General features: G+C 38.9%; 1 protein-coding gene across 4 annotated transcripts; it reads right to left on the minus strand.

Moving 5' to 3' along the window:
* Positions 1–35,439: 35,439 nt before the first annotated feature.
* On the minus strand, positions 35,440–200,876 carry MAPRE2 (microtubule associated protein RP/EB family member 2). Of its 4 annotated transcripts, none has more exons than XM_012447244.2 (8): positions 200,824–200,876; positions 174,325–174,386; positions 111,183–111,310; positions 80,881–81,026; positions 75,840–76,053; positions 51,461–51,600; positions 46,262–46,420; positions 35,440–38,594 (listed from the first exon to the last, which is right to left on the minus strand). In XM_012447244.2, the coding sequence occupies exons 3-8, from the start codon at positions 111,301–111,303 to the stop codon at positions 38,520–38,522; spliced, it is 855 nt and encodes a 284-aa protein (XP_012302667.2). In that variant the 5' UTR covers positions 111,304–111,310; positions 174,325–174,386; positions 200,824–200,876; the 3' UTR covers positions 35,440–38,519. The 4 variants fall into 4 exon arrangements, with proteins under 4 accessions (XP_012302667.2, XP_012302666.2, XP_012302665.2 ...); XM_012447243.2 differs by lacking the exon at positions 200,824–200,876 and adding an exon at positions 199,372–199,544; XM_012447242.2 differs by lacking the exons at positions 174,325–174,386; positions 200,824–200,876 and adding an exon at positions 139,855–140,115.
* Positions 200,877–288,358: the final 87,482 nt, after the last annotated feature.

Raw genomic sequence — 288,358 nt, forward strand, 5'->3', positions numbered from 1 at the left:
CATCTAATAACTGGGCCTTTATTATCTTGAGTTCTAAATCCTGGCCTGACAACTTGCTCTAAACTCTTACTCCCTTGAGACTGGTTTTCCATTCTGACCTTGATAGTTCAGTTCTATTTGTTCATGAGCACCTGCTGAGTCCTGGGCAACGAAGGTAACATGCCAGATGCTGAGATTCAAAAATGAAGAAAATATGTTCCCTGCCTATATGGAGTACATTTGTTTGGTAGGAGAGCTGGTCATATAAGCATGCGATGATAGTTCTGTATGATTTGATTCAATAATAGCAGAAAATTTACTGTCAAGAGGAAGCACAGTTCTGCCCAGGGACGTTGGGTACCAAAATCCAATTCTGGCCTCAAAGCCATCTGCTATCTGCTACAAGATGTCACTGCTGGTGACTGCTGGCATGCCTGCCATTCTTCTCCACTCTGCTTTCATGGGATTGACCCATCAGTGGTTTTATGCATCTTATTGGAGTTTAGATACTGCATTTTGCCAGTTGTCTTCACTGCTTTTCTCTGTTAAATACTTAAACTGTGCAATCTGCCTCCTTGCATCGCTCTGCTGTTCTGTCCCACTTCAACCTCATTTGTAATATGCCAGTTTTCTAGTCCCTATTCTGAACATGGAAATTAACATATATAAATGTTGAAAGTCTTGAATCTGTATCAGAATTTGAATCTAGTTTTGGAGAGTCTTGGTGCAGTGCTCCTTTTATTAAAGCTCTTGATATGGCCATGTATTTGAAAGGAATGGTGAGGAATCTGCATTTTTGATAAGCACAGTATGGTGCTTTAAAAAGATGTCTGCAAATTCTTTGACTTAAAAGACTTGGTTAAAAGAGGTGACACAGCTTCTGACTGACTCTCCCTTGGAATGAGCCACCATGTTGTGAGGAAGCCCAGGCCACATGGAGAGGTTTGGTGGTGTGGGTCTAACCCTAGCTGAGGTGACAGCCAATTTCATCCATCTGAACTGAATCAGTGAACCTTCAGATGGTCCCAGCTCCCAGTCTTTGACCCATCTAAATTGCTCTGAGTGAAGCAGAGATGAGCTGTTCCTGCTGAGTTCTGCCCAAACTGCTTTGAAGACACCAAGTTTTAGAGTGGTTTTTGATGCAGCAGTAGATAATCAGAATACATAATAAACACATTTACTGAAGATGTTAAAAGTTGTTTATAAAATATTTGAAATCTTGATTTTTTTTAATAAGGAAGGCAAAGGAAGAGAGCAAATCTCTTCCTACTTGAACTATAATTAGTGGATTGTATCTGAATCTGACCCATTAATAACAATCTTTTGAAGAATTTTAAATCCCGGCTTTTGTACAGTGCACACTTAATTATTTTTAGTCAGTCATGCCTATCTGTAAAAGGAATATAATATCACTAAATTTGACAGAAACATTCAGTCTAGTTTTTTGTGTGTGTTTTTAGTGATCTATTGAGTTACAACTGGCATATAATAAACTTCACATGTTTGCAGTATATGCAGATAGTGCTGGAAACTTTTGGTATTATGTATCCGCCAATGAAACCATCAACACAATCAAGATAATGAGCTTATCTGTCATCCCTCAAAGTTTCCTTGGTGCCATTATATAATTACTCCTTCCTGACTCCCACCCTCACGTTCCCCTGCCTCAGCGCAGGCAGCAACACCGATCTGCTTTCTGTCATTGTAGGTTAGTCTGCATTTTCTTGAGTTTTATATATATGAAAACTTTTTTGTCTTTTTTATTCAGCATAATTATTTTAAGATTTATCCTTGTTGTTACATGTATGATGAGTTTATTCCTTCTCATTGTTTGGGAGTACTTCGTTGTAAGATACATATATCACAGTTTGTTTAATCATTCACCTATTAATAGGCATCTAAATTACTTACAGTTTTTGGCTATTACAAGCAAAGCTGCTATGAACATTTGTGGACAAGTCTTTGTATGGATGTACACTTTGTTTTCTCTGGGGTAAATACTAATACTTGTGAGTGGAATGGCTGGATTACGTGGTAGGTATATATTTTACTTTTGAAGAAACTAAGAAACTGTTTTCCAAAGTGAATATACCATTTTACATTCCCACCAACAGTGTATGAGAAGTATTAATTACCATTCATAACACTCGCTATTGTGGGTCTTTGTAATTGTCGCCATTCTAATTAATATGTAGTGCTATCTCTTGTTCTAATTTTAATTCCCTAATTGCTAATACGGGTGAGCATCCTTTCATGTACTTATTTGCTACTTGTATATCTTCTTTGATAAATTGTCTATTCATGTCTTTTGCCTATATCTACATCTGGTTGTGTGTGTTCTCATTTTGGAATTTTGAGAATTCTTTATATAGTCTGCATACAAGTCTTTTATAAGATATGTATTTTGCAGATATTTTCTCCAAGTCTGTGGCCTTTCTTTTAATCTCAACAGGTTTTAGTTTTTGTGAAGTCTAACTTATCAATTTGTTGTTTTGTGGATGATACTTTTGGTATTCTAGAAAATATTTGTTTTACTCAAGGTCATAAAGATTTTCATCTATGTTTTATTCAAGAAGTTTTATAGTTTTAGGTTTTATATTTTTGTCTATGATACTTCTTTCTTTTTGAGATACTGTCTCGCTCTATTACCCAGGCTGGAGTGCAGTGGCAGAATCACCGCTCACTGCAGCTGCACTTTCTTGGGCTCAGGTGATCCTCCTTAGCCTCCCTAGTAGCTGAGACAATGTTGAATACACCTGTGCAGCAGTGAAGCCAGCTGGGCTTGAAAAGTTTTGTTTCTTTGTTTCGTTTTGTTTTTGGTCAGAATATTTTAATCCATAAATTAAATTTGTTTAGTAGTTATAGTGGTATTCAGGTTATCTGTTTCTTCCTGAGTGAGTTTTGGTAATATATGTCTTTCAATGAGTATGTTAATTTCATCTAAGTTGTTGAATTTATTGGCATAAAGTTGTTTATAATATTACCTTATAATCTTTTAAATATATGTAGACTCTGTAGTGATAGCCCCACTTTCATTCCTGATTGTTGGTAATTTGATTCTTCTCCCTTTTTTTTTCCCTGATCAGCCTGGCTAGAGATTTATCAATTGTATTCAGTTTTTCAGAGAACCAGGTTTTGGTTTCATCTATTTTTCTTTATTGCTGTTCGATTCTCTACTTTACCATTTCAACGCCATTCTTTATCATCTTCTTTATTCATCTTATTTAGGGTTGAATTTGTTCTTCCTTTTCCAGTTTAAGGTGGAAGCTGAGGGCATTGATTCAAACCCTTTCTTCTTTTCTAAGTAGTTAGAGCTACACATTTTACTTCAAATACAGCTTTAGTAGCATCTCATTGTGGTTCCCCATCACTGCACCATGGGCTGCAAATTCTCTCAAGTCAGTAGGCTGGGTAAATCACAGGACTCAACTTCATTTGTTTCTCATCTCTCAGGAATCACTGTCCTTCCACCTGATATCCAGTGTCTTGAGAACCATTGTTTCATATATATAGTCTGGTTTTAAAAAATTTTCATTCTTTCAGGTAGGAGGGGACAATCTGGTCCCTATGACTCCATCATAGTTTCTGTGTAGTTTTACATAACGTTCTTATGTATTTTTAAAACAAATACATTCATTTTAAGGTATTGTTTTGATTACTTTGAGTTTATTATTTAGTATATTTGTGTTGAAATTTCTCTTTTACCCTGTTTTTGAGACAGGGTCTCATTCTATTGCCCAGGCTGGAGTGCAGTGGTGCAATCTTGGCTCACTGCAACTTCCATCTCCCAGGTTCAAGCGATTATCCTGCCTTACCCTCCCGAGTAGCTGGGATTACAGGTGCCCACCATCATGTCCAGCTAATTTTTGTATTTTTAGTAGAGATGGGGGTTTCACCATGTCAGCCAGGCTGGTCTCGAATTCCTGACCTCAAATGATCCGCCAGCCTCAGCCTCCCAAAGTACTGGGATTAAATGCTCGGACAATTCCTCTCCATTGGAGTTATAACCTTTCAGTTTACTATATAATTTGCTTATTTATTTTATTTATTTGCCTGCTGCCCTACCTCTCCCTATAAGCACTATGAGGAAAACGATATTTTCCTGTTTGGTTTCTGCTGAAATTCAGATGCTTGCTCTGCCAGGTTTACTAGCAAGACAATATATGTAACCTCTCTATGCCTCAAGTTCAACATTTGTAAAGTGAATATAATAGTGTCCATCTCAAGGGGTTGTTGTGAAGGCTGAATGTATTAATATACATGAAACACTTAGAACAGTGCCTGGCACATAGTAAATCACTGCTGTTTGCAATGTTACTGAATTTTTCTCACGAAAGACTGGATAGAGTGACAAGAGATGATAAATGCAAGCCCAGCTCTCTCAGATCAGCCACAAGCCAGTGGCCTTTAAAATTGAAAGGGGTGTACTTTGAAGTGTTCCACTTTACTACAACTATTAGTTTATATGCAGGCATAAGAGCTACCCTTTTACCAATTAAAAAAAAATTTGTATTAGTTTGCCTGAGCTGCCATAAAACAAAACAAAACAAAAACTACCACAGACTGGGTGATTTAAACAATAGATATTTATTTCCTCACAGTTCTGGAAGCTAGGAGACCAGGATCAAGGTCCCAAGATCAGGATTGGTTTCTGGTGAAGTCTCTCTTTCTGGTTTGTAGATGGCTGCCTTCTTGCTGTGTCCTCACATGACCTTTCCTCTGTGTTTGTGCAGCGGGGTGGCGGAGGAGGGAGAGAGAGGGAGAGAGAAGGAGGGAGAGTATGTGCTACAGTGTCTCTTCTTCTTCTTATAAGAACACCTGCCCTATCGGATTAAGGCCCAACCCTTATGACCTCATTTAAACCTAATTACCTCTTCAAAGACCTCATATCTAAATACAGTCATGCTGGGGATTAAGGTCTCAAGATACGACTTTTGGAAGGACACAATTCAGCCCATAACAAGTATTGACTATTACATTAGTAAAAGGGCTCTGATGACTTACAGGAAATGTGCACTAAAAATATATTATTTATGAATCTCAGTTTATTTATCAGAAAAGTGGGGAGATCTGAAATTCTCATGGTCAGATGTATTTTGGTATTTAGATAATTCTGATTTTAGAAAGAAAAAAAGTGTATATACACCAAAGAACATAAGATGTGACATCCCAAGAAGGCCTTAGGCAGCACTCCCTAATCAAACACATGACCTGTGTGGCAGCAAAATGTATGAATGTTCACTCTAAGTGGATAAATGAAGATTATTTTTTAAAAACTCAGGTTGGTTCAGGTCAAATTTTACTACAAAAGGAGTTTGCCATATACTTAGGGAAAAATATTTGGATATTCAGAGCTTTTTGTATTTCAGAATTGTGGATAAGGATTGTGGATCTTTTATCATAAGGTTTTGGAGAGGATTAAATATGTAAAGTACTTGACGTATAATCAGAACCTAATAAATTATTATTATTAATAGCATCAGCACTATCATTAGTATAATGTTGCAATAGTAGTTATTGTGAGGCTGTAAAAGTGAAAGTCCTGTTAGAAATATGCCTTAGTTTCCCCAATCAGTCTGGCCTGGTTGGACTATGCATTCTGATTTAGTGAGGGTTTATACAGAAGTAAGAGGACTGGGAAGCCCATGCTCAGTGAGCGGTGAGGTGAAGAGGCTGGTGGATGTAGTGGTGAAGGACAGAGACTTAGGTAACATTAGTTCGCAAAGTAATAATGATGATAGATGCTTCATAAGTAATTTAAAGCCTGATGCTGGCCAGGTTTGGTGGCTCATGCTTGTAATCCCAATACTCAAGTGAGGTCAGGAGTTTGAGACTACCTTGGACAACAACATAGTGAGACTCCATTTCTACAAAAAATAAAAATAAACAAAAAAATTAGCCACGGATGGTGGTGTGCACCTGTAGTCCCAGCTACTCAGTAGGCTGAGGCAGGAGAACTACTTGAGCCCAGGAGCTCAAGCCTGCAGTGAGTGGTGATTGCACTACTGTACTTCCACCTGGGCGAGTATGAGACCCTGTTTCAAAACAAAACAAAACGAAACCTAATGCCATTGTGGGATGCGAAGGGCCTGAGATTTAGTAACAGAATATGGCCTGGTTGGACTGTGCATTCTGATTTAGTGAGGGTTAGCTTGGGTCCCAGGCTGGGTTTTAATGGCAGTATGATCTTAAACAAGTCACTTAATTGGATTTCAGTTTTATTCTCAGTAAAATGAGGATTATAATGTAGGCTTTGTCCGCCTCCTAAGGCTAAAGTGAAGATCCAATGAGAGAATGTATGTGGGAATATTTTGTAACACTGCAGTATGTCACAGAAGGGATAGTATCGTCTTGTAAACTTACTCTTTTCTTTGCCTTTATGGCAAAGGGACCTCAGATTCTCACCCAAAGGAGAAGAGTTTATCATAGAGCAATAGTCTGAATTCAGAAGGAATCTTCTCCTCATCTTCTGCAAACCAACATTTTGGCTAGAGGCAGGAGAATTCTGTTACTGAAAGCAAGGGGTGGAATACGGGCAGGGATGAGCCTCTGAAATGGAAGTAAAATCAATAAAACAAATAGTAATTATTTATATTGGCCTCTCTCACTTGATATCTAGCTAATTTCTTGCAAGGTATATGTTCCTGCTCCACTTGTGTGCGTTTATCTTTCTATTTATTTATTTCAATTTATGTGCATCAAATTAAGAGCATGATTACTTGGAAAATAGAGAGTGTTTGCTGCTCTGTGCATTGGCAGTGTGAACTTGCCTTTTGCTGCCTTGGATCTTATTTTTTTCTTCCTGTTGCTGTATCATCAAGTTGTTTCACTTGAATCCTTTATGCTACCTCAAGTGCTCTCCTATGCCTTAATAGGCCCTTGACAGTTAGCCAGGTGTTCTACGAGATACTGGCTTAATTATTAAATGTTCTTTGCAAGGCACCCTGGGGCAGTGGCAGGAGCGTGGGCTTGGAATCCTGAGACCTGGCTGCCCATCCCAGCTCTGCCACTTATGACTTTGTGACACAAAAAGTCAAGTCCTGTCTCTGAACCTTACCTTCCTCATCTGGAAAATGGGGAGAAGATGGACTACCTTGTAGGGTGGGTTATAATGGTTCTAAGTAGTTTAGGCAAATGCTCAACACAGGGAAGTATTTATATTATTGGCAGGAAAGGAATTCAACTTGAGTTCATAGCCTACTAGCTGTGAGACTTTGAGCAGGTCCCTTAACCTTCCTGAGCTCCTGTCCTGTCGTGACACAGAATCATAGCAATACCTATATGTGAGGGTTATTCTGAAAACTAAAGAGCCAGGTAATACAGGTAAAACTCTGGAAAGTAGTGGGTACTGGCTCTTTGTAATGTTAGTTGTTCAGTGGCTTAGTTTGCAGCCAGGCTGGTCTCTGATTAAACCCTAATTCTGCCAGTCAGCCTTTTGAACTTCATTTTGTCCCTAGTAAAATGGAGAATAACATCTTCCTTGCATAGTTTTTTTGATGATTAGAGATAATGTCTAAAAACATCTGGTGCTTTAGTAAAACTGCTCAATAGATGCTAGACTTATTATTGTAATTTGCAGTATTAGTAAGTCATTTGTTTATCTGATTTGCTAATTGCGATTCTTCATTTGCTGGAAAACATCCAGTAACTGACAGGCATGTTTAAACTTTATTCTCTTTTTAGACCTGTGCAAAGTGCAGTCATGGAAAAACTTAGTTATTGACATTTAGTTCAAGGAGGAAATGAGGCTGGGCAGATGCCATCTGATCTGAAGGCACAGCAGGAAGAAAATAATTCGAAGTCCTTCATGCCCAAATGTGACTCAGTTCTCATCCCTCTATCTAGGAAAGGTCTAATAAGCTGAGTTGCTCAGCCTGCAAAGGAACTAAGCTTATTCCCAAAGTATAAACTTTAAAATAGTAGTTCTTGTTTGTTACCTTTTAGAATATGGTTTGTTCCAGGCTGTCAAAGCCAAGAGCTTAATTGCATATTACTCTAGAAAGTAAGGAACTGTAGACAGTCAGTCCAGGTAACTCAAACCATCATTTTTCTAAAATTTGATCCAATTAGGTTGAATTTAGTCATATTTGAAAAATTTAAATAATTTTCCAAATTTTCTCCCTCTTTATGAATCCAGTTCAAATATGTACTTGCCAATTAATAGTGCAGAATATTTTCTGACCTTCAGCTTTGTAGGCCAGCTTGCCTGTAGAAATTATAAGGCCATTTAATTATTCTCTCTTGGACTCACAAGAGAGGATCTTTTTGTTTTTGTTTTTTATTAAAAAATTTTTTTTTCTTTGTTTTTAGGTTTGAGGGTACATGTGAAGATTTGTTGTATAGGTAAACATGTGTCATGGGGGTTTGTTGTACAGATTATTTCATCATCCAGGTATTACGCCCGGTACCCAATATTTCTCTTTTCTGCTCCTCTCCCTCCTCTCACCCTACCCACTCAAGTAGACCCCAGTTTCTGTTGTTTCCTTCTTTGTATTCATAAGTTATCATTTAGCTCCCAGTTATAAGTGAGAACATGCAGTTTGGGTTTTCTGTTCCTGCATTAGTTTGCTAAAGGTAACAGCCTTCAACTTCATCTGTGTTCCTGTAAAAGGCATTGTTCTTTTTTATGGCTGCATAGTATTCCATGGTATACATGTGCCACATTTTCTTTATACAGTCTGCCATTGATGGGCATTTAGTTGATTCCACGATTTGCTATTGTGAATAGTGCTGCAATGAACATTATTGTGCATGTGTCTTTATGGTAGAATTATTTATATTTTTTGGGGTATATATCCAGTAATGAGACTGCTGTGGTAGTTCTGCTTTTAGCTCTTTGAGGAATCACCACATTGCTTTCCACAATACAATGTTGAACTAATTTACACTCCCACCAACAGTGTATAAGTGTTCCCATTTCTCTGCAATGAGAGGATCTTTTTGATAACTAGAGTAGAAAGGTAATTTCTTTATCCCCAATGATGTATTTTATCAATGAAATGATCCTAAAGTAATCATTACAAAGTCACTTCAGAAATAAGACAATCAGTTGAAGAACTTCAGTTTCAAGGAATGTGTTCCAACCTGCATAATTTCCAAATGTGCATATCTAACCAGGTCTCAGCTCAATCTATGGCACCCAAATAATGGGTGTATTAGTTTCCTAAGGCTGCTGTAACAACAGAACAAACTGGATGGCCTAAAGCAACAAAGAGCACCTTGACTTCAGATTTCTGGCCTCCAGAACAGGTTTTCTGATGGATTGCATGTGGAGTGTGAGAGTCAAGTGGGACACGAAGGTTTTTGTCTTGAGCAACTGTAAGATGGAGCTATCATTAGCTGAGAACAGGAGGCCTGTAGGGGCAGCATGTTTGCAGGATGGGTCAGGGAGAAATCAGGAGTTCAATTTGGGACATGGTAAGCTTGAGATGTCTGTTACACATCCAATTGGAGATTTAAATAGGCAGTTGATGGAATTCTGGACTTCAAGAGGGAGGTCTGAGCTGAAAATATAAATTTGGGAGTCTAGGCATATATAGATTAGATGAGCTCTCAAGAGTGTGAGTAATGACAGAGAAGAAAACAAAGAGCTGAGTCCTGGGACCTTCCAACATTAAGGGAAGAAACCAGCAAAACAGACTGAGAAGGAATAATCAATGAGGGAGAAGGAATAATAATAAGATTGTTTGGTTCCAGCGGAGAGCTAATAATCTGTTGAGATAGGACACGAAATAAATTAACAAAAGGTCTTGAGGATCAAGCATAGAATCTAGATTTCTTAGATGCCGAAACTGAAATATAAATTGATACAGAGCCGGGCGGTGGCTCACGCCTGTAATCCCAGCACTTTGGGAGGCTGAGACAGGTGGATCATGTGAGGTCAAGAGTTTGAGACCAGGGCCGGGCACGGTGGCTCACGCCTATAATCCCAGCACTTTGGGAGGCCGAGGCGGGCGGATCACGAGGTCAAGAGATTGAGACCATCCTGGTCAACATGGTGAAACCCCGTCTCTACTAAAAATGCAAAAATTAGCTGGGCATGGTGGCGCAGCCTGTAGTCCCAGCTACTCGGGAGGCTGAGGTAAGAGAATTGCTTGAACCCAGGAGGCGGAGGTTGCGGTGAGCCGAGATCGCGCCATTGCACTCCAGCCTGGGTAAAAAGAGTGAAACTCCGTCTCAAAAAAAAAAACAAAAAAAAAAAGAGTTTGAGACCAGCTTGACCAATATGGTGAAACCCCATCTCTAATAACAATACAAAAATTAGTCGGGTGTGGTAGCATGTGCCTGCAGTCCCAGTCACTTGGGAGGATGAGACAGGAGAATTGCTTGAACCTGGGAGGCGAGGTTGCAGTGAGCCGAGATCACACCAATGCACTCCAGCCTGGGCGACAGAGCGAGGCTCCATAAAAAAAAAAAGATACAAGACTTGTCTAAAATGACTTCATGGTAAATCTTTCCTGCTAAGCCCAGTTTCTTGATTAAATTAGAATCTTCATGGTTGAGAAAATTTTTCTAATGTGCAAGGTTTAGAAATATGCACCTCACTGTACCATGGAATTTGGTATGAGAGGCTGTTTCACTCTGAGTTCGGAATAACAAACTTTTCATCTATGTGTGTGTGTCTATGCTTTTGGCCAATTGCAGCATTTTAGAGAAGCTTCCACATAGCCACCTAGTAGGTCAACATTACTTCCTTAAAACTCAGTTTCACTACCCGATTTGACAAGGGAGATGTTGTAGACCTGAAAGCCAGGCTTAAGGACATAACTTCCTGAATCCTGGTCATGGTTTCATGCTCTTTAGGTTTTGCTGTGATAATCTGTCTTGCTTATTGCCCTTTGACCCATTGAGAGCTTTGATTTTCTTCTTGCGGTATGAGTTATAAAATTAGAGATTAGTCAATTAGAAAAGGAAGCTGAAATAATATCTTTTGAAATTCAAGGGTGATGTGTGTTGTAAAAATATACTACAGGGGAAGATGTGGAAATTCAACAACATCTCATAAGAGAGATGAGAATCAGAGGAGGTGCTTTGACACCTATGATACACAGACCCCAGGTGCATATTCTCTTACTTGGAAAAGGATTTGAGCATGGCACAGAATTTTTATTAATTTTTGTTTGTGGCTATCGGGTAATTGCTGACTAAATTGGTGCCTCAAAGAAATAACTAAATGTAGGCATTTAATAGCTTTTGAAATATGCTTTAAGACATTTTTGGTCCCATTTTCTTTGTTGCTTTTTTGATCTAGACTCTCAAACCCTTTCAGGACTGCAGCAGGAAATTTAGATTCAACCTCAAGAGTCAGTGTTTTGTCTTGTGTCTCCTCTAATATAACACAGATGTTAGGATGACTGTATTTTACTTGAACATTTATTGAATTTCTGCCTTACTTTCATTCTCATTATAATGAGAAACAGTCAAACTCTAGTGCTTATTAAACTCAGAGAATACAAGTTGTAATCTTGAGCATGTACATGTGGAGAAGATATATTTAGGTTATTTACTTAGATTACAAACCCTTAAACTGTTCCACTATTTGAGGGAAAAACCTTCCCTCTGAGAAAAAGACACTGAAAAACAAACAGAAATATTAAAGATGAAAAAAGTGCTTAAGAACTGAAAAAGTGGTTCTCTAAAATATTCTTTTTTTTTTAAACTGGTATGAGTGTCAGTTAATTACTTGGGCAGCCTATAATATGAGTAAGATTTTACTTTTTAACACTCTACATTCTAAGTTCACAATGCCTATATTTTCTGTCTAGAAACCTAGTTCTTCTGCTATTTCAGTGAATCACACAAACCATATGAATAGTTGAGCAACTTTCATGTTGCCAGTTTCAGCTCCATGCCGCATCCACCCTCTCTAGGTCAGCTAGTTGGAGAAGGATCCACTGTATCCAGTGATTCTAATAAAACAATGAAACCCAGCTCCTTTGGCTGAAATGCTGTGTTTACTAATTAGTACTGAATCAGCAATCTGAATTTTTTTTTTTATCTTGGTGGCAAATTTATTTAAGAGGACAAAAACTCTGCATAATGTGGATGCCTCATGTGAACTTGTTCATATGGTTTAGGTATCCTTTCTTCACTGGCCCAGTTACCTGAGCTGTTTCAACTAGGCTAAACTTATGTGTCACAATTACCTTTAGATTTACTTGATTGGAGACATTCTTGTTTATTTGTGTTACTGAGGAAAATAAACTCAATGCCATGTCTTCAGACCAATCACCATTTTATTTACTCTGCTGGTTACAAGGAATCATGAAACAGAGCTGTTCAAAGTGAGAGCGGTGGCCTTTACTGGGATGTAGTGAGCTCCCTGTCAGTGTCACCAGGTGACTGACCTCACTCTGGCATGCATCCAGGTAACTGAACGTTGAGGATCTTATAAGGAGACTCATGTTTCGAATGGGCAGTTGGTCTGGATGACGTGCACAGCCCCCTTCCGACTGCATGTGCTCTATTGGTTCATTTGATTCAGTCTTTCAGGTCTGACAGTTTCTGGAGAGCTTAAATGAGCGATTTAGAGTCCTGTTTGCATCTGGTCCATTGTGTGCCAGTGAACCTGCTAATGATTACATGTGTATACTTGGCCATGGTATGTAGAATCAGCATTCTGTGGAAGGAGCATTTAAAATCATTTATTGTTTTGGCATTGACATTTTCTTTGAGATTTAAGATTTCTATCATGTTCTCATTAGGAATGCTGGGCATCTGGTTTTAAAAATCCTTAACAACCTGTATTAGCTGGTACTTCTAAAATAACATATATATAACAACACCAATTATTATGTTAGCGATGCTATTACTGCTCCAGGGAGCAATTTAGTGTGTCTGGTCAAGAACTATATTATTTTATAATCAGACAGTAAAATATTTCAGTTGTTTTTACTATGGTACAACTTATTGTGGAATTAAAACAAGTCTTCATTTATAAATGTCTGGTTTTTTCTTTCTGCCAGCTTGCAGAAATTTCTTGCCTTTATGCAGACTTTGCATAGCACTTATGGGTAAGTTTAAATGTAAAAATGTAAAATAGAAATTACTGGAGGAAAAAGTAAGGGGCTCTTGGTTCTGATCGGCCTGAATTTGAAGCTCAGCTGCGAAACTCACTAGCTGCGTGGCACAGTTACCATCTTAGATCCTTTGGAAAAAGATGAGAGTCTTCAAGCTAGCAATGGTATGTTTAAAAAAAAAAAAGTCACTGAGTCTCATGAAATTCTGCTTGACATAGGTTCTGTGTCCAGAGAGAGGGATCTTTCATAAGATAAACTGTAGTTCCCAGCTGGGCCTGGGGCCTTAGTGGGAGCAAAGAGCAGTGAAGCAGATTAAAGGCAATGTCCAAACTTCTCCCATCCTCCTTTTTCTTTTCCATTATTGGCTTGCACCTTGTTCACTGGTTGCTAGGAGATCAGAGGTGGAAGGGGAAATAGCTGTGAGGCAGGAAGACTGGAGTATGCTCAACAATGGGGATCTTGATTTGTTTTTTGAGACCGAGTCTCGCTCTGTCACCCAGGCTGAAATGCAATGGTGAGATCTTGGCTCACTGCAACCTCCCCGTCCTGGGTTCAAGTGATTCTCCTGCCTCAGCCTCCCAAGTAGCTGGGACTACAGGTGCCTGCCACCACGCCTGGCTAATTAAAATTTTTTTTTTTTTATTGTTAGTAGAGACAGGGTTTTGCCATGTTGGCCAGGCTGGTCTTGCACTCCTGACCTCAGGTGATCCACCCACCTCAGCCTCCCAAAGTGCTGGGATTATAGGCATGAGCCACTGTGCCTGGCCCAGTCTTGATGTTTTTGAAAGATAGTATTTAACTCAAATACTTCTGTGTGGCAAAGATGAAAGCATGTTAGACTTCTAAGGGTCAGCATGATCACTAGAAATCTTCTAAGCTAATTTATGTGTTTTTCTTTGCAGAGCATATCTGTAGAAAAGCCTGAAGAGAGATAGGTGGCATGAAGATTTGCTCCCTTTGGTGTCTCCTGCCTTCTTGTGTTTTGTCCTTACTTTATGTTTGGTTTTATCTCATGTTTATTGTCATATACGGTGTTGCTTTCTCCAGTGTGAATAAGGATCTCAAGGCCCACTACAGTTATTTCCCTGGCAAAGGCTCTTCCAAAGTTTGATGTGAATCCTTGAACCCGGCTTGCTTTGATAAATCCAGGCAGTAAATACCTTGCATATTTATTAGCCATCTATCTTTTTTCTTTTTTGATACAGGGTCTCACTCAGTTTCCTAGGCTGGAGTACAGTGGCACTATCACGGTACACTGTAGACTTGAACTCCGGGCTCAAGCAATCCTTCCATCTCAGCCTTCTGAGTAGCTGGGACCACAGGCACATGCCACCATGACTAGCTATTTAGGTGGTTTTTTTCCTTTCAATTTTTAGTAAAGATGGGTATCTCACTATGTTGCCCAGGCCTTGAGGTGCTAGGGATGGCTGAAGGTATCTCAGGATGTCCTGAGCTTTGATGATCCTGTATAAAGACTTGGAGTTTATATGGGTTGGTACATAGAAGATTCTCAAAACTAAAGATCTTGGATTCATAGAACTTGAACTTAATTCAGGTGACCTGTATGTTTTGACATTTGTACCTGCTAATGATTACAAGTTATATAAGTTTACTTATGGAAGATCTATCAAAATATACTCTGAATATGGTGATATTAACGTTTTAATTTATAATTTATTTATGGTGGCATAACTGACAGATCTTAATTAGTTTCGCTAATACAGGGGATGATTCTACTTATGGTTCAACAGCAGCATCAAAAGTTCTTTCATGTACTGATTGTTTTTGTCAGGCACACTGAATCAGTGAATCACTTTCCTTCTGTTTGGGAAGGTGTTGAACTTGGGTGCCATGGGAGGAAGCACAGTACTGTTGGAGAATGCCTGTAGTTAGAATTGGTCCATGTCCAAACCACTCCACCCAACAAGAAAGTGGCTCGAAGTTCCAAACAGATTCCTGGAGCTGGAGAAGCATTTAGGGGAAGAGCAGGGCCAGCTTGGCTCATGAGCTGCAGAGCACAGAGCCCCATGGACGATTAAATGACAGAATCTAGGCCAAAGCTTGAGTAAAGTGCCAGACCAGATGAGAAGCACGCCAGTGGAGAGAGAGAAAATGTGCGCATGAAGCTAGGGCACTGTATCTGAGGACACAGGACTGAGTGAGTACATATACAAGCGCAGGTAGGAGGCAGAACTCTAAAGGGTCCTGGGCAGTATTCCACAACCTGCCTAATTAGAGAACCATATACAACCCACTTACTCACTTTGCAATGAAAATGTCTTAAACCAAAAGCACAATGCAAAAGATCAAATCCCTGAAGACCCCAGCTGGGCTTGTAGGTCTCATTGTTCTGGCTTAGGGATTGGGCTCCAGGGAGTACCTTGGTTATCCTGAGAGAAGCTGGGAATATTGGACTCTGCCCTACTCTGCCTTCTCTCATCATCCAAATAATAGCAAACTTCATAGCAGGAGTTCAGAATAGTCATGGTGAAAGGAAAATGCTGGAGAAAAGGTAGGAAACTTTGGTCCTTTACAACTGACTTGAAGCTTTACAACCTGGCGGTTGAAGATGTAGTGATTTCACGTTCCCTGTTACCTGCTTTTACTCTTTGGCCTGTAATATAAATGTAATGCATTTGATGCAAGTTATTGTTTAGTGAAGGGAACAAGGTTATCTTAGCGGAGTAAGTCACTAGATGGTGTTGGTTTCTAGTTTCATTTCAAAACATGCTGGTCATTTTAATTTGTAATACAAAGAAGCTATTGAAGTGGAAGAATATTTTCTTGTTCTCATATTAGAGCCAAATGAGCAAAACATTAAAGAATCGCAGTTGAAATTGTTTCCAAATCAGAAAAAGTTCTCTATAATTTTCTCATTCTGGTTCCTATTTATATTTTCTGTGGAGACTGAGTTGTGGTTGTCATAGCAATTTCTTTTCCTGCATGAAATTCTGATACTTGGATTTTTATTATTTGTACTTCATGGCAAGAAAAGACCTATTGAAATCTAAATATTGCCTTTTAAATGATATCTGACTAGAATAGATCTTTTAGCCATTACATCATCATCCTAATATTTGCTGACCTGTGAATAATAGTCCTTAGGATTCTGTTTTGATGGACCAGGAAGTAGTCTTCGGAGCAGGGTGGTTTTAAGAGGAGAGTCTGTGTCCTGATACCCACAAGATACTCTGATACCCTCTCTTTGCCTCAGCACCTTCGGTGGCTCTGAGGCCCTTCGGGATTGTCTTCATGTCCCTATATGGTGTAAACCAAAAATCTTTCTTTGCTGGGTTTTGTATCTTTTTTATTTTTTTCCTTTTGCTTTTAGATATTTTTATTAAAATTTCTTTTTTTTTAAATTTACACACAGGATCTTGCTCTGTTGCCCAGGCTGGAGTGCAGTGGTGCCATCATAGGTCACTGTGGCCTGGAACTCCTGGGCTCAAGCAGTCCTCCTGCCTCAGCCTCCCAAAGTGCTGAGATTACAGAGGTGAGCCACCATGCTGGGCTCTACTTTTAGATTTTTCCCCATGCAGTTTTCATGTGCTGTTTTGACCCCATTCCTTTACTAAAAATTCTCTTTTGAAGCTGACAGTGACCCAGTTCTTGTCAAATCCATTAGCTTATCAGAATTTAACTTTCATGTCTTTCATGTGGCTTTGATATTGTTGACCAATCTTCCATGAGGCTGTCCCTTCTGGTTTCCTTCTTTCTCTCTTTTGTTCTTCCTTCCATCTATTGGCTATGTCATGCCAAGGTACCTTTTTCAGGGCCCTGCATCTCTGGTCGCTGAGTGAGTCTTTCCCAACATCTCCTAAGTTCTTATTTATCTCCTGCTCCAAAAGGTACCCGTCCTCACAGGTTCTGCCTTGGACAGCTCCATGTTCTGCATTCACTTACTCCGTGGGCTTATTCACTGCTGGATGCTACTTGTCATTACAGAGGACTAACCTTCAAATCTACATCACTGGTTCTGACCACTCACCTCCACTGCAGTTCTGTATCTTGTTATTTGCAGGACATCTCTAACTGCAGTACCTGCCATCCAGCACTGGGTTCATCGACTTCTTCAGTCTCAATGTGGCTGCTCTCAGCTGCTAGAAGCACTACTTTTCTGCCAGTTGGACTGTTGGACAGCTGGACTGTGCTATCTGATTCTGCATGCTGTTTACTGTGGTATCACACCTCACGTAACCTTGGAAAAGATCCACTTTACACTGGTGAAAGAATAAGAATGAAAAAGGCAAATAACATATCAGGCTTATTGGGAAAATAATTTTGAAAGACTCCCTAAGACGCTCTTGGGGACTCCCCACGGTTCTCAGAATCACATTTTGAAATCATTGGTATGCAGTGTTTTTTGCTAAATCTTTTTCTAACTTGACATTTTATTTTTCTCATTCATGACCTTTCAATTTTGGTTTTGAGGTTTATATAAGGAAAGTCCAAAATCAAACACAATCGCACAGTCAGAATCTAATATTCATTGATGGAATTTGGTCTCTGAGGCTTGAAAACACATCATATGATAAATGATAGCCCTTTTTAAAAGTCATGATATTAAGCTTCCATGCTCCTGAGAGTCAGGTTATGCTTCATGGCTCTCTGCAATTCTGCATTTTCATCTCTCTTGTTCCGAACACCTGGATTGTAAATTTTCTCTAATGTAAAATTAAATTTGTGCTCTCTGATGTTCTCTAATGTAAAATTAAATTTGTGTTAATGGAGAGAAAAATGAATGTATGGGAAATAACTCTAATGTTAAATTTTACCACTGCATCTTTTCCCTTCTTTCTTTTATTTTTATTTGGTAAACTATGTTCTGTTATGTGCTCAAAACTGCTAGGTGCTGGGGAATTAAATTTGTAGACAAAATGGTCCCAGCCCTAAAATCATGCCCTAGGGTGAACACAGTCTTCAGCACCAGCAATCACAACCTAATGTATTAAGAGAGAAGATCTAACTCCTTCAGAAGAAACCTGTGTTGACCTGAGGCAAGGTACTTCTCATTTCTAAGACAATAGTAGGTGACTGATGCTCTCCAGTCACCTTCCGTCAAAAGAGACCATTTAGAATGTGTAGATCCAAAAAGCACTGCAGATCCAGTGTTGAGCAGAAAGCTTACCACCTATCAGTTAGCCATGAAAGTCTTTATTCTTATGGGGACTCAAAATACATTAGAGAGTTGAATGTATGGCAGGTGGATGAACTATGGGAAGGGGAGGCAGGAATTTAGAGCTAGAAGTGCTGATGGTTGTGCTGGGGCCTAACAAGGAGCGGTAGCATAGGGGCCATCTCTGGATGGCTGTCTCTGGAGAACAGAGAGAATATCCCTCTTGTATATCACACTTTTGTTTGGGTATGAACTGAGAGAAATTATACCAATACCACCATCACCACCACTAATTGCAGCAGCCAGCAATGTATAACTATGTGCCAGGCACAATGCTAAGCTCTTTGCATGTATCATTTTATTACATCCTCTTAACAACCTCACGTCTAGGCACTTTTCATTCCATTCATTCATAAGTGTACTTTGCACCTTCTTTGTATCAGTTAAGTGTGCTATCTGCTAAGGATAGGATGGTGAGCCAAGCAGACATAGTCTACCTGATGATGGTGCATGGAGTTTAGTAGTAAAAGGTTAGAAATTAGCCAAACCGGCCAGGCACAGTGGCTCACATCTGTAATCTCTGTACTTTAGAAGGCTGAAGTGGAAGGATTGTTTGAGACCAGCCTAAGCAATAGTGAGACCCTTGTCTCTATTAAAAAAAATTTGCTAAATAACCTTACTAGTAACTATATATAGGTAGGTAGTTAAACACTGTGCTCATGTATGTAACTATTTTTTTTTTTTAAAGAGACCACTCAGGCTGGAGTGCAATGGTTTGATCAAGACTCACTGCAGCCTTGAACCTCTGGCTCAGCCTTCAGAGTAGCTAGGACTACAGGTTAATTATTATTATCATATTTTTAGAGATGGGGTCTCACTATGTTGCCCAGGCTGATGGCCAACTCCTGGCCTCAAGCAATATTCCTGCCTCAGCCTGCCAAAGCACTGTGATTACAGGTGTGAGACACCGTGCCCTGCACATGTATGTAACTATGATTCATTGAGCACCTATTATACACTAGGCTGAGGGCATACAGCAAGGCTATTGCTATTATCCTAGGTTCCAGAGAAGGAAGCTGAGTAAATTTCATAAATAACCCAATAACTTGCCACACTTAAAAGACGAGTCCTTATTCACTGTGCTGGTAGAAGAATGACTCAGTGCATGTGGGAAGGATCAGAGAATAGACCATCTGTGGGGTCACTGCCTTTGTTATCATTAGAGGTGGCTAAAGCAGAGTGCACTGCGGATTCTCACTGGGCAATTGGGAGCCATTATCCTGATGAATGAGGAAATGATTACATTTCCTCCTTGGATATTCAGAAGTGGGAATATAGAGAAATGTATACAGTGTGATTTCTGTGTTGAAAGTGAACAGCATGTCCAGTAAAATATGTGTTTTAAATTAGTCCTGAGCTGTTTTTTAAATCATAACCAATAAAGAAATCTGTCCAAAGGAAGCATTTCCCATGACCTTCCCTTTGGAAATAACCCAGCTTTTCTAGTTCTTAGTACAAGGAAGGTATTTTTCAGGAGAAGGAAGTTTAGGGGAGAGAGCGGGGCGGGAAGAACGGGAAATCTTTATAGATAAAGGAGATTTTTAATGAATTTCTTTTAGCCTAGCTCCCTCCCTGGTCACCATGATGTGCACTTGTTTGCTGTTCAACAGTGAAGAGCAATGTTGGTCTGAGGAGTGACATCAGAGTCTCTGACTGGCCCTGTTTCTCCTGCTCTGTGGTCCTCTCTGCAGTTACAGGGCCTCTAGAAAGGCTGGAGGAGTTGGCACTTGTCCATCCACTGCATCAAAAACTGAGTAACTGAGTAATGGCCACGACAGAGTGTGCATGGTAAATATATGATGTTTTTCTTTTCAGGAAATGGAAAGAAAAAGGTGCCACAAATAGGGTGGAGGCAGGTGTGGCTAGGTCCTTATTATGGAGAGGGGGTTGTATGAAGGATGAGTGTTGTATATAATGTGTGATTTCTCTGTGGCTTTCACCTGCTCAGCCCCCTGACTGGGATAACCCAAGAGGCAGCAGGTTGCTTGGACATGCCCGTTGCCTGGAACACTTTGGGAACTTTGGTACAAGTCTATAGAGGAGAGTAAAGGAACAAAATGGAAATCATTTAAAAACTAATTCATGGCTGGGAGCGGTGGCTCGCACTTGTAATCCCAGCACTTCGGGTGGATAACCCGAGGTCAGGAGTTCGAGACCAGCGTGGCCAATATGGTGAAACCCCATCTCTACTAAAAATATAAAAATTAGCTGGGCATGGTGGCACGCGCTTGTAATCCCAGCTACTTGGGAGGCTGAGACAGGATAATCACTTGAACCTGGGAGGCGGAGGTTGCAGTGAGCTGAGATCACACCACTGCACTCCAGCCTGGGTGATGGAGCGAGACTCCATCTGGAAAACAAAAAACAAACAACAAAACTAATTCATGTCGAAAATTCACTTTGGACCTGTCTGTGTTTCTAATTCCTCTTTCTTATTTCATTTGTATGGGAAGTGACCTCAGATCAAATAACTGAGTAAGAAAACAAATCAAAGCACCCAGGAAAGGGACATTTAAATTCAAACAACTTTTTTGAGCATCTACTATGTGCTGGGAATCAGCCTATAAAAATTACTTGTATTGGATTCCTATCCTCCTTCTCCCCACCCCTCCTATCCTCCGCTTCTAGGGTAGGAAAGCTATGCCTAGCTCAGGGAACTATCCCCTGGGGGCCATGTTGTTTTTGATTGTGTAGCTTATTGGGAATAGAATTTTTAAGACCAAGGGATGTTAAAGATCACCTAGTCTCATTCTCTCATTTTACACTTAATTTTATGAAGTTCACCAAAGTGATATGCTCAAATTATTTCACAGCTGTTACAGCATAAATGTGACTCATTTCACATTCTTTTTGCATAATGCCTGTACAAAATAACAAAATGAAATCTATACTTCACCGTCTACTACACTATTCTAGTTATCTATTGCTGTGTCACAAGAAGCCACCCTAACCTTAGTGACTTGACCCAATTTATTATTATCTCCTATGGTTCCATGGGATAGCGGGGCAGTTCTTGCTTGAGGTCTCTCCTGTGGTTGCTGTCAGATGGACAGATGCTCGGAGTCATCTGAAGGCCCAAGGGGGCTGGATGTCCAGGTCGGCTTCTTCCTGCACAAGGCTGGCAGCTGATGCTGGCTGTCATCTGGGCGCTCAGCTGGGCCTGGCATTGGATTGTCTTGAAGGTCCCTTCTGCTCTATAAACTTGGGAAAGCTATTCCCTTTCAAGAGCCTCACTTCTTGAGAATGTCTTAGGTTGCAAGGAAGAGACTCATTTAAGTTACCTCTGAGGTATGTGAAGATTACACATAAATGTGAGCTCTATAAAGCCAGTCAACTAGATTCCAGAAAAATCTTATTTAAAACCTTCCTTGTTTCTTTACTGAATGTCTGCTTTTTCTGTTTTCCTTTTTATTTCTTTCTTTTTTTTTAGAGACAAGGTCTTGTTCTGCCTCCCAGGCTGAAGTGCAGTGGCATAATTATAGCTCACTGCAGCCGTAATCTCCTGTGCTCAGGCCATCTTCCTGCCTCAGCCTCCCAAATAGCTAGGACTACAGGTGTGCGTCACCACACCCAGCTAATTTTTAAATTTTCTTTAGAGATGAGGTCTTGCTGTGTTGACCAGGCTGATCTCAGACTCCTGGCCTCAATCCTCCTGCCTCAGCCTCCCAAAGTGCTGGGATTACAGGTGGGAGCCTGCGTGCCTGGGCCTCTCTTTTCTTTTGACCACTTTCACCTTTTTTCTATTTCAGAGCAACTGCTGATATGTGACATCAGCATGTTGTGATCCTTCCTTGTGGCTGTGTTTCCTGTGCATCCATTCAAGTTCTGGTACTCATTGCTAAGGTCCTCAATACTTAGTGCAAATGAGAGGGGAGGGGAGGGCAGAGGGAAGATCTAATTGCCAAGGTCAGAGAGGCAGACCATGTGGTCACTTGAAAACCCTAAATACTGACTGGCCCTGGGTTAGACACCCACTCTGAACCATATAACATATGGCTGCCTAGGACTGCTCTTGCTGCAGGGCAGTGGAAGCAGTGGGCGGTATTGAAATGTTTAGCATCAGGCTAATAAGATTTTTATTATCATATTGATAATATCTGTATTACCTCCCTCATAGGACTGCTATCAAAGCCAAAATTAATAATAATAGCTAACATTTCTTTCCTTTTTTTTTTTCTTTGAGACGGAGTCTCACACTGTTGCCTGGGCTGAAATGCAGTGGCACCATCTCACTTCACTGCCACCTCCACCTCCCAGGTTCAAACGATTCTCTGCCTCAGCCTCCCAGGTAGCTGGGATTACAGGTGCCTGCCACCACGCCCAGCTCATTTTTCTTAGGTGTGGTGGCACATGCCTGTAATCCCAGCGACTTGGGAGGCTGAGACAGGAGAATCACTTGAATCTGGGATGCTGGGGTTGAAGTGAGATTGTGCCACTGCACTCCAGCCTAGGCAACAGAGTGAGACCTGTCTGAAAAAATTAAATTGATTTGAAAAAAAATGGAAGTTTCAGATGGTACTGCAAAAATGACCCCTCAGGCCAGGCATGGTGGCTCACACCTGTAATCCCAGCACTTTGGGAGGTGGGCGGATCACATGAGGTGGTGAAACCCTGTTTCTGTCTATCTGTATCTATCATCTATCTATTTATTTAGAGATGCAGTTTCACCATGGCCAGGATGGTCTTGATCTCTTGACTTCGTGATCCACCCACCTTGGCCTCCCAAAGTGCTGGGATTACAGGCGTGATCCACCGCACGTAGCTTTTTTTTTTTTTTTTTCTTTGAGACAGAGTCTCACTCTCTCACCCAGGCTGAAATGCAGTGGTGCATGCTTAGCTCATGGCAACCTCTGCCTTTTTGTGCCTTAGCTTCCTGAGTAGCTGGGATTATAGGTGCATGCCACCACACCTAGCCAACTTTTGTATTATTATTATTTTGTAGTAGAGATGGGGTTTCACCACATTTGCCAGGCTGGTCTTGAGCTCCTAACCTTAAATGCTCCACCCATCTTGGCCTCCCAAAGTGCTGGGATTACAGGTTTGAGCTACCACGCCTGGCCACCATTTAATAAATATGGACCATGTGCAAGGTACTTTATACACACCACCTTCACTTATTTTTCAAAACAACTGTGCAAAGTAGGTATCATCTATATATTCAGATGAGGAAGCTGAGGCTCAGAAATTATGTGCAATTTATTTAAAAGTACACAGGTAGAAGTGGTGTAGCTGGAATTGGAATCCAGTTAGGTAATTTTCAAAACCAATTCTCTTTCTCCTCTAATAGTGATCATTTGTGAAGCCATTTGGCAACCTGTAAAGGGTTTTATAGATATATGATTTCTATTAAAATATAATTCTCTTTTCCCCTACAGACTTGGTGTTTTGACCTAGGAAGCATGCCATTTGTCAGTGGGCTTTCTCCAGGACAATTTTAAGGCTTACAGGAGTATGGAATAGCTAATAGTTTCATAGCTATAATCTACACTGAAAATTTCCCTCTCAGTGAATTGCCAAGGATAATTGAAAAACCAAAACCAAAACCTAAACAGACTCACAAAAGTCAAACCCTTATGATACTTCTGGGGAAAAGCATGACCCGGCCTGTGGCCCCCTCCTCCCACCCGCCAGGGGTGGGGTGGCCTGTGACCTGTGGCCTGTGGCCTGGCCAGGCTCCTCAGCCTGCAGCCTGAGAGCAGCCCCTCCCCTCCATGGGCTGACTGTTGGGAAAGGAAGCGGGTGTTGATCAGCAGCATTTAGTGTCTGTCCTCTAGTAGTCGTCAAGGTCACACTGCCATTCAGTATTTATCTAATCTTAAGCTGCAGGGAGTAGCACTTGCAGTGCCCTTCCCCTCGCCCCCATCATTGCTCTGTGACTCTATAGTTTATTCTGGGATGAAGCCCGGCCTCCCAGGAGCTGTTTACATGTACAGACAGCTCTAGTCCCTGGTAGATTGCTTTCGACTCAACCGCATCTTGGCATTAGGTCATCAGGGATAGTTGGAAGCAGTCCTACTACAGTGTTACTGTATTTGCTACGAGATGTTGCTAAGGTCAGTCTCCCTACATCATTCAGTTTCTTCCTAGAAGTTAACACCAAGAAATTTCTCTTAGGCTAAGTATCTGTACTCCTAAGTAACTGATTTGTTTTCACCTGAAGAACACTTTAAACAAGACCCCCCTCCTCCATACTGCTCCTGCAGATACCAAAATCCACGGATGCTCAAGTCTCTGATAGAAACTGGTATGGTATTTGCACACAACCCTCACACATTCTCCCGTATACTTTAAATCATAACTGGATTACTTATGATACTTAATGCAATGTAAAAGTAAGTACAGATGCTCTCAACTTAACAATGGGGTTACTTCTCAATAAACACATTTTTAAGTCAAAAATGTCATAAGTTGAAAATGCATTCAATATCCTGATAAACTCATCATACAGTCCAAAAATTGTAAGTTTAACCATCGTATGTCAGGGACTATATGTAGTTGTAATATTGTATTTTAAGAATTTTGTATTATTTTCTATTTATTTTTAAATACTTTTGATACATGGTCGATCTGTGGATGTGGACCGTGCAGATACAGAGGGCTGGTTGGTTGTACTGTCCTCTCTGTTGGCTACTAGGAAGTACAGAGGTAATTATTTCTCCTTTAGTCTTAGTAAAGTCTAGAAGACCTTGGGGGCATGTGTAAGGCTCCTAACTTTACCTCTGGCTTCATGTTTTCTCTCCTGCCTTACTTTCCCTTCATGCTGGTTTCCTCACTTATATGTAATATACCACCTTAAAAATACACAAACAGCCTCAGTTTACTTTTTTGGACTAAGGCAGGACCTAACTTAATGGATTCAGAATATCCCTCTCTATAGAGCTCCATTAAAATAACTTAAGGATAGTGACATGAGACTGAGCGTGATGGCTCATGCCTTAATCCCAGCACTTTGGCCAGCCTGGCCAACATGGTGAAACCCCACCTCTACTAAAAAATGCAAAACGTTAGCTGGGTGTGGTGGCGTGCCCCTGTAGTCCCAGCTACCCAGGAGGCTGAGGCAGGAGAATCACTTGAACCTGGGAGGTAGAGGTTGCAGTGAGCCAAGATCGCACCACAGCCTGAAAGGCAGAGTAAGAGTCCCTCTCAAAAAAAAAAAAAAGATATATTTTAGGAGTTAAGTTACTTTTGACTTCTGTGCTTCACCCATAGTTGGTGCTCAGCCTTTAAAAAAAATCAAATTGGAGGACAAAGCACAAACATGCCCTTTCCCCAGCCCTCTGCTTTTTTTTTTTAGCTTAAACATTTATTTTGGGTCTTTTTAAGGTAGTGTTAGCTGCTTTCTTGGCTATACATTTTAAATTTAAAGGGAGCCTCTGTTTGGTAATTACCACTTCCTGTTTCTTCTTGAGGAGGCAGTCAACGCTTCAATATACTCATCCTTTTCAGGAACGAAATGTGACCATGAATGAAACCCTTCCTGTGAAGCAGCAGTCGATTCCCTCTGTGGTTTCCAGAGTATGGTTTCTCCAGAGGAGCAAGGCGAATGGGCGAACTGACCACAGACCTCCATACGATGGATGAAGCTTGGAGTCAGGTGCTGCTCTTGTCCTGCGTGTGGCCTCTGTGGGGTCCCATTCGCAGGCCCCCTGCCTCATCCACCCTTGGTCAGCCTTCAGCTTCCCATCCAGAGCCTGGGGGCTCCTCTTGCCTGTCCTCCAAAGTGAGTACAGTTCCTACCTCAAACCAATCTCATTACACAAGGGCTGGTCTTGGGCCAAGTCTCGGCTAATGATATGACCAAATCCCTCAGCATGCTATTTTAAAAACAGGAACAAGTGACTTGAAGGACACATGAATATTCTTAAAGTATCTTGAAGGCAAGAGGGGCCACATCTCGTACCAGTGTCACGTTTTCCATTCTTACCTCTCTTTCCTTCAGAAGGAAAACTACGTAAAAGGACTCCCACGGAAAAGAGGAGTTAACCAGGGAGCAGAAGCCCATTCCGGCACAACTTTGCAAGTTACAACTGTTCAGGAGCCCTCATTCTAGGTGTTCCAAAGTGTATAATAAGTTTAGGCCTACAAGCACACACATACTGGGTTTGGGGGCACTTCTATACGTAAATCCACTTTTTTCTTTTTTGGCTTTGTGGAATGCAGGACAGTCACACAAGAAAATGGGAGAAGCATTCACAGCAGCCTGGAGACCAGTTTGGGTCACAGAACACCACAATGAAGCATGCTGGATTTTGATAATCATTCTCTTAGCACTTAAATGAAGTTATTTCCAAATGTTACACCTTGAGAGCTATGTGGTCCAAGATACTGCTTTGGGGTTGTATGTAAACTGGCTATTATGTAACTAAGGACCAGCAAGCTAAGGACCACTGGCTTGAGATCCTTACTGCCAGCACAGCAGTCTGGAGTCAGCCTGGGATAATCTAGTTTGGTGGGATGGAGTGGGCGACAGTCATTATTGTGACTTTAGTAGGTGGTTTTCCTCTGACAGTGCTAAGGAGACTGGCAGGTTTGGACTGGACAGAATTCCCCACGTGCAGCAAAGTGGCTGTGGCCAGACTGCTCCTCTAGCTTCCTCCTTACTGGGCGGGGCACCTCTGCAGGAAATTCAGCAGCTCTAGTCAGGGGCTTGCAGACAAAACTCTCATCTCTCTAGGGCAGAGCCCCTGGGGAGAGGGGCGGCTGTGGTTGTAGGTTCAGTGGACTTCTTAACCTTTCCTGCCTGCCAGCTATGAAGAGAGAAGCTGATCCTGACAAGAGGGATTCTTTCAGCACAGTGCACCAGCTCTGCTAAGAGACAGACTGCCTCCTCAAGTGGGTCCCTGACCCCTGTGCCTCCTGACTGGGAGAGACCTCCCAACAGGGGTAGGCAGACACCTCATACAGGAGAGCTCTGGCTGGCATCAGGCCCAGTGCCTCGGTAGGATGAAGCTTCCAGAGGAAGGAGCAGGCAGCAATCTTTGCTGTTCTGCAGCCTCCACTAGTGATACCCAGGAGAACAGGGACTGTAGTGAACCTTCAGCAAACTGCAGCAGACATGCAAAAGAGGGGCCGCACTGTTGAAGAAAAACTAACAAACAGAAAGCAACAATAACAACAACATTAACAAAAAAGACCCCTACACAAAAACCCCATCCAAAGGTCATCAGCCCCAAAGATCAAAAGTAGATAAATCCATAAAAGTGAGGAAAATCAGCGCAAAAATGCTGAAAATTCCAAAAGCCAGAATGACTCTTCTCCTCCAGATGATCTCAACACCTCTTCAGCAAGGGTGCAGAACTGGACAGAGGATGAGATGGACCAATTGACAAAAGTAGGCTTCAGAAGGTGGGTAATAACAAACTCTGCTGAGCTAAAGGAGCATGTTCTAACCCAATGTAAAGAAGCTAAGAACCTTGATAAAGGTTACAGGAGCTGCTAACTGGAATAATCAGTTTAGAGAGGAACATAAATGACCTGATGGAACTGAAAAACATAGCACAAGAACTTCGTGAAGCATACAAAAGTATCAATAGCTGAATCGATCAAGCGGAAGAAAGGATATCAGAGTTTGAAGGCCACCTTGCTGAAATAAGGCATGCAGAAAAGATTAGAGAAAAAGGAATGAAAAGGAATGAACAAAGCCTCTAAGAAATATAGGACTATGTTAAAAGACCAAACCTCCAATTCACTGGAGTACCTGAAAGAGATGCGGAGAATGGAACCAAGTTGGAAAACACACTTTGGGATATTATCCAGGAGCACTTTCCCAACCTAGCAAGACAGGCCGACATACAAATTCAGGAAAGACAGAGAACATCACTAAGATACTCCACAAGAAAATTAAACCCAAGATATATAATCATCAGATTCTCCAAGGTCAAAATGAAGGAAAGAATGCCAAGGGCAGCCAGAGAGAAAGGTCAGGTCACCTACAAAGGGAAGCTCATCAGACTAACAGCAGATCTCTCGGCAGAAACTCTATCTACAAGCCAGAAGAGAGTGGGGGACAACATTCAACATTCTTAAAGAAAAGAATTTCCAACCCAGAATTTCATATCCAGCCAAACTAAGCTTCATAAGCAAAGGAGAACTAAAATCATTTCCAGACAAGCAAATGCTAAGGGATTACATCACCACCAGGCTTGCCTTGCAAGAGTTCCTGAAGGAAGTACTAATTATGGAAAGGAAAACTGGTACCAGCTACTGCAAAAACACCAAGATATAAAGACTAATGACACTATGTTGAAGAAACTGCATCAACTAGTTTATGCAAAATAACCAGATAGCATTATGACGACAGAATCAAATTCACACATAATAGTATTAACCTTAAATGTAAATAGGCTAAATGCTCCAATTAAAAGACACAGGCTGGCAAATTGGATAGAGTCAAGTCCCATTGGTGTGCTGTATTCAGGAGACCTATCTCATGTGCAAAGACACACGTAGGCTCAAAATAAAGGGGCAGAAAAAACTTTACCAAGCAAATGGAAAGCAAAAAGAAGCAGGAGTTTCAGTCCTCTTCTCTGATAAAACAGACTTTATACAAGATCAAAGAAGACAAAGAAGGGCATTACAAAATGGTAAAGGGATGGATGAAACAAGGAGAGCTATTTTAAATATATATGTACCCAATATAGGAGCACCCAGATTCATAAAGCAAGTTCTTAGAGATCTACAGAGACTTAGACTCCCACACAATAATAGTGGGAGACTTTAACCCCACTGTTGATATTAGATAGATCAATGAGACAGAAAATAACAAGGATATTCAGGACTTGAACTCAGTTCTGGATCTAGTGGACCTAATAGAGATCTACAGAACTCTCCACCCCAAATCAACAGAATATACATTCTTCTTAGTGCCACATGGCCCTTATTCTAAAATCAACCACATAATTGGAAGAAAAACCCTTCTCAGCAAATGCAAAATAACTAAAATCATAACAAACAGTCTCCTAGGCCACAGTGCAATAAAATTAGAACTCAGGATTAAGAAACCCATTCAAAACCACACAACCACATGGAAATTGAACAACCTGCTCCTGAATGACTCATGGTTAAATAACAAAATTAAGGCAGAAATCAAGAAATTCCTGAAACCCATGATAGCAAAGAAACCATGTACCAGAATCCCTGGGACACAGCTAAAGCAGTATTAAGAGGGAAATTTATAGCACTAACTGCCCACATCAGAAAGCTTGAAAGATCTCAAATCAATACCCTAACATCACAATTAAAAGAACTAAAGAAGCAAGAGCAAACAAATCCAGAAGCTAGCAGAAGACAAGAAATAACTAAGATCAGAGCAGAACTGAATGAGATAGAAACAAAAAAATAAATAAAACCCTCCAAAAAAAAAAAAAATCAATGAATCCAGGAGCTTGTTTTTTTGAAAAAAATTAACAAAATAGATAGACCACTAGCTAGATTAATAAGAAAGAGAGAAGAATCAAATAGATACAACAAAAAATGATAAAGGGGATATCACCACTGACCCCACAGAAATACAAACTACCATCAGAGAATACTATAAACACCTCTATGCAAAGAAACTAGAAAATCTAGAAGAAATAGGTAAATTCCTGGACATATACACCCTCCCAAGACTAAACCAGGAAGAAGTTGAATCATGGAATAGACCAATAACAGGTTCTGAATTGAGGGAGTAATTATTAACCTACCAACCAAAAAAAAGCCCAGGACCAGACGGATTCACAGCTAAATTTTACCAGAGGTACAAAGAGGAGCTGGTACCATTCCTTCTGAAACTATTCCAAACAATTGAAAAGAAGGGAGGGACTCCTCCCTAACTCATTTTATGAGGCCAGCATCATCCTGATAGCAAAACCTGGCAGGGACACAATAAAAAAAGAAAACTTCAGGCCAATATCCCTGATAAACATTGATGTGAAAATCCTCAATAAAATACTGGCAAACCGAATCTAGCAGCATATCAAAAAGCTTATTCCTCATGATCAAGTTGGCTTCATTCCTGGGATGCAAGGCTGGTTCCACATAATGCAAACCAATAAAGGTAATCCATCACATAAACAGAACCAATGACAAAAACCACATGATTATCTCAATGGATGTAGAAAAGGCCTTCCATAAAATTCAACATCCTTCATGTTAAAAACTCTGAATAATCTATGTATTGATGGAACATATCTCAAAATAATAAGCACTATTTATGACAAACCCATAACCAATATTATACTGGATGGACAAAAGCTGGAAGCATTCCCTTTGAAAACTGGCACAAGACAAGGATTCCCTCTCTTACCACTCCTATTCAATGCAGTATTGGAAGTTCTGACCAGGGCAATCAGGAAAGAGAATGAAATGAAGGGTATTCAAGTAGAAAGTCAGGAAATCAAATTGTCTCTGTTTGCAGATGACATGATTCTATATTTAAAAAATCCCATCATCTCAACCCCAAAACTCCTTAAGCTAATAAGCAATTCCAGCATAGTCTCAGGATACAAAACCAATGTGTGAAAATCACAGGCATTCCTATACACCAACAATAGACAAGCAGAGAGCCAAATCATGAATGAAATCCCATTCACAACAGCTACAAAGAGAATAAGATACCTAGGAATACAGCTTACAAGGGGAATGAATGACATCTTCAAGGAGAATTATGAACTACTGCTCAAGGAAATAAGAAACAAACAAATGGAAAAACATTCCATCATCATGGATAGGAAGACTCACTATCGTGAAAATGGCCATACTACTAAAGTGATTTATAGATTCAATGCTATTCCCATCAAATTACCATTGACATTCTTCACAGAATTAGAAAAAAACTACTTTAAATTTCATATGGAACCAAAAAAGACCTGTATAGCCAACACAATCCTAACCAAAAAGAACAAAGCTGGAGGCATCATACTACCTGACTTCAAATTATACTACAAGGCTACAGTAACCAAAACAGCATGGTACTGGTACCAAAACAGAGATATAGACCAATAGAACAGAACAGAGACCTTAGAAATGACAACACACATCTACAACCATATACTTTTTGACAAACCTGACAAAAACAGTAGTGGGGAAAGGATCTTCTATTCAGTAAATGGTACTGGGAATACTGGCTAGCCATATGCAGAAAACTGAAACAGAACCCCTTCCTTACACCTTATACAAAAATTAACTCAAGATGGATTAAAGGCGTAAATGTAAACCCCAAAACCATAAAAACCCTAGAAGAAAACCTAGGCGATACTATTCAGGACATAGGCATGGGCAAAGACTTCATGACAAAAACACCAAAAGCAATTGCAATTAAAGCCAAAATTGACAATGAGATCTAATTAAACTAAAGAGCTTCTGTACAGCAAAATAAACCAGCATCAGAATGAACAGGCAACCTACAGAATGGGAGAAAATTTTCACAATCTACTCATCTGACAAAGGTCTAATATCTGAATCTACAAGGAACCTAAACAAATTTACAAGGAAAAAAAAAACCATCAAAAAGTAATCCTAGTACTTTGGGAGTCTGAGGCCAGAGGATCACCTGAGGTCAGTTCGAGACCAGACTGGCCAACAAAGCGAAACCCTGTCTCTACTAAAAATACAAAAATTAGCCAGGCATGGTGGCACGTGCCTATACTTCCAGCTACTCAGGAGGCTGAGGCAGGAGAATCACTTGAACCTGGGAGGTGGAGGTTGCTGTAAACTGAGATTACATTCCAGCCTGGGCCACAAGAGTGAAACTGTCTCAGAAAAACAAACAAACAAAAAAATGGGCAAAGGATATGAACAGATACTTCTCAAAAGAAGACATTTATTTGGCCAACAAACATGAAAAAAAGCTCATCATCACTGATCCTTAGAGAAATGCAAATCAAAACTGCAAGGAGATATCATCTCACACCAGTCAGAATGGTGATTATTAAAAAGTCAAGAAACAGGCCGGGTGCAGTGGCTCATGCCTGTAATCCCAGCACTTCGGGAGGCCGAGGCGGGTGGATCACAAGGTCAAGAGATCGAGACCATCCTGGTCAACATGGTGAAACCCCGTCTATACTAAAAATACAAAAAATTAGCTGGGCATAGTGGCACGTGCCTGTAATCCCAGCTACTCAGGAGGCTGAGGCAGGAGAATTGCCTGAACCCAAGAGGCAGAGGTTGCGGTAAGCCAAGATCACGCCATTGCACTCCAGCCTGGGTAACAAGAGTGAAACTCTGTCTCCAAAAAAAAAAAAAAAAGTCAAGAAACAACAGATGGCTGGCAAGGCTGTAGAGAAATAGGAATGCTTTTGCACTGTTGGTGGGGATGTAGATTAGTTCAACCATTGTGCAGGATAGTGTGGTGATTCCTCAGGGGTCTAGAACCAAAAATGCCATACTGGGTATATATCCAAAGGAATGTAAATCATTCTGCTCTAAAGACACATGCACATGTATGTTTATTGCAGTACTATTCACAACAGCAGAAACATGGAACCAACCCAAATGCCCATCAGTTAAAGTGGATAAAGAAAATGTGGTACATATCTGCCATGGAATATTATGCAGCCATAAAAAAGAAATGAGATAATGCCTTTTGCAGGGACATGGATGAAGCTGGAAGTGATCATCCTGAGCAAACTAACACAGGAACAGAAAGCCAAGCACATGTTCTCACTCATAATTGGGAGCTGAACAATGAGAAGACATGGACACAGGGAGGGGAACAACATACACTGGGGCTTGTCAGGGAGTGGGGGTCAAATGGGAGGGAGAGCATTAGGACAAATACCTAATGCATGCAGGGCTTAAAACCTAGATGATGAGTTGATAGGTGCAGCAAATCACCATGGCACATGTATACCTATGTAACAAACCTGCACATTCTGCACATGTATCCCAGAACTTAAAGTGAAACATAAAAAAAAATGTTCTGGGGTAAAATTCACATTTTCCTTCTCTGCCTTTTTTTTTAAGCTCGTGTTACTGGACAATGTCTTTGTTTGCAGGACAGGATGGCCTCTGAGCCTATCTTGACATAGTGTAGCCTATAAGAGACTAACATTTAGCCTGGTATTCTGTGTTTTTTTTCTAAAAGATCTTTCAAGCTGGAAAAAAACTGTTCCATTATGAGTTCATGTTTCATCTGCATAATAAATATATCAGATTAGAAGACAGCATCCTAGTAGTAAGCTGTGAATTGGATCAGAATAAAATTCTCAACACATTTATGAGATCTTCATTATTTTTTAATGTTCAAATTTCATTTAAGCTGTCAGATTTGATAAAAACATTTTACTAAATAAACATATCTTAAAAAAATTTTATTTTATATGGATAACCTTTAAGACCTAAAGAAATACCATAGTATAAAAATATGTGGGATGTTAGTGCCACAGAAGGAAACGTACTTAACATTTTTATTCTCTAGAAAAGAACACCTTTAGGTCTGGGGCTAGTTTCCTACTGAGAATCGTAAATTCAAGGGTGCATTAATACATCATTACCCTTTAAAAACGATTTATCCCAGGCTTGATGATAAAATAGTTGCAAAATACCACAAGAAACCTGTTTTAGAAATTAAAACTTGAAAGCTACAAAGTTAATTTTTTTTCCAGTGAATTGAGAGAAAGAGGCATCCAAAAAATTAACTTCAGCTCAGCCTTCCATTTTGATTACATTTGTAAACCCAAAACAGAAGCGCAGCCTCAGCAAATACACCTGTGTATGCCTAATGTATACAAGATATGGGGCCCAGCTCAGACTTGGGGGATCTGCCCTTGGGGCAGTCTTGTGATCCAAAGTCCCTGTGCCACGTGGGGGTCCTCCAGGGATCAGTGGATTTTCTCCTTGGCTTTGCTTTCCTTTAGGCAAATAAAGCCAGAGCTTCTCTAATGAATGGAAAACATCTTTTATGAGTTCCTAGCTCAGCAAGACAGGAGCTATTAGACATCCAGGGAGATGTTCTTATCCATCACTTCTGCTGTTTGGCAACATTGCCTCAGTGCTGAGAAACTGGGTCAGTAAAAGTTATTACTAGTGATAGCAGCCTTAATTAATGATCATAGTTGTGTTCTAGCAGTTAAAAGGAATAAAACAAGTCAGAAACGAAGTTGTGTGTGTTTTAGAGGAAAACTGGCATTTTATAACTCAAATTCAGTGGAATTCCATTAACTGTTTTTGGGAAGGGGTGTCTTGACTTGAGCCTACCCATAATATCAGAAGCAACAAATTTTTAGAGATGACGTCAGATTTCATGAAATGGAACAAGCATGTTATTTCACCACCTTTGTACCATCAGTGACAGATTTACTAGAGTCAACCAGTGTACATTTTAAGATGAATCACATGTATTTTTGTGCACAAATGTCTAAGTGTAAGATCAAGTGTTTAAAGCCCCAGAATTCATGGATTAAACGGGAAACACACATGTGCGTTGAGCATGAGATTTCAGGTAATGGCTCACAAACTTCTGTCACAAGTGTACCTTGGGAGGAAATGAACATAGATGGAGAAGAGGGGCTACATCTTTGCCTTCTGTTATTTTCCCACTTCTTTTAATAGAAACGTGCCTAAAGGCAAATGACTGGAAAATAGTGGCCAAAGGACAGTAGAGAAACCAAACTGGCCTCTAGGTGGTGCCTGGAAGCAGCATAGGGAAGGCTGGCACCCTTCAGGGTGAAAAGTCTTTGAAGCTCAGTAACCTGTAGGCTCCAGGATAAAGTCCGCATCCCATTGTGACCCGTTCTGCAATCTCCACAGGTGATTACTGGGCCAGCTGAAATACATTTCTCTTTTCACCTATTCCTGTACCTGTTAAATTGTGGGAGGTTATAGCTTATGTCGATAAATCATCACTGTTTAAAGTCAACAAACAAGGGGGCGAAAAATACTTACCAAAAGGGCTTTTGCCAAGCAGGTCATTCTGCCACAAAGCTTTACTTAGAAACATCTACCTGCTTCTCCCAGCTTCCTATTTGCCCAGCGCTGTCTCGTCCAGATGGAGTATGCTGGACCTGCAGGAGCTAAGATTCTGTTGGCTTGCAAGTGGAATGTTTCCCAAGGGAATGTTTTCTCTTTATGTTTTTAGTTTGGTAAAGTTTTTAAAAGGTATTATAGCTGCTACATTTGATATCAAATATGAATCTGTAACTCTTGTTAACCACATTTGCCATCAATAAAAACAGACAACCCCTGTGTAGATAATAATAAAAAGTAAATCCACACAAATCTATTCCTATTTGCTTGCTTAGTAAAAAGGGAAGCTTCAGCATAAAATTAAGAATCTGTAACTCCAGGCAGATTTTAACATATACTTTTTTTATTAAATATGTAAAAAGATCAACACAAGTCAAGTTATTCACATATTCAGAGACAAAAAACTATTCTACCATGCGACAATAGGTGGGTAATGTAAAATGAATGTGATACATCTGAATAAGACTTTTTCATCTATTATGTCATTACTTATCTATATTTATAATTAACAATACATATGTTTACATTCCTTTCAGTTTACATTTAATATATAACAAAAGCTTTATGGTGTACTATTTAGTAAAAGTAATCTGAATGCATATTAAACCTTAACGGAATAATGGAAATACTCACCAGGGAAGGGAAGAGTTCTTGGTTCCCTTCTGGAATTTACTTCTCTCAGGTCAACAGGTATTTTTCTTTTTTTTTTTTCCCTGCTTTTCTGCTTAGAACAAACATGGGCTTTCTCTTTGCCCCCTGCTTCGATCACTTCCTATCTGACAGTAGCAGTGGAAGTGCTATAACCAGCCGACAGCGGGCATGAGGGGAGACTAAAGATGAAACTGGGCTTCCTGAGAGGGAGAAGCAGAGCACACACCCACGGACGCTTCCTGCCCAGCCCGATGACACGTGACCAGGGGCTGCCAAGGAAAGCATGCCGTGAATGCCGAGATGAAAGAATGATGGGGTTCCACCATCCATGGGAAATGAGTGGGGGTTTGCACACAGGCTGGAAGTACAGCCTAAGAGGACTGACTCAAATTCAACTGTTAAAGATTCCCCAAAGCATCTGAGACATTATCTGGGGTGCAGCACAACAGAAGATGTTTAAGAAGGGGCCAGAAAGAATGTATAGCTCTTCTCTAAATAAGCAAATAGTCTGCCCCAAGCCTTCAGGAAGGAGAATGGACTATGGTGACTGGGGAAAGTTCTCTTTGCAGGCTAAGAGATCTGGCCAGCATGTTTATTACTGAGAAGGCTGGGGAGCTGGAGGGCAATGGAGTGGTTCCAGCAAGGGCCACCAGGGAGGCTTATGTAAGTTATACAGCAGTAATGGGTTGCTGGAGAAGAGGATCCTGATTCCCTGCTATCCATTCACGTGCATCCACATGACAGGAGTTTGGTCATGATCCACCGAGCATTGTGTATGACTGGGATGTCCAGAGCAGATGAAGAACGGCCTAGGAACCACTGCAGTATCAGCTGCATGGAGTTATTGTGACGTTTTACAAGAGCTATTTTTTTTTTCTTAAAAAGGGAAATGAGTGAGTACAAGAGGCTCAGAAGAGCAACACGCTGTTAAGCATAGTGCTGTGTATAGCACGGCCACTACTACTTGTGACCAGGTGTGGGAGGACGTCACTGCTGAGAGCAAGGCTGTCCAGCCTTAGAGAAATAAGCTGCCGCTATAATGCAGAGTGAGCAGGAGAGAGAAGAAAGGGAAACCAAACACCACGAAACATCTGTCCAGTTCTGCACAGTGTGTTGTAATAATCTCAAAAATACAAGCCATCTTTTCCATATAACTCAATAAATATCACTTTGCTGAAAAAGATTTATTTTGGAGAGGCTTCTTTTGGTGAAAAGCTTCAATGCTAGAATTTAGAATTCATATTTCATCAATTAATAAAGAAATTTCAAAGCTTTATGATATATAATTCAAAAATTTATTTTAAGCTTTTCAGTTAAGCGGAAAGTGGGGTGGGCACATTTATTTCTTGTTTTTGTTGCACCTGCTAAGTCAAATAACAAGTGAAAGTAAATCTAAAGTTAGATACCAAGGTGAAATGAATGATCCAGGAAGGGATATCATCTGTCAAAGGAAAAAATAAAGAAAAAAAAAGAGGCAAGGACTTGGAAAGAGACTAAGAAAATGTGCAAATATTAGTTAAAAAAATAAGGAATGCTTTTAATTCATTAATGTTTCCTCTATGAATTGCCATGGTTTAGCTAAGGTCAATGACAAGGGGGGCCCTGTGTTAAAGAGGGAAAATTCCTTATTCTAGAAGATACTGGGAGTCACAGATTTTCCTGTGCTGTTATTCCAGTGTCTACACCAGACTGCAGAACCATGATTCTCCCTTGCGATTATGCTCCTATTAATAAGGTCTTCACTTCCAGCCTTCCAGCAAGTGTGCGGGATGGTGCAGAGCCCTGTAGCTCAGGGCTGCACACCTGAAGTTACCCTTTAGTAGGGGTCCCCTAGTGTGAATGAGAGTTTTGTGGCTGAAACCTACACAAAGAGAGGAGGGATGAGGCAGGAAGACAGGTACCTACTCAGACCCTCTTTGGACTGCAGGAAACTGATGACATCTTGGGGAGAGTGGCTGCCCACCAAAGAGGACCCTGAGAACGAAAATGGCATAACCTGGGAAATGGGGGGCATGGGGAGTAAGGGACATGGTGAGAGGGCAAAGTTGAGATGGTGTTTTCCTTGAGTGAATGTCTTTCAAAACTAACAACATACTGTGTAGTTGCTTAACATGCTAATGGAAGAACATTGCTGGGCCCTGAAATCCTAGCTTTGAATCCATTTTTCCCTTTAGTATTCTGAGTAGAGGGAGAAACTGACCTTATGTTTTCTCCCATGACACAAGTCACCGTCATTATGGCTTTCATATCAAGTATCTGTTTCCCTTTGTTCCAATTATTTGACCAAATTTACGTTCAGAGGTTAGACTTGCAAACATCAAAGCACCACAAATGTGTGTGACATCTAGTGACACTGGGTTGAAAAATGCCAATATAAATACCATATATCAAATTACCATTGTTTCACACCAGGATAAAAAGAGGGGTGGTGGCAGTGGTGTTGGGGTGGGAAAGAGTTGTTCTGGAAAGAAATGAAGAAAAGAGCAGAACCAATCTCAAGCAGCCAAGTTGTGAAGTTGGATGTATGTGACCCTACAATCTCTCGGGTAGGTGGCCAGAGGGCCGTCCGCTAATACACCTTGGCAAAGAAAATGGTAGCCAAGTGCAATGGCTGGCATATGCAATGGTGCTGATGGTAACAGCAGATTGGGAACAACTGGTTTCTGTTGAGCTTGGGGCCACACCTGTTCCAATTCTCTAGAAGAAACGTTCCCACGCACAATGGAAGTGTCAAGAGCAGCCGAGGCGGGTCAGTACTCTTCCTGCTGCGGGGGCTGCTGTTCGTGGGCTTGCTCCTCTGCTTCCGGCTCTTCTGTGTGGCCCTCCTGTGGGCAGGGGAGAAGTTTCAGCTGAGATAATTGACTGGGAATGGGGCCCTGCGGCGTCCCAGCCCACTGCCACTGCCAGCATGGCATCTCAAGGCTGTGGAGAGCACCAGGCTTAGTTAGGCACAACTCGCCATGCAAATGTCTCCCAGCTGCTGGTGGCCGATACACATGCAGGGGCACCTTGGCTTCCCCATATGATCAAAGAACAGATCATTCCAGAAAGCACAGTCATAAGGCTTTAGGCACCCAACTGTTTTGTTTTGGAAGGAAATCTTCATAGAACACATGGCATACTTTACTAACCTTTGTAAAAGAGTAAACCAAACACAATGACCCAAGAGCATCACGACAACCATGAATAAAGCTGCTGTAATATAAAAAGCAGCACTCCTGGCCTTCATGGCATGTTGTGTGGGGGGTGTCACTCCTGCACTAATGGATAGGGATGTGGGCTTTTGCTCCATTTCCTAGTCCCTTCCTCGCTGTCATTCTTTTGCCTGAAGGAGACCCTTGTTTTGTTACTCGTCTGATGTAGGCTTAGATACCAGAGAAGCAGTGCAAGAGGTTCCCAGGCTAAAGAAAAGACAGCAACCACATTTCATGGGCTGCCCCAGGCAAGGAGGCCCCTCCCAACCAGGGAGCTCAGGAGCTAGCTTAAGGACTTTGGGACATCTACTTAGAATGCTTGGGGCCCTTTTGGCTTACCTTACGTTTATCAACTGAGAGTCAGATAGATGAGTTGTTCTTCCCACTATTTAGGAATACACAGTCCTATTTATTCCTTTGTCTAACCCAGTGAAGCACATTATGAACATCAACTCCAGGGAGCACTAGCCTCAGTCAGCCATATCTGCACATTCATTCATTTTCTGACCTCACACAAAACAATTGGCTGTTTTTTACCCAAGCTGAGGGAGCATGGCCAATCAAAGGAGTTCCCTGTTCCCTCCGCAAGGGCGCACAGCTTCTGTGATGCAGTCTGGAGCATGTGCGGGGACATACCGAAGTGCCCGTGCCTCACACACCTGGCACACCGACTTCTGAGCACTGAACTGCCCAAGCCCGCCCCGTCTGTCGGGCCCCTCTTCTCTGGAGCTTAGGACAAACCCATCTTTAGCTAATTCAAATATGGCTGATCATCTCCCCAGATCACTGAGCCAGAATTCTTTCTCTCTTCTCCTGCAGCACTTGTTTTCTTCCTCTATGACACTGATTTGGAATCCTGTTTTGACCCTTTTGGCCCCACCCACTGGATGTTGAGGTTACTGAAGTCAGGGATAGGACTCTCCGTGCCACCTCTTATGTGAGACCCAATCCGTGTTGTGTTGAGAGGAACAAGTCACAGTGGGTTCAAGAATGAATGATTGAGACTATCAGACTATTACCCAAGGTCACAAGCCACTTATTTTCTGAGAGGCAGTAAGTAGAACGTCAAGGTTACAACGTGGACTCAAGTTCACATCCCAGCTCTGTTATTTACAGGGCATGTGGGTTTGGGCCTAGAACTTAACTGCTCTGGGCCCCAGTTTCCTCATCTGTAAAGCTGGGGTTAAGAGTATCCATGTAGAAGCATTTTCAATGCATTTCATTAATCAATGAATCAAAGGACTCCTTGAATCCAACAGAGAAGTTAATGAGTTAAAATAGGTAAAGTGCCTAGTAGAGTGTTTGGTACATGGTAAATATAAATGTGAGCTGTGATTATTATTTCTTAGTGGGAGAACTCAGGAAATATTCTAGAAGTCCAAGTAATTTTTTTTTTTTAAAAAGTAACCCTTTCTGGCTGGGCATGGTGGCTCATTCCAGTAATCCTAGCACTTTGGGAGGTCGAGGCAGGTGGATCACGAGGTCAGGAGATCAAGACCATCCTGGTCAACATGGTGAAACCCTGTCTCTACTAAAATACAAAAAATTAGCTGGGAGTGGTGGTGTGTGCCTGTAGTCCCAGCTAGTCGGGAGGCTGAGGCAGGGGAATCGCTTGAACCCAGAAGGCAGAGGTTGCAGTGAGCTGAGATGGTACCACTGCACTCCAGCCTGGGCAACACAGTGAGACTCTATCTCAAAAAAAAAAAAAAAGAAAAAAGTAACCCTTTCTGTGAACCAACAGTAGAAAGTGACACTGTGTTGAAAACTTGGGATAAAATTTAGCATTGTCTCCTACTGTGCCAACAGGCCCCTTATTCAGTAAATGGAGCTGTCCCTACTCCATGACCACCCCCTGTCTTCACCTAGAACTGGATCCACCTCTGGAATGTTAGGCCCAATCTCTTGCCTTCTCTGATCACGTCAGGTGTCTTCCTGACCCTCGCACTCCTGAATTCCTTAATTGCAGGTGCTCTTTGACCTCAGGGAGATCTGAGAGCCCTGATCCCCTCTTTACTACCCTTCTGCCAGATGGACCCCAGACCCCTGGGTGTCACAGCAGCTGTGCTCTTGGCACTGCCTCTGCATGCTGCTTTGCCCTCTGCCTGGCACATGTGAGGCTGGTCCTCTCAGCTCAGAGTCAATGCCTCACCGACAGTGAGTCCATACGTGCTCAGGAGAGCTGGGCCAGCGAAGGACAGGAAGCAGTTACTGGCCTTTCTAAGCTAGTGCTCTCCTCTCATCCAGGGGAGAAGAATGAAACTAACATTCATGGGAGTTTGACAGGAATGGAGGACTGGGAACTCCAGCTGTCTGTTCCGCCACATGCTCCTCTAAATTATAAGAAAGCTACCCCTCCCTGAAGCCTCTCTCACTGCCTGCACCTCCGAGTTAATAGCTTCCCTCTCCAAGCTTCTATCCTCGGTTTCTGCTTTGGTGGGAGAGCGCACCACAGTCCCATGTGTGTTCTTGCTGGGTGGCTACACATCTGTCTCTCCAGCTGGGCTCTGAGCCCCCCATGGGTGAGTTATGTTGTTTTATTCAGCATCCTAACTCTTGAATGTGAGTGTGGTGTCTTCCAAATTGTATTGCTCAAACTTCAGCTGGTCTAAAGTATGCTTTTCTTTACATAATCGTTTCTGTGCATGTTAGACTGCCGAAAAGAAGATCTCAGAAATGAGGATCTGTTTTACATTTTGCAGAAATTCTCGTTTGCTCACGTCACAATTGGGAGTTTATTGTGGGCTAATGGAGTTAAAGTTGAAAGACCTAGATTCAAATAATTGTTGAGCCTATAACAAGCTAGAGGGCCAGGAAGCCACTAGGCTAGGCCTTTCCAAACACATCCAACAGGGCAGCAGGTTTGCTGGCTCTGTCTATGGCTCTGAGGCTTCCAGATGCCCAGGGCTGCTGCTTCTCAGGGACACTCAGCTTAAGTCTCAGTCACAGGAACCCTCTGTGATGTCATGCATCTGCAGGAACTGTGCACCCCAGACAACTTGCACTGGGAAACACCAGCAAAGCTCCCAATTTATCAATGGATTGCTCATGCTTGGCGTGCAAGTCAAGGCAGTCTGAGAGTCTGGCAAAACACATCTGTAATTCAGAGATGTTACAAATCACAACTGAGAGCTCACAGCCCACACAATGCTATTGCAGGCTCACAGGAATCAACAGTCTTTTTCTATGCCTTATATGAGAATGAAGCACTTAAACCCATGTCTAAATAGGAGGCCAGGCAAAACCTATACCAAATATGAGACTAATGCACCAGGGCATCACTTAATAATTCTAATACATGCATATCTATTCACATCTTTCTGTTTAGCTGTGAGTGATTGTAAGAAAACTATCATTATTTAGTTTTCTTATAATCATTAGATAGAGAGGCAAACTGGGAGATGGTATTGACGAAGGCTCTTAGCCACTGTGGGAGGAAAATGGGGCAGAGGAGGGAAGAAGTCCCATCAGGAAGCTCCGACGGCTTCTGGCTTCCTAGCTGTGGAAGGCAGCACCCTGTGGCCTTATCTCCTGCCCCCACGCCAGCTGTGGCTGCTGGTCTTTCTTGTCTGCTTTGTTCATGCTGTTTCTCCCTACCTTAGCTCTATAGCTGCTGATGTTCCCAGTCACCCTTGAACATCCAACACAAATGCCATCTTCGCTGTGAAGTCTCTGCGTGGTCCTCCAGCCTGCTTTTATCTGCTCCCTACGCAAGTTTATTTATGTCTCTTCTCACATTAGTCATCATCTGACACATATTCCAGTTAGTCATGTCCCTGTCTGTCTCCCTTACCAGGAGCGGGAGCTCTTCTGAGGTGGGGTTGGGTCTTTTTCTATAGCCCAGTGACAGAAGCCCTCCAGTGACAGAAGCACAGCCTGTCTCCACAGGAAACAAGTACTGTTCATAAGCTGGTGCCCTTCAGCTGACAGAGTCCACAGGAAGCAGGTAGCCAATGCCTCAGCCCAGACTCCTGAGGACTCAAGTTAAGTATCATAATAAGTATCTGCTCTGGAAACTTCCATTAGGTTTCTACAACTGGGAATTGACCCACCTCTGTTGATTTCTCACTCAAAACTCCCACCTGGATTTTCACATCTTCCAAACATCATATTCTGGGATGGCTTAAATATAAGAATCAGAGACCAGTCATCACCAAATAAAAGTGTTAAGTAATCACTCAGGGGAAGAGATCTCCCTAACAAATACTCCTACCTCAAATGTCAAAGCAAAGCATGTCCATCTATGTTTAGCTGAACAGCACGTGTTACAACCTGGCATCCTCTTTCCAGGAGGGTTCTGGGAGAGGCAGACAGCCAGGCATCTGTGCCATCTCAGCTCCGTACACACAGCTGTACCAACAGCATCATGAACCAAGTGCTGGCACTTCCCCCAAGACGCCATGCACATCATCCCTGCACATGGGTGCAAATCTACCCATCACCCAACTGTGGGGATGCCAGAAAACTGGACACAATGTCAGGGGAAAGCACAGTGGGGCAAAAGCAGGATTCCCAGAGCTGGGGGCGGTGGTGTGTGGTAGCACTGTAACCACTAAGCACTTTTTTTTTTCCCAAAATGAATGTTTTTCCAGCCCACAGACACAAGGGAAGGTGGGCAAGGGTACAGCTTTAGGAAGGCTCACTGCCCCAGTGTAGGACTGGCTATGTGCTTCTCGGTGGTTCCAGAGAAACTGGATTCCATATTCTCAGGGAGAAATGAAAATGCTTGGAGGATTTAAGATATCTAGGATGATTTCTTGGACCTCTGGGAGGTGGAGTGCTGGGGGGCAGAAAGGAGAGGATCTAGCTGCTCCTGAGCCTCTCAGCAGAGTCATGCGTGCACAGAAGATGGAAAGCACCCAGCAAGGTGTCCAGGCCCACTTTTCTTTTTGTATAAAAACCAAGGTTTAAAAAAATGGGTCGTGTCACATTCCAAACAAGGACACCTGGCATATTCCAGATCAAACGACTTACTCTCTGTAGAAAACAGTATAGCCTGATGTGTCTCTTCTGGAGTTTTACAGACACAAAGTTGCAATAAAAATATCCTGGAACTAGAAAAATTAAGCCAGCAACTGTATTTGAATATCTTGCTCTGGTAACCCACACATGTAATTTATTTTAAGGCTGTTTTCTCTGCCAGATTCAACTGCCTAGTTACTTTAAGTAATTCTCTTCTTGAATTTTGGGCACTCCTCAGCATATACTCACAGGGCAATGCCTCTGTCTCTTTCCCTCTCTCTTCCTTCCCTTAAATCTATTCGATGGTGTCACCACAGTGCCAGAGATACAACAACAAAGTAGGTTTAAAAAAGTTACAAACTGGCTAGAAGAAAACTGAAGTTTTACGTGAATGCTGATTTAAAATCAGATGAATGCCCAGAAAAAGAGGCCATGAGTAGGCTTTTGAAGGTGAAAATCAACAAAATGAGATAACGGGAGTTATTTAGAGAAAACTCAGGTAAAAATTTGGAAACTTTCTTCTTCACACACACGGCGTGTTCAACTGAAGACCGTCAAGTAGACAGTCAACCTTGAGGCTTTCCCCAACTGGTACTAAGTTCATTTCCTCCCTGCTCCATGGTACCTGATACTCCTAATAACACAGGCCTTATGCTTTTAGCCTCTGAGTTAGATACAACTTGGGCATGGTAGAACAGAAGCTGAGTACGGTCATCTAGGAAGACCCCCTGGAAATCGCACCTAGGATGCAAGAGCTCTTGCCTGAGGCTGTCCACCTATCCTTAGCCGGGAATTCAGCAGACATCTCCAACATTTCATTTGGAGCTCACTGTCGGACAGTGCTCCTGCACATGGACTCCCTCTTAGGACAAAATCTGGCATGAGGTTAGACTCTGGGTTTCCCCCTGTTTGAAGTGCAGGGCTGGGAAGAAGATTCAATACTGCATGCCGGCCTTATTCCCACTAGCAGGCGTTATCGCAGACAGCAGTGCCATTCGCTCAGCCTCATGGTGCTGTGGAGACCTCAGCTAATTTAGCCTCAGACAAGCTTGTGAAGAGAATAACCATAGTCCATCTAGTTCTTACAGACGGCAAGCACTCTGTACACACAGGACATCATATATGTGACACTGTGGCAGCTGCAGACACACTACAAATCAGTCTCTGGTTTCTTCCATCAGATCTGAAAATACTGAGAACCGTATTTTATGAAGCCATCATGGAAACCAGGTGGATTCTCAGGGCTTCAAAATCTACATTCTGAGCTATTGATAAGCAAGAAATAATTTAAACCAAAATATCTAGAAGAAATCAAAAAAAGAGAGCTCCCAAACTGCAGACACAGTGCCTTACAGTTCAGGAGAATTCCACTGCTAGGATTTTGAGACATAAATGGAGCAAACATTTGCCTGGGATTCAGCTGGAATAAGAAAGTAAACTTGATGACGGCTTGCTACGTCCTGTGGAAATATCAACACATAAACGCCACTGGAGGCCCTCAGAATATCACAGGCCTCCAGCTCAGAGACTGGGACGCTTCCACCAGCATCAGCCTGGCATAAGAGAAGCTGGACACTCCAGTCCCTCAACTTGGCTCAGTGGAAGGTGAAGCCCCATTGGGCTCCAACCCCAGCCTCTGGCTGCCGGGCCTCTCCCTCCTGGCTCTGGCACACCTGGGGTGCCTTGCCTCAGTCTCTGCCATTCTCCTGCCCCTTCTTCTCCTTGCTTCCTAGATTCTCATTCCTCCCGTTTCCCACGTCTGCTGTACATCACTCTGACACAGCCACATCCGGAGTCTCCGTCAGCGCCTGTGAGCAGCAACTCTGGTGGCAGGTCCTCCCCATAAAGGAGGTGTGCATGTGGCTGTCCCACAGCTCTGATCTGTCCTGGCAATGAGTAACCAAGATAACCAGCTATGAAATAAAAACAGTCAGTTATGGGGCTTCTGGGGATGGGAAAGGCATCTAGATTATTTTTTCCTTTGACTACACTCTGAATCTGCATGAAGAAGGAAGAATCCGTATACACATTCTCACTGCTCATTTGCTCAGAGAGCTGCAGACCACTTGGTGTTTGGCTGCATAAGTGTATTTCTCTGTCAAAGCCTTCCCCACCCGACCTGTCTCTTCCCAGATTAATTTATGACTGCATGTCCCACAGGCATGGGTCAATGGATCATGATGATAATGATGCTTATTTCTTAGGACTATCAGGTGCACTCAGCTGAGTGGTAATTCTCATTGAGGTCCCAGTGAAGTATTCTAAGGTGTGCCGATCCACTGCGCTTTGACCAAGAGAGTCATTTTAGAACACAGGAGTCACATGCTCCTCACACTTACGTGATCGTCTGAAGCATACAGGATGTCCATTAGTCGCTGCACGAGGTCATCATTTTCCTGCCCATGTTCTTGGCAGAGTAGCTCGATCTCTCTCAACTTCCCAAAGTAGAAATCCCTTTCCTTTTCCACGCCTTCAAGGGCAAGTTTTAGTGAATGTACCTGCAAGGGAGTGAGAGTGAAAGAAAGAAAAACACCCAAAATATAGTAGAAGAAGTGACCAGCAATTCCCGTGAATAAAACCCAAAACACACACACACACACACACACACACACACACACACAGAGATAGAGAGAGAGAAAGAGAGAGAGAGAGAGAGAGAGAGAGAGAGAGAGAGAGAGAAATAAAGTGCAGAAATAACCGATGTGTAAGTCTGAGAGAAAAACAACAGGGCTGTTGTCTGGAGCTTGACACTGGGCCAAAACACCCAATTCTCCACAGTACTCTAGTCATTCCCTTCAGTCAACTGAGTGTTTATTAGCCAGGAAGAGTGGTCTTTCTGCTGTGCAGTTCCATGCAGGCTGGGAGTGAGCTTTCACCTCCTGCTAACATAGGCTGGAATCCATCTTTCTTTTAACTTGTTACTATGATCTGGAAGTGTGTATCCCCTCAAAATCTGTATGTTGAAATCCTAACACCCAAGGTGTTGGTGTTAGGAGGTGGTGCCTTTGGAAGGTGGCTGTCATGAGGGAAGAGCCCTTATGAATAGGATGAGTGCTCTGATAAAAGAGGCCCAAGCGAGTTCATTCATCCTTCGAGCATGTGAAGACAGTGAGAAGGCACCATCTCTGAAGAATAGGGCCTCAATCAGACACTGAATCTGCTGGCGCCTTGATCTTGGACTTCCTAGTCTCCAGAATTGTGAGAAGTAAATTTCTGTTGTTTATAAGCCACCCAGTCTATGGTACTCTGCTTTAGCGGCCTGAACAGACTGAAACACTTGGTAATCTTCTGCAGGAAATGGTGAATGGGAGGAGGAAGGAGAAACAGAAGAGAAAGGCTGTAACCACGGCTATTTAGATTTATGTCGAGGACTCTCCTTCCTTTAGATCACTTGCACCAAAAGCCGCCCTTAGCTCTGGACCCTTTTACAAATGATACCAGGCCACATTAGACAAACACTCTCCAGTGAGAAACTGGGGCTTGGCAACACAAGGAAAACTGATCTGTCTTGATTTCTCCAGTTTGGGCTTTGGGTACATCACTGGGAAGGCAGGAGGGCAAGGAGGGCCTATGCCCTCACCACAGTAGCCCTCATTCCTTCTTTCTTCCCCTTGATCTTGGTTCACAGAGTTTCCAGGATTGAGCAGCTTCTCAGGGTGGCTACAGAACAGTGCAAGTGAAGGGAGGAGGCAGTGGTCAAGAGGATCCACGAACTTTGACACCCAGAGCTAAAGAAACCCTGATGGGGGTGTGACTAGATCTGGTTTCAAATCTCAGTCTACCATAGTCCTACAGGCGCAGCAGCTAATCTAAGGCCCAAACTATTACCCCGTTCCTGGTCTCTGAGGATCCCCATGTATTTAAACCTTCTGTTCATTTATTTTTATGTAGGGCATATGCTTCAGGTGGTAAATTAAGTCTTTCATGGTCCTTCTTAGGTAAAATCTGTCATTATCTTAAAAATCACCTTTAACAGAATTCCAAAAAATTTCATTTGGAATGCAAAATTTCCTCCTCTCTCCTTCTAATAATTCTGGGCCTTTGTGCATGCTTTATCCAACTGGAATTACTGACTGACTTATTCAAACACACACTGAGCCCATGCAGTGTCCATCCTCTTCCTGTGCAACTGGCAAACCATACCCCTCCTGTAGACTCAGGGTTACCCTCACTGACGCCCCCATGTGGCCACTTGCAAAGCAGTTGGAGAACCAGTTTGCTAACTTTTAACTCGTTTCTATTAATACTATAGTTTGCACATTTGTAAGATGTTAAAAAACCTGAAGCTGACCAGCTTAAATTCCAGAAAAAAGAAACTCTTATTCTAGAAATCCTTTCCTGCAAAAACAAACCCTCCCCAGGTTTGGACACAGAATCCATCTCAACCCTTCACTGGTGCCAGCAGATGGATCTGTGGCAGTTTAGATCTGCCACCACTCCCCAGCCCCCTGTACCAGGCAAGGACACAGCCAACCCATGAAAACTGATCTGTCTGGCTCCCTAAGGCTTTGGTCTGCACAATGAGCAAATAGCTCAGACTTTTCCAGACAAGCTTTTAGTGCAAATCAGGCTTCAGTGATATTCCACATGCATTAGGTAATAGCTGCCACTACCAACACTCCCTTATAAAAACCAACACTAGTTAACTTATATGATGAAAGGTCAATTGGCAAGCAAAATTCCATTGTCATAGTTCCACTCACAAAGACCAATGCCAGCCTCATCCCTCTTGTGTTGTGGCAGATGCTGAAGCAATGAAGGAGATGCTGGAGACGGATCTTAGAAAGGGAGAAGTAGCTCTCTTCTTATGATTCTCCCAGCTGCTCCCAGTGTGGCCACAGACTGCAGCTTCCTGCAGACCTTGCCGTTTCAGTGATGGCCACAGTCTCTGCCTGGGCTAACTGACCATCCCCGCCCCACTCACGCTCCCTGAGCACAGCGGTCAGTGACCAACCTACTTCCAGGTGGCTAATCCACTGACTGAAACCCACTTCTGGTTGGCTAACCCACTAACCAGAGAGAGTCTCTAATTATTTTATGACTATTCCTCCTGTATGTCTTTTGATTCATTTCTATTAAGGAAATGGTTTAGCACAGTAGTGTTTCTTTTGTGTATTACGAGAAATTGCCTGAGAAAAGGCAGGAGGGCAAGCAAGTGAGAATCCCCCAAGTTTATGGCACTTGTCCCTTTCTCCATGATGACTGCGCTTCACCCTTCAGCATCAGGGTCTCTCCTCAGCCTCTCCTCACCCGAGTGTTTTTTGTTCCAACACCGCGATGCCTGTGGGGCCCCCTACCAGGCTTGGGGAGGCATCCTGTTGGCTTCAAGGACAGAAAAAGGAGGGAATGGCAACAGTTAACCACGGATATAAATTTGGAGTAACTGGTCAGTAATACTGATTGAAGGACTCACAATTCAGGGTGTGTCTTCTTTTTGAGGGCAGGCACACTCCTCAGTGTGAAAGAGTCAGGGGACAGAAATGGGGAGGGAGGCCTTTTGGAAGTAATAAAGGGATTATAACAAGAAGGTGGCTCTGGACCCTTCCTCTCTCTTCTCACTTGGTTCTCTGAGTGATATTGTGGATGGTAGGATGGTTTAGTGGAGGCATTTTAGAGGTCTGAGTTCCCTGGGGATGGGGCTCTGTGTGTGATCTGGAGAGCTAACCAGAGCATAGAGCCAGCCCCAAGGAGAGGAAGTGGGGCTGTCTGGGTCAGGCTGTCAGGGAGAGAGAACCTCGAGGTTTCCACCTGGTTATAATTTGGGCTGCAGACGGTGGGACCCTGGATGTGGTAGACGGCAAAGAGAGGGAGGAGTCATGAAGAAACATAAGATAAGAAAGATACCAAAAATATTTGGGTTCCTTAAGGAAAAAGAGTTCTACAGTTGGGCCCTGGTATCTGAGAGGAATTGATTCCAGGATGTCCTTTGGATACGAAACCCCATGGATGCTGAAGTCCCTGACGTAAGACGATATAAGATGGCATCGTATTTGCATATAACCTATGGACCTACTCCTGTACACTTTATCTCTACGTTACTTATAATACCAAATACAATATAAATAGTTGTTATGCTGTATTGTTTCTAATTTATATTACTTTTTATGCTTGTATTGCTATTTTTTATTTTGAATATTTGCAATACTTGGTTGCTTGAATCCACAGATGTGGTCACCCACTGACATGGAGGGCCAACTTTAGGTTCAACATTATAGACCCACTGCCTTTAGGTCTACTCTGATTTGCTTGGAGCCTGAGGCATGTGGCTCAAGGCTCATTATGACTGTCCTTATAGCCTTTTAATTGAGAAGAAGTCATTATTGGAAACCAGGCTCAAACTGAGAATCAGCAGGTAATTAGAACACTTCAGTTTGCAAATCCAAGTCCTACCTGCTGGATGGCTTAAGTTTTTACACCTTTTTCCATAAAGTAATCATAATTGTAAAGAAACACCCTAGTTAAGTAACTGCCTACATTAAACTACAGTCTTGATTACAAATATACAATTATCATAAAAACTGTTTCTAAACTCTTGCTGGCTCATCAAGAATAAGATTAATCACCACGACTGGCCCAGTGAGTGGCTGGGAACAGCCTGGGGCCCTGGAGTAAAGGCTCCTCTCATAGCGGCAGGGTAGCCAGGATAAAAGGCTCTCCTCTATGGGCCCTACACTACCCGTTGCTTTTATTACTTTTAAGCTACATATAATCCTAGGAATGATGAGCTAATATTAGAAAATGTACCTAAGATTTTATAATGAAAATTTCAAAGACAGTGGAGCTAGTTAGACTTTACTGTAATTGTGAGGAATATTAGATTAAAAGGAAAGTTCTTCTACTTAAAATACAACTGTGGCCTTTCAGATCCCCCAAATACTGGGTTTGGTGCTCCCGCAGCATCCAACTTCTGCCACTGTATCAGATTTTTTGTTTTGCTTGTGTAATAACCTACTGTGTACAACTGCTATCTGTAGTGAAGGAAAGGTATCTATTTTACCAGTATATTACCAGCATTAAGCATAATATCTTTCATATAGAATGAGCTCAACTACTAAAAGCTGAAGAAAGAAAGGTAGGAGGGACAGAGGGAAAAAAGAAGAGAAGGGGAGGGAGACAGACTAACCCTGACATAGCCTTTAACACTTAAGCCAAAAGTAAAAAGGGAGGGAGGGAAAGGGAGACAGACTCACCCTAGTGCAGCACTATCTAGAATGACCAGAAGTGGGCAGGATGGGCTACGGTCTAGCCTGGAGCTCATGACAGCCCTGAGGAGCAGGGGAGGGGAAGGTGGCCTGAAGTCTGCAGCAAGGCTGAGCCATCTGCCCCATCGTAATGCACAGCTTTGAGATTTGTGACTAAAACTTTTTATTCATCATGGGCTACTGATTTTTGTCTTCCCAAACAATTCTTTTTATTCTTACTTAAAACTACCGATTCTTCCTTACATTCCCTCCCTTACCCCAGTCATAGGGAATCCTAGGCCCCCTACCTCTTACATACTACTGCTCCTAGAGGCATGGCCAGGGCTGATGCATTACCTGTTCATTAAGTTGTATGACCTGCGTTTCTAAATCTTTATCAGATTTGGATGCTGAGCCGCTGGAGGAAGCCCTTTTGGCTGAAGAGGGTCGAGAAGGTGTGGATCCTGGTTTAGCTGCTGGACTTGATTTAGCTGCACCTGAAAGCAATCAGAATAAATGATAAATACTGGCAACATTAAAAATGTGTTTTAGATATATAGAAAATGAATGATATGAAAGGAGCTTACTACACATATAAGAGGTACCTCCAGTGATCCCTTCCCATATAGAAGGAGTACAAATAAGTTCAGCAGGAGTGCACACAGTTAAAGTATGGTTGTTTTGGGCAACTTATCTCACCTTTGTGAGGGCTGTTTTTTTTCCTCAAGTAACATGAGGTTAACGCTATTGTCTCTTCTCCCTCTGGAGATGTAAGAGTAAAATAAACAAAGGGACTTTTAAAGATTTTTAAGAGGAAAGGTTTTTAAATAAACTCAAAAGTATCACCCTAATCGAATTTCTAACAAACAAAAGACCTTACAACTGACTAATACCCTGAAGAAATATCAATACAAATGTATTTTTTTTTCTCTTTTAAAATGTTTCTTAGCTTTAGCCACTAATGTGTCTAAGAGCAATGACATCTCCATAGCAGCAGGCACTCCTGATGCCCAGACCTTGGTTTCTAAATGTTATTTTGCCCTAAAAGGGTTTCTTGAGAAATGGCTGATTCTAGGGATGGGGCAGTAAATGTTCAGACTGAGCTTAGGATATCTTGTGTCAAAAAGCAAGGATGTGCTCAAGGATTAATGTCAAGAGCATGAAGGGGCTCCCAACTAGTCACCCTTGGGACAGTCTGAATATCAGAAAGAACAACAAATAGCTTCATTTACTGTAATGCACTGGATAAATAAAAATCTATTAGTTTAGAATGACAGAGACAGGCTGGAAGACAGGGAGAGGGAGAAGGAAGAGAAAAGAATATAAAGATCTTTTTAATCCTTTTTAAGGAACACTGGCAGCCAGTAAATGTAAAAGAAATGCTGGAACTAGAACATAAATCACAGTTTTGCAACATCCATAACTAATAACTGATTCAGAAAGGGCTCATCCTTGGACATGTAAACCTTAGGTGAGAAGGTTTTGGGAAACAATATTTATATGTGTTACTCTACAAAGTAATTTACTCTAAAGGGGAAAATGCACCCTTACAATGAGGAGATCTGAGGGTCAGCACCTTAAGCAAGTGATCCACTCAGCATCACTAATAATGTCACATAGTGGAAAAAAGAAAGACCACTGGTTTCAGGTAAGACCTCACCTATCTGGAGCTCAGCTCACAACAGACTCTCAGTACCTAGAACAATGTGCAGACACAAGAATGGCCTCTGCGGCCAAAACAGAAGTCCCAATGTACACGCAATATACTTCACGGATTCTGAATTCCAAGCCATTACTGTGGGCCACCCTTCCCTCTTCCTCTGAACAGTCCCCGGGAAGTGGCAGCTGTTTTCCACCACCCCTTCAGTCTGGTGTAGGTGCTCCTTCTCTGCACTCCCACTGGCCTTCTCTCCCAACCCCCACTCTTATTTAGAGCAAGAAGCACATCTTACTCTTCTTTGTAACCCCAGTGCGTAGCACAATGCTTAGTTGAACTTGTATTTGGTTGAAGAGCAAAGTTTAACTAAATATATAAACATGTAAATAAAACTTTTTGTGATGTGGTTTCCAATCTTACAGTTTATTTCCAACTTCACAGTTTATTAGTACCAATAGATTAGCAAGAGCCAAAGGGTTATAAAGACAGGTATGTGATGGTAGTTACAAGTTTCAACCAACATCCTAATTACAAAGTAGCAAACAGGAAGACCATAAAAATTTTTTTGTGTCTTGAGGTGCCTGGGGTCGTTATCTCCAGATGCAAGTCACACACACCCTCTGGAAGCACTCACAGCATTACAGCCTCTAAAATACATGCCTTTCTGTTAATTTTTTAAAAAATAAACTTCTTTAAAAATACAGGGAGGTGTCTAATATACTTTAAAATGAGAATGATAAATTGGGAAAGATTTAAATAGTTTGAATATTCACAGGGTAAATCTGCAGATCCCTGGAAACCTCACCTATGCAGAAGAGCTTCCCAAGGGTTCTACAGAGCTGACGTTTTGCTTTATTTGTGACTGGTATATGGCTACAGGGGCCCTTCTTCATCTCTGTAGAAGCCCATATGGCACCATCCTGGAATACTACTTCCATGTCCCACTGACCAAGTTCTTTAACCCAAAGGCAAACCAACTGGGTAAAGAAAACAATGTGGATGAGCAGGCAGGGCGGCAGCGTGAGCATACCTGATCTCTCAAAGATCCTTCTCCGAGGCAGCCACCAGCCTAACAGCTGGGGAGACAGCTTCGGAAATACCATGTTCTTTCAGATCCTTTTATAGGCAATACCTCATATTTTAATATAAAGAAAGTCTAACAGAAAGTAGTGCAAAGACTACCTAGGATCAATACCCCTTACACAAATATTTATTAACTGCCTGCCATGGGCCATGCACTGGAGGACCCTAAAAATGCCTAAGATGCAGTCTTTGTTCTCCAGCTCAGTCTCACATGAGCAACAGTTATCTAAGAATTCCCAGGTGTGGCACCTTCAACATTCTCAGGGATAAGCCAGGATTCTATGACTCCATGACCATCCCATGTGATGGGGCTTGGCTGTGTCCCCATCCACATCTCATCTTCAATTGTAGTTCCCATAATCCCCACGTGTTGTGGGAGGGACCCGGTGGCAGGTCACTGAAGCATGGGGGGTGGTTACCTCCATGCAGTTTTCATGCTAGTCAGTGAGTTCTCCCAAGATCTGATGGTTTTATAAGGGGCTTTTTCCCTCTTTGCTTGGCACTTCCTCCTTCCTGCTGCCATGTGAAGAGGGACGTGTTTGCTTCCCCCTCAGCCACTATTTTAAGTTTTCTGAGGCCTTCCCAGCCCTGAGAAACTGTGAGTCAATTAAACCTCCTTTCTTTATAAATTATCCAATCTTGGGCAGTTCTTTATGGCAGTGTAAGAACTAATACACCATGCAATTCAGGCTGTATTCCCTCTGCCTCCTTCCTGTCCCCTACTTCCTCTGAGTGAGCAGGTCTACCATCCTTCCAGCCTCAGTTCAGATGTCACTTTGTGAGGCCACAGTGCCCTGAGCACTTTCCTAATGGCATGCACCAACTGTTATGGTACAGCTATTTCTTTAATGCCTACTTCTCCCATGAACGTAAACCCCAGGACATAAGAGTTTTATCTGTTTTAGTCACCACCTTATGTTCTCACCACCAATCACAGTGCCTGACCCAGAGACACCCAATAATAGTTTTTATAATTCATTATACAAGACCTAGCAGAAGCATCTCTCCGGGGTAAGGACGTGGGGAAGCTTGAAGAGCTGATGCCAATGTCAAAGTCATAGACACAAAGAACCAGCAAGACAAGAAGGAAACCAAACAAAAACCATCAGTTTTCCATAAAGAGCGCTCCTCCTTGGTCTCCTCTCAAGATTACCTTCTGTAAATGACTTAGGTTCTGTACCTACACAGAATCAAGAGAGGCAGCATAAATTCAGTTGGTAAATGCTTAACTCTGAGTGGTCTGTGTCATCCAAGCCCGTGCCATGCTCACTGGCCCCTCCTGAGGGACACAGCCTTGCAGAGGAGGTCTCCCTAAATAGCATGTGATGACCCACCCACCCTGGCAGTCTTTCATAGGCAGGTCAGCAACTACGAAGTGGTAGCAATAACTGAGCTAGGATCATCAGACACACTCATGTTCTGGTATGTAGCCTTATCCAGTCTGATGTCAATTTATAAAGAAAAATGTCATGGAAGAGCCAGGAGCTGACTGCTTATAATATAGGGCTACCACTAATTATGTTATCAGGATATCATAAAATAGGGCTTGAAAAAAAATGAAATGTTTGATAAGATGTAGAAGGGGTCGTGGCAAGTCAAACCCTTGGGCAAAGCCACGTTATGAGAGAAGAGCAACTATGAAGAAGCATAGGACACTGGCCAGGAGAGCAGCGAGACACGTGGGGAGGCGCTCGGTGTGGCTCATGGGAGGGAGGGAGGGAGGGAGGGCACGGCAGCTGCAGTTACTGATGCTCTCCCGGTTCCAGCCACACACAGTCACGTGGGGAAATAGGTTTTGTTTTGTTTTGTTTTCTTCCTTTGAGGAAATATCCCTTGCTGTTAACAGAGCCCAACTTCAACCTGTCTGTGTAGCTCTAACTCACCAAGCTGTGGTTAAGCAGCGTCAGCCCTAAAATGGCATCTGTGGTCATGAATCGGGCAAAGGTCAGGTGGTGGCCTAGGGCCCCAGGGCTCGCCCACTGGCACACACATTTACACCTCCTGGATCCCTTTGAGATGAGAGAGATGCAGGCGATGAAAATCAGGCTTGGCATCTTCTGCGGCTCCACCACCTACACACACGTGGGATGGAAGCACCGCTTCCCTTCTGCCCCACCCTTAAGCCTCACTAACTGGGGGACACAGTGCAGGCTGAGTGAAGGAAGAAATGGAAAACAAATTCTAAACATTTAATAACCAGTCACTTAGGTCATTAATATTTGATATTTAAAATAATTTAAAATTGAAATTCTATTGTTTGAAAAAAACTGATAACAGAGGAAAATAAATGATGCAGAGGATATGTGAGGTCAGGCCTAGTTAACTACATTTTTACCTTCAAATGAATAAATGTGAAGAAATGAAACAGCAGGAAAGGCATGGGAAAGCTCTTAGTATCTTCTGAGGTTAGGGCAAAGAAAAAATCCCCCAAACCCCATATTTAACAGTTAAACTAAAAGCTCGTTTTCAAATAAATGTAAAGTGGGCTCATTAAATTATCACAAGCTACAATTTGAAACGGAAGTAATTTACCCCTCACAGCTGTCACATGATTAAGAAATACTAGTTGTATAAAAATAAAAATGAAACCTTTTGCCCTCATTATATTCAATGATTTCATGTTTTCCTTTTCAGAATAAACAATAGACAATATCCTCACATCTAGCATGACTCTTTAGAGTTAAGAACTCGTTTTTGTTTATTTGCTTTCTAAGTCTTGCTGTCTTCTAACAACCACACTCTAAAGTTTCTGGGGCTGCCAGATATTCTTTCCCGCCTTACCTGGGCCAAATAACAAGACTGTTCTCAAAAAACTGTAGAGTTATCAATGTCATAAACTTAACAATAACAGAATACTTTTACGTGAGCTACCATCTGTATTCCAATCTTGTAAACTGGTCCAAACATGTCTCTGACAGCATCCAATCCTGGTTTTAGATACTGAGGTCCTCAATAGCTATCTTTTTGCTTCCCAGAATGCCCCACTCCATCAGTGATTTGACTTCTGTACCTTTCCCAGGTCTCTTGGCTCAATGATGCTTATGTGGAAAACATTTACATAATGGCTTTTACAGAGAGTGCACCTACTTTGGCTATAAGACAGATATAGATTTTTTTTCTTGCAGCTGATTCAAACGTTTCAAATTTTTTTCAAGCTGCATTTGATGATGTCCTGAGAACATAATTAGTGGTGGCCCTGTTTACAAGCAACCATTTTGCCCTCAAGCTTTTCTACCTCCCTAATTTTACCTTTCAAAATAAAAAGGAATTTCAGAAACAGAGGAAAATAAGCATAAATTCTGTCCAAGTCCCTGTAATTCTCTGAATTTGCTCATTGGACATGATTTACAATGCTAGCCTTTGAGCAGTTGTGTCTTAATTAATGCCTTTAGGATTTGGGGGTATAAATATGATTCTGAGACATTTTAACCACAGTTGTAAAGAAATCAGAGTGGTCTGATTCACTGCCTTAGTGAAGCCAGGGCACTGCTGTGTCTAATGTCAATAACTAGTAGCTTGCTTAGTGTTTATGGAAAATGCTGCAACATATAGGGCATATGAGGCCCAATGGATTCAAGGATGAAGCAAGTAAAAGCGCTGAACTTGGCTTTATCTTTCATGGCCAAGACTCTGCTGGAATTCAGAAATTCTTTTCACATAACTTGCCATATTATTCCTTTTGCCAAAATCATAAACAGAGGAGCTAAAAATATGACATTAATTCTGTCGACAAGAACCACAGAGACGTTACAAACATGAGCGTGCGCGCACACACGCAGGCGGCTGCCATTCTTCTGGTCATGGTCATTCCTAATTTTTCGCTACTTTGAGAGCCTTTCCCCTCCCAAACCATCCCCCAAGCTCTTCTCAGTCAATTAAAAAAAAAAACAACCCAGAGCTGAATATCTATGGCAGAAGATACACTGCATCTGCATTGATTCATTGTGGATGGATCTGATATCACTTTCTTATCCCCTGCACCTTGGCAAATAGATGGTATTTTTTAACAGATAATGAGCTTGGTCAAAAAAAAAAGTAACGTCATTGCTGGGAAAAGGGTATGGGCTAGACTGATGAGGAGAGTGAATTCTACAGGAAGAGGACTTCTTTGGTAACTGAACTGACACCACAGCCCTCATACTGTAACAGGACTGCCAGTCCCTATGGAATTCTGATTACTGCAGATTCAAGTTATATTGACCTGGTCTTTCCTTCAAACCTGCCTCTATACTTTCACTTTGTAGATTCTGTAATTTGCTGTGAGCTGAGGGCAAACAAGCACCTCAGTGGACAGAGTTCAGTCCAAATGCAACTTTAACAGGGTTCTGGGCTGCTCTGATTCATGAGATAATTAGGAGGCTGGTTTTTAAATTCTGAAATTGGCAGTTTACAGCCCTTATGACTTCTGTTCTGACCAATGGAGCCAGTGGTAAGGTTTGCAGCTCTTCCCTTTCAGTGGCGGCTCAAAGAGCAGCCAGGGGCGGCTCCACACAGCAGGCATTAGCCACAACAATCTCATGGGAATGAAGACCTGGTATGGAATTGGACATCCTTCACCTGCCTCTAGGGAGGCAGTGAGTGCAGTGGTCAAGAGTGGGGGCTCTGCAGCCAGATAGCCTTCTTCGGGGGGTCCCAGCTCTGCTACTTCCTGACTGGTGTGGCTTTGCAGCCACCTTGCTTGCTTTACATTTAAGAAAGGAAGAGCAGCCAACGTGGTGAAACCCCATCTCTACCAAATATACAAAAATTAGCTGGGTATGGTGGTATGTGCCTGTAATCCCAGCTACTCAGGAGGCTGAGGCAGGAGAATTGCTTGAATCGGGACCCGGCAGGTGGAGGTTGCAGTGAGCCAAGATCTTGCCACTGCACTTCAGCTTGGGCTACAGAGCCCATCTCAAAAAAAAAAAAAAAAAAAAAAAAGAAAGGAAGAGCAGTACCAATTTCCCAGAGTTGGGAGGGGTACATGACTTAATACGTGGAAAATACTTAACACAAGGGGCCTGGCACATAATATGTGCTCAATAAATGGTAGCTTACATGACTATTATTACTCAGCAAATGAGACCTGATTCAACTAATGATGCAAAAGTGCATTGATTTCCCATTTCTAGATGCTACTAAAATAAAAACAAACAGTTGAAATACTAAGAAAATAAGACTCAATTTTATTCAAACAAAATTTTCGTAAATTAACCCAATTTTTACACAGTAAACAACTATTGTATAATTTAAAGATGTAGATATGCACAACTGCATCATGTATATATGCTCAGCTTCAATAAACTTGTTTTTAGAACCAAAAAAATGTGATTAACTCATAACCCACCAATGGGCGCCAAGGCATAGGTTCCTTCCATTCCATGCTCTCCCTATCTATCTTCATCTGTGCTTCTTCTAAATTATCCTAATTCATTCATTTGTGTAAATATTTATTGAGCCATAACCTTATTATGTACCTGGCAAGCTAACAAGCAGTCAAGATCAAACAATGAATGAAACATAAAGGATGCCTGTCCTTGTGGAATTTACATTCTAACAGGAGAACTAGACAATAGATAATAACATGATAAATCAGTAAGTGATAGAATCAACTAGAAAATAAGTGCTATGAACAGGAGAAAAGCAGAGCAGGGTTAGGTAAAGAGAGCTGGGCTGGGGGTGGGGGCGAGTGGCAATTTTAAATAGGAATTTCATGGAATGCCTAAGCATCCACTACGGAGCATTCCTCCAGTTTCGATTTCTCAACTCAGGTCCATGGTACTTTCATGGGCCACACCCACACCAAGGCCACCCAGAAGAACAGAGGTCAGGACACCGAGCACCAGCAGGGCAGCGCCAGGTGCCCCTTTTGGTGGGAGTCCTGCTGCAGTCTCACACAGACACAGGAGGCGAGGCCCTCCTGTGTGAGGTCGCCCTGGCTCAACAGTCTCATTCTTCACAGAAGCCAACAGCTCTTGTAACAAACTCCATAGTCACAACTTCCAGGATCCCTACAGGGAACATGCCAGTTGTAGGAGTATCCCTTCCTTCTTCAAGGCCTCTCACAGTGAGTGTGAGATCTGAGCCAAGACCCAAGGAAGGAGAGGAAGGTGGCCATCTGGACAGCCAGGAGCAGAGCAGGCCAGGCAGAGGAAAGGCTGAATGGGGATGCAAAGGCCCTGCCTCCCCGATCGGGAGCCAGGTCAGGTGGCTGGGGCAGGGTAAGAATGGGATACCGCAGGTAGAGAGAAGGTCAGAGATGTAGAGGGGCAGGTCACAAAGGGCCTCGCAGGGAAAAGGGAAGCTGGTGCAAGATCCTGAACAGAGTGACACAATCTGGCTTGTCTTTCAAAAGGCTCACTCTGCCTGCTGTGTTGAGAACAGGCCAGGAAGGCTGAGGGGAAATGCAGAAAGGCCAGCTAGGTGGCTACTGCAGTAATTTCCTCGGGTATGAGCAGTGAGTGCCTAAGACAAGATTTCTTGTGTTTTTGGTAAAGTACCTGCAATGCTATAGTTTAGGAAACACTATTCTACACCCTACAGAACAGTCACCAAACATCCAGAGATTTCACAAAACCTATGTTTGGCAATGTTAACAGCAACAGAAAGACACTCTGTGATCAATGGCATATGCTATTGATTCCAAGGGGAGGGTTTAAGAGAAAATGGGCGGTAACAAGAGCTATGAGTCAGCCTGTGTCCCTCCCAATCCACTGTTTAGGGGTCATTACAGTGTAAAATAAATGGCTCTGCGCCTGGGAGAGCATCCGAGTGAGATGCACTGCAGGTCGGGGGCCTGCCGAGGGCATGGCTGCTGCGGCACAGAGTGAGCAGCACCTGAGGACCTCTCTTGGCTGACTGGGGGTCTCGAAGCCTGCCCCTGCCAAGGACAGAGGGCCTGACTCTGCTGAGCGTGTCCAGTGAGTGTGAGCCTTCACATACCGAGTTACTTCTGCCCTGCTTACTGTCTCTGCTAGAGATGATGTGCTTATTTTTAGCCGTCATGTGATTCCAGTATTTTCCAGGCTCTGCTTGAGTCACTCTGGTTTCAGAGAATTTTTCATAGGGGGAAAAAAGCAGGAAAGCATTCTGCATCTTAAAATGGCTCAAGTATTAAAGATTCTATCTTTTAAATAGTCATTTCAACATCCTATCTATTTCTTTCAATAAACTACTGACTTTTCACACCTCACATATTGGTAAAAAATTAAGTGTCCTTTGAAACACATTAGGTATCAAATCCAGTCACCATCTTCATTTAAAATGTTATTTTTTGATCATTCTCAGAGCAATAGAAATGGAGAGGCTCACTCACCCCAATGAAAATCACACACAGCACATCCCCAAAATAATGTAGAGGAGCAGCCCTTCGCCTGTTTACTGCAGTAACAGGGGAAGATGGTGACAGAGTCCCGCACGCTGAGCCAGCCCACTGGGCGGACGACACACAGGCGTTACCATGACAACAACATCGAGGGTGCTACTGCACTCCTGGCATGCAGCAGTCATTTAACCAAAAAGCTTATAAACGGGATGGTCATTCTGGGGGAACGTTAAGTACTAAGTTTATGACGTGTTGTCCTTTAGACTCCAGTCAGAACCCCTACTGAGTGACAATTAGCAGGACCAGTGTTTGTGGTTGTTTTTTTGATGGTGGCTGGCCTGTTGTGCTCCATTAACACCATCCTATCCAGACTCTCCTGCTAAGAGAGACATGGTCTGAGGCCACAGGGCAGGCTGGAGCTCAGGGAAGGGAGAACTCTGAGGTGAGCCCCGTGCTCACCAGGCTCCTGGTCCAGGAATCTCTAATTCTTTCAGCCAACTACTAAGTCAGAAACACGCATGTTTATGGCAGCACAATTCACAATAGCAAAGATATGGAACCAACCTAAGTGCCCATCAACCAATGAGTGGATAAAGAGAATGTGGTATAGAAACACCACGGAATACTACTCAGCCATAAAAAGGAACGAAATATGTTTTGCAGCAACTTGGATGGAGCTGGAGGCAATTATTCTAAGTGAAATAACTCAGGAAGAAAAAATTAAATAGTGTATGTTCTCACTTCTAAATGGGAGTTAAGCTGTGAGGATGCATAAAAGTGGTATGATAGACTTTGGGGATGGGGAAGGTTGGGAGGGGAGTGTGGGTAAAAGACGACATATTGGGTACAGTGTACACTGCACTAAAATGGATGGATGCACTAAAAATCTCAGAAGTCTCCATAAAAGGACTTATCCATGTAACCAAAAACCACCTGTACCACAAAACTATTGAAATAAATAAAATTTCAAAAGGAAACAATTTCTGAGCTACTGTGTAGTGTACTAGCATACTTCCTAAGTTACAGTGTAAGGGGCTTCTCAGGTGATGGAAATGACTGGAGAGCACTTCAAAAACAGCCATGTGTTGACTGAGTACTACATCTTCCTTGATCCAAATGAATGCTGCAATGATTCAACTTAAACTCTTCAACTCAACAAGTATTACCCGAGGACCTTCTATGGGCCAGGCAATGGGGGAACAATGATTGAACAAGGCAGAGGTGAGTTATAGTGTAGTTCACCCAACTCAAAAAAATTCCAGAAAATTCTACAAGTCAAAGCTGTTTTCGATTCCTGCCCAATATACTAAGTAACAAAAAAAGTATCAATAATAAAGAAAAATCACAGGGATCCTATGATATTCTGCTTACGGAAACTAAGAATGAATGCTAAGTCACCGTTTTGTGTGGCCTGACGAGGTTTACAATTAGGCTGAGAAGTAAAATCTGATATTGTAGCTATGGAGAGAAAAGGAATGATCCATCAGATGAGCACACGGGGTTTAGTTATAGAATTGATTAATATTTCAGCATGTATCAGGAGCAGCTATATAAGACTAATGACCCAATGCTGTTTTAGAAAGGGCTAGGATGGTCTGCTTCCCAGTGCAGGGAGGACAAAACCTAGCCCTCCTCTGCAGAGCCCTGTGTGAGGAACAGACTCTGCGTGCCCAAATACATGCCAATCACGTCTATCCTTCAGACCATTTACACGGAGAGCTAATCGACCTGAAGGATTAAGAAATCAGAGAAGAGTAATTCTACTAATCTAGGGCTCAATATTCCTGGCTTTTTTATTTGAGATTGACTCTTACTCTGTCACCAGGCTGGAGTGCAGTGGCGCAATCTCGGCTTACTGCAATCTCTGCCTCCTAGGTTCAAGAGATTCCCCTGCTTCAGCCTCCTGAGTAGCTGGGACTACAGGTGTGCACCCCCATGTCCAGCTATTTTTTTATTTTATTTTAGTAGAGACAGGGTTTTACCATGTTGGCCAGGATGGTGTGTCGGCCTCCTGACCTCATGATCTGCCCACCTCAACCTCCCAAAGTGCTGGGATTATAGGCATGAGCCACCATGCCCAGCTGAGGATGAAAGGAAATGTTTTTGAACATTTGAAAATCATGATTAAAAAAAAATGTCATCTCAATAGAACAGCATGTGTTCTGTTATCTCAAGCCTGAGTAACATTGCAGAGTTTTTTATGTCCTCCCCATACCATGTAATTTGCATTTGGTTGTGAAATTTACTGTGGTTCAGTATAGTGTGGGGAGGAGGTAAGAAGGGAAAACAAGACCATATATGTGACATCTGAGAGAGGCAATATAATATAATGATGTAAGAGGAGGGGCTCTGGAATCACAGAGTCAGGCCTTAAATCTTAAGTCCTCTCCTTCTAGTTTGTGACCCTGGCAAGTTACTAAACCTCTCTGTGCCTCAGTTTCCTCAACTTTAAAGTGGAAGATAATAATACAATCTTGTCTTTTAGAATTGCTGAATACATGTTAAGTTCTTAGGATAATAGCTGGCACTCAGTATGTGCTCAATAAATATTTACTAATATTACTGATGGCTCCTTCTATATTTTATTTTTTGAGACAGAGTTCCACTTTGTTGCCCAGGTTGGAGTGTAGTGGCATGAACATGGCTCACTGCAGCCTTGAACCCCAGGCTCAAGTGATCCTCCCACCTCAGCCTCCTGAGTAGCTGGGACTACAGGTGTGTACCACTACACCTGGCTAATTTCTATATTTTTTGTAGAGATGGGGTTTCGCCATGTGGCCCAGGCTGCTCTTGAACTCCTGAGCTCAAGCAATCCTGTCATCTTGGTCTCCCAAAGAGCTGGGATTACAGGCGTGAGCCACTGTGCCTGGCCTTCCTTCTACATTTTAAATGTTTTCATTTTCCTTACTTTCACAAAAAATTCTATTCATATTAAGATTTGGATTCTGAGTTACACAGTAATAGTACCAAAACATTCTGTAGGCTTTGCTCTTTAAGCTTTAAAACACTCTATTTTTTTTTTTTTAAAAAAAACAAAGTACATACTTTGACCCAGAAAGCCAAAATAATTAACAACTGCAAATTGGCCGGGCGTGGTGGCTCACGCCTGTAATCCCAGCACTTTGGGAGGCCGAGGCGGGTGGATCATGAGGTCAAGAGATCGAGACTATCCTGGTCAACATGGTGAAACCCCGTCTCTACTAAAAATACAAAAAATTAGCTGGGCATGGTGGCGCGTGCCTGTAATCCCAGCTACTCAGGAGGCTGAGGCAGGAGAATTGCCTGAATCCAGGAGGCGGAGGTTGCGGTGAGCCGAGATCGCGCCATTGCACTCCAGCCTGAGTAACAAGAGTGAAACTCCGTCTCAAAAAAAAAAAAACAAAAAAACAAAAAAACTGCAAATTGAATTAGTAAATCACCTGTCAAAAATGCTATCTCAGCAAGTAAAGAAACCGGGATGGCAATGAAAAATGTATGGTTCTTCCTAGGAAGAAGCCCTTGGGCTTTTCTACAGATACTGCCAGGAAGTATTCCTATTTGAAACTCCAGAATTCTTCATAATTTTCTGCTCTTTCTCTCTGCTCAATATTTTAAACTCGGAAATATTTAGTGTCCTGGCAAGGCAGAGCACTGCTCATACTTTATGCTGTGGTTTTTGTCATCATAAGAGGTAGGTGCTGTGGTCTGAATGTTTGTGCCCTCCCCAAATCTAGACATTGAAAACTAATCCCCAACAAAATAGTATTAAGAGGTGGTGCCTTTGGGAGGTAATTAGGTTATGAGGGCAGAACTCTCATGAATGAGATCAGTGCCATTATAAAAGAGGCCTAAGGGAGTTTGCCTCTTCCACCATCTGAGGAAACAGTGAGAAGGCATCATGTATGTGGACTGGGCTCTCACCAGACACTGAATCTGCTGGTGCCTTGGTCTTGGACTTCCCAGTCCCCAGGACTGTGAGAAATAAATTTCTGTTGTTTATACAAAGCTGCCTAGTTTATGGCATTTTGTTATAGCAGCCTGAACAGACTAAAACAGTAGGGAAATGCACTTTCAGTTACTCTTTGAGGAGAAAAGTATCTAAATGTCTAGCAGTGTCTCCTATACATCATATATATGTAACCAGAAGAACAAAACCACTGCTACCTCTCTTCTTCCAGGGTGTAGATCTTCTATAATAATTTAATTAGAATATTTTGCAATCATTAGAATATTTCTTTCTATTTTCTCCAAGTCCTGATGTAGCTAAGGAGTAGTCATTAAATGGTATGCAGCTTAGCAACGGGATAGTTTCTTAATATGAACAGGTCAAAAGAATGCAGTGCTGATATGGGGTAAGTATTGGGTAAAAGTGTTTTTCTGGGCACAGTGGCTCACGCTTATAATCCCAGCAGTTTGGGAGGCCGAGGTGGGTGGATCACCTGAGGTCAGGAGTTTGGGACCAGCCTGACCAACATGGAAAAACGCTAAAAATACAAAATAAGCCAGACATGGTGGTGCATGCCTGGAATCCCAGCTACTCAGGGGGCTGAGGCAGGAGAATCACTTGAACCCAGGGGGTGAAGGCTGCAGTGAGCTGAGATCACGCCTTTGCACTCCAGCCTGGGCAACAACAGTGAAACTCTGTCTCAAAAGAAACAGTGTTCTTCATAACAATGAGAAGTACTGACATCTATTTGAAGAGAAGTCTAATTATGGGGCTAGTAAGAAAAATGCATCTCTTCCTTGTATTATTACATGATCTCTAAAATTAATATTTGATCCTTAAAGACATATGTAAGGTACTTGGGTAGGAGGTCATGTGGTTAAGTGACTGGGGACTGTAAAACAGCAGTATCAAGCAGGCATCTACTAGTAAATTGTAAGAATAAAGAGGCATGACTCATCTTGATGGAGAGACCATCAAGGGACAAGAAGGGTACCTATGCCCACGCTACGGGGCTCTGGGAAGCCAAATGCCATCATGGCCTGTCCTAAAGTGGATTTCTTAGAGTAAATAATGGCTTTAGGGAAAGACCAACATTTGTGGTTAAATTAAGGAGTTTCTCAAAATGCAAATGAAGATTTAGTGCCTCTTCACAATAATAAGGAAAAGGAAGTCTTGCATAAAGGCACAGGCCTGAGGCCAAGGTTAGATCCCCTTGAGTGGGAGTTAACTTTCTATGTTTTCCCTTGGACTCTAATTGAGTCAAGAGCCTGTTAAATCACAAACATCAACCCTCTTTGCAGCAACATAACAAAATCTAGTCTTCAGAGCATTACAATTCACAATAACTAAAACATAACCCAAAATTATCTGACATATAAGCAGCCAGGAAAATGTGAAATATTCTCAAAGGAAAATTGTGAGATGGCCAGAATAAGAGAATTAACAGACAAGAATTTTCAAAGTACTAACATAAGCTGCTTAGTGAAGTAAAGAAAATATGCTCATAATGAATGAAAAGATAGGCAAACTCAGCAGAGAAAGAAAAAAATAAACAAAAATATAATAGCTGAAATTTAAAAATGAAGACTTCTACAACAGTAGAATGGAGATGGCAGAGGAAAGAGAGGGTGAACTTGAATTCACATCAACAGAAACCATCTAATCTAAAGAAGAGAGAAAATAAGTACTGGGAAGAAAATCAACTGTGCCTTAGGGACTTGTGGGATAATTTCAAAAGCTCTAACATATGGATAAATGAAGTCCCAGAAGGATAGGACAGAAAGAATGAAGCTGAAAAAAATATTTGAAAAAATAATGCTGGAAACTTCACTAAGACATAAATTCACAGATTCAGGAAGCATAATGAACTCCAAAACAAGATGAATTCAAAGAGAACCATGATTAGGCACATCATAGTTGCACTATAAAAACTAAAGATAAAGAGAAAATTTTGACTGCACTCAGAGAAAAACTATGTGCTACATACAGGGTAGAATGAGTATGCACTTCTTATCTTTGGAGGCCACATGCAGTGGAATAACTTCTTTAAAGTGCTTACAGGCAAAACATTAAACAAAAGCAAAAACAAAACCCAGCTTAAATCCTTTATCAAGTGAAATATTCTTTAAGAATGAAGGTAAAATAAAGACGTTTACAGAAAAAGAAAATCTAAAAAAATGTTTGCCACTGGACCTGCATATACTACAAGAAACCCTAATGAAAGTCCTTCAGGCTAAAGAGAAATGAAACCAGTAGAGAATTTGGGTGTTCAGAAATGAAGAACATTGAAAATAGTAAAAATATGAAAAGAAAAGTTTCCTCTTAATTTCTTTATAATACATGTGCCTGTTTAAAGCATCACTGTCTAATAGAAATATGTGAACCATGTAAAGTTTTCTAGTAGCTACATCAAAAAGGTAAAAAAAACTCCACTGATTTTAACATATGCAAAATATATACAACATATATGAAATATAATTTCTACATGTAATCAATACAAAAATTATTAGATGTTTTATATTCTCTTTCTCATACTAAGTCTTCTAAACTTACCATGCATTTTATACACATAGCACATCTTAATGATGAATAAGCACATTTCTATTTGTAGATCCTTGAGGAATCACTTTACTGTATTTTCACAATGGTTGAACACAATTCAAGAGTTCAAAAGCCACTGTGTATTAGACAGTGTAGGTTTAAAGCAAAAGTTATAACATTGTCTTGTGGGGTTCATAATGTATGTAAGTGTAATACATATGACAACTATAACAAAGAACAATGGGGAGAGGTGGTTGCAAGGTTTCCACATTTTACATAAAAGTATGCAGTATTAATTTTAAGTACAGCATGTAAAAACAAGAATATATACTGTAATGCTTAGAACAACCCCTAAAAAACTAGTGCAAGAAGGTGTAGTTTAAAAGGTGATAAGTAAATTAAAATAGAATTCTAAAAAATATTTTAAAATCCAGAAGATGACAGGAAGGGAGAAACAAAACAAGAAACAGAGGGGACTAACAGAAAACAAATGATAATGTGGTAGATCTAAATCCAACCAAATCAATAATTACATAATTATATGAAATGTAAATGGGCTGGACACTCTAATTAAACAGAAGAGATTATCAGAATGAATAAAAAAGCAAGACCTGACATGCTGTTGCACTTTAAATATAAAGACAAAGACAGATAGAAATTTAACTTATCACGGAGAAAGATGATACCATGTAACAGTAAGTATAAGAAAGCTGGAGTAGCTAGATTAATGTCAAATAAAATAAATTTCAAGGCAAAGAATATTATCAAAGATAAAGAGGAACACTTCATACAATAAAAAGGCCATACTGCCCAAAGTAATTTATAGATTCAATGCTATTCAATTCATTGATATTCTTCACAGAATTAGAAAAAAACTATTTTAAATTTCATATGAAATCAGAGACAAGTATTAATTTTAAGCATAGTGTGAAAAAAACAAGAATATATATTGTAATCCTTAGAGCAAACAAGACAATCCTAAGCAAAAAGAACAATGTTGGAGACATCACATTACCTGACTTAAACTATACTACAAAGCTACAGTAATCAAAACAGCACGGTACTGGTACCAAAACAGACATATAGACCAATGAAACAGAACAGAGACCTCAGAAATAATAACACACATCTACAATCATCTGATCTTTGACAAACCTAACACAAACAAGCAATGGGGATAGAAGCTCCTATTCAGTAAAGGTAATGGGAAAACTGGCTAGCAATATGCAGAAAACTGTAACTGGATCCCTTCCTTATACTTTATACAAAAATTAACTCAAGATGGATCAAAGACTTAAATGTAAAACCCAAAATCATAAAAACCCTAGAAGAAAACCTAGGCGATACCATTCAGGACATAGGCATGGCTAAAGACTTCAGGACAAAAATGCCAAAAGTAATTGCAACAAAAGCCAAAATTGGCAAATAGGATCTAATTAAACTAAAGAGTCTCTGTAGCAAAAGAAACTATCATCAGAGTGAACAGGCAGCCTACAGAATGGGAGAACATTTTTGCAGTCTACCCATCTGACTAAGGTCTAATATTCAGAATTTACAAGGAACTTAAATATATTTACAAGAAAAAAACAATCCCATCAAAAAGGGCAAAGGATATGAACAGACACTTCTCAAAAGAAGACATTTATGCAGCCAACAAACATGAAGAAAAGAGAAATGCAAATCAAAAGCACAATGAGATACCATCTCACGTCAGTTAGAATGGTGATTATTAAAAAGTCAGGAAAAAATAGATGTTGGTGAGGCTGTAAAGAAATAGGAATGCTTTTACACTGTTGGTGGGAGTGTAAATTAGTTCAACCACTGTGAAAGACAGTATGGTGATTCCTCAAGGATCTAGAACCAGAAATGCCATTTGACCCAGCAATCCCATTACTGGGTATATGCCCAAAGGAATATAAATCATTCTACTATAAAGACACATGCACACTTATGTTTATTGTAGCATTATTTACAATAGCAAAGACATGGAATCAACCCAAATGCCCATCAATGATAGGCTGGATAAAGAAAATGTGGTACATATATACCATGGAACACTATGCAGCCATAAAAAGGAATGAGATCACGTCCTTTGCAGGGACATAGATGAAGCTGGAAACCATCATCCTCAGCAAACTAACATTAGAAACAGAAAACCAAATACTGCATGTTCTCACTCGTAAGTGGGAGTTGAACAATGAGAACACATGGACACAAGGAGGGGAACATCATACACTGGGACCTGTTTGGGGGGTTGTGGGTGAGGGGAGGGAACTTAAGAGGACTGGTCAATAGGTGCAGCAAACCACCATGGCACACATATACCTATGTAACAAATCTGTACATTCTGTACATATATCTCGTTTTTTTTTTTTTAGAAGAGAAAAAGAGAAAAAAGGTCTATTCAATGGGATGACTTAACACTTGTAAATATGTATACATCTAGTAATAGAGCACTAAAATACAATAAACAAGAACGGAGAGAATTAAAGGGAAAATGGACAATTCCATGATTAATGCAGGAAACTTCAACAGACTCTGCAGCAACTGTTAGAACTGGACAACAACCAAATCCACAAAGATATAATCTGTTTACTCTGACACTGGTATTAGGTAAGGAAAAAAACGTACACAGAAGATCTGAATAATATCACCAAACACTTTAATATAATTGATATTTCTAAAACACTATACAACCAAATACTGCAGAATACACATTCTTTTCAAGTGCACATGGTCCATTGACCAAGAGAGAGTATATTCTGGGCCATAAAGTCAAGATCAGAACAAGGATAAAAATCACTCCTTACTGCTATTTTTAATGTTTCCCTTAAAAAGCAAAAAAAAAAAAAAAAAAAAAAAAAAAAACCCCAAAAAACAAAAAAAACCCAACAAAGTAAAGCAATACTTATTTCCCAAAAGAAGGTGAGAGGTGATGAGTACTTGGATGACAGGTGCTCAACAAATGCTCATACATTGCTAAACAAATAAATGAATTAGCATGATTACAGTTTAAAGTTGTATAAACAGCCTTAGAAAATCCAACATTAAGGGTAATTGAGAGTGAGAATATTCAAATATTCAACAATGTTCTTGAAAAAACACTTTAGAATTTATTCAAATCTACATTTAGGGATTTAGTTATGATTGTTCAAATACCTTATTCTATTATACTTAGCTTGCTTCCCTTTGAAACCACTTTTATAGCATTCCTATTACTCTGATTTTAAGGCTGAAACACTGAAGTCCCTAAGGAAAGCAGAAAGCTCAAACTCAATTTCCATAGCAACTCTAAATCTATTCACACTATATTTATATATGGGCATTTGATTTAAATACATGAATGTATGTGAATCTGCAATGTGCCTAAGCTGTCGTTGCCATAGAAACTAAATAACTTTGAATTTCCTTTTATGTTTAGTAAGTGTTCACACATAAAAACTGATCCCCACAGACAGCTATCTTGAGTTGCAGATATGGCTCACAGCAATAAATTTACAAACATCATGATTCACAGTGATGCACATACTTATATATCTATCATTATGAAAATGTGTGTTTTAATACATGCCCCTGGTTGGTAGATCAAAACCAATTCAAGATGCAACTCCTCAGAATGTAGACAATAAAACTTACCAGGCAGCCATTTACCCTTAGGTGACAGCCAGGGCTTATGCAGTAAGCTTGTTATAGTAAAGTCACCCAACTACATACAGAGAAGCCACAGCCAAACTATTCTAAGGCTTCTCTGAATCCATAAAATCTTTTATCTGTATCAAAATGGTTGAAAAATCTAGCACGTTCTTACAAACACAGAATACACCAAGTATGTAGAATACATCTATTTTATACATAAGCAACCTCTGGTACATACTTATATAGGTAGTCTGCACAGTTTTTTCTTGCTAATGTAGACAGAGTCCTTTCTTAATTATCATCATGGTGGCAATCTATTCCAGGATCACTTTTTCCACTCTAATCTGGTCCCTTTGTCATACAAAATATTTGGGGACTGTCACTTACTGCTCTTACTGCATAATAGTTAGGACATGCAAGTTAATATTAATATTGGTCTAAGGAAATTTTGGGGGAGAGATAAATCCACTAAAAATAAATCAAGTATTCCAAACTCAAAATAAAAAAAATAATTAAGGACCATCACCTGTTTTTGATTATAGCAGCTACAGATTGTGTCCACTAATGCAGATAAGCAAGAAATGACCAAGACTTAGAGGTGGGAACAGAAATTACTGCTAAATGTTAGTGACCTGACATCACTGTGAGATAAGTGTGATACAGATATGTGAATTTTCCAGACAGCTGACCATCACCTTCCATTTGCTCTGTATTTCAGATGAACAAAACCAGACTTGTATATAAAGAGAATGGCGAATGGCTTTGAGCGACTCCCAGAAACAGGGATGCCAGTTTAGATAATGTAAAAACAGAGGTCATGAGGGAAATGATTCAGGGTCAATACGACAATTCTAAGAATTGTAAGGGACCTATGAGAATACTGATGGCTGCTTGCTGGTATCATACATATACTAAAGACTACTGAGAGGTAATGGAACGATTTGATCTTGTACTAAAGATCCCAGGCTACTATGAGGCTCTTTAGTAAGGTTGTTTTTTTTTTTTTTTTTAACTGAGGTTTGTACTTTCTATTGATACCTGTATATTCCTTGTCCTAATGAGCTATATGCTAAGAAATCACTTCTCCATCTTTATTACAATTATGTCTAAATTAAGAAAGAGCAAACAGACTCTGGATAAGTACCCTAGAAACTCTCATGAATGAAGAATAAAGTGCATACATTTTACAGCACAGATTTTACAACACCTATTCCGATTCTTAGAAGACATTTTGGCTTACATTATCTTGGCTGTATTCCCAATAACTGGATACATGACTTCTAGAAAAAATGAGGTCTTAATGCATTTATAGGAGACTTTCTCCTATCATGACTTTTAATAATAACAACACTCTATATGTGATAAACCACCAGCATAGTTTTACTACCCCACAATGCACAAAAGTCAGAACATATTTTATTAAAAAGGGAATGACTGGTTTGACTTCTGAAAATATCATTTCTCCCTGATTGACCAATAAGGTAAACATGGTCAAGATATCAGGAATATGGTTTCAGAAAATTACTGCCTTCCAGAATATTAAAAATCAAATGTATTATCGGTTGACTTTAATGGGTCTCCTGAGCTCTGTCAGCTGAGAGGTTAGGCTCTAGACAATATACAGTTCTCTTTCAGATTCATGGTCATTCTATCAAAATGGCATAAGTTTCTCTGTGGCTTTTGTGAAAGACAGATGAGGGAATTCCTAGAAAACGAGGCCAAGGTAGCATAGTAACAGTGCCATTTGCGGGTGGAGAAGTATTGGTGCCAATGGGAAAAACAATTAAGGACACATTATGATTGTGGAAGAAAATATTCTGAGGTCTGTCCAATCTCACTACTGAAAACTTGAAAAAATGGAAGTTGAATTTTGAGTTCAGTTTATCCATCATTCACTGCTATAGAAAATGACATTAAGATGAGAAACATCAGACACCCCTGATTTTCTTAACTTTTTGTCCTCCCACCCCATGTGCTGCCTGAATCCCAGACTTTGGAGTGGGCACAACATCCCCCTTTTCTGCACTCCAGCTCCTAGACTGATGAAAACCGCTGACAAAAGTTGAAGGCCGATCTGAACTGCCATCAATGTTTGCTTCACAAACTCTTTCTGCTTTTCTACCAGCCTCTCCCATCGTCCTGTTGCTTTGGCTTCACGAAAATAAATATCCTCTCTTTTCCTTTCTAATCCTCCATCTATGCCGTTGACATCTTATCTTGTCCCTCCAGCTTCAGCATCATACTCCAATTTCCCCTTTTTCCTATTTACAATTACTCCTTCACCACTGACATTTCTCCCATTTTACAAACCTGCGTATATTGCCTTATCCTATAACCAAACAAGAACAGTTGAAAAAGAATACCATTTTCCTTCCATCTTATTTCCTGAAGCTACGATCACTCTTTTCCCTACACAAACCAAATGTTTTTATTTTCCTTGATTTTCCTGACACATTTGTTAAAGGTTGAATCTACTCTTACTGCCTCCACTTCCACGAGCCCTTGTTAAGTCGCTGCAACCTAGGCCTATGCCTTCAGCATTTTAACAGACCAATTCTCTAAGAGACTATTAATCACCTCCTAGAAGTCAGACTTTGGTCTAATTTTTCAGGCTTCATCCTATTAGATATCACCACAAATAACATCTGGCACTGTTGGTGATCCCTCTTTCTAGACATTTCCTAGTGTTTTTGTTCTCTGATGCTGAGATCTCCTGGTTTTCTTCCTGATGTTCCTCTTTTTTGCAGCTTCCTCTTCTTCCTCCTCCCCCTTAAATGTATGTATTTCCAAAGATCTGTGCTTAGTTTTCTTTATTCTATATAGGCTATATATACCCATTCTATATATATCCATTCCATGGCTCCAAAGTTGGATCTTTCCACTGTCTCAATTTCCTTCCTCCAACTTTTTCTTCAAACCATTCCTGGTTCTACCATTCTACTGAATGGAGAAATCATTCAAGTTGAGAAATCTAATCAACTCTTTCAGGCCTCATTTGACGTGACTTCTCAGAAGATGTAGACATTGTTGACCATTATGCTCCCTACCGTCTGCTTCCCTGACACATCACTTCCTAGTTTCCTTCATTCTTTCTGGCACCTTCTTTGCTTCCTATGCAAGCCCTTCCTCTTCTACTCAACCAGTAAACATCCAACTTTTTCACGGCACTCTACCCTTTATCACTATTTGCTTCCAGCTTCCGTTACATCAAAATATTGAAGAATCACAAATGTTTACCTTTAGCCTATAACTCCTTTGAGTTCCAGATGCACATGTGGCACCACCCCCAACGCAAGAATTGCCTATGTAGATCTCCTCTTAGATGTCACAAAGGAATCTCAAACTTAGTATGTTCAAAACAAACTCATGATATCTTCCCAAATCTGGTTCTCAAACCCCAAATCCTTCCAGTTGTACAAGAAGTCAGGTTTGACATCTTCTCTTTTATCCCAGGATTCAGCCATTACCAACATCCAGCCTATTTTACCTCCTAAATATCTCCCAGAATTGTTCATTCCTCTTCATCTACATGACTACTATTTTAATGCAGATGAAGAATTCATCTAATTCATATTGGTGAGTATACGTTATCCTTATAGTTTAAAAATATTTTTAAATATTTAAAAAAATTTCAAAAAGTAATACCAGTTTTCCAATGGTTTCAGTCTGCCTGGAATACAGCCATAAATGCTTAACAGTGAGCAAAACTGTGATTTCAAAGCTATTACCACCTATGTAGTCCTGTTAACCATTTCTACTCCATTCTGATTGCAGTTTTGGCATAAATAAATTTGTTTTATTTACAAAATTAAGGTTACTGATTTAACAAGTTTGAACACTGGGTTCCATGTTTGAGATGAAAACATGATTTTGGATGATTTCATGTTTAACTGTCCAGTACCTAACTTGTGTTTATAATAATGATCCAATTTTATAAGAACACATTCTGCTTGGTAAAGTCTGCTGTTTATGGCAAGGATGTTCACAATATATTTTTGAAAGTTTTTTTAATCCACAAAACTTTTAATGTTCCAGATATTCTTCCTCAATGACTTCACTTTTGGACAAAGCTGGACAAATAGGGTATTGCTGAATGTTACTGCATAAAAATTGCCACTGCCTACAGAGGAGGTAGGATGTACAGTTCACGAATTTTCTTTGAAGGGTTGGAGACGATGGTCTATATTTAACAGCATAATTCAGTTCATATTCTGGTTTGTACTGCCAGCAATTAAGCAGCACAAATATTTCAGCCAAAGTTTAAACAGCCTACTTGAAACTTCTTGAAAAACTAAAAGGAAAAAGGAAATCTATCCTAGAAGCATTATTTTCACTTCCCACTTCACTGATAAAAATAATGCAAATAGCTCTGCCTTTTTAATAGTTTACATGAAGATGCTTAGACTAATGACAAATGGGTCACAGGAAGATAAATGTGGTGAAACAGACACCAGTAGAAACCATCCAAAGGCATTAAAATATTGACTGCTGGGAAGAATCAATCAGAAACACACAAACAGAAAATGGCACAGAAGAGTCTGAGCCATTTTCTAAGATGAAAGTGACTCCTGCGATCTCATTGTGACAATACCTGCTGTGGGAGAGTTTGCATGGTGAGACTTTTTTGGCAGGTTGAAGATCTGTTCACCAGGGTCAGGGGGAGGAATTGCATCTTGCCCTTGTCGTGCCTCTACGGGATCATACTCCTTCCCATCGTAGTTAGCATCATAGAATTTCTTAAACCACTGAATAAAATCCAGGTTGTCCTGGAAACGTCCTTTCACTAGCTTCTCCACTGGAATTACCTGAAATAGAAAATCACTATGTGAGTTACAAACCTCAGGTTTGTTTACATTTAACACAACTGAAGTGTTCCCTAAATATAACTATTTCCTACATGGCTGCAATCACGACCACCGATCCCTTCCCTAACTTCTCAGCCAGCTGTATTCTAAAATACAATTTTTCATCATATTAAAGAAGACGGTTCAGCAATCCCACTGCTGGGTATATACCCAACAGAAAGGAAATCAGTATCTGAGAAAGATATCTGCACTTGTAAGTTTGTGGCAGCACTGTTTATAGTAACTAAGATTTGGAAGCAACCTAAGTGTCCATCAACAGATGAATGGATAAAGAAAATGTGGTACGTATACACAATGGATCACTATTCAGTCATAAAAAAGAATGAGACCCAGTCATTTGCAACAACATGGATGGAACTGGAGATCATTATGCTAAGTTAAATAAGCCAGGCATGGAAATACAAACATCACATGTTTTCACTTATTTGTGGGATCTAAAAATTAAAACAATTGAATTCATGGACATGGAGAGTAGAAGGATGGTTACCAGAGATGGAGAAGGGGGAGCTGGGGATGGTGACTGGGTACAAAAAAATTAGAAAGAATGAATAAAACCTACTATTTGATAGCACAACAGGGTGACTACAGTCAATAACAATTTAATTATATATTTAAAATTAACTTAAAGAGTGTAACTGGCTTGTTTGTAAATCAAAGGAAAAATGCTTGAGGGAATGGATAACCAATTCTCCATGATGTGCTTCTTTCACATTGCATGCCTGTATCAAAACACCTTATGTACTCCATAAATAGATACACCTACTATGTACACACAAAAATTAAAAATAAAAAAAGGAACTAAACCAAAGCATCATTGTTTGTTTTCTTGGAATATTTAGTACTTCTGAACAAGCCAGACGAAAGGAATATCCTTAGTTGTCAAGAAGGGCTGGTCCCACTCATAGTACATTTATTGTCAAAACATATCTCCAGAAAAACAGAGGCATGGGATGTTGTGCTATTTCAAGACTGATAAGCTTTTTAAATATCTTTGTAATACGTAGCCCAGTTGTGTTGGGATAAACTCTTATAAAGATAATAGTTACTAGAGAGTGTGGATGAATAAGATTTAAATCAATAAAAACAGACACTGATCTAATGGTTCATACAAAACAAACAGCTTCCACAGAGCTTATTTCCAATGTAGTGAAATACAATGTAGTGAATTCTCAAGCCTGGGAGAAGCTGGGATTACAGGTGTGTGCCACTACCGCATGGCTTTTTTTTTTTTTTTTTTTTTTTCGGATTTTTAGTAGAGATGGGGTTTCATCATGTTGGCCAGGCTGGTCTCGAACTCCTGACTGCAAATGATCCCCCCACCTCGGCCTCCCAAAGTGCTGGGATTACAAGCATGAGCCACCATGCCTGGCCTCTAATTCACCATTTTTAAAAACTTTTATTTTAGATTCAGGGGTACATATGCAGGCAAGTTTTATAGGTAAACTCATATCACAGGTGTTTGTTGTACAGATTATTTCATGGCCCAGGTATTAAACCTAGTACCCAGTAGTTGTTTTTCCTGATCCGCTCCCTCCTCCCACCCTCCGTCCCACACCAAGCCCCACTGTCTGTTGTTCCTCTCTTTGTGTCCATGTGTTCTCAGCATTTGGCTCCCACTTATAAGTAAGAACATGTGGTACTAGTTTCTGTCCCTGCATTAGTCTGCTGAGGATAATGGCCTCCAGCTCCATCCGTGTTCCCACAAAAGACTGGAATCTCATTCTTTTTTATGGCTGCCTAGTATTTCATGACGTATAGAAATCACATTTTCTTTATCCAATCTGTCACTGATGGACACTTCGGTTGATTCCATATCTTTGCTATTGTGAATAGTGCTGCAATAAACATTCACATGCATGTGTCTTTATCGTAGAATGATTTTTATTCCTTTGGGTATATACCCAATAATAGGATTGTTGGGTCGAATGATAGTTCTGTTTTTAGCTCTTCGAGGAATCGCCACATTGCTTTCAACAATGAACTAATTTATACTCCTATCAACAGTGTATAAGCATTTCCTTTTCTCCACAACCTCACCATCATCTGTTATTTTTTGACTTTTTAGTAGTACCATTCTGACTGGTGTAATTCACTATTTTCTGAAAGAAAATGGAAATGTATCTAGCTATGTGAATTATATTATCACTGGATTCTTACCTTTAACATCTTCAGGTGGGAATACTGGCAGAATGTGAATCATGAGATAGTTACAAAGCTAGAGTGTGAGTCAGATTGTGTGAGTGTCTGAATGTGTTTGAGCGTGTGAGCATATGATTCAGACAAGCACACAGCTCACAGCTTTGCTATGTGACAATATGAATAGAAGCTATAGAAATTAAACTTTCAACAAGGCTTTGTCACTATGGGAGCTATGTATCATTGATATCCTAAAATTATCAATAGGACCACTTTAAAAAATGTAGAAAGATCTTACATATCAATGAAAACTTAGAACAGAAAAGCAACTGAAGCATGCATTAAACTAAATAATTAGCAATATATTTTACAAAAATGTTTTTTATGCAGCTAAAATAGAAACTAAACCCAGTACAGAGCAAAATAAAGAGAAGCAATGTTTTGGAAGAGGCCATATTCTGGTAATAGGCTTTGGTGGTGATATTTTGCTCTTCTCTCACTTCCCCAAACTTCAGTGAAGTCTGCTTACAAGGCAGAATTCCTGCCACATGTGCACTCAATTGTTTTAAATTTTTTAGTTTTTACTTTAGAGACAGAGTCTAACTCTGTTGCCCAGGCTGAGTGCAGTAGTGAGATCATACCTCACTGCAGCCTCAAACTCCTGGGCTCAAGAGATTCTCCTGCCTCAGCCTCCTGAGTACCTGAGACTACATGTATGTGCCACTGAACCTGGTAATCAAAAAACAAATTTGTAGAGATGGGAGTCTTGCAATGTTGACCAGGCTGGTCTGGAACTCCTGGCTTCAGGTAATCCTCCCACCTTGCCCTCCCAATGTGCTGGGATTACAGGTGTGAGCCACTGTGCTCAGCCTCAATTGACTTTAAATTGTGTTATTTTATCACTTTTACATCTTCTGAGTTTAAAATTTTTGTTTATACTGATATTGTTAGAAATCAACTTTTTAGAGGCTTTTCAGAGCCTAAGCCCTTTTAACTAACAAACTACTATATTTTGTCTATTGCCAGACATGAAAATTTATAAATAGTTTTAGATACTGGTGGTACATTAGCTGTTAAAAGAAGGCGTTTACTCCTGTTGACTTAATTTTGCATTCTCTATCAACATGAAAGCTTCAGGGGCAGAAGTTCAAAATCTGAAGTGGCAAGCAAAAGCACAGAACTTTCCATCATGCCATCAGGCTATGACACACATGAATGAGGGTACTTAATGCTGTCTCTCACAGGACTTTTGGATAAAATTACTGCACACTAAAGCTAGAGAGACTAACAAAGGCCATCATAGCCAGTCTCCTTCCACTGCAAGAATTTTTTCTTCAACATTCTTAACAACTGCTCATCCATTCTGTGTGTATATACTTCTAGAGAGATACGGAGCCCACTAATTTGACATATAACAAGTTCCATCAATAAACATATGAAAAGGTGTTTATTTTCTTTGTAATCTAGAAGCATGTATAGAGAAATGAATGAATGAAGAAACAAGAGGTATTATAAAAGTAAGGAGAACCTATATATCCCTAGTTCTGAGTACCTATGCAAAGAGCTAATTGGAAATTAACCAGGACAAAGAACCTAAAGTTGGAAAGAACCCAAAGGGCTAAGATGTTAGAGAATGTATGTTTTGAAATAAAAATTCCGAGAAAATGAGAAGTCAAGATTTTCTTAATATATTGATAAGAATGTCACTATTTAAGAAGATATTAATTGCATTAGCTTACAAAATACATAGTGTATCAAACTTCCCTTTAATCTCTATCTTTTACAACCTGGTATTTTATTTTTCATTTGCAGAGCCTATTTATGACCTCTGTTTATTCAAAGAACAGTTTTTCATTTCTCCCCTGCTGCTTTATCTCTTTTCCCTTATTCAAAATTCATTAATTTCCAAGCTCATTCATGCTGAGAGATATATCCTAAATAAGGAATATAGATTAAATATGTATTTAAATAGCAGTAAACATGCAGAAAAAGACTGAGTTTTAGCAATAATTCCTTATTGACAGAAAAAGTACTCCAGGCCATTTGTACCACTCCAGGACAAAAGTATAATGATTTATGGGAAAAAACAGGGCAATTTATGGACATTGAGAATCTGAGCACACACACTATACTGGACACTGTCTCTCCTGTCAACTTCGTAACCATGGATAAGGGGTTTTTAGTCCCATTGTACAGATAGGTAAACTGAGACTCAAAGAATTTAAATCACTTGCTCAAGTCATGAAGCTGGGATTCAAATCCATGTTGTTTCCACCATGACATTTTATTTCCCCAAAGGAACAAAATACAAAGAACCACAGTGGCATCTGGCAAACATAAGTTTCTCATCTGCAGTGCTAAATATAACTAATAACACTTTAACATTTGTGAGCCCTGTTAGTTTTTAAGTCTACTGGCTATAGGTTTAGAAAATCTTTCAGATTTTCATTTCATGAAAGCCTCATAAAAACACAAGAAGTTAGAGCAATGCTTTATACTAAGTACAGACCCCAGCCTACTGTTGAGATATCAAGATATATCCCATCAGTATGCTCCTGGACTTTTGCATTTATGCACAAAAACAATTTTAAGAAAAAACAACAACATTTTATGGAGCTACAAGTCTCCTACCTTATCAACGTTCATTCGTTTAAATGATGCTTGCAGAAGTTTAAAATTGTGAATATACTCATGTTCCAGCTTTGCTTGAAATTTTACTTTCTTCAAACTAATGCAGCCTGGGAAGAGCATGTCCATGAACTGGCAATAGGCCGCTCCTGGAAAGAAACAAGAACAGTACTGGAGTGAGTTTTACGGTACCCAGATGTGGTAGAGGACTGCTAGGCTGGAAGGGGACTGTGCTTACAGGTGTCATCATCACTCCTGGCTGCATGTGTCCCTCTTACCACTGCACTTACACCTCCTTGTCTACAGTAGCTGGGTGCTAGAGGGAAGGGACTGTACCTCAACAATGTAGCACCTGACACTTCCCAACCCTAACCACCATGAACTGGACTCCATGCATCAGAGTATCACCAGGTTCCACAACCAATAAACAGAACCTCACACTATAATGCCAAGGAAACCAGGATAAGAGGAGCTCTTCCTAGCTTCTACTAGGGAAAAGAAATATACACTTTCTTCCACCTGGCTACCAACTGCTCCAAGTCATCAAAATAAACTTAAGAGGAAAAAGAGGAAAATGTAAACATGAGAGAACTACAAAAGTTCTCATGAAATGTGTAGCTCAAAAAATACACATATGCTCAAGCTCTTTTATATATACAGTTGTATTCACAAAACCACATAGGAAAAACATAAACCAATTAATACCAACTTAAGTATTAAGTATTATTAAGTATTACTTATGCTTATTAAGTATTGATTACTACTTATTAAGTATTATACTTATTATTACTTATTAAGTATTAGATTGGTAAATTTAATTGCTAAATTTTATTATAAGCCAAATTAATACCAATTTAATTCCAGTCCAGAGCAATGGGGCTTCCATATGAACATGAAGTATGAAGACATGGATACTGAAACTTACAGAAGTTCAGAGTCATGTTGTTTATGACTGAGAAACATGAAAGAAATATCCAATGAGCCCCCTGAGGAAATGATCATAGAAAAAGGGGACTTTTTAAAAAAATATGAAGAACTCTTTGAACATGACCACTACAACTGGGAAATCCTGGCAAGCTGTGTTTACTGATTCATATCTTCTTTCTAGTAAAGGCTAATGGCATTTAGGAAAACAAATTAGAAATCAGAATGATTCTTTTTCTTTAATAAGAAAGGAAACCAAGTGGCAGGAATAGGAACAAGCCACCATTTTTAGGTTTTCTTTCTTTGTTATCTACAGATCTCTTGATCTATTTCTACGATGTGCCCGTGATCAGTCTTTCTGGAACATGAAGTGCCTCTCCTCATCCTTCACATCACCAAGGCTTCTGTGAAGAGCCGGTCCTTCCACTTGGGTGACTCACTTTAAGAAGAAAGGACTACTCTATCTCTTATGTGAAATAAAGGTTAGGCATCCTTTACTGAGACAGGAATCTGAGATAAGAGAGAACAAGACACCAGGAATCTAAGGGTTGCTAGAACAGGAAATGTTGGGGCAACTCCTATCTTGTAGGTAAGAACCTAAGGTGATGAAATATAGGCCATAACAAATATCTCCAGAGTCTCTGCATCTGGCTTCCCTTTAGATAACATATCCTGAATATTAACTAGTAAGTTCCTAGTCAAGCAGATGGGTTCTCTTAAAAACAAGACAAAATAAAACAACCGCTTTCCCCCTAAAAAAGAAGACACTGGGGGAGGTAAGAGAAACATTACGATCTGGAGGCTATTCTTTGAGTCATCATACACTAACCAGTTCTTTCTTTTGAAGGGCCGCCAGATGGAGCAAATTCTAATAGCCACTTTAACATTATTTTTAAATGTATGGGAGTATTGAAATACAACTGTCTATTACCTGGTCTTTAAGTTATTTTCCTTTTGTAGAGTTTAGCATAAAATTTATCTATGGAAACCCAGATACTATATATACTTTTTTTTTTTTTTTTTTTTTGAGATGGAGTTTCGCTCTTGTTACCCAGGCTGGAGTGCAATGGCACGATCTCGGCTGACCGCAACTTCCGCCTCCTAAGTTCAGGCAATTCTCCTGCCTCAGCCTCCTGAGTAGCTGGGATTACAGGCACGTGCCACCATGCCCAGCTAATTTTTTGTAATTTTTAGTAGAGATGGGGTTTCACCATGTTGACCAGGATGGTCTCGATCTCTTGACCTCATGATCCACCCGCCTCGGCCTCCTAAAGTGCTGGGATTACAGGCGTGAGCCACCGCCCCCGGTCACTATATATACTCTTACAAATTAACCAACCAAATCCCTCATGTTTCAGATTTAAAAAAGAAATAACAGCTTTTGAAACAAAAAACAAAAACCCTCTTCCATATAGTGAGGGAAGGAAGGCAAAATCATCTCTAGAGTCATCGTTCAGAGATAACCACTCAAAATATCCTGGTATATGCCATTCTAATCCTCTTTGAAAGGGAGTGTGTTTGTGTGGTTTCTTAAAAATGTGATCCTGTTTTAAAAATGTAATCATATTATACCATTTTTTAATATAAACTTTCTGAAACTCAACAGACCATGATTCTCTTTCTGCATCATTTAATATGCTCTACCAATATTTTAAATGGCTTTCTTATTTTAATATCTTGCTTATCAACTTTACCGAACCAAGAATACATAAATATTCATGCATATTTCTGTCAAGTACTTTTATGGTCTCAAGTTTTACATTCAAATTCTGAATCCATGTGGAATTTATTTCTGTCTATGATATAAAGTATGGTTCTAATTTTAGTCATTCCAAATGTTGGTGGAAATCTGTTATTTTTGGCTCCCCAGCATTTGGACACCTACTAACTGGGGAGATGCTACAGTGCCCTCCCACCACAGAAGCTGAAGGTGGGCAGGCATCCCTTCCCTCTCACAGCAATATGGATGCAGGCCCATGGCCTAGGCTCTGTGTTTGAATCCTGCCTCGGTCTCTGAGTTGAGGGAATTACATAAATACACAGGGACCATTAGAGTTTAGCTGTGGTGGCAGTGGTGGGGTCTAAAGTCCTGAGCAGCAAGAGCAGCACAGTGTCATCCTATTATTGTGACACAAGGGAGGCTGTGTTCCCAGCTCCTTAGCATCCTTTGGTTCCTGTCCATCTTCTGAGCTTGGCTTTCCATTGACTCTGAGCTACCCAACATTTTTCCTATAGATTCCTCTTCTGCTTAAGCCTGCCAGGATTAACTTCTGCTATTTTCAACTCAAACCACTAACTGATAAAGTTAGCTAGGTGCTGAACATCACAACTTAATAGACAATCTATTCCTTCCCCACTGATGAGAAGCACTATTTTTACTATATATTGCCTTTCTAATACATGTACTTAGGTTTCTAGAAAGAGAGAAGAGGAGGGGAAATTATTCTATAGATATATAACATGTATTACTATCTATAGAATAATTTCCTCTCCTCTTATTCTCAAAATTTTCCTAAATTTTATCATGTATTTATTCTTTCCACTATATTTTTGAATTTGTTATTCATGGTATATAAAAAATCATAGCTTTCAAAAAATAGGTATCTTACTAATTTGTATTTTATTTTTATTAGATAAATAATTATACATATTATGGGGTATAGTTTTATGTTTTAATACTTATATACATTGAGTAATGATCAAATTAGGCTGTGATATCCATCACCTCATAAATTTATCATTTCTTTGTGGTGAGAACATTCAAAATCATCTCCTCTAGCTATTTTTTTCCCAAGTGGCTGCAAAATATTTCACTTGGTATTTCACCATTGCTTATTTAACCTTATGCTTGTTTTCTAATATTTCTCAATTATAAATAACGCTACGATTTGAAAAACTTGTCTTGAGAAAGGTCAACATAAGGTCAAGGGAGATGTTGGCTCTAAATAGGGTACACTCCTGGGATTTGAGGGCAAGGGGGATATGAAATATACAACACAATATTGTTACCATAGTCACCATACTGTATAACAAATAGAATGCCCAGAACTTATTCCTCCTACCTAAATGTAACTTTGTACCCACCGACCAATCTCTCTCCATTCCTCCCTCCCCTTCCCCCTCTCCAGTCTCTGGAAATCATAATTCTACTCTATTTCTATGAGATCGACTCATTTAGATTCCACATGAGGAAGATCGTGCAGTATTTGTCTTTCTGTGCCTGGCTTATTTCACTGACTATAACGTTCTCCACGCTCATCCATGTGGCCACAAATGACAAGATTTCATTTTTTTTATATGACAAACAGTATTTCATTGTGTATTTATACCACTTTAAAAAAATCCATTCATCACACTGATGGACACTTAGGTTGATTCCATATCTCTGTTATTGTCAACAGTGCTACAATAAACATGAGTGCAGATATCTCTTGGACATAACGATTTAATTTCCTTTGGATATATACCCAGTCATGGGATTGCTAGATCATATGGTAGTTCTATTTTTAATGTTTTGAGGAGTCTCCATATCGTTTTTTATAATGGCTATACTAATTCACATTTCTACCAACAGTGTATGAGAGTTCTCCTTTCTCCATATCCATGCCAACTTTTTTGTCTTTTTGATAATAACCATTCCTTTTATTTATTTATTTATTTATTTATTTATTTATTTTTTCCTGATACAGGATCTTGCTCCATCTCCCAGGCTGGAGTGCAGTGGCCTGATCTCAGCTCACTGCAACCTCCACCTCCTAGGTTCAAGTGATTCTCATGACTCAACCTCCCAAGTAGCTGGCACTACAGGCACTTGACACCATGCCCGGCTAATTTTTGTATTCGTAGAAGAGAAGGGGTTTCACCATGTTGGTCAGGCTCATCTTGAACTACTGCCCACCTCAGCCTCCAAAAGTGCTGGGATTACAGGCGTGAGCCAATGCGCCCAGTGTCTTTTTGATAATAGCCATTCTAACTGGGGTGAAGTGATGTCTCACTGTGGTTCCTACTGTATCTTCTTGATGATTAGTGATGTTGAACATTTTCTCCTATACCTGTGGCCATTTGTATGTTTTCTCTTGAGAAATGTCTAACCAAGTCTTCTGCCCATTTTTTATTTAGTTCTTTTTTCTATTGAGTTGTTTGAGTTCCTTATATTAGCCCCTTGTCAGATGAATAGTTTGCACATATTTTCTCCCATTCTGTAGGTTGTCTTTTCACTCTCTTGCTTGTTTCCTTTGCAGTGAAGGAGTTTTTTTGTTTAATATAATCCTATTTGTCTATTTTTGTTTTTGTTGGCTGTGCTTTTAAGGTCTTATCCAAAAAAATCTTTGCTTAGATCAATGTCATGAAGTATTTCTCTTAGGTTTTCTTCTAGTAGTTTTATCATTTTAGGTCTTTCACTTAAGTCTTTAGCCCATTTTGAGTTGATTTTTTTTTTTAATGTGGTAAGAGACAGGGATCTAGTTTAATTCTTCTGCACATGGATAGCCAGGTTTCTTAGCACCATTTATGAAGAGACTGTCTTTTCCCTATGTTCCTTGCACCATGGTCAAAAATCAGTTAGCTATAAATGTGTGGATTCATTTCTGTGTTCTCTATTCTGTTGGATTGTTCTATGTACCTATTTTCAGGTAATATGATTTGGATCTGTGTCCCCATCCATATCTCATGTTCAACGGTAATCCCCAATTTTGGAGGTGGGGCCTGGTGGGAGGTGACTGGATCATGGGGGCAGTTTCTCATGAATGGTTTAGCACCATCCCTTCAGTGCTATTCTTATGATAGCGAGTAAGCAGTGAGTTCTCATAAAATCTGGTTGTTTAAAAGTGTGTAGCAAGTGTGAAACAACTTCCCCATCCCTCTCCTGTTCCTGCTCCGGCCACGTAAGATGTGACTGCTTTCCCTTTGCCTTCTGCCATGACTGGAAGCTTGCTGAGGCCTCCCCAGAAGCAGAAGCCAACATGCTTCCTGTACAGCCTGCAGAACTGTGAGCCAATTAAGCCCCTTTTCTTTATGTTAATACTTACCCAGTCTCAGATATTTCTTTATAGCAATGCAAGAATAGGCTACTACATCATGCCAGTCCAATGCTATTTTGTCTACTTTAGCTTTGTAGTGTATTTTGAAGTCAGGCAATGTGATGCCTCCAGCATTTTTTTTTTTTAATACAGATGCATTGGGAGGGTGGGACAGTCCACTTGCTGCCAAGGAGATAAACAGAGTCAAAGGAACCCACCCATCCACTGTAGTCCCCTCCAGCATTGTTCTTTTTGCTCACTATTTCTTTGGTTATTCAGGGTCTTTTGTGGTTCCATGTGAACTTTAAAATTATCTTTTTCTATTTCTGTGAAGAATGCCATTGGTATTTTTGTAGGAATTGCATTGAATCTATAGACAGCTTTGGGTAGTATAGGTTGAGTACACCTTATCCAAAATGCTTTGGACTAGAAGTATTTCCAGATTTCAGCTATTTCAGGATTTTGGAATATTTGCATACATACAATGACATATCTAGAAGGCAGGACCCAAGTCTAAACATGAAAATCATTTGTGATTCATATACACCTTATACACATACCCTGAATGTAATATTATACAACACTTTTAATAATTTTGTGCATAAAACAAGTTTAAATGTGTTTTGACAGTGACCTGTCACATAGGATTAGGTGTGGATTTTTCTCTTGTGATATGTCAGAACTAAAACGGTTTCAGATCTTGAAGCATTATGATTTTTGGATTAGAGATGCTCAACCTGTATGGAGATTTTAACAATATTGATTTTTCCAATCCATAAACATGGCATAGCTTTCCATTTATTTATGTCCTCTTCAATTTCTTTCATTAATGGTTTATATGTTTCCACTGTAGAAATCTTTTACCTCTTTGGTTAAATTTATTCCTAGGTGTCTTACTTTTTTGCTAGTGATTCTAAGTGGGACTGCTTTCTTAATTTCTTTTTCAGATAGTTTGCTATCAGCTTATAGAAATGCTGCTGACTTCTGTTACGTTGATTTTGTATCCTGAAATAAAATTTGTTTATTAGTTCTAACAGTTTTTTTTTTAATTGAGTTTTTAGGGATATAAATATATAATCATGCTGTCTCCAAACAATTTGACTTCCTATTTTTTTTTTTTTTTAAGATGGCATCTCACTCTATCTCCCAGGCTGGAGTACAGTGGTGTGATCTTGGCTTGCTGCAACCACTGCTTCCTGGGTTCAAGAGATTCTCCTGCCTCAGCCTGGCGAACAGCTGGGACTACAGGCACTGCCACCATGCCTGGATCATTTTTGAGTATTTTTAGTAGAGATGGGGTTTCATTATGTTGGCCAGGCTGCTCTCAAACTCTTGACCTCAAGTGCTCTGCCTGCTTTGGCCTCCCAAAGTGCTGGGATTACAGGTGTGAGCCACCGTGCCTGGCCCTGACTTCTTCTTTTCTAATTTGGATGCCTTTTATTTCTTTCTCCTTTCTAATTACTTTGGCTAGGACTTCCAGAACAATGTTGAATAGAAGTGATTAAAGTGGACAACCTTGTTCCAGATCTTAGAGGAATAGTTATTATTTTTCTTTTTTTTTTTTGAGACAGAGTCTCACTCAGTCACCCAGGCTGGGGTGCAATGGCACGATCTCGGCTTACTGCAACCTCTGCCTCCCCTGGTTCAAGTGATTCTCCTGCCTGAGCCACCTGAGTTGCAGGGATTACAGGCACATGCCACCATGCCCAGCTAATTTTTTTTTTGTATTTTTAGTAGAGACGGGGTTTCACCATGTTGGTCAGGCCGGTCTCAAACACCTGACCTTGCGATCTGCCTGCCTGGGACTCCCAAACTGCTGAGATTACAGGTGTGACCCACAGCGCCCAGCCAGAGGAAGAGTTTTTACAACTTTTCTTGGCTCAGTATCATGCTAGCTGTGGTTGCGTCACAGATGGCCTTTATTGTGTTGAGGTATATTCCTGCTATATTTAATTTTTTGAGAGCTTTTATCATAATGATATGTTAAATTCTATTAAATGCTTTTTATGTGTCTATTGTATTGAAATAATCAGAATTTTTGTCCTTGATTCTGTTAATGTCGTGTATCATGTTTACTGATTTATGTACATTGAATCATCCTTGAATCTTTGGAATAAATCCCACCTGATCACAGCGAATGATGTTTTTAATGTGCTGTACAATTCAGTTTTCTAATATTTTAGTGAGAATTTTTGCATCTATGTTTATCAAGGAGATTGGCCTGTAGTTCTCTTTTCTGCTGTGTTCTTGTCTGGTTTTGGTGTCAGGGTAATGCTGGCTTCACAGAATGAGTTTGAAAGAATTCCCTTCTCTTCAACTTCTTGAAATAGTTTGAGAACATTAGCTCTTCTTTCAATGTTTGGCAGAATTCAGCAGTGAAGCCATCAGGTCCTGGGCTTTTATTTGTTGGGAGACTTTATTACTGATTCAATCTCATTACTACTTCTTCATGATTCAATGAAAAAGGCTGTATGTGTCCAAGAACTTATTCATTTCTTCTAGGTTTTGCAATTGGCTGGTGTATAGCTGTCCATAATTCTCTTATGATCCTTTGTATTTCTGTGGTATTGGTTGTAATGTCTCCATTTCTATCCTTTTTTTGAGTCACCTCTTTTTTTCTTCATCCAACTATTTTCCTTTCAGCACTTTGAATATGTCATCCCATTCTTTTCTGGCATTCAAGGTTTCTACTGAGAAATCTGCTGATATCTTATAGAGATTTTCTTATATGTGACTTGCTGCTTTTCTCTTGCTGCTTTTAGAATTATCTCTTTTGTGGCTCATACCTGTAATCCCAACACTTTGGGAGGCTGAGGCAAAAGGATCACTTGAAGCCAAGGGTTTGAGACCAGCCTGGGCAACAAAATTAGACCCTGCCTGTACAAAAAAAAAAAAAAAGAATTTAGTTTGATTACAGTGTGCTGTGGGTAAGACATCTTTGGATTGAATCTGTTTGGGATCCTTTGAGCTTCATGAATCTGGATGTCTATTATCTCTCTCAAGACTTGGAAAATTTGCAGCTATTAGTTTAGCTTTCTGTGCTTTTTCTCCATTTCTTTTCCATCTGCAAACCCTATAATGCAGATATTTGTTTGCTTAATGGTGTCTCAGGAGTTCCACAGGCTTTCTTTGCTCTTTTTAAATTTTTTTTTTCTTTCTTCTGACTGGGTTACTTCAAATACCTCTCTTCAAAGTTCAAAAATTGTTCTGCTTGATCTAGTCTGCTGTTAAAGCTCTCGATTGTATTTTTAATCTCATTTATTGAATTCTTCGGTGCTAAGATTTCTAGTTGGTCCTTTTTATGATATCTCTTTATTATTCAGATCATGAATTGCTTTCCTGATTTAGCTGAACTGTTTATCTGTGCTCTCTTGTAGTGTACTGAGTTTTCTTAAGATTACTCTGAATTCCTTTTCTGGCAATTCATAAACTTGTATTTCTTTAGGATCTGTTACTGGAGAATTAGTGTTTCTTTGGTGGCATCAGGTTTCCTTGCTTTTTCATGTTTCCTGTGTCCCTGTGTTGATATATGTGCATCTAGTGGAACAGCTGACTCTTCCAACTTTGTAGAGTGGCTCTGGTGGGAACTTTCACATGTAGTTGTATCCTAGATTGTGTAGGGAGCATTGGCTTTGATTCCAGAAGGACAAAGTAATGTGCCCTGTGCAGTTGGTCTGGGCAGCTTCTTCAGCTGTAGTCAACATCAGTGATGCCTGTGAGTGCCTCAGTTGCGTAGGCTATTGGAGTGTGTGTGGCTGGGCTGCTAACTTGGGTGCTGATCTTCTGGCGGTGAGATACTGGGCTGGTTTGTGCACTGAGAGGGCATGGAACTGGCCCACTGGCTCTGGTGCTGCTCTCAAGGGGGTAGGGCACCATGCTAGTTCACATGTTGGGTGGTGGATGTGGGGCTGGTCCACTGGCTCTGGTGCTGCTCCCCTGGAGGTGAAGCACTGGTTTGCACACTGCGGGAGTTTGCAGCTAATCCACTGTCTCTGCCCCTCTTGGGGACAGGGGCAACTATTTAGTAACAGAGCTTTACTGGGATATAATTCATATACACTAAAATTCAACCTTTTGAAATGTAAAGTTTGGTGGTTTTTAACACACTTGCAGAATTGTACATTGATCATAACTATTTAATTCCAGAAGATATTTATTACTGCCAAAAAACCCTTCTTATCCATTAGCAGTCATTCTCTATGATCTCTCCGCCTTCCAGGCCCTGGCAACCAGTAATCTATTTTCTATCTCTATGGAACTATTATGGAGAATTCATGTAAATGGAATCATATAATATGTGGCCTTTGTGTCTGGTTTTTTTCACTCAGCAAAATCTTTTCAAGGTTTATCCACGTTGTTCCATGTTATCAGAACTTCATTTTTTTTTCTTTACAGCAAATAATATTCCATTTTATGAATTACCCCATATTTTTGATCCAATCATTACCTAATGAACATCTAGATTGTTTTCACTTTTGAACTATTTTGAGTAATGATGCTATGAACATTCGTGTACAAGTCTTTGCATGGACATGCTATCAGTTCTCTTGGCTATATACCTAGGAGTGGAATTGCTGGGTCATGTGGTACCTCTGTTTAACATTTTGAAAACTATCAAACTGTTTTCCAAAGCAGGTGTATTATTTTATATTTCTACCAGCAACATATGAGGGCTCCAATTTCTCCACATCTTCATCATCACTTTTCTGTCCTTTTGATTCTAACTATCCTAGCGGATGTGAAGTGGTATGTCACTGTGGTTTTGCTTTGATCTCCTTAATGACTAATGACATAGAACATCTTTTCCTTGTGCTTTTTAGCCATTTGTGTATCTTCTTTGGAGGAATGTCTATGCACATTCTTTGCTTGTTTCTTAATTGGGTTGCTTTTTTATTGTTGAGTTGTAAGAATCCTTTCTATTTCTAGATATAATTTTCCCATCAGATATATGATTTGTAAATATTTTCTCCCATTCTGTGGACTGTTTTTTCACTTTCTTGATGGTATCATTTGAAGCACAAATGTTTTATATTTTAATAAAATACAATTTAGTTATTCTTTTGTCACTTGTGCTTTTGTTGTTATAACCAAAAACCACTGCATAATCCAAGGTCATGACGATTTACACCTATACTTTCTTTTAGAAGTTGTATAGTTCCTATCAAAGGTCAACTCTACTTATGCTCTGGGTCATGTCTTCTCTTACCTTTTCATTAAGTCACTCCTGCTGCTACCCTCATTCTCTCCTGCAATGCAAAATTCCTCCTGCATATGTTATTCCTAAATCCAGCAAATATGCTCCAGTATCATTCAATTCTGAGAAAATTAAACAAAGTTTCTTGATCCCACATCATCCTTAAGCTATTGTACCATTTATCTTCTCCTCTTCACAGCAAAACTTCAAATTGTCCCTGTTTTCATCATTTCATCTGACATCCAATTCAATTTAGTACAAATTCAATTGTCTTCCAATCTCACCATGTTCTGGTCAAGGTCATCAAAAGCTTTTCTGCTATCAAATCAAACAGTTGTTTTTCTTTCTGCATCTTACTCAACCTCTTAATAGTATTTGGCCTTGTTGACCACCACTCTTGTTCTTGAAATTCTATATTTTCTTCCTTAATCAGATAAAATAGATGTCAACAAACTGGAAAATTCAGGAATCATTGCCAGTGTCCTGGAAGTCTCACCCAGCCACAAATCAGAATGTTCCTCATCATCAATATATATACAGACTTTTGTGCCATTTCACTATGCTTGCAATAATGTGACATACATTTTGAACAAACCCACTTTTATCTCATTATGCCAAGGTTACCATTATTCAAATCACATTTCTCTATTGCTAAGAATAGCACAGTGATTTTCTATGAAACCATCATAAAATCCAAATTCCTTCCCTGGCTTATAATACCCTGTTATCAGGCCTCTATCTATTTCTCCCTTGTATAACTTCCTTTCAGGAAGCTCCCTTCATGCTGGCTTCTTGCTGTTCCTAGAACACTTCAGGTTTCCTCCTGAATTAGGACCTATGCACACAGTTTCATCTAGAACTTCACATGGTGACCTTCTTGCCATTCAGATGAAGGCTTATATGTCATCTCCTCAGAGAGGTCCTCCCTTACCATGCCTTATTGAAGTAGCCTTCTAGTCACTCTTTTTCACCTCATCCTGTTTAATTTTATTAACTCTTATGTCGGCATTGTATTAACTCATATGTTGGTGCTATGGTTTGGATGTCCCCTCCAAAAATGCAAATAAAATGGAAATTTATTTGCCATTGTGATGGTATTAAGAGGTGGGACCACTAAGAGGTAAGCAGTCCATGAGGGCGTTGCCCTCTTGAATGGATGAATGCTATTTTTGGGAAAGCAGATTCGTTATAAAAGGGCAAGTCTGGCTCTTGTTCTCTCTCCTATTCTCCCTTGCATTTCTGCCATGGAATGATATAGCATGAGGACCCTTGCCAGATGCTGGTCCCCTAATCTTGTACTTCCTAGCCTCCAGAAGAGAAAGACAATACATATCTGTTCATTATAAATTACCCAGTTTCAGGTATTCTGTCATAGCAGCACAAAACAGACTAAGAGAGTTTGTGGCTTATTTTTTCCCACACTGCAATATAGGTTTCAAGACTACTTGTGCCTTATTTGTCTTGGTCCCCTCTGTATCTAAAAATTTAATACAGTACCTGGCATAAGTGGGTTTCAATAAATATCTGGCTAATCAATGAAGATCTGCAGGTGGTAATAGTTAGACCACAACAAGGGCCGGTAAACAATAAAATTCTTATAGTTGCCAAACTCCCCAAAGAGATATTATGAGAAGAGTTGCTAAAATTTCTTTTAAGAATTGATGAGATATAAATAAAAATTTTAAATGCCACCTACATAAAATAAGAATCACCCTAGGGACCAAGTCTGCAGAAAAGTGAAAGGTAAGTTTTAAAAGGCTAAATATAGGGTAACACATTCAAGTAATGCAACCTAAATTGTAGGATGTTGTGCTTACCAAGAGGTTAATTATGATGGGATATACTCTGAGCCCATAAGCTCAAAGTACTACTGCAATTGTGAAGGTCTACGAAATGGTTAAATGATCTGGAAATATGCAGGGGGAAAAAAACTATTCTTTCTACATTGTCTGCACCCCTACAGCCCTAAGATTGGTTTCAGTTGTTATACATCAAAAGTGACATAGGAAGCTGACAAGTGTGGGGAAAGGAATAAAAAATGAACAGCTGGGAGGCTGTATGAAGATGGCAGAGCTCAAAAATTAATGTTCATACTTAAAGGATTCAGGAGTGTACTATTTAAATCTATAAAATCATGAAAAGCATAAGATAATCTCATTTTCTTTCTTTTTTTTTCTTTTTTTTTTTGAGACGGAGTTTCGCTCTTGTTACCCAGGCTGGAGTGCAATGGCGCGATCTCGGCTCACCGCAACCTCTGCCTCCTGGGTTCAGGCAATTCTCCTGCCTCAGCCTCCTGAGTAGCTGGGATTACAGGCACACGCCACCATGCCCAGCTAATTTTTTGTATTAGTAGAGATGGGGTTTCACCATGTTGACCAGGATGGTCTCGATTTCTTGACCTCGTGATCCACCCGTCTCGGCCTCCCAAAGTGCTGGGATTACAGGCTTGAGCCAGCGCGCCCAGCCGATAATCTCATTTTCACCAGATCCCAGGACTTCAACTGTAGGGTAACATCAGAATAAATGGACATTTTTAAAGTCGAAATTTTCAGATAAAAGGAAATATTACTCTAACAATAAATTTATGGAATATATTATGCAAGAAATGTAAGACATAAAAATACCCACATTTGTGTAAAGTCTGTTAGAGTTTTCTTATGTACTTTAAACATTCTGAATCCCATAGTATCCTTAAGAGGCATTATCATTCCCATATTTTATAGGTATGGGAACAAGGCTCAGAAAGTCATCCAGCTAAGAAACTGCAGAGCAGAATTTAAACTCTGATCTGAACTTCAATTTTTTTTAAGAAAAAATTTCCTTTTTTCTATGCTGCTTTTAGGAAATTATAAATAAAAATTAAAAGGTTCAAAGTGTGTTTGGAAATTTTTATAGATTAAGTTTTGAAAATTTTTACAGATTTTTATAGATAGATTCTAAAAGGAATTATAAAGGAAAATGCAAGAGAACATATAAATCTTTTGGACTGGTGTTAGGGGTATCAGCTATACCTTTCCTATTTATAGTAGAATCTTGGGCTCAATAGATCGATCATAAGTCTGCTCCAATGTCATGATTTTCCATTTCAGTATATATACGCATAGGAATTTCATTTTACATATATACAATGTATATATAAAAATAAACATGTCATCTATATATATAATCTTATTGATCTCCCATATATATGAGATACATATCTATATATGAATCTCATATGTATGTATCTCATATGTATGAATCTCATAAGATGTATGTATATATCTTATTGATATCAAAAAAAGTCTCACAGCACTTTTCCAGAAATACAACACAATCTGTGGAAAACACATTAAGCCATATTGGGTTCTGCCACAAACGGCTACTCAAATTGCCCATCTGATTTCCTCAAAGGCCAAGGAACTATTATATACAGAGATGCCCGTATCACTGAGGGATTTAGTTACAACTTTCCACTTTCCATAATCTTATTTGGTACTGATGAAGAGTTAGAAGAAAAACACAACAACCTCAATTAACTGGACACATCTATGTGATCATACACTTAATGATATGAATCATTACAGGTAAATGACTTATAAAAAAGCTTATTATATCAAGCTAGTATCAACAAAGAATGGGCAGAAAATGGAAAACTATGTTGGTCTTTGGATCTGAGCCTTCCCATATTGAATAAACTGTGACATGTTGTCACACCCTGCTAAGCCAACAGTATTCTTATCTGCAAAACGTCAGGGCTGGACTGATCTCTAAGCTCTAAAATTAGATGATTTTCTAATTCTCAGTCTGTCACCAGGTTCTCTTGTAAGGGATACTTGATATATCTGCTGATTAGGAGACAATCATGCTCATCTTCATATGACTAAGACGTTTTGCCAGTACTCTTGCTTCTAGCCATCAGTGGCTTTTGTTGTAGTTAACACAACAGACTTACTAATAACACTGCTGTCTCTGGTGGAATATTCCTTGGGGCAAACACACCCTTTCCAGATTCAGTTCTGGTGACCCTATCTTCCATGTACTTCTCTTTGAGATATTGACATTTACAAACTCAGTAACATAGCCATATTTTCTATCCAATAGTTGAATATTAACAATTAAGAATCTTCATATTAGAATATTGTTTTTACACCATAATCATAAAATCCTCCCAGCTTTATTTTGGCATTCAGCTCATCATTCCTTCAGAATGTTCCCGCAGAACTGCAACTATTACCTAAGCCCAAACCTTGTGTTGAAGGAAGCATTCCCCTTTGGGAAATCAGGGCTTACTAAAGAGGAAAGTGAGGCTGCAAAATACAAAGTTACATATTTCTAGCATGTCAGCAGAAATCTCTCTACCTACAGAAATACAAGGTGTAAGGAGTTTAATGGCAATTGTGAAATAATGCTTTGAAAGATTAACATTTTAAAGGAATTTAAAATCCCAAAGTTCAACTGTATTGTTCTAATCTAACAAAAATATGATTGATTAGCAGTGGCTTTTTGTTGTTTTCATAGTCACCATTCACATTCCTGGCATGAGAAGCAGCTTGATAGCTTTGGTTACTACGATACTATTTCACTCTGTTAAAGGGAACTTTGGACACTGTTTACCTCACCTGCACCAAGTCACAAATGCAAAAATAAAGATCAATATTTCAGAAATCTGATTTCAACTGAGACTGCTTCTTTGAATTCCACGGTCCTCAGCTGAGCTTCCTGCTTCTCTCCACTACCTGGCATTGTCAGAAACTTTTTATTCCTATTGCAAATAAGTCCAAAGACAAGTAGCTTTCAAACTGATCCCATGTAGAGGAAAAGGAGTAATAACCAGCAGGAAGATTTCAACTCTTGCAGACACAGAGACGGCTTATGTGAACTGAACAGAGTGCTGAAAAGCACCCCATCTTTTCAGAATACATAGAATAAACTGTCAAAGGACATTTTCATCTCTTTTCTTGTATAGGAAAAGAAATAAGCTAGCAATAATTATTCAGGCTGAGAGATAGGTTTTTAAGAGTAGCAGCAGATAAATTAAAGGCCTTGTCAAACCATGTGATTGGTCTTTATCTGATAAATGCCCTCAGTTTTCCACTAATTCATAAGATCTTAAAACCTTTTGAAGAATCTTAAAAGGCTGCATCAAAATGCAGTTAAAGGTGTCAGTATCCTCTGTTTACAACCTGCTTTCAACAAGAACCAAGAATACTTTTTTAAAAGTATGTTATTATTATTATTATTTTTGAGATGAAGTCTCGCTCTGTCACCCAGGCTGGACTGCAATGGCGCAATCTTGCCTCACTACAACCTCCACCTCCCAGTTCTAGTGATTCTCCTGCCTCAGCCTCCCCAGTAGCTGGGATTACAGGTGTGTGCCACCACATCTAATTTTTGTATTTTCAGTAGAGATGGGGTTTCACCAAAAAGTAATGTTATGTTTAAGTCTGAATTTTATTAAGAAATCTGCAGAACTACATTAAATGTTAGGCCTGCTGCAGAGAAAATTAATCAGATATTAATATAAGAAATTGATTTTAAAAGTGCTTCTTCATAGAAACATCATGGAAGAATAAAGCATATTTTCTTCTATCTTTCAAAAGGAAATTTCAGTGGAGTAAAAAAGAATATTTTCTTCTATCTTTCAAAAGGAAACTTCAATGGAGTAAAAACCTATATACTAAATAGCCCTTGATTAAGATTTAGGTATCAATATTTTAATTAAAAAGTAAATTTTAGAAAAACAGATTATAACAGATTGACATTTACTATACACACCAGGGAGCTGATAAGAGTGATATGTGCAAAAACAACATACACAGAAATTAAATATTATAAATCTGTATTGAAAACTAGAACACTGAAAAGAAAACTGAAGTGTAATCAAATTATTTACAGCTGTTTCATTCAACTAAATCATAATTACCCCATAACCTGTAAAGGTTTAAACTGGCACTTTAATGCCTTAAGAAAAAAATATAAAACTTCAAACCTGTCTTAATGATACCGAAAAGGATTAGACAACTGAAAGAATGTTTAAACTGGCAAGTAAAATATCTCATTGGTTTCAAAGATTTCTTTTCATCTACTGATTAATCATCCAGTGGCTAGTGCCTGGTTTCATGCCTGGATTCTAATACCAGTGATTTCTTGTAGGATAATGTGCTCATTAAATTTTACCAAAATAAGGTGTCTGACTTGGTAAAATAGGATTTGGCTTTTACAGAGGAGTCAAGAAGGAAGAATTAGGAGAGGCACTGGGAGCACAGGGCAGGAATGGTGTGCAGAACAAAAGGTCACTGGCTTCCGGGGAGGCTGATACTGAAACTGGCAGTGAGATGTCTCAGAGGCTAGAATCTGAGAGTGGAGCTAAAGTTAGAATTTGGCATTCCAGATAGAGGAGCAAAGGGAACATAAAAAGCCTTTATTACAAATGAAAAATAAGTTAGAAAGCTACATATGAAACCCATTCTAAAGATGTCAGTTTTCTCATTAGGGTCATGAAAATAGAAAGTTTCATAAAACTGTAATACTGTGGGATACAGCTTCTCCACATGTGCACTCACGTATTCTCACATGCTTGTTGTATTACCTTTCTGTTTTAATGGACAAAAAGGTGTGTGTTCTTTTTAAGTACTGACTACATAAGGTCAAGTTTAAGGTAGGACTTAAATTTAAGGTAAGACTTAAGAAGAGCTTGAGTAGAAGGTAAGAATCTGAAAAGATAAGAGATCTTATCTAATTTTTGAAGTTATAGGTCACCTCTAAAGAAATGCCCATTAGTAGGTGGCATGGAGAGATGTCCCTTTGTTTATTTAGCAATGTAAAACAAACCAGCAAATACTTATTGGGGAATATGACCTTAGTCTTAATAAGAACCAAGTAATTTAGTCTTGAGAGTCTGGAGAAATACACATGGAAAAACAGCAAAAATACAAAACAACTATAAGTGCTAAAACTATATAGCCTAGATACGTAAATATTAGTATGGGTAGGCCATACGGTTAGTTCAAAGTCTGCCCAATAAAAAACCAAGAAAGAGTAATCAGTATTATCAAACAGATAAAGTCAAACCAAACTTGCATGATCATTTTCAGTCTTCAAGGAGCTTAACTCCTAATGCTGAAGGCTTAAAACAAGTACTCAGTGAGCCTAAGGCTTTGTAAACGTCTGAAAACTGAAAAGAGGGAGAGCTCACATTTTGTTGAAGGTGATCAGGAAGAATAAAAGGAAAGTGGGATTTGAGATGACTTTCAAAGGAGACATTCCAAGCAAAGACAGGGAATAAGGGCATATACGTGAAAGGTGTTTGAGGAAATGTATGTTATAGGTAGGGAAGCTGTGGGGACAAATGTTGGAAAGGTGGAATGCAGCTAAATTGCTCAAGGCTTTAAATACCAGGAAAAGAAGAAGCTTAACTAATTTGGTAGGCAAACCAGTGCTGACTTCTGAGCACAAATGTCTTTAGAGAATGAGTTCCAATTTTCAGAACAAAAATAAAATAAACATTTTATTTTTAGGTCAAATTAAATTACAAGTTAAAAACCTAAAGCTGATCACTTCCCCCATTTTCTCAGATAGTTTCTACTGAACCATTACCCACATCATACTATCAACAGTTACACAGACCAGGCCACTACATTAACTCTATGTATGGTAGCCCACAGAGAGGCTTTTAGTATAAGGTAAAATATGCTGGTATGAGTGGACCAGCACAAACCCGCAGTCCATGCCTACACAATGCAGCCCTTTCTCAAGCTGCTCATTTTATGGCTGAGGTCACTATCCCTGGGAGTAGAGACTAGAAGCTCCAGGGATCTTCCCAGATCTCAGCCATTTCACCCTCTGCCCAAGACTTGCAGGTGAGAACTCCTTACTTATGGCCACTCTCCTCAATCCAGTCCACTAGTTTCACCTACACCAATAATATCCCCTATTACCGCTTTCCAGAGGAGGGTGTTCCTTCCCCTGCAGCTCCCTAAGAAGATTCCTATTAGCCAGAGAAGGCCCAGAAGGCCAGGTGTGGCACTAAAGGAAGCCCGCAGGCATTACAGAGGAACTCACATTCAGGCACCACATAACACTCATGCGGACTGTGATACATAACAGAATATTGTTCTTTATGAGTTGCTTTCTTTGTATTTCCCAGGTTAATCCCAAAATATACTTTGCTTTCTAAGTACACTCCAGTGTCAGAAGGATCCCAAATCATCATGAAGAGTGTACAGTATCTACTTCAGAGATTCAATCATATGACCACAGTAGAAATAAAAGAATGGAATAATTTTTAGAAAGAAAAGAAGCAGGAAGGGATTTCTGTGATATTTTTAAAAAATACTGGATTTTAACACAATTCTGTGCAAATTTAAAGTTGATGTACATGTTTGCATTAAAATTTGGCCCCTTCAACAGTTTTCTAAAGTTCTTCCATGGACTGTCACATAAATGTAATTTAGAAGTGAAAATGGAGACCGATCCTCCTCATGCAGAATGTGAAGAGAAAGTGCAGGAAATAGGACTGGCATTAGTTTCACATTTATATGCCTCTCATGTCAAATAATTTGGTCATAAAAAGCCTATGAGTGTTAATATTTGGGTAAGAGCACACCCTTGGGAGGGAGGGGACAAATAGAAGTAATTGCTATTTGTCAGAATTACGTAATGGTTTCAGGGTGGAAAAGAAACCCAATCTGAAAAATGCTGGTGACTTTATGAGTTGCCAAGTAATGTCATTATTCTATTTCCAGCTATGCAATTCTAACATGCCCAAACATTCGACAGTGATTTATGTTACTACTTTTTAATACTGTCTACATGTCTGATAAACTATAAATTTAAACACACAATTCAGAAAAAAATGGTTGGAAAAAAGTTTTCTATTGAAGAGCAGAAGAATTTGGAGATGTTTGGCTTATCTTAACTGTGTAGAAACCAGATGCCTACTAGCATTTCGGATATTCCAACGTACAGACTGCCCATTAGTGTCCCACACTGAATGATGGCAAGACAGGCTGGACATCTACTTTTGTCTTGGGTCCTTGCTCTGCCTTTGCTTTGTACTCAGGTAAGCTGAGAAAAAGGAACTTGCTCTCTCTGAAGAGACATGTCAGGGAGAACTTTGGTAGTAAAGGGATAGGTCCTAACTGGATATGATCTGTGTTGTGTTTTGTAGAGTGGTGTATCCTCCAATCCTAATAATCCACCACCTGACACATTGCAGGTACTCAATAAATATCTGCTGACTGCAGGAATAAATAAAGCAATGTGCAGAACATCAAAATGATATCTAAATGATATCTAAATGATATCTAAATCACCATCTTCTTCTCTGCCTGAATCCTATCCATATTAAAAACCTAGTTTGAATAGCATTTCAATTCAATTCAACTTCATAAATATTTATTGACCATCCACTAAATTTGAATGACAGTTTGGCCAAAGATCCAAACAAGGGTAAGACAAAAAGCTTTTCTAGATGGAAATAATCTTCCCTTTCTTTGAATACAGTACTTATTACTTGAAGCATTACTGTCCTTCTTTTGCTGCCTTGAATTTTAATATGTTACCGATGTCTTACACATGCAATGTACATGCACAAAACAGTGCACCTTCTGCCTTGATCAAACTTTTTTTTGTCTAATTTGCCCTTCTGTCCTCTTTCATACTTGAATAGTAACTTTTCATTCTTAAAAGCTTAGTCCAAACATCACCTCCTCTATGAAGCTTTCTTGTTTCCAACACAGACTTGTTTCACCATACTGGATATAGAAATCTAACAGGGATTTGACTTGCATTTTAATTAGTTATCTCTCCTGGATGATTGGTGAGTAAATCTTTAAGATTGGGGATGGTGTTCAATTCATCTTTCTACTGTACTAGCACAGTGTCTGCTACCATACCCCCTGGCAGATGTGGAATGTCTACATGGAAAAAGTTCAGGAGCTGCAACCTGGCTGGAGTTGGGAATTAAGACATGGGAAGGAAGGGATAGAGCTGGATGGGAAATCGGTGTCCACTCTTAAATGCTTCATTAGTAAGTCCCTTTACATAAGGCTAAGAAACCATCAACTTTTCATATTAAAGAAAGGGTTGGAGAAGTACTGATGGAGCCTCTTAGCATGGCTACTACAATACAGGTTTAGTGAACTGGATTAAATACATAGAAAACAGTAATAACTTGATAAATAAATCCTTTGCAGGGACTAAGCTTGTAAGAAAATTATCCTAGGAGATGTTGTAATTCCTTCAATAGAATAGACAGGAGGAAATAAGGATGTGCAGGCAGTCCTCTCAGGTACAAGCTTGTTCAAAAGCTGGCCTAGGATCAAAATAAGGAAAGGATCATATTCTTGGGATTCAAATGGTGGACAGTGCAGAGATGTGCACGTGCAAATGTCTAAGGAGGCATCAGCTTTGTTGTTGTTTCACTGGCCAAGAATTATTCTGAGAGAGATACAAAGTTCCTCCAAGGTAGGTGGCAACCTTTCAGAGCTGCCTCATCTTGCTTGGAGGGAAAGAGGTTAGAGCAAGAAAAGGAATAAGGAAAACAGTCAGAGAGAATGGGAGGCTCTTTCCCCACTCTACTTGCAGTAGGTGGTGAAGGAAGAATTTCTTAAGAGTGGGAACAAATGTCTCTGTCTCGTTACTTTTGGTAAGAAAGTTCTTGATGATGATACCATTGGGACAGATCCTTGCTATTAGCAGAATTACCAGATATGTCTCATTTCTTCAAGTAGAATGTAAAGGATGGAGATACAGACTTTCCTTCTTTTCCTAGAGGTGATGTTTAAGGGCCATGTGCTAAATGGATATGGAAAGAATCAGAAACACATCCACATGGGCAAACACACAGTGAACCCTTCACTGCATCCACAGCTGCCACACATACAGCAATGAGAGTGCTGGCTATGATCCAAGGACACCTCAATTCTCATTATCAGCTGTGAACATGACTTCTTGGAGCTTTTAGCCTCATAAAATAGGAATAAAAAAATCCTATTCTTCCTCATGGGACTGTTATATGAATTAAAAGAAATAATACATACAAAAACAAACTGAAAATGGCAGAGAGACAGAGAGAAATAAAAGCTAAGGCATTATGACATCATTATGCCACTAATGTATAAAACTATCTAGAATGTAACTGGTTAAAATAATCAGAGCTATAAAAATGAAAGGGCTTGAACTGGACTGTTTCAGATACAAAACAAATGCATGTTTTAGATTCAAAGGACAAGGAACCAAAAAATAAAACAAGGTCCTTGGCTTTCTACCAGACAAGCAAGGGTATGAACACATTCCTAAGATCCTCCAGCTTATCTGTTGAAAAACATTTGAGGGTTTCTCTAATTCTTAAGTCTTTCCTCAGATAAACATATGAGGTACTTAAGTAATCATAAATTCATTTATTAAAGGAAATGACTATGTTTCCCCAAATTTACACTCTTCCTGTTAAAGTCTTCAGATAATTTAAACTGAAAAGGAGAAAAGGAAAAGAAAAAGTAGCATGATAAATGCAAAATAATGTTTTATAAGGAACATATCCATCATATAAAGTGACTGACATCTTTTCAAAAAAATCAAAATAACTTTCAATATGTTGAAAGATACATCTTTTCCTTGTTAAGATAGTGATTTTTATTGATCTTGGTGAATGATTTCAAAATAAGCATATCATTATGTGCTTTAAAAGAAAGCAACTTATCATATAACAGAGACAAAATCAGAAGAGAAAGGGCTCTAAAGGTTTCTGTAATTAGAATGATGAATTATAAATGAGTCTTAAAACCTATCATGTCCTTGGACTCCAGCAAGGTTTCTCACAACCTTTGCCAAGATCCCTGGGGCTGTGGAGTTAGGGCTCCAGTCACTGAAGTTAATGAAGTCAGTGATGAGGCTTTAGAGGCTCCTTAGTATTATGGTCAGTATCATTCTCATCAGCTGTATCCAACTTATATTTCTTTTGATGGCCCATCCCTTGGTACAACAGTTTTCATCTCTAGACTCATAACCACTTACCTGTTCATGGTTTGGGGGCAGGTAAATCTCAGCAGGGTCTTAGTATAGTAGGGTAGATACAACAGAGTTTGTGAATTAGTGATACATTCAATAAGAACCCTGAAGCCTGCACTCAACTATGACATCTGGGAATTTTCCCACATATGGGGAAAAGAGTAAGAGATTCCCATTAAGGGTACTGCTTTGCACAAATTCTCTGTGTGTGTGTGTGTGTGAGAGAGAGAGAGAGAGAAAGAGAGGGAGAGAGTGAGAGAGAGAGAGAGTGCGTTTATTGAGATTTCTCAAAGGCTATCATTAATCCTGTTTCGAATATGTCACTGATTTGCTTATTCCTGTTAAGGCACACTATAAAGTTCATTATGATCACATGTTCCTTAATTTTTTGTTGAGTATATATATTGTTAGTCTTCAATAAAATAATGGCATTCCAGGTGATCCATTTTTCCCTAAGCCTGTTTTTCTAATTTCCCCTTGTTTATGGTGTTCATCGTCACTACCCAGGAGAGGCTCCAGCAGAAATGGGAATAGGATATAGGGATGTATCTGTAAGTGTGTTCTTGTGATAAATATTAATGTAGTCACATGACATCTATACAGTTAGAGACATAAGCAGTTATTACTGAGGACTGGCTTTAGTATTTAAAAGTATCTGGTGCATTCCTCCAAAAGAAGTGGGCAATTCTATGGTTTCCTGAGAAAATCCCACGTGCCTAGTTGCTTCAAACAAATAGAGTAAAAACAATTTTCACATATTCATGTGATGAGATCATCAAGAAAATCCTTTATATTTCTCTAGAAATATAATAGAGACAACAATATGCTTCATGTACTTAAGGGCTGTACCTACTAAAGCACATGTATTTTACTGACTAGAGTCCCTGTGTCATAAGTCAAAGGCCACCCTAGCCTGGGGAGTCTCTCAGGGTAGTTGAAACTAAGTACCCCACACATTATCCTACATACTAATCACCCCACCTGACTCAAGAGGGAGGAGGGCATTTCTGAGGTGTTTCCCAAACTATGGCCATTCTAAGTCATCCAGAAGCACCCAGCCACTCCCAAAGAATCTGAGTAAATCTTTCTACTGACTTGCTATTTCCCTACCTCTCCTCACTTACTTCCTTCGTTTATGCTCAAAGTGCTTCCAAACCAGCACTTACCACCCAGCATGGTCTCTAGTCTTTTGTAGGACAATACTCTGCTATACTGAGCTCTTTGAGGGCAATGACTATGTCTTATTTATCACTGGGTCCCCAGGCCTAGCCCAAAGAAAGGCTCAAAATATGCCTGTTAAATAAAACTAAACTGATGATCAGAATTGAATGTAGTAAGGACATAAACGAAGATGTGGCTGGTTGCTTTCAAAGATTTATCATCCATATGTGTAAAAAAAAAAATTATAGAGAAGTTTGGCAGATGAAGGTGAATGCATACACACTTTCCCCCACCATGGTATTAAACATTACAAAAGACAGTAAACAAATAAAAAGCTCCAACAAAAATAGAAACATCAATTTATATTTATCTTCAGTAGCAAAGTGTCAAGACATATGTAAATGAACAAATTCAAAAGGAAAAAAAAAAACCTACTGTATTACCTATCCTGCTCCAAAAATAAAATCCCTTTCAACCAGTGCGTTAGTGGAGACACTAGAGTATATTACTGTATGTTACTGCCTGAAGCAATTGAACATGAGGCTGGACCCCTCCCCACCATCATCCAACTTTTTTTGTTCCCTTTTTTCTCCAATTACTTCATATGCTGAGACCACGTAAAATTTAAAATTAGTTTAAATCAAATAATTAGAGAGAAAAACTGTCAGCAAAAAACCAGAAAGACTCTATGTAATATATCACAAATATGCATAATATTCCATTATATTACAATTACCTCCCTAATAGTAATATAATCTGAGATGACCTAACTTTCTTACAGAAAATAACAGTCAGTGATTTTATAAAGCTAAGTAAACTCTTATGCTTATAGACACTGACAGAATATCCTTACTTGGTTTCAATACCAGGGAGCCAATAAGAGAAGCCCTACTAAATTTAGACTCTGAGCTGATTTCGTCAGTAACCTGTCCTAACAGACGTCTCTGTGGACAGAAGAGAGGAGGCACTGGGACAACACATGAGGCTGGGATCAACCTATTTAACAGGCACTGATATGTGGCAAAAAATGGTCACAAAGAACACTCTGCTGGGCTCAGGAATGATGGCCATTGGGGTGGGGCCTGGAGCACCTGCACCCCAGGTCCCAGGGCCATCTGATGGATACACCTGTGTGAATCCCCAGAGTATACTCTAAATACTTGCTCCTTCCACAGAGCCATCACGTAACCAGAATTGCAAATGTGACTACAGTATCATTAGCCAAATTCAGAAGCTCTCCTGGAAGAACAAAATACCAGTGACTCGATCCGAGACAAAGCTTGAACCAATTTGATGAAGCGCAAATTGAAACTGAATCAAATCCTCATAATTTTCTCTTTTTTATAAAGCAAGTCAAGAATCTCAATTTCCCATCTAAAAGTGGTTTAATTCAAATGATATTTTATTAAAATACTAAAATCCTCAGGAAAAGAACAGCTCTCAGTGACAGACAGTGACAGTCCAGGGTATAGTGTCAGTTCAGGCAGTGCCAGCACTACATGCAGACTGTATCTAGCATTTGTCGCAAGGCAGGTGTCTGCTCGTCTAGTGGAGCAATTGGGGAGGAGGGAGAGAAGGCGCACAGGGAGAAAAGGGAAGGCTAGCCTCATGAGGACAGGAATCAAGGCAGGTGCTCAGTCTGCCAAGCAGCAAGGATGACCCAGCATTGGACCCAGCGGCTCTGCTGCTTAGCTCCAGCCTAGAGCAGAGGATCAGGACACAGAAAAATAAATGTCACAAAGAAGTCTCAAAGGAGGCTTGATATGTGGGGGCAGGGGCAAGGGGTGAGAGAGAGGAAAAGAAGGAAAAGACGCCCTTTCTCCTGCTCCATCCTACTCTTCCCTCCCCATTTCTTTTCCTTCTCCTTTAAGTACCTTATCTTCTCTATCACCTCCACGAAGGTATCTAAAGTTGCTAAAGCTTTTAGAGATTTTTAGCACCATGCTATCTATTCACCCTCATCACTACCTTGTAAAAGATTTAGTTACTTACTTTGAGCTAGTACTAAAGCAAAAAAAAAAAAAAAGTTCCCTATCACCTCCAAAGTCCTTTAACTTTTATAAAGCAATTGAATTAAAATGGAAAATATTTGTAAGCTGAACCAATCTGATATTACATGTGGTTCAACCTTCTCACTCCACCATGGGAAATCCACAATTACTCATTTAAAAATAGATATAGGTGAGCAGTAGATTGCTGAATTATTATAGGTAGTATTCACATTCATTCCTAGTCCACTCCCCATTTATATAGCTCATGTTTTTACTTGAAACCTAAAGCCTGTCACAAGAAATAAATGAAAACCAGATACGCATATAATTATGTGACCCAGATTTAATGTTCAAAGAAAATTTTCATGAGGTTATATTCTTGGGACAAAATAACAGGAGATAAGAGTGAGTCATTTTCATTGTTTTGCAACTTACTACAAACATATTTCCAAGTGTCCTCCTTTCTCACACCATCTTTCCTTTAAAGAATTTTAAAAAATGCCTACATGGAAACAAATGAGATGTTATATAAAGGCAGAAAATACTCAGTAAAACACAACACCAATGTGAGGCAATCTTTTAGCACTTCATGAATTAAAGAAAAGCTGGTGTTAGTTTTAATATTGAGCTGGAGGGGGAGATCTCTTAGCTGGAAATTTTTAAAAACAGAAATAGGAAATAATGCAACAGGAAAAAAATTCAAAATGGGAACCACCAGGATTGGAGCATAGTCTTCAGGAAAGAGAGTAAGAAGTGATGTTGAAATTTTAAGTAATTTTAAATAGGAGAAAGTATTTCATGTATGTTTTTCCTGGGCATACTGTTAAAATAAAATCCCACACAGTAAACTAAAAAAATTAAACATTGAAGAAAAAATATTACCTAAGAAATCTGACTACTCATAAGTATGAGTATAAGTCACTTAAGTCAACAACATTTGGCTTTCTTCCTATCCTAATAGCACTGTCCTGGCTGCCTTAAATATTTTCTAGAACAATGAAGGGTATAAATAAATAAATTCATAAATAAATAAATAGAAAGATAGCTTCTTCCCACTAAATGCCATTGCTGAGGACAAAAGTCACAGATTAAATTATGAATAAGGAAACTTCTGAGTACATTTTGGATAATTTAACCTCATTTTTATTGGTTTGGGGTAAAATGTACTGCAAGCTCTAGGCTGCAGCACAAAAGTACTTAAACTTGTACTTGTTAAACTCAGATTTCTAGGCTACACTCAGAGGTACCGATTTAGAAGGTCATCTGCTTTTTTTTCAGCAGCTCCCCAGGAAATTATAAAAGCATAGAGTCTATAGTTTATACTTTGAGAAAACTGCTACCTAAAATAAAAGACCTGTCTCTCTACTATGGAGATTAACTTCCTTTTTTTTTTTTTTTCCTAGCAAGAAACATATTTCAGAGCAGAAAGGAACCTTTAAATCTACTTCATTCTTCTGAACCATTGATCTTGTAATCTTAGGTAGCCAGTAAGTTATCCTAATGGAAATCATGTGTATCTGTTTAACAGTGAGCAAAATTGCTTCTACAGGTTTTTTGTGTTTTTAAATCAAGCCACACTTGATGGCAATGTAGCTACAAAGACTGGAAATGTACACCCATGCTTTAAGATAACCATGTATGAATCCTTTACAAATGTCCCTTAAGATTTTGAGTTTGCTCTATGAGAAATTTTAAAGATCTGCGAAGATTATGTATATTGCTTATAAACATATTTACTACATTATCTAAAAATTACAATTTGCTTTTATTTCATTTGCTACCAAAAACTCTCCAAGTATATTGCAGCATAGGAAGCTCCTCATGGTTTCCTTTAATATTTAAGACTCGTGACTGGGGATTTTATCTGTGAAACTTTTCTTTATTCCCTTCCTTCCTAAGTTTCTTTTTCTTGATAACCAACCCTGTTTCCCTTACCTAGACGCACATAAACCTATTCTGTGGGTAAGAGACACATTTTTGTCTTTGCCCCTTAGCAGTTGCAAACTGCAGTTTATTCATCTCCAAAATGAGCATTTCTGAGGGAAAACCATGTGTCAGGCATTGTGAAGAAATAGACAATTTCACAATTACAATACAAAGGGGTATGTGCTATGAACAAGGTGATTGCTAATGACAGAAACTGTTTTTGGTTTTTTTTTTGGCAGCAAGTTAAAAATAAAATATTAGAGAGCTCAAGAATGCACAGCAAGAAAAGCACAGTAATATTTGGGTGTGTGGAGATCTGAAGTTGCATAAGATGCAACAGGAGTTGTCTCTGAAAGTAACTTTTAGAGACATTTCAGTAGACTAACAATATATATGCCTGGGACATCATCATCATTGTCTAAGTCAGCTTTTCTCTATCTTGTATTGAAGGGCAAAGAAGTGGTTAGCTTGCACCCACTACTGACCTCATAAATCACAAGACTTCAAGTCTGAGACCTGGGCACAGATTTGTGGGTGAGGCGGTGCCTAAGTGCTGGCCAACCTTACTGTCCTCTTCGTAGGAAAAATGATCATGGGGAAAGAGATGTCAATTATATTCAAAGTTAGTTCTCTAGGAGTATTCTGATCAAATCCAGACCCAGTAAAGGGAGAATATTTACACTGGTGGGTGTTGAACTCAGACAACATCTGAAAGTGACTACTGGGGGCTTTTGAAATTCTAACTGCACTGCATAAAATCTTTTTTAGACTTGACCCTCTGGGAGAAACAGCAGAATGTTGACTTCTTTATATCTATTCTGGCTCATGACATTTTACACAAATACAGTTCAGTGGTATTTTCTATTTCTAATGCCATTTTCACGTTGAAGCCAAAGGCAAAGAGGAAATCTCTTATCTATTTGTTTACAAGAAGGAAACACTCCCTGTTTCCAAAGAAGGACTGTTTATTTCTTTCACAAATACTCAGACCAAAGAATGGATTACTTTACTAGCAGCATATTTTTTGTTTTGTTTTGTTTTGTTTTCGAGACAGGGTCTCACTGTGTCACCTAGGCTGTTGTGCAGTGGCATGATCATAGCTCACTGCAGCCTCGAATTCCTGGGCTCAAGCGATCCTCTCTTTTTGGCCTCCCAAAGTGCTAGGATTATAGGCACGAGTCACCACTCCTGGCCTAGCAGCATGTTTTTAAAACATGCTCCTATTTTATTACTGAAGTCAAATATTTTTATTTTTTAAACAGGTTTAACTCAATATATATACTCCTTGCAGGCCTACATCATATCGAGTACAGGCATCTAGAGACATTCAACAAAGAACAAAATGCAGTCCTGTCCTCAAGGACTCTGAACACCTTCAGGGGCAGGAGGAGTTAGCCCAACACGGCGTGGCAAGCGTCATTCTGGAGGATGGGCAGTGTTTCAGGAACACCACGGGGCCTGGGAGGCTGGGGAATGCTTCTCAGAGCAGGTGGCAGGTGAGCCAGATTTTAAAGTGTGAATGAGATCTTCCCACAAACGAAAAGAAGGGGAAAGACCTTAGCAAAAGAATCATGAAAAAAGCTATGGGATACAAAAGGAAAGGAGTCTTTGGGGAACAAAGATTATTTAGCGTGGCTGAAGTATAAGGGAGAGAGATGTAGAGGGTGAAATTGAGACTAATAAGGACCTCATTAGTCTATGAAGAGAGTTTGAAGTTTATCCTGTACTAAGGACAATGTGGAGCCCTGAAGGTTTTAAAGGAGGAGTGTTGTAAGAACCAATTGGTGTTTTCAGAAGGCAAGTGTGACGGCAGACGGGGTGACAGAGGAGAGGCTAGGAGCCGGTGAGAAGGCATTACAAAGCTCAAGCAAGAGACCTTTCCAAATACGTGTCCGCGTGGCCCTGCCTGTGCTTCTGGATGCTCTAAACACTTTCCCCAATATGTCCTTTAGTTATGTCTGAGTTTTCCCCCTTTAAATACATGCCAATAGCTATATGTACTTTTTCCTACCCAAAATATAGCATCTATGGTTCATAAAATCACATTCTACATGACAGACCATAAACATTTAGGTCAACACTTGAAAGAAAATGTCTTACCTGAACAAAGCTGTTCCACTTTTGTGTAGTTTAAAGATACTATGTCATTAACCCATGCGATGATGTCATGTCTGCTCATAGTCTCTTGGGTTATCGAGGTAGAATACACATTGACTGCCATTCCCCAACTAGAAAAAAAACAAAGAAGTTTATTTACCAACAAAGAAAAAATGAACTCAGAAACACAAAAGATACCTATTCAAGGTCAAGATCCCTGGCAGGGCTCCGGGGCATGTAAAAGTCCTGCTCTGGCTAAGCCCTTTAGCTTTTTAAATTTTATATATTTGCCATAAAATTATTAAATTTCACGTATTTTTCATGCAGTACCATTTTATATCTCTCCAACTAAATCCAAATGTCCTTCAGGTTCTGAGATTCCTAATTTATAACACAATTTAGAGTCTCCCTTTTGACTGTAAGTCTGCATGCGATATTAAAAAGTTACCAGTTTGTAGCAGTATACACCAGAGTAATCTATTAGTTTTATATATTATTTCATAGCACTCACTACAAAGACTTGCAAATGTCAGTGTTTTGGAGTTTGGCCATTCTAGTAGGTGTGCAGTGATAAAGGATTCTTCTGTTTTAACATTTAAACCTGGATGAAACTTTGCAATTTTACCTATTTTGTGGAATGCATAATATTGATATGTATATATTGTAGCTATGTATTAACTTCTATTTTGGAAACTTTCAAATACATGCAAAAGGAGAGAGACAAGAATAACAAACCAGTTAGGTCTACTCCTTGGATTCAAGAATCATCAATACTTGACCATCTTGTTTGATTTATACTCCTATCAACTCCCCTTGTGTCAATCCCATCCTAGCCCACCAAGCCAGATTATTTTGGAGTAAATGCCAATCATCACATAATTTCACCTGTGTTTCTGTGTGTCTCTGAAAAATAATTTTTTAAAAAAAACATTATCACACCTAAAAATGAAAATAATTACCTATATCAAATATGCATTTGTTCAATAAATGATTTGATAGTATCAGCACTATATCAAATATGCATTTCAATATCTTATAATTCAAATTTAACTTCAGATTGCTTGAATCTGTATTCATATAAGGTTCATACATTATGATTCTTTGATATATTCTTTAAATTTCTTTATAAGTTTCTTCTGTTTCTAATCTTCCCTTGCAATTAAAAAAAAAAGCTGCTGTTGAAGGCACTGGGTTGTCTGACAGAGTTTCCACATTCTGAATTCTTCTCATTGTAACATAGCTGTGATTTAACACGTTTCTCTGTCCTCTGCATCCCTATAGACTGATAATTCCATCTAGAGCCTTGATCTTATTCAAGTTCTAACAGGGAATGGGGATTTGATGACACCTAGCATAACTCTGGGCTTTGACACCTAATCCTCCATCAATACACTGTCTGGTAATGCAGAAGCTTTCCATTACTGCCTGAAGAAGAAACCAATAGAAAAGCCCATCAGCTGCCAAAAGTTATGCCAGTATATAATAACTCAGACTATTTCATGCCGTGTTTGAACTTCCATCAGGAGGCATATAACTGTAACCTCTGACTACCTGCTTCCATGATATCGTTAGCTCTGATATTTGCCTAGATCCAATAATTCACTAAAATTTCAAAGTGACATTCTATTCTTCATTCTTCATTTATTAGCTGGAATAATTCTACAAGAGAAATTTCCCTCTGAGGTACCCTGAGGTCAGGTCATCAAGAAAAGGCAGGAGAGGTACCTAAATCTTTCTATTTGCCAGTTTTCTTTTTCTCTCTTTTTTTTTTTTGAGATGGAATTTCACTCTTACGCCCAGGCTGGAGTGCAGTGGCATGATCTCGGCTTACTGCAACTTTCACCTTCTGGTTTTAAGCGATTCTCCTGCCTCAGCCTCCTGAGTAGCTGGGATTACAGGCATGTGCCACCATGCCCAGCAATTTTTTTTTTTTTTTGTATTTTTAGTAGAGACTGTGTTTAACCATGTTGGCCGGGCTGGTCTTGAACTCCCGATCTTGTGATCCACCCACCTCGGCCTCCCAAAGTGCTGCGATTACAGGCGGGAGCCACTGTGCCGGGCCTTGAACTATAATTATGAATCCATGGACTTAAATATATTTGATATGTTTCAATCCATTGAAATTATGCCTTTATTGATAAAAGCTTGCAAGAGCTTATTGAAGCTGGCTTCTGAGTTCTTTTGACAAAGTCTTAGTGGTCTTTGATAACCTTCTTCTTGTCCAGTATGAAAAGATGTTCCAAACCCAACTTGCGTATTTCTTGCCTCAGACCTAAAACCAGTAATTTCTCCAAGTGTTCCTGATTCCTTTTAGTGGCAAATGGTATTTAGAGATATAGAAGTAATATTTTAAAACATGACTAGATATAATAGCAAAATCTATAGTATATAGATTTTACACAAAAATCTGTATTTTATGAAATAGTTGTGCTTGGAGTTCCTATTTATGCTCATGAAAGCAATAAAAATCTGCTTTCTACTTTAAAGTGCTAAATGAAGGTTTTATTTAGAAATAAATGTAAAAATAAATATCCATCCCTCCATTCCCAGGAGCACCGTTATCTCTAGATTGTCTTCTCATGAAGATCTGAAAAATTTCACAGCATTGGAATCTCAGGTAGTGTAACCATAATTACTGCTTTCTACACCATTAGTAAAGGTTTTTTACTTTTTGGTTGATAACTTGCACTTTTTTCTTTAGTTTATCATTTATTAAACAAAAGCATTTGCTTTTTAAATCTAGTCAATTTTTTAAATCACCTATGTAAATTATGTATAATATTAGTAAGGGTAAATAATTCAAAATTTGAAATATTTTGGACTGTTTGATGTAATTATCATATACTGGCATAATTTTTGGCAGCTGATGGGCTTTTCTAGCAGTTTCTTCTTCAGGCAGTAATGGAAAGCTTCTGCATTACTGGGCAATGTATTGATGGAGGATGTGGTGTCGAGGCCCAGGTTTATGCTAGATGGCACCAAAGCAAATTGAGATGAAATTTTTATTCTGGATGATTAAAAAAAAAAAACACAAAGCAGAGAAGACACAAACAGATTTGTGTTTTAGAAAAATAACCCATACGCAAGTGAGTAAAAAACGTTCTGTGGTTACATAAGAGAAAGTAATATACAACAGAAATACAGGTAGAAGAGTAATGACAGCTTTTAAAAAATCCATTGGAACAAGGAAGCAAGTCATTTGCTCCAGTTTGTCAATAAATCATACTTTCCTCCAGGTCTTTATTGATAACATTCACTTAAGGTCAACATTGTCCTTTCATAATGTAAACAAACATTCAGCTCACAAAGGCAAGTCAAGGAACTATCTGCCTTCAAGGAGTTCATTAAAATGATCAGGTAAACAATGAAAATAACACCAGATCTGGGCGTTAGAAAAATTCTGGGTACTTAGTTACCAGGCGCACAACTCAAATCTCCACCATATCCCCTTGCTAGCCAACACAGCTGCAGTTCCCACAAGCCCTGTGGTATAGGGGCAACCACGTGTTTAGGGACTTGTGGGATCATTAGTTTAGAAGACAGATGAAGAGTAAGTGTGAACCAATGAAAGTGAGAAATATTTCACCATTTCCTAAAATAAAATGACAACACATTAAACGAGTAGACTGTATTCAATACCTACTTCAAATTAATAGCAATGAAATCAATATAGTTAATTTCTATTTAACATCCCTGCTGATGAGAATATTCTTATAATTGATGTTCCCCTTTCTACATTTCAGCAAGGTACTTCTAAATACATTTCACTTGTGTTGGCCAAAGTGGAAAAAGGATTCTCTTCCTGTGCTGCCATCCACCCTTTTTTCTTCCCAATTCTTTCAGCTCCCGCTTTTTCTACAGATTTGCTTCCCATACAGTCCAACCTAAATGATACAAATGGTTAAAAAGTTCACAGAAGAACATTTCTATACTTTTTTCCAAATGTTAAACTCGGGTGAGAGAGTATTAAATTGTTCCAGTCCTTAGCTGGATACATTCTAAAATCCTAAGATTTCATTATGATTTCTGGGGTCTCAATCTATACGACAATATAAAGGCAAAAGTACTTGTCCCTACCTACTCTGCAGAAGTGCTGTATGGATAACATAAGGAATTTTTATATCTTTTTAGAGATAAAGTGGTTCTATTGATCCTTGGAAGAATCCTATGAGGAAAGCAGGGCAGGAATCATACTCTTCCCTTACAAATGTGTACACAAACTTTAATCCAGGACAACTAGTCCTTAGGGATATTACCAATTACATTAACATCCTATGGAAGGTAGGAATTAAACAATTCAAAAAGCTAATTTTTTTTTTTTTATCCCTCTCCAACCTCCCTACTCCCTGCTGTTCCTCCCCTAGTTCCCCCCAACAGACCCCGTGTGTGATGCTCCCCTCCCCGTGTCCATGTGTTCTCATTGTTCAACACTCGTCTATGAGTGAGAACATGCGGTGTTTGATTTTGTGTTCTTGTGTCAGTTTGCTGAGAATGATGGTTTCCAGGTTCATCCATGTCCCTACAAAGGACATGAACTCATCGTTTTTTATGGCTGCATAGTATTCCATGGTGTATATGTGCCACATTTTCCCTGTCCAGTCTATCATTGATGGGCATTTGGGTTGGTTCCAAGTCTTTGCTATTGTAAAGTGTTGCAAAAAACATTCATGTGCATGTGTCATTATAGTAAAAAGCTAATTTTTAATTCATGGAGTACTTCCCAAAGACTCGGTCAAGAACGATAAATGGTTATAAAAGGTAAGGTCATACTCATTACTACAGAACAAGGAGCAACTCACCGTGCAGGGTTTATTCTCATGTTTGGATCTTCAGCATGTCTCTTACATGGAAACAACAGTTTATTCTTAGGTGACTTGCCATGTGGCCTCTGGGACACGAGCATCTCTCTGTCCCGTCCTTGCAAAAAAGGTCAAAGCACTGTCTTCCACTTTGTGGCTTTCAATTGGAATCTCAGCCAGATCACTGTTGTTTAAGATGTGGTCAGTGCAATAGCACAGCAAGTAGGAGGCAGGGGAGGAACGCTTTCCTAGCATTGCAGTTCGTGGGTCATCATACTTTAATATTGTATTTAAATTTTATTTTAAAAAGATCTGCATTTATTGCCCCTATGTGAAAATAAACTAATAATCACAATATTTTTATACACTTTTTACGTGAATGTTAGAATGTCGTTCTGGGAAGGTGGGAGTGTGTGTGTGTGTGTGTGTGTGTGTGTGTGGAGATGGAGTCTCGCTGTGTGTCTGTCTGTGTGTGTACATGTGTGTTTGAGATGGAGTCTTGCTCTGTTGCCCAGACTGGAGTGCAGTGGTGTGACCTCTACCCACTGCAACCTCCACCTCCCTGGTTCAAGCAATTACCCTGCCTCAGGAGTAGCTGGGATTACAGGCGCACGCCACCATGCCCAGCTAATTTTTTTTTTTTGTATTTTTAGTAGAGATGGTGTTTCACCACGTTGGCCAGACTGGTCTGGAACTCCTGACCTCAGGCAATCCACCCACCTCGGCTTGCCAAAGTGCTGGGATTGCAGGCATGAGCCATGGCGCCCCACCGGTTGTTTTGTTTTGCAAACAGGAGAGAGAAAAACACACAAACAAAAATCCCTTCAGACCTCTGGCAGGCAAAGTCACGATTCTAGCTTGTCTGCGGATAGTGACCACTGATACACATGACTTCAGAAAAAGGACAGCCTCTGGCTGAGGGCCAATGTGTAGATTTTGCTCAGTTTCATCCTTTATTCAGTATTTAGTGGTGGTGTTGGGTGGAGAGGTACAGCAAGGTTATGCTTTGCAGTAGTGATTGCATCAGACACATCAGACACTGCATTTCTGCTTACTAAAACAACTGGAGTTTTATGTGAGTCAATGAGACCTGAGTTAGCCTACTGAGCAAAATATGAATTCTACCACCTTTATCAGTTCTGTGCCCAAGACCTAATTACAAAATATTCAATAATTCTGTCCAGGAACAAATTTGGCAAGGTTTGTGAATTATTATAGAGAAGAGACTCTTCCAAATTAAGCAAATATGTTAATGTCATAGGTAGCATTATGAGTGTTAACTGAAATTATTTCTTATGTAATTCATTTTGTTTCTCTGCCCTGCCCCACCCCTTGTAAGTATACTATCAGCCATACTTCAGGGGAGGGGGCTGCCTGTCCTCATTTTCTCTTTTCACACTTTCACTGATCACTTCTTTTGGAGGACAAAACAGTATATATACATATATGTATATTTTTCCAGTAGGGTTCATGATAGGCCAATTGTTGTCTCAGGATTGGCTCTGGTCCCATATGAGGTATGTGGCTATAAGGAAAAGGGTTTAATATGGAACCTATTTTGATTTTTTTTTTTTGAGACAAGGTTTTGCTCTGTTGTTCAGGCTGGAGTGCAGTCCAGGCTGGAATGCAGTGGTGAGATCTTGGCTCACTACAACCTCTGTCTCCTGGGCTCAAGCAATCCTACTGTATCAGCACCCCCGAGTAGCTGGAACCACAGGTGTGAACCATCGCACTGACCAGTTTTTTTTTTTTAAAGAGACAGGATCTCACTCTCATCTAGGCTGAAGTGCAGTGGTGCCATCATAGCTCACTGCAGGCTCAATCTCCTGGGTTAAAATGATCCTCTTAGCTCAGCCTCTCAAGTAGCTGGGACTACAGGCATGTGCCACCACTCCTGGCTTATTTTTCATTTTTTTGTAGAGACAGGGTCTCACTATGTTGCACAGGCTAAACTTGAACTCCTGGGATCAAAAAACAATCCTTCCGTCTTGGCATCCCAAAGTGCTGGGATTATAGGCGTGAGCCACAGTACCCAGCCTGATTTTTTCTTTTTTACGTCATCTAAAGTCTGAGTTCACCAAAATTCCCAAATTTAGGTATGCTCATCTGCAGAAGAATAGCCTCCATAAGCGGTTGACTGCTATCTGCTGCTCTGTAAGGAGACCTTGTTTGACCTGGATTTACTTACACTAAACCCACTTGGAGGCTGAGCCTTTAAAAGGCCTTTTGGATTTGTTACCTTCTTCTTTTTATTTTTATTTTGTTGTTGTTGTTGTTTTATTTTGTTTTAAGTTACCTTCTTTATGTCACTCCCTAAAGCAGACCACATTCAACTGGAAAGTTCATGTTCAATATAAAATGTTCTGAAAGTTCAACCCGCCCCATGCCAATGTACTCTGTTCATACATTTTTCACTGACAACCATACCTATATGTGTAATATGTGTGACTCTCTTTCTTCTCTCTCATAACAATCTCTGTTTTCAAATGTTCTTCCATCACTGGGAAAAGTAATCCACCACCAACAGTTTAGGGTAAATACATGCAGTTCACTCTTCACCCAGTTTCACATAAATGAAATGATGAGCAGACCAGAAGAGAGATACAAAGAAAAAGTATGTTTTTTTTCCCACCTAAGAAACTTATTTCTTTGGGCTTGAGCATATAATGATTTCTGAATTTCTTATTACCCAAGTGGTTTATTAAGTAATGTTTAGAAATATCGATACTTCCCTGGAAGTTAAGTCCAACTAACCAGGTGTTTGAGATCCTTTCAAAGTGTTTCTACACATGCCAACAGAGGAGGAGGACCTGTGATGCAAAAGAATGCCTTTCTTTGCCAGTCATTGGACTTTCGCTCAGTCCAGGTCAATGCCACACTGTCAATTCTCATCTCACAGAGTATTCCCTGGTTAAAGGTTTTAGGATTGTCAAAGTTGGCCTTTTCCAACACACCAGGTAAAGTGAGGTGCATTATTTCAAACGCACTTGTAAAGAAGGCTTTTCTTTGTGTTATTCTAACTAAAATAGCCATTTTGTAAACATTTCTAAGTATCCGCAAATATGAGTTTAAAAAGAAATATCAACACTAATATGTTCTCTTAGAAGTGCTTCTTTCTAAAATAACCTGCAAACTGTACATTCATGCCCACAGATTAAATACTTAGCCAAAGGAAGAAACCCCAAAAGTTTTTCTTGAAGACTACTTCTGCATGAGAATATATGTTATCCTCTGGGGGGACAGAATGAAGAGATTCAGCCCCATCACAGACATCCCCCCAAACGTGTTTTCCTCTGAAAAGCCTTGTAATGACACAGATCCTAGCTGTATGTCTCCTTCTTCCCAGCATCCTCCCCACAAAAGGCTGTGTTAAATCTCCCACAGCCTCCTCTAATAATGAACTGAGCTTCCACAGGGAGGGACAGTGTAAATGTGTCCCCTGAACCAGAAACATTCCACTTTTCATCTGTGCATAATTCATTCTCTAGGCTCAAAATCTCGACAGACAGGATTTAAACATTTCACCCAAGGAAAGACTATCGCCAGATCATTCTAGATTCATCATTTTCTCTTTATTTGTGCCCTGCAATGTGAGGCACAGAGAAAGTATTTGTTTGAGGAGGGAGATCAGGATGGAGCAAAGAAGTCAAAGAGGGTATCTTTGAAAGACAAACCTTGACAGGATAAAACCTCCTGGAGAGATATTACAGGAATTATGGTGTTTTGCCTAAAATTGGGTGTTAAGGCTTCTGTTTAACTTGTGGACTAACTGCCATATGCATGGATTCTAGGGCTGGAATGGGAATTTAAGAAGTCATTTATTGTCTCCAGGTATAGCACATATAAGATGCTGTGGGTAGACCTGCACGTATTTTATTTTTACGGGTCTCTGTGACTGTGATGGGATTAACAGACAATGCAAGATCAACTCCTCCAGGCACAGACCTTCCCTGTGGCAGGGCCTCTCAATGTGGCAGAGGTCTGAGCATGGAACTGACTTCACACAAGGATGAGGGAGAAACATCAGGACACTGTCCACAATGACAAATACACATACCTTATTAAAATATAGACACTGAGATATACTATTTTTTTTCCTCAAAATTAGGCACTGATGGTTTAGAACTAGTGAAGAAAACCAATGTAAGAATCTTGAAAATGAAGCTGATTAGAAGATGAGATAAATGAGTTTTATCAGGGCTGAGGTGCCTGCTCTCTACTGCAGGCTTTTCCAGGCTGCCTATCATTCCAATATGAATATGCTCTTCGTTATCAGTCACTGTGTAATGATAATGCTTTTAATGTGCATACAAAGTTCCATTTAGTCTGACAATCAGAACTCCTAACAGCAGCTAATAACTGCCTCCTCTGAGAGAAAATGAACAGAAAAAATAATACTTTTTCAGGGTGCCCATCCCTTTTACCATTAATGATTACTTTTTAAAACACGGAGATTAAGCTCTTTCTTGCCATATCACCAAGTATTCTACGTACAAGTAAAAAAAAAAAAAAAATCATTAAAATGCAGATGTCTCCAGCCACCTATAATATGACATTTCATAAGTCACCTTGAAAATTGACTCCATTTTTAACAGCCTCATTGTTATTTATCTGCATTAACCTCATCCACTACTATTCATTAGGCAGCTCCTTGCATACAGAGCTTAATTTGGCTAGCCACCTTATGGTAACTAAACAGAAAAGGACAAACTGTCAAAACAGCATATACAGCATATACAGGTGGATTTTTGTTTTGTTTTCTAAACTCAGATTTAACAAGTCAATAGTTACAGCCCTGAAATGACTGGGAAACTTGGCTGTTATTCAAGGTATGAAGAAATTTTGGAATTCTTAAAAAGTTCCTTGTGGCATTCATAATGTCCATGGATATGAATAAAACTTGACATGTACAATGAGAGAGTAAAAGGCTAAGCCCTCCCTGCCCCACACAGACATACGCTTCTTCATATGCGTAGAAATGCAGCTGATTATATTTGCCTAAATGTCCATCTGTTTCTAGCAGTGGGTGGCTTCATCCATGCTCTGAAAATAATTTCTATGACCCACAGCTCATTCCCATGCCACAGGGCTCGGCCGGTCTCCTCAGGGCACCAACTTTTCTCAGCACCCCCTCCCCCGCCAACTCAGCTCCCAGCACATACACTCCTTCTTGACCACATGCCTTCTGTTTACTTTCCCAGCCCTACTTGGCCTCGTTCCCTCTTACCCTGACCCTAGCTCTCTCCCATGATCCCAAGTCATTTCCAGTCATGCCCACACTGCCCCCACCCAGGACAGCCCTGGGCCAACCTTTCGGGACATGGATGCTGTTGGTACCACAGTGAGTGGTCATGCTCAGTTGTTAATCCACTGCATAAAATTAGATGCACACAATATAGCAGAAGTGTATGTGTCCATCAAACTGTCATGTTGCCACTAGGCAAAGTCTTGTGGTGGACACATTTTGTAGGAGTGGTCCCCACCTCCTGGTTCTGAGCTCTCTTGTACTCTTGGGTGTTAGTTCCTTCTCAGGGACTTTGGTGTCTGCTTTCTCTAAACCTTCTCATAATAAGAAGCAAATGACAGATCACAGCCTCAAGGTTCATCCTTGGGGATAACTGGGGCTCAAGACCTTATGCAATGGAAGAGCAGCTTGTTCCTGCACTTGGCAGGGCTGGCTGCATCTCATGCTTCAGGTTCAGCTCAAATGTCAACTCCCCAGTGGGCCCTCCATGCCCACCTCTGAAGTGGCTGCTTCCAGTTACTCCCACATCTTTCTACTCTGCCCTTGGTGACACTAACACCACTGGTAATTATCTTGTTTATTTACCATCTGTCCACTCCTCTTGCCCAGGATGTAAGCTCTATGAAGGCAGAAACTTTATAGAATATGTTTTGTTTACAGCTTTATCTCCGATGTCTGGAACTGTGTGTGGCACACAGTAGGTACACAATAAATAAATGCAGAATGAATGCAAACAAAGTTGTCCCAAATCATACAAAAGGCAATTATCAATATGTGTCCTTAGTGCTATGTGAGATGGCTAGAAAGGAACAGGCTAGTGTTGAGTGAATTAAAGAATCCTGTCTTCTATGTATTTTTTTAAAAGGTGAGTAGACAAATGTCTGGAATACAGATACCAAGATACCACAGAGCTTAATGAGAGCTCTGTTCTAGGAGTCAGGGGCACCAGCTTCCAGTCCCAGAACTACTATCAACCAGTTGGATAAACATGGGCACCACGTGCCTCAACTCTTTAGGATCTCCTTTTCTTCACTAGTAAAGCAGGGGAACTAGATTAGAAGTTACAATAACTAACATTTATTGAAAACTTTCCACATGCCTAATGTAAGAGTAAAATAGGAATTTTCTCATTTAATCGTTGCAATAATGCCATGTAATCGCTGCTGCTTTTATGTTATGTAGGAAAAGATACAGACTCAGAGAGGTTTAGTGACTTGTCTAGTCACAATTATTAAGAGCAGAGCAGGGATTTGGACCTAGGACTAATTCTAGGATTCTTGCTTTTAATTAAGACTCTGCCTGCTCTCTGTGTTTATTATGTCATGAGATTAAGTGAGAAGAAAAAAGAATTTCAAGTGAGGACACAATTGTGGTCTTTAATAAAGCCATTTTGTCTTTTTAAATTCTACCAAGACCTCATTTTACACTTTCACTTTAACCAAGATGATTTTAAGTTTCCGTGAAGAGCCCAAAATGTAGAGATTTGGGTGGCTAGTTACTCAGTTTATTCCTGGGAATGATTTTTTGGCTGGCAAAGCTGCCAGCTGTAACATATAAGCTATGCTAATATTGTAGGAACCATCACATTGAACATTTCTACTTACTATAGATTTTGGGTTCAAGTCTCTCAATTTGCTTTTGGTGGGAAAGCAGTATAATATACATAGAGACTATGTATATTATACTGCTTATAGTTTTTTTCAAAGCTAATGAAAGACTTCAGATTGGTATCTTGACTATATGTTTAGAAAAATCTATTTCTTAAAAAAATAGACAAGCCTCTCAGTATTCTACTCTTAGAAATTGGTGCCTATCCAAAGGTCTGTATTTACATTATGGTAAAATTGATTTTTAAACTCATGAGAACATTTTGAAATGAAAATGGAAAATGAAGTACCAATAAAATGAAGCCTATTAACAGGGTGAGGGAAGTACAGGTCAATGACAGAAAATATTCCGGTGAATCTGACTCCAAAAGACATCCTTATGCCCCCAGCCGTATTTGTGCTTATCTACACTTCTAGTCTGACACAGAATCGAAATGGAAAACTTCAAATTGGGAAATAGCACATTAAACTTAACTTCTTGCAGTTGGCAAGGTACTGATCAGTTTCTACATCAAACCCATGCTCCAACCCCAGAGAACATCCTGTGAATTACACACAAGACAGGATCTCTCCTGAACTTTTTAAGGAGTAGTAAATGAAAATTTTGATCACTGCTATGGCGGAGCTAAGACAAACAATGTTCAGCTAAGTTGGTGGAGCAGTGGGGAAATACTACCAAAACTAGGAGCATTATTTCACTACCAGCTCCCTAGGGCATCCTCCCCACAACTTTTCCCATGTGAAATGATTCTCTCATTTCAGCCAGAGAATGGATTTCCCCATATCTTCTTAAAATTCCACCCCACGATGAGAGTTCATCCTTCTTTTTCCTTCCCTACTCTTCTGGTACTCTTGTTTGGACAACCAGATGCCATCATTGTATATGGAACAAAAGAAGAATCCTTTTAATCAATAAACATCTCTATTTGCTGGAATGAAGAATGAACTGACAGACTTTTGCATCAGAAGTAACTAGCAGCCCCTGAAAAAAATCAGCTTACACACACACACACACACACACACACACATTCCTTGCAGTATCTCTCTGCTCTCCTTCTCTATTACCTTGTCACAGGTTGAAAGTTACAAATTTCTAGCACCAGTGTACATTTCTACAGTTTTCAAAGGGAAGTACGCAAACTGAGCCTTCCAGTAAAAAGCAGATAAAAAGTGTGCCATGTTCAAACCAAATCAGGTATAAAAATAACAGAGGGTGTGGTGACCCACACCTGTAAACCTAGCACTTTGGGAGGCCGAGGTGCATGGATCACTTGAGGTCAGGAGTTCGAGACCAGCCTGGCCAACATGGCAAAATCCCCTCTCTACTAAAAATACAAAAATTAGCTGGATGTGTTGGTGCATGCTTGTAATCCTAGCTACTTGGGAGACTGAGGCAGGAGAATCACTTGAACCCAGGGGGCAGAGGTTGCAGTGAGCCGAGATTGCGCCATTGCACTCCAGCTTGGGCAACAAGAGCGAAACTCTGTCTCAAAAAAAAAAAAGAAAAGAAAAGAAAAAGAAATAACAGAGGGACAGATACATGGTAAGAATATGGGTTTGGGAAGGGCAGTGGAAGCAGAGCTTTTTGAACTGCAGTCTCCTCTTTAGATTCTGCAGTGCATATGCTATGAGGACTTAGTGGAGCAAAGGACAAAATTTTTTAATACAGTATACTGCAGTAGTTTAACAAATGTTGGGGATAGTCACTACTGAATTGAGAATTTTTGTTAAACTTGGGATAAAGACAGAACAATAACAATTAGTTAATAAGCATTCAAAGATAATTAAGAACAAGGAAATTTCCACAAGAACTAATAAACTTTTTGACCAAATAACTAGAAATGTTACTATAGGCAAAAATGTCTAAAGAGTAAGACGGGTCAGTGGAAGAAGTTAGTTCTAGAGTAGATACATGTGTTAAAAGTTACCCAGTATTTAAGCCAATTTGAACAGATAAAATTTAAAAATTTGGTAAAGTGCCTTCCCATCCTGCCTCCATAACTAGTTTCTAGATTCCTATGGTTAATCTAGAGACTTTAAAAACATTTTTAAAGAAAAAAAAAGGTTTGAGTTCATCAACTGAGTAAGAATTATAAATTTTCTTTTCTTTTTTTGGCTTTCCAAACCTAAACCAAAAACCTGACATCACACTGGCTGATTCAATGTTTCAAAGACCTATTTTACTTTATATTATTTCAGCTTTAGCTATTGTTAAAATAATAAGCATAATAAACATTTAATACACAATTAATGGATTCATTATGTATATTTATATATGTATATATGCTAAAAAGGATTAATTATTTAAAGTTAAGGTTAAAATATTTCATTACAGTTTGATGAGGCAAAGGAACAACAAACTCAAAGTAGGATTCTAGTAAAAATAAAAATCTACAATTTTCTTAAGATGTCAAAGTGCTATTGTTTATTCAAAACACCAGATTTTTCTATTAAAAAATCTGTACCTTTTCACTAATGCAGAAAATACAGATAAAAATAAAATTAATATTATAATTCTATATATATATATATATATAAATTGCATCACCCAGTTATAACACTCATATTTACATCTTCACATCTTCCTAAACATCTTTTTGTTTTTTTGAGATAGAGTCTTGCTCTGTCACCTAGGCTGGAGTACAGTTGCATGATCTTGGCTCACTGCTACTTCTGCCTCCTGGGTTCAAGCGATTCTCCCACCTCAGCCTCTCCAGTAGCTAGGATTACAGTCACGTGCCACCACACCCAGCTAATTTTTGTATTTTTAGTAGAGACAGGGTTTTACCATGTTGGCCAGGTTGGCTGGTCTCAAATTCCTGACCTCATGATCCACCGACCTCAGCCTCCTAAAGTGCTGGGAATACAGGCGTGAGTCACTGCGCCCGGCCCGAAACATCTTTTATGTGTGTGGTGGTGTGTGGGGGTGTACATATGTGTATGTGTTTCACACATACAGTTATTTATGAAAATGGGTTCATATGTACACACACACACACAGAGAGAGAGAGAGAGAACTGAATAGTGTCCCCCAAGATTCATATCTACCTGGAACCTCAGATTATGACTCTATTTGGAAAAAGGGTCTTTGCAGATATAATTAGTTAAGGTGAGGACATACTGGATTAAGGTAAGCCCTAAGTCCAGTGACTGGTTCCTTAAAAGACGACCATATAAAAAACACATAGAGGGAGAAGGCCAGGTGATGATGAAAGGCAGAGATGGGTGTGATGAAACTGCCAGCCAAGTAGCACATGGGGGCCAACAGAAGCCAGAAGAGACAAGGAAGGGTCTCCCAGAACCCTTGGAGGGAGCATGGTCCTACTATCACCTTGGTTTTAGACTTAGCCTCCCGTACCACAACTGTGGAGGATCAATTTTAAGCCACTTAGTTTGTGATAATTTGTTATGGCAGCCCTGGGAAACTAATATAATCCATATACACGTTTGTAATCATCAGCTTGCTTCTGTTAACATTTGCATACTTGTGAACTTTTTTCATATCTTCTTCACATGTAATATTTGCATAATACTTAATCGTGTAGGTATACCACAGTATACTAGATTTCAGAATTTAATTTTAACATGCTTAATTTCAAGAACTTCTACTTTGGTCATTTCCCCTCTTTCATTCATTATTATTTCAAGACAATAGAGCTGATGGTCACTTCCATGAGAACAATGACCAAATAATCTCTGGCTTACATAAAAAGATTTTCCAATGTCTTCAGGTGATTTTGCAGGTGCTTAGTTGTTTGCTAGTTAGAGTCCTAAAAGCCAAATGGACATCATCATCTGGGCTCCCTTGTTAATAGGAAAAAAAAGCAAGTAATCATCTTATAAAAAAAAAAATCCTCAGCCATAGTAAACTAAGGGAATCACAGGACATCCTGTCTATTAGTATTTGGCTTCCGTTCACGGCACATCCTCAATTAAAGCAAAAAGAACACTCGCAACTCTTAAGGGATCCTTGAGTGGCTGTGGCCCACTCAGTCCCAACCAGAACACAGAGAATCATCTATAAGCAAGATAGCAAGAGACCGCAGCCACCATGGAGGCAGTGACTCACCTGAAATTTAGCCTGAAGCTTTTAGCAATAAAATGAATAAATGTTAAATGAAATAAGTGGCACCCATGAAATCTAGTAGTAAGTAGGCCTAGGACATTTGTGAAATCATAAGTGAACTTATATTTTGCATTTTTGGATTTTGAAACATATGTTGTTAAGAAACTACCATTTAGCTGGAAAGATTTTTGAACAGATTCTGGGAGCCAAGGACCCTCATTTTCTCCAAAACAAGGTCCGTCAGTCGATCCTTTTAGGCCAAGCTATGACCTTACTAAACTTTTGTTTCCCAGTCTCTAAATTTTACTGGAGACAATTTCTTCCTAGGGACTTAGAGAAGTCAAAAGCCAAACAACAACAAAACTGCCAAATTAGATGGCATGGGAATGGAACGAGGTCAAGTTTGGGGATCTTCACCACAAAAGTTTTTAAAAGGGGGACATCCAATGCTTTGGCTATTCTTGGCAAAATTTTGGAAGCATGAAAATGGCTCCTTGTTACATTTATTTTTCCTCCCTCTTTTTATTTACTTGGTTTTTAAAATATTTATTTTAGGTTTAGGGGTACATGCGAAGGTTTGTTATATAGGTAAACTCATGTCACAGGGGTTTGCTATACAGATTATTTCATCACTCAGGTATTAAGCCCAGTACCCACTGGTTATTTTTTCTGCTCCTCTCTCCCCTCCCATCCTCCCCTCTCAGGCAGACCCTAATGCCTGTTGTTCCCTTCTTTGTGTTCATCAGTTCTCATCATTTAGCTGCCAATTGCAAGTGAGAACACACAGTATCCTTGTTACAATTAAAGAAAAAAACTTTTCTACATACATTTTCCTCTTAAATTTAATAGTGGAATCTAGCATGAAGGAGACACACAATACAAAGAAAAGAGTATCTTAATTATGGAGTTTTTCTCCACAGGACTAGAAGAGCATCTCCTATCTACCAAGACTACCTCCCAAATGTAACACATTCATATAAAACTTCTAAGGTAGATTCAGTGTTTTCTTCTTCAGCTAAAATAATTATTCTGTTACTATTTTGCCCTCTATTTACATATAGAATACTTATTTTTTTATTTTTTATGAGATAGAGTTAGGCTCTGTCGCCCAGGCTGGAGTGCAGTGGCGCGTGATATCGACTCTCTGCAACCTCTACCTCCTGGGTTCAAGCAATCCTCCTGCCTCCAACTCCCAGGTTCAAGCCATCCTCCTGAGTAGCTGGAATTACAGGCATGCAACACCATGCCTGGCTATTTTTTTGTATTTTTAGTAGAGACAGGGTTTCACCATGTTGGCCAGGCTGGTCTCAAACTCCTGACCTCAAGTGATCCGCCTGCCTCGGCCTCCCAAAGTGCTGGGATTACAGGTGTGAGCCACCATGCCCAATCTAAATAGACTAATTTAATATGTACTTACTGAGAGATGGACCATGAACCTAATTGCTATAAAAGTCACTGTGAACAAAGCCTAGGTCTTGTGTGTGTGTGTGTGTGTGTGTGTGTGTGTGTGTGTGTGTTTGTGTATGTGGGGTTATATTCAGGTTAAGAATATAAGACCTGTACATACTAAAATACAATTCAAGACTGTATTATTATCCAGAATATATGTTTATAGTTCTATTAAAAAAGATAACCTAATTTTTTTAATGGGAAAAAGATTCGAAAAGACACTTTATTACAAAAGACATACAAATGGCCAATAAGCACATGAAAAGATACCCATCATTAGTCATCATGAAAATATAAATTAAAATCTCAGTGAGAAACCACTATACAACCATAAGGATGGCCAAAATTTAAGAGACTGACAGTGTTGCCAAGGATGTGAAACAAATGGAACTCTCATACTCTGCTGCTAGGAATGTAAAATGGTACAACTACTCTGGACAACTGTTTGCCAAACAGTTTCTTAAAAAGTTAAACACCAGCCATATGACCCAATCATTCCACTCCGAGGTATTTTCCCCAGAGAAATGAAAACATCTCCAGGAAGACTTGTATAACAATATACATAGACGCTTTCTTCATAATTTCTAAAAACTGGAAACAACCCAAATGTTCATCAACGGGTGAGTAGATAAAATATGGTATAGCCATACAATGAAATACTACCCAGCAATAAAGAGTGATGAAGAGCTGAGCCACCCAATATGGATGAACCTTAAAATCACTGTGCTGAGTCAAAGTAGTCAGACACTAATGAGTGCATTCTGTATGATCCCATTTATATAAAATGTAATCTAATCTGTGGTGACAGAAAGCAGATCACTGGTTCCTGGGGCTGTGGGCAAAGAAGATTTGGACTGCAGAGGGTACAAGGAGTCTTTTGGGGATGATGGAAATGTTCTGCATCTTGACTGTGGTGATGATCTTTAAGGTGGACACACTGCCAAAACTCTGACTCAGACACTTTAAATGGATGCAGTTTATTGTACATACATTAATTCTTAATAAAGTTGATGAGGAGGAAAAAGACCATAGTATAATTTGACTTTTTTCCAGGTTCAATTTGAACTTTTAATGAACCTCTGCTATGTACAGGTATTGTACAGGGTACTCAGAACAAAAAGATTATAGATTATTATCAATACAGGATAAAAGAGTAGGTTTGAGCTGCAAGCAATAATACTAGCTAACATTCTTTGAGGCATTTACTTTGCACCAGGCACTGTTGGGCGTACTTCACGTTCTCTGTATCTCATTTAATCTGCATAAGAATCCTGAAAAGTTGGTGCTACTATTATTTCCATACGCACAGTAGGAAAATGAGGCTTATAGAGGCTAAAAAATTTTTGCCCTAGATTGTACAACCCCAGTGGTCTTCGTGGGGGTTAGGAAAGGAGGTGAGGGACAATCCAGGCTCACTCTTCAGTACAGACCAAATTCTGAACTGGAGTTGAGGTTGCAGTGACACACTTACCATACAGGCTGGAAATCGGTACATGCTGACATCTTAGTTATAGTTACAACAATACTATCTGCCTGTCAAAAATTTCAGGGGGAAAGAAATTGGCTTCCCAAACCCAAACTTGCTTATCAATTTCCTGTGTATTCCAGGCCCCATTAAGGGACTTGAGAGAGATTTGTGTGTCCCCTTTCCCTTCTGTTGCCAGAACGCTGCCTAGGCTAACACAGAGCTTTTCATTTTCTTCTGTCCTTGGAGAATAAGTGTTGAAGGGAAGGTTTGCTCTGCCCTTGAAAAGAGAGAGAGAGAGAGATGGGAGGGGATAGGGAGGCAGCAGAACTAAACTCTCTCTAGAGGCTGGCACGTTCACCCCCAGAAACCCTCACCCTCCTCCAAGCTGCACTCACTTCCCACCACACTCCATCTCCCAATGACTCTGTCTTCTGCTTCCTCCTTTTCTAGCAGAGACATTCAGCTCACAAGTTCCCCAAGCTTTTTTATTTCAGGGTTGCTGACAGTGAGCAGGTCCCTATACTGGGGATAATATATTCAAAGCTTTTTTCTTCTTTGTTTTTCTTAATTGGTCAGTATCCCTAGGGGTTCTCTCAGTCTTCACCCAGACTCCTGGGTGAGGGGGCTGAAACAAATGCACGGTGAATACAGATGGCTTGCTTCCTGGCTGTCATCACACACAGGGGTCATATTAAGGCCAGATATTGCCCAATTAAATTCTCTAAGGTGGGAGGTTAGTCTGAGTCAGGGGAGGACAGAGGACTGCACTGAGAGTGGCCAAAAAATTGGCAATTACCTGCAATCTCAGTTTTAGGGCCTCCTGCTGTACTTGATAAATGGTAGGCACTTGATAAATGAGAAGAAAACAAAAATGCAAAGAGGGTATTTAAAAATAATCCTCAGAGTATTATTTTGCAGTTAGTTTAAAAGTCACAGAGCATACTAAACAGGCTGGACGCATCACAAAACACATAGGCAGCTTCAATGTACTCAAGAGAAAATGAAACAAAATGTGGACTATGGACTGCTATGTGTGAAACCTCAAAGAGCTAAATGAGGAGATGCTGTAAGAGCACACTTCATTTGTGAGTACTGATGTTTTAATGTAAGAATGGTACTTGCATTAGGCAAATATTTAATGCCATCTATGTGACTTCAGTAAGTCCATGAATATCTGTGAGATGTTTCCTGACATATTTTAACATGTACACCTCATTAAGTTCAAATGGAAATTTATTTAATTTTTAAAACCTATGCTATTAAAGGGTTAATTGAAACATCACTGATTCAATTAGGTAATGCATTTAGTTTCAGTTTAGGAAAAGCAACATAAAAAGGTACACAGTGATTAATCTGCCCAGTTCTTACCATTATTAGTTTATATTCTTTCAGTTTCTCTGTGAATAAAGTACAAATACATGATCTCATTTTCACTTTTTATATAATAGTATACTGAACTATTTTTAACCTAGTGATGACCAATACAAATATAAAAATTGGAGAAGCAAAACAAATAACGCCTTCCACCTTTCCTCAAGTGACTTTTTGTAAAGGAGAGATGAACTTTCTGCCACAAAAATCACTCAACAATGCCCAACCTTGTGCCTCAAGGCCATGTTTGTAAGACAAACATAGAGGTCATAGTAGGGTACACACACATGTTTACTTACACACTCCATTTCTGAAAGCTTTTGAAAATTATAGAAGTGATAATTTTGCCCTTCCCAAGTATCAGCACAATAATCACAAAATTACTTTTATTTAGACAAGTATCAGGAAGACTTCTGAACCAATGACAGCCACACTTCAGCAAAAAACAAAACACACACCCTGTGTACACTCTGGGGTCAGGTGTGGGAACCTCTCCATCTCACATCCCTCCCACCAGGCACTCTTGCTCGCTGTCCAGACCTCTGGAGGCTCTTATCAAGGAGGGGCCGTGCAATATTTATCTTTATATTCCAAGGGCCCAGAATGGAGGAAGGTTGGCACATTAAAGGAGCTCAGTAAGTTTGCTGAAAGAATGATTTTTAGTTTAAATTTTAATGTAACAATAATTGAGTAAAACCCAAGAGTGGGATGTTAAAAATGACACTATTAGAACCTGAAAACACATTTTGGCATTCCAAAATGATAAAAAGGAAGTAGATGGCTGAGGGAGTCGGGGAAGGAGCCCACTTAGCTTCACTTTCTCTTGATTTGCAGAGCACCAAATGAAGACCTCGTAGGGAATCACAGAGGGTCCTTCAATGAGGGATACCACTGTTTATAATCAAACTATAGCTGTGAACACGAGAAAGCTTCCCAGAGATGTCAGTACCTCTGGAATTTCTGACAAATTACCTCCCAGGGCTTTGTCAGGGTAGGCTGACACTAAATAAAGAAAAAAAAAATTAATGTCTTTAAAGCACAACAAAACAAAAACAAGTGCTACTTCTATGAAAAATGAAATGGGACCACAGAAATCTAAAGGTGTCTCACATCAACAGCCCTGTCATTTTAGTCATATGCAACAACAAACACTGGCGATAAACTTCAGGATCGATTCTGTGCACAATTAAAAATTGAATTTCTATAAAAATTTGTATTTTCTGCTGTATAAAGTTTTATGGATAGCCAAAATGCCTTTAGAAAGTTTAATTTTAGAAAGTATAATTATATATACATATATGTGTTACATATAGTATTAACATATACTAATACATGCCCAGTTCTCACCATTATTGTGTTAGACATAGTATTAATACATATACTATATACACTATATAATAGCATATACATATATAGCATAGTGTATATATAGCATTTATATATATGATATATACACATATACACCCATATAGTATATATGATATATACTATGTGGAAATATTATACACATACACACACATATTGTATATAATACGTTACTACTATATATGTGTGAATATAGTATATGTACATGTAGTATATGTGTATATATATAACACATATATGATTATACTTTCTAAAAGTATATATGTGTATATACTTTATATGCATGTATAAATACACATACATATATATGTATGTATTATATGGTTAATACTACATAAATATATGATACAGTTTGGATGTTGTCCCCTCTAAATCTTGTGTTGAATTGTAATCCTCAGTGTTGGAAGTGGGGCCTGGTAGGAGGTGTTTGGGTCATGGGGGTGGGTCCCTCATGGCTTGATGCTGTCCTCATGACACTGAGTGAGTTCTCACATGAGCTGGTTGTTTTAAAGTGTGTGGCATCTCCCCCTCCACTCCCTCTCTCCTTCGCTTCTGCTCTGGCCATGTGACATGCCAGCTCCTGCTTCGCCTTCTGCCATGCGTGAAGGCTCCCTGAGGCCTCCCCAGAAGCTGAAGAGATGCTAGTGCCATGTTTCCTATATAGCTTGCAGAACTGTGAGCCAATTAAACCTCTTGCCCTGTTCTCTTTCTGTTGCAAAGTCATAGCTAAAATCAGATTATTCTGGAGTGGTCATTTTACCTGCTGGAACCAAGAGAGGCCTAGAAATCACAGAAAGTTTGAGTTTTGCCATATTTTCTTAATTAGATAAGCATTAGAGGACACCATCATCCAAAGCTGCTGTCAACTTGATGATTTCATATATTTATCACCAACTTCTGCTCCTTTAGAAAAGACAATTATTCTTTAAGAAACTCTGTTCTGGTTCAAGTGAGTAAAATCTTAATTCACCTGGGGAGATCTGACACTGAAAATACAGTGTTTTTTTTTTTGTTTTGTTTTGTTTTTTAGTAACCTACTGAGAAATTATTTATTGGTGGCCTATAAAACTCTGTTCAATCTCTACCTTGCTAATTGATCATCTTTGGGGAGGCATTTTATAAAAACATATTTAAGAGAAATTTCTTTGATTCATACTATAAGTTCAGTGTTGCATAATTTTTCTGCCTATGTGAACTGTAGGTTTCCACTTTGAGAGAACTCTCTCAATCTAATAATAAAGATCAAGGGCTAGAAACACTAAGATAAACAATCAGAATTTTAAAATGAGCTAAGAAACAAGGTTTGTATGATACCAATGAGATGTGTATGGAGTGTAAAAAAGAAAAAGGGCTGTTGGAATAGTGCTTCAGATATTGGCTAGGTTTGACATACTCAATGTACTATTATAGAGGCAGACAGCTGAAAGACAGCCTGAAGTCAGGAAGAATAAAACTGCTCTTGATATATATTCTAACTTAATTCACTGTAGAAAAAGATACTTCTCACAGGAGAGAAGAAAATCAATTCATCCTTTAAAGTGAAATAGACTAAAATAAGAAGTAAACACACACACTTTTTAGGGTATACTCGGTCCACTCCAGAGTCTGTCACCAAGGTGATCACCTTCTAACTGTCGGAGGAATTGGCCCCAGAGTCACAGGGAGCGTTCTGAGCAATTTCATCAGCCACATCTGTAGTTTTTAACAGCATTAAATGCCAAGGAAAGCTGGTTCATTGTTTGGGAAGATCAGAATAGTGGAAGCTCTCCACACTTGCCACTCCTAAAAGTTAGACTGATAGCTATGAAGTGGGCATCTGCAAATATAAAAGCCATTGTCTGAGCTAAGTACCAGTCTCATTATAAAACAAAGCTGCATTTATTGCTTCTACTCAAGGAAAGATGTTCTCTGAGCCAGAGAACATCTACCTTGTCCTGATCTCTGCACATCAGGGTGCTCAAGCTCTCGCATGGCATTAAGTATTTTCTAGTAATCCTAGACCCACACAGTGGGGCATTGGTGGACCCCGTTTGTTTTCCTTTCAGCTCTCATTTCAAAACTGAAGATCCACTGCACTAGGCATCATTACACTATCTTCAGTCAATAAACTTTCAGTGGTTTCTTATTTCCAAGTTCCAATTACCCTGCCTGCCTTTCAATGCTTTTATTTTCTACCACTGCCCAATACACCTGGCCAGACCAAGAAAAATTCTGCTGGATCCTAAAACCTACATTCTTTTCTGCAAAATTTTTGGTTTCTCACAGTGTCTTTTAGCTTCCTACAGCACACTGGCCTTCAGAGAAACTTTTTCTTCCCACTTTGAGTCACTGGGGGTTCAGGAAGTACAAACCACTTTTGCTATTAGACTAAGCAAAATACCGACAACAGTGTAAGTCTGTTACAAAATGTGCTGTTTTCCATCTGACTTTACTAGGACTCAAGATCCTTGAAGGGGTATCTAGCACAGACCTTGGCCAGAGCAGACTTTCAAATATTTGTCCAATTAATTAATTCTCTAAACCAAACAGAATATTTAAATTAGTTCCAATAATTATTCTAATAACTAATAATTCCCCTTCTAATTATTTAAGAATTATTCACTGCAGCTCCAAGAGGTCCCTATAAATAAAGAAAAGATGCTGCATAAGGAAATCAACCTTGCAAATTCCAGAGGACAATCTCATAGCACTGCTCTAAGATAATACACTGTCAACAGATACCAGCTGTTGGGGTGAGCCTCTCTCCCCAGAGCAAAAGCACCCAGAAGACCAACCCATTAACAGAAGCTCTGAAAATCCATAAAAGAAGTTCCAGAGTTGGGCACATACTAAAGCATCAAGTAATCTTCCAATTTTTTTTTTTTTTTGAGATAGAATCTCACTCTATCGTCCAGGCTGGAGCGCAGTGGCATGATCTCGGCTCACTGCACCCTCTGCCTTCTGGGTTCAAGCAATTCTCCTGCCTCAGCCTCCCAAGTAGCTAGGACTACAGGCGCACGCCAGCACGCCCAGCTAATTTTTTGTATTTTTGGTAGAGAGCGGGTTTCACTGTGTTGATGGCCTTGATCCCCTTACCTCGCGATCCGCCTGACTCAGCCTCCCAAAGTGCTGGGATTATAGGTGTGAGACACCACACCCAGCCTAATCTTCTGATTTTTACAAACACTAAGAAAAATAGTAAGGACAAAAATATTTATTTTTGAAAACCTCCTTTGACAGTATTAAACCTAGATAATACTAAAAAAAATAAAGACATGAACCTAGACTTTTGCCATCTGTAGCTGCTGTTTGGGGGAATGTGATGTAAAGTCTATGTTCTGATAAAAGTGAGCCATGTTACAATAACCTCTACTGAATGGAACACACTTTCACAACTCTTTTATACACACACACATGCACACACACACGATACACGATATTATATTTCTCTTTGTTTTCCTTAACAACAGTATGTTTTTTAAAACTGGCAAAGCTGGATGTTACGGCCAAAGCTTTAGGCTTAAATTTTAGTTTTGCTTTTCTGTACAATCCTGGGGCCAAGTAATTTTTATTTTAAGTATTCAGAAACATGTGCTACTGTAGTCCCATGCTCAAAACACCCATGTGGAAATAGTCCTTTAGACTTATACATTCATTCTTAAAAGCCTGGAGTATACAAACAAAGATGCAGTGGGCCGACAGCCAGTTAATAAATCTCATTTCCGACTAACATCTGCATGAAACAGGGCTATGGGGAGTATCCTCTCCAGGGAGATCCAGAGCACGACTCATTCACTCTGTGAATTAAACAGTGTCACCTCGGAGGGCCCACTCCACATTTATTTTTTAAGCAGCTCTTAAAATATATAGATTTCTAGCATTCATAAACACAATGAGGAAGCCGAGGCCGAGGAGATAACACAGAAGTGAAAACATGTCCCCATGACTCTGCTAAGCTATTTTTGTACTTACTCTTTTCAACTGAAATTATTAATACAGGGGTAATTTTCTAAAGGAAACTTGCTTTTATAATCAAGGTGTACCCTAGTTTCAATAATGACTTGTCATCCACTCTGTTCCATGCTGTGAAAATGGGCTTTGTTTACACTATCAGATACCTGAGTTAAGAGATGTGGGTCAGGAACCACATTTGACTTACTTATGAACAATCTGGTGCAAATGCTATAACGGTAAGGTGTTCTTCTCCAAAGAGTGACTGCTTGCCCATTAACGGTGCTCAGGAGAGCTGCCCTATCCTTTAGGTATTCTCTCCTCTTCTCACCTGTGCTGCCAGCAAGGTGAAACGTGTTCTTGTCCAAGAGCTCCTGCAAGAGCCCTTTTTCAGTAACAACAGTATTCTTATGTTTACATAGCTCTTTTAGGAAATTATTTGTTTTAAATGTTGAGTTTATCCTCACAATATCTCTATAAGAACAGGGGCTAGATATTTTTATAAAAGTAGAAAATAAAACCTAAAGCCAAGTGCGGTGGCTCACGCCTGTAATCCCAGAACTTTGGGAGGCCGAGGCGGATGGATCACTTGAGGTCAGGAGTTCGAGATCAGCCTGACCAACATGGTGAAACCCTGTCTCTACTAAAAATACAAAATTAGCTGGGAGTGGTGGTGGGCTCCTGTAATCCCAGCTATTTGGGAGGGTGAGGCAGGAGAATTGCTTGAACCCAGGAGGTGGAGGTTGAGCTGAGATCATTCCATTGTACTCCAGCCTGGGCAACAAGAGCGAAACTCTGTCTCAAAAAAAAAGGAAAGAAAGCCTAAGATAAAGGACCTGTGGGGGGCCTACCTAGGAGTCAGTAAAGGATCCAGGAAGATAATTCCCTCTGATCTTGCCAGGGCACTGGGCTCACTCAACGCCAACCCCATCATAAGGGACTCCACCCAGAACTTCCAGGCACATCTCATTGTTGAGGGCTACACCAAACCTACAGCCAAAGCAAAACTTTTATTTGGTTAAATTTCTACTCTAGCTTTCAAATTGCCTTCCAAGTTTCCTCAGCAATTAAATGGCTATATTATTCCAGTCTTGGGATGCCAAAATAATGATGGAATGCTTCCTGGATAGAAAAATGTGTCACATTTTTCCTTTTCCTATGCCCCTCCAAAAAAATAAGCTGTAGTTATTACACTGGACATCCACTTTGAAAAAAAAAAACAGACTAAGGAAAACATCAAACGTGTCTGTCTCCTTGTGCATCCTTTGTATACCACAAGGCAAATGCAATTTGGGAGGCTTCCTTCGTCATTTAGCCTGTGACACCTCTCACTATAGCATCCAGTAATTCTATCATATCACATACAAATGCAGTGATGCTCTTAGTGACTGAAGAATTTGTTCAATGATATCTTTATTAAAATTCAGTTTTGTTTTTTACATAATTTTGAATACCATTATAGGGACTCCAAAAGCACACTAGAAATAATTTAGGAAATGCAAATAATAGCTTGGATTGAATTAAAGAGGTAAATAAAATTTCATTTTAAAGCAATAATCTGTCACCAAAACATAACATTTAACTTTTCTGTCAAATGATTTTCCATTGTCATTTCAAATTAGTTCACATGAGTAATAAAACCCAACCAGGCAACTTCCTTTGGCCCATGTGGTAAAATTCGAACTCTGTCTTAAAAGCAACTGCTACCTACACAGCAGGGATTAAATCATTTAGAAAATGAAGGCTTCAAATTTACTTTCTATAAAACACTTCAAACAAGTGAGATTTAAAATTGCTTCAAGTTTTTTTACATTCTATTTTTAGGCTTTGGGATGGTCACAGAGGAAAAAGGTGGAGGAGCAAGAAGAGAAGAGGCCCAAATTTCCAATCACAGCGTGTCTGAAAGGAGAGCCCCAGAAGTTGTGGACCAATTTTGATTTACATTAAGAGAATAACAAGCACTTGAAATCTGTAAGGATACCATGTCAACACATTAGTTGGAACCATAAGGCATGAGATTTTGGTGACCTCATGGGCACAGCCAAAATTAACTCCAAGTATTTATATAACTGCCAGAGATGACAGGGCAAAGGTTGCTTATAAATTTTTGTTTTTGAGTCAACAAATAGTGCATTTCTTTGGCCAAAGAGAAAGGGAGTGGGGTACTCTCTCATCCTATTTTATGATATGCAACATTTAATACACAATATTCTACCCATAGTACCATCTAAATGTTTAGATGAAGGCTCTAAAAGAAGAAAAAAAGAGTTATTTCCTGTTGCTCACTAGCTGAGAGGATGCGCTTTAGAGGTATGTATGCTCTGCCTCAAAGCGAAAGCATTGTTAGCGTTTATCAAGGTAACATTTAAAAATAACTACCCCAGTACAAAAGAACTTCAGAGGAAATATGACCGAAGCTATCAGTCTCCCTTCAAGTCTGGCCTTGAGCTGCTAAGACTCTAGCTGCATTCTCCATTACATTGTTATCCTTATCAAACAATGCAAACAATTTTAATGAGCTTATCTACTGGAACATATTGCCAGATATGCTAATGTAAAAATGATGCCAACCGTACAGGTCAGCTCATTAATCAAAAGGCTCACAATACAATGACCAAGATCAGTCCCATCCTCAAAACAGACCTCAGCAAAATACCAGGAATTACCTTCCTACTGTAAATAAGAAGGAAAGGCTCCCCCACCCAAGCGATGGCCATAAACTCCTCAGAAAATGCTTAACAGCGCCCAGTTTTTTTCAAGTCCTTTGCAGTCCAGTCTCTTTCTAACAAACCTAAGGTTCTGTGGAGAAAATTTTGGTGAATGTCTGACACTGTGACCTCTGCTGTCAATCCCTGCACCAATCAGCGAGCAGAATTCTTACAAAGCTCCATCAATCTGGCGGTTTAACATCACAGACTGCAGCTTAATCTAGAGGATTCCATCTTTCCTGCACACTCTCCAGGTTAAGCGCAAACATTTTTCTCCCCATCTTCCCGTTTTCTGCCTTTTGGCACAGCTACCTAATGGCTCCTTTAAAATCTAAAAGGGAAGGAGGAAAGGAAGTGCTACCGCCTGTCTCCCTTTGGACAAGGGAGGGGAAACATGCATTTTTATCAGTGTGGAAGGAAAGAGATGGAGGGAGACCCCTTGCAGGCAGCAAACCTATTCACAAAATGCTTTCCATCTGCAGTCGCAGAGCCTCAATGCAAACCCAACATGACACATGGAAACAGATACCAAATAATCACAACCGCCTTCACAAATGCATGCCTGCAGCAGGGGTCGCAGGCAGTGTCTGCTCCATTATATAACGGGCTGGATTTCCGCGCGCCCTCTCGGCGGTCCCTGGCGCTTCTCCCGTGCCAGCCCCATTACCTGTAGGAACGCTCCCCGCGCACTGTGTGCTTCCGGAAAGGAATGATGGTCCCGTTATTATCCTGGATGATGTCGTTGTTGTTCTCGCCATTTGGGGACAGGGTTTGGGTCGGCCCAGGCATTGGCGCACTCCCGAGAAGGGGAACAAACCGCTGTGGGCTGGCTGTTGAGGAAGGTGGCTGCGTCTTCCCGCTCGCTCTCCTGCTCCACACAGACCGCGCCTGCCGCCTGCTCGCTTGCTGCCTTCTCCCAGATCGGGCTCGCGCCCCGCCCTCCTGCGGCCCCGCCCTCTGGCGCTGACGTCAGAGCGCCGGCAGCAGCACCCTGGTCACGTGGCCGGCCCGTCGCCATGGCAACCCGCTAACTCATCACCTCGCCTCAATTCGCACAGGGCCGCGGCGTGACCACGCCAGCAGCTCCAGGCAGGCACCGGGGCAGGCCTACATCTGGCATGTAAAACCCCAGGCCACCCTGCAGCCCCCCTAGCAGACTCGCCTTGTCTGAAAACCAGCTCTTCCTCTAACCATTTCCTTTCCGACCCGTGCTCCAACTGCAGCTGTGTACACAAAAGAACGATTCATGCAAAGGGGTGTGGGAGACCCTTTAACTCCTTCAATACCAAATTTTTATGCCATGACAATTAAACTTGGTCAGGTTTCAGAAAAACCTAAAAAGGACCTGGTGGCCAGCCTGTAGAAAAGGCATCAGACTAAGAGGTTAAAATTTCTGGCTTTCTCCCCTCCAAATAGCAGCAACCATCTCCCTCAAAACAAGCCAAAAGCTAAAAACCTACAAGGAAGCTGTATTTCCTTCTAATCAATATAGCCTTTAATAATGTGAGGATTAAAGATGGCAAATTAAGAGATCATCTGTACAAAGGAATCCGCAAAGAGGGTTTCTTTTTTCTTTTAAAAAAAGGTAACCACCATTTTAGAACATCAGTTATCCAAAACCCTCCAGTTCAAATTCTTTATGCTGCCTCCTGATACAGGTCATTAATTCCTTGCCATTTATTCTACTTCCATTTGAATTACACAAGTGATCACCTCATTTAGTATTGGAAGTGCTTAATATTCAAGCTGTTCTATATACCTGCAATTCAGTTTTCAAATATATTGGCTATGTGACAGATACTATTATTATCCCCATTTTAAAGATGAATAAACTAGTACGAGTAAGTAAATTGCTTAAGGTCACACACCTAGGAGTGTTGAACTGGAGCTTCCAAGTGACATGCTTTTATCAATGTGATTGGACAGTAGTGATCTGTAATATGAGCTCAATAAATATTACAAATCAAGTACTTCCAATATGGCTGTTGTGAAAAGACAGCTGTGAACAGAATTGCTAGTACTGTGCAGTCTATGGATTAGATTATAAATTCAAAGACCCTGCATATGTTCAGTGCTGTCCTCCAGAGAGGAGAGGAGATTTTGAAGGATTCTCTGCTTATCGGCAGTGGTCTCTGACCTCCCCTATTTTTTTTTTTGAGACAGAGTTTTGCTCTGTTGCACAGGCTGGAGTGTAGTGGTGTGATCTGCAACCTTTGCCTCTGGGTTCAAGCGATTCTCCTGCCTCAGCATTCTGAGCAGCCTGGACTACAGGCACACAACTAGCACACCCAGCTAATTTTTGTATTTTTAGTAGAGACAGGATTTCACCATATTGGCCAGTCTGGTCTCGATCTCCTTACCTCGTGATCCACCCTCCTCAGCCTCCCAAAGTGCTGGGATTACTGGTATGAGACACTGTGTCTGGCCAGTCTCTGGCCTTTATAGGGTGAAAAGGAAAGAAGAATTGGGGTGTGAAAGACACACCATAAATACATGTGTCAGAAAGTATTAAGCTATGGCTCACTCCTTCACATCATTGTATGGTTTATTAGCTTTATCATTTTGAGATACAGATATTAAAAACAAGTAAACACTTTGTCATTCCTGACAATTCTTCAGCATATGTCCCTGGAAATGTTATTTCTGGTATCAAGTTTCTGGAATTAGAATCAAATGTTTTACAACCCAGATGGTAATGATAATCTCAAACAAGAGGCCCTACTTTTCTTCCTTCCTATTTTATACTCTCCTCTTGGGCTATTATTTTAATAATTTTATCTTTTGATTCTCCAGTTCATAGTGCACAAGTTGGTTCCTTCATCCACATCTCACTTTACATAAGATTTTTTTTCTTATACAATGGGATCCAAATCTGACTTAAGACTTACAAGGTACACAAACGAATGTCTAAATACCAAAGATACACACCAAGCTTCACATTGCACTGTGAGCTAAGGGGCATGAGAATGTATTCATTCTTGCAAAGACCCATGCTTCTTCTTACTCTTTCTGTTACTTGACCCACTGTTTTCAATTTCCTTATGAATTTGTTCCCTTTCACAAAGCTTCCCCTTTTTGGGGGGACAGTCTGAAATTGAAAGGCAGAGTCTACAAATCAAATATTTAATGCCTTCAGAGTATGCTCTCAATCTGGGTTCTTTAGTACAGATCACTTTTTCATGATTCTGTATTCAAGTAATATGTAAAACATAATTTGTGTCATTGTGGGGACTAAATTTGTCAGAGTTTGAATGTATAGTTCATTGATCATACCAACTAATTTTGTGGAAAGAACACACCCACTTTGTTTCTAGTCTGCTCATGAAGGAAGGGATGGGATAATGGCCAAGAATTTGGGCTGATGGGCTAAAAAGAGAGGGGCTGTGAGTCAGGTGAAGTGCCCTAAGGGCCCTGTAAATCTTCCTCTAAGACTACTCTGAGTCACACTACTATAAAGGGACCCACAGAACTCCAGAGACCAGTGATTACCCTCTGAGATGCAGGGGTAACAGGGGTAATAATTTGAAAATATTAAACAGATGTGTTTTCATTCCTCTCCTCATAAATCAGGTTACCTGGCAGTCATTTTCCAGTTGAGCCCTAGGGAAAAGGGAGGGCAAATTCTACTTTGGGAAACAGAATGGTATGATATAGGGAAAGTGTAGAAAATGCAGGAAGGATGAGGGAAGAACCCACTCCAGCCCCAACTGAGAGTAGAAAGAATGGATGAAGAGGGCCAGGTGCTGGTAATCCCAGCACTTTGGGAGGCAGGTGGATCACAAGGTCAAAAGATGGAGACCATCCTGGCCAACATGGTGAAACCCTGTCTCTACTAAAAATACAAAAATTAGCTGGGTGTGGTGGCATGTGCCTTTAGTCCCAGCTAATCAGGAGGCTGAGGCAGGAGAAGTGCTTGAACCCAGGAGGCAGAGGCTGCAGTGAGCCCACATCGCACCGCTGCACTCCAGCCTGGCAACAGAGTGAGACTGTCTCAAAAAAAAAAAAAAAAATGGATGACAGGAAGACAAGGCAGGGCCTCCTAGCTTCAGGTCTCCAGGCTCAAATCCCAGAAGGGCTAGAAGGGAGACATTAGAAAGGCGGAAGGCAAAGCCCAAACCTAAGGGACTTCCTTTTGCATCGTTTCCAATTTGAGACTCTAGGAAACCACTGCTGTAAAGAGGGGCTTCCCAACACCAAGCGAGGTGTAGCCTCATCACAGTAAAGACTAAAATCAATGGCTTAGTATGGTTAAGGAAAGGTTAGGCTTAAATTTTACTCTCAGACTCTTCTGTTGCTAGCATGCAATGTAGGAGGTATTTAGAAGTTTCTGTTTGCCCTATAAGGAGATAATCAGGAGGTGGAGCAGATGTTGCTATTGGAGATTTGAATTTGTGATAGTGGTGGTGGTAGGCGGCGTCAGGAGGGAGTATCTTTACAGCAGAGGCAAAGCGAGATTTAATGGGTCCACGGGATGGAACATTTAAGACAGAGCCCAAATACGAGAAATAGCCAGCTCTGAGGAATCTACACAGGGCCAGGGCCACACCTGTAGAGAGAGAGATTCTACAGCTGTAGGGGTCAGCATAGACCACCAGCAGAATGCCCATGGATGGGATCAGACCAGTGACTCCTCAGAAGACTCAGCTATTACAAGCCCAAGAACCAGCATGAGATCAGGAGGTCCCTACTTTCCCCACCCTCTTGTGTTTCTATGAGCCCCACATACCTATTCCTCCAGACACCATCTTGCAGAGGGGCTAAGGAAAGGAAAGATATATTAAGACCAAATAGTCACCCAAGAGGTGAAGCCATCCAAAGGTGTTCTAAAATGGAAGAGGCTGTAATACTGTAAACTAGCAAGTTTAAGACTGTTTCTGGTTCCCCACTCCCCAGCAGGGTAGGGAGAATTACCCAGGTCATCCTAAGGGGGTGGAAAAAAAACAACTAAGCTAAACTGTCTTTGTATATATGACTGTGGATTCAGGTTTTGTCTTATGTACACAGGTATATCTAAAATAAAGCTTGTGCTGACCATTGCCCTTCACTTTCAACTGCCCATTGGAAAATATCTCTGTCACCAAGCATCAGCATTAAAGAGGGGTCCTGGGTCCTAGGCTTGACTTTACCAGATGCAGGTTCTATGACCTTGGCAAGCTACTTTGTATCTTTAACATTTAGTTTCCTCATTAATAAAGTAGGGTAATAATGCTGGTTTCTCCGTAGTGCTGCTGTGGAGATGGAGATTACATTATCCAATGTATTTAAAGCACTTAACCCAGTGACTATATAGCAATGCTCGTTAAGTGGTAGAGGTTATTTTTAAAAATAATAGGTGTACCCTAAAACATTCAGCCATTTGAAACTGAAAACTGGCTTTGTTGTGTACTAGGAGCTGGTTAAAAAAAAAAAAAAGTCTCAGGCTTTCACTTTAAGCAATTCCCAGTGTTGTAGGTGAGCAATGGTAAAAATAATTGCCAATTATGATTACAACACATGTGCTATAGCAATGGTACCGCATAGGGTGGTACGGGACCATAGATGAGCACCTAAGTCAGAATGGAAACTTGGAAGTAGGTCTGAAAAGTACACCTAAAATCTTGGATGAATAATAACAATAGCAACCTTTTTCTTTATAGTTCATTTTCTATGCACCAGACAGAATGCGAGATCCCTTAGGGCCAGGGCTTCAATAGTTTTGTCCACCACTCTAGCTGCAGTTCCTAGACTAGGACCTGGCAGATAGTAGGCATTCAGTGAGTATATAATCCATTCATTTATTCAACAAATATCATCTTATTTGATTCTCACAGCAACCCTAATGAGAAAACATTAAGTTTAAAGAGAAGCAACTCATCTAGGATTGAATATTAGGTTTTCTTAGCCCAAAAGTTCACATGCTTATCCATTAGGATAGGCAACATATTGTATATCCATTACATCCTATATCCGTTGTAACCTATATCCATTAGAGTAAGCATTATATTGTCATTTAAAAGAGGAACGACAGTGTAGAGGGAAGATAAAGGGCTTTCAAGCAGCTATTCCTACATACAGAGGTAGGAAAGATTATAACATCTATGGGAAACAGCAGGCTATTTGGTATGAACAGAGAACATAGTGGCACGAGATGGGGCAAGGGTGAAGGTGCAGAAAGGGCTCATGGCCAAGCTAAGGAGCTTGATCTCAATTTTGAAGGTGATCTGGAACCACAAAGTACTGTAAGAAGGGAAACTTGTGGTGACACTTGCATCATAACAAAAAAGTCTGATGTTGACAGCAGTATGGTGGATATATTGAAGAAGCAGTTTAGGTCTTCATCACTTTTTTGACTCATTTTGAAGACCTAAACTAAGACAGAGGCAAGAGATTGTAGAATTCATAGTGTATAACTCAGGATTTGATGACTAATTGGATGTAGATGTGATTTTTTGTGGGAGTTAAAAGTGGGTAATGAAGGAGAAAGAGACATCTCAAATGAATCCCAAGTTTATGGCTTGGGTGACCAAGCAGATAATGGTACCATTTATCAAACTAAGGAATACAGATTAAATTGTTCTTCTGGAAGAAAGTTTCTCATAATGTGTTTTGGACATAGAGAAGTACCTACAGAGCATGCTAGTGGTCAATACTAGCATGTAGTGTGGGTGCTTCACTAAGTATTTGTGGAACAAGGGAATACATAGGTCTTAATCTGATGAGATGTGTTTGACTTGGAGATACGTGTTACTTGGGGGAAGTTATATAACAGGTGGTCATTGTAGCTGTGAGTGCTCTCATTCAGGGAGAAAGAGAAGACCTGAGATAAATCTGTTTAAAGGCTGATGTTACAAGAGAAACCTGCAAAAAGAGACTGGGAAGGGTTTTACCTAGCAGGGCAAATCACAGGAAGGAGTGATTTCAGTGGGCCCAAAGAAGAAGCAGGTCTCACAAAGGAGGGAGAAGTCTCTAAGGCCAAACATCACAGAGAGAATGAATCAGATAAGGAAAGAGACATGTTTACTAGATTTGAGAAGGTGTTCTTAAAGATATTTTAAAGTGGCTGGGTTTCAGGTCAGACACATCAATAACTACTGAAGAAAATAATGAAATCTTTCAACAGGTAGGAGGCACTGCAATTTTTCATAAAAATATGAATTTTACGACTTAAGCAAGATATTCCAGGACGAGATGTACTAAATCAAGGGTGTATCAAAGTGTCTGCAACTAATGGGAATCAGCAAGTATTTGTACTAAAAAGCTCCCAGCAATACAGAAAGGACGTGTTAATTAATGACCAACTGTTAGGCATCAGATGAATTAATCCTACTTTTGGGCCTGCTTGAGATCTAGAGCCACCAAAAAATAAAAAATAAATAAATAAAACAAATGTTTAAAGTGCCTATTTGGAGAGCTGGATTTCTAAAATGGACCCGGAGGACACACAGCCAGAAGCATGAGAACAGGGAGCAAAAATGAAACCAGTAAGAAGTCCCAGCACACAGGTGCAATCGAGGAAGACTGAACCCTGGCATTAACTCGAATTTTAAGTCCCTATGTTATAGCACAGTCATGTTTTTCTTAGAACTTAGGCCAGAGAGCACAAATAATTCCTTATTGACAGAAATCATCGTCCCTCCACTTCTCCAACACATATGGTTCATCTAGAACAGAGATTTTTGCATTGCTTTAGAGTTGAGAAACTATAAACTATAATAGCAGAGAAGATATGAATTCACTAGCCAGGAATGAATGTTAATCTTGATTCAATCCCAGAAACACCTACTCATCGTGAATGCCTTTCTCAGGTTAAAAATGCGTTCACTGAAGCTGATAATCACTGCTGTCAAAGACATTCACAGCTGTCACACCGCCTTAGATGGGGGCTTCCTTAGATCATTATCACCTCAAATACAGACAGAAGATTCCACTTAGCAGTCACCTCTGCTGGCTCGGGACAAGCCATTTCTCCCATGTGTATATTTTAAGATATTTTCCAGTAGGGAATGGCAAGTACAGTAGTTATCAATGGCTGAAATATATGCTCCACACCCAAAATGATAGCAGTGAATAAACATATGATTGGCCAGCTAGTATAGTAGTACCAGCACTGAAATTGCACTAGTGGCACAGAAATGTATTCAAAATTGGTCCTTACTCACTACCTTTAACCAGAGACATAGGAAGATTTTATTAGTTCTTCTGGATCTGGTGAGAATTTAGTGACATGCAAATACCTCCTGGCCTTAAGTAATAGCATTTTATTTAAGAAAAATTGGTGAATAATATTTTCCTCCAGATGAAGAAAGCCCTCTTCAAAACCAACATGTAGAGGTATGCTCCTCTAGAATTGACTTTTGAGATTTCCTGTCTTTGCAGATTATTTGTGCTCAAAGGCAGAATTTTAAAGTCTCTTACTTGCTAGCAAAATATCAAGGTGTCCATGATGTTAAAACACAGAACATGCCGTTGCATTACATAAGATTTCTGTGTTGGAATTTATTTCCAATTTGCTTTTTCTTAGATTTTCTCAAGCTTGGATTTAATTTTGTAGAATAACTCATAGAACATGATGTGAATGCAGTTTAAAAACACTCAGAGCGTTATGATTTCTGTAATCAATCAAATCCGTACAATGTGAGGTTTCAGTTATTAAATAAAAATGTGCTTTTGAATTATACCATCTGGCTAAATTTAAGAGCTTGAAATATGTTTTCCATAAAAATACAATGTGATAAATGTTATAATATAAGAATGCATTAAGTATTAGGAATATAGAAAAGAAAGTAACCAGGCCTGGGGATACTAGAAAAGCTTCACTAAGATAGTAATATTTGAATTAGGCCTCAATCATTCATTCTACAAATATTTATTGAGCACTTATTATGTGCTAGGAACAATTCTAGGCACCAGAAATGCAGAAATTTGTAGAAAAATATTCCCTGAATTTTCACTTGAGTGTATTAGCAAGTGTATGTGATAGGGTCAGAAGACAGACAATAAGTAAAACATGTAGTGTGCCAGATGGTGGCAAATGCTATAGAGACAATTAAAGCAAGGAAGGAGGACGTGGAATACAGAGGAAAAGTGTTGTAATTTTAAGTGGGGTGACCAGGGCAGACATTCCTGAGAAGATAATCTTTAAGCAATGACCCGAGGGAGGTGAGGGACACAGACCTGTCATATCAGAAGAATGTTTCAGGCAGAGACAACAGAAAGTGCAAAGGCCCTGAGGTAGAAGCATGATTTGTTCAAGAAACAATAAGGAAGTCAGGTCACATGTATGCAGCACAGTGAGTGTGAATGTGTGTGTATTGCGGGGATGGGAGACATGTAGAAGTTGAGGTCAGAAGGATCACAGAGAAACCAGAATGTGCAGGGCTTTGAAAGTCTGTTGTAAAGACTTTGGCTTAAAACCAAAGTTAGAAACCAGGCATTTGCAGGATTGTTAGCAGTGGCAGCAGAGATGTGGAATGCTCTCTAATCACTTTAATAGCAACATCTAATATTTGAATACTTTTTATGGGCCAAGTGCTATGTTTAACAATGAGGAGGTATTTTATTCTCACCAGAAAGGGGTTATTCTAAGTCCCATTTGTCAGAATTTGTCAGAGGAGGTAACTAGTTCAATAACTTAGCCAGATCACTGACAGGAAGTGGCAGAGCTGGGCACAAACACACTTGCCAGATGTCACACATGTCATTCTTCTTCCACCGAGGTCTGATTAACCTGGAAGGAAGAATGCAGAATCCAGGGTGGGGAATGGCAGAGATGAGATAGCAGATGGATGCAGAGGGAAGAGACTGCTGCCATAAAACGGCACTTCCATGTAGGCAGCAAGGAAATAAAGCCACAAAAAGGCTGGGAGACAGAGGGAATGAAAAGGAACAAGGGTTGGGAGGCTGTACAGTATAGGAATATCTGTGGGAGTGAGAGATTGGAAGAAATGGAGGGATAGGAGTTGTAAATTATGGTTAAGAAAAAGGGCAGGGGGAAGGAGGAAGAAATGCTAGCATTTGGGGTTAGCAGTATATGTGATTGATAGAGAAAAAAATGATTTTCTTATCTGTATTTGTAGTGATTAGCTATTTTATTTTTCAGTAAGCCTCAGCTAGCAATGTCCATTTCTTTGATACCTTCTGGAGGGAAAGGCAACCACAGGCATTTTTTTGGTATTTGTATTCAAAGCTATAATCTGCTTTCATTTTCACTATGCCAAGACTGTTCTAATTCAACCATCCAGCTACAGACATGTCTATTTGAGTGCTCTCATTAAAATGTGTCTATGTCCAATTTTACGAAATTCCTCTATTTCCTTTTTCTATTTTATTTCCATCTTAAAATAAAATGCATCTTGTTGAGGTGACTGGGTAGGACAGCTAAAAGGGATTAAAAGGCACCTTGGGCTCAGTTGGGTGGCAAGAGAAATGAAGAGGCTCCAAGTACTGCTAACAAATAAATCATCTTGCAGATGATTCAGAAGCTTTCCGGAGAAGATTTCCTTAGGGTTCTCAAAAATTAACTAACTCACTGGGCTTTATTTCTGACTTTGATATTAAAGAGTGCAAGCTGAGTGGCAACTCCTTAATATAAATGCAAAGGAAGCCAGGAGAAAGTGGGGAAGTGATCATTCTATCAGTCACCAGGGACCTCCAGAGCTCCAGAGCCACTCAGAACCCAGGCCATCAAGTGGCAGCCAGGGACATTGGAAGGAAGGGTCTTCCTGAGCCTGGAACTTCTGTCAAGTCTGTTGTGTACCACGGCAGTGCTATGACTTGTGGATGGCTCCTCGACAGCGTGTCAAGGGAACATGAGGCCGGCAGCTGGAAAGCAGTGTGAGTAATGGAAGAGAAATTCCTCATTTTCTGACCTCATCCAAATAAAATTTTTAAAAAGAAAATTAAAGCAGCTTATTTGATTAGAAAAAAAATGCAACTGGAGATCATGAAGTAAGACTAAGTTTCCATCAGAAATGTTTTCAGCAGAGCTTATGTTTTCTTTCCTCAAGTGCTTAGAACACCAAGCATCTTCCTGTTCTCAATTCACATTGACTCAACATCTATAGAAAGTGGAGCCAAAGGGTCCAACTGCAGAGTGTAGCACATGAAAACATAATGGGCCTCCTTTAAGAAGCTTCCATTTAACTTCTACATAAAATAATCAGATCCCTAGGAAAACCAGATGTCTCAGTCTTAATATGTGAGACATAATGAGTTAATAGTCAGCTGATAGATCTAGAATCGATGCTTGGAATCAACTTCTCTACATAGCCTGTCTTCAAACCCTTCCTACCAGCCTACAATTCCAGTTTCTTTGGGGCAGATCCTATCAGCCTTCAATGACGCAATGGAATGCTGAATGAGAAGTAATGGTACGTAGTATAAAGAGCACACACAGTGAATATTATTTTGCTTGCTCCTCCCTCTTTTGGGAAATATTTCTTCAAACCTTGTGGTTCTAGCAGAGCTTGCTAAATATAATTATTCCATCCTCCTGATCCTAAGGATCGATTCAGGGATAGGCCTATGACCCAAATCAGGTCATTTAGAATAGTTCTCTAGGATTTTCTAAAATTAGAGCGTAATTCGTATGTGCTTGGGGTGTTGGTATCTTCCTTATAAAAGGTAGTACTGAGGAATTAAGAAAATATCATATACATTATATATTTACATATTTTGCATAGAGTAGCAAAATTCAAAGAGTTCATGGTTTGGATTAATATGCTTTGGATTTGAATCCAGGTGCTTAAAAGTTGTTTAACCTTGGACAAATTACTTAACTTCTCTAGCTTTAGCTTCTTCATCCATAAAACAGGGATAAGATTTACAAGGCAACATTTTGAGATATAAACCTAGGTTCCTGCCTTGTTCCTCGTGACTATAAATTTTTTTTCCTCTTCCATTCTAGAAGTTGGATTTATTTCTCGTCCCTTTGAATCACCATGGCAGCTTTGACCAATAGATTTTGGTAGAAATGATGATGAACCAGTTCTTGACCTAGACCTTACAATGACAGGCAGCTTTTGCCTTAGTCTCTTAAAGGTCAGCTGCCCTGTGAGAAGATCTGCTACCCTGGAACCACCATGCTGCCCTGTGAGAAGTTCAGCTACCCTGAGGTAAGTGCCAACCATGTAGAGAGGCCCAGAGGATGGGACACATGGAGACAGAAAGGAAGAGAGAAGGAAGAGACCACAAAGAGTACCAAGTCTCCAAATATGTGACTGAAGAAGTGCCCTGCATCTCCACCCACCACAGCTGACACTCTATGGATGTATAGATCAGAAAGGAGCTGCCTAGCCAAGGCCTTCCTGAATCCCTGGTCCACAAAACCATGATGTATGACAAATGGTTATTTTAAGTTAATAAGTTTTGGGGTAGTCTGTTATTCATTAACAGATAACAGAAAAACCCTGTTGGTTCTTTATTGTGACTCCAAACTTGGTGGGTTAAAACAGCAGCAATCATTTTATTATCTCTTGTCATTCTGGAGGTTGGTTGGGCTTGCCTAGGTGGTTGTCACCCATGGTCTCTCATGTAGCTGTGGTTGGAAGGTGACTGACTACTGAAGTCACCATAAAGACTTCCTCAGTCTCATGACTGTTGGCTGATGTTGCCTTTTAGTTGGGGCCTCAGCTGGGGCTATAGCTGGAATACCTATGCAAGGCTTCCCCATGTGGCCCGGGCTTCTCACAGCATGGTGGCTCAGTTTCTAGCACAATCAGCCCTAATGAGCAGGCAGAAGGCCATGGCAGTTTTAAAACTTCGTCTTGGAAGTCACGGAGCATCATTTCCATTGTACTATGCTGGTCAGGGGTGTCACAAAGGTTCACCCAGATTCAAGATGAAGGGCTATCAGCACCACTGGTAACCTAACTAGAAGGAATGTCAATCTCACACTGCAAGAAGAACTTGTGGGATGGAAGACATTGTGGTAACCCATGTTGGAAAACCTGCCACACACACTTGCTGAACCTTCTTTACTCCCTGTGTCCTCAGCATGGGGCAGGAACTCAAGAGAGGAAGAAAAGAATCAGTACTCAAGTTCCGAGTATCAAAATCGACTTGTAAGCCCATGGCAGACAGACTAACCTGAAGAAAAGTTTATGAGCCTCATTTTCAAGTATCAACAGCTTAAGATCATTAAAAGACTCAGAACCTAAAGTTTGTGCCATAAGCCACAAGACTATATGACTGGTTAGAGATGTTGGATTAGAAGCTGGTGAGTGTCCTTGAAGAGGGACTCTGCCCCAGCCATGCCCCAAGTTGGCATGGGAATTTGAGAGTATAGGGAACCTGTCCTCCACTTTATATTTGGAACCCTGAAGGATGCCAAAGCCACACAGAAAGTCCCTAGTCACCTTGGCACAGGAACAGCGGGGTGCAGATGCAGGTAAAGTGTTTAGGGCAACAACATTTTTTCTGCAGAGCTAGCAAATATTTTTGGAGAGAAAGAACAAACCTGACCCCATGTGGTAGTGACAAACATCAACAGAAAAGAACAGGCCTCTGCAGACTGTGCCCGTTTTCCTTGGGGAGGGTTGCCATGGAAGCAACTAAACTAAACTAAACTAAAATAAAATACAATCTCCATTCAGGTTTCCAGAAGTACCTTGTAAAAATGTAAGCCTATGGTGTGGTGTCTATATTCATCGCTGCATTCTCTTACTTACTGAATAAGCAGGTCAGAGGCATGTGTAGAAATTAGGTTGTGGCATTGGTTTAGACAATACACAGTACATTTAATGAAGAAGCTTCTCTCCTACTTGGCTCCCTCTCCAGATCTCCTGCTTGAGCTGAACTCATAACCAGCACTTGGTTTTGAATCCTCAGAATGTTTTCTGTCTGATTTAGACATCATGCCTTTTCATTTCACAGAGGGACATGTCTATCTCGTTCTTTCCTCTCCTGCTGCTCACACCCTGCTTCAGACACACTCCTTCCTCATACCTAGAGAGGTTTCCTTGCTTCACAATCAACTCACATCTCACCACCAGCTCTATCTTCCCTCCTTTCATTTTTAGAAGTCTTCAGTGGTTCACTATCATTTCAAGACAAAAATCTAAGTTTTTCTTTAGGCACTATAAAACCTAACTACCTGGCAGGGCACAGTGGCTCACGCCTGTAATTCCAGCACTTTGGGAGTCTGAGGCAGGTGGATCACAAGGTCAGGAGTTCAAGACCAGCCTGGTCAATATGGTGAAACCCTGTCTCTACTAAAAATACAAAAATTTAGCCAGGCGTGGTGGTGCGCGCCTGTAGTCCTAGCTGCTCAGGAGGCTGAGGCAGGAAAATTGCTTGAACTCGGGAGGCAGAGGTTGCAGTGAGCCGGGATTGCACCACTGCATTCCGGCCTGGGCAACAGAGCAAGACTCCATCTTAAAAAACAAACAAACAAACAAAAACCCCTAACTACCTTTAGAAACTTATCCCCCACCATGTATAGAAAGAATAAGATTGAATTTGATTATGGCCTAACCTGGAATGCTAGTTTTGCCACCCAGTATCAGCATAAGCAAAGCTTCCTCTGTACTTGGTAAACAAAGAAAAGAACCTATAAGCACTCCTATTTTGCATTCTTCAAACACTCTTGGAAGAATCTATTACTACATCTGATTATTCCATTGAACTATGTTCAACTGCTAGACTTCTAAGCTACCATTTGAAAATAACTTCAGCCTTCTTTAATAAAAAGCTATAGAGAGGACCGCAATTTATTGAAATAAATTCTGATGATGTAAATGTAAATGTTAACAGTATCTGAGCTGTTACCTCTGAGTCCCTGTCCTCCCAGGATGAGGAGACACAGAGCTGGGAACATTCAGCCATGACTGTCTCATCTTTACAACTGCTTTAATTATAATCAGATTACATCATTAAAGTCAGAATCACAATATTTTAAGCTCATTAAAATATCAGCTAAAATTCATAGGGAATTATTGGCTGGAAGAAATAAAGAGTTAGAGCACTGCTATTTCCTATTGATGGTTAGGACACGCAAAGTTCCACAGAGGGTAAGTTTTGAGGCTGGATGACAATCCCCAAAAAAAGTTTCTTTGGCCGCTCACTTACACTTGGACATAACCAGCTAAACAGCAGCTTCACATTCTGCACGCAAAACACTCAACTCTCGGTAAAGTAAATCATTCCACAAGTGGCCTCCTTCCACATTCACAATACTTGAGGAGAGTTCCTGAAACTTGGACACAGTGCTATGGAGTAGAGCCAAGAAACTTCACAGTGGTTATGAAACAGCTGCAAATCCATGCTTATGTCATGCTTTGCACAAATACTCTATAAGGGACACATTTGATCAAGAGTAGAAATATGGCTTTGCTAGTACTAATCAAGGTGAGAAGCTGGATTTCACCAAAAAAGATTTCAGAATAACCCTCTAGTGTTTCACAATTATATAATTATAAAATGTATAGTTAATCTGTATAATTTTTTATATTTTCCTCACTCAACCTCCAAGCAAATTCATCATAGTATTAATAGCTATTCACAATATGGAGAAGGAAAAAAAGCAGCAACGAACTAAAGAATCAGTCCCCTCAGAGGTTAACACTAGTTTATCTGGCAAAAGAGAACATCCTACAACAATGAGAGGTGTTGCTATCCTTAACATTGTGACATAAAGGACAATACTAAATTTACTGAAAAGGTCTATTTCTAAATTCCCTTTGAATATCAGCAGGAAAATGTAAGAACCAAAATTTTTTTTGCATGATTACAATTCTCTCCAAAAAGGGAAATTAAGGTTAAATGAGCTTTCAGTTCTGATCTGCAGATACTCTTAGTAAATTTTATTCATCTTCAGATTCTCTTTTCCATTTACTGAAGAAAAGCAAGTTATATCGTTATCAATAGAACTGATAGGTTTATTTGTATAAAATGCTTTGTTCTACTTCAGTTTGAAGAAAACAGCATTTCTAGTCAAAAGGCTTTCAGTAAATATTGCAAAAGATACTTCATGAGTAAAGGATGCTGTCAGGGTGTGAATAGAGGGGAGAGGGACAGAGTTCGTCCTTCTCTTTACAGAGGGGTTGGAGAAAATCTCTATTCCTCCTAGTTTCAAATTAGGAGTCTAAAAACCTTTAGGAACGAGGATGAAGACCTGAAAGTTGCTAAAAATCCCAGCTTGTGGTACCAGAACAAGATAGCCCTGGAACTGAGTGCTTCTAATGCAATAACATTTGGGTACTTTCCCCCTTCTACAAACCAAATCATTGAAAGATATCTGATAGAGCTAGCATACACTATTAGCCTGAAGCATCATCGCCTTTTTTATGTGAATATTTTGACCAAAAAATTATGTTATTTATTTTTTACTGTGGCCTATAGTGGTTCTTTATTGTAGTATATTTGACACTTGTGATTAAATAAAAAACATATTTAGGTTATCATATTCTTATTATGGGACATATTTGACAATATAGTAAAATGGTTATATTTTGATTTCTCAGCTATCCTGGAGACATAGTACTGGGTGAAAAACAGCAAGGCATCAGTAAATCAAAAAATTAAGATATTATCCTGGGTATCATTTAATCAGTGGCCTCAGTTTCAGTTATCTCTTCAATGAGTCTAAAAATATTATTCATCTTTGCTTCATTTTCTTTTTTTAACCTGTCCTCTTCAGAATATCTACTCAACCACCAAACCTTACCAATTCTTCTCCAATTGTCTCTCTCAATCTTTCATTTCCACCAGATTCCTATTACCTGAAATGTAGACAAGTGCAATAACTTCCAAGTCTCTTTATTTCTATTCCCCTTCCTTCCAATCCATTAGTATATGTAAATAATTTTTTTAATACGACACACGTTAAAGATTGAGGAACAGAATGTATACTATGAAAAGTAAACATCTTTCTTAACTATTATTCTTTACCTTTACCCAAATAAAGAGTTAATGTTTTTAAAATTATTTCTGTTTTTAGTTTTTTTGAGGTTATGATTGTCACTCTAAACATTCAGGTATATTCTATTCTTATCAACATAGTATCTATTTTATATTATAAAATAAATATAGTACTTCTATTACACAACATTTTAATTACTTCTCACCTCCCCTCTGAATTTTACTGGTAATAGTTTTAATTCTTCTATTGGTTACCTTTACAACCTTTAAGTAAAATTCTTAAAATTATATTTCTTGGCTGATTTCAAGGAACTGTATCTATTGACTCTCTATTATATTTTATTGCAGCCTTTCCTACTTATAATTTGTGTGGTTTTTCTCATTGTGTTTTTTTAATAAAAATGACTAGCATCTACATTATGTTCTGTGACTATGCTTATCTTCCCTGTTTTGACTACAGATTGCTTCTAAGCTTGAAATCTGGTAAAGAGGATTTACGATTATGTAATTTCTTATCCTCTCCAGAATGAAGTGGTATTACCTTCCAGAGAGAAGGCAATATAATCCTCTCATTAAATCTTGCAATCAGAAGAATATTCCAATGAAAACATCAAAGTCAAATGGATTCTTTTTCACATGCCATTAATTGTTTAAAAACATGATTCAATTTAAGATTAAACTTGAATCTTAACATATATTTATTTCTTAGAGCTTTTAACTACTTTTTATTGACAGAAGAAGCATATACCATTATCTTATGATACAAAATACTCAGATTCTAGGTCTAAGTTTATACAATAGAATCTGAGTTTTTCTTCAAAACATTCTTCATGGAACTTACTACCTAATTTGGACAAGTCACTTTGATATTACTGCTAGTATCCTGGTATTTCTTATACTTCTTGTAACTGGATTATTTAATTAGTTCCATAGTTTTTTTAGATGTTATATTATTCTTTATTTTTTCTTTTACTTTGCTGAAGTCCACCTAGAAATTATTTTTTGAGAGAGAAAGATAGGTAAAGTTTTCAAACCTTTTCATGTTGGAAGTTATCTATTTGTTTTTATACTTTATTGATAGTTGGACTGAGTATAGAATTATAGTCCAAAATCACTTCCCTCAGAACTTTGAAAGCATGGCTCCACTGTTTCTGAGCCTCCAGAATTGCATATTGACATCTATAACATTCACGTGATCACTCGTCTGTATGTAATCACTCTTCTCTCTGACTGTCAAGCTCTCAGATATCCTTTATTCTGAAATTTCATGAGAGTGGATCTAGGTTTGGGTTTTTTAATTCATCATGGTCAACATTCAGTAGCCTCTTTTAATCTGAATCCTTATGTCTTTCTTTGTCTTCAATGTCTTCTTAAAACTCTTCGTAAAGAATGTTGGACGATTTAGATCATTCTTTTATTTCTCTAATACTTTTCTAGTATTTTCTGTCTTTTCATCTTTTGCTTTATACCCTGTGATACTCTTAGCCACACTTAGTTCTATTGATTTTTGATTTAATTATATTTTTAATTTGCCAAAGCTCTTGCACTTTCTGACCACTTCTTATTCACAGCAACTCTTTTATCTGGGAGGAATGGGGCAGTGAAGTCTAACGGATGCAATACTTTTTGTCTGTTTAAGGATACTTATTAAATTTTCTCTTCTATTCTCTGAATTATTTCATCTAAATAAATGTTCTTTTTCAATGTTTGCTCTTATTTAGCTGGCAATGTAATCTTATGCCCATTCCATCTTCCAGAAGTTTGTCCATTTCTGGTCCCCATTCATGTTTCCATAACCGTCATGGATTTGCTCTTCTTTTTAAATTTTGTTATTTCAGTTGAAGAGCTGGGAAGATGGGAACAAAACTGCCATCCTGAAACTCACTAATTTTTCTAGAATACACTTGCATCATTTTCAATATTTTCCTCATTGTCTAAAATATAAAGCTAAAATAATGGTCTGGTACTTGGGACTGGGCACAGCTTGACCCTAGCTTATCTATTTTCCTTAATCCTCCATTATTCACACTAAAGTATCAGTTTCTCTCTGCCCCCTTCAGCTGGCCTACCTTCCATTTCTTGCCTGGAATGTCCTTTCACTTTTCACCTACCATTTTACACAGGTAGGCTTACCTCAAAGATCATCTCTTCTGAAGCCTTTTGGAACACCCTAGGATACCTCCAATTCCATATCAGTTAAAATATGTATTGAGTTCCATCCAGATAAATAGTTGTTTCTTGTGCCAGCAATGGCAATTTTTCCAACCAGAATTTTCTTCTCTGCCATTTTTACCATATAATCTAAAATTATTTTATTTTACCCAAAATGAAATTTTAAAAGCAGATGTTTCATGTTTTTATGTCTCCCTGTACAGTGAAAATATCAAATTTATGGATATAGCCTTTTAAATAAAGTAGTATTCTTGAGTCAGGAAATTTTTATTTTATAATTGAGGGGATATGCTTTCTTGAGTAGGAGGCAAGAGTGGTTGAATTGTCTCATTTGAAGACAACTTTACAGAAGTAGGTTGTTCTGGTCAGAGGCAATAAGTCAGTACACAAATGTTCTAAGCACTCACTCCACATTTTTTTTTGACAAGCCAAGGAAAGCTTTTCTCTAAGCTAAGCACTCACTAAAAGAGGGTGCAAATGGTTCAGGCCAGCTTATAAACCAAAATAATGTTGCATGAATGGCATTACTTCACACAGATTTGAACATAGCCCTCGCCAAGGGCAAAAATAAAGTTAAAGACACAAGAATTCCATAAGAGAAACTACCAAGCAGATATAAAGCATAGTCATTGCCTTGAAAAATCATAACATAATAACAATCAGCATCCAAAATCAGATTTAGAGTCCAGCTGGAGAATAAAATATTATCATGGCCTAGAATCAAGTCTTTAGGGAGGTACTCTGGAGCTTATCTAGACCTTTACTATTCATTTTTCCTTCTGTAGTTTGATATTAACCTGATAATCTGTGATTCATCTGAATTGCTTTCTTGAAGACTGAAGCACAGCTAATTATAGAACAGCAACAAACACATCATGCACACATTTTAAGCAGAATGATATTTGAGGTAAGGGATGCTGAAAATCTGTGTCATCCACAGTACAAGTAGCCAGGCAACCTGAGGCTGAGCTGGTTTTATAGACTACACAGAACTCAGGCACATGAATTAAGTATCTAATGTCTGAAAAGATAAGTAAACTAGAATGCCTCTTCCATTGTTCTTACAAATATTATTTGGAAAGCAAAAATTATACAGGAGAAAAAGGTTTTAAAAATCTCAGGTAATATCCAATCAGGAATTTCATACTATAATAGAAAACATGTTATATCATTCACAGGGATATGGGGACACACAAGTATGAAATTGCCACTCAGAGGTATTATTTAACCAGTTATGATCTATAAGTTTCAAGCACACCAAAGTTAACTTTGAAACAGACTCCATACGGCAAACAATGGCAAGTTGGATAAATGATGGTCAACTCTACAGACAATTTGACAGATATTAAAACATGTCTATAATCATGAATATGTATAGTAGAATGGAAAATTGCTTATGACATAAAGTGAAAAAGAAGAAAATAAAATATGACAAGGCCTGGTTACAACTGTATAAAATTAGCCACATGATAACAGTGAGGGACTTTGACATCCCCCTGACAGCATTAGACAGATCATTGAGGCAGAAAACTGACAAAGAAATTCTGGACTCAGATTCAACTTAACCAATTGGACCTAATAGACATCTACAGAATACTCCACTCATCAACCACAGAATATGCATTCTTCTCATCTGCACATGGAAAATACTCCAAGATCAACCACATGCTCAGCCATAAACTGTCTCAATAAATTGAAAGAAAATCAAAATCATACCAAATATATTGTTGGACCATAGTGGAATAAAAATAGAAATAAATGCCAAGAAGGCTTCTCAAAGGTATATAACATGAAAACTAAACAACTTGCTCCCTAATAAACAACAAAATTATGGCAGAAATAAAATAATTATTTGAAATCAATAAAAACAGACATGCAACATACCAAAATCTCTGGGATGCTGCTAATGCAGTGTTAGGAGAAAAGTTCATAGTGCTAAGTGCCTACCTTAAAAAGAAAGACCTTTCATTAATGACCTAATGTCGTACCAGGGGGAAGCAAACAACAACAACAAAAAAAAACACACACAAAAATGACAAGAAACTAACCCCAAAGCTAGCAGAAGCAAAGAAATAACTAAAATCAAGCAGAACTGAATAAAATTGAGACCCAAAAATCCATACAAAAAATCAGTGAAACCAAAAGTTAGTTCTTTGAAAAGATAAACCAGATCAGTAAACTTCCAGCTATATTAACACAGAAAAAAAGAAAGAAGATCAAAATAAATACAATTGGAAGTGACAAAGGTGACATTAAACTGATCCCACAGAAATATAAAAGATCCTGGGCTGGGCATGGTGGCTCTCACCTGTAATCCCGGAACTTCGTGAGACTGAGGTGGGTGGATCATGAGATCAGGAGTGTGAGACCAGCCTGACCAATATGGTGAAACCCCATCTCTACTAAAAATACAAAGAATTAGCTGGGTGTGGTGGCATGGGCCTGTAATTCCAGCTATTCAGGAGGCTGAGGCAGGAGAATTGCTTGAACTGGGGAGGCAGAGGTTGCAGTGAACTGAGGTCGTGCCACTATACTCCAGCCTCGGCAACAGAGCAAGACTCTGTCTCCAAAAAAAAAAAAAAAAAAACCTCAGAGACTATTATGAACATATGAACATCGCTATGCACACAAACCAGAAAATTTAGAGGAAATGGATAAATTCCTGGAAATACACAGTCTCCCAAGATTGAATCAGGAAGAAATTGAGTCCTGAGTAGACCAATATGAAGTTCCAAAACTGAATCAGTAATTAAAAAAAAAAAAAAACAACCACTTACCAACCAAAAAATGCCCTGGGCCAGATGGGTTCACAGCCAAATTCTATCAGATATACAAAGAAAAACTGGTATCGACTCTGCTGAAAGTATTAAAAATAAATTGAGGAAGAGAGTCTCTTCCCTAATTCATTTTATGAGGCCAGCATCAACTTGATACCAAAACCTGGCAAAGATACAATAAAAAAAAAAAAACCTGGCAAAAATACAACAAAAAAAGAAAACTAAATGCCATTATCCCTAATGAGCACAGATGCAAAAATCTTCACCAAAATACTAGTAAGTTGAATCCAACAGCATACCAAAAAGTTAACTCACCATGATCAATAAGCTTCATTCTGAGGATGCAAGGCTGGTTCATTCCCATATGTAAGTCAATAAATGCGATTCACCACACAAACAGAATTAAAAACAAAAACCCTGTGATCCTTCAATAGATGTAGAAAAGAGCTTTTTATAAAATCCAACATCCTTTTATGATTTAAAAAAACCTTCAAAGAACACACCTCATAATAATTAGAGTCGTCTACGACAAACCCATAGTCAACAGTATACTGAATGGGCAAAATCTGGATGCAGTCACGTTGAGAACAGAACAAGACAAAGATGCCTACTCTCACCACTCGTATTTAACATAGTACTGGAAGTGCTACCCAGAACAATCAGGCAAGAGAAAGAAATAAAAGGCATCCAAATAGGAAAAGAAGTCAAACTATCTCTCTTTATGGATAATAAAATTCGACACCTAGAAAACCCTAAAGACTCCATCAGAAGACTCCTGGAACAGATAAATGACTTCAGTAAAGTTTCAGGATATACAATTAATGCATAAAAATAAGTAGCATTTCTATTCACCAGTAATGTTCAAGCTGAGAATCAAACCAAGGTTGAAATCTCATTTACAATAGTTGTAAAAAACGAAAGCAAAAACAAAAAAAATCTCGAGAGATACATCTAAACAAGAAGGTGAAAGATTTCTACAAGGAGAATGACACAAACAAGTTGAAAACATTCCATGTTCATGGATTGGAAGAATCAATATTGTTAAAATGGCTACACTGCCCAAAGCAATCTACAGATTAAATGCTATACCTATCAAACTACTAACATCATTTTTTCAAAGAACTAAAAAAAATTCTAAAATTCCATATGGAACCAAAAAAGAACTCAAATAGCCAAAGCAATCCTACACAAAAAGAACAAAACCAGAGGCATCACATTATTTGACTTTAAACTATAAGGCTACTGTAACCAAAAGAACATAGTACTTCGACAAAAACAAACACATAAGCCAACAGAACAGAGTAGAGAACTCAGAAATAAAGTGACACAGTCACCTGATCATCAACAAAGTTGAGAAAAATAAGCAATGGGGAAAAGTCTTCCTATTCAATAAATAATACTGGGATAGCTGGCTAGCCATATGCAGCAGAATAATAAAACTGGACTCCTATTTTTCACTTTGTACAAAAATTAACTCAAAATGGATTAAAGATCTAAGTGAAGACTTTATAGGAATCCAAGAAGAAAACCTAGGAAACACCATTCTGGACATTGGCCTTGGGGAATAATTTATGACTAAATTCTCAAAATCAAATGCAACAAAAATAAAAATTCATAATGGGACCAAATTAAAGAGCTTCTGCACAGCAAAAGAAACTATCAACAAAGTAAACAGATAAGCTACAGAATGGAAGAAAATATTCACAAACTATGCATCCAACAAAGGTCTAATATCCATAATTTATAAGGAACTTAAATAACAGAACAAGCAAAACACAAATAACCCCATTAAAACATGAGCAAACACATGAACAGACACTTCTCAAAAGACATACAAGTGGCAAACAAACTTACAAAGAAATGCTCCACATCACTAATTAGAGAAATGCAAATCAAAACCACAGTGAGATGCCATCTCACACCAATCAAAATAGCTGTTATTAAAAAGTTAACCAACAACAGATGCTGGCAAGGCTGTGGAGAAAAGGGAATGCTTATACACAGTTGGTGGGAATGTAAATTAGCCACTGTTGAAAGCAGTTTGGAGATTTCTCAAAGAACTTAAACAGAACTACCATTCAACCCAGCTATCCCATTGCTTGGTATATATCCAAAGGAAAATAAATCATTCTACCAAAAAGACACATACACTTGTACCTTCATTGCAGCACTATTCACAATAGCAAAGACATGGAATCAACCTACGAGTCTATCCATGGTGGATTGGATAAAGGAAATGGGGTACTTATATACCATAAAATACAATGCAGCCATAAAAATGAATGAAATCATGTCCCTTACAGCAACATGGATGCAGCTGGAGGACATTATCCTGGGCAAATTAACAGAAAAATAGAAAACCAATACCACATGTTCTCACAAGTGGGAGCTGTACATTGGGTACTTACGGACATAAAGATGGCAACAATAGAAACTGGGAACTACTAGAATGCGGAGGGAAGGGGCCAAGGGTTGAAAAACTATTAGGTACTATGCTTAGTACCCCAGTGGCAGATTCAATCATATTCCAAACATCAGTGTCATGCAGTATACCCAGGTAATAAACCTGCACATGTACCCCATGAGTCTAAAATAAAAGTAGAAATGTAAAAAATAGCATTTGATGTCAGTGTTTCTGCAATTTATTGGGGTTTGTTCTGAATTTTGTTCATGGTCTGACAACTGTAGAAAGGAAAAAATTCTTCCCAACCAGGACTTAAAGGCAAAAATACACACACACACACACACACACACACACACACCCACACACACACACCCCCTATCACTACCCCTACACACAGCCACCAACTGTGTAAAATTATGTGAATGAAACTAGAAGGAAAATAAAACGTGATTTGTTAGGGTAGATAACAAATTTGCATTCACACCTGCTTGGGTCCTAAGGCTCTACCACTTACTAGCCATATGCCTTGAACAAATCAGTAACTTCTCTAAAACTTAATTTCCTCGTTTGTAAAAAGCATCAATAAGGTTTCATGTAGAACATATAAAGATAAGTTGCTAGCAGAGTATCTGGTACACAGTAGGTATCAAATAAAGTTTACTCTCCTACATATTTTTCCTCTGTATACAGGGGTCTGGTGCTCAGGTATTACATGGTTTAGGTAGAAATGAAGGTGGATTCACCTTCGCTTGATGGATTGTTTACAGATGTTGCTCCTTCTCCTGTACTCACCCTCACCAGGACCAGAATCCCTAGGCTATCACCAACTTGTTGATAGCAGGACTTGTTATTTTTAGTGACTCTCTGACCAGGAAAGTCAAGTCAAACAGTGAAGTGGGGTAGAAGAAACACATTTCTTGATTGGCGGGCGGCGGGGGGGGGTCTCAATATATACAGGCATTCCAGGCATTGGCCTGTGAGACATCAGTAGCATTCTTGCCACATACCACAGCCTACTTGTAGAGAAAATTTTGATAAGACATGTCAACCTCAGAGTGATTTTAGTGACATTTTTGATAGCAAAAATGAATATTACTTAACTAGATCCTGGTACTCTATGCAAAAGGAAAAAATCTATGGCAATATACAACTTGGTAAAGATGCACCAAGCAGACAGCAGATTTATTTCCATAGGCAACACAGTGCTTGTCCCTGGGGCCACAGCACCCTTGAAAGGGAATACAAGTTTGTGAGGGGGGATGTAACACCCTCAAGCTACTCAGTAAGTTGTTCAAAGTTTCACTCTGATAGATTATCAATTGATAAGTTTGGTACCCAATCATCTCTGTAGTCAACAGAGGGCCCTGGAGAGTTAGTTACAATCCCTGTACCAATAACAAACTCATTATAAGCTAAAAAATTTGCAACTCATAACCCAGTCATTTGGCTCTTATAACATTTTAAAGAGAAAGAAATAAAGTATTAGTCCATTTAAAAATAAATGTATCACCCTCATGATCAATTTTCATGTTTCCACAAAGAAAAGCTTTTATACGATTTTTATCTGTCAGGTACATATGCCTCATATGGACTGCTGAGACTTGAAAAAAAAAAGTCACCCTGCCTAGGAGACTGGCACAACTATAAACTGATGGCCTTCAAACGCAGTGGTCTCAATGCTTCTAAGTTACCCTTCCATTTCCCTAGTTTGGGTCCTGTCATTATTCATAAACCAGATGTTTCAATATTTTTTCAGTTTCATTATATCTCTGACCCCACCGCCTTCACCTCCCTTAGCAGACAGACTTGCATCTGACTTTATGGAAAGTATTGAAGTCATTAGATCAGAACTTAAGTTTTCTGTCCCCAAACCTACATAGTTACCTGAAGGACAGCCATCTTATTCAGATTCTTGCTTGTTGCAATAAAGGGCTATGTTCTCCCCTCTTGCCTCCTGCTTTCTCAAAGCCCTAGTATATTTAAATCAGAAAGTAAATCATTATGTCAAAATGACATCTACACCCCCCATGTTTATTGTGGCATTGTTTACAGTAGTCAAGATATTAAATCAACCTAGGTGTCCAATAACAGATAAATGACTAAAGGAAATGTAGTATATGCACACAATGCCAAGAAAAAGAACAAAATTCTGTCTTTCACAGCAACATGGATGGAGCTGAAGTTGTTACATTAAGTGAGGAAAGTCATGAACAGAGAGTTGAACACTGCATATTCTCATTCATACGTGAAAGCTATTATTAAACAGAAGCTGCTTTCATAGAAGTAAAAAGTAGAAGAGAGGATATCAGAGGCTTGGAAGGTTAGGGGGAAGGAAAGGATAGGGAAAGATTTGTTAAAGAATACAAAATTACAGCTAGATAGGAAAGATAGGTTTTAGTGTTCTGTACCAGTGTAGGTTGACTATTGTTGACAATAACATATAGTTTCAAATAGCTAGAATGAAAATATTGACTGTTCCTAACAGAAAGAAATGATCGATGTTTGACAGGATGGATATGCTAAGTACCCTGATATGATTATTTACATTATAATATTAAAGCATCACTATGTACCCTATGAATATGTACAAGTACCATTTGTCAGTTAATAAAATGAAAAAGCTCTGGTTTGTAACTTTCTACCAACTTCTACTACACGCTGTCTACTGGCTCCCTCCAGGCAGCATTTAAATCACTCAGGTCTCTTCTACTTTAAATCAACTCTTCTTCCCCATAAGCCACGTTTTCTGTCTCCATCTTCATAGTCAGTATCTTAAAGGTTATCTAAACCTGTCCTTTTCACTTCTCAATTTCTCCCTCACTCCTCAACTTCATGCATCTGGCTCCCATTCTGATTATGCCATTGAAATTATTCTCACCAAGATCACTAACAACCTCTTTGTTGCTAAAGCAATAGGCATCTTTTTAGTCTTTATTTTTTATATAATCTTTATGGGCATTTGGACTTAACCGACCCTGCTCATTCTTAAAATGCTATTTTCCCTTGGCTTCCATTATAGCAGACTCAACTGGTCTTTGTCCGGTGTTTCTGGCTAATCTTAATCTCTCTCTCTCTCTTTCAAATTGTGGTAAAATGAATAACAAAATTTTTACCAATTTAACCATTTTTAACTGTAAGGTTTGATGGCATTTCATATATTAAAATTCTTGTTCAACCATCACCACCATCCATCTCCAGAACGTTTCCATTCCCCTAAACTGAAACTCTGTACCCGTTAAACACTAACTCTCCATTTCCTCCTCTCCTCAGCCTCTGGCAACCACCATTCCACTTTCTGTCTCCACGAATTTGACTACTCTAGATAGCTTACATAAGTGGAATCATACAGTATTTGTCTTTTTGTGACTGGTGTATTTCACTTAACACATTGGCCTAAAGATTCACCAATGTTGTAGCATGAGTCAGAATTTCCTATCTGTGGCTGAACAATATTCCATTGTATGTATATACTACGTTTTGTTTATCCATTGATCTCCCAATGGACACTTGGGATGTTTCCACCTTTTGGTGACTGTGAATGCTGCTGCTGTGAATGTGGATGTACTCTCTCTTTTTCTTAATCTACATTTTAAATATTGGTGATTTTCAAGGTTCTACTCTGGACTCCCTTTCTCATTTTATACTCTCCTTGGACAATTTTATCTATGTTTGTGGCTTACTGCTTACATGCTAATGAATCTCAAAGCTATCATTCATTTCTTTCTCTTCTAGGGTTCAGGTGTCAAATCCATATATATATATATATAAAGATATCTATAGCTATATATTTTTTAACGTCACGGGCACCCTAAGCTCAACATGGGCAATACTGAGCTTCTGATTCTTGTCTTCACATTTACAATGTGTCCTGTCTCAGTACATAACATCACCAAAGCCCCCACTTACTCATGCAGACACTGGGCATTATCTTCTGCCAACCACAGCACTGCCACTGGTGGCGCTCCCAGGGAGCCCACTGAACCACAAAGTCTTTAGGTGACTACTTCTCATATTGCCATCCCTTAAGAGGGTCCTTAAAGATCAACATATTCTCCTCTAAATAATCCCTCTCCATTACTTCCCCTATATAAAATAGCACCCCCTCAGGCTGTATTCCTGTCACCCTTTCTTCACTTTTCTTCACAGCACTGAAATGGCATTTAACACATAGCAGGAACTCAATATGCATTTGCTGGATGAATAATGACTCCTTGATGTCTTCCTTACCCAATCCTTTCTATTAGGTTGGTGCAAAAGTAACTGCGGTTTTTGCCCTTTTTTGCCACCTAAATTGTACTCAAACCCACCCATTAACCTCTACCCCAGCTGTCACCACTATAGCCAGATGCTAATCATCTTCCACCTTGTCTCTCTGCTTTCTAATCATGTCCCTTCCTGATCTTTTCTTTACACAGCCATCAGAGTGACCATTCTAAGATATAAAACAGATAGTTTTATTTCTCTGCTTAAAGGACTTCAATATCTCTTAGGATACAACCCAGAGTTCTTCATTAGCCTCAAAGGGCCCTGCCTGACCTGTCTGTCTGTCCAGCTCTACCTCTCGCTATTCCCTCAATGCTGCAGCTCATTACTGAATTTCTTTCAATTTCATTAATATGTCAAATGTTTCTCTTATTTTCCCCCCGGATCTTTGAAGCTGTTACTCTTTCTGCCCAAACAATTTCCCTTTCTCTGGAGTCGCCCTCTCCCCAACACTTGGCTAGCTCTTCTTTTTCCTTTGGGCCTCAGATAAGATGCCACTGAACTTGGAAGCCTTGCCTGACCTCTGCACACCAGTTCCGGCTTAGTTGTTGCTGCTAAGGACTGTACTTCACGGCATCCCATACTTCTCCCACCACAGCACTCAGCACTCTGGAATGGAACTGCCTATTTCATTAACATTCCCTACAGTGGGCCATAGTTGCATCAGGGCTGAGAACCCTGACTGTCTCACGCAAAATCTACCCTCTGTCTCCAAACAGTGATGGAGCCATGGCAGAAGCTTAATTAATACTTGATACATAATTCTTTAAAAAAATTTTACTTGGCCGGGCGCGGTGGCTCACGCCTGTAATCCCAGCACTTTGGGAGGCCGAGGCGGGTGGATCACGAGGTCAAGAGATCGAGAGCATCCTGGTCAACATGGTGAAACCCCGTCTCTACTAAAAATACAAAAAATTAGCTGGTCACAGTGGCACGTGCCTGTAATCCCAGCTACTCAGGAGGCTGAGGCAGGAGAATTGCCTGAACCCAGGAGGCGGAGGTTGCGGTGAGCCGAGATCGCGCCATTGCACTCCAGCCTGGGTAACAAGAGCGAAACTCCGTCTCAAAAAAAAAAAAAAAAAAAATTTTTTTACTTGAGACATTTCAAACATCCAGAAAAGTTGACCAACATTTTATAATAGTATAATAGACATTCATATCCACCAGATACATTCAGCAATTGTTAACATTTAGCCATATTTTCTTTGTCTAATCATCTACCTCTTTATTTTTATTTGATATATTATTTTAAGGCAAAAGACAGAGAAAATGAGTGAATTCTTAAGTCTTACCAACACATTCACAGAACATGTAAGATAAGCTGCTGAAGAAAAGGAGCAAAAGAAACCATGAAGAAAATCCTCTAAACTTCTACTTCAGCTTAGTTAAAATTGAGAAATGAGAACGTTAAGCTCTGCACCACAGTTTATAAATGTACCCTCATTCTATCATTTAATTCTCAGAAGTCTTATAAGGCAAACTGATTAATAAACAAAAAGAATCCCATGAAGAACCTGTAGCTCTAGGAGGGAAGGGGAAAGAAAATCAATATTTTCTGAGTGTCCATGATGTAACCAACAAGCATATTACCTCTAATTATTCTCACAACAAACAAGACATATTATGATGTCTCTACTTTGAAAATGAGAGGGAAGCTTAGTGAGATCAAGCTGTTTGTCCAGCTCACAAGCTGGTGTGCAGTGGTATGATCATGGCTCACTTGGGTTCAAGGGATCTGCCTGCCTCAGCCTCCTGAATAGCTGCAACTACAGACGTGTGCCACCACACTGACTATTCACTTATTTTTTGCAGCTATAAGTTCTCTCTCTATTGCTCAGGCTGGTCTTGAACCCCTGGCCTCAAGTGATCCTCCAGAGTCAGCCTGCAAAAGTGTTGGGATTACAGGCATGACTTACCATGCCTGGTTTAAATTAAAATTTTAATTAAAAATCATAAATTAAAAAATTTGTACTGTGGTATGAGATAGGTAAAATTTATCTTATTACTTTTATGTATACTAGGGTTAATCTAGGTTAATCTAGTCCTAATTTGGATTTAGGTTAATCTAGTCCTAATTCTTCCTACCTCTATGGTACAGATAAGGCAGGGACAAATTAAAGCAGTGACCACAGCCAAGAAGAATCAGAAGTGAAGGTCCTGGTGCTATGGTAATGCCACTGCCTAGTTCTAGAAAAGTCATTCAAACTTTCCTCACTCAAGAATATTCATCTGTAAAATGAGAGATTGGATTAGATTATCAATGAGGTTTCTTCCAGCTGTTTTAAAGACAAAACACTAATGAAATCTACAATTCTTGGTGATTTGCTTCAATCATCATCTGGTGAGGGCCAGATTGTAGGTCTCACCAATCCCAGGCCTCGCCTCTGTGCATTCTCAGTAAATGTACTCACTGCGGGGGACTGTCAATGCTGGCCAACTTTAATTGGAATGTTGGTCAGTACAAGTGCAATTACAAGAACCTTCAAACTTCCAGAAGCGGACCTCCTACAGATTCTGACACAATAACTGATGATCAAGGCTGTGTCTTTCAAAAGGGAAGCCATGGAAAAGTTTTGTTCTAGAGGAAACCCGCATTCATCCCTAACCCTGGGTATCCTCTACCAGACAAGCTAGCCTGGTTATCACCTTTATAATATATATTTTTTAAAGATTCTCTACTCCATTAGATAGTATGCTCTAAGAGCTCTGCCTTGGTAACCTCTATATCCCTAGCTTTTACCATGAAACTTGGCACAGAATTAGTAATCAACACATGTTTATGGAATAAATCGCTAATCTCACCATCCCTGAGTATTCCAAACTAACTGACCTTCATGGCTCAGCTCAGATGTCATCTCTACCTCCCCTCCCCAAACTCCCATTATATTGTAACTGTGTTTCTCCCATGGTGCATCTCATTTTCTATATTACTGTCATTTACATTACCCAGGAAAGTCAAATGCTCTGAGATAGAAGCTATCTCTTGTTCTTCATTGAAAAATTACAATACCTAGCTGATAATAGGCACAAAATAAACGTAGAATGAGCACATCAGTCATATATATATGAACATATATATATATATATATATACATATACCCCAAAACACTCAGCACAGTGTTTTTTTTTTTTTTTTTTTTTTTTTTTGAGACGGAGTTTCGCTCTCGTTACCCAGGCTGGAGTGCAATGGCGCGATCTCGGCTCACCGCAACCTCCGCCTCCCGGGTTCAGGCAATTCTCCTGCCTCAGCCTCCTGAGTAGCTGGGATTACAGGCACGCGCCACCATGCCCAGCTAATTTTTTGTATTAGTAGAGAAGGGGTTTCACCATGTTGACCAGGATGGTCTCGATCTCTTGACCTAGTGATCCACCCGAGCACAGTGTTTTACAGTTAGTAGTCATTCAGTAAATACTATTGAATAAGTTAAATGCTCTCTGAAAATGTTGTGGTGAAACTAGTACCCTAAAACTACAAATGTTTGTAAATTATTCCAAATCTTTGGGGAAAATACAGTAAACTAGATTAAAAGTCATAAAATGGTCTATCTTTGACAAATAACCCCACTTCTGGGATTTTGACCTTAGAAAATAGATCAATAGACACAAACTAAACCAAGATCTATAGAAAAATTTAGCATAGCATTTTTTTATAATGAAAAATGGGAAGATAGTAAGAATTAAAATATATACTTTGGCATGCTGACATAACATTATACTGCCATTGTAATGATAGTTCTGATGACCCATGAAAGTAAAAGATGTTGTGACTTATACTAAGTAAAATACAAAGTTCACACTCATTATGATATGCATTGTGGAATAATAGAAATGCCTGTGAGAAGATTAAATGTGCAAAAATAGGAAAATAGTTATTTTAGGATGGTATTGTTATGGGTGACTTTTACCCAGGATTTTCTTTAAATGTATTATGTTACTTTTCATTAATATAATAAAAAATTTGTATAGTCAACATAAACTTTTCCTTAGTGTGACTGACTGATTATATTTCCCAAAGACAACTGTTTAGTGAGGATCAAAGCATAAAATTAAATTACCTACTAATGAGCTATTGCTTCAGTATTTGACTCTAGAACTCAGGTGACATCTGAATTATACGTCATGAGGTATAAAGTACAAGCATGTTATGTGTGGTGCAGAAACAGATTTGGATGAGAAACAAGAAGTGACACGCAGTAAAGGAATCTCAGTAACCACTTAATAGCAGATAGGATTACTCACTCAGGGAAAAGATCAATACAGCTTTTTCTCGGAGATTGGATTCAGAACCTTCCTCCCCCCATAAGAATCCATTCATGCTCAAGTCCCACTGAACTATCCATGGGTTTCACATAACATGAATACTGTATTTTCAGTTCACATTTGGTTGCGGATGTGGAATCCACGGATATGGAGGTTCGACTGCATTTATTGAAAAAAAAAAAATCATTTAAAAGTAAGCCCTTGCAGTTCAAACCCATGTTGTTCAAGGGTCAACTGTACTAGTTCCTGAAAGAGTTAAATAAAGGATGGTGCAACCCAGAAGGGATATAGAGAGAAGGGAGAAGGACTAATGATGGTTATCTCCTTGGTTCTCTGCCATCTCCTACCACCTTAACCTGTCTCTATTATCTAACAGGGATGTGCAAATGATGGCCCACAGGCCAAGTGTAGTCCACTGCCTGTTTTTGTAAATAGCTTTACTGAACACAGCCAAGCCCATTTCTTTATGTATGATCTTTGGCTGTTTTCACACTGCAATGAGTTGAAGAGTTGTGACTAAGACTTGCATGGCCAGCAAGGCAAAAAATATTTACACTTTGACTCTTCAAAGACACATTTGTCCCATATCCCTCTATACAAGGAGACTTATAAAGCAACACCTTATTTAGGTAATGGGCCATCTTTTCCTGTTATTTTTTCTTCAAAAAGCCCAGCCTGGAAGATAGGATGATCATATAATTTATCATCTAAAATGAAACATTTTGAGGGTGAAAGGGGATCCTAACTATATTCCAAGACAACAGAATTGAACCAGGACTGTCCCAGACAGACCTGACATATGGACCATCTACTAGAAAGGCTAGCAGTGCAGATCAGTTTTCAAAGGGCACTCATGATCTGCTGCTATAGATACAGAAAGCTTAGGTGGCTTCTCTTTCTGGTTCTTCTTGTTTCTAATGCCCTGAGATACCTTTCCACTGACCCCTGTCCCAATTCTGCTTTAAAGCCTGCTCTGGCCCCCAAATATTCCAGCTGTTGGGACACCATGCAGGGTACCATATCTCCACTTTTTTTTTCACTCTGTCACCCAAGCTGGAGTGTAGTGGTACGATTTTGGCTCACTGCAACATCTGCCTCCTGGGTTCAAGTGATTCTCATGCCTTAGCCACCTGAATAGCTGGGATTACAGGCATGTGCCACAATGCCCAGCTAATTTTTGTATTTTTAGTAGAGACAGGGTTTTGTCATGTTGGCCAGGGTGGTCTTGAACTCCTGACCTCAGGGCATCTGCCCACCTTGGCCTACAAAAGTTCTCCATATTTCCACTTTCACTAGAGCAACAGGGGAAAACATCTATTCATCCATATTAAATAAACTAATTATTTGAAGTCAATACAATAAATTTTATACTTGCAAATTTTAATATCAAGACAAATTCTTAGAATGCTATTCTTTTTTAAGTAGAAGAATTTCAGTTTCTCTTCTTGAATATTTAAAAAATGACCACCAGTCACAGCATTTATTACAATGAGACCCCAAAACAAATATGGTATGTTATTCATTGATTTGAGCTTTTAACATTCACCATTACTGTTTGGAGAATTACTATTTAAGAATGAGGTTTCTAATTTTATCATTGCAGAATTTTTTTTAAAAAGAAGAAAACATATATGCCCCCACACAGTTTTTAAGTAACAATGTTTGATGCTGTGGAGAAATAGGTGTAAAATAAAAGACGTTTAGAGCACGATAAAACATAGGATGTTATACCACACTTTGTGAGTCTGTTCTGTGTGAACAATAGCTCATAGCTCTGAGACCTCTCTGAATGGCTTTCCAAAGATTGCCATCTGGTGGAATTTTAGTTAGTTGTTCCTTTGTTCTAAGGGCTCCTGGAGGTGACTGTTGAAGGCATTATTTTGAGAGACTTAGAGGATGAGTTGGAAATAACTGAAGATCAAAATGATTGTGTCTAAAAGATAAATCCCAAACTAACAAAATGAGGCTTTCTAGGTTCTTCATCTCTGTCACAAGCACGCTCGCACGCTCTCACTCTCTCTCTCTTTCTGTCCTCAAAGCCAACAGAGTGGCTTTCTGGATTCTTAACAATAGCAAATAAAAATACTTTATTCACAAATAGCAATGTCATGAATTAATTTTGACCATATCTTGATATTCTACCCTCCCCACCTATCATGAATAAGATTTTCAAAATTAAACCTTAATTAATTGGCTTGACCATTTTTAGAGGAATTTCTAATAGTAGTTAATTAGCCCATAGTACACTTGAGAAATGGAATACAGTTTGAAAAATAGTGTTTCAAAACAGCATATTTACTCAAATATTGTCTTTAGTTGTATACTGGAATTTTGAAAATAAATTTGTTACAATGACAATATTACTATTCACTTTAAATTAATTTTTAAGCAAAGAGTCATGCAACATAGTTTATATAAACCTTACCTTGAGCATCCAGGCTTTCTCCCTGGCTGTTGAAATGAACTGTTCCTCTGGGAAACAGGACCCTTGGATAGTAAAAATGGAAGAAAAAAAGAAGACAGTGTAAGCATTTAATATGATGAAAATATGGTAGCAAAGAGTTATAATTTAGTTTACTGGGTGTGGCCAGCAATGGGAAAAATTTAAGGAAAAAATACATGCCAAATATCCAAAAGTCAATCAATCTTACCATATGAAAGTGATTAAGTCAGCCAGACAATAGAATTATACTCTCAATCTATATTATTAGATCAATTCTTATATTAACAGTTTATAAAAATTAATATAATTTCCATCCTATGAAAGCAATTTTTCTTTTGTTTTTCCCCTGCTCTGATAGTCTAATGTGATGGGAATCATGTTGGCAGATAACCCCAAGAAGCAGTGCCTCTAGTGGGGTATCAAATACCAATGTCAATTAAAGTATTGAATTCCCCAAACTTAGGTTTATTCAGATTTTATATCTAGTATCAACATTGGCTTATTCTAGTAGAAAAGATAATTTCGACAGGATAAGCATTATAAAACAACTTTAAAATGCATATACCAATAAGCAGTAACTTACTTTCTTTATATGAATTAGCTATTTATTTTCAAAACATGTTTTGACTAAATGAGAAAATAAGACAGCAAACAGATGAGGGACAAATCCAATTCTGGAGGTTGAGAAATGCATGAGCTTTGAGCTTGCTTTGAGAGTCCAGTGTTTAGGGGATGAATGGTTATGGAGGAGGTTGCTATGGTTCAACCGGATGCTACTATGAATGACCTGACATTCACATACGTGTGAGCCTTAACTCTCTTCCTCACTTTCCACCTAAGCCTTACTTGCTCTTCTGTGTTTTCTATGACCATTTCAGAAATGACTTTGGTGTTTATTTGGCTTAAAATCAATTGTATGAAAATATCTGTGACAGATCCAACATTATGTGATTATTCCCAGACATAGTTCTGGAGATGTTGCTGTTAGAAACTCTTTTTTTATAATTAAAAGGGAGGAGGTAGGCATTTTATAGTTTTTCTCTAAGCAGAAAAGGAGATGGTTAAAAAAAAAAGGGCAAAGAACAAAATGGCAAGTGTCAAGAGAATAAAAGTAAAGGTGACAGCTGAATTGTTATACTACTCAGTGAAGGATCTCAAAGTAATAAACAAACTTGGGCTTGTTTAAAAATCAGAAAACTCGACATGAACAGTGTACATGAATAGTCTCAAGAACTCAATTTAGGTATATTGACTATAATCTAAATTTTTCCTTCAGGTACAATAAGTAGAATTTCTTTACATATTTTGCAGCAGAATTTAATTTTATGAGTACTTTATATCTTTCCATAATTTAATGATATTTGATAAACTTAAAATTCAGATGTTAACAATATTGGTTCCCATCCACATCAGTTTCTATTCCTAAGTCCTTTAATTTTCCAGAAATTTTAACTGAATCAGAATAAAATGTTCATTTATCTACTTTATTTAATAGCACCCAGTAGCTGTGCAAACCACTGGCCACAGCTACGAAGCAGGAACATAAGGTTTCTAGTTTATCTATAAAGCAGATAATTAGCCATTAGAAAATTCAGAATTGTCCGTATACAATTAGCCTTTTTCTATTTTCTGACAATGGTCCATTGCTAATTTTTCAGCAGCTGCAATGGATCAGTTTGGAGAAGAATGACATTATTTACTGAACAACCTATGCACCAGTTATTTCACATTTTAATCTAATTTAATCCTCAAAACCATCTTATTATAAGTGAAGAAACTGAGGCTTAGAGTAGTGGGGCAATTTGCCCAATATCATGCAGCTAGAAAGGGATAGATTTTAATCGAGTCTGGCAGACCAGTATCTACCTCTTTTCTCTTTCACACTAAAATACCTTAATAGCAGTCATTTGACATAGATCAGAAATATCTGGAGAGCTTTTGCTCCACCATCATAAGTCCAGGACCTAGCATATGGCAGGTGCTCAAGAAGGCCCTGCCTTGCTTCCCACACAGCCTTTGCTAGTGGGGATAGGAGTGAGGCAAAGTTTTCTCCTGTTGTGTTTGGCCGAAGTAGAACTGTTATTGTCTGCAAGTCTCACACTTTACATAAAAACAAACTCAAAATGGAACATGGCATAATGTAAAATGTAAGTCTACAAAACTTTTACAAAACAAATAGGAGAAAATCTTTGGGATCAGGGCTGGCAAAGCATTCTTAACCTTGACACCAAAAACGCAATCTGTAAGAGGAAAAATTGGTAAATTGGACTTCAACAAAATTAAAACATTTTGCCCATGTGAAGCAGATATAAATACAAGATATAAACTGGGAGAAAATATTTGCAAGCCAAACATCTGACAAAGAACTAATGTCTAATATAAGGAACTCTTAAAATGCAACCAAATAAACCAACTTAGTTGAAAAATGGGAAAAATATGTGAACAGACATTTAACTGAAGAGGATACAGATATATAGAGACCAGATAATATGAAATCATATGCAACATTATTAGCCTATAGGTAAAAGAAAATTAAAACTACAATGAGACATCACAACATACCTATCAGAATGGCTAAAATAAAAATAGTGATAACACTAAATGTTGGTGAGGGTTTGAAGAAACTAGATCACTCACATATTGCTTGTGAGAATGTAAAATGGTAGAGCTACTGTGGAAAACAGTTTCGTAGTTTTAAAAGCTAAACATGCAACTACCATATCACCCAGCAATTGCTCATTTTGGCATTTACTCTAGAGAAATGAAAACTTGTTTATAGCAGCTTTATACATAGTAGCCCAAAACTGGAAACCACCCAGATATCCTTCAACAGGTTAATGGTTAAACAAACTGTGCTACATCCAAACTTCAGAATACTACCCAGCAATAAAAAGGAACCAACTATTGATAGAAAGTAACAGCCTGAATGAGTCTACAGAGAATTAGGCTGAGTGAAAAAAGAAAGTCCCCAAAAGTTATATACTGCATAAATCCATTTATCTAACATTTTTAAAATGGGAAAACTATAGAAATGGAGCACAGATTAGTGGTTGCCAGGGGTTAAGGAGAGGGTGATTATAAAAGGCAACACAAGTATTTTTGTGGTGATGGAAATGTTCTGAACCTTGATTGTATCGACATCAATACCCTGGGTATGACATTGTGCTATAGGTTTGCAAGATGCTATCAAGGCAGATTGGTTAAAGAATATATGGGATCTCTCTGTATTATTTCTTACAGTGACATCGTAATGTACAATTATCTAAAAATAAATTTTAAAAAATCAGGTGATTGAACAGGAACTAGAATTGAGCAAGATACCTCAGTGTTATTTTCTTACCTTTTCAAAGAAAAGCAAAAGCCCCAAAGCAGTGGGCATGATGGATCAGGACTTTGCTCCACTTTTCACAGATCCAAGAAACAAAGTAACTCACTCACTAATTTAGCATTAAGAAACCACTGCCAATGTTCTGCTATCCAATCTTGCCTATGTTGGAATTTTCTTTGCTATATTTCCCTTTCTCCCTCGTTTACCTTCTCAATCTATCAAAATTCACTATACATATATTCAAAACCAGAAATGAGTTTGAAGTAGCAGCATAATACATCATATACATCAAGCACCCTTTGTATCCTCCCCCCTTTTTTTTTGAGATGGAGTCTTGCTCTTTCGCTCAGACTAGGGTGCAGTGGCTCCATCTCTGCTCACCGCAACCTCCAACTCCTGGGTTCAAGTGATTCTCATGCTTCAACCTCCCGAGTAGCTGAGATTACAGACATATGCCACCACACCTGACTCATTTTTGTATTTTTTAGTAGTGATGGGGTTTCACCATGTTGGCCAGGCTGGTCTTGAACTCCTGGCCTCAAGTGAGGACACCTGCCTCAGCCTCCCAAAATGCTGGGATTACAGGCATGAGCCATGGCACCTGGCTGATACATCCTGTATTTTTTAATGGATCTCTTATACCCTTAAGTTCATACTATCTAGGAATTTTCAAAATTTTCCAAAATATCCACATCTTATTTGCATAGAAATGGAATATTTAACATTTATTTTTACAGATGGGGTCTTTGCAATGATGCCCAAGCTAGAGTACAAGAGTCTACTCACAGGTACAATCATAATGTACTGCACTCTTGACCTTCTGGGCTCAAGCGATCCACCTGCCTCCACATCTTAAGTCACTGGGACTATAGGAAGTCACTGGGACTACAGGTACATGTATGGAGTGGAATTTTATCCTATGTGGTACTATTTTATGAATGACAAAGCAGGTGTTCTATATTTAAAACTGGAGCACACACTAAATAAGAACAGAACTTTAATTACCAACACACACAAAGGAACTTGCATAGACCCATTTCATGTTTGGAAAGATCATATTGACTTTTATTCTTTAGCCATTTTGAGCACTAGGGCAGCTCCTTAGAAATGAACAGCCATAAGCCAGCTGCTTCCTCTGGCTTATGGCTCTGCTTATTTGTTGGTTTTGTTTTTATTGAAAAGACCAAACATCTTTGTTAGGATAAGAGTCATGACTCTTTAACAAAGCACATTCTCTGTTTCTACAAAGGTCCATTTTCCCCATCCTCTAGAAATTTCAATTCCTCTTTCCTTGACAAACAAATCCAGAATTCCAGCATCCCATGCCTAAGGCATAGCAGCAGAACCTCTATCCTAGCTAAGGAGTCCCCCGATCCTCTGGCAAAGACTGCTACTTTCATGTCTGCCCATAAAACCACAGGAACATAAAAGATATATGAAAATCTTTTATATATTGAATAAACAACATGTTTGTAAAATACTTCAAATCATGCCATGCCATTGAAAAAATATTTTATTCTTTCTTCATTGCTATGTGCTTAGCCAATGAGGCTTCTGGTCAACACAAGGTTAAAGCATCCTTCTCACAAAGAGACAGCATTACCACCTTTCCAGCTGTTCACAGCTTTTCCAAGAAGAGAACACTACTGGGGCCTGAGCCCAAGTTTTCCTCTAAGGAGTTTACTAAGCTGTCTTTGGATCTCCAGAATAAGCTGTATTCTGAATTACAAACTCCCCATGGCCATTTGAGATATTGAATCTCTTCAGTTGTAGATCACATTCTTTAGTGTGGGAGGTCCATAGCTTTCTAGGAATAAAGCAGCTTGCAGCATTAGCAGAAGGTCACAGGGCATTAATCCTGAGGTGGAGCCTACTAGATATCAACCTTTCAGAGAGCTCTGCCTCCACCACACACCGCCTCAATTAGTGGTCTTGGACTGGGCTCAGGGCCTTCTCTAGGGGCAGCAGAGGGGAGGCCCAGACCTCCTCCCCTCTCCTGTGCAACTCCCCCAGGACAAGACTGCCAGGAAGCACAGAGCTGAGCATACATCAGGGAAACCAAAAACCAAATGAGCATATCTGGCAAGTAAAGGAGGTCAGATTACACTGAATCTTGGGTTAAGTCTGGTACAACTCATTCTTCTCCTTAAGAAAGACAAACCACCAAATGATCCATATTGTATATTTAAGGACTTCAAAAAAACTTATAGCTCACTGCTAAAGGGATTTTGGTGGTATAATAAGAATCGTAATGACAATCCCCAGAAAATACCTAAAATGATAGCTGTAATAAAATAAAAATTCAGTTCTTTTCATAGAAATATAGCCTAGCTAGCCCCTTCTTCTTGGAATCATCGTTTATCCATCTGCTACTTTCCATGTGAATCAGAATTAAAATGTTTTTTAAGATTGCCCTTTCTATTTTAGAATAGAATATTTATAGTGCTCAATGTACAAAAGTAAAATTCTTTCAAAATATTACACGAGACAAAACTACATGAGAAGTAACACATACATTATAGTTCTGTAAAATGTTTTATAGTTACATTATTTTCACATCCTTTTATCCATTTTTAATCAGATATCTTTGAAAATAGAGTCATGAGCATAGAATAGCTCCTCTCTTCATATGTGCAATTGATAATGAAATGTGGCAGAATGCATATTAAGTGGCAGAATGCATGTTACATGGCAAAGTAGCACAAAAAGAGGTTCGATTTCAGGTTCAATTTCAGAGCTCAGGGTTCAAGTTTAGTGTTCGGGTCATAGTAGAAACTAAAGACCTGCTTCTATTCTTGCTGTCTTTATAGTCTGGAATTCCTTTGACCATCCAAAGAAAAACACAATAACATACTAAAGTGTTACATGTGACATCTAAGTAAGACTTTGACAGCAGCAAAAGGGCTAAAAGACCTTGGCCATCAAGGGCTGCTGTGGCCTTTTGCAAGGCATTGCGCTCTGTGGAAATCTTTCAAATTTTTTTTTTAACATTTTTGGCCAAGTCCATTAAAAATGCTGGTAAGTGGATGGAACTTGTGGAGACATGCAGGAATGTGTGCATAGCCTCTGTCCATAAGTTTTCTATTTGAGCCAATGTGAAAACTCCAGGATGCTGATATAACAAACAGCTCTGCCTTGGGGTCCCTGCCATAGGGTCTGGGGTTTGCCTTACAAAGGAATCTACCTTTTTTTTTTTTTTTTTTTAAGATGGAGTCTTGCTCTGTTGCTCAGGCTGGAGTGCAGTGGTGCAATCTTGGCTCACTGCAACCTCCACCTCCCGGGTTCAAGCCATTCTCCTGCCTCAGTCTCCCAAGTAGCTGGGATTACAGGTGCACACCACCACGCCTGGCTAATTTTTTTGTATTTTCAGTAGAGTTGGGGTTTCACCATGTTGGTTAGGCTGGTCTCAATCTTCTGAGCTTGTGATCCACCCAACTTGGCCTCCCAAAGTGCTGAGATTACAGACATGAGCCACTGCACCTGGCCAGAATCTACTTTTAAAAGGTTTGGGGCCCACATCAGTAACTAAATTCCTTGATAGAAAAAAAATTCATGCTGAATTCCACTCAACTAAGAAATGTCCTGTTGAAGTTGTGGAGCAGATGCCTCAATTCCACTGTTATTGATAAAACAGCTACTGGGGAAATCAATATATTAATGGAAATAAATCCAAGTACAACTTGAAAATATTTCTTAAAGGCTTTTCCTTCAGTAATTATACTTGCTTATAGCTCTTAGTTTTGCAAAATGATTTTATATATGTCACATCACCCAGATCTGGAAAATGTAATTTTTTTGTTGTTGTTTGAGATGGAGTCTCGCTCTTGTCACCCAGCCTGGAGTGCAGTGGTGCACTCTCAGCTCACTACAACCTCCGCTTTCTGGGTTCAAGCAATTCTCCTGCCTCAGCTCCTGGATGGCTGGGATTAGAGGTGACTGCCACCATGCCCAGCTAATTTTTGTATTTTTAGTAGAGATGAGGTTTCACCATGTTGGCCAGGCTAGTCTCAAGCTCCTGACCTCAGGGGATCTGCCCCATTCAGCCTCCCAAAGTGCTGGGATTAAAGTCATGAGCCACTGCACCTGGCTGAAATTGTTTTTTTTTTTTGAGATGGAGTCTCACTCTGTTGCCAGGCTGGAGTGCAGTGGCGCAATCTCTGCTCACTGTAACCTCCGCCTTCCGGGTTCAAGTGATTCTCCTGCCTCAGCCTCCCAAGTAGCTGGAATTATAGGTGCACACCACCATGCCCAGTTTTAGTAGAGACGGGGTTTCACCATGCTGGCCAGACTGGTCTCAATCTCCTGACCTTGTGATCCACCTGCCTTGGCCTCCCAAAGTGCTGGTATTACAGGCATGAGCCACAGTGCCTGGCTGAAATTGTTTCTTTTATTACTTCTTCTAGAGGTTCACTCTGCTTGCCTTTTAGTTAGCTGCTTTTCTCTCCTTATGCTTTTTCCTGAAGAACTCTAATTTGGTACCAAGTTGAAGAGTCAGAGCTCTAATTGTGCTTCTCAAACTTTTCAAAAAATCATCTTCTTCACTCCTCCTCCCCACTCACAAGGAGTCTTCTTATCTCCTAAGGATACTAAGAAATCCTTTAGGATCCCCTAAATGCTATGGAATAAGATTTTGTCCACAAAGGTTAACCTTTGGAGGCCACAAGCCATTGTAATATCCAATTTTCATTCCCCTTGAGAGTTTACGCTATAATACATTTGAGCAAACAGGCATTACTGAGCATCTCTATTTGTCAGGAGAGGTAGGGATACAAAGATGAATAAGGTAGGTCACTGCCCTCCTATGTTGCAAGTTGTAAGCTTCCCCACTTCCCTTTTTTTAAGCATAACATCATGAAATGAAGAGGATTATTAACCCCACCCTTTAGGTGAAGAAACTGAGGTTCAGGAAGCTTGTTTCTTGCATGAGATCATTCAGCTAGTAAAGGACAGAGTTGAGACCTAAACACTGGTCTTGTGATTCCAAATCACAGACTTTTCTCATAAATATCATATATATCCTATATATATCAGGCTTCCTTTGCATATTAGTTTTAAATTCAATTTCATATATTTGAAGCAACAGGGTACCACATTTCAGACCTCTTAAGACTTTTTATGCAAAGTTTCTATCCTTTCATTTGTTCAACATATTAGCCACTTATTAGTAGCTACAATACACCAGGTGCTGTGCTAAGTATGTCACATGCATCAGTTCATTTACTCCTCCTGATAACCCTATAAGGGGTGTTATTCTTTGTCCTGTCTCATAGATGCATGAACTGAGGCTTCCAACCCATGTTTGTTGTACTTTGAAGCTGGGACTCTTGAGTGCCACCATACACACCTATTAGATTCCAAGTACTATGTTTGGTGCTGGGATTCTAAGGGTAAACAATACACAGAACAACCACCCAGAACTTAAGTCTACTTGGGTAACCACCTAAGCTCCGCCTCGTGCCAGATCAGCTGTGGCATTAGATTCTTATAGGAGCACGAACCCTATTGTGAACTGCGCATATGTCGGATCTAGGTTGCCTGCTCCTTATGAGAATCTAATGCTTGATGATCTGAGGTGGAACAGTTTCATCCCAGAACCATCTCTCATCCTCCACCCCACTCCAAGTCTTTGGAAAAATTGTCTTCCACGGAGCTGGTCCCTGGTGCCAAAAAGGTTGGGGACTACTGAGGTAACAGATAACAAAATAATTATATCCTGGGGTGTGAATGCAATGATATTGACAGCAGGAGTGAAAAAACAAAAAGGAAAAATTTCTGACTGCAGTTTTCTTGGAGAGCATATAGAGTTTGAAGATCATTTGTTTTTCTCACTCTGAAAATTAGATGAAAACAAGCATTTTAACTATCAGGTTCATCTGTGACAGTGCTTTCCTGACTTTATGAATCGCCTGGGAATTTTGTTAAAATGCAGGTCATGAGTCAGTAAGTCTGTGGGTTGGGGGGTATGAGAATCTGCCTTTCTAAAATCTTCTAGATGATGCTGCTGGTCTAGAGACCATACCTTGAGTTGCAAGGCACACACTGTCTGTGCTTCAGAGTTCTTTCCAAAATCTGCTATGGTGGCAGATTAACATATACTTGGTAAAGGAGCCATTCACTCACATGATCCTGAGATAAACTAATATATAGCTTACACCTTACTACCAAACAATGGACACAAACATATAGCTTAGAACTTACCACCAAACAAGCATAATGAAGGATGTGAAGTCCATCCTCGGTGCACACCACTTTTTTCTTGCTCCTCTTTTCTGTATTTATCCCTAGCTCCCAGTTGGAACATACTCACACAGTGTTCCAGGTTCTTAGGGAAGTTCCCCCCTTTTGAAGATGATATGTATTTAATTGATTAACTAGTTTGTACAAATGCATTAGAGAGTGTTTTTAACAAAAACTTGTTCTTTTTTTCTGCTGACCCAAATGGCTGTCTCTGGATCCTGTTACATGAGCACCCTTAATGAAGCCACTGTTATTTTTCTTTGTGTAGACAATTGGATCAGCTGAAGCTGCCACACATATATCCAGTGTGCTTGAGAGATAGGAAGATGCTTGGATGTCCTGCCAAATTCTGTGAAGAGCAAACAATGAGCTAAAAACTTAAAAACTTTGCATTACTTGTTTCCACAACTGTATACTGTACTGGGATCATTAATCTACCTAAACTTGTCAGGTTCAAAATGACTTTTGAGATTGCCTACACTTTATAAAAACATTCTTCTCTTGGGACACTTGCATTTTCAAACTGAGGGAAAAGAAGTGGCCACAGATGCTAGAATATCAACAGTCCTCATCTACAGTGAGATGTGTCCAGAAAATGTATTTAACTAAGTTTTTAAAACTCTATGCATGTTTCCACGGAAATATGAGGCGGTTAGAGGTTAAGATACTGGCATAAGTTAATACCTTTATGAGTTAAAGAGATCTTTGAGGGTTACCCTCAGAATCCAACTATCATTTGTAAAGCTATCTTGTATAAAGAGCATTGGGACTTGGGGTAACATTCTCTGGGTTTGAAGTTTTCCCAATTATGTGTCTTTGGGTATGCCACTTAAACTCTGGGACCCAGTTTTTACAATTTTCTGTAAAGTACAGCTCCTTAAAGAGCTGCTCCTACATACAAATATTCTTTGGCAACTATAAATTTCTATGCAAATGGAAAATACTTATTAAGTTTATTATTATTAAATTATTGAATCTGAACATATCTACTTGGACCTGACTATAAGGACATACAATATTAAAATAGAATCAAATTTAAGGAAAACAGCTTCAACAGAATGGGAGGGAATACCTATTTTCAGGGATCATGTAAATATGGCCTCAATGAAAAGGGCCCCAAGGAATCCTTGGAGCAGGACCCTCTCTGGCCTTTCTGGCTCTGCTGAGGTCTTTTTTGCTGCCTCTTCTGTAGTACATGACCTTGGCAAACCCCAGTTTGATCACCATCCCTCTAAGGTTGGCAGCCTAGGAAAAGGAAAAGCAAAAAACAGAAACCAAAAACCAAAACTATCATTTGACCACAACCGAGACTTTTCCTGTTAGCTTGATGATGAATAGTGCTCATAAGGTTGCCGTAGGGATTACATGTTTTGCAGTTATCACTTCATCTAACTCAGTGCTTAATGTCTTTACTTCCCTCAAAAGTTTTTGGACGCTAGAAAAGCTGGTTTTTTTTTTTTCTTTCTTGCTCCCTGCCACCGTCCTGCACGGTGTTTCCTTTTTCATTCCCCACAGGGACAGCAAATGTCTCCCCATCCTCCCAGTTAGTACAACGTGCTTGAGAGCTGGGAAGCAGCTCAGAGGATCTGCAAAACACTGTCAAAAGCAAATGATATGCTATAAACTAAACTTTGCAATTACTAGTGGTTTTAGTAAAAAAAAATTCCATGCCTGTTTTTTATCTATAAATTGGGATTAAATTAGATGATCTCCACGGTTGCTCTAAGCTCTAAAACACTATTATTCATTCAAATTTGTTATTTGGCATAACGAAGGGTGCATATTTCAAGAGTTATGTACTGATTTTGTGAGACCTTCTCTGTCAACACTGATTATGCCAGACGTTCAAGATGGCTGGAACACAACTAGCCTCATTTGTTCCCATCAGGAGTGAGAAGGTGCCATGGAGCTGTACCTCTGGTCCAGAGTGCAGTAACACCACGGCCTGGTCAGGGGAAGGCTTTTCTCATCACAGACCCCTCCTTGGGCACCATTTGGCATTAATTTTTAGGTGCCAGGTCCATAAAAGAAATGATTCCCACTTCTGTTCACAACTGTTGATGTATGGTCTTTCTATACTCACTAGCGTGACTCCACTACAATCTTAAAAAGTCCCTTTGTATCAGGCTCAAAGAAAAGGTTTGTTATAGCTGGTTCACTCCCTGTGTTTTAAGTCTATTTCCTTATTGTTCTTGCATGCTCTGGTGCCTCGGGTAGGTACTTGCATGCCATATCAGTGCCCAGGCCAGGCACAATGGTTCACTCCTGTAATCCCAACACTTTGGAAGGCAGAGGCAGGAAAATCTCTTGAGCCGAGGAGATCTAGACCACCCTGGGTAACAAAGCATGACCTTCTCTTTATTAAAAGTAAAAAAGAAAAAGCCAGGAATGGTGGTGTATGCCCATAGTCCCAGCTACTTGGGAGGATCACTTGAGCCCAGGAGTTTGAAGCTGCAGTGAGCTATGTCTACATCATTGCACTCCAATCTAGGCAACAGAGCAAGATCCTGTCTCACTCACTCATTCATTCATAAATCAGTGTCTAGTAATTGTGCAGTAGCAGAAAATCACAAGATACAGGCCTTAGTGTCTTGACCTATGTCTTGAGGCAGCACAATCCAACTCACTGCTGGACTCGATCAGTGTTTCTGCTTTTTCCATGTCTTCCCTTATCTCTAACAGGACATAATATGTGAACTTTTTATTTGTCAGCCTAGGCCACCTGAGGAAGAGACGACCCAACACTAAGAACCACATGCAAAGGGAAACGTGAGCTCAGGAAGTTTTCTGAGCGGGTGCTTTTTAAAATGTGTCTGTTCTGCGGAAATCAGACTGCTTTCATATTTTGAGAAGCTATAATGGCATTCTCCATATGTTGAATGGATGTTTAAACTTATCACTGCATCTGTCTATTCCAATTTAAAGAATTCAATGTGCTAATGGACTAACAAAACTGAATGTTTTCCTCATGTTTAAAATGTAATGTATGGATTCTCCAAAGGAAAAAAAATATAGTTCCCACTCTATTTTCTTTTTTTTTTAATTATAAGAAAATGAATTAACAAACACCTTTCAGAGCACTGGGATATTTTGTGGAGAGAGGATGGGTAAAGTTATGTAGGATGCTTTCATTTCATTGTGAGAGGGGAAGTCACAAAGGTGAATTGAGTTGGCTTAGATTGTGCTTTAAGCACAGCCTCGGGCAAGAATTAGGTCCCTTGACAATCAGTTCAAATTGACTTATTCATATAATAAAGAACAATAAGAATGATGCTGTGCCCAACTTGCAAAAGTTTTGAGTGAAGATGATTGCACAGACTTTGAACTAAGCTGGGTAGTTAAAGGCAACCATTCTTCGTCTTAATTCATATTTTCTTTGGAATATTTTAGTAGTTATTGTTGCTTCCACTTTATCATTTCTCTAATTCTATTTGTCTGTAATACTTTTGCTGTTTTGTTTTAATTTCTAGAGCATCTACTCATGATTAGTAACAATATTTATGTAATTTTTCAGCTAGAGAAATCAGCATTCAAAAGTCTCTCAACCAAAGTCACACAAAATTATTAACAGGGTGGTAATAAAGCTCAGGGCTATGAATCATTCTTTAATGTTAAAAGCAAACTCAAAATATGAAAAACAAAAAAAATTCACACGGCTTTTAGATTCCAATAGCAACCCTTAAAACACCACTAGGCCTTACAAGAATATGGTGTTAAAAATCTCTTCCCATTGGGATGGGCCACAAACCCCACGGGAAAATATGACTCAAATGGAGTTAGGCCTGATATTATAGAACACATAACACAATGATTGTTTTACCTATCCCTCATGGGTTACCTGCGTTGGATTGCTCAACAAGGTATACTCTAAAGGTGTCAGATGACTCTTAACAAACCCCACCCAAAGTCTCAGGTCTGGGCAAATTACCATGAATAGCATCATCACAGACACTCAGATAAGAGGTTCAGGAAAGACAACCTAATACACTCTTCCACAAAAGAGATGAACCTGACTAACTCCAATTCGCAACTTGGCTGGAGTTGTGTCCATGGTGATGGGTAAGGATAATACAGCAGTAGACTCCCAAGAGGAGAAAAACGGCCACACATTCTGGAATATAATTATACTCCTTTTAGTCTTGAGGTCTGTGTGGCTAATTGTGAGAGCTGTTGGTAAGCAGTACCAGGAGCCTCTCGTTCCTTTCAAATAAGGCAAATAATAGTTCTGTAGAACAGACGTTTCTTGTTTCTGAGCACGACTTGGTTCCAAAGCTGTAATCAGTCTCTCCTGTTACTCAAAACAGGCTCAGTGAACGAACCCAGAAACAGAAAACCAAACGATGCATGTTCTCACTTAGAAGTGGGAGCTAAACATTGGTTATACATGGACGTAAAGATGGGAACAAGGGACTCTGAGGACTACAAGAGGGAACTGGGGGAGAGAGAGAGAGAAGAGGAAGAAGTGGGAGGAAAGAGGGAGGAGGAGGTGGACAAAGGTTGAAAAACTACTTGTTGGATACTGGGCTCATTACCAGGGTAATGTGTTCAATTGTACCCCAAACCTCAGCATCATGCAATATACCATTGTAATAAATTTGCATGTACCCCCTGAATCTAAAATAGAAGCTGAAAAAGAAAAAGCAGAGGCTCAGGAGCTGATCCTCCCTCCATCAGCTTATCTGTCCCCAAGTTCACAAAACATTCCTTCCACAATGAAAAGACCAAGGTATCCATGGATACAGTGAAAGCTCCCTATAGTTCAGTTATTGCTTAATGCTTTTCTGCTTTTCCTTTTATAGAGATGGAGTCTCAGTATGTTGTCCAGGCTGGCCTTGAAATCCTGGCCTCATGCAATCCTCCTGCCTTATCCTGCCAAAGTGTTGGGATTACAGGCATGAGCCACCACACCCAGCCTGATGAATTTTAATATACATTTAAGTCATATTCTACATCAATGTAGAAGTATCATGCTTTTGACTATCTAAATTTTAAAACAAACATCTAAAAAAATTCCCTAGGGCATCAGTGGTTTACATTGAATGTAGGGCTGGATGAAATTTATCATAGATGAGAGTCAGGATTGGAGAAAAAAGTCACATCTGAGATTTTAGATAAGAAATGTGGGTTTTTCTAACTGAAAAAAAATGACCTACATTAAGATCCAGATAAAAATATCCTAACACTTGTCAGAGTTAGAAATCAATTCTCCAACAGTCCACCATTTAGCTTTCCTAGGGTTCCTTACCCTCTCCTGTCAGATAACCATTTTCTTCCTTCTAAACCCTTACCAAAACCTGCCAACTGGTCAACCCTCACACCAAGTCTCAAATGCCATTCCTCTCAGAGGTATTAGTATTTAACAAAGAAGAAGAAATGAAGTTTTTGGCAGTGGACTTCCAGGAATTATTCACAGAGAGGCATTCCCCATCAAGCATGTTTTTTAATAAGGAAGATTGCAACAAAAGGGAATCCTCTGACAAACTTCAGTCCCATGGTAGAGAACACCCCTTCTGAGTGCACAAGAAGATTCTCATTGCAATTCTTCATCTACAAATCATTGAACTGGAAAATGAAACAATTCCCAAAGTTAAAATTGTGTGTCAAGCACTGTGCTAGAATCTGGGGATGTGGAGACGAATACAAGTTTATTGCAATCTTCAGTGGATTGACATGCAGTGGGGATGAAAAGCAAACCACATATGGGCCACCTAACTCACCCCACTGAGATGGGTGGAGGCCATGGTTAAGGAGGTCAGAAAAGGCTTTCCACATCAATGTCTCTCAAATATTAATGCAGAACAACAGATCACCTGAGGATCCTCCTAAAGTGCAGATTCTGATTGAGAATGTCCAGGGAAGACCCTGAAGTTCTGCATTTATAAGATGCTCCCAGGTGATGCTGATCCCACTGGTCAGAGGACCATGATTTAGAGAGAGAGAGAATGAATGAATGAATGTCTCACTTTGTCTCCCAGGCTGTAGTGCAGTGGTGTGATCATAGCTCCCTGCAGCCTTGAACTCCTAGGCTCAAGTGATCCTCCTGCCTCAGCCTTCTAAGCATCTGGGACTATAAGCACAGCACCATGCCTGACAAATTTTTAAATTTTTTTTTGGTAAACACGGGGTCTTGCTATGTTACCCAGGCTGGTCTTGAACTTCTAGCCTCAATCAGTCCTCCTGCCTCAGCCTCCCAAAGTGCTAGCATTATAGGTATGAGCCACCATACACAGATGAACCATACTTTTTGCATACCAAGAACCTGAGATAGGACAATGCTCAAGCTTGAATCAACCCAGACATCCAAGACAGAAGAGCAAGTGAAGGCACAGGCAAAGACCCCAAAGCTAGAAAAATTAAGTTGGATACAAGGAAAATTAAAAATGCTAAGGAAACATTTTACATAAGACATTGTTGAACATAAATTCAGACAAGAAGAGCTTTACATAATAATAAAAATGGTTTTTGTAATAGTTGTATGAGGGTGGTTAACGTTAGGAGTTCTTCCTCCCACACCCCTCCTTCCTATTTTGGTTTGGACTCTTACTAATGAATTTATGTTTATTTATTAAAACAACAAAAGTATAAATAGATTTCTTCTTTGTGTGCTAGTGGGGTAAATTCTGCCCTGGGATGTTTTAAAAAAATGACCATGCAGGCTCTTCCAATTTGGGGTTGTATATTTGGATAAGATAAAGAGCTACTTAATAATTAATCACAATTATGTAATAATGTGGTAGTAATCATTTTTTGGGAGTGAGTGCAGGCAAGATTATACAGAGTTCTGGCAGTAAAATAATAATAATAATAATAATAATAATCCTATGTTTTGAATTCACAGAGCAATGTCTGATGAGGAATCCATTGCTTGGTGCCCTGGAGCACATCACTGTTCCCTAGCCATGAGGAGAACTTTAAGGTTCTCCTCAGCAGAAGGGAGTGTGTGGCTGATGTGGACATACATAGCCAGCAGCTACATGTAAGATACATGCTCTGTAGCTTCGTTCCCAGTGTGTAGATGGAACTGTTAAATGAACATCACCTTTCTTCCAAATCAGGCAGGTTGCAGGAAACCACATCCTATAATATTTAGTCAACTGCCAGCCCTACCTGAAGCAGATCACCAAACAAGTCTTAGGACATCATTGTACGGCCTACAGTCATAAAGATGTACACACATGTTATCTGATCTTGTAACTCTCGTCAGACTTCACTTTCTCTATTTGACAGATGAAAAAACTCAGTTTGAGGGATGTTGATGAAGGATGTTAATGACATTTCTAAAGTCACCCAGTTAGCAGCAGAACCAGTTTTAAAACTCAGGCTACATTCTTGCTCCAATTTCAGAATTCTTTCTATGATATAGTACTATAACTTCTAAAAGACAGGAAAGTAGGAATAAAGAAGTGAGGTTTTGGAACTCAAAAAGAATTATCTGTGTACTTTTTTTTTGTTACTTTTAAAAACTTTAAATTCCACAAGAATAGTTTGGAACCTCCCATAGGCCCAACTGGATCTCCTTTTGTCCAGTTTTAGAGGAACCTGGGAATACAAATATATAAATATATGGTATTGGCATATAAATACTGTTCCGTAAGTTACAATAATAAAACGAAGCATGAAAGAGAATTGCTGGTGATCCGAGGTCCAGGAATTGTGATTCACCTAATTTACAGGTTGTTAATCAAGGACAACCCAGAATTTTGTACTATGCTGTTCATTTAGTCCATGAGAGTCTTTGAAAAAATTCACTTATAGGCTGGGTGTGGTGGCTCGTGCCTGTAATCCCAACACTTTGGGAGGCCAAGGTGAGTGGGCTGTTTGTCCCCAGGAGTTTGAGACCAGCCTAGGCAACATGGTGAAACCCCGTCTCTGCAAAAAATACAAAAATTAGCTGGTCGTGGCGGCGTGCGCTTATAGTATCAGGTACTCAGGAGGCTGAGGTGGGAAGATCACTTGAGCCCAGGAGGTGAAGGCTGCAGTGAACCACTGCACTCCAGCCTGGGTAACAGAGAGAGACCCTGTCTTTTAAAAAAATATTTATTTGTTCACATTGATTCATAATATTATAAATGGCCATTTAGGAATTTTATATGAATAAGATAGAAATACAATGATTTTATACCTGGAAGATATTTTATCTATCTTCCAGGGGGTTAAAAGAGACAGCTTATTAAGGATTATTTCAACAAGGTATTAAACAAAAAGACCAACTTAATGTGTGGAAAAAGTGAATCCTCTAGTTCAGGGTTTCTCAAACTTCAGCACGCATATGAATCACCTGTAGTCGTTTGTTAACGAGAAGATTCTGATTGAGGAAGTCTGGAATGAGCCTCAAATTCTGCATTTTAAGAGACTCCCAGGTAACGCTGATGCCTCATCTGGGTGGCGAGCTATCATTGCAAGCACTTGGAATCTTACTTTGATTAGGAGCACACTGTTGACATCGTTGATGGATTTCTCATGTTAGTCCTACTTGAACCATTGAAATATTTGTTCTATTAAAAATGGTGAAAGAATAGAAAGTACTTTAAAATATCTTACAAAATAAAAAAGATTGCTAATTTTCTAGTTTGTTTTACTTTTTATTTCCTCTCAATTTAGTAAATTGTACCAAAAAAACTTTAGTTAGTGGCTTTTCCTTCAGTAAGTGAAGGCAGCTAAGACATTTTAAATTCATTATCTCATAAATATAACCTCAGATCTTTTACAGACCAGGAAAGCTAGTCATTTTGAAATTTATTGTATCATAAAAGTAGGATTGCCGAATTTAGCAAAAACAAAATTAAAAGCCAAATCATAAATGAAATGCTCAGTTAATTCAAATTCAGATACACGAAAACAATTCTTATCTAAAATCAAATTTAATTGGTTATCCTGTATTTTACCTGGCAATCCTAGAGAAAAACATACCTCTAAATTCTAATTTATCTTGAAGTGCTGAAGGTCAGGTGCTGGGATGGAGAATTAACAGACCCACTGACCGTATTGTCTAAACATTTCAACGGTAGAGGGAATTGCTCTGGATTTGCCAACACCACATTACACACCTGGTTAGTACTGCTGCTAATTTGTGGAAGCTCCTTTTAGGAGATCTGTGCACAGCAGACCACGCTTTTAAAAAAATCATGATAGAGGGCAAGCTGGAAGTGAAACTACCAAAGAGCTTTACCTACATCAATAGCTTCTTTCCCAGGAAGAACCAGGTGGAGAAAAAACACCAAGGTTTTTCTTCTAAGGTTTCTCTTTTTTCCATTTTATGGAGAGCTGCAGCAGCTCAGTGGGAAAACTAAGATAGTGGTTTCTTGGTAAGAATCATGAAAGGTTTTTCTTCTTAATATCAAATGTTGTTAAGTTGATCAGATTTAAGATGATCTTTGAAAGAAGGAATGTATAAGGTGGTTGCAGGTACTGTCATCACATATCAGTTTTTGAAAGCCTTTATCAGCTTTTAAAGGGGCAATCTCATCCTCTGATTTCATTTTTATGTATGACGTGCAGTTTCAGATACTTCAGCAAAACAAAGGAATCTATTCATTTCTAGATGCCTTTTCTTGTGTATTTACCCGTCTCCTATCTACTTCAAATACTGATAGTCAATCCTGCCATGATGTTATAAGTTGGGATGAAGGTTTGACTGTTAGCAGGACACTTTTAGATGTTTTTGCCTCTGTTTAAACAATTGATAATTATGAACTCCCTGCTCTCCTAAAACTAGAGTAAGTCTAATTATTTTCTAATTTTAGAAATTAATTTGGAGAGAACTGTTAGTGCTATGTGTATGGAATAGTCCATATTAAATAATACATTTATTAAAATACGAATCTAGATTATGATAATGGAGGGCAGTTAATTTCACTTGGATTGGTTCCTTACCCAGTCAGCATGGGAGTTATATATCAATCTCCAGTCATCCCTTTCCTGCTCTCCCACATCAGAATCACCAGGGGTTAATGTGGAAGTCAGTGATCTAACATGCCAATAGTCTTAGGGTGAGATTAAATACACTTACAATTTTTTGTTTTTAGAAATAATTTAGCTGATGTCAGGTACCTCAAAACTTACATTAATTATAATATGTTGTTTGATTTGGTAAAAAAGGAATCCCTTTGTTTTTTCAGTCTATAAATTGCAGCAGAACTGATTCTGGAAGAGGTGAAGACAACACCAATTATATATAAAACCCTTAAAGTTGCTCTACTATCTAAGTGAAACTCATTGCAAACTCCCAGTCTGTGGCACTAACGATTCATCAAGAAAAGGAAGTTCTTTTAGCTGAAGGAAGTTTTATGACAGGCAACACTTAAACAACTGAGACTAGTTCCCATCAATGTAGTTACTCTTTCAAATATTCTTTCCAGAATCTTAATAGTAATATTTCCAGCTTTGAGCAGACTGTAAATAATTTAAGATGAATTTTGAATTTCTGGATCATAATCTGGTCTGCTTTTGAATTTGGAAATTTTAAACAAAATTGTCCACAGCATGTCAGCTTTAGCAGTGTTAGTAACCATATCTTTATAATATTTGGTGATCCTTGACATTATAAGTAGCAAGCAACTTACATTAAATGTATGTTTTAGAAAAGTAGTACTATTTCCAGGCCAGGCACTGTGGCTCGTGCCTATAATCCCAGCACTTTAGGGGGCTGAGGCAGGTGGATCACTTGAAGTCAGGAGTTTGAGACCAGCTTGGCCAACATGGTGAAACATCATCTCTACTAAAAATATAAAAATTAGCCAGATATGGTGGTGTGGACCTATAATCCCAGCTACTCGGGAGACTGAGGCATGAAAATCACTTGAACCTGGGAGGTGGAGTTTGCAGTGAGCTCAGATTGCACCATTGCACTCTAGCTTAAGCAACAGAGTGAGACTGTGTCTCAAAATAAAATAAATGAAATGAAAAGAAATAAAATGGTAGTGCTATTTCCAAAAACAAGTTTCCACATCATGTTAAGTGTTTGAAGTGACAGTCAATAAAAAGTTTCTAAATCTGAGTAAATTTCCAAATTATGTCTTCATATACTAACACAAAGAAGCATACAAAGGCCCTCATAGGTTGGAAAAACAGGAAGTTTCTATTGCTAAAGAGTTAAGGCAAGTGTTCACACTGGAATTGCTCTTAAGGTCATGTTTTCACATTTTCTAGAGCTCTGGAAATGATTACTAGCTAGTATTGCACTATTTGGGCTTGTTTGGATTCAGAAGTTTTACAGTTGACCATATCACTAAAGTTCCTATATTTAGAAATACACTGCTTTTTGCAAAGTACATACACAAGGAGAATATGAAAATAAACTATTTTTTATTTTTAGTGATTAGTTGACCTATGGTTGATAACTACTTTTTTTTCTTAACCTTCTCTAAGGAAAACAAAAACAACACTAAGACTTTAAGTGAACAAATTTTTATTTAAAATTTGAAGTAGGTGGTGAAACCCTGTCTCTACTAAAAATGCAAAAAATTAGCTGGGCATGGTGGCGCGTGCCTGTAATCCCAGCTACTCAGGAGGCTGAGGCAGGAGAATTGCCTGAACCCAGGAGGCGGAGGTTGCAGTGAGCGGAGATCGCGCTATTGCACTCCAGCCTGGGTAACGAGCGAAACTCTGTTTCAAAAAAAAAAAAGAAAAAATTGAAGTAGGTTAAACTGGGGCAAATCAGAGGTCTGCAGTTTTGCCGTAAATATTTCAGGTTTTGTGGGCGTACAGTCTTTGGTTGAACAATTCCATGCTGCCACAGCCATAGACAAGATATAAACAAGTAAGTATGGCTGCAGTCCAGTGAAACTTTATTTTGGACATAGAAATTTGAATTTCATATAATTTTCAAGTGTTCTCAAGTATTTTCTTCTTTGGATATTTTTCCATGACTTAAAAAATATGAAAACCAATCTTGGCTTCCAGGCCATACAAAACAAACAATGGGTCATAGTTTGCCTATTCCAGAAACAGATGGAGCTGTGAGTTTCAACTCAACACAGCTTAATATAATTGTATGAAGTTTGTCAGTGATTTTAGAAGTGTGTAGATTACTAGATTAGGTTTATTGGAAGCAAATTCACCAATAATTTGCTTAATTCTATTCTATAAAGCTCTGGTGTAAGAAACATAATTTTGGATACTTCTCAAATGTTGCAAATTTGGAACAAAAATTTTGTGAAATTAAGAGATATGAAATACCAAAGCCAGATTTTTCCTTATCTCAGATTAAAGAGTATAAATTCTCTTTCAATGTTTAAGATGGATGCAGGTGAATTATGTAGAATTGGATTTATCCTTTGTGGCCTCCAATAGGTGAATGCTGCGAAGCGAGATGGGAATGTGCTTTGAGGGAGACAGTCAAGCATAAGTTGGAAGACTCCTTAGTGAAGAGGTACCAGGCATTTAAGATTTCTATGGGCTGGAACTAATCTTTAAGGGTCCCTAGTAAAGGTTATGCTTCTACGACTTGGAAAACAATTTAAAGAACTTATTATTTTGGTTACCTAGATAAAAAGCTAAAGATGGCTCAAAATGTTGGGGGTTGGTTAATTATTCTTAAATAATCCAAAGGTGAATTATTTAAGAATAAAGTAGCTGAGAGAATGATGTATGTGAATAGTTTCTACCTTTTAAGGAAGAAGGTGTTAATTCAAACTAGTCTTGTGTAGCCAAAGCCTCCAGGCAAGACTACATCAAAACCTATATGATGTAATAAACGCTGGAAAAGGAGTCAATAATCCAGGAGTCATTGCTTTGGCATTGCCAGATCACATAATTTGTTGGATTCACTTGTGTAATTTGGCACCTGGGAATACAATTTACCCAATTGCCTTTAAGCCCTGATACGTTAATAAGACCAAAGGGCTGTATAAATTTAAGGTAATAAGACTGGGTAGTTCTCAAACACTTTAGAACTTATAAAATTTAGATGACACCCTTTCTTCCACTCCACCTCTTTTAGCCTGTTTGTAAATGTTACAGAGCTAGGTATATATCATACTCTGAGAAATAGTTTCTAACAAATATGGAATAATTTTTTTTTTGAGATGACATCTCCCTCTGTCCCCCAGGCTGGAGTGCAGTGCTATAATCTCGGCTCACTGCAACTTCTGCCTCCCCAGGTTCAAGTGATCCTCCAACCTCAACCTCCTGAGTAGCTGCAACTATAGGTATGTGCCACTATGCCTGGCTAATTTTTGTATTTTCAGTAGAGATGGGATTTCACCATGTTTAGCCAGGTTGGTCTCAAACTCCTGACCTCAGGTTATCCACCCGCCTCGGCCTCCCAAAGTAAATTATATTTTTCTAGACTATTTTATCTCTTATGCTCAAAAAGATGTTGACATTTCAGAAGTACCTCACTGGTTCTTTTTCTAAGCTACACAGAAGTGAGAATGAATGCATTTACATCATTTTGGTCTTTGGAAATTCTTAATATTTAATCTTGTTGGTATCTATTGCAAAATACATCCCACTTCTTACTTTTAATATGCTGGCCATTTAAACATGCTTGTGCTATTTTAATGGCTAATACACAAGTGAAAATAAAATCTATCTATTAATCTATTCTGTAATGTCTCTCCTAGCTTAATAAATTCATACATCATTTTTCATAATAATGGGTAGAGAGTGAAATTTTGTGAAAGGATTCTTTGGCCCATCAGAATCTAAATACTAAATTATTGTTGTGTGTAAAACAAAAGTGAACAAATGAACTATAGCAAGTAAGAATTGTAACAGAACTTTGGCTTCTATATATCTGGGATGTCTGTCTTGGAAAACAAGAAAACTGAATGTACTCAGGACGCTTTGTTTTTCAGTGTTCTCCCCATCTTTTGATATTCTTCAGTACAAACAAGCAGTATCAATAACTCAGAGTCTTGTGCCCCTGCTTTGAGGGCTACCGACATAAAGGCCCCCATGAGAAAATAGAATACCGAGCAAGCTACCATAGATGCTATAAGAGAGGCTCAGATAAAGTTGAATGGCCAAGAATATTGAGGGCTTGCTGTGTGCAAGGCACTGTTGTTCCCCCTTAAAGAAATTGAGGATAGGGACAAAAGCATTTAGACAACAGTACAGAGAGTGAGAGTGACATTAAAAATAGTGAAGAAGAGGTATTAAAACTGAAAGTAAAAAGAAAAAAAAAGTCTTTTTTTCGTGATTCTAAGATAACCTGTTTAAAGATGCAGAGAACCAGAGATAACAGGTTATCTTGGAGTCATTCTTTGGGGATGACTTTTTTAAAGGCAAGAAACCTTTGGTTAATAGCATACACGAGGTTTTATGTAAAATGTTAAGTGTGACCATTTCTACTTAAACAGATCCTTTAATCCACCACTAGATGTATAATCAGGTATTATTTGACTTTTTCGTATGCAAAATGTAAGTGTTACATATTCGGCCTTTCTACTTCACATAGCTGAAATAACCCGAACCAGTTCACACTTTCCCAACAGTTTTACACGCCTCCCACCAAGGAAGTCACAGAACATCTAGTTAGCTTTGTGTTCCCCCTTCTAACAGAAGAGAGCATTACATGAAACAGGTAGAATGGGGTGCTGCAAAGGGAGTGGCTCCTGCAAGCAAGCAAATATTAAAATGTATTTTCAAAGGAGTGGAGTTTGTGCTTGTCAACAAACTACTTGCTGTAATTACTTCCTATTCACTGGGATCGCTGTGCAGCCTGCTGACTCACCAGGCTGCTGGAGTGTGTTTCTGCCGGGTTTCCCTACTGCCTGCTACACATGAGTCATCACAGGAATCAAAGTTTCTATCCGTCTCCCTTAACAACAGTGCAGAAACCAGGCATTGAAGTAAGCTTCCATCTTTCCAATCAGACCCTAACCAGAGAAGGGAAAAATGATGTAGTAGGTGTCACCACCAGCCAGGGTGCTAGATGACAGTGCCCCACCCCAGGGTGTTAGTCATCGGCATCCCAGTTTCAGCGTTTCTCTCACCCACCCAAATAATTAAAGTGGCATCTTGTCTTGCAATGCCTGCTGCTGCTGGCCACCGAACACTTCCTTTGCTATAGAGGTTCCCCAACTTTGCTGCACAATGAAGTCACCTGTGTTTGTTTTTCCTTTTAAATACTGTGCCTATTTCTCACTTTCAAACAACCTGATTTAAATAGTCTGGAATGTGATCATGACATCAGGAATTCTCAAAGCTCCCCAGATGACTCCACTATGCAGCAAAGTTTGAAAACCAGTGCTCTGAAGAAGCACAGCTCTACCCACACAAGGAAAATTGACCAGTTAAGCTTATCTACCAATCACTCGGTGAGCTACCAGACCTCCTATCTTACCCCTAACTGAGGTCTTTAATCGGTTTGGCAGAAAAGAACAAAAGCAAAGAAGCATTTCATTTCCAGAGGGGACACTGGCTAACCCAGAAGCATTCTTCTCTTTGCTTGATAAAAACTTAGCCAAAAATTTAGCGTTCAAGAGAAGCAGGGGAAATGTTGCTATTCTTCAGATTACCTTTTGATCTCTGTTCTGTTTCATTCCAGTGTCCTATTCAGCAAAGGTGTAAATCGCGGGTCCTCAGATTATGAGTAGGTGCTGCGTCTGACCACAATCGCGACCGGTCTGCACGCTTCACCCCAGCTGGGACCGAACCTCCGCCTCGCCGCGCGGCCCCAGGGCCGATACTATGCTAATCAAGAAAGTTCTTCCGTTTCGGTGCGCGCGGGCGAGGGATTTGAGCGCTTAACCCTTGATTTTACATTGACAGGACGGTAGTGTTTTTAGTGACCTCCTCCTGCCTAGCGGGTCTACACTATTTTCCCTTTTTTTGTTTTCTTTTTTTTGGAAAAGGAGATGTGAGCAAGCGATAGGACACTCAGGGAGGGGACAGCAGTGTTGGCTGCTGCCGAGGTGAAGGGACGGCCAATGTTCGGAATATTAATTACTCCCGGAGCTACTGACCCGGCGAAGACTAGCAGGAGGGGCCTGGGGGTTAAGACAAAGGCTCCTCCTGATCAAATGGCTGCAGCGCCCCTTCCTCCAAGGTTATGGCTCTGCCCTCTGCACTGGAGAGACGAAGTGACTGGAGGAGTGACGAAACCCACTAGCCCTTCTGGGGTCTGAAAGTCAGCTTTGTCGAGCGCCCCAGGTTCAGAGGGGAGGGCTTTCTGCGTCCACCCCTCTCTAGGTTCTTTGTGGGATTTCTGGCTTCGGCACAGCCCTTCTAAGGGTAGACCGAAGAGTTTCCCACTGAGCGGAGTGCGAAGTCGTTGAGTAGCCCTTGCCCTGCGCGCTCTGTGCTACCCGCAGAAGAGCCGCTGGGGCGCAGAATAACAACAACCCGCTTCCTTTTGCGCCTACCCGGCTCCTGAGTCCCGGGAGCGCGGGTGGTGGCGGGTGTCGTGGTGGGAGAGTGGCGGCTGCCGAAGGGGAAGTGCCGGGGGTCCAGGGAGTGCTCTCAGGCAGGCGAGCGCCAGCGCGCTGCACTTACTGATCTGACCCCAGCGCGCAGCCCTTGCTAGCGCCCCCCGCTCTCAGTCCTGGCGCCCCAACTCGAGCCTGGAGGGCCGTGCGCTGCGGTCGCGCAATCGCGAGCCCCCCTCCACCAAAGCTGTCTTTCTACCCTGGACAGCCCCAGCCTCACCCCTCCAAAGCAGTCCACTTGTCTTCTGCCAGCGTGGCAGCCCCAACTCCCTCCCCTTTCCTGGGGTCTACAGCGCTGGGGCCACGAACCAAAGGTGCGGCTCGCGGTAGCGCAGCTGGGTGCACACCCGTAGACCGCCGAGCCGACCCCCGCACAACTTCTTGCTAGACTCTGGACCCCCGTTTCCGCTTGCTCCGAGCCCAGCGGGCTGCAGACCTCGGCGTCAGGAGGCGCGGCCAGCTCCCCGCCTGGGAAGGACTGCTCCAGGACAGGAGGTGTCGGGGTGCGCCAGGGTGGTACCGCTTTAAATGCACTTGACTCACCTGCTCCGGCTCCGTCGCCTCCTTCCTCTGCTGACAGCTGGGGGCTTTGTTTTCTCCACCCACCCGTCCGGCCGCGCTCCGCCCCCTCTGTCGCACGTGACTCGCCGTCTGCCACTGCCACTGCCGCCGCCGCTCCGCGAGTCCACCCGAGAGAGCCCGGCCAGCGCCGCCCCTTCCCGCTGCTGCGGGTGTAGGTGCAGGTGCAGGTGGGCGCCCCGCTGGGCATGTCCCAATCGACCCGCCTGAAGACGCTGATTCAGGCCAAAGGAAGCCAGGCTGAATTCATGACAGGGAAGAAAGTAGCAGCAGGTGAAATAAACTAAGTGGTTTGACCCCACTCGAGAGGGAGGAGGCGGGTGTGGCTTACAGAGGGGCTTTGAAAAGGCGCTGCCACAGCCTGAATTAAGTACCTGCAAACGGGGGCTTGCACACCAACCGGGGTGCATCTGCTTTTTACACTGTTTGTACTCCTACCTGGAGCACGATTGATAATGAGGGGCAAACTAGTTTTGTTATGAATATTATACTAATTAAACTAGGCAAGTGTAATACAATTAACAATAATAGCATGTTTTATTGGGGTTTCAAATCTGCTTGTTGATGCTGCTGCTATTTGGATTCTATTTGGAGAATGGAGTGCAGGCCGGAGAAGCGAACTCCAGAAGTTTACTGATGTGGGCACTTGTCCATTTGGAAGAGCAGCTATTTTTAAGGAAATGAGAAAACGTTCTGGCTTCAAGACCCACTCAGATCTGCTGCTTTTGGAAGTGATCTTGATCCGTGCTGATCGCAGTGATCTCTAGTGTTTGAAACAGCAAGGACTTGTCTGAATCCTTCTGTTAGCCCTTGGAGAACACATATATACCTTCCCTCCCGCGCCCTGCAAATTGTTACTCAGGGGAAAGACTGTTTATGTCTCCCTCAGCGTTCATTAAAGCCAGGTCTTCGTAGTGGAGTGATTTAGCACAGTGCTTCCCAAACTTTAAGAGGGATCACCTGGGGATATTGTTGAAGCCAAATTTGATTAAGCGTATCTGGAGTTGGGCCTGAGATTCTGCATTTCTAGCAAACTCCCAAGTAATGCCATTGCTGCCAGTTTGAGGACCACACTTTCAGTAGAGAGGTGCCAATCACCGCTTTGGCATTAGCCAGCCTATTTTGAGTCCTGACGACACGACTTGCTAGCTGTATGACCTTAGGCAAGTTTCTCAACATTTAAGCCTCACATGCTGTAAAACAGGTATGATATTAATTTTCATCTCACAGGGTTGTCTTGAAGATTAAGTGAGAGAGTCCACATAAAGCCCTTAGTGTAATGCCTGGCAAACATACCTAGGGGTCAGAAAATGCTAGCTAATTCACTGTAGAGGTCATCCTTGCAGGGGGAAAGCTGGCACCAAGTGCAGTGTGGTGGCAGGGGGAGCAGTGTGTGAAATGGGCACAAGGGTGAATGTAGCCAGCCCAAGAATGAGGACTGTGCCCTGTAGTGCCTAGCATGTGCCAGATGTGTAGGACAAATTTGATGAATAAATAACTATGATGTGGAACAGATCACATGCATTCAAAAAGTTCTGCTTCTCCTTTAAACAATGACAAATTAGTTCTGAGACATTAAGTTAAAAAATAATTTTGCTTTCTATTACAGATAATGTCCAGCTGCCTGTCACATGGGTAATCTATTTTAATATCTGAGAGAGTAAATGGATTGTTAAGGTTTAGTACATTTTTTATCTTCATTAAAAACCTTGAAATTTAAATTTAAATGGATTTATTAATGAAGATATGGTATTCTTAGCTCTCAATATGAATGGCTGTTGTCACTGTAGTTCTCCTATCTTCCTTCCTTGCTTCTCCTCCTCTCTCTGTCCTCCAAATATGTTTCCTCAGACTCATTTCTTGCATTTTTTTCCCACTCTGCCATTTTCCTTAGAAATTTTATGTGTGTCTTATGTTCATCTTTCAAGTGTGTGCAGATTAATTCCGAATCTGTACCCACATTCTCAACCCATTTGCAAGCCTTATTTCTGCCTTTCCCTTACTTGCTAGGCATTTCCATTTCCACTAGCTTTTAAAATTTATTTTTTCCACTTACACTCTATTTTTACTTGTGTAAATGTATGGGGTACTTGAAAGATTTTCACATGTATATGATGCATTATGATCAAGTCAGAGTATTTATGATGTCTATCACCTGAATATACATATATATATTTTTAAGTGTAGTCATCTTATTCTCTATCACACATTAAATTTACTATCTTACTATATTTTCGTACTCTTTAACCCACTTCTCTTCACTGCCCCCCCACTCCACTGACCCTACCCAGTTTGTCTGTATTTTCACTTTCCACTTCCATGTGAAGTGGAAAGATTTCTTAGCTCCCACATATATGTGAGAACATACTAGATCATTTTGTGCCTGGCTTATTTCACTTATGATAATGACCTCCAGTTTCATTCATGTTGCTGCAAATAATACAGTTTCATTCTTTTTTTAATGGATGAATTGTGTTCCATTCTGTAGATACATTTTCTTTATCTTTTCATCTTTTAATTGATACTTACATTGATTCTATATCTTTGAAATTATGAATAGTGCTGCAAAAACATGGCAGTTCAAGTATCTCTTTGACATATTGATTTCTTTTCCTTTGGATAGATGCCCAATAGTAGGATTGCTGGATCAAATGATAATCATATTTATAGCTTTCTTGAGAAATTGCCATACTGTTTTATATAGTGGCTATACAAGTTTACATTTCCACTAACAGTGTTTAAGAGTTCTCTTCTGCACATCTCAGCCAACATTTTTTTTTGTCTTTTTATTAATAGCCATTCTGACTAGGTGGTGTGATGATATCTCATTGTGGTTTTGATTTGTGTTTCTTTGATTATTAATAATGTTAAACATTTTTTTCCATAAACCTGTTGGCTATTTGTAATCTTCTTTTGAGAAAGGTCTACTCATGTCCTTTGCCCACTTTTTGATGTGCTTGTTTTATTTTTCCTGTTGAGTTGTTTGAGATCCTTATGTAGTCTAGATATTAGTCTCCTCTTAAACAAATAGTTGGCAAATATTTTCTCTCATTCATAACAGGTTGTCTTTTCATTTTGTTATTCTTTTGCTGTGCAGAAATTTTTTAGCTTAATTGAATCACATTTGTCTATTTTTATTTTTGTTGTCTATGTTATTGAGGTCTTAGTTATAAATTCTTTGCCTAGACCAATGTCCAGGAGAGTTTTCCCTAATTTTCTTCTGGTATTTTTATAGTTTGGGATCTTTAAGTTTTTAATCCATTTTTAGTCTATTTTTGTGTATAGTGAGAGATAGGGGATCCAGTTTCACTCTTCTGCATGTGGCTGTCCAATTTTCTCAGCACCATTAATTTAAGAGGATGTCCTTTCCTAGTGTAAGTTCTTGTCAGCTTTGTCAAAGATCAGTAGGCTATAAATATGTTGCTTTATTTCTGTGTTCTCTATTCCATTTCATTGGGCAATGTGGCTGCCCACTAGATTTTAGTGTGTACTATATTAAACCTCTTTCTCCTCCCATAAAACTGATACCTCCTTGGTGATAAATCAAGATGGTTATTTGCACTGGGGAGCCCTCAGTGCTAATCCAGGGACCTGGCAAGGATGTGAAACCCAGTATGATTTATCCCAACTACCTTCCTGCTGCTCCCAGGTATTTCTTTGAGACACTGCTCTCAACAGTGACTGGAGTCAACTTATGTATATATATGTATACCACCTACTGGTGTAACAGTCACATATGCAGTTGTGGGATGCTACGTAATGGTGACTGAGCTAGTGAGAGACTGTATCAGTCAGGGTAGGCATTATGCTGCTGTAACAAATGCCATCAAAATCTCAGTGGCTTAATACAACAAAAAAAATTTCCCCCTCATGCAAAATTTCCAGTGCTACTATCACAATGACTCATTGTTCTAGCCTGCTTCATTCCTGTGGCATTTCCATGAGCAGCATGGCAGAGGAAGGGTGTGGAGAACTGCACACCAAACCTCAAGTGCTTTCATCCAGAAGTGATACAGGTCACTTCTCACATTTCTCTGGTCAAGGAAAGTCACATGGTCATTGCCTAACTTTAAGGGTTATGTTTTGTTTCTAGGAATCACTAAGATTTCTAGAAAGTAGGAATCTTGGTGATCGTGAGTAATGCCTGCATAGGGATCCATTTCACATAGGAGGGTTAGGGATAAAGTGAGACTGAAAACAGTAGGGGATAATCATAGATTACCAGTTCAAGGAAGGTACTCAGTTGCATGTAGAGTCTTTGGGAAACATTAATGGTGTTGTTATCATTATACAGTATTATGCAGAAAAACACTTAAAGGTGACAAATTCTCTCTCTCTGCTTGTCAGAGTTATCTTATGATATAGCCAAGGTTAGTCTATCCAGGCAAGAGTGGAGTTTGATCATCCAAACTCTTCTGTGACACAGCATTAAGGAAAGATCATCTGTCTTGATTATACCCTAGGGAACACACTAACCATTAAGTAAATAAGGTTATATCAACACTAACAAATTTGCTAATGTTGATGACATTGCTGGTCATTCTCTCCTTGAGGAGTGGTATGTGTATAAAGAATAAAATATAGCAGTATCAAATTGTCATATGTTTTTCCCATGATTATCTGATTATGTGTTACCAAAGAATTTTCTTGTCCTGTTCATGGGAATGTTGGAATATAGCTTCGTGAGTAAAAATCAGTTTATAAACAAAGGGAAAAAACAGTGATAGCAATGGTGTGAAAAAAATAAAATCATGGTTTTCAATAAGTTTTGGGTTTCTTTCTCCAAAGGGCAGAGATCATGTCAACTAAACTTGCTTCCTGCATCTCCCAACACTTCATGTGCTTAAAAGAGATAAAGGACCGATGAATGCTGTAAACTCTAAAATGCTATGCAGACATAGGATATTATAATGTGTTTCTGGGCACTGAATAGTGTTTTTGATCTCAACAATTATATGTTGTCTTTGCCCACATCCATCAGTGACATCTACTCTCCTTTTAAAACATTTACTTCTTTTTTTTTTTTTTTGAGACGGAGTTTTTGCTCTTGTTACCCAGGCTGGAGTGCAATGGCGCGATCTCGGCTCACCGCAACCTCCGCCTCCTGGGTTCAGGCAATTCTCCTGCCTCAGCCTCCTGAGTAGCTGGGATTACAGGCACGCGCCACCGTGCCCAGCTAATTTTTTGTATTTTTAGTAGAGACGGGGTTTCACGTGTTGACCAGGATAGTCTCGATCTCTTGACCTCGTGATCCACCCGCCTCGGCCTCCCAAAGTACTGGGATTACAGGCGTGAGCCACCGTGCCTGCCCAAAACATTTACTTCTTTATAAGACTGTTACCAATTAAATATTTTCATATAATATGAGCATCTTCCCAAAACTGATATTCTGAGAGTTTCAGTCACATATTTCCACAAGTATCTAGCACACTAAAAAGCAGAGGCAGAGTTTATCAATTAATATTTTAAGCTATTTACTAAAAATATTTTTACTTTATATAATTAATTTTTGCCTCTGAGTCCTTGCTAAGTTGTAATATTGCTTTAAATATAAATCATAACTTCAAGAAATATGCTGCAGTGAACCACTTATAAATATATCAGCAATACCCTGTGAAACTGAGATGGAAGTGTTCATTACCAAGATATGATAGTGTTTATTAAAATGAGAGTAAAGATGGCATGAAATGACAGCTTGCAGGGATCACTGCTTTATAATGACTCTAGCATTTATTCATGGAGTAAGTGTTGCAATAAAAAATAATACCACCTTCAAAAAAACTCTGTGGGTTCTTAGGAGTAAGTATTTGTGAGTTAGCTAAAAAAGTGTCATCATTTTATAACCAAAGTTCAGGAGAGAGCTTAAATGACACACCCATATCCTAATTTCTAGTTATGACCACTGGCAAAAACTGCTGCCTCCATAAGGTAACACAGAATAAAAAAAATTATCATATGATGTATATTGGTATGTACATCATAAGCTATGTTTAATGTACATCAAAAGAAAAATTGTTACCTTGGCTCATGCAAAGCCATTATGTGATAGAAATGTTTATGATTTTATGTCACACTCAAACTCACATGCAAAGAAATAAGTTGGTTATATATATTTTTATATGCTGCTTGGAACAGGTGTAGCTGAAGGTAATCAGTTCTATACAGTTTGAAGGCAGTATATTTAATTAATTTATTAATTGTAATTATCTCTTAGAAGGTAAAGCTGTCCTTTCAGTCCCCCTCAGTCTCTGAGGCTGAGATGGAATTTCTAGTTTTCTGTTGCAGCTCTGTGGAGTACAATGCCCAAATGGCTTTCCAGGAATCACTGGGGTCACCACCATCTCATCATGGATCTTCTGGAAGGCAATACAGCTAGTTTTTGTTGGATCAAAGCTATTCTTGCCTTTGATTCAAACCTTACCTTGCCAGTTGCATCTTCTTTGCAGCTCCCTTGTATCCTGTCTATGAATCGGTTAGCCAGTGTAAGAATAACAAGGAATGGATTCCTTGACTCTCCTCAGAAATTTTTTTCTCTTGGTCTTCGATTCTTCAACAAATATTTGCTGTTCTTTGGCTTTTTGCATTTAAAATTGCTTCAATCTTTCCAACTTGTAATATTCAGAAAACATTTTCTGTGGTGCTTTCTATCAGGAAGTCTCTGTGTTAGGCTCTGTGACTACCCCAATGGTCTTTGGCTCCAAGGGGCTTCCAGCATAGGGCAAGACAGACGTGTCCATAGTGTGGCTCAAGGGGCATTAAAAGGTGTGAAGAGAGTGCCCAGAACACTGGTCAGGCAGAAATAATATAAAAACGCTCTCATTTGTGTGTGTCTTGAACTCTGGTCAGGCAGAAAGAACATCAAAGTGTTTGTCTTGATGGATGAAGAAGAGTGTACTAGGTGAAGATCATTTTGGATAAGACAGTGTGTGGATAAGAGTATTCTAGACAGAAAATGTGAAAGATAAGTGCCGAGTGTTCCCTGCAGTCTCTGGCAGAGCAACAGATGAATGGAGTACGCAGACTCAGATATTTTACTTGTGTGTAGCTAGGGGACCTCACAGCTTAGCACAGCCAGCAAGAAAGTGCGGCCCCAAGAAGCCTGAGATGCTCACATTTATTTAGTACAGATTTAATGACAAAGGCCTGGAGCAAACACTAGTTGTGGGTAATCAACATTGTCAACTACCCCAGTAGCGGGGAGTCCTGTGCCTGGATGAGCAAAGGTTGGTTTCCAGAGAAATAGGTAAACAAACTTATCTAGATAAATTCCTTTGCACTCCCTTGTTACGTACCCTTTGCCAGTTGCCTCAGGTTAAGAACATCCACCTTCAGCTCATTCTTCCCGGAAGCTTTGCAAAACCTCCCGGCCTTCCAAGAAGATTTGTGTCTTTCCTATAATTTTTCCCACCACCCTGACCTATCTTCTACATCTCCCCCTTTTCTGTTTTTTGCATCAGGTTTTGTTGATTGCAGAGTACAGATGTGTGCAGCAACAGGTTTGTCAGGCACAGCAGTTCTAAGTCATGTTCTGGCTTTGCATCCTAGAATTAGTAAATAACGTAAGACAAACATGGGAATAATCAGTAACATTCTTTTCCAATCAAGGAATGACATATAGTGTTACTTGGCACCTCAGTCCAATGTGTGCTATTAATGAGGGATCCCACTGGGGGTAAGTCAATCCCTCCTAGCCAAGCAGTTGCATTGTTAGAGACTGGGAAGGGAATGTCTGCCTAAGTAACAGGCAGAAAAAAGACAGATTTAGAAGATGTGCTCAATAGAGTGTAGCAGGTACAGGTTGCAGGCAGAGTGAAAGAATATAAAAGGAACAAATTATCTGGAGTGAATGGTGTTTGTGTTTGGAGCAGGGTTTGCTCAGCCTTCTGAATTGTCTTCAGCATCATGTTCCAGGCCTGTGTTGTCTGAGGAAGCCGCATTATCTGGGGCTACAAGTCCTGCAGGGTCATTTCCTTCATTTCTTGTACTGAGTTGGTTCCTAGCCATCCCATGGTATAGTTTGATGCATCATGCGGGAATCCAAAAGGGCCTGAGGGGGTGTGAACACAAGTATATTCTCTTCCTCACATTAGCAAATCCTTTGGACCACACCATACTTTATTATTTACATCTTTCCATAAAACTGTGTGTTTTATGTTTTGAGGGTTTTTTGCAAAATGTTTTTCTATGGTTGATTGAAATTTGTCATCTAAATTGAACAAAGTAAGGGTAAAAAAGGCTTGTGTTAGTAGTGTTGCAGGGTCCTTACTCATATTCTCCCTTTTTTGTTTTTTGAGAAAAGTGTTAAAGCGTTAGGTATAGGGGAGTGAACTACTTGTGTAGGCAAAACTACTGGAGTGGTAGATAAGAACTGAAGTAGTTTGTCAGCAGGAAGGGCATGCTCAATATGGCCTGCATAATCAGAGAGTGCTATCTGAAGATCTAGAGATGGGGCAAGACTACTTCAAATTGCTTTTTACTCAAAGGAATTCTTATGACATAGGGTCATAACCTAGCAACTGATTGCATCGTCTGTGGCCTGTATGGATGACTTTGATAACTAGCTGGATATAGGGAGATAGTGTTTTAGTCCCAGTATTTGAGCAAAAAACCCATTCAAGGAAGTGCAGCCCTGGGGCCATCTGTCCTATTAATCCTGTTGGGGAATGTTTAGTAGGAAAAATAAACAATTGGACTGAATATTTTGGGTCTATGCAATCTAGTTGCCTCTGAGGAATAGCCTGCTCTATTTCCTCAATTTCCTTTTTTGCTGTGGGGGTAAAATACCTGGGAGAATCTAGGGCTGTATTGCCTTTTAAGATAGAAAGCAGGTTCTGCAATTTATCAGTAGTTATGCCAAAGGTGGGATAAAGCCAGTTAATATCGCCTAGTAATTTTTGATAATCATTTAAGGTATGTAAGTTGCTAGTATTTAATTTAAACTTTTAAGGTCTTAATGACTGGGAAGTTAGTACATATCCAAGACATTTCCAAGGGGAAGACATTTGTACTTTTTCAGGTGCTGTGATTAAACCTCTTAACTGTGTATTCCTTTGGACAGAGGCATGTAAACTTAAAAATGCTGGCTCCATTGGGGCTGCTAGTAATATATCATCCATAAAATGAAATATCTTGCAATTAGGATATTCTTTTCCACTGGGGAGAAAAGCCTGATTTACATGATACTGACACAGGGTAGGACTGTTCAGCATTCCTTGAGGAAGTACTTTCCAATGAAGTTGGTGAGCTGGCCTTTCATTATTGATAGCTGGTATTGTAAACGTAAATTTTCTCTGTCCTGTTGTGCAAGGGGAATAGTATAAAAACAGTCTTTTAAGTCAATAATGACTATAGGCTAATTTTGAGGAATTGCCATGGGGGAAGGGAGCCCCTGGTAATAGCCCGTAAGTCATGCAAGTCTCCATTTGCCCGATTTTTTTGGGAATGACAAAAATGGGCGAATTCCAAGGGCTGTTAGATGGTTCTATATGGCCAGCTTTCAATTGCTCCTCAACTAGTTCATGGGCTTGTTGTAATTTCTCTCCCTTTAAAGGATACTGTTCTATCCAAATAGGATCCATGTTAGGGGTCGGGGAGGAATAACAGTGGCTATTACTAGAAAGAGGTCTTATGTTCACATATTTCATCTAATTCTGCCCTCCAGAGGAGGTATTGACTGGTGTCTAAAGTTGTTTTAGCTAGCACTGAACAGTCCCATGGGGTCAAATGGAAGTTGTTTGCTATGGCTTCAATTAATCCTTTCATAAATGGGCTAGGGTCTCCATTTTTCCTAATGATTTTTCTCATCTCTTTATAAACATCAAAAGAAATGGGTTCATATACCTGATTGCCTTGTCAATCTTGCATTACCAGGCAGGCCAAGAGCTCCCCTTCTAATGCCACTTGCCTAAGACAGGGTCCCACAGCTGTAGTGTCTCCCTTGTCTTTTTCCAATTTATTGGCGGGGGGCGGGGGGGATTCAGGGAAAACCTCCATTTCCTCTGTGACACTTTTACCTGGTAATTGCAGGGCTGAGGGAGAAGGAGGAGGTGGTAAGGTAGCTGACAGTTCCTCCTCCCTTCCCTTTAGGCTCTTCTGTGTAGAGCAGGGCCAAAGCAGCCCGTACTAAGGCCCATAACATTAAAGATGTTACTGGGACCCATTGCCCTTGTGCATGATGCTGTTTAAGATTTCTTGCCACTTGTTCTCAGATCTCTACATCTAGCATGCCTTCTTCTGGGAACCATGGGTTATAGGAAACAACAGTTTGCATTAGTTTCCTTAATTGAGCCTGGGAAACTGAGGCTCCACTAGCTTTAAACAGCTGTCTCAATAGTATTATATCCTGGGATGTGGAAAGAAAGTATTAAAACTTGGCTATCTATCCAAAAATGTGAAAAAGGATTTAGGCTTTACTAATAGGTGACATGGATTGACATTGGTGCTTTTACTTTGTATGTCAGACAGATAGAGGGACTACTAGGTGCAAGAAATTCTGAGGGAAGGTTGGGATCCACAGCACTGAGGGGTGTCCCTAATGACCTTGCTCATTCTTATAGCAAATTACAATTTATCAGGAATTTATGTGGGCTTGGTTAAATGTATTTATTATATTATCTGGATTGACTAATCTAAGCCTCACAAAATGGACAAATGACTTTAAAGATTGAAATAACATGAACATTTCAAGTGTTAATAAATGTTAACAAAAGTCCTTGCAAAACTGGTGGATGGTCTTTGAAAAATGAGTATCATAATTTCATAAGCTCTTCCATTGAGTGCTTCCTCTGTTTGTATATATGTTTCTATTCGAGGTGTATTATGCAGCTCTGATAGTCATAAAACTAAATATAAGTAAACTGCACTCACATTTTTAAGTTGCCTTATCACAATAAAAATTTCCAAAAAATATGAAGCATATTTAACTACATTACTCTCACTAAAGAACATTTTAGTAATGGCAAAAGATTTTATTTGTCATCAATAAATGGAATAAATTAATTAGCTAGGTATGGTGGTATGTACCTGTAGTCCCAGCTTTTAGGGAGGCTGAGACAGGAGGATTGCTTGAACCCAGAAGTTGGAAGCTGTACTGAGCTATGATCATGCCACTGCACTCCAGCCTGGAAAACAGAGCATGACTTTATTTAAAAAAAAAAATAATAACAATAAATAAATGGCATATAAAATAGGAGTTATTTCATCTTCATCTCATTCTTTAATTTTTCAATTTTTGTGTTGTTTTCTTATGTGTATGATATATTAATGCAGTACTTGTATAATATCTCTATGCTATTTACAAATGGATATATGTATTTGAGATAAATATTTTACTTATAAGAGTTCATGGGCAGAAAGAAAACCAAAAAAGGTAGTAAAGAAATGGTGTCTATGATCTGGTTTGTTTTTAGGAAGATGACTTCAGCCACAGGATGAAACAGATGACGAGAGACTGGAGTCTAGAAGATCAGCCAGAGGGCAAGTATGGTGATCCAGATGAAAGCTGATGAGGACCTGGCCTAAAACAGTGATAGTGATGATAGAGAAGAGAGATCACCAAACATGTGATAGTCAGTAGAAGTGTGTGTGTGTGTGTGTGTGTGTGTGTGAGAGAGAGAGAGAGAGAGAGAGAGAGAGAGAGAAAGAGAGAGAGAAAGAGAGAGAGAAAGAGAGAGGTTATTTCCAGGTTTGTAGCTAGTCAGTCTAAGTGGATGGTAGAACTGCTACTAGAGACAATGAAATGGGATATCAAGCATAATACTGAGTTCGGTTTAGGACATGTCAAGTCAGAGGTGACTAAGAGATTCTGGAAACATGTCTAATAGGTGGTTTAAATAAAAATCTGAAGCTCAGGAGAGCTTACAGACACAGATTTTACAGTAGCTTTAATTTCTCAATCTATAGCCCTTTCTAAAACAGCTGACCTTAAAAAATATCCCTTCCTTTAAAGACAAATTAATGTAACAGCTTAACATTTATAATTATTTATAATAAAAATGATTAAGAATCAACTACTGCATTGTATAATGGTAATGGCAATACATCATTACTAACAAACAATGTTAGAATTTTAAGTAAACATTTAAGCTAGTTTTGCACTCTAATGACCTCTTTTATCATTCTTTTCTGGTTTTCCATGTTTACTTATTTGTTATTCTTTAAGGGTTCTCTAGACTGCAGTGTATTATAAGATAGTCTTTCTTTCCTCACCTAAAACCTTGTGCAAATGGGCCATTTATTTTCTTTCACTGTGCTATAGAAATAATGAATTTTCTGGCCAGGTGTGGTGGCTCATGCCTGTAATCCCAGCACTTTGGGAGGCCAAGGTGGGCAGATCATGAGGTCAGGAGTTCCAGAGCAGCCTGGACAACATGGTGAAACCCCGTCTTAATAAAAATATAAAAATTAGCCTGGCGTGGTGGCACATGCCCCAGCTACTTGGGAGGTTGAGGCAGGAGAATCACTTGAACTCTGGAAGCAGAGGTTGCAGTGAGCCAAGATTGCACCATTGCACTCCAGCCTGGGTGACAGAGTGAGACTCTGTCTCAAAAAAAAAAAAAAAAAAAGCGAAAAGAAAAAAAGGAATAATGAATTTTCTCTGATCCTGCCTTTCCTTCTTTTTTTTTATTTTTGAGACAGAGTCTCGCTCTGTCACCCAGGCTAGAGTGCAGTGGCACAATGTTGACTCACTGCAACCTCCATCTCCCAGATTCAAGTGATTCCCCTGCCTCAGCCTTCCAAGTAGATGGGATTACAGGTCCACGCCACCACACCCAGCTAGTTTTTGTATTTTTAGTAGAGATGGGTTTCCCCATGTTGGCCAGGCTGGTTTTGAACTCCTGACCTCAAGTGATCTGCTGCCTCAGACTCCCAAAGTGCTGGGATTATAGGCATGAGCCACTATGCCGGATCCTGCCTTTCCTTCTTCAGTAACCATGAGCATTGTAAAACAATAGCACGATTCCTCTTTAACTCTTCATCCTCTCTATATTGTTGATTGAACAACCTATCTAAGCATGTTCTTGCTGAGTTATGACAATGCCTTTCAAGCCATGCCATTTCTACTAATTTCTTACTGTCATATTGTGATACAATAAGAAATATACATTTGGTCTGTGCCTTGGTTTCCGGCACAGAATTCCTCAAACTCTTTTAATTTTCTGAGTGATAGTGGTATTAGGTGCATCTTTTATGCTGATGTTTGGTCTTTAGCCCTGGCTCCTGACACAGAGGTCCTAATGCCTTGGAATTTCCTGGGAGATAGGAACATTTTTTGTTCTAATGAGGCAACTTTCTGTGGCCTCTTGGATGAGAGCTGGTCACCAGAAAGACAAAGCCATGATTAGAAGCTTGGAACTTTCAGCTCTTCCCTCATGCTTCAAGAAGGAGAGAGGGGCTGGAGATTGAGATAATAATTGGTCATGCCTATGTGATGAAGACTCCATAAAAATCCCTGAACTGCATGGTTCAGAGAACTCTGGGTTGCTGAACACCTGGAGCTGTTAGGAGGATAGCTTACTCAGAGAGGGCATGGAAACTCTGCACCCCTCAAACCCACGTACCTTGCCCTATGCATCACTTCCATCTGGTTGTCCATCTGTATCCTCTGTAACATCCTTTGTAATAAACTGGTAAATGGAAGTAATCTGCTTCCTTGAATTCTATGAACCATTCTAGCAAATTAATCAAACTCAAGGAGGGGGTTGTGGGAACTCCCAATTTACAGATGGTTGTTCAGAAATTGTGGAGGCCTGGATTTGTGATTGGCATTTCCAGTTGGGGGTAGTTTTGTTGGACTGAGCCCTTAACCTGTGGGATCTGATGTTATTTCTAGGTAGGTAGTGTGAGAATTCAGTTAAATTGTAGGACATCCAATTGGCGTCTGCTGGAGAATCGCTTGGTGTGTGGAGAACCCCACTCTCCATTTTGGTAACCAAAAGTCTGAGAGTGTTGACTTTGTAAGAGAAGAAAAAGTGTTTGTTTTCCCGTTATCTTATACTTATTAAGCACTTGCAGAGAATTTATCAGTGTAATTTCAGGCTTCATACAATTTTATTTCTAATATTTATCTCATAAATATGGTTTTATGCCAAATATTTATTTAAATTTTGAAATTTCTTATGTTTTGCGGCATTTTATTATTTAACATTTCAAGCACTTATGCTGTGATTTCCTTATAAAATTGGAATTTATTTTAGTGTAGGAATGTCTCTTTCTCCACTAGAATATGAGGCACATGAGGACAAGAATTTTTGTCTTTTAGTTTACAAGTCTGTCTCCAGGGCATAGAACTGTGTCTGGGATAGGACAGATGATAAATAAATACTTATAATAAACAAATGAATGCATAAATAAAAGAATGGAATAGATTCATAAATATATCCTGATTTGAACTGTTTTCCTGTTTTTAAAATCTAAATCTTCTTTAAAACATTGTATTATTTCTCTATAATTTAGTAACTTCATTTTTTAGAAACACAATGTAATATAAATTTATTGTAGGATAGTAACTTTCACACATGATGTTTCAGTCATTCAGCATGTAGGAGAAAATATCCTTTTAATCTTCTTTTAGCTAACAGACATGCTGAAGACAACAAACATCTTATGTGAGTCTTCAAACAAGAGGTAGGAAAGTTAAGATTAGTCTGAAAAATGCAGCATTCATAAGAAACAGTTTTCTTTAGAATATGGCAAATAAATAAAATTTAAAAGGAAGACATAAAATACAGTACATAACAATAATAGAACCAGAGACCTTAAAATGAATTTTTTAAAGACAATGACTATTTGTACCAGTGAAGTGCTAATCATATGCTACATTTCAAGGCATTGCTAAGATAGCATTTAACCACATCTACAAATTAATTCTTGCCATTAGAGTATTATCATTTCACAAAATGTTTTTCTCCCATCTAAATTCTGAGAAGAACAATTGGAGGGGAAAAACCACTTAATTGTCTCAGACAAATCTAGCTGCTGTGAGCTGCATGTTGGCTCTGGGGACATGGATCAGGGCTTCTGTAAATGAGGATAATGAATAGGGAACAAAATCTGAAGTGATGGGAGACTTGGGCCCTGAAACTCCCAAGTCAACTGTGCTTTGGAGAAACAGTCATATGCTATCATGTTCTTTGTTCTCCAAGAACATCCATTCTGTTCATCACTCACAAGCACACATTTAGTTTTGTCTTGTAACTTGGAGTGTGAGTAAATATAGAATACAAAATATGTTCCTACTGAGATACCAAACAGGTATATTCATAATTTATCCTCTCCTTTTATTTTCTTTGTTGATTTTCTTTCTTACAAGAATCTTATAAGATTAAATAAATTTTATACAAGTCATAAACATTACTATGTTAGTTGAATACAAATGCACATTTATAATAGCAGTGATGAAATAGGAGCAGGGATCCCGAGTCCACATCACGGCCACTTTGTGATGGTTGCAGATCTTTGTGATTTTCTCCAGAACAGTGATATTTTTTGATGACAGGTCAGACTCTGGATAAAGGCCAAGTTAGCAATATGCTCTTTATTCATAATGAACTCTAGCTTGCATGAAGTAGAATCAAGTGCAACACTTTTGATCCTGACCTCTAAATACCTCAGATTCCAGAAACGGTGTCTAACTGGCTTTTTCAAATCAGGAGTGAACACTGTATTTAAAGAAGAAAAAGAAATCATCAAAAAGCCCAGAAATAGTCAACTAGTTAAACAGATTATAGTTCAGGTACGTTATAGATTATTTGGTAACTGCTGAAAAAAATCAGCAGTTAAATATATTTAGGTTAAAGATATTTAGGGCATGGAAAAATGATCACTTTAATATGTTAGGGGACAAAAACAAGATTCCAAGGTTTTGAATCTGATATATGCAGTATGATGTCATTTGAGTAAAGTAAGTTCCCATGTGTTTTCATAGATAGAAAAGTAATTAAATAGATAAAGTTGAAGAAAATATTTTAAAATGATTATATTCCTGGATTACAGGGGATTTCTATCCTCTTTTATACTTTTCCATTTTTAATAGACTTTTTCTTTTCTTTCTTTCTTTTTTTTTAAAGAAAAAGGAAGAAATAAAGAGAGAAAGAAAAAAGAAAAGAAAGAAAGAAAAAGAATGAAGAAGAGGAAGAAAAAGAAAGAGAAAGAGGGAGCGAGAACAGGAATATTGCTTTATTGCCCAGGCTAGAATGCAGTCTAAAAATGGGAATTGAAAACCTCTTTTATGCCAATACTTGTGCTTAACAATAGAGACAGGAAGGAATAAGGAAAGAAAATAACAAAGAAGCAGCCAACCAATATTTCATTTAAACCTATGAAATGCTATGCAATTATTGAGGAGTGATTTACTTCCAATTATGTAGTCACTTTTGGAATAGGTGTGAATGGTACTGATAAGAATGTATGTTTTGTGTATTTGAAGTGGAGAGTTCTATAAATGTTTATTAAGTTTACTTGTTCCGGGTCTGAGTTCAAGTCCTGGATATCCTTATTAATTTTCTATCTCATTGATCAGTCTAATATTGACAATGTGATGTTACAGTCTCCCACTATTATTGTGTGGGAGGCTAAGTCTCTTTATAAGTCATTAAGAACTTGTTTTATGTATCTGGGTGCTCCTGTATTGGGTGTGTGTATATATAGAATCGTTAGCTCTTCTTGTTGCATTGATCCTTTTACCATTATGTAATGTCCTTCTTTGCCTCTTTTGATCTTTGTTGCTTTAAGGTCTATTTTATCAGAGGTGAGAATTGCAACTCCTGCTTTTTATTTATTTATTTATGTTTGCTCTCCGTTTGGTTGGTAAATCTTCCTCTGTCCCTTTGAGTCTTTGTGTATCGTTGCATGTGAGATGGGTCTGGATACAGAGTACTGATGGGTTTTGGTTTTTTATCCAGTTAATAATATATATGAGTTTAATACTGCCATTTGATGCTAGCTGGATATATTTTTGGAAAGGCTGATACTGGTTGTTCGTTTATATGTGTAGTGCTTCTTTCAGAAGCTTCTGCAAAGCAGGCCTGGTGATGGTAAAATCTCTAAGTACTTGCTTGTTTGCAAAAGATTTTATTTTTCCTTCACTTTTGAAGCTCAGTTTGGCTGGATATGAAATTCTGGGTTGAAGGTTCTTTTCTTTAAGGATGTTCAATATTGGCCCCCACTCTTTTCTGGCTTGTAGGGTTTCTGCTGAGAGATCTGCTGTAAGTCTGATAGGCTTCCCTTTGTGGGTAACCTGACCTTTCTCTCTACCTGCTCTTAGTATTTTCTCCTTCATTTCAACCCTAGTGAATCTGACGATTATGTGCCTTGGGGTTGGTCTTCTTGAGGAATATCTTTGTGGTGTTCTCTGTATTACCTGGAGTTGAATATTGTCCTGTCTTACTAGGTTGGGAAAGTTTTTCTGAATAATCTCCTGAAGAGTATTTTCCAACTTGGATTCATTCTCTTCGTCACATTCAGGTACACCTATCAAACGTAGATTGGGTCTTTTCACATGGTCCCGTATTTCTTGGAGACTTTGCTCATTCTTTTTTATTCTTTTTTCTCTAATCTTGACTTGTCGTTTTATTTCGTTAAGTTGGTCTTCGAACTCTGATATCATTTTTTCTGCTTGATCAATTCGATGGTTAAAACTTGTGCATTCTTCGCGAAGTTCTCGTGTTGTTTTTCAGCTCCATTAATTCACCTATACTCCTCTCCAAATTGTCTATTCTCGTTAGCATTTCATCAAACCTTTTTTCAAAGTTCTTAGTTTCTTTGCATTGGGTTAGAACAAGTTCTTTTAATTCACAGATGTTTCTTATCATCCACCTTCTGAAGCCTACTTCTGTTAATGGAATGCACTCGTTCTCCATCAGGGCTTGTTCCATTGCTGATGAGGAACTGTAATCACCTGTAGAGGGAGAGGCATTCTGATTTTGGGTATTCTCAGCCTTTTTACACTGGTTTCTTCCCATCATTGTAAATTTATCCACCTGTCGTCTTTGTGATTTCCGACTTTCAAATTAGGTTTCTGAGTGGACGTCGAACTTGTTGATTCCCAGGGCCGAAATCTGAGCAATCCACTGCGCCGGCCAAAACAACAGTGTTAAGATTGATGGTGCTTTTCTGCCCGGGAATTGGCCAAAAGGGGATCCAGTCCCGCTCACTCTGCACCGAGAACCGCCGTGCTGAGGTGCCGGCAAAGCTGCCACGCCGGCCACAAGAGTCGTGCTAGCGACCCGTGGGGCTCCTCCGCTGGGAATCTCCTGGTTCGTGAGCAACAAAAATTCATCTGAAAGTGTGGCGTCCTCTCGTTCTCTGCACTTTCACTAGGAGCTACTAACCCGAGCTACTAGTGGTCAGCCATCTTAGATCTCTCTCCCCATTTTTTTTTTTTTTTTTTTAGATGGAGTCTCACTCTTGTCTTTCAGGCTGGAGTGCAGTGCCGTGATCTCAGCTCACTGCAACCTCTGCCTCCCAGGTTCAAGTGATTCTCCTGCCTCAGCCTCCCAAGTAGCTGGGACTACAGGCAGGCACCATTGTGCCTGGCTAAATTTTTGTATTTTTGGTACAGACGGGATTTCACTATGTTGGCCAGGCTGGTCTTGAACTCCTGACCTCAGGTGATCCACCCGTCTCGGCCTCCCAAAGTTTTAATAGACATTTTTCTTGGCTTTGGTGTGTCAAAAATAAATCAGTCTCTCTCTTTGTATATATAGTTGTGTGTGTGTTTGTGTGTGTGTGTGTGTGTTTGGCCTGTGGTGCCCAAGCCAAATAACTGGGCGCCACTGGCTAGCCAAGTTGACTAGTAAAATTAACCATCACAGTTTTCAAGCATTCATTTTTACATTCTTTTTTTTCTAGTAATAAGAAAATTTTTCAGTTTTCCCTGTTCAGTCCTTATATATTTCATGTACATTTTCACTTTCCTAGCAACGGTTACAATTCAGGTGAACCAAGATAACTTAGATGACCTTAGCGGGTGAATTTTAGAATTCTTACTTAGAATGCTAGGATAGAAGTTCTGTCTCCATTGTAGTGTTGGGGATGCAGATGAGAAACCTGAACAGATACCATGAAGGAAGCTTGTCTCAAGAAGGCTGACACTGTGTAAGACAGAGCAGGGAGATGGAAGGAAACTGCTGTTGTGATATCCCTTAGTTCCTGAATTAAATCAACTCTAACCTCTGTCCTTCCTCTGGATTTTCAGTTATACTCATTTTTCTTACATAGCTAAGCTTTTCTGTTACTGCAACCATGTTTCAGCTGATACCCAATATTTTCCAGGTTTTCAACAAATATACATTACTTTCATACTAACAAAGTAATTATTATAGTCATTGATTCTAAGACAAACTTTTTTTACCTCTTAAAATCCTTGAAATTGGCATGTATCATACAATCCATGGCATGTCATAGTTTAATAGAACTATTTTCCTTAGGATACATTAAAAAGTAATGTTGTGAGGCACGGGAAGATAAATATTACGTGTTCTCACTCATATGTAGAAGAAAAAAAGCGGATCTCATGAAGATAGAGTGTAGATTGGTGGTTACCAGAGGCCAGGAAGAGGAGAGGAGAGGAGGGAATGAAAATAAGTTGATTCATGAGTACAAATATACAGTTTGATAGATGAAATAATACCTCGTGTTTGATTGATCAGTAGGGTGACTATACTTTACAATAATCTACTGTATATTTCAAGATACTTGGAAGAGAATAATTTGAATGTTTCTAGCATAGAGAAAAGACAAATATTTAAGATTATGGACATTCCAATTACACTAATTTGATCTTTACAAATTATATGAATGTATTATCACATATTCTAAAACTATGTACATCTATTTTATATAATAATAATATGTTGATTGTCATATTCAACGATGCTTTAGACTTGAAAAACAATAATGTTTTAGACTTGATCAAAGTATTTTTAAAGAAAGATGGAATGCCAATGCCCAGGACACCTGGAAGGATATGGCATATACTATTGGCACCATATGGCAACCTGGCTGACCCTACATATCTGAATTGGTTAAAGAAGAAATAAGAAGTTTAGAACTTGGCTTTGCTGTACTGTTAAGTCTAATATAAGCTAGACTGATAGAGAACACTTTATTATTGTATTAAAATGGGGGCAAATGTTTTCCTTTCAAAGACTATAGATCACTTCTTGAAATGGCCTAGCAGTACATGATTTTTAATATCTATTTTCTTTTTCAAGTATTCTCTTATTTTATATGACTTTTAGTTTCAAACGGTTTCAGAATCAACTTCCTCAGTCATGCCATTTCAAGCTCTGGCATACATAAGTGTTAAATAGTAAGATCATATCGTGCACATATACATATGATATTAAAACACTTTTCAATCTATTATATAATTTGATTCTGTAACATTTCTGTGAGTTAGGTACAGTATTGTGACCCCTTTAGTATTCAAGAGTCTTGCTGTCACAGAGTAGTTGGTGTAGAGGCAGGACTTCCAATGAACTGGAAAGAAAGGGCTGATAAATGAAGTTTTATTGTGTGAAGTTATGACCTGTGTAATTAGCAAAGATAGAATACAATTTTAAAGTTTTTGAACCCTGGTTCAAGGTTGTGGTCATCAATTCATGACTGTCTTTCTGTTCACCTATATATTCCTGCCACTATAATGTCATTGGAGAGCTGAGGCCTTTGTGATTCACTAATTTTTAAAAGACCCTATTTATTTTGTGATAACTCATGTTATACTGTAAATAACAATGAACTATTTCAGGAACTAAAATCTTAAGTGCTATTACAATTTAATTTAGATTTTAAAATGGTTTGGAATGTGTATCTTTGACCAGAATTGATTAGCTATGTCTATGATATTCTTTTATATCATGACAAAAATTATATGAACAGTAAGAGTGTACAAAAAATTACTTCTACAATTTTATGACCTTTGAGTAATGTTATTGCTATGACAGAATCTACCAGTGTCTATGATAAAATTTATTAGTGGCAAATAAAATAAATCATATCCTCTGTTTCTTGATTAATATAGAATTGTTATGTTAACACAGAATTCACTTTGAAATATATTATATATTTTAATATGTTAATTTAAGCAAAATCTTAACACCAAATCATTTTATTTCTGTTTAGTTTGATAATGGTACTATGTGAGAGAGAAACTAAATGTTTGTTTATTCATTCAAGAAACACTTGTTAAATGCCTCTCCCTCATTTTTCATGACATAATCTGTTTAATTTTCTTCAGAGTATTTTTAGCTATTAAAAATTATTACTTATTTGACTGTTATTTTTTCCCATGCTAAAAATTAAATTCATGAAAACAGAGATTTTCTTTCTTGATTACCACTGTATTGCTAATGCCTAGAGCAGTGCCTGATATAGAGAAGGGGCTCAATATATTTTTTGTGATGGCTATACGATATGAGTGAGAGAGAGGTCTCCTGATATACACCAGACATGTAAACAGCCACCTGGGATATTCTAATCTAATTGAGTCCAGAAAGAGTACACCCCTAGCCAATATCATGTGGAGCAGAAGAACTACCCAGTTGAGCCCAGTCAACCCATAGAATAGTGAGAGGTTAAAAAATGGTTGCTAATTTTGGGGTGGTTTTTAAGTCCATCAATAGGTAACCATAATACTACTGGGTTTTTTGACTTTCTTTTTTTGTCTTTTGGTAGAAGTTTTTTGTTTTTTTTTAAAGGATAGGATCTTGGGGGATCTTGGGATGCCAGGAAGTACAGGATTCTAGGAAGTAAATCAGTGAATACTTTAAAATATGTTATTGCCTTAGATCTAACTTCTTTTAAATGTATCTGTATATTTTTCTGTTCATCCTATTTAACCAAACTCACATGAGAAAGAGAAAATTTAAAAAGTTTTACCTTTAAAAAGATCTATACTAATATTTTAAATATTAACTCAGAATTGGAATTTCATATTATAAATAATAGTAATTTATTTTTTCTTCTTTGTTCTGAATGATCCACATCTTTCTCTTACATTGTTTTCAAACTAGATTAGGCAGGAATTACAGACAATGGACAGGAAAATAATCAAATTAGGAGATAGGTAGTAGTTAGAATGTATTCAGGGAAAAATCTCTGGTAATGACATCTTTTACTTATACTTGCTATTATAAAAGCTCTGCACACTTTGTGAATTACTGTCCCAAATCATTCCACTACATTTACTGTATTTTGTTTTAATTATTTTCTACATCCTCCTCTTTATCAGGGAATGTATTTCTTGAATGCGGAGATTGCATCTTATTTTTCTCTCAGGCATAGTTTTTTCTAGCATAGTGCCTGGCTACTACATAGTCAGAACTAAAGATGTGTTGGTTAGATGGCTTTGTGGGAAGAGGTAAGGCTTTGTGGCCTTTATTTCCTTGGTGAAATAAGTGGGCTCATCATTAGGATCAGGTTGGGAGCTTGAAAGCATGACATGGGAATTTTTAAGTTTAAGCCACAGGATTTCCAAGTAGTACTAGGATTCCAGGTGAGTTTGGCAGCCATAGGGTTTGGGTTTTCGTTTAGCGTAGGGCAGAAGAGGACCTCTCAACTGGCCGCAGCTTCCATTTTATGTAAAAGAGTGGCAGTGAACTAGAGAGATGGAATGTTTGTTCTTTCAACTTTTGACTGATTTATGGCTTTGAAAAGTAATCAGTATTTAAAAAAGTAAGCATTTTACTTATTTTCTTTGAGAAGCCCATTTATGTAAATCAGATACTACTATTACTATTCAGTACTACCTCGAAAAATAGGTAGTACCTAGAAAAGTAGGTAGTACTGAATAGTAATAGTTGTATCTGATTTACATAAGTGGACTTCTTGTTTTATTTACTTGGGCAATGCCCTGTAACCTTATAGGAAGTTCATACAAAAAAAAAAAAAGAATCTATCTAATAAGGTAAGAAAATGTTTTAGGAAAGTAATTAATGAAAAACAAAACAAAGAAATTCCCATATACACCTAACATTCTGAACATAAAGCTGTTTTGTTTATTTTGAGAAATTGGTACTTTCATATATAAGCGTGAAAATTCAGTTCATCAGGGTAATGGAGAGAGACGGAGCAAAAAATGTTATTATTTTTAAATGGGAGAGGAAGAAACAATGGAGATACAAAGTTCCTTGCCTACTTTAAGGTGGAATGGTTGAGGTGTATAGAATGTCAGCATGGCTAAGTGCTGTACTTGTAGATTACATAGTTGCAGAATCCAACTGGAGGTCATCTTAATATTTCTGAGAGTTGTGACACTGATAAAAAAATATGGAAATAATTCCAAAAAGAATCATACAATGAATAGGTTAGTTGCAATCCAGACAAGGTGGTGAAGGAGTTGTAAAGGAAAACTATTGAAAAGAACTGGTAATTCAGGTACTTGTAGGCTGCTAGATTGGCCTGTTTAAAGATACAAAGTCCATAGTGGTTATAAACAGGGGTTCATTGTATCCCAACCTTAGGGCGAGTCTTTTGGTTGTTCTTGGGAGCAGCTTTTGTTCACAGAAAGGACTATTTATACTGGCTTTGATCTTTTAAAATTAATATTTGATTTACTAAAGTTGCTAGTTTAGTAAAGTTTATAGAGTTACAAACTCTAGTTCTTCTTTAAACTTTAAATTTAAACTTATAAATCTAATGATTCTGTTTACAAATCTGGTAGAGTTTAAAAATTAATTTTAATGAGAATGTATACATTTAATACATTTGACATTTTTAAAGCAATTAAATTATCAGATTAAATAACACTTTCTCAAGCATTTAAATTATTACAATCTATTAAATTATATTTATAAACGAAGAAGCTATAATATTGATTATTCTAAATGTTGTGATATTGCTTATAAACCTATGATTCTTTTATGCATTTGCATTTAAAATCACAGTTCTAAATGAATCACCTAATTGCACATTTGAAATTGAAATCATAAGATTCATTGAACATATTCTTTGTTCTCTTATATACTCTTAATGCCAATTATTTATATTTATTTCTAACATTTAACACAATAATGCTATATATTTACTTTTTCATCTCTCTCCTTTAATATAAATTTTCCTGGGGAAAAAATAAAACAAAGGAAAAAATTTCTACCCAGTAAACTGGGGCAACTCTACCAAGACCTTCTCAAATGGATTGCATATCTGCTGGTAATTTTGTTTGGGTTATAGAGTATTTACTGTCCTGAGACACTGTCAAGGACCTGGGGGCAATGTGAGCCCTCCATATAGTAGCTTTAACAGGGCTATCACTGAGAAAGTTATCATTTCACAACTCATGTTAGCCCTTAAGATTCAGTCTCTACAAAATCCAATTCTTCTTCCTCATAGTTGCTTTACCAGTTGATAGGATTAAACTAGTTTCATTTCTTGATCCTACTCTGAATTCATTTCATCTTTTTCTTCCTTGATAGTGCCAAACTCTTATAAATATTTAGATGATATCTGATTGGGTTCTGCATATTCATCATGGCTTTGCCTGGTTCTTCAGTTACAAAACTGAAGTCCTAGTAATGATGGATCAGACCATTTGATTTAGTTTGGGTGCCCCTGGAAGCAGGCCCTGAAAAAAGGACTGCAGCTGTAGGACACAAAGTAAACAGTGGGAAATGGGACAGGGACAGAAGCCAGCCAGTAAGAACTGTGTTTTCAAGCCAGTTATCATTGTGGGCTACTGGAATTTAAAACCAATGAGGGAAATCTGGGAACTAGTATAGAACACATGTTTCAGAATCATCTCATCCAAGAGGTGAGTGAGATGGGGTATTTATACACCAATTCCTGTCAGTCGTGGGTTAAATCCTGTTCCTGGAGATCATTAATTTCCTGTACTTTCAGCCTATGGCACAGAAGGACAAAGTGCTTTCAGTGGTCAGAGAATGCTCTCAGGCAAAGACATATAGGTGCTGAATTGGTAGAAGCATGAACTTCCCTGTCATTTTCTTCCTTCAGAACTTCAGTAGTACTTTATGACAAACCAGTTTCATAGTTCTTAATGACCATTTCCCCCAAGTCTCTCAAATACTAGAGATCTGCATTATCCAATACACCATCTTCTACCTGTATCAGGTCCCAGTTAAGAACAAGCGAGAATCTTAATAGTTGAGTTGCCACAGAATGCCTAAGATTGGTACTATTCCACTTGTCACCAGTAATGGAGCCCTTGTTGCCATTTGGCTGGTAAATTGTTCCATTCTAGAATCCCATCCTGAGATTCTGCTTCTTAGGATTTTTTGCCTTGCCAACTGACTTAATTTGGGCCATCACAGAAACATACCCTGCGAAAAAGACTGTAGAACAAAAAGTTTATTTGAGAGATGAAGCTAACATCAGTAGGAGAATTGGGAACTAAGACAAGGAGGGAAGGCAGCCAATAAAAATGTGCATTGTCCGGTTAGTTACCACTGTGGCCGACTGGAATTTATCTCACCGGGGTATCTTTGGGAGCCTATGTAGAACACATGCCTCAGTGCTATCTCCCTGCTCCCCAGGAGAATGGGATCTGGGGTATTTATTTAGTAACTCCCTTTCACATTGGTGGAGGGTTTCTAAGGGTCCTTGGCACTTTTGACCTGTTGCAAAATGGCTATAAAAAGCCACCAGGAAAGGAAACACAAGTATAGGGAGCCGGAAGCCTGGCCCACATACACAGAAGTGGTAAGGGTGAGAGGACATTAATGGGACCCTCACAGCCTTCCTTGTACCGTTGTTGTTGAGGTTTTTGCTCCAGTTTGATATTAGATGTTTAGATAAAACGAGAATTAAAATTTCCAAAATGTCAGTCTTTTAAATAATTGCAAAGCATTTTCAGAATGTTAGTAAGTGTGAATTTGCTGGGAAAGGCAGATTCACTAAGCTGAGCTATTTAAACTAAGTTATTTATTTTTACTTCTGCTAATAAGACTCCCAGATGTAGATGCAAAGGAATAGAATAAACATGTTTCTTGGATCACTAGAGGAAGGAAAGTGTATGAGTCATGTGTATATAGACAGACAGGAATTTGTTTAGAGAGAAATTAGCACTGCTAGGAATTAATGTACCTATTTTAGAACAAGTAAATGAATTAGTATTGGGGGCTGGTACCCTTCTGGTACCATAAGATAATACCAATGAAAACAGAAATGTTTATTTTTCTATTTTCCATGATGAAATTAAATTTTGTAGTTTTTTTTTGTTTGTTTAAGGAACACATTTGGTAGAGATTTGAGAAAATTTTACCAATAATACACTAACTAGCACTGATCTTGGGTGAGTGTGATGACCATATTGAAACTTCTAGTTATCTAACATTTTATAAATCAAAACCAACAGTGAGGAGTATGATATTGGTTGTCAATAAACTTCCTAAAACAAAATTTTATGTTTGAGGTATTTTTTGAAAAATATTAAGGAGGCACAATTAACTGTGAGGTGTTCTGACTAAACAATAGAAGTTATCAAAAATCTGTGTGTGTCTAAGGAAAGCAGAATCAGTTCTTCTGACCTGCCACAATTACTTGGCAATTTTTACTATCACACGTCAAACATTTTATTTGCCATTTACTGAAATCTATACTGTCATACATATCCATTATGTGCAAAACATTCTACTAAGCACTATGAGGATAATGCAAAGTCAAGTTCCACAGTTGCTGTCTGTAGGTTGCTTATGGCTCAGTACAAGTCAAGGCCCCATCTCCGCTATGTCTCTTACAATGGTGACTTTTTTCCCTTCCAAACTATATTTTATTTACTTTTTAAGTTTTATATTACTTTCAGGGATACATATGAAGGTTGGGTCAATAGATAAATTGCATGTTGTAGGGTTTGGTATACATGTTATTTTGTCACCCAGGTGATAAGCATAGTAGTTTTTCAATCCTCATCCTCCTCCTACTCTTCACCCTCAAGTAGGGACCCGTGTATATTGTTTTCTTCTTGTGTCCATGTGTACTCAATGTTTAGCTCCCACTTATAAGTGAGAACATTCCATGAATGGTTTTCTGTTTCTGTATTAGTTAACTTAGGATAATGGCATCCAGCTTCATCCATGTTGCTGCCAAGGAGATTATCTCATTCTTTTTTATGGTGCATAGTATTCCATGGTGTATATGTACCACAGTTTCTTTATCCAGTCCACTATTGCTGGGCATTTAGGTTGATTTCATGTCTGCTATTGTGAATAGTGCTGCGATAAACTCATTTTTTGAGGCCAGCATCATCCTGATACCCAAACCTGGCAAAGACAACAACAAAAATACTTCAGGCCAATATTCTTGATGAACATAGATGCAAAAATCCTCAACAAAATACTAGCAAACTGAATCCAACAGCACATCAAAAAGCTAATCAGCCATGATCAAGTAAGCTTTATCCCTGGGATGCAAGGTTAGTTCAACATATGCAAATCAATAAATGTGATTCACCACATAAACAGAATTAAAAACAAAAACCACATGATCATCTTAGTAGACATAGAAAAGGCTTTTGATAGAATCCAACATCACTTCATGATAAAATCCCTAAAGAAACCGGCATTGAAGGAACATTCCTCAAAGTAAAAGCTGTCTATGACAAACTGCAGTCAACATGGTACTGAATGGGCAAAAGCTAGAAGTATTCCCCTTGAGAACTGGTGCCAGACAAAATTGCCCACTTTCACCATTCCTATTCTACATAGTATCGGAAGTCTTGGTGAGAGCAATCAGGCAAGGGAAAGAAAAGGCATCCAACTATGAAGAGGGGAAGTCAAACTATCTCTGTTTGCAGATGATATGATTCTATACCTAGAAACTTCGTAGTCTTTGCCCAAAACCTCCTAAATCTGATAAACAACTTCTCCAACGTTTCTGGATACAAAATCAATGTACAAAAACCCATAGCATTTCTATACACCAATAACACACAAGCTGAGCCCCAAATCAAGAACTCAATCCCATTCAAAATAGCCACAAAAAAGATGGAATACTTAGGAATACAGCTAACGAAGAAGGTGAAAGATCTCTATGATAAGAATTACAAAACACCGCCGAAAGAAACAGGACATGATACAAACAAATGGAAAAACATTCCATGCTCATGGATTAGAAGAATCAATATTGTTAAAATGGCTACACTGCCCAAAGCAATGTACAGATTCAATGCTATCCCTATCAAACTAGCAAGGACATGCTATCCAAAAATTAGAAAAACTATTCTAAAATTCATATGAAATTAAAATTCCATATGAATTTTAGAACAGTTTTTTTCTAATTTTGGATAGCATGTCAAAAAAGAGCCCAATTAGCCAAAGCAATCGTAAGCAAAAGAACAATGGTGACTGTTTGAACCTTTATAGAGAACTGTTACCTATGACAAAGGAATGACTAGTGATTCCACCATAAAATTAGATGCTGAACAAAAACTTCAGTGGCTGCTGAAATAAATGATTGTTTATGCATGATTAGAAAAGTGAATGGTACCCCAGAGAAAAATTTCTGGGTGACTTTTTATAACACAAAGATTGCTAGATAGGTATTTCCCAAATGGAAATTCTCTTAGGCAATCAATATTTTCTATTTGCAAAGGAGCTAGTTTACCCTTCATGGCATCTCTAAGTGGCTGCAGATGTGGATGAAGTGGATAGAGATGCCTACAAATACTCAGTGGCACTGAGTATATTTTGGCTAAAATGAACTCTATGAAATGACTTGAGTCTGTGCTAGATCCTTGTTCTGCATGAAACCAATTTATTTAAACCTTTGGCTGTGATGATTATAGTTGATTGCCTTGGCCCAATTTCATGATGGTAGATAAACAGATCTGCTTATTCACTTTCTCAGATTAGTAAAATAATTGAGGAGTCAGTAGTCCTGTCCACATCTCCGTGTAATGATATTAAGTAGGTGGGCTGCGTGCCTGGAGGAAGTTGTCTGTACTTTCTTGCATCCTCCCCAAACACTCTCCTGAGCAGAATCCAGGTCTGAGGCTTACCCTCTCTGTTATCTCCCATTGAACCACTTAGAAGGGAGAGCAAATGCCATGCTTAACATGCTTCCCAAAGAACAAGAAACAAAGCTTAATCTGGTTCTAAGGAAAAGCTAATATTTCTTCACTTATGTCTCTGAGTATGAATTTTTTAAAAGGCAAAACCAAAATGCAAAGCATAGTCTGTATTTGTGTCTTGACTATCTATCAGATGAATATGGGTCAGTGAACACATGCAGGATAGGAGAGGCCCAAGTTATTAAATTGATGAGTGTTATTCAGACTCGAATAAATTGGAGTGATAGATAGTACCAATCAATTTTAATTTTCATTTGGAATCAAACCGTGGGCCCTATTTATATTTTTGTGCCCACTGATGTGGGTTCACTGGCTTGAGATGAGTGGCCTCCAAATATGCTTACACTGTATTCATACCGTGCTGACATTGCTGATGTGCTTTTACCTCAAGCTGGTACACGTGGGCCTAAGCAAGTGCCTTATGCTTCACCAGTACTGGCACATGCGAGGATTTGGCCTTGGCAGAAGGTTAGAATATCTGGTCCTCCTTGACAGCTGGTGAGAGTAAAGGATCCCCAACTACATCCTACAGGAAATAAGCTTAGCAGTGACCCTGCAAACTGAGAACATAATTATCCTACACCCAAAGGAAAGCCCATGACCAATAGCTACAGTGTCTATTGTTTAGAAGGAAGGAACATCAGATTAGGTAGGATATGTGGCTAAAACTCAGCTTTGGAAGTAAAGAGATGAAATGAGAGAGCTCAGATCTGTCTTGGATGCTCTAAGGAACTTGCTTGAAGCAAATAGGGGTGAATGAGAGCAGGGATCTGCCCTTGGAAAATAGGGTGGGCTGGAGCTAGGTGGTAAGTAGCTCCCCAGTCAGCTGGAGGAGGGACAGAAAGTGGCTGGAGGAAGTGAACACAGCAGAAATGGCAGACTTGGCGGACTAAATCCTGGAATCGGATTCAAGAGTACTTTTCCCCAGGTTTGGGGCATGAAAAGTGTAGAAGATCTGGGGAGAAAGATGACTTGGTAGGTGGCCTGATCACCTTACAAATACATCTGTGGTGAAAATACACAAGAGGCTTTGCCTTTCATGTGAAGAATAGTAACTTATTTCCAATCCAGCTGTTATACAATTATTAATTCCCTCATGCAACACACATTTATTGAGTGACTATTATATACATACACCATTACTGGTCCTGGGGCTACAAGCACATTCTTCAAAGAAGTACATACAGTTAATTATAGCAACATGGCAACAAAGAAGAGAATGACGCCTGTCCAACAGGGACTAGAGGCTGATGAGAGAAAGTTTCTTAGAGAAGGTAGTGGATTATAGGCAGAGGAGACAAACACACAGTGGAGAGAGATGGTTTGGTTTAGTTGAGGAAATAGTGGCAGTTCAGCATTGTTGGCCAAATGATGAGATCCAAAGCTACACAGGAAATGATTAGAGAGAGAAGTCAACTGCTCTTGATACTTCAGGAAAAAGAGTGGGGTTATATTTGCCATTAACTTATTGGTCATAAAGAACTCTGAGACAAGGTTGGGTACAGTGGCTCACACCTGTAATCCCAGAAATTTGGGAGGCCATGGTGACTGATTGCTTGAGTTCAGAAGTTCAAGACCAGCCTAGGCAAAATAGCAAAACCTCATCTCTACAAAAAATACACAAATTAGTCAGGTGTGGTGGCACGCACCAGTAGTCCCAGTTACTCAGGAAGCTGTGGTGGGAGGATTGCTTGAGCCCAGAAGGTAGAAGTTGCAGTGAGCTGTGATTGTGACACTGCACTCCAGCCTGGTTGACAGAGTGAGACCCTGTCTCAAAAACAAAACAAAACAAAAACTAGAACTCAGACAATAATATCTAACCTTTATTGAGTGCTTATTATGTGCCAGGCACTGTGCCAAGCATTTTACGAATCTTAACTCATTTTATTTTTACAACAACACTATGAAGGTTTGTATAACCCAGTATTGTCTTTATATTATGGATGAGAAAGTTGAAGCTTGTAACTAAAGTTCACATATAGTTGAGGGTAGAGCTAGCACTCAAACACAGACCTGTCTGCCTAGAAAACTCATGCCCTTTATAAGCAGTATGGCTGTGCACCTGGGAACAAGCAGGCTGGGAGGGGCATCTCATTCAAGCCTGGAGACTTCAGGTCTGGAACTGGGGAATACAGGCAATAGTTGATATTCAGCCAGGACACCAAATCATCAATCTTGCCTCATTTTCTGTGTTCCAATCTTGACCCATTTATATAAAAACCTTTCCTAGGGTATAGATTATGCAAATATATTTGATCTATTTTAAATACTCCATTTACTCCTGCAGTTGTATATAGTGGTGATTTCCTGAGACTCTTTCAGAAAGTCTATGAGGGCAAAATGCTTTTCATAATAATATTAAGACATTATTTACATCTATCACTGTGCAGACATTTGCACTGGTGTAAAAAAATGCTCACAGTTAAAAAAAAGTCAGTTTCATTTAAGAATTTTCTAAATGAAGTAGAATTATTAATCATACCAAATATTGACCCTTGAGAACACATTTGTGTGACAGAATAGTAAGTACCTATAAACATTTTCATTTTATACTGAAGGATGTTGGTTGTGTTGAGGAAAAGCACTCCTGTGATTGCGTTGTGAGCTAAACTAATTTTTTCATGGTACACCATTTTACTTCAAAGAATGACTATGAGACAAATGTAATTATTTAGATTTAAGTATTCAGCATATATAATTCTAGAAAATGAATGAACTGAATCTACTGTCACTCTAAGGAAAACAGCAGTCAGAATTTGTTGGCAACAACAAAAGTTAGTATCTCAAGTGCAAATTAGAATTTTAGGAAACTTGAATTGGCTGCTATGAGTATGACAGATTTCCAATACTTTTCTGATGAGATCTGTAGTGATATTAACAAATGTGCTTTGAAAATATTATATAATGAACTATATCTATATTTGGAAGATCTGAATTATTCAGTAAACCAATATTTTTCAAATGACCAGTATATGATGTTACGAAATTATATTTTGCATTCAAAAGGCAAGATGTACCCATGGATTTTAATATAACAGAGCAGCAAAGTTCATTAATATGATTTCAGATTCCATGTGGTGACTAATCTTTAAGAAACACCACCTGCTGAGTTTTGGTATAGTATCAAAGAAGAATATTCACAATTATCTGAAAGGACTTTTCAAATAGCCCTTCACTTTCCAATTATATACCTGTGAGAAGTTAAATTTTCTTAAAATACATCAACTAAAACAATATATTGCAAAAGACTGAATGCAGAAGCAGCTATGAGAATCCAAGTATCGTCTCTATTAATCTAGACCTTAAGGAGATTTGTAAAATTATAAGACAATGCTACTCTTTAAATATTTCTGTTTTGCCAAACATTATTTTTCACAGGAATATATTATTTATTTTAATATATGATAAGTTTACTGTTTTATTTATGTATTTTTTTATTTTTTATTTTTTGAGACGGAGCTTTTGCTCTTGTTGCCCAAGCTAGAGTGAAGTGGCATGATCTTGGCTTGTTGCAACTTCCACCTCCCAGGTTCAAGCAATTCTCCGGCCTCAGTTTCCCAAATAGCTGGGATTACAGGTGCCCACTACCATGCCCACCTAATTTTTATATTTTTGGTAGAGATGGGGTTTCATCATGTTGTCCAGGCTGGTCTCAATCTCCTGACCTCAGGTGATCCACCCGCCTCAGCTTCCCAAAGTTCTGGGATTACAGGCACGAGCCACTGCGCCTGGCCTATTGTTATTTTTAAACAAATAAATACTTAAAACATTTCTCAGTTTTAATTTCTAATGTGATAAATATCAACAGATATAACCTACATAAGTATAAATTATAAAGAGCCCCTGAGACCAAAATAATTACTAGATGATACATTTCTATTTAGATTCTCCTTGATAAGTATTTTTGACTTATGTGTTGCATTAGATGTAAGCTGTGTTTAATACTCAGATGCTGTACTTTGCGGATTCAGAGAGTTCATAAACATTTATTTCTAAAGCATAGAGATTTAACTTCTATAAATAGTTCTAGTGATATTCATGAAACTGCAGAGAAACTCACTGTTGGTCAACAATAGAGTTAACAGAGCCAACACACCTTCTTTTCTATGAACAAGACGAAAATCTGTCAAGGGCCAATGTCTCTTCCACACCTTTATTTCAAAAAAGCAGATGTGTGTACTTACGGTGTTTATTCTTGAAATTACTTCCTGCCTTTGAAAAAGATCTAATCAACCACTACATTTCCTTGGTTCAATAAAGAGTAAAAGGATTTCACTGATACTTGATTAATTCAGAAATGAAGCTTAAACTTCATTTCTGCTCTAACTTCGTCTTTAAAAAATAGATATATTTGTCATGCAAAAGCTTTTTCTAGTGAATGCATATCAAACAAACACATTTACAGGCTAAAAAGTGAAAAATGCCATCATTAATTCTTATTCCCATAGAATTGTTTGCCTTGTTTTCACATCGTGTGTCAAATAGTAGTCAGGATCTGAAGGCTAAGGAAATTGCTAGAAGACAGTGCTAGTGCATTGACTGTTTGAGAAAAAGACCTTTCAAAGACTCTTTCTTATAGATAGACTGCTCTTTTATTTTCCCTATGATGATCAGCTTCCAGTGGCATGAGGGATGAAACCTTGCTATCCGCAGAGAGGTCCTTGGACCAGCAGCATCAGTACCACCTGGGGGTCTGTTAGAAGTGCAGGATCTCAGATTCCACCCTAGGCCTATAGAATCAGAATCTAAATTTTAAAAAGATCCCCATTTGTTGCCTAAACACAATAAAGCTTGAGGAACACTGCTATTAGGGATACAAATAATATTTCTCCACACTTTTTTGGGTGTTTTTTTTCTGATTAGTATTCAATTTCCCTTTTATTTATCGTTATTTTTCCAGGCTGGAGTGCAATGGCACGATCTCGGTTCACCGTAACCGCCGCCTCCTGGGTTCAGGCAATTCTCCTGCCTTAGCCTCCTGAGTAGCTGGGATTACAGGCACGCACCACCATGCCCAGCTAATTTTTTTTGTATTGTTAGTAGAGACGGGGTTTCACCATGTTGACCAGGATGGTCTCGATCTCTTGACCACGTGATCCACCTGCCTCGGCCTCCCAAAGTGTTGGGATTACAGGCGTGAGCCACCGCGCCCGGCCTCAATTTCCCTTTTAGAACAATCTTAAACAATGTAATCAGTGTACTCAGACTTATTCCTGGATTGTTAAAATATTTACTCCTACCAATCATTTTGAAATAAATAAAGGTACTTATGCCCTGTCTTCTAAAATGCCATGTCAATGAAAAGTCAAAGAACTCAAGAAATACAGATTGAAACCTAAATGTAGGGCAACAGTAACTGATGAAAAGAATCAATAAATATTTGTATATTAAAGTATTTTGTCTTAAATGAGCCTGTTTTTAGGAAAAACTTTTATTTAAACATGAGGTTCTTCCATCTAGCCCTTTATTTCCTTAATACCACGTTTTTAGATTGGAATAAGATCTGATTTGCAGGATAATCTGATAGACATTCTTTAACATACTGTACTTGCCTGCTGGATATCAGTAGCAGCCCTTGGCTTTTTCATCCAACCTAAAAACTTTGAAGTGTAGTGAATTCATGTTTTAAAGGAAAATGAAAACTTTTATCCAAACATCATTTTTATACTCCCCAAAGTTGGCCTGTTTGAATGGTCAGCTCCCACACTTGGTAGCTCTCTGGTAGCCTGCTTTAGGCCGGTGGAGATCATGGGCAATCTTCCCAGAAGTGACAAAAGAACACTTTATAAAAACAGGCCATGTTTTGCAACAGCTGGTTATTTTTGCTTCAGAGAAGCAAGCAATGAAAAAATATGGCAAAGTATGAGAAAAAGTACACCATGGCAATATGATCTTTTCATATTCTGCATATATTTCAATGCATCTGTCATTTGGAATGTGGCTTTCCCCTGGCTAAGGGTCATGAGATTTAAATATGTGTGGCCCAGCACTTTATAAACTCAGGGCTTTTAATGTTGATCGCATAAACACTTAGCTGCGGTACATATAACATAAGGCATATATGCGAGAACTTCTTGTGTGTAAAGCGTTCTGTTTTGTTTTTTTTTCTCTCTTTCTCTTTTTTTTATTGCATTTTAGGTTTTGGGGTACATGTGAAGAACATGCAAGATTGTTGCATAGGTACACACGTGGCAGTGTGATTTGCTGCCTTCCTCCCCTTCAGCTATATTTGGCATTTCTCCCCGTGCTATCCCTTCCCAACTCCCCACCCACCACTGTCCCTCCCCTATTTCTCCCCAACAGTCCCCAGTGTGTAGTGCTCCCCTCCCTGTGTCCCTGTGTTCTCATTGTTCAACACCCACCTATGAGTGAGAACATGCGGTGTTTGATTTTGTGTTCTTGTGTCAGTTCGCTGAGAATGATGGTTTCCAGGTTCATCCATGTCCCTACAAAGGACGCGAACTCGTTGTTTTTGATGGCTGCATAATATTCCATGGTGTATATATGCCACATTTTCCCTGTCCAGTCTATCATCTATGGGCATTTGGGTCGGTTCCAGGTCTTTGCTATTGTAAACTGTGCTGCAATGAACATTCGTGTGCATGTGTCCTTATAGTAGAACGATTTATAACCCTTTGGATATATACCCAGTAATGGGATTGCTGGGTCAAATGGAATTTCTATTTCTAGGTCCTTGAGGAATCGCCACACTGTCTTCCACAATGGTTGAACTAATTTACACTCCCACCAACAGTGTAAAAGTGTTCTTATTTCTCCACATCCTCTCCAGCATCTGTTGTCTCCAGATTTTTTAATGATCGCCATTCTAACTGGCGTGAGATGGTATCTCAATGTAGTTTTGATTTGCATTTCTCTAATGACCAGTGATGATAAGCATTTTTTCATATGTTTGTTGACCTCGTGTATGTCTTCTTTTGTAAAGTGTCTGTTCATATCCTTTGCCCACTTTTGAATGGGCTTGTTTGTTTTTTTCTTGTAAATCTGTTTTAGTTCTTTGTAAATTCTGGATATCAGCCCTTTGTCAGATGGGTAAACTGCAAAAATTTTTTCCCATTCTGTTGGTTGCCGATTCACTCTAATGACTGTTTCTTTTGCCATGCAGAAGCTGTGGAGTTTGATTAGGTCTCATTTGTCTATTTTGGGTTTTGTTGCCAATGCTTTTGGTGTTTTGGTCATGAAGTCCTTGCCTACACCTATGTCCTGAATGGTTTTGCCTAGATTTTCTTCTACGGTTTTTATGGTGTTAGGTCTTATGTTTAAGTTTTTAATCCATCTGGAGTTGATGGGGTTTCTCCATGTTGGCCAGGCTGGTCTTGAACTCCTGACATCAGGAACTCCTGATCCGCCCACCTTGGCCTCCCAAAGTGCTGGGATTACAGGCATGAGCCACCGTGCCTGGCTGCGTTCTGTTAATTAAAGGTTATAACCACATCATTATGTACTTCAGGAATTTAGATAATGATTATCTCTTGTTTCTTTTTTGTGCTACTAATTTTAATGTAGTCCAGTGATACATGCTTAAGAATATGTGCTTTCAGTACTCTGATAAAAATGACTGTCAAAATGTGAATATATTTCACACTTCCTACATATTCCATTAGTCATTACTGGAGGAAAAAATGTGAATAATTTATTGAGGAAAAGTTTAAATTAATCTGCTGACAACTTAAATCATACATAAGAGCTCCTAAGGGTGTGGGGCTCTGGGGGGGAAAAGGCAGGCTTTTTGTTAATAAGAAGAGTGACTCCTTGAAGGACAGAGAAAATAATTTTACCCTCTACAGAAAAAGTCAGCACACAATTATCTAATCTATTTCCTCATAGTGTGATCATCTTGGGTAAATTATTTCTTCACACATTATATTTATAACTGTTTTTAATTATAATAATTCTATATGGATTTGCCCACAGATATATATATATGAAAATTATATTTTAAAATACATTTATTTTTACTTATTTTTATGTTTATTTATTTATGTTTAGAGAAAAGGTCTCTGTTGCCCAGTCTGGAGTGCAGTGACATCACAGCTCCCTGCAGCCTCGACCTCCTAAGCTCAAGCGATTCTCCCGCCTCAGCTTCCCAAGTAGCTGGGACAACAGGCACACGCCACCACTCCCGGGTAATTTTTAAATATTTTGTAGAGATGGGGTTTTCCTATGTTTCTCAGGCTGGTCTCCAATTCCTGGGTTCAAGCGATCCTCCTGCCTCAGCCTCCCCAACTGCTGGGATTACAAGTGTAAGCCATGCACCTGGCCTGCATTTATTGTTAAAAGAACCATTTTAGATCATTTCATTTAAAAATTAAAACATCTACATTTAGAATAAAACTAAAAATCACTAAAAAGTATAAATTACATAGAATAATATTCTACATAGAGAAGATACAGAGAGGAGCAGGAACTGAGGTGTAATGAGAGAATTTTTGAAAGTAGAAAGTAAGAGAATATAAAATAAATAAATTGAGACATTTTGAGAATTGCTAATTCTAGGTAAAATCTAGGTGAATAATAATAAAGTTAAAATGTATTGAGTATTTATAATGTTATATATGCAATTTTTTCCATTTAATCCTCAAAATGACCCTTTAAGATTGATGCTATTTTGCCTATTTTCAAATGAGGAAACTGAGGCAGAGTTATGTCTTAAGGTTGTACAAGTTTAAGTATTTAAGTAGCATTGAACCTAAGAGTTTAGCTCAGCAGCTCATGCTCTTTAACCCTGTGCTTTGCAGAGCCTGGCTACTGTGCCCTGCCTCAGGGTTTGCCTGCCAAGAGTCCACAGCTCAGGGCCATGTGGTATAACGTTGATCAGATGATTTTCCAGCATGATCTTCATTCATTGACTCCACTTCCTCATCTCCCTTTCCCTGATCAGTCCTGCAATCAAGCTTCCACTCTGGCCACATTTTATAAAATAATGTTTTATTTTGAAATAATTTTTTTTTTTGAGACTGAATCTTGCTCTGTTGACCAGGCTGGAGTGCAGTGACACAATCTTGGCTCACTGCAACCTCCGTAACTTGGATTCAAGAGATTCTCCTGCCTCAGCCTCCCCTAGTAGCTAGGATTGCATGCACCTGCCACCTTGCCTAGCTATATTGCTTGTATTTTTAGTAGAGACAGGGTTTCACCATGTTGGCCAGGCTGGTCTCTAATTCCTGACCTGAAATTATCTGCCTGCTTCAGCCTCCCAAAGTGCTGGGAGTACAGGCGTGAGCCACGGTGCCCAGCTATATTTTGAAATCATTTAAGACTCATATAAAAAGCAGCAAAAATAGTAGAGTTGCTCTGTATCCTCTCAAAACTTGGTATTATCTGCATTTTTTATATTAGCCATTGTCACAGGTATGAACTAGTATCTCCTTGTAGCTTTGATTCACATTTCCCTGTTGGCTAAAGATACTGAGGATGCTCATTTGCCATTCATGCACTGTTCGAGTCTTTTGTCCATTTTCAAATTGGATTGCTGTTTTTTTTTCCTCCAGAGTTTATAATTCTTGATATGTTTTGAAGAAAGTGCTATATCAGTTATATGATTTGCAAATATTTTCTCCCTTTCTTGGCTTGTCTTTTTATCCTCTTAACAGCATTGCTTTCAGAGTTTAAGTTAATTTTGTTAAAATTCAATTCATTGATTTTTTTTTCTCTTAGGGATCATGTCTTTGGTGTCATGTCTAATAACTCTTTGCCTAACTCCAAGTCATGAAGTTTTTGTTTTCCTATGTGAAGTTTAGGTCAAAGTTTTTTCCTATGATTGTCCAATGTTCAATCATGGGAAAATCATAGGAAAAATCAAGGTTTTTTTTTTCCTATGATTGTCCAATCATTTGTTGAACAGACTATCTTTCCTCTCCACCAATTTTTGAAACGACTTTCACCAGGGTTGCTGATGGCCTTCTACTTTCCTGATTTAAAGGAACAATGGCCTGTAACACATTTTAGCAATGTAGTGTTGGTGTGGACTGTGTGCTTTTGTAACAACAGTGACATCGGGAGTTCCTTCACCTGGATGTTGAGAGAATGCAGGGAGAGTGCTGGCTGCATCCATCACCCATCAGAGGGGTGGAACACATTCAGAGTGGCAGGAGTGGCCCTGACTGTACGCTGCCTGCTCATGTAGCACGAACCAGGGTCTGTCTACTTATATTTTCCTAAACTGGGAGAGACAATGATCTTTCAGGAATATTTTCTATCTGCACTCCTTGAAATAAGAAGATAATATTGTAGTTTTAATGTTTATTTAAAATTTGTTTTCTTAAGAGTAATATATGCTCATTGTAAAAAAAAATTGGAAAATACTTAACACCTCCTCTTGCTCTTGTCTCTCCTTCCTTTTCTCTTCTTTTGCTCCTTCTCTTCCTTTTCATTCTCCCCCTCCTCCTGCTGCTGCCCCTCTTATCCGCTTCTTGTTCATAGGACTCATGTACGTAATGGTGGTCTACTTCTGCAGAAGAAGGGAAAAGCTGAGAGAGAGGCTTAGATAGATGGATGGAGGATGGAGGTTAAAGCAAATATCATAGAAATAACATGTTCAATCTTGGTAGTAGGGACATGGAAGTCTATTTTTATTTCTTCTATTCTGGGCTGTAGGCTTGAAATGTTTCAGAAATAAAATAAAAATGGATAAAAGCCCTCAAGGCATTTACTTTCAAATGAAGAGACACTAAACATTTATGATCTTTATTATTAAATTATATAGTACTAAACTAAGAGGTTAGAGGCTGAGCATCCCCACCATCCCAGAGATGAAGGAATGCTGCTCTTCACTATTTAAAATGCAGCAGTGCTTTTCTTAAATGACATGAAAAATAAGAGAGAATATAATCTGTCCTGGATGTTTGGGTAGGTGACAGATGGAAGATGAATGAGGTATTTTCTGTACAGGCATACTGTTCTTTGCTATGTATGACAGAATGAATAAATGACCTGCATGGCAATTTTGGAAAATTTCCTGATATGTTAAGATAATAAGAGCAGGCAAGTTAGCTGACTAGGAGCTATTAGTTCAGCAAGTTAGAATTGCCATTCATAGTCAAGTCACAGATTTGACAGAAGTTTTTCTAGGTTTAGTTTGCTGACGAGTCTGTAACTTTTTAATATGTTCCCATTTTTAGACATCTTGGCCCCCATCTGCCACCTGATTAGGCTCTGGAGACTTAATATTGAAATATAAATATTAATAAGCTCTAAAGATGGAGCTATCTGCCTAAACTTTAAGTTTAGTATTTTAAGTTTGCAACTTACAGTGGTGTCCATGTTTTAAAGTGAAATAAAGAACTAGGGCAATGATTTAAGCAAAAAAAATTTTTTTACAAGGCTCTAATTACCTGGACACTTAGGCCAAATCTATTTTTGGCACAAAGTATTGAGACAGATACTTCATTTTGCATGGCAGATACAGATTATGTTAAACTCGACTTGTTTGCCTATACTCCAACACACATTTTCTACAAATGCCTTTTTTCCCTCTTTGGAAAAATGAAAGCAATAATTTTGCTTGGGAAATTTTCCTGTTGTTGGAATCTTGTCTCACCTTGAACAAGCCTCTTGCCTCTACTACGTCTCTTCTTTCTTGGCTATAGAATGTAGGGTTTGGACTTTGTGAACTTTAAGCTCCCTTTCATCTTCATGCTTTTAGGTAAAAACCTTTGTGGTTCCCCTTTTCTGTTGGACATTAATTTCTCAACTGGGATATGATGTTAGGTAACGATTCTCCTGTGGAACTGGGCGCTGAGGGAGGGAGGAGGATGTGACCTACCCTGATCCACACGTTCTCCATGCAGGCAGGAAAGACAGTATGTCTTCACAGCTCTCTTGCTGCGCAGCTACTTGGAGGAAAGATGCTGCCAAATGAATGAAGGAAAGAAGGTTGGAATAATGGGTGACCAGATCACACCTGTAGGAGTTTGGACTTCAATCTCTAAGAGATGAGGTGCCACCTGGGGTTTTCAGGCAGCTCAGTGACATGTTTCAATAAAAGAACCTCTGGCTAAAGTGGGGAAGATGATGGGAGGGCTAAACTGAAAAATGAGGGACAAGGTAGGAGGTCACTGCAGTAGTTTAGGTAAAAAATGACAAAAAACATAGACTAAAGCAAGTAGAGAAGAAAAGAAAGATTTGAGACATTTTAAGGAGTTGACATTGTCACAGCTTCATGAGTGATATGATGTGAGTAATGAGTGAGAGCAAGCACTTAGGATGACTTCCCTGTTTCTCCATGCAAATTTTGCATTCTTTTCTATGCTACATCCTTATTTATTCTAATCTAAAAGTAATGTTTTGATTACTACTGATTATAACTTAAAATTTCAGATAAAATTATCTGTGTTTATTCTGTGTATTCAGTGTGAGAAGTACAGGTACAGAAAGAGAAGAGAAAGGCAATGATTTGAACCCCAAGGAAAACCAACATTTAAGGGGTAGGTGGAGGTAGAGGAGCTGGCAGGGAGATTAGGGAGGAATGGTAAGAGAAGTTCGGGATGAAGCTGATAAAATGTTACCATGGAAGTATACAGAAGAGACAGCTACAGGGAAGGAATAAATAATAGGGTCACATGCTGCAGAGAAGTCAAGGAAGTTAATGGAAGTATTAACTTTGAGTTCAGAAATTAACAAAGTCTTGTTGATTTTAGTGAAGGCACATTCTGGTGACAGACACTAGATTGTCATGAGTTGAAAAGTAAATGAAGAGTAGAGAAGTAGGGCAATGAGCACGAGCTACCATTTTCAGGAATCTTGACTGTAAAAAGAAAGAGCACTAAGAGGACAATGTATTCATTGGGAAGCACAGTTTTTTTTTTTTTTTCAAGTGTCATAGAGATGAATATTTTGTAGATGGGGCAGAATGACCCAGTAGATACGGAGAGATAGAAACTACAGAGAATTAATCTCAATCTCTCAAATTCTAGAAGGTAAATGGAAAGTTTTAAAGGTCTTAAAAATACATATACTATATGCTTTAACTTTTATTTCTGAATTTATCTTAGTTTTAAATGCTTTGAACACTTTTCTATAACTTAAACTCCACAATTAGAATTGTGTCTAAAGTATTTAATTAAAAATAAAATGAACAGAGATTTGTACAATTTTAGCATCAAAAAATTGGTAACTACTTAAATACTCAACACTGAGAAAATTTCCATTGGCTACTGTAAGAATATTTAGGTGAAAATTATTCAGTTTTTATTCTGGATAGGTTAGACAAGCTCAAAATACTTGTCATACCCAGAACCCCTTTCAAGGTGTTCCTCCCCACTTTTTTATCCAAATCATATTTATTCAGGATAATTTACATTTAATAAATGCACCCATTTTAAGTGTCCATTTTAAAAAGTTCCAACAAGTTTCACACCAGTGTAACCATCACCATGATCAAGATAAAAAACCATCACCATGTTCAAGATATTGCCTCTAAGAGTTCCCTTCTCACCTTCCTAGTTTATCCTCACCCTGCCACTGGCCATAGGAAATCCCTGACCTGCTTTCTGTCACCATAGATTTATGTGTTCTAGAGTTTTAAATAGCGCAGTATGTACTCTTTTCGTCTGGCATTTTCAGCTTAGTATTATGTTTCCCAGATTCTTCCATGTTGTTGCAAGCAAATATTGGTAGTTATGCCTTGTTATCGTTGAGTAGTGATGCCGTGACTATACCAAATTTGCACATTTATTCACCAGTTGATGGACATTTAGGTTGTTTTCAGTTTTTTGCTGTTAAGAATAAGCTGCTATGAGAATTCATTTACAAGCCTTTGTGTGAACATATGTTTTAATTTTTCTTGGGCAAATATCTAGGAATGGAATTGCTACATCTTAGGGTCAAATGGTAAGTGGTGTTTAGGTTTATGAGAAACTGCCAAACTGTTTTCCAAAATGGCTATACACTTTTTACATTCCCATCAACAATGGATGAGAGTTCCAGTTATTCTATACTCTTTATCACATTTATTGGTACAAAGTTCTTCATAATATCCCCCTATCTTTTCAGTGTCCATAGGATATGTACTGATATCCATTTTTAAATTTCCGATATTGGTAATCCGTATCTTCTGTCTTTAAATTTTTTTTTCTCATTCAAGGTAGAAATTTATCAATATGATTTATTTTTTCAAAGGCCAGGTTATGGTTTAATTATTTTACTCTACTGCCTCTTTTTTACTTCATTGATTTCTGCTTTGGTCTTTATTACTTCATTTCTCCTACTTACTTTGGTTTAATTTGACTGTTTCTTTAGCTTCTTAGGGTCTACAACCCCTTTTATGGTGTGGCTTCTGCGTACTGTGCCTGGACCACCAGGCTGGTATCATGTGGCCCCAGCACACTGAGAGAGGATGGGCCTCAGTGAGCAGCTGATGCAGTGTATTGATTTGCCAGTGGCCTGTAAGAGATTATGGAGTAAAAATTCTGTTCAAAATCATTGAAGTGATTAATAGATAATTGTATTATTTCTGTCAAGGGTGAAAGTTTAGTTGTTAGAGTAGAATATTCCCAGATAGTGAGTAGTTGAGTCAAATAACGGTGCCCATGAATTAAGATAATGCATTTCTGCAACTGAAAGGGCAGCAAAGTCGTTGTTAGAGCTGCCTTGAATGCTAGAAGACATTCTAGTTTGTAATTATGTTCTAATCTTGGTAAAGCCTGGTTGTATGGCTGATTTTTGAGTTTCCACAAGGCCTGGCCATGTTACTGAGTTTGCCTTTTCTTCGCATGAGTGACTTTACCACGCACCTGCTCCATACTTGATGTTACAAAGGAAGTCTCTGATCAACTACTCCTGAGAACCAAATGGGAAAAAATTTAGTGATAAAGCAAAAACACAAGACCCAATTTTATGTGTGTATTGTATGATTCCATGGATAAAACATAGAAAATGATTGAAAAGAAGTATATGGGATTATAGGTAACTTTCATTTCTTTGTTTGTATTTTCCTTGGTGAAACCAGATTTCTTTAGACCTCACTAGCCTGTGTATAAAGATAGAGTTACATTAAGGGTAGTAACCCAAATATCTCTGGCATAATTCCCTGCCTACTTACACAGAGCCTGGCTCCTTGTAAACCTCCTTTTCCAACATAAGGAACTCCCAAATATTATTAATCTGAGTTAGAAATTAGAAGTATCCTAGACTCAAGTAGGACCCTTAGTTGTATATTTTTTATCATAAGCATGTATTACAATGTCTTCATTATTTTCAGATTCTATATTTTCACATTTATTTATAATCCCCAGATTAATACTTGCAGGGTTTTCTGGTCACTTATCAACATGTGCAGAGTGGAAAAAAAAAAAAAAGGAACTCCATTTTTTTTCCCCACTCTGCACATGTTCCCAGCTGAATGAGCAAGGTGATGTCTGCTTTCTTGCTTCAGCTCTCATACTGTAAACAAGTGTCCTTCTAGTGGTCTATTTAGTGTCATGTTTTTTACACTTTTGTGCTTTTTGTTAGTAATTTTGCTGTTTGAAGTGGCCCCCAAGCATAGTACTAAAGTGCTGTTTGGTGTTCTTAAGTGAACACCAAAGAAAGGTCTGATATGCTTTACAGAGAAAATAGATGTGTCAGTTTTGCTTTAGGCATTAGTTATAGAACGACTGGCTGTGAGCCTAATGCTCGTGAATCAGCAATATATATTAAATAAAGTGTTTTTAAACAGAAAAACAAGGTTATGTATTGATCAATTGATGAAAATGTTATGATTAGAAGCTTTTTGGAACCTAACTCTATATTTCCCCTAGGAGCAATAGTTCAGGATCTACTAATTCAGTGTTCATGGTGATGTTATAGAACACAACTATCATGAATAATGAGAATTGACTATACTTTAAGAAGGGAAATAAAGATCTAACAAAATATACACACTAGAATGATATGAACCAGTAAGATTAACATTAATAATTTTCCTGATGGAAGAAGGCCAGAAATTGTAAAAGGATGTGGGGTCCAAGATCCAGAAGGCAGATACCTTTCCATTTTAGGCTAGAGGGAAGGAGATAAGGGAGTAATGAGATGAAGAAAATTTGAGGGGATGGAAGGGAATGGCAGAGCTGAAAACCAAATTCAAGGAGTTGACGACATCTACTAAAGATGATGTGGGGGATAATCAGGGACTCAAAAAGAATGTCAGCATTTTGGAATAGTCACTGAGGGATAGTAAGGCTGAAAAATGAAATGGTACTTAAAAGAACACGCAACACAATTATAATTTTTGGCTTTTTTTTAACTAAGATAACATAGAAAAATGAGATTTATAAGCAGGTTGTATGAAATCTATTGTGCAGCTTGTTTAAACAGGCAGAATACTCACAAAATAATATTGTTTTCCCTAAGGCCTTGGCCAGGCTTCTAAATTGGATGTGTGGTAGCAGAACTATCATTTCCAGGCAAAATATATATGTTCTTGATACTAAAATAAATTGTTTATGTGATTTTCAAGTAGTAGTTCTTATGTTGTATGTTTGGACACAACTATCTAGTAGTAATTGGCAATTGTTTATTGAACATCTATTAGATGACAGAAGCCAGAAATACATAAGAAATTAAACCTGGCTTCAGCCATCAAGCATCTTAGCTAGAGGTATATACTCCCAAGAGACAATTGTGTTTCATTGTGGTGAGTGCTGCAACGGGATAGACATGGGATACATGGGAACGGTTGGGAAGCCTCAGACCCAGTCCTGGAGGTTTCATGAAGGGGAGGAATGGACTGAGATAACTTGGCTCCAAACAGCTGGCTTGGAGGGATTCTAGGTGTTGCAAAGACCCAGAGATACAAACCACACAAAATTGCATACCAAAATTAATATCAAAATGTCTATCCTATTTTATTTTTGTATTATGTTGTCAAAACCATTGGTTGGCATGAGTGCTCTTATAATTTTTCTGTGTAAAGTTTAATGGAACAGTTAGCATAATCGTCATGAAAATTTTAATGTCAATATTTCTATAAATCACATTTATTATTTATTCTTTTAAGCTATTACATGTTCTGCCACTTTGATTATAATCAGAAGATATTTAAACCTTGATCACAAAATAAACTGTTATCAATTTATAAACACATTAGGCAGAAATAAAAAGAGACACTAGTCTATCATGAAACTATTTTAGAAACTCCGCAAAGATGATTTAAGAACACGCTTTGTCACATGGAAAGGATTTGGGGTGAATTTTTTACTTAATATCTTTATTTACTAGCTTTTTAAAAATAGTTTTTAATAATCCTCAAGCATTTTTATAAGCCAGTATTTTCCTCCCAAGCAAAGTTGTGAGAAAATGTCCAAGTAATAAGCCTTAACGATAAGGACTCTGGCAAAGTTTGACATTATAAACACATATATTTTTTGAGGAATAGAGAATTTTTATAAATATTCATTCTGGATGAATACTCTGCTTGGAAGTGGTTTGTATTTCAAATAAAATAAATTTTACATTGATTTATCTGTCTTTTTTTATGGAATAGGAGATATAAGTGATTTCAGATGTGTTGGGATTGTTTTTATTCTTCAATTGGCTTTTATTAAAGCACTATCTATATGATACTTCCTTGCAACTAGAGTCTTTTTTGCTTTAGGACAGTTTAAAATTACATAAATATTTCTTTTATTCATAACAGACTCATTGAAACAGATTGGCACTAATTAGAGAAATTCACGTAAGCTATGTGATCATATATTGCATACTGGCCATTTTGTCTGACCTGTCAGTTAGAAGTACATTGCAGTGAAAATATGGAGAACAGTATTTTAAATACATGGTTAAACTGCATTTGTCATTTATCAGAGTTGGCTAAGGTATCTTGCATAACATTATATGTATTTGAAAGTGTATTACTGGTTTAAGGAATACCACTATGGGCTTTTTTTCCCCTTCCTTAAAAAAGTTCTTTGAATTCCTGTAATTTTTTCTACATAAGATTGAGTGTTACATACTTCATAAGAAATGTATTATTTATGTCAGTATATTTCCACAATGCTGCTGTGGTTTCAATTTTATATTGATATAACATAGAGTCATGAATGGGCATTTTGGATTTTTTAGAAAAGTCATTGAATTGGTATATTTGCACTGAAATGCTGTCTATTTTTCTGTTTGCTGTTGGAAGTAGATGCAGAATGTTTGCATTGTTGATAGAAGCCTTTGGGTTAGTAGTTTCATGCAAGTGAATGGGATGTACTATTAATAACAGAAATGAAATTATTTAAAAAATAGTTTCAGTAGAGGTGAGAGAAAAACTACTAAGTTATTAACTTGACATTTTAGATGTGAATTAAATTATTAAGTTACTGAATATGAAAACTTTGTATCACAGAGGTATAGCCAAGGGAAAAATCATATTTGCTTTAGACTAAATGTAGCAGAAAATGAGTACCAGGAGTATTCTCTCTTGTGATATCTATGATATACACATATGATAGATTTCCATGCAAATACCCAGATGTTGAAGAAATTCTTAGTGTTTTTTTTAAATATACATCATAGTGGACAGTTGTTGCAACTATTAACATTATACTGTATCAGATGCTGGAGAGGATGTGGAGAAATGGGAATGCTTTTACACTGTTATTGGGAGTGTAAATTAATTCAACGATTGTGGAAGACAATGTGGCGATTCTTCAAGGATCTAGTAATAGAAATACCATTTGACCCAGCAATCCCATTACTGAGTATATACCCAAAAGATTATAAATCATTCTATTATAAAGATACATGCACATGAATGTTCACTGTGGTACTGTTCACAATAGCAAAGACTTGGAACCAACCCAAATGCCCATCAATGATACACTGGATAAAGAAAATGTGACACATATACATGATAGAATACTATGCAGCCATAAAAAAGGATGAGTCCATGTCCTTAGCAGGGACATGGATAAAACTGGAAACCATCATGCTTAGCAAACTGACACAAGAACAGAAAACCAAATACTGCATGTTCTAACTCATAAGTGGGTGTTGAACAATGAGAACACCTGAACGCAGGGAGGGGAACATCACATACCGGGGCCTGGAGGGAAGGGGGCTAGGGGAGGAATAGCAGGGGGTGGGGTGATTGGGGAGGGATAGCATTAGGAGAAATACCTAATGTAGATGACGGGGCAATGGATGCAGCAAGCTACCACCACGGCACATGTTTACCTATGTAACAAACCTGCATGATCTGCACATGTACCTCAGAACTTAAAATATAATACATAAATTGAAAATAAAACAAAACAAAACCATTATACTGTATCATAGCAAATTGTAGACTGCTATTCAGGATAAGCTGTGCTTATACACAAATCTCAAACAGCTAAAGAAAGTGAGTAAGAAAGATATAAGGACATGCATACAGTCATTCTATGTATATCTGAAAAGAAGCAAATCGTTGAAAAATGTTTGTACTTCACTAAAGCAAGGCATGCATTTTCATCATTGTACACTAGTCTGTTCCAAAAGCACACTGAAAAACTGCTGACCTAGAGGAACTTGGCTATGGAGAACACCCAGGCATTATGTGTCATCAAGATTTCTTTATTATCAATGGAAAGTGGCATTACCTGAATCAATTGCAACATATAGATTTGATTGGATTGAGCTGTTCACCAAGCATCGCTATTGATTAAATTCTAAGATAAATGCTTTGATGAAATCTTGAAATCAATACATCTATTTGAATTATGACTTTAAATAATTTGTTATTTTAAATGGATGTGATGGTGAGCCATCTGGGAATATAATTAGATGAATTATAGATAAAAATAGTGATTGGACTTCATTTACATCAATTGGGGCTTTTTTTTGAAGCTCAGTTGGGTGCCATTTCTAGAGATTTTGGAGAATTAGGACTTGGACATATTTGAATAAATATTATATTCCAGGCATTGTGCTTGGGAAGGATGTATGTCTTTGCTAAAAATAAAAGGATTGTTTTCCTTTGCAATTAAGGTGCTGTCTAAAGGCTGTAAAGATGTAGTTACCCAAGAGCCAGGTGCAGTGGCTCATGCCTGTAATCCTAGCACTTTGGGAGGCTGAGGTGAGCGGATCACCTGAGGTTGGTAGTTCAGGACCAGGCTGACCAACGTGGAGAAACCCTGTCTCTACTAAAAATACAAAAAATTAGCTGGGCATGGTGATGCATGCCTGTAGTCCCAGCTACTTGAGTAGCTGAGGCAGGAGAATTGCTTGCACCCAGGAGGCAGAGGTTGCAGTGAGTGGAGATTGCACCATTGCACTCCAGCCTGGGCAACAAAAGTGAAATTCTGTCTCAAAAAAAAAAAAAAAAAAAAAAAGAATAGTTACCCAAAATAACATCATTCCAAGAACTGCAAAATGGGAAAGGTTATGATATGGAGAACAGTGGCTCTCAAGTCTTTCTCCAGTGGAGAGATAAGAAATTAAACAACAAAAGGAAAATGACACAGGAAATATTTAAGGTGAAAGAATGTTATTTTTCCACAAGAATAACAGAATTAAATATTTTCCTTTAATATCAATTAAAATTTTGTGGAGGAAATAACATAAGCACTGTTTCTTTTTTCCTTATGAATTATTTATAGGGCAAAAAGAAGACTTTTTAGTGGGACACTAAGAAAGACAAGGAAAACACTTGTGCTGATGAAAGGCCAAGTAAAGTGTTACGTAGTTTAATGTACAGTGTAGAGACATGTAGTATTGGCTCATTTCTGTAAACAATGAAAGGATTGTGTCATTTTGATTGCTGTTCCCTCAGGTAATTCCTCAAATGACAAAATAAATTCATCCACATTTCTAATAATGAAATCAGCTTAATCACTGGAATAGGATCCTAGTAGCAGACTTCACAGTCATCTTGCAGCAAGGTAGGTAAGCTGTACTGGCTCTCTTATTTATTCAGCAGTTATTCAATCATGTCAGCAATGGTCTAACTGGTAGGGAGTACAATTTAAAAAAAATCAATAATTTTCAGTTTACTGAGAAGAGTGAATGTAACAAGTATAAGCCATTAATAAGGGAAAAAACAGCAACTGCATTCTCCCTTTCTTCCTGTACAATGAGACCTAGCTTAGTCATTGTGACTGACTGTGCAGAAACAGTACTCACAAAATACCCATACACATTTCCTAATACCCATATAATGAAATAGGATCATGTGACTAGTTATGGTTAGTGAGTTGGAATAAGAAGTAGAATTGATACAGTTCACTTCCAGAAGAAACCATTATTAACAGATGTGTGAGGCTCCAGTTCTCTCTTCTTCACTGTGGTGACCCGGAAGCCATAAGTTCTAGATGTTATAGCTATAACAAGGAATTAGACTGGGTCCTTGGGTCATCATTTTGAAGGGAGCTATGCTAAGAGCCTCTAGACTCATGGTAGACTTGCTATGTGTTAATCCATTGATAGATCATGGTTGTCGGTCTTGCAGCATACCCTATCTTATGCTGACTAATGGATTGCCAATATCTGATATTTCCTTGCTACTGCCATCACTAATCCAGAGATGAAACTTCTGAGCACATTAACAGTGTTCTAGGAAAATCTAGGGGACTAATTCTTTAATTCTTTATCATATAACTTAAACATAGGATAGCTTAACCTTAATCTCACCTATCCTTTTCCCTTATTACAAACTTTTCACTTATGGCCCAATAGTTTAGTTGGAAAGAAAGTATGCTACACTCGAATACGCTAGGTAATTATTATTCATGCCTAACCTTGATGTTACTAGATTTCATTAAACAGGATCTTTGGAACTTGAACCTGTTGAAGGTAACAGTAATAAGTCAGTAGAGACAGTTACCACTTAAGAGAGACTGGTGCTGGCAAGCACTCTAATGACTCCTGTTGTCTGCATGATATGATGGTGATGGTAATGCTAATGTCAGCTAACACTTCTATGGCACTTTAGTATGTACCAATCATGAGTTTAAATCTTTTTCTATATATGAACTCATTTAATTTATAATTAATGGTGCTCCCCAATTCTTACTGTTCTTACTTCTACTTATTGTGAATACCTAACTTCATTTCGCTGCTCAGTGAAATTTCTTCCAACTCCTCCAAAAACAATGATCATTTCTTCTGAGCTTCCTTACTAGTTGGTACATGTTTTTGTTAAGCATGTAGAAGGTTATATTGCAATTATTTGTTGATATGCCTCAACCATCACATAATCCACGAGGGCTGCTTCCTGTTCAATTTTATATTCCCCAAATGTACACATTGTCTGGAACACCAATCAACATAAGATGATTGATTGAAAAATAAATGTAACAAATGAGTGAATAAATAGTTGAAATTATGAGAGGTTTTTGTTTGTTATGGCCAAGAGAGTACTGACAAATAAAAAACTGGGAAAATGGTCTTTTTACAGTGAAAACATAAAAGATTTTTACAGTTTTATAGTAACCCTGAAATTTTATAAAAATAATTTTAGGTTTAACCTTCAAAGCAGCTTTTACTCAGGTATATTCTTTGGCTTGGATAATCAGATGTGACCCAAGGGGAGAAAGTGACAAAAGAGCATTAGAAGGATTTATTTGTAAGGAGTCTCTTTCCTGCCTGGAAGGTGGTATTTTATATCCTTGGGGACATGGGTAGAAAATGGCCTAGTGATCTTAGCTAGGGTCCAAGACTTAATGGAGCGGTTCTCTATAATCAGACATGGGACCTTTTAAGTAACTTAAAGGCCAAACTGCAAAAGCTTTAAAATCTAGTAGCAAAACAATAGTGCTCTTTGGCCTCCACTAGGATTAATGGTTTAAATTGTTATTATTTGCTATTTAATAAGGGAAAACAATGCAACTGAAGGTTTTCTTTCAGAATTAAAACATTCTGATAAATGATTCTATGGATCTTCGACATAATTTTTATTCCAATAGGTTAAAGTCAGGGTCATTGATGGGTCTGTGGACTTACAGGCAAAAAAGGATGTCTCAAGAATAACTCTTGAACATTCCTTACTGTATTGTCAACTTGGGAAGTATTGAGGCTCTGTAATCTTCAAATCTGAAAGAGAAATAAAAAATTTTTATTGCCATGATTAGTAATATTAGTAGTAACAGACATTTATTAAACTCTTACCATGTTTCAGGCATGCTGCTAATTCTGTATGCATTTTACCTCATTAAATCTTCCTAGCATCTTTTTGAGAGTTTTTTTTTTTTTATTTCTGCTTTACAGATAAGGAAACTAAGGCACAGAGAGGTTAAGTAAATTGCCCATGTCACAATCTCACATAGTTAATAAGCAACCCTAAAGCCAGTTCTTAATCTACACACTGCACAGGCTCCCTATGGATGGGAATGGGGTTCTTCTTCTTTTCCCCATCTTTATTGACAAGTAAATTTGTCTATATTTAAGGTATACAACTTGATGTTTTGCTATATCCATACATTGTGAAGTGATCACCAAACCACAATCAAGTTTAGTTAACATATCCATCATCTCCCAAAGCTGCTTTTCTTTAGATATGGTCAAAACACTTAAGATCTACCCTCTTAGCAGACTTTAAATATACAGTACAGGATTATTTACCATAGTCTCTATACTGTATAGTAGACTTCCAGCGCTTATTCATCTCGTATAACTGAAACTTTGTATCCTTTGACCACAGTTCCCATTTCCCCCAGCCTCCAACTCCCAGCAGGTGCTGTTCTACTCTGTGCTTCTATAAGTTCAACCATTTTAGATTCTTTGTATAGGTGAGATTACGCAAGATTTGTCTTTCTGTGTCTATCTTATTTCACTTAGCATATTATCCTCCAGTTTCTTCCATATTATTGTAAATGGCAGGATTTGCTTCTTTTTCAAGGCTAAATACTATTTGTGTGTATGTATGTGTTTATTGTGTATCACTCCCCTGGCTCTTTTCCTTGTTGCTGAGGTTAGGGAACAAGTTGGACTAGTACGAGGTTCATTCCGTATAGCACCTTCCCACCAAAAAGTACTTTCCTCCTGGGTCTACTATGGTTGGTCAGGAGGATGGGGAACACACCCTTTTCTGAGAATCCTTTGCAACCCACGACTCTAATTTGGGTTGTGCCTAAGGTTGGGCAATGTGGACTTGACAGAAACTACTGACTGTCTCTGCCATTCAAAGGGACAATCTATGCTGCGTCGTCCAGCTACCTCATATATCATTTTTTCATGATTCTCTGCATGATAAAAATTTTTAAGAGACACATGTTTTAAGACAATATTATAAAAAAGAAAACCAAATAATCTTAATTTCAAATTAGGGTTAATGAATATCTAGAACTCTTTTTTGCAGCTATTTGTATCACAGGTGGTTGGACCACATATATTTTTTAAACAGCTCATAGGTGCCTATACAAATTATATAATTAGAAAGATTTAATCTTTGTGGTAAATGGAAGTAATTATGGAATCCTAAAACTGTCTGAGCTTACTTTTGTATCAGTAATAATAAAAATAACAAATTATGTTTTATAACTAAATTTTGATATTCGAACAACTCACAAAATACTTTTACTAGTGTGTTATATGATTAGATTTATAGAAACAGTTTTTGAGGTACATAACTTGCATGTTTGCATGAATTCTTACTTTATAGATGAGGAAACCAATGCTTGTTAGGTTACATGACTTGACCATGACTAATGGGGACTCACAATGTATGCTCTGCCTTAAATCTCATAGTTTCAGCTTTGCAGCACCTGACCTTTCTACCCAACCCATGACTTAGCTCCATGGCCAGCCTCATGAGGGGATTAAGAAAAATGGGAAGAAGAGGCCTAAGTAATTTTTTCATAGACTATTGAAATTTTATTCATAGGACCTGGAAATTCAAATGTTGAAAGCACAGCTATCATCACAGCTAATTGTGGGGTTGCAGATGAGTTCTACTTGTCTGGGCTCAATGACTAAGCTTTTAGATTCTCTCCTTCTCTCCCTCCCTTCCTCTCTTTCTAAAATTTGTTTAGCTACAGTGACTTATGATTCATTCAATAAATATTTACAAAGCCCTAATCCACTTGTCTGGAAAATGTCCTTCTCTGAATGTCAGCCTGGTTCCACTGGATTCCAACAGTAAGTTCTGAAAAGAGGATCTGCAGCTTTGGTATACTGTTGTCAGTTCAGTATTGCCTTGCTTCTTAGGGACTTAAATGACATAATAATTGGGAGTAAAAATTCCCATTATTGTATAAGACATAATGTAAGATATTTGGGATGAGCAGAAAACAAAATGCAATAAAACATATTCCTTAGTGAGCTTGTAATTTATCAAAATAGTTTCTAGGCCTAAAAATTATGTTCCAATTCATATTTTTTCCTCTCTTAAACCATGTATATTCTTCAGTATTAGGAGACCTAGTGTAATGAGGAAAAAAGATGTACTCATTTATTTAATACATAGTGAGTGTCTGCTATGTGATCAGGTAATATCCCAGGCCCTGGGGAACGAAAGCTGCCTGAAACCACCTTATAAACCCCTGCTGTAACTCAAATGGGGGGAACAATTTAAAAAGAAATAGACATAAAAACTAAATGAAATGGCCCAAATTGTGTTAAGTGTGATGAGGCAAAAAAATAAAAAAATAAATCAAGTGGCCAAGAAAAACAGATCTGAAGAGGGGACCTTGAAGAGGGGACCTCCTTTAGGTAAGACGCTCAGGAAGGCATTTAGGAGGGCTTCATTTAAACTGAGACCTAGGGTTGAAAAGAGTTAGTCCTACGAAGAGAGAGGGGAAAGGCCTTCTAGGCAGAGGGAACAGCAGCAAAAATCAAAGGGTAGATTTCATTCCCACCAGGGCTGGAGTCAAAGCTTCAGATGATGTGGTCTGGATTTGGTCCTGCTCTGCACCTTGCAGCTCTGCTTCCCTGTGTAGCGGCTTCATTCTGAGCCACGCTCTCACCATGCTCATGGTCAAGGCCCCATGTCCTGCTTGGGGCTGCGAGAGCAGGAATCCACAGTGGGAGGATTTTAGAGAGGGAAAATTGATTCTGGGTAGGTAAAAACAGCATCCCCCTCCCCGATCTCCGACTGAAAACCTTTGAAGCCTGAAAGAGTTCCAAACAGATGGAGGACTAGTGTGGCAGGTTGTGGGAGGAGAGCTGCCAAGATTGGGTGGGGCTAGTAGTGAGGGGTGCATCCTCTAGATGTTAGGAAGAGCAGTTTGGACTGGATTTCAAAAGCACTAGAAAGCTGTTAAAGGGTTTTAAATGGGTGTAATATAATTTGATTTATTTAATTTCTAAGATATTTTTCAAACACTTAAAATTATTCTCTATTTGAAAATAATTTCAAATTTATGGACAAGTTGTAATAATAAGAATACTATGTGGGACACTCATGTACCCTTTGTTCAGATTCATCTAATGTTAACATTTAATCTCATTAGTTTTATTTTTTTTATTATTTGCCTCCTCTGTTTCTCTCTCCCTCTACACACAAGAATAATCACACACGTAAAACATACATATATAAAATTTTTGACACATTTTAGAGTAAGTTGCATGATAGTATCATGGCGCTCTGTCCCTAAAACCTTCAGCATGTTTTTATTGCTAAGAATATGCTATGATAAAACCACAGTACAGTTAGCCCCCTCAGTACATTTAATTGTAATATAATAGGTTAATGAAATCTAACATCTGTATCCCAGTGTTGTCAGTTGACCCAATAATATCATTTATAGATTCTTCCCCTCTCCTGTACTGGATATAGTATAAGATCACATATTGCATTTGTTTTTCATGTCTCTAGTCTCTTTTAATCTGGAATATTTCTGCAACCTCTCTTTGTCTTTTATAGTATTGACTTCTTTGAAGAATACAGACTGTTCTTCATTTGGGGTTCATCTGATGATTCCACATGGTCAGATGGAGATATATGTTCCAGGCTGAAATACTACATAAGCAATGTTGTGTCTTTCTCACGGTTTTACATCTGGAGGCACATCATGTCCATCGGCACATCATGTCCCTCTGCCCATCATTGGCAACACTAATTTTGCTCCCCTGGTGTAGGTGTTGTCCAATTTCTCCTCCTCCTCCTCCTCATTATTATTACTATTATTTTGAAGCACACAATCTGTGAGGAGTTACCAAAGACCATGCAAATATCCCATTTCTCATAAAAAAATTTCCCCAGGATTTAGCATTCACTGATAACGTACTTGAACCAATCTTTGCTATGATGATAACAAAATGTGATTTTTCCAAAACTGCTCTCCTTCCACATTTTATCAGTCAGCTCTATAAGCAAGAATACTCCTCTTATTTCTTTGTTATTGGTATGGACTCATTGACATAGTTTTTCTAATAGTCTATAGTTTTTTACTATTCCTAATTGTTTCAGCCATCAAATTGTCCTGGATTTGGCCAGTGATAGACTTTTCCAACTGAAACCTGAATCTTATGACATGCCCCCATGAAATTTTTTAAAGTACGTTTTTACTATCTGGAAAAACAAGATGTTTCATGCTTATCTGTACTCTCCTTGATCCAGCCTCAGAATCAGCTGTTTCTCCAAGAAACCCTAGTATTTGTTAGTGGGAAATAGGCATAGAGACCAATATCTGGGTGCTAGGTATACAAATTGCTATTGGCATGGGTCCAGGCAGAGATAGAAAACATATACATGTGTTACACATATGTAAATATGGATAATGTACATATACACACATATATATACACACCAACCTACACATATACATGCATATACACAAACACCTACATTTTCTATTTCTAGTTTAGAAATCATATGTTGACTCCTATACCTCCAATTGTAATCCACTCCACAGGGTTGTTCATCCTCATCGCTTTTACAGTTAGAATTTGACTCTTGCCAGGCACGGTGGCTCATGCCTGTAATCTCAGCACTTTGGGAGCCCAAGACAGGCAGATCACGAGGTCAGGAGTTCAAGACCAGCTTGGCCAACATAGTGAAACTCTGTCTCTACTAAAAATACAAAAATTTGCCGGGCATGGTGGCGTGCGCCTGTAGTCCCAGCTACTCGGGAGGCTGAGGCAGGACAATCACTTGAACCCAGAAAGCAGAGGTTTTGGTGAGCTGAGATTGCACCAGTGCACTCCAGCCTGGGCAACAGAGCAAGACTTTGTCTCAAAAAAAAAAAGAAAAAGAAAAAGAAAAAAGAATTTGACTCTCAACAACATCAACATACTTACTCATTTGCTCAGTCCTGTGATGAATCTGAAATAGTTTCACAATTGCTTCTTGTTCCTAAACAAATCCAAATGTATTTTTAAAAGTTCAGAGTTCTCCTTCTCCCCTGGTCTCCTCAAGCCGAAGGGTATATAATAAAATATTGTGTTCACACATGACTTAGATTCACTCTCTTTTTCTCCTTCTGTTTGATTATGTTATTTATTTGAACTACAATTGGGTTCACTTGTTTTAGTTTGGTTTCAGCTGCAGTTTTTCCTCTTTCCCAACCTTGTTGATTTAATCTTGTTAGGACATTAACAACCTTCTGAAAGAAAAATTACATGGAAAGTTATCCTCAGAGAAGTGTTATGCCCTCTCACATCCCTTCCACCCTGTTCACTCTGCTCCCAATGCCTTAGATATAACCAACTTCATTGCCTTCTAATGATTCTTTCTTGAATTTCTTTTGTAAGGATGAGCAGGTAAATTCATGCTTTCTTGTTTTCCTCTTTCTTTCTTACAGAAAAGGGACATGCTCTATGTGTTGTTTTATTCTGTGCTTTCTTCAATTAACAATATCTCCTGAAAATTCTCCAGATAAGTTCATAAATATTGTTTTTTTTTCTTTTTCATAGCTGTGTAATACTCCATATGTATATGTATCATAGTGTTTTCAATCTCCTATGCCCCAACATTTAGAAGGCTTTCAGTATTTTGCTGTGAAAGATAATGCTGCAATAAATAGCCTCTTCTACACATGTATTTCTATATGTTGGAGAGCTATCTGCATAGTAAATTTCTAGATGTGGAGTTGCTGGATAAATAGCAAAATGTATATTTACTTTTATTAGATATTGAAACACTCCCCTTCATAGAGACTATACTATTTCTTTTATCCTTCTTGGAATCCATATGAGGGAATGAAATCTCTACTACCTTACAAGACAATGTAAACTTTGTAAACAATGTAAACTTTGCCAAACTTTCTGCCATCACTTATTTGGATTGAACTCATTTTTCAGGATATTTTTTCAGAAGGGCACATAAGTACATTAGGAAATAATTTCTTGAGTTCTTGCATGCTCAAATACAGTTAGAGCATTGATTATTGAAGGATAGCTTGGATGGGTATAATATTCTTAATTTAAACATTTTTAGTTTTATTTGAAAATGTTGTTACTATGTTTTGAATATGTCCCTGAAATTTCACGTTTTGGAAACTTAATCCCCAATGCAACAGTGTTGGAAAGTGGGGACTAATAAGAGGTGACTAGGTCATGGTGGCTTTAACCCCATGAACAGATTAGTGTCATTATTATGGGAGTGGATTATTTATCTTGAGAGTGAGCTTAATATAAAAACAAGTTTGGTCCTTTTTCACTCTCTCACTTTTGTCCTCTCTTGCCCTTCCACCTTTCACCATGGGATGATGCAGCATGAACATGCTCACACCAGATGCTGGTGCCATGCTCTTGAACATCCCAGTCTCCAGAAATGTGAGCCAAATAAACTCCCATTATTTATAAATTACCCAGTCTCATATATTCTGTTATAGCAACACAAAATGTACTAAAACAGTGAGTCTGTTGTTGCCTTGTTTTGTATGTTGTTTTTGAGAAGGCTGATACCAGTTTATTTCTCTCATAAGGTGGATCTTCTAGTAATGACTTATCTCAGTTTTTGTTTATCTGGGAACAATTTTATTTTCCCTTCATTTTTGAAAGACTGTTTTGCTAGATACAAGATTCTTGGTTGACAGATTTGTTTAATACTTTGTATATTTCATCCCACCTGCTTTAATGTCCATCTTTTCTGATAAAAAGTCAGCTGTTAATCTAATTGGATTTTCTTATAGAGGACAAGTCATTTTTATCTTGCTACTTTCAAGATTTTCTTTTGTATTTGTCTTTCAAAAAAATGTCAGGGTGTGGATCTCTGTGTTTATACTATTGAGAGTTCATTTTTACTTCTTTATTTTTATGTTTTTGGTTGTTTCCTTTTTAATTCTCACTTGAATCTAATTTTGGGTACCTTTTGATTTCTAATATAATTTTATCTTTTTTTCTATTTCTTGAATTCAGTTAACTTTCATTTCATTTCTTCTTTCTCATTCCCCTCTATTTATGTTCTTGATTTTTGTGTTTGTAATTCAAGATTTTTTTCATGTTTACAAATATTTGTGTAACAATGTTTAATTTATTTTGGAGTATTGTGTTACAATTTCTTCATCTTTGTGGTTGATTTTGGGGGGAGGTGTTTTATTATTTAAAATGCCTCAACTCAAATTTTCTGAATTTTTCTCCAGTTTTTGTATGGATGTGGTCTGCTATTTGTATTCCTATTCATTTTGTGGTCAGTGCTCCTAGTTTGACAATTCTTTATTCTGATGGTTCTACCCTCTTCTATGTTGCTTTTGTGTGTGGTGTTGTTTGATAGTGCAGGGAGACAAAAAATTGGTGTGCTTTGTTTCTTTGGTTTCTTTAATTATTTTATTTAATTTAGTAAATATCTTTAATTTTTCTTTCTCACATACTGCTTTTCTGTACTGCTATGTTTCCATCTCCTTTCCTTTAAAACTGATTCTTCTCCTGAAAAATGCTTCTCAGTGACTGCTGCTTCTGGTGCCATCATCCTCAAATCCCTTCCCTTTACCTGGTGGTGTCAATTACCAAGTTCTCCCCTGTGAGTGGTGTTTACTGCTGGATTTTCTCTTTTGTTTGTACCATGTCTCAGTTGTCTGTACTCCTTTGATCTTTTCATAGAGTCTTTTAAATCTTGCCTCCTGACTCTTTTTACCCACAGGCTTGTAGTGGTAGGTAGGATTCAGGAACTCGGCTGGAGTTGGTGTTTTTTCTCTACTTACAGAGAATTTGAGTGTCATGACATTCTCTCTCATAATACTGCTAATGGAGTGGGTTATATATGATTTTATTTGCTCTCTTTGTTGGTTCTATGTTTTTTTCAGGGGGTGGAAGGTGAGTGGTAGATTCAAAATTAAGCAGTTAGCATTAACCATTTTTTTAAAATTTTGTTTTGAGACAGAATCTTGCTCTGTCACCCAGGCTGGAGTATAGTGGCACAATCATAACTCACTGCAACCTCTGCCTCCCAGGCACAAGTGATTCTCCCACCTCAGCCTCCTGAGTAGCTGGGACTATAGGTGAATGCCCCCATGCATGGCTAATGTTTGTATATTTTTTTTAGAGATTGGGTTTCACCATGTTGCTCAGGCTGGTCTTGAACTAGGCTCAAGTGATCTGCCTGCTTGATCTCCCAAATTGCTGGAATTACAGGTATGAGGCACTGTGGCCATTTAAAAAATTTTTGAATTTCTGAAATCAAGATGTATCGTACAGTTGATGTAGTAAGAAAGCATGTCATAGTCTAAATGGTTTACGTTTTCTTATGTACATATCTTGTGGAGGTTTCTCTGGTGCTATTTACAAAGCACATTAACACTTATTACTTATTTTTCTCACAATGTTCCTGTTGGGGTGGCAGGTCAGGTATTGATATTATTATTTCACAGATGAACAAGTACAGGTCTGGTGTGACAGAAACATTTATAGCTATACACCTAAAACACATGTTCTCCCTGGCTGGACCACATTTCTCAGGCCCTGGCTCTAACCTTACAATTAAGCATAGACATTTGGCTAATTCTAAACATTGGAATGTGAGTGAGTGAAAAGGGTCACTTGTAGGCCAGACTCCTAAGAAGCAAGTGAGACTTCTCTACACTCACTTTTCTTTTCCACTAGCTAAAAGCAGATAATCCTAAAGCCCTAGTTGATAGAGAAATTTTTAAAACTGGCTGAGCCTGAATCCCTGAATCACTGTGTAGAGCAAAGTTGCCTGCTGACTTGGAATATTTGCATTGAACTGTCCTATGTACAAGAAACAATCTTCTATCACCAATGAAATTTTGGTATTTGTTACACAGCTGGTGTTATCTTAACTTGTATATCTGGAAATATTTAATGTCTTACACAATATCTCATAGTTAGTGAATGGTAGAATGATGGCTAAGACTCAAATCTCTGATCTCTTTGTTAAATGTTTTGATGAGTCTCTATTGCATAGGTACCATGGGATCTGGGACCTGAGCATACTTTTTATAGAAAACTCTGAAAGTAGGTAAGTAGATAGTTATATTAAATACTCAATTAAAAAATTATGTTTTAGATTTTGAAATAGGTAAAATGGATACATCCATCCTGGGTTCCTTATAAATCTGTGAAACTGATTTTAGAGATTATTGAGAATTAATGACTATTAGCAGGATAATATCTTTTTTTTGTGGTACAAAACTGAAATGCACTTCTTAACAGTGAGACACCAACAGTGTGCATAACATTTTATCCCAGATGGCTCTCTCTTTTGCCAATTTTATGTGGAAATCAACAGCTTATCTGGGAGAATGCCTAAATACCTTTTAGGTTAAAGTTTTCCTCACATAACAAGACACTCATGTGTTTTTCTCTAAGAAAAGAGCTCCTAGGAAGGCTAGGATCATTCTAAAGTATAATTAGTCTCTTCTAAAAAAAACCTCAATTCTAACAAAAGTATTGCATTTTATTATCCAGGGACTGATGATCTCATTTATGGATAATGGTCAAGAATTTATTGTTACCAGGTTTTTGGTTAGTACTATTTTGGTTAGTACTCTTTCCAATGTTTTCTTTTAAAATAATTATCAGTCATTGGACAAAATGATGTCAAAACTTCCACAGTTTTTTTTTTTTTTAATTCTTTCCTTGTTTGCTACTCTCTGCCCATTTCTGCAGTTTGCAGCTCTGTCTTGAACATAGCAGGGACCTGTTGCTATCTTAAACCTAACTCCAGGAAATGAATTTGGAGAATTTTTTTAACTTGAAAAATCTCTCATTGGGTTCTCCATGGTAAATTTGGAGAGTTAGAGAGCTTTCTACAGCATAGAGGATGATGGGTGCACAAAGTGTAACAGAAAAGCAAGCACACAGTCCTGTAGCAATTTTGAGAAAAGCTCTGATTCAGTCCTACATGGAGACATGCTGGTGGTTCCTTCTTAACTCCTTACTCCTCTATTATTATAGTTTCTTTAAGTGCAAAAGCTCCATCTTCTCTTTGTTGTATAAGGCAAAGTCTACCCTTTGCATTCAGAAGAGTCCTGTGTGATGGGCAAGTATGCCTTACCCTATCTGACAGCAGGGAAGACTGCAGCAGTGCCTACTGGGCCCTGGTATGAGTGTGTCTCTGTGAGGTTAGAAATGGAAGCACAGAGTGCAGTAGGATTTGTTGGCACTGGAGGGTCAGGCCAAATCAGAAAGGGTATTGGAAAGTTTGGGCTCAAAACCTGGGAAGACAAACTAAGGCAAAGACCAAAGATGGGAATTGAAATTAACTCTATGAAGCCAAATGCTCCAAAGGAAGATACCAGTATAAGCAGAGTAGGATCAAGACTTAATTAAGTCTTTGGTCATTGCTTAACAACTAAAGTTAACTTAACCTCCTACCCCTCCTTTTTTTTTTTTGAAATGGAATTTCCTTTAAAGACTTTCTTTAAGAAATTCTCTGACTGGGTGCAGTGATTCATGCCTGTAATCCCAACACTTTGGGAGGCTGAGATGGGCAGATCACTTGAGTCCAGGAGTTTGAGACCAGCCTGGCCAACATAGTGAAACCCCACCTCTACTAAAAATATAAAAATTAGCCAGGCTTGGTGGTGGATGCCTGTAATACCAGCTACTCATGAGGCTGAGACAGGAGAATCACTTGAACCCAGGAGGTGGAGGTTGCAGTGAGCTGCGATCGAACCATTGCACTCCAGCCTGGGTGACAAGAGTGAGACTTCGTCTCAAAAAAACAAAACAAAGCAAAACAAAAAAATTCCCTAGAGTTCCTAATTCTCTTTAAACCTTTCTAGTCTTTATTAGCTTATTGTGTATATGTGTATGTGTGTAGGTATACTTCCCTATGGGGAAATTTTTTCAGAGTTTCGGGATAAGATGCCAGAAAGTACTCTTTCCACTGCAAATTTGACCAAGATTTTTGCTGATATCTTTGCATTTCTTCTCTGGGGCAGTGGTATCAGCTTGGGCACCTTTAAAGTTAAGCACTGGGTTTGGGAGTGTAGATTCAGCTGGTAGATGAACTGAGAGCCAAATTTTAATCAAAAGAATGCTTTCTGCAGTTGAAGAAGCCCTAGGAAACTGGGGTGGAAAATCACTCCCTGACAGAGAGACTGTAGAGCACTAGGTCTGGTAGCACAAGAGATTTTGAGATCAGAATCACTGCTTTGCTGGAGGTGTTATCTGGGGGAAGGAAATGCAATTAAAACATCATAGCCTTAATCAGTTTAACTCTCCTGTCCCTGTGTGGCTTCCAGGAGAGAAAGTTTTCTTTAGTTTTGTTTAACTAAAGAGAAAAAACCCCAAGCCCGCTCTCAGATTCTCCTAGCTCTTTGCCCTAAAAGTTTATTAACTGATAGTACTTGATAGAGCAGCTCAGAGGATAGCAGAGGCCTACTTCAAAGGCTACAGTGCTGACAGGTTGAACTGACAGGCCAAAAGGAGGGTGATATAGGGATTTCTGAAGAGATTTTCTGAGAAAAAAAAAGGGAGAGAGAGAATAGAAAGCTTCTGAAGGTAGAAGAATTAAATACAAGTGCCCAGTAGGAAATATTGGGAAGTTTGCATTCCTATCTGACTACGTTTCCCTCCCTTAGTTTTTGAAACTATTCACAGTCAAGTTTAATTCAATTGTACTAGGACTTATGTTATTGTGAAAAAATAGATGTTAGTTGTATAGGGCTCTGATTTTATTTTATTGTTGAGTCATCATCATTAATACAAACAACATCAACAGCCTAGATTTGTACATTGATCTGTAAGAACAATTTTGCAAGACACACTCATTAACTTTCTAAGATATTTTTTCACCTCAAAATGATATTTAAGTGATATTTTTATCATTTCCTAAGTGAAAGTTGTTCTCAAGATTATTCTTTGTTCTTTGCTTATAGTTTCATATTTTCTTTGGTAGGTACAACCCTCATAGTCCCAGAAGCAAACAGAAATTAGACTGATTCTAAAAGAAAGTGTTTAAGAAAAGAATTCTAACAAAAAAAAAAGATAGTCTCATTAATTCTTTTTTCAGATTATTGATGTAACTGCTTGAATTCTAAGTTGTCATTTGCTTTGTTAATTTTAGGCCATGCCTAAGGAAAATTTTATTGGCTTATTAAAGTTTTCTAGGCCCAAAGATATATTAAGCCTACATCACCAATGATAAGAAGTCTAGCAAAAATCCAGACTTTTCTTTCTCTCCTAATATTTTGTTTTGGAAATTGGAGTTTTAGCCAACGTGAAGTTTATCTGCAAGTGAGCACTTGCCCCTGCTCAGGTCTTTGAATACAAATGAATCTGAAGAATCCTAGCTCATGGATGTGCGTTAGGGGTTGCTGTTTTCTTTGTTCAGAAAATATTGTCTGAGGTAACAAAATTACATAGAATACTTTTTAAGCATACACGAAAGAAGAACTTGACTGTTGATAAAGCTTTTGGTCCCTAGTTCATTGAGTTTATATAGAAACTCAGATTCATTTTAATTTCACCAGATCCAGAGTTTAGTTTGTGCTTGCCTGTCGCAAGTATAGAGCACATAGGCAGAGAATGTATGCCTTTAGGAACATCACCTTCTGTGTTCTCACTTTCTCTTTATGAATTTCATGCATGGATATTAAAAACTTTGGATAGTAAATGATTACCGTAACAAAATATTTCATTTGAGGATATAGTGAACTGAGTTTTAGTCATGCCAAATGCTGGTTTTAAAATTTAATGTAATTGGGCTGCAAAGAGTTCTTTGCATTTTTGAGAAGAATGGTTCTACCATGAATGTTGAAAGAAATGGTGGAACAATAATATGTTCTTTAGAGTGGTATTTGAGTTGAAAATAGATTGAGATAAAAAGGACAAATGTTCCATTGAAACCCACTATGGGTGTTTGTAAAACTGCTCAGAACCCTGTGGTTGCTAAGTGTCATATTAAGTTTTGTTAGTTATTGTTCACAACATACTTCTGAAGTGGGCTGCATTATTATTTCTTATGCTTTAATTGTTAGAATCTAGTTTTTCAGGACTGATACCAGCACTGATAGTACAAATAAGAGAGAAAAAAAAATTCCTAATATAAATAAGTAAATGAGTAAACAAGAAAATAAGTAAAAAAAAAGTGAGTAAATGAATAAATGAATGAATAAATAAGTAGAAAGTCTGTTGGGAATGACCTCTTCAAATAATTCTCACAGTGACCAAACTATTATATGGTGAATGGCTAAGGAGATATCATTTGGTACAAAATGGCTATTTTTTAAACTTTTATTTTAACTTCAGGAGTATATGTACCAGATGTGAAGGTTTATTACATAGGTAAATGTGTGTCATGGGGGTTTGTTGTACAGATTATGTTATCAATCAGGTATTAAGCCAAGTATCCATTAGTTATTCTTCCTGATCCTCTCCCTGTTCTCACCCTCTTCCCTCTGATAGGCCTTAGTGTGTGTTGTTCCCCTCTATGTGTCCATGTGTTCTCATCATTTAGCTCTTACTTACAATTGAGAACATGCAGTTTTCTGTTCCTGCATTAGTTTGCCGAGAGTAATGGCCTCCAGCCCCATCCATGTCCCTGCAAAGGACATGATCTCATTCTTTGATATGGTTGCATAGTATTCCATGGCATACATATACCACAATTTCTTTATCCAGATTATCACTGATGGGCATTTAGGTTGATTCCATGTCTTTGCTATTGTAAATTGTGCTACAATGAACATAAGTGTGCATGTGTCTTTGTAATAGAACGATTTATATTCCTTTGGGTATATACCCAGTAATGGGATTGCTGGGTTGAATGGTATTTCTGTCTTTTAAGTGTTTGAGGAATTGTCGCACTGTCTTCCACAATGGTTGAACTAATTCACACTCCCAACTACAGTGTAAAAGTGTTCTTTTTTCTCCAAAACCTTGCCAGCATCTGTTATTTTTTGACAAAATGGCTGTTTATACTTGAAGAAGAATAAATGTATTCTGTATTTTTTTTTTTTTTTTTTTTTTTCTGAGACGGAGTTTCGCTCTTGTTACCCAGGCTGGAGTGCAATGGCACGATCTTGACTCACCGCAACCTCCGCCTCCTGGGTTCAGGCAATTCTCCTGCCTCAGCCTCCTGAGTAGCTAGGATTACAGGCACACGCCACCGTGCCCAGCTATATTTTTTGTATTTTTAGTAGAGACGGGGTTTCACCATGTTGACCAGGATGGTCTCGATCTCTTGACCTCGTGATCCACCCGCCTCGGCCTCCCAAAGTGCTGGGATTACAGGTGTGAGCCACCGCGCCTGGCCCGTAATCTGTATTTTTTTTTAACAGCATCAATAAGAACAATGTTACATATGTCAAGCTCCACCAGATGGTTTAGAAACTTTGTATTATTTATATTTTCAGGTATTCATGTAGCATGCTCCATCCAAATGAAAACTAAATTAATAAAAAGAAACCAGGATTTGAATCCTAGTTTTCCACGTTATTTGCATGACTGTCAGTAAATCACCTATTTTTTTCTAAGACTCAGTCTTCTCATGTATAAAATGGACATGATAATAATCATCCCATAGGATGGTTTTGAAGATCAAGCCTGATAATGGTTATTAGGGTACGCTGTAAATTGGAAAGAGCTGTATAAATGGTAAGAATTATCAGGTATTACAACTATCACTTTTTTCACACAGACTAAATGTGAAGGTGCTACTACATGGGCATTAAGCCCATTAGGTCATTATCGTTACAAATTTGAAGACAATAGAAGCTTGGTAAATGAACATAACTGTGTTTATGTTTAAATAATTTCCTTTAACAACATATTAAATGTATTACATAATCTGATAAACATGTTATTAATCAAATATATAATGATATATAATTATTTTATATATAATTATTTTTATGTATTATAAATATATAATATATAATAAAATATATAATTTTATATTAAATATATAATTATTAAAGAATAATAATTATTAAATATATAATTATTAAATATTAATTGGTAATTGGTTCTGTTATATAAATAATAATAATTAAAATATTAGTATACAATTTTGAATTCTATTCTCCTCCGTGAGGTTAAAAATCAGCAGAGGCGAACTCTTTGTGAGTTACAAAAAAAGACTAAGAAACCAGTACCCTCACACAGTATTTAAGTGCTTTTGCAATAGAACTTTGAAATCCTGATGTAGAGCTTTGAAAAAGGCAGTTCCTTGGGATAAGCGAATATGCATGATCAGACCTCTTTGTATTTGAGTGGCTCAAATATCTGCACTGAGATACTTAACTGTGTTAATACCTGAGATACTTAACCATTTAAGAGAATTTTTGGTTTGTTTTAACTGCTAGACTGGAAGGAGAGTAAAAAGCCCAGTAGTTCCATCTAGCGAGGTTGATTATTGCTACCTTAAGTGACATAAAACTAAAATGATAAACACTCATTTAAAAAAATTAAACCTACAATGAATTAATGAAGTGGATAAATCCTCAACTCCCTCCCTGTGAATCCATTGCAGATCTCATGTTGAAGCTACCATTTCCCAACCAAACAGTAACCACTGAACACATCCCTCATCAAACTACCCTGGGGCTTGGTCTGCAGATTCCTAGTGTCATATACCACTGCTCTTTAGTTTCAATAAACAAATGCTTCTAGAGCAGTGGGCCAGGAGGGGAAAGACGGCTTGCTTTCAACCCAAAAGGGACACTAGCCCTGCTTGTGGAGTGAACTCTCCTGGGGTGCGCCAAGGGAGGCTCTACTCAGAGTCCCAGGGATCTGGCTCAGAAACACAGACACCATTGTCTTTAGAGGCAACAAAAGCGGTTGTTGAAAAATCAAGCTTTAATATAAAGCCAAAAACCTGTGCTCATCATTTTGTGTTTATTTGGCATTCAAATATGGCAGTCATTCTCAGCTCTTGCTGCTGTTTATATTTAAAGGAGGCCCACAGCCATGGAATGGAAGCCAGCTTTCAATATCTCACTCTTAAAAAAACAAAAACAAAAAAATCCCTGTGTCATTTATACTAACGTACCCTTTGACTTCCTGTCTGAACCTTTGGGGCTGGGGAGATGGTGGTGAGTGACAGATCAGCAGGATTCTTAACACAAGGGTCTGAGAACTCTCCTGGACAATTCTTTCATAACCAGATACACATTTGTATTTACTTGGAGGAGGAGGACAACATTCCTTTGGCATTGGATCAGATTTTCTTGTGCTCTTATATATATATGTTTTTCTGGTTCTAGTTGGGCAATTTCTTTTAAATCTCAGGAATGATGGAGTGTAATCATTGTGGAGTTTACTTCAGCGTCTTGGTTGGCAGTTACATTGGCCTCTGGCTTATGAGAAACAAAGCTAACCTAATCATGAGTGGTGGAGGAATTGCTGCAATTACATAACCTTTACCCTAACTGCCTGAGGAATGACAGCTGGAGGAGAGGGGAAGGTGATGAAGTAGGACTGGTAACCTAGGAAGGGCCAAGGGTCACTATAATGTTAATTGGTGTCTGCAGATCAGACCCATTTTTCTATGGTGAATAATTTAAGAACAATGTCATTAATTAAATGAACCAATGCCCTTGACTTTTTAAAAGAGATGAAGGGAATTATCACAGCAAGTTCTCTGAATATAAAAGTTAACTAAGTTTATACTGCTTGAACTGATGTGTGTGTGATAACAGTACAATATATTTGAATGATAAATTATATTTCTTCATGCTTCTTATATGATTATAAATTACTGTATATTTATATTTTATTGTATTAATTTATTTGATCATCATAATAAATCTGTAAAGAATTTAGAGCAAGCATCCATACCCTCAATGAGAAGTTTATTGAAAATAAGAAGTTATGTGATTTGCCTAGGGTCAGGTAAGCCAGTCTCCTACTTGAGGCTTGGTGACCCTTGTACCCTTGTTCTTTAATGTACCCAGTTCTAACATGGAAAAAAAATGCCATGGGAACATCATTGCTGTTTACTGTGGGTTTAAGTGATGGCACATGGCACATTCCTTTCTATTCCATTTTCTTTTCACCATCAAAACAGATTTTTACTTGATTTCAGTGGTCTTTTCTTTAATTCTTTTTTGAATTAGCTTAGGGGAAGGTCTCTTTTTGTCCACCAAACCTTAACTTTGAAGGAGCTGCATTAATGTAGACCAATATTTTGCAGGTTACAACCAAACCCAAATGTTATCTCTTTCCATCCATATTAAAAATGATCACAATATATGCTCAAAATGAGTCTTTCCAGTCTAAAGTGGTTGGTGGAGTCCCTGGCCTAAGTAATCCACTCAGAATATTTTCTTGACCACCGTTCTAAAGACTCAATGAAAGCTGATAAATGGAAAGTAATTACAGGATCCTATGAAATCCCAGTGAGCCAACTACCTTTCTGAAGGTAACTATTCTATGATAGTTGTGGACCACATTGGTCCATAAAGAAAGAACCTGGAGTGGTTCATGCCTGTAATCCCAGCACGTTGGGAGACTGAGTGGGGGTGGACCACCTTAGGTCAGGAGTTCAAGACCAGCCTGGCCAACATGGTGAAACCCCATCTATACTAAAAAATACCAAAAAAAAAACTAACTGGGCGTGGTGGCACATACCTGTGGTCCCAGCTACTCAGGAGGCTGAGTCAGGATAATTGCTTGAACCTGGTGGCAGAGGTTGTGGTGAGCTGAGATTGTGTCACTGCACTCCAGCCTGGGTAGCAGAGCGAGACTCTATCTTGGAGGAAAAAAAAAAAAGGAAAGAACCTAGAACCTAGAGGCTCATTCCTCCTCAAAGGAGTTATCTCAATAAATATTTGTTGATGCTAAACATGATGGGAAATGTTTCTCTTTGGAATTTTATTTTTTTCCCCAAACATCTTCCCAAATAGACATTTTGTGGAATGTTGAATGTAAACATTTGAGGGATTCAGTAAAACTCTAGCTATGAGCACTTCCTACCTCCAGCCTTTTGTTTGTTTTCCAGTGAGAACGTATAGTAACCCATTTCAAACTCTGGCTTGCATTTTTCTAGTGAAGCCTCCCCTGGAGGTAGGAATGCCAGGGCAAGAATTAGCCAGATTGTAATCTTTGTGCCTGGCAGTCTGACATCACTTGTAAACTCTGCCAAAATTCATTTGGAAACAGATGTTCCTAGAGAGGGAATGATAATCATTTATCCTCTCACATTTGTTTAGTAAATGCCGATTTGTGGAAAATACAAGGATTTAGGTTACAGTTAGGAACAATTCACTAAGGATATCCCTTTTCAGATAGAATAACCATGATTATTCAAAAACATCTTTTCTTCTTTCCCAGCATTTCTCATGCTTGAATTCAGGCTTTCCCATCTACTTAGAGTCAGGAAGGAACAGTCACATATACGCCCTCCCATGCTCTACCTGAAGTGGCTCCTATATCAAGCTGTGGGTGAGTAATTTACATATCCTGATAATATTTTCTAATCACTAGACTAGCATATAATATAAACTTTAAGCCTTCCTCCTCGTGATTTGTAAATTGTCTCTATCATCCAAAAAAAGTGGAATTATAACAACTCCAAAAGGGACCATTTTGTTGATAATTGACTTATAAACAAGGAAAACTCTGGGTCTCGTATCATCACTGTGATCACAAGGTCCTTGGGTCAAAATAATGAATGGATGTATATTGATATATGTATCAGAAAAATACTGTCTCTAATACAAAAATATCAAGGATTTAAATTTTTAATTTTTGTATTCAAGGAATATATGCTATATGGAACATAAAGCTGAGTGAAACTGATATATGACTGATTTGTGCTTTTCTAAATCTCTATGCAAAAATTATCTATTAGTAGTTACCATTGAACCAAAAGTATTTTCAGTTAAATTTTCATCTGAATGAATAATCAGCTACTGGTAAGGACGAAAGTTCATTCAGAGGTGAACTCTTTAGTAACTGCTGAAGCATCTTACCCGGGAAGTCTTGGAGATCTTTTATGTAATCTGTGGTCTTTTCTGTAGTTTTTGGATCATCAGACGTTGCTTATTATGTATTTCAAACCCTGAATTATTTAAAAAACTAAAAAATAAGTTATGTTTAGACAAGTTTCCTCCAGAAATTGCAGGATAGGAGCATTTAATAATGTAATATATGGATCCCACTATATGTTAGTAACTTTTTCCAGAAACATCAAGGTGCTACTCTTATTGTGAACAGAATCTTTATAGCATTTATTAGTCTTTGATTCAATAAATGGAAAAATCTCTAAGGGCCAGATTGTATATTCTCCTGTAGAGTTCAAGCTCACATGTGTGTCTTTCCAGAGTTAGTTTCCAGGTCCTGCTGTGATCCAATGGGTGGTATGGGCAGTGAACAGAATAACACAGTGGTGAAAACTGGGCTACATCTCAGCCCTTCTATCTAAACTCATCTCTGAATAATTTGATTCTGTTCTTACATGAATGATGTAAGAATGATGTAAGAACTAAATGATGTCCTTCCTTCAAGGAAAATGGGAGGGCAAGTTAATGATCTAGCCAAAATTTTGGAGGTGGCCTCAAGAATAAATTGATTCTCATAGCCAATCACTGTCTTCAAAAAAATCTCAATATCAGTTATTGAGATTTAACTTCATTTTAATGAACTCTACCATCTAGATAGGTAAAAAACTCTAATCCTTAGGTTATCTAATTTCAGAAACACCAAAGTGAATCCACAGGTATTCTCATTTTAGATATCGTCAAGTGAATTTAGCAGCTAATGCATTCCGGCAAGACATCAAAATGAAGTCCTTCTAAATTTAAGCTTTTGATAAAAAAGATACATTCATGGTATAATAAACATTTTTTTGTCCTCAAAATGTCCCACTCTAGATTAATAACTTACATGGTGACCAATGCAGAATTCAGCTGAGAATTGTTACCTGCTGGAGTGCTCGAGCATCTCTATCTGTTTTCTAGGGTGACCAGTGTTTTGATCTGACAGGAACTGAGAGTTTCTCAGGACTTGGGGTGTTCAGTACTAAACTGGGTCAGGCTGAGGCAAACTGCTGAGTCACTTTCTGGGAAAAATTCTGACTTCATTGTCAGGTATTTTTGTAGCTCAGAGGTCAGAATACAAATCAGTGTCTCCACTTCTCAGAACAAGCATCACTTCCATTTAATTTTAGAGCACATAAGTTGGCTCACCAACCTCCTGTTTCTAGTGCTTACTAGGGTCTATTCCAGATAGACTTTCCTCTATTTCAAAGCTTTCATGAAAGATCCTGATTATGGCGACTGATATTTAGAAATGTAGCCTGAGGAATACTCTGTCCTCCTTATTATCTTCATTTATTCTATAATTTTTGCTCAATCACTTTGCATCAGGCATTGGGTTATGTGATGTTTCCAATGAAGACAGACACTGCCTACCATGGACCTAGAATCTGATACGGCAAATGAGTGAACCAACAGTATTGACAAAGCTTTGTCCCTTAATCACCAGGCCAAAGCTATGGTCTTAGAATAAATTATGTTAGCTTTGTACAACTCACCTACACAGATTTTCAATTTAGCACTATGCTAAGTGGTCATATGAAGAAGAATGACTTTGTGCTTTTTTAGAAAAAAAATTGAGAACTGTCCATTACACAGTTAAATGTTCATTAAACGGAGACCTCTATAACACAGTCAGCTCTTTATCTGTGGGTTCTGCATCCACAGATTCAACCAGCCACAGATAAAATATATTCAGAAAAAAAGCAATAAAAATAATACAAATTTAAAAAAATATGGTAAAGTTACTATTTATATAGTATTTACATTGTATAAGTGTCATAAGTAATCTAGAGATGATTTAAACTGTATAGGAGGATGTGTGTAAGTTGTATACAAATACTACATTATTTTACACCAGAGCCTTGAGGACCCATGGATTTTGGTATCAGTTGGTGGGGTGGTTCCTGAAACCTATCCTTGGTGGATACTGAGGTACAGCTGGAGAGTTCATGGCTGGAAAATCATCTGTCTCTGCAGTTGAACAAGTATGCTTCCTTGTAGTGGACAGTGAGAGCCAGGAAGTGAAGATAAGTTTGACATACAGTTTTCAGTATCTTTTCTTAGATATTTCTGATAAAATGATATTCTTATTTTTATACTGTTAAAATATTTTTTTTTTTTTTTTTTTTTTTGAGACGGAGTCTCGCTCTTGTTACCCAGGCTGGAGTGCAATGGCGCGATCTCGGCTCACCGCAACCTCCGCCTCCTGGGTTCAGGCAATTCTCCTGCCTCAGCCTCCTGAGTAGCTGGGATTACAGGCACGCGCCACCGTGCCCAGCTAATTTTTTTGTATTAATAGAGACGGGGTTTCACAATGTTGACCAGGATGGTCTCGATCTCTCGACCTCGTGATCCACCCGCCTCGGCCTCCCAAAGTGCTGGGATTACAGGCTTGAGCCACCGCGCCCGGCCTGTTAAAATATTTTAATCTCTCTCCATCAGGGGCTCTCTTTGCAACAGAGGGAGAATATTTCTTTTCTTCCATATACTAACCCTTCAAAGGCAACATTCTTTTTCTATTTAAGGTTATAAGGGGCTGAGCATGGTAGCTAACACCTGCAATTCCAGCACTTTGGGAGGCCAAGGTGGTGGATTGCTTGAGCCTGGGCAACATGGTGAAACCTCATCTCTGCCAAAAATACAAAAATTAGCGAGGTGTGGTAGTGTACACTTGTGGCCCTTGCTACTTGGGAGACTGAGGTGGGAGGATCACCTGAGACTTGGAGGTCAAGGCTGCAGTGAGCCAAGATTATGCCACTGTACTCCACTCTGTGACAAAGCGAGGCCCTCTCTCAATAAATAAATAAATAAATACTACCTGGGCATGGTGGCACATGCCTGTAGTCCCACCTCCTTGGGAGGCTGAGGTGGGAGGATCGCTTGAGCCCAGAATATAGAAACTGAAAAAAAAATTAACAATAAAAAAAAAAAAAGAAAGAAAGAAAAAGGAAAAGAAAAGAAAAAAGGAAAAAAAAAACTATAAAGGATTTTGGTTTTCAGAGGACCATTGTTCTCAAATTGGTTATGAATCAGAAAACAGTTCTTGCCCTAAGCTTCTCCAGTGTTCTGCAACCAGGACTGCCCTCTTACTCCTGACTTTTGCCAATGAAATCTTAGGGGAGTGTTTTGAGAGTAAGTGGTTCTTAATGTACATCACAGTGTTGCTGTAGAGTCTGATGTCTTAGAAAAACATTTGGTACTGAAAATCTCTCTTCACCTTTCCCTAGTCTTCCAATTCTCTTTTACTAGCACAAATAATGTTTAAAACAAAAATTCTCAAATTTAATATGTGTTGCTAGGGTGACCAGAAGACAGCAGCAGGAATTAAACTAAAGCCAAGAAACAGCACAGCTCCTTGGGTGAATCTTAGTCTTGGCCAATGCCATATCTGGCGTGGGCGAGCTGAAGTCTACTTTGCTGTGCATAGAGAGAGAAGCCTGCTTTTGAAACTCTTCCCAGAGGCACACTATCTTTTCATAAGTGGGAAATGTCTTGTGTTTTCCCTTCTGTTTCTTATTTGATGGCATGCCTGGGTCTTCTTTCCTATTTTTACCTTGTCTTAGATTTTTCTACCACAAAGGGAGCTTTTGGATGATCATGCACTCTTCTGCCTAGTGAACAAAAGGAAGCAAAATCTGGAATAACTAGAGGTTGAGTATCCCAGGTTCTACTCAGGTTATGGTTGGCTGAGCTGAACTTACTGAGCACCTGCTGTAAATAACCATCATAAATATGAAGCCATGTAGGTTCCAGTTGTGCCTTTCCCATGGAGTGTTCTGAACAAATCACTCTGTGATTCTGTTTTCTGTGTCGTTAAAAGAAGAAAACATAACCACCTTCCTAAAATGGGTATTGTGGGGATTAAATGGAAACAAAATAGTTTTTGTGGAAGTTGTAAATGTTACTTTACCACTACACCAATGTTAGTTATTTTTTCCCAGTATCTGAAATTTGAGAGGAAAGAATAAGAGAGAGGAATGATGAAGAAGAGAAAGAGAAGGAAGAAAAGAGTGTATGTGGATTTTTGACCTTGAGATACTTATACATGTGTGGCAGAGAAACAAAACAAATGACATGAAATGATGCTGTAAGTTGGGAAACTTTACACATATAGTTGGCCCTGCTGATTGTTCTAATTACCAATTTATATAGTTTGGCTGTTTCCCCACCCAAATCTCATCTTGAATTGTAGTTCCCATAATCCCTACCTCTCATGGGAGGGACCCAGTAGGAGGCAATTGAATCATGGGGGCGGTTTCCCTCATGCTATTCTCATGATAATGAGTAAGTTCTCACAAGATTTGATGGCGTTAGAAGGGGCTTCCACCTTTGCCTTGTTCTCATTCTTTCTTCTCCTGTTGCTATGTGAAGAAGGATGTGTTTGCTTTTCCTTCCACCATGGTTGGAAGTTTCCTGAGGCCTCCTCAGCCATCCTGAATTGTGAGTCAATTAAACCTCTTTCCTTTATAAATTACCCAGTCTTGGGTATGTCTTTATTAGTAGTGTGAGAATAGACTAATATGGTTAATTAGTACTGAGAGTGGAGTGCTGCCACAAGGATACCTGAAAATGTGAAAGGGACTTAGGAACTGGGTAACAGGCAGAGGATAGAACAGTTTGGAGGGCTCAGAAGTAGATCAGAAAATGTGGGAAAGCTTGAAACTTCCTAGAGACTTGGAGGGCTCAGAAGACAGGAAGATGTAGGAAAGTTTGGAACTTCCTAGAGGCTTGTTGAATGGCATGGAGCAAAATGCTGATAGTGATGTGGGAAATGAAGTCCAGACTGAGGTGGTCTCAGATGGAGATTGCAAACTTGTTGAGAAATGGAATAAAGTTCCCAGTCTCTTTGCATAGCAAGAGACTGGTGGCATTTTGCCCCTGCCCCAGAAATCTGTGGAACTCTGAACTTGAGAGAGATGATTTAGGGTATCTGGCAAAAGACATTTCTAAGTGGCAAAGCATTCAGAAGGAAGAAGAGCATAAATATTTGGAAATTTACAGCCTGACTATACAATAGAAAAGAAAACTTTATTTTTTTGGGGAGAAACTCAAACAGGCTGCAGTTATTTGCAAAGGTAATAAGGACCCTAATGGTAATTGCCAAGAAAAAAGGTAAAATGTCTCCAGGGCATGTCAGAGACCTTTACAGCATCCTCTCCTATCACAGGTCTAGAGACCTAGGAAGGAAAAATGGTTTCCTAGGCCAGGTTCAAGGCCCCCTCACCACTGTGTGCAGCTTTGGGACTTGGTGCCCTGCATCCCAGCCACTCTAGCTGTGGCTAAAATGGGCCAATGTATAGCTTAGGCCATTGCTTCAGAGGGTGCAAGTCACAAGCCTTGGTTCCATGTGGTGTTGAGCCTGTGGGCACACAGAAGTCAAGAATTGAGATTTGGGAACCTCTGCCTAGATTTCAGAGGTTGTATGGAAATGCATGTATGTCCAGGTACAAGTTTGTGCAAGGGCAGAGTCTTCGTGGAGAACCTCTGCTACGGCAGTGCTGAAGGGAAATGTGGGGTCAGAGCCTCCACACAGAGTCCCCACTGGGGCACTTCCTAGTGGAGCTGTGAAAAGAAGCCAAGTCCTCTAGACCGCATAATGGTAGATCCATCAACAGGTTGCACCATGTACCTGGAAAAGCTGCAGACAGTCCATGCTAGCCATGAAAGTAGCTAGGCAGAAACTACCCTGCAAAGCCACAGGGGTGGAGCTGCCCAAGGCTATGGGAGCTCACCTCTTGCATCAGTGTGACATGAATGTGAGATATGGAGTTAAAGGAGATCACTTTGGAATTTTAAGGTTTAATGACTGCCTTATTGGCTTTTGGACTTGCATGGGGCCTGTAGCCCCTTTGTTTTGTCCAATTTCTCCCATTTGGAATGGGTATATTTACCCAATGCCTGTACCTCCATTGTATCTAGTAACTAACTTGCTTTTGATTTTATAGGTTTATAGGTGAAGGGACTTGCCTTGTCTCAGATGACACTTTGGACTTAATGAGATAATGCTGGAATGAGTTAAGACTTTGGGGGACTGTTGAAAAGACATGATTGTGTTTTGAATAGTGAGGACATGAGATTTGGAAGGGACCAGGAGCAGAATGATATGGTTTGACTGTTTCCCCACCCAAATCTCATCTTGAATTATAGTTCCCATAATCCCCACCTGTCATGGGAAGGACCTGGTAGGAGGTAATTGAATCATGGGGGTGGTTTCCCCCATGCTATTCTTGTGATGGTGAGTGAGTTCTCAGGAGAGCTGATGGTTTTATAAGGGGCTTCTTCCTTCATTTGGTTCTCATTCTTCTTTTTCCTGCTGCCATGTGAAGAAAGATATGTTTTCTTCTCCTTCCATCATGGTTGGAAGTTTCCTGAGACCTCTCTAGTCATGCTGAGCTGTGAGTCAATTAGACCCCTTTACTTTATAAATTACCCATTCTCAGATATCTCTTTATTAGCCATGTGAGAATAGACTAATATACCAGTAAAGTGTTTGGCTCAAAATGACCCTAAAAATTATGGTACTTCCTGGGGAGACATTTATTTTGTTGTTATTAAGAAAAAAAAGGAAAAATAGTTCAGAAAATAAGGGTGGTAATCTGGTATGTTTTACAAAAAGATCTACTATATCCAAATTTTCTGTCATATGAAATAGCAATCTAACCTCATAAAAATGCATCTCCTTTTTATTTAATTCAAATAGTTAAAATTTTAAAATGCCAGTTTGTTTAAAAAACATTTCACATTTAATTCTTACAACTTTTGAGACAGACACTTTGATACTTCAGTTGTAAAAATAAGTTATGTTTGGAGGATCCAAGATGGCCAAATAGGAACAGCTCCAGAGTGCAGTTCCCAGCAAGAACAATGCAGAGGGTGAATGCCCACTGCATTTCCAAACAAATTTTCACTGTCACAGACCAGGAGATTCCTGGGCTAAAAAGTGCCATGAGTTTTTCAGCATGGCAGTTTCAGCCAGTGCTGGGTTGGCACACAGAAACTCACACAAATCTGGGTGGCCATTTCAACTGGTACCTGGAATGCCTGGGTGACAGAGCCACCAATTCAACTGAAAGAGAGGGGGCAGAGACAGGGAGCCAGACGATCTGGCTTGGCGGGTACCACCCCCACAAAACAAGCAATGTGAAACACTCTAGATTGAGAGTTTCACAGCAAGCACAGCTGGACCCAGGATGGTCCAACTCAATGAGGGGAAGGGCGACCACCACTAAGAAGGCAGTCTGCCACTACTGAGGCAGTTTACACAGCAGCTGGGCAGAGCCTGTGGCAGCTCAGCAATGCCTCTGCTGGCATACTGTGACTAGACTACTACGTGTGGGACAGGGCATCTATGAGAAAAGGTAGCCGTATGACAGGAACTTATCATTAAAGCCGACCTTCCTAGGACAGAGCACTTGGAAAAAGAGGTGGTTATGAGTTCCGCTGCAGCAGACGTAAAAGTACCTGCCCAACAGCTCTGCATGGAACAGTGGAGCTCCCGGCACAGCATTTAAGCTCCTATAAGGGACAGATTGTCTCCTCAAGCAGCTCCCCAACCCCCGTATACCCAAAGAGACACCTCATAAAGGGGAGCTCAGGCCAACATCTGGCAGGTACCCTTCTGGGACAAAGATAACAGAAGAAGAAACCAGCAGCAACCCTTACTGTTCTGCAGCCCCTGTGGGTGATCCTCAGGCAAGCAGGGTCTGGAGTGGACCTCCAGCAGTCCTGCAGCAGAGGGGCTGGACTGTTAGGAGGAAAACTGAGAAACAGAAAGAAATAACTTCATCATCAACAAAAAGGATGTCCACTCAGAGACCCCATCCAAAAATCACCAACTACAAAGACCACAGGTAGATAAAGCCACTAAGATGGGAAGAAACCAGCATAAAAAGGATGAAAACACCAAAAACCAGAACACTTCTCCTCCTCCAAAGGATCACAACCCCTCACCAGCTGGGGATGAAAGATGGATGGAGAATGAATCTGATGAATTGACAGAAACAGGCTCCAGAAGGTGGGTTATAACAAACTTCTCAGAGCTAAAAGTACATGTGCTAACACAATGCAAAGAAACTAAGACCCTAGAAAAAAGATTAGATGAGATGCTAACTAGACTAAACAGCTTAGAAAAGAATATAAATGACTTGATGGAGCTGAAAAACACAACACGAGAACTTCGTGAAGCATACACAAGTTTCAATAGCTGAATCGACCAAGCAGAAGAAAGGATATCAGAGATTGAAGATCAACTCAATGAAATAAAATGAGAAGGCAAGAATAGAGAAAAAAGGGTGAAAAGAAATGAACAAACCCTCCAAGAAATATGGGATTATGTGAAAATACCTAATCTATGTTTGATAGGTTTACCTGAATGTGACGGAGAGAATGAATCCAAGCTGGAAAACACTCTTCAGGATATTATCCAGGAGAACTTCCCCAACCTAGCAAGGAAGGCCACCATTCAAGTCCAGGAAATACAGAGAACACCACAGAGATATTCCTCAAGAAGAGCAACCCCAAGGCACGTAATCGTCAGATTCACCAGGGTTGAAATGAAGGAAAAAATGCTAAGGGCAGCCAGAGAGAAAGGTCGGGTTACCCACAAAGGGAAGCCCATCAGACTCACAGAGGATCTCTTGGCAGAAACCCTATAAGCCAGATGAAGTGGGGGCCAATATTCAACATCCTTAAAGAAAAGAACTTTCAACCTAGAATATCATATCCAGCCAAACTAAGCTTCATAAGCGAAGGAGAAAGAAAATCCTTTATGGACAAGCAAGTGCTGAGAGATTTCGATACCACCAGGCCTGCCTTACAAGAGCTCCTGAAAGAAGCACTAAACAAGGAAAGGAACAACCAGTAACAGCCACTCCAAAAACATTGACACAATGAAAAAAATGCGTCAACTAATGGGAAAAATATCCAGCTAGCATCAAAATGGCAGGATCAAATTAACACATAACAATATTAACCTTAAATGTAAATGGGCTAAATGCCCCAATCAAAAGACACAGACTGGCAAATTGGATAAAAAGTCAAGACCCATCAGTGTGCTGTATTCAGGAAACCCATCTCATGTGCAAGGACACACATAGGCTCAAAATAAAGGGATGGAGGAAGATTTATCAAGCAAATGGAGACCAAAAAAAAAAAAAAAAAAAAAAAAAAGCAGGAGTTGCAATCCTAGTCTCTGATAAAATGTACTTTAAACCAACAAAGATCAAAAGAGACAATGTAGGGCATTACATAATGGTAAAAGGATCAATGCAACAAGAAGAGCTAGCTATCCTAAATATATATGCACCCAATACAGGAGCACCCAGGTACATAAAGTAAGTTCTTAATGACCTACAAAGAGATGTAGACTCCCACACAATAATAATGGGAGACTTTAACACTCCACTGTCAACATTACACAGATCAATGAGACAGAAAACTAACAAAGATATCCAGGACTTGAACTCAGATCTGGACCGAGCAGACCTAATAGACATCTACAGAAATCTCCACCCCAAATCCACAGAATATACATTCTTTTCAGCACCGCATGGCACCTACTCTAAAACTGACCACATAATTGGAAGTAAATCACTCCTCAGCAAATGCAAAAGAACGGAAATCTTAACAAACAGTCTCTCAGACCACAGGGCAATCAAATTAGAACTCAGAATTAAGAAACTAACTCAGAACTGCACAGCTTCATGGAAACTGAACAACTGGCTCCTGCATGTCAACTGGATAAACAATGAAATGAAGGCAGAAATAAAGATGTTCTTTGAAACCAACGAGAATGAAGACAACATACCAGAAACTCTGGGACACATTTAAAGCAGTGTCTAGAGGGAAATTTATAGCAATAAATGCCCCCATGAGAAGCAAGGAAAGATCTAAAATTGATGCCCTATTGTCAAAATTGAAAGAGCTAGAAGAGTAAGATCAAAAAAACTCAAAAGCTAGCAGAAGACAAGAAATAACTAAGATCAGAGCAGAACTGAAGGAGATAGAGACACAAAAAAATCCTTCAAAAAAATCAATAAATCCAGGAACTGGTTTTTTGAAAAGATCAACAAAATAGACAGACCACTAGCCAGATTAATAAAAAAGAAAAAGGAGAAGAATCAAATAGATGCAACAAAAGATGAAAGAGATATCACCACTGATTCCACAGAAATACAAACTACAATCAGAGATTACTACAAACAACTTTATGCACATATACCAGTAAACCTGGAAGAAATGAATACATTCCTGGACACTTGCACCCGCCCAAGCCTAAACCAGAAAGAAGTTGACACCTTGAATAGACCAATAACAAGGGCTAAGTTGAGGCAGCAATTAATAGCCTACCAACCAAAAAGTGTCCAGGTCCAGATGGGTTCACAGCTGAACTCTACCAGATGTACAAAGAGGAGCTGGTACTACTCCTTCTGAAACTATTCCAAACAATACAAAAAGAGGGAATCCTTCCCAAATCATTTTACGAGACCAAAATCATCATGATACCAAAACCCAGCAGAGACTCAACAAAAAAAGAAAACTTTAGGCCAATATCCATGATGAACATAGATGCAAAAATATTCAATAAAATACTGGCAAACCGATTTCAACAGCACATCAAAAAGCTTATCCATCATGATCAAGTAGGCTTCATTCCAGGGATGTATGGCTGGTTCAACATATGCAAGTCTATAAACATAATCTACCACATAAACAGAACCAAAGACAAAAACCACATGATTATCTCAATAGATGCAGAGAACACCTTCGATAAAATTCAACAGCGCTTTATGCTAAAAACTCTCAATAAACTAGGTATCAAAGGAACATATCTCAAAACAATAAAAGCTATTTATGACAAACCTACAGCCAATATCATACTGAATGGGCAAAAACTGGAAGCATTCCCTTTAAAATCTAGCACTAGACAAGGATGCCCTCTGTCACCACTCCTATTCAATATAGTATTGGAAGTTCTAGCCAGAGCAATTAGGCAAGAAGAAAGAAATAAAGCGTATTCAATTAGGAAAAGAGGAATTCAAATTGTCTCTATTTGCAGACGACATGATTGTATATTTAGAAGACCCTATCATCTTAGCCTAAAATCTTAAACTGATAAGCAACTTCAGCAAAGTCTCAGGATACAAAATCAATGTCCAGAAATCACAAGCATTTCTATACACCAATAACAGACTAAGAGAGCCAAATCATGAGCAAACTCCCATTTACAATTGCTATAAAGAGAATAAAATACCTAGGAATACAACTAACAAAGGATGTAAAGGACCTCTTCAAGGAGAACTACAAACCACTGCTCAAGGAAATAAGAGAGGACACAAACAGATGGAGAAACATTCCATGCTCATGGTTAGGAAGAATCAGTATCATGAAAATGGCCATACTGCCCAAAGTAATTTATAGATTCAATGCTATCCCCATCAAGTTACCAATGACTTTCTTCACAGAACTGGAAAAAACCATCTTAAACTTCCTATGGAACCAAAAGAGAGCCCGCATAGCCAAGACAATCCTAAACAAAAAGAACAAAGCTGGAGGCATCATTCTACCTGATTTCAAACTATACTACAAGGATACAGTAATCAAAACAGCATGGTACTGGTACAAAAACAGAGATATAGACCAATGGAACAGAACAGAGGCCCTGGAGGCAACACCACACATCTACAATCATCTGATCTTTGACAAACCTGACAAAAACAAAAAATGGGGAAAGGATTCCCTGATTAATAAATGGTGTTGGGAAAACTGGCTAGCAGTGTGCAGAAAGCAGAAACTGGACCCCTTCCTGACACCTTACACTAAAATTAATTCCAGATGGATTAAAGACTTAAACATAAGACCTAACACCGTAAAAACCCTAGAAGAAAACCTAGGCAAAACCATTCAGGACATAGGCATAGGCAAGGACTTCATGATTAAAACACCAAAAGCATTGGCAACAAAAGCCAAAATAGACAAATGGGACCTAACTAAACTCCAGAGCTTCTGTGCAGCAAAAGAAACTATCATTAGAGTGAACTGGCAACCAACAGAATATGAAAAAAATTTTGCAATCTACCCATCTAACAAAGGGCTAATATCCAGAATCTACAAAGAACTAAAACAGATTTACAAGAAAAAAACAAACCCATTCAAAAGTGGGCGAAGGATATGAACAGACACTTTTCAAAAGAAGACATATATGAGGCCAACAAACATATGAAAAAATGCTCATCATCACTGATTATTAGAGAAATGCAAATCAAAACCACATTGAGATACCACCTCATGCCAGTTAGAATGGTGATCATTAAAAAATCTGGAGACAACAGATGCTGGAGAGGATGTGGAGAAATAGGAACACTTTTACACTGTTGGTGGGAGTGTAAACTAGTTCAACCATTGTGGAAGACAGTGTGGCACTTCCTCAAGGATCTAGAAATAGAAATTCCATTTGACCCAGCAATCCCATTACTGGGTATATACCCAAAGGATTATAAATCATTCTATTATAAAGACATATGTACATGTATGTTCATAGAGGCACTGTTTACAATAGCAAAGACCTGGAACCAACCCAAATGCCCATCGATGATAGACTGGACAGGGAAAATGTGGCATATATACACCATGGAATACTACGCAGCCATAAACAATGATGAGTTTGTGTCCTTTGTAGCGACATGGATGAATCTGGAAACCATAATTCTCAGCAAACTGACACAAGAACAGAAAATCAAACACCCATGTTCTCACTCATAGGTGGGTGTTGAACAATGAAAATACATGGACAAAGGGAGCGGAGCATCACACACTGAGGTCTGTTGTGGGGGCCAAGGAAGGAACGGGAGTGAGGTGGAGAGGTTGGGGAGGGATAACATGGGGAGAAATGCCAGATGTAGGTGACAGGGGGATGGAGGCAGCAAACCACAATGCCATGTGTGTACCTATGCAGCAATCCTGCATGATCTGCACATGTACCCCAGAACCTAAAGTACAATTAAAAAAAACCCTATTGCTAATAAATACTACTAATAAAAAAATAGTAATTTATGTTTACTTTAGAATATGCAGAAAATATAGATGGAAGAAAGAATATTTTAAAAATTTATCCAAAATTCTTTACCAAAGGACAATCACTGTTAATGCCTTAAAACCTTTTCTTCACCATTTTTTTCTATTTATAAGTCAAAAGTATATTCACATGGCGTAAAAAGTTTTCATTCTCTCCAAATTTTCTTTCTCAGAAACAACTAATTCTACCTCTTTTTAAAGCTTTTCCTTTTTGTGTTTACCGCATCTCTAAATAATATATTTGTGTTTCTTCTTGTTTTATAAATTTTAGGCATTGTTTATGGACTTCCCGTTATGGAAAGTGGCAAAGAAGTTAAGCTCTGCCCCTCTACCATGTATATGTATATATCTCATCTTCCATCTTCTCAATGAGATTTTGGTTGATTAACATGGTGTGCTTACATTATTATATTGCATATGATATTTGGAGATGAGATTCAAAGCTGAGATATATGGCATACTATGATTAGTATTTTTTCTTTCTTTCTTTTTTTCTTGAGACAGAGTTTAACTGTTGTCAGCCTGGCTGGATTGCAATAGTGATCTTGGCTCACTGCAACCTCCACATCCCGGGTTCAAGTGATTCTCCTGCCTCAGCCTCCCAAGTAGCTCAGATTACACATGCCTGCCCCCATGCCTGTCTAATTTTTTGTATTTTTAGTATAGACAGGATTTTGCCATGTTGCCTATGCTAGTCTGGAACTCCTGGCCTCAGGTGTTCTGCCCACCTGGGCCTCCCAAAGTGCTGGGATTACAGGCATGAGTCACTGTGCCTAGCCTGATTAGTTTTCTTGAACAATTTGGGGATGAACAATTATCTTGTTTCTATTTTAGTTTTTTTTCTAGATAAATAAGGGTTAATGCTGGTTTTTCTCAGCATGGCTATCATTTTTGGGAATCCACTAAGAAATGCAATTACAAATTTTCAAAAAGTGAAAGGAACTTGGACCCCTAAATCAATACTTGGAGAAAAGTTGCCTACTAATCAGGAACTCCCATTTTGGCATTTAAGCCATTGTTCTATGTGGTTTTGATTTTGTACAGCTGGCATTATCTTATTTAATTTCTTCACTATAGACCCCTTTGCTTCTAGGGTGTTTTTTTTTTTTTTTGTCTCTTTGTATTGGTTTCTAACATTCATGTTAAAGGATCCACTCAATTATCTGGTTATACTTGATTGTCTGATCATGTTTAAGAGTGGGGGTCTAAATAGCTATTTGGTAGTCTTAGCATATGAGTGGAACTGATTGAACATGAGCTTTGCTTTAGGGTGCTTTGCTTGGGCCCATGTCACTATGTTTAGGGCTGTTCTTTTGGATTGATCAGATGCCCCAAAGAAGGCTCTTTCATCTCTGATCTGAAGGTAAAGGCCTGACTGCCAGTGTTTTGTGTGTTGAGTGGAGAAAGCTGGCTGGAGGGTTTCAGAATTTACAAAGTATAGGATTACAAAATCAATGTGTGTTTGCGTGATACTCATTCTTCATTTAGGCCTGATATCCTCTAGGGTAACCCAGATCCCCTCTATCTTGCCCTCTCTGTAGTATGAACCTCCTGTTTTCACCAGAGAAGGAGAAGGACAGTCAGCCTGTGGGGTGAAGAAGAGAAGAGGATCTAGGATCTGTTTCCTCAGAAACTTTCAACAAATCCTATTGTTTGTCCCATTTTCAGAGGTACCTGGTGCCAGTTCCTGGGACTTGAGGATTCTGGTTGGTTCTCAGCACAGGAGTCCACCTGCTCTGATTTGCAGTAAGCATGTGCTCATTTGCTTTCCAGTTTCCAAAATGTTATTTCCTCTTCCGTTTTCTCCAAATGTATGCCTTTTATAGATATTCAGAAGCTCATACTCTTTTTTCTGTGTATATTTCTACATAGTTGTATGTTTCATGTAAATTTTTTGAATCCCACTTTAATAATTGTTCATAGCAGATATCAGTGTTTGATCCTGTTATTAAAAGTTCTTCAGTCATATTTATAGAACAGCTTTAATAAGATTTAATTTATACATCATACAATTCATCTATTTAAAGTGTACAAATTAGTGATTTTTTTAGCTTATTCACAGTTGTGCAACCATTAACATAATCAATTTAAAAATATTTTTGTCACCTCCCAAAAAGAAACTCCATATTCACTAGCAGTCATTCTCCCTTTCCCCACAACACTATAAGCAGACACTAATCTACTTGCTCTATGGATATGGATACGTGTGTTCTGGACACTTCATGTAAATGGAATGATGCAATTATGTGGTCTCTTTTGACTGATTTATTTTACCTAGCATAGTCTTTTAAAGGTTCATCCATGTTATTTCATGTATCAGAATTTCATTCCTTTTTTTAGTTTTTTGATACAGAGTCTCACTCTGTCACCCAGGCTGGAGTGCAGTGGCACGATCTTGGCTCCCTGCAACCTCTGCCTCCCAGGTTCAAGTGATACTCTTTCAGCTTCCCAAGTAGCTGGGATTACAGACGCGTGCCACCACACCCGGCTAATTTTTTGTATTTTTAGTAGAGACAGGGTTTTGCCATATTGGCCAGGCTGGTCTCAAACACCTGACCACAAGTGATCTGCCTGCCTTGGCCTCCCAAAGTGCTGGTATTACAGGTTTGAGCTACTGCACCCTGCCCATTTCATTCCTTTTTATTGTCAAATAATTATTTCATTGCATGTTTATACCACATTCTGTTTATCTATTCATCAGTTGATGGACATTTGAATTGTTTGCACTCTTTTTGCTATTATAAGTAAATGCTGGTATAAATATTTGTGTACATATTTCTTTGTGGACATATTTTCATTCTCATAGGAGTAGAATTGCTGGGTCATATGGTAACTCTGTGCTTAACATTTTTTGAAATCATCAGACTATTTTCCAAAGTGGTTCCATCATTATACATTCTCACCAGTTCATGGTCATTTTAGTTTCTGTGCATACATATTTATTTGCTACAAAATATTGCATTGTTTAGATACATCATGAGTCAGTTAACTATTTTCTGTTGTCAGATTTTAAAGTATTTGTATTTGTGTCTAACAAGTTTAATTTCTTTGAAAGTCCATGATGTGGTGCTATTGAGTTGTAAAATATGAATGTTTTTCAATCTCTTACACCTCCCTTCGTTGCCCAACCTCTCTGCCTCTCTACCCAATCATGCACAAACTTTTCACAAGTGCACATTCT

The sequence above is a fragment of the Aotus nancymaae genome, unplaced genomic scaffold (assembly GCF_030222135.1).
Source record: "Aotus nancymaae isolate 86718 unplaced genomic scaffold, 86718_ANA_hifiasm-v0.15.2.pri h1tg000020l, whole genome shotgun sequence".
In the NCBI taxonomy this organism is placed as follows: Eukaryota; Metazoa; Chordata; class Mammalia; order Primates; family Aotidae; genus Aotus; species Aotus nancymaae.

Excerpts from the sequence above, each read along its gene's own strand:
- MAPRE2 (XM_012447242.2), bottom strand. The coding sequence starts at position 139,976 with ATGCCTGGGCCGACCCAAACCCTGTCCCCAAATGGCGAGAACAACAAC. Across the intron at positions 51,601-75,839 it reads TGCAAACTCTCCCACAGCAG|GTGCAGCTAAATCAAGTCCA; the intron begins GTATTGTCACAA and ends GATTGCTTTCAG. Across the intron at positions 38,595-46,261 it reads TGTATGCTTCAGACGATCAC|GAGGGCCACACAGAAGAGCC; the intron begins GTAAGTGTGAGG and ends CCCTGCCCACAG.